We start from the raw sequence: 288358 nt of genomic DNA on the forward strand, positions 1-288358 counted from the left end.
AGGCTTAAGTTTAATCAATAAATTGACTTCCAGCTATATGCTTTTTCTTATTAAGGCAACTGGCAATACCTGTCCCAATATTTCAGTGAAAAAAGAACGTTGATGAAGAGCTACCTTAAACTTAATCCAGGCCAATAAAAGTACTCAGTAGAAATGGGTAAGTGATTCATTAAAACTGGCAGAGACCATTATATTCTTTCTTTTATCAAGGTCATTTGTGCTCTGACTTTCAAAGTGGTGAATATGGTCTCCCAAGTCCTGGTTCCTGCCTCCTAGGAAGTTTCCAGCAGTTTCCAGGCTGGGATTGATTAAATAAATTAGATAATTTGTCTTTATGTCAAAATAAGAGTGTATATTTTACATACCACGTTTTCCATTTTAAAACTGGCTAAGGGGCAAAGGCATACAAAAAGGAAAAACAATGTGAAAATGTAATACAAACTCAAAGTGAAAGATGGAAAGGTGCCATTTTTAGCTTATTTGAAATGAGGTTTAGAGCACTTATTTTTTAAATATATGTAAGAAACATCTGATGTAAATTTAAATTAATTTTAAAATAATGTATTTAGAAACCATTCCACATACTTATTACATCTTCTGCATTTTCTTATGCTAAAAGAATTTAAATGAAAGGGAAATTTACTCACTGGTAAAGGAATTTGTCAATCTTTCCTCTTCCATACTGCCAGAATTCAGAACAACCGTCTCATGGCACCATATACTAGGAAACAAAGAGGCATACAAAGTGTTGTGAAAGCCTGGGAGACTCCACTTCAGGTAATCCATAAGCCAGAAATCCAAGAGGGAAGAGGAAAAAAGGAATAGGTAAGGCAAGGAGGATGGAGAAAGAGGAAAGACTCAATAAACTACTTTTCTGTTAAATACATTTCCTTTGTCAAAGAGTATCCTCTTCTCCTAACCTGCTAGAGCATAGAACTCTGTCAGCAAAAGGGAGAGTTTACCTGAGAAGCAGCCTGCTGGAGTATCTAACACTGTAAGTTAGCCTCATCAAAAGAATCTAGAACTACTTGATGGAAGTGGGATAAGAGAAGGAAGGGACGTTCAGAAACAGGAATTTTGATTTAAATTCCATCTGCTCCCTACCTATTTTCCCTAAAATCATAATCCATCATTTGTGACATCAAACTCCTTTCCACAACCAGCAGTGATTCAGCAGGGAATAGTGGAGTAAGGAAACTCCAAATATCCTGCTTTCTTGGAAGAGCCCCAGGAAAGAAGAAAAAGGCAATAGGAATTTAAAATGTGTATTCTGTCATGTACAAGCAACATTGATTTTCCATAGAAATATTTTTAATTTCTTCATGATCTGTCAGCAGCTCCTTAAAGCTTTTAAAGACAGAATAGAGATTGGAATGATATTTCCCTCTTCATCCTCCTAATTTCATGCATTTTAGATGGGCTTTGACACTCTTGGCTGCAAACCAAGAAACTTTGAATATTGTTCTGCCACATCTGAGATCAGGAAGTCAAGAACCACTTTATTTTGTTCTTTTCCAAATATCACTTCTTTCTTTTCCTTCTTTTCAGTTGATTCTCCCTTATTTGGAATTTGATTTCCAGGAGTGTTAAGCATCTAAAATTCCCACTTAAGTCAAAGGGAGCTGAAGTTAGTCAGTACCTCTGAAAACCAGGCCATTAGACTAAAACCACTTACAACTTTGTAACTCATTTTATAAGTGCATTTTTGCTTCTGTCTTGGTTCTTCTACTGTGTTCCTACTTTGATGAGTTGGCACCTCCTCCCAGAGACTAAGAGTTATAACTTCTTAAGAGTTTTCTATAAGAACAGAAGGGTCAAATGATGGGCTGCCTTCACAAAATGAAGCAAAAGTAAATTAGAGAGGATATGGCAGAGTTTCTCAAACAGGGGTTGCCGCTTGTGTAGGGAAAGCCCCTCGTTGGCCAGGCTGGTTTTTTTACCTGCCCTGTCCACAGGTCTGGCTGATCGCGGCTCCCACCGGCCCACCAGCGGCTTTCCCTACACAAGCAGTAACTCCTGTTTGAGAAACCCTGTACTAGCAGGCATATTCTGGGACAGTATATCCTTATGCTTGCCATTCAATTTATGATCTTGAAACCATGCTGTTTAAAAGAACTTGTTTATTTAGTGGCCTAATTTAATGTGATTAAATACATTATGTAATTTGTAAAAAAGGTACTATTAAATCCTTGTTTGCAGTCTTTTTAATAGATTTCACTTTTACACATAGTCGCACCATTCAAAGGAACTGATTTACCTTGTCCCTAATCACAGAAGTAAACCTTTCCTCCATTGCCAGCTCATTTCCCTCCTCCCTCCTCACTTGCCAGAAAACCCCAAGGCCCCAGACTGAAGCTTCCCAACTAACATCACTGGGTACCATCACTATTTTGATTGCAATACTCTCAAACAATACTATCTATTGACCATGATTCAACTTCTCATGTCTCCCCACAAATAAATGAGAATCTTTAGGGCGATTCATAGAGGATTGCTTATTCAAGTGGAACTTCAATAATCTCCAAAGACAGCTTGCTGGTGGCCCACTTCCCACATCAGGCAGAAGTCATCTCAAGGAATAACTGAGGGTTCACTCTCCAATGTGGGTAAGTTGTCTGCAATAAAAATCAAGAGAGAAGTACACATATTTATTAAAGCCAGCATGAGGCTGAGAGGTAAGAATTTTAGTTCTGGGTTTCTACTGATTCACTGCATGAGCTGGATGAGTAAGGTTCCAGTCCTGCAATGGGGCTATGGAATAAGTGACTTTTCTGTTTCTTTTTGATCTGGCATCCCCCTCAGAAAAGCCTTAGTTCTTTCCCCAGATTGGAAACAAGAGAGGAGAGGAAAGGAGAAAGGAAGTGTTTAAGTACAAGATAAAAAAAAATGAAATTTTAATCACAACGGTCTAAAGCACAGACTGCCCCTGTGAAAGAGACTATTTCAACCCAGAAGTCTTGCCAAGAGAGCATGAGTACAAGAGGAAGGATTTAATGGTTTAAGAGGGTTCAGCAGAACAGCACCACCCCAGGAGTATCAAATTTCTCTCACACTTTTTTCCTTCCATTTTCCAAGGCAAACAATAGTTCAAAGGAGAAAAGAGAATTACTAAGAACAGGTCCTGAAAATGCAGTGAAGGAGTTAGTCTAATGGTAGACACCGAAAGTGAAGGCTTCTCCCAAAGCAAGGCTCTTCCAAGGTTTGTTTTAAGCCTGCACAGCTAGGTGAAAAAAAAATCTGTGTAATCAGGCAAATCTTTTTGGTCAATGTTTTTGTTTTGTTGTCTATTTTTTTAGTGCTGACAATGTACTCTGACCTTATAATACATACAAGGAAAGACTGTTCTTGCACTGAAAGTCACTGCATCTGAAAGAGACAAGACTGGCTCCTGCAAGCAATTTTTCCAGACACAGAACCTAAGATATTCACAGAGCATATTCACTGGTAATATCCAATTTAGAGGGCCAGGTATGTACAGTTGAGTAGTCTTGTGTTGAATAAGGCCAACAAAGACCAATATTCTCATCTCACAAATAATGCCACACAAAAGACCACTTATCTGCAAAAAGTGCTTCTGCCATATCCTATCTAAGAGGTAATTTATTCCTCTAGGAGAATGTGTTTTGTTAATGCAGCCTGTACATTAGTTGGCATATTTTTTGGAGTTCAGTTATTTAGTATACTCTTTAGCCAATACAAGGTTAAAAATTGCATACAGTTATAATAATAATAATAAAAATCAACACTTTTATTCATGGCATTGTACAAACATTTATTAAAGCAAGCATGAGGCTGGGAGCCAAGAATTTGTGTTCTGGGTTTTCTATTGATTCAGTGTATGACTTTGGGTGAGTAAGAATCCAGTCCTTCCATGAGGTTACTCACATATATAAAGTTAAGCATGTGCATAATATGTGTTTGCTAAATCAAAGCCTTAATATTGCTCAGTTTCACAACCTGTAAAATGAATATAAATACTATCACCCTAGGTACTACATAAACATCTGTGAAGATGATTCTTGCATAGCCTGTTGCAAAATATACACAAAGGTATTACAGTTATTATATTTTTTAAAAGTAGCTAGATTCTTAGTTCATTCTGGGTAAGTCCTTAGTCTTAACGTATGCACGTGACTAGTGTATCAAAAGACTATTTGATAGCATGTTGAATCAATTAAACTATATATCCTTAACTAGAGAGATAATAATAAATTCTCAGCAAGTCAATAGAGCTCTGTTCAAGAAATACTTAACAGGTACCTAAAATTCCAGTCCTTTTATTAGGGGAACGCTTATTACCATTGAAGTCTATAGGACAACTTACAGTCATGAGCTCTTCCCTAATTGTACTGCAAATATTTTGTAATTGGACTCCAAGATAAGATTAAGATAAAAAACTAATCTTTATGAATTAAAAGATAGAGATAGGGGACCATAGTAGAAAATTTCATTCTACATCACCAAGTTGCTTGCTTCCCTTCTTCTGTCCAAAAAAAGTGATGTTTAGAATTTTCAGTAACACAATACAAGGAAAAGAGAGGTTTTGTAGATTACAATAAACACCCACATTTTCATGGATGCTGATGTGGAAGACTTGATATAAAATGACTCTGATATGATTTTGCATATTCATTATCTATATCCTGCCAGGAAAGAAGATTCTCAAACTTCTTTTCAAAATTGATACTTGATTTTATGGTCTTATACTTGCATGTTTTCATCTAGAAAAATGAACACTATGGAGCTAGGGTGAATCCTTAGACAACTATTCTGTTATCCAATGTATCATTTTTTTAAAGGAAAAGTTATTTGCTAGGGCCTCTGAAGTATGAATTAGGGATCATGAACAGTGGGAGTGAAATGGGTTGCTGCGCTCAGGAGCAATATTCCTGAGGTGACTACAGAAGATAATGGAAAGCACACACAGAAGATAGCACCCAATTCCAGTTGAGAAGAGATGAATTATACAGATCAGTTGTTTTTGCATAGAGGAGTACAAGGACTAGAATTTTCATAGCCTCTGTGTTACAGTACAAATGGGGAAAGACTCCTTGTAGACCTCTCCCCTACATTTCATAGGACTAGACATAGTCTGTCCCTAAAAGTCCTGAAATGTAGCAGGATATTTATTGTTACAGTTGTGGATTATTTATATATTTAAAGGACAAATGTGTAGTCAGATAGCTTAGGGCTAGTCTACATTAGAAGTGCTACATCAGCGCAACTGCACTGATGCAGCTGCACCGTCTCCCCCTAACATAAAATCATAGACTTGAAGGTGAGAAGGCACCATTATGATCATCTAGTCTGACCTCCTGCACAATGCAGGCCACAGAATCTCACACATCCGCTCCTGTAATAAACCCCTAACCCATGTCTGAGCTCTTGAAGTCCTCAAATCATGGTTTAAAGACTTCAAGGTACAGAGAATCCTCCAGCAAGTGACCTATGCCCCACGCTGCAGAGGAAGGTAAAAAACCTACCAATCTGCCCTGGAGGAAAATTTCCTCTTGACCCCAAATATGGCGATCAGCTAAACCCTGAGCATATGGGCAAGACTCACCAGCCAGATGCCCAGGAAAAATCCCACCTCATCTAACATCCCATCACAGGCCATTGAGCGCATTTACCACTAATAATCAAAGAGAGCCTAATTTTGGTAATTAATTTATCCCATCACACCCATATCCCATCCCCTCCATAAACTTATCAAGCTTAGTCTTGAAGCCAGATATGTCTTTGAGTCTCCTTTCATAAGACAGGTTTTCCATTCCTCGGATCATTCTACTAACCCTTCTCTGTACCTGTTCCAGTTTGAATGCATCCTTGCCAATACCTCCCAGCTTTGTGTCATCCTCAAACTTTATTAGCACATTCCCACTTTTTGTGCAAAGGTCAGTAACAAAAAGATTAAATAAGATTGGACCCCAAACTGATCTCTGAGAAACTCCACTAGTTATCTCCCTCCAGCCTGACAGTTTACCTTTCAGTACGACCCATTGTAGTCTTCCCTTTAACCAGTTCCTTATCCACCTTTCAATTTTCATATTGATCCCCATCTTTTCCAATTTAACTAATAATTCCCCATGTGGAACCGTATCAAATGCCTTACTGAAATCAAGGTAAAATAGAGATCCACTGCATTTTCTTTGTCTAAAAAATCTGTTACCTTCTCAAAGAAGGAGATCAGGTTGGTTTGGCAGGATATACCTTTGTAAAACCATGTTGTATTTTGTCCCAATTACCATTGACCTCAATGTCCTTAACTACTTTTACCTTCAAAATTTTTTCTAAGACCTTGCATACTACAGATGTCAAACTAACAGATGTCAAACTGTAGTTACCCAGATCACTTTTTTTTCCCTTTCTTAAAAATAGGAACTATGTTAGCAATTCTCCCATCATATAGTACAACCCCTGAGTAAACAGATTCATTAAAAATTCTTCCTAACGAGCTTGCAATTTCATGTGCTAATTCCTTTAATATTCTTGGATGAAGATTACCTGGGCCCCTCGATATAGTCCCATTAAGATGGTCAAGTTTGGCTTTTGTCTCAGATATGGTAATATCTACCTCCGTATCCTCATTCCCATTTGCCATCCTGCCATTATCCCTAAGCTCCTCATTAAAGACTGAGGCAAAGTATTTGTTTAGATATTGGGCCATGCCTAGATTATCCTTAACCTCCACTCCATCCTCAGTGTTTAGTGGTCTCACTTCTTCTTTCTTTGTTTTCTTCTTATTTATATGGCTATAGAACCTTTTACTATTGGTTTTAATTCCCTTTGCAAAGTCCAACTGTACATGGCTTTTGTCCTTTCTCACTTTATCCCTATATGTTCTGACCTCAATAAGGTAGTTTTCCTTGCTAATCCCTCCCATCTTCCACTCCTTGTAGGCTTTCTGCTTTTTCTTAATCATATCTCTGAGCTGTTTGCTCATCCAGCTTGGTCTACAACAACTCCTGCCTATGAATTTTTCCCCCTTTCTTGGGATGAAGGCTTCTGATAGTTTCTGCAACTTTGACTTGAAGTAATTCCAGGCCTCTTCTGCCTTTAGATCCACAAGTTCTTTAGTCCAATCCACTTCCCTAACTAATTTCCTTAATTTTTTTAAAGTTAGCCCTTTTGAAATAAAAAACCCTAGTCACAGATATATTTTTGTTTATCCTTCCATTTAGTTTGAACTGAATTAGCTCATGATCACTTGATCCAAGGTTGTCCCTTACAGCATAGTGCTATCCACATTGGTGCTTAGGTCAGTGTAACTTATGTCTCTCAGGGGGTGGCTTACTCACACCCCTGGGTGACGTCAGTTATACTGAAGTAAATGGTAGTGTAAGGTTAGGGTAATTCCATAACCATCAGTAATTCTCAAATTGTGGTCTGTGGTCCAGCTGCCTGGTCACCTAGTGCTGGCTCTTCTCCTTTTTTCTATCTGTTACATTGCATTAAAAAGGTATTAAATCATTTTCCTAATATTCCTTTTCCACATAAGCAATTGCTGTTGTTGCGATAGGGATGTTATTTGATTGCCAGATGAATCAAGAGTTGGGCCATACAGTGGTGAATAGAAGGGAAGAGAGTTTACAAGATATTATTAATATTTGATCCACACTGTGAAGAAGTTTGGAAACAACTGAGAGAACTTAGTGGCCATTTGTTTATTACTTATATTCTGCTGGATATAAAAGAAGTTGTAATTTGTTTCTAAATATTCTATTACTTTCATGAGATTGTGTTCCATAAAGTCAATACTATTACTTTACTATAGCAGTTTTGTCTGGATAATGTGACACACACATATTTGCTCCTGTTTTATGTTTTAAGGAATGTGAACAATTCTTCACAGCATATCTCTCTGGCAAAGCTTTAACTTTGCAGGGTAACATGGTATGAATACTCCTAGAGGTTGCTGTAATAAAACCCACTAGTGAACACCAAGGAATCTCATAAAGAAGGGATATCAGGAGACAGAAGACATTAAAAAATTGTGTATTGAAAATGGAAAAGTCTGAAGACTGGTGCAGTATTTAATTTACAAAATTCAAGGGAAGAAAGGACAACATGCTTTGAAGATGCATCCGACGAAGTTGGTATTCACCCATGAAAGCTCATGCTCCAAAACGTCTATTAGTCTATAAGGTGCCACAGGACTCTTTGCTGCTTTTACAGATCTAGACTAACACGGCTACCCCTCTGGTGCTCAGAAGAGGAAGAGATCCTTTTAATTTTTTCTTTGCTAAAAAAAAAAAAAGAGGAAGACTTGTCTAGTACATGTCAAATCCCAAGTATGTAAATGGAAGTTACCTGCATGTCTCTGAAGGGAGAATTAGACTTCAGAATATCAGTTTACTCACTTCCAAACTTGTATTTGTGGGTTAACAAATCAGTAGAATCATTTAAACATGTGCTTTGGACATTTAAATTCAATAAATAGCCTACCTAATTTCTTTCTAGAAAAAAGTTTCATGGATTAGTGAACTTTTTTATTATTTAATATGCTACACCTTACTTGGGCTTATTCAGAGTTCTAAAACTAAATAAAAACTACCACAGGAGTACTTTGTCTGCCAAATATTATTTTACCCTGGTCATATTTATGGCATTGTCAGTGTTGTGCACAAGAATTTTTGTTGTTCTTTTCAAATCTTTGTTATGACCTTGGGCCTCAATAAGCTCATTAAAAATTAAATTGCTTATTATGCCCTGGCATCACTTTCCACTTCGATCAGAAAGCACAATAGGTTCCCTAAGTGGATGTACCTATAAAATATTCTAGTAAGGAGGATAGAAAAAGCAAGTTTAACAATCTTAATGCTGAAACAAAAATTACATAAATACCATCAAGGGGGCAATAAAACATTTTATATAAAGAAAAAGTGTTCTGTTTCATGACTTCTTCACTGAAGATGCTTTGAAAATCACTGTCATTCCAACTTCATCTCTCTCAGTACTAGTAGAAAATAAATGCAACTTTCTCAAAATCGTGAAACTGCTACAATCTTTCACTATTATCATAAACATTTATACTAAAACAAAGTGATCACTTTTTAGGGTGTTAGTAAGCTTGTCAAATACTGTAAAATACTTTTGAATTTCAAACTGTTGTTCCGTTTGACCATTTCCAGGCCCCCTTGTTATTTGCTATCCAAGAACATCCATGTGAACAGGCTTTCATATTGGTTGTTCCCAGCTCAAATACTCATATTGGTCTGCACACAGGATATTTATCCATTAACTGGAATGTTAGTTATTCTCTCTCTCATTCTCCTCTGTCAAAGATTTCTTTCAGTCATCCGGAAAGAATACCATACAATTTAAGTGACAAGACACCATGAAAAATGTCTAGTCAAACTGAGTAGTGTGTGAACAACCTAAACTGAAAATTTGTCTAAAATCTCCAGTGGATAAATATATTTGCACAAAACAAAATCAGTTAGCAAACAATTCACAAAACAAGAAAAGTGGTGAAGTTTATTCTTAATTATATTTGTAACAAATAATTCAACCAGTTCTGATGGATAGTATAAGGACTGCAGGATCAGGTCCTTAAAAATTATGTTTACTTGGACAAAGACTCCCATGCAAATCAATGGGAGTTTAATCTGTGGACTGCAGGAGCAAGGCGTACAGTACTTTAGTTGCAGAAAACTTTATCCTACTTACTTAAAAACCCTACTGTTATTTATTAGTTTTGAGCACATAGTAAATAAAGTTGATGTAACATTGCTCTAAGAACTTCACTGTCATTTGCTGTTTATCATATTTTATGGGGTGGACAACTGCTATATTGGATTAGGACCGGAAGGTTTAGTGGTCTATTTTGGAGGAAAAGACTAAACCTGATTCAACAGCTCCTGCTAGCACCCAGGAGATTTAATTGTATTGCAGACTGCCAGGTGAACTGCTGGGGAGCACTGTCTGGCATTTGGAGCTGGCAGGAAATCAGGCATGTTTCTTTCAAAAGATTTCACAAATCACCATATTCTCATAGGTATGGGAACTAGGGGTGCAGGGAGTGCTGCGGCATCCTAGGTTTTACGTGGAGCTCTGCTGCTGGCTCTGAGCCTAGGTCCCGGCTGCTGCCCCTTCCCTGCAGGGTCCTGGCTGCTGACCTGCACTCAGGGCTCCGCTCCTGGTCCTGCGCCTGCCCCCAGCTGTGGCTCCAGCCTTGGCCCCCTTAACCCTGTCTGGGTACCCCCCCACTCCAGAGACATGGCCTTGCTCCCGGACACAGACTGGGAGGGAAGGAGCCGACAGAGGTAAGGGGGCAGGATTTCAGCAGCCCTACTATTAAAAGTGTTCCAGTGTCACATTTTGATTCCATTGTATCAGAATTTGTCAACAGAAAACTATTCTTTCAGAAAATTTCCAGCTAGCTATATTGCTCACCTCAATTAGTGGAATTTACTAGCTTGTTAATGTGTCATCTCAGAACATAATATTTCCATTACTAGTTCCTAAATTCCATTCAAGCCATCCCACCCCCCAGTAAGTCAGAAAGAAGAAATACAATGTATTGCATCTATATTTTTAATATATTAACTGTTTTATCAAGCACTTCTTGTGTTCTATGCCCACCAACAGGAGAAAGATTCAGATGTGATATTCCCCTGGCCCCCAGCCAGTGCTATTCTTCAAACACATTATGCTATATAGAACATAAGCAAAGGTTAAGAGTAACTGTCTAATTTAATAATATACATCTTAGTTACAAAACCACTGTAGTTAGTATAAAACTATTAAAAAGCCAGAGAATTCAGACTTAAGGTTAAAAGTAGAACAAACCCAAACATTTTGCAGGCATAGAAATTCACTTTCAAGGTATCTAAACTGCCTTAGGTGTGGCTCCCTAGAGACACCAGCCTCCCATCTTCCCTTCTTTGCATGGATGTACCTCCTGCCTATGAGCCCCTCATGGCCAGAGATGCCCTGCTAACAATTTCTCTGCTCTTCAGGGCTTTCTCATTACATTCCCACCAACCAAATAGTGTCCAGTTCCCTTTTCACTTTCCCAATACAAAAACATAACCGGTTACCCTGCTGGGGTGCTGATTTCTGTCCTTGGGGGTATTCCTTCTCCAGCTTACTGCCAGACCTCCTGTCTCTGGAAGTCTCAGCAACACTGTCAATGCCCTTCACTTTGTTAGTTGCTTTCTTTCTTTTTCTCTCTGCAGCTTCCTCTCCTTCTAGCTTCCTGCTGCATTTATAGTGGAACCTGATCCAACCCAGATATGGCTCCTTCATAAGCAAGGTTGGCTAACCCTAGATCCTCCAGCCCTAGAAGGCAAGCTGCTCTGTTACAATATGGAATATCATAAGCATGTCCTACAGAAAACTGGTTTAATAGTTTGTTTTATACACACAATTATCTAGTAATTAGTATGCTACTTTCTCACCACACTAACCTTTACTATTCTCATGTAAACACTCTCATTTAAAGACTGGGTCTGGAATGTTTTTATATGACATTGTATCATAGAGCATGATGTTGCATAAAGTGCTCAACACTTCACAAAGTCCCCAATTCAGCAAAGCACCTAAGTACCTGCTTTGAGATATCACTTAGGTATCTGTCCCTCAAGGTTGGGCCCACTAATGTTGTATTTGTCAAAGACTGGCTAGTAGACATTTGGTTTTCCTTTGAGAGCAATAATCCAGAAAGTGACAGGACAGGGCACCTAGGATGAATTTGGTCCACCACATCAAATCATCTCCTTATTACATTTCTTCTTGTAGAATACACCTTATTATACTGGAATATATTCCTTCAATGTCATTCTGATTAGGAAGACACTGAAGAACTACAAGGCAGCTAACTGCAAGACTGACTCCTTTTTCCGCTGTTACTCTGCCCCCCATCTAGCATCCTAATCACCTACCTACAGCATCAACAAGCTATCTGTGGAAGTGCCTTTACTACAGGCACAACAATTGTTGCTTTCAACTATTCTAAAACCTGATACAGAGTTCACAGTTCTCCGACATTCCCCTTCCCATGATTATTATCTGGAGTCTTGATGGTTATCTGGAGTCTTGTGGCTTGCAAAATAATTTCTGCTATTCTTCTCTCCCTTTCAAACGCACTTATTATCTTGAATCTACAGTGTTCTTATGTGACTTTTGCCATTTCCTGATGCTTTATGAAGCAACAAACTTAGCAAAGGATTTTAGCTTTCCCCCTTATCCTAAAAGTAATACAAAAGACTTTCACCACTTCTTCCTTGTGTTATTTTTTTAAGCTTATTTATAATCAGCAACAACAACGAATGGCAAACTATCTCCAGAAAGATGTTAAATGTTTAAAAAGTTGCTGTCATCATTCAACAGAATCAACATGCACTTTGGCAGAAAATAGATTATACAGTATCTGTATGTGATATTGTACAGGATTGATTAAAATTTGCATAAAAGCTTTAATAAGATTACACAAATAAACATCAATAGCCAAATGCTGGAGAGCACAATCATAATTTTTAAATATGAAAAAAGTATTGGCTTTGCTACCTTTTCAAGTGACCTGTAGAAAAAAAAATAATTAGGAGAGGTGTCAGACTCAGCAGAAAAAAAATTCTCTCAGGCCTTGGGAAAAATATTTCGTCTGGAGTCAGAAGCACAACAAACTTTCTCCTACTCTACAATAACTTAATCAGTGCCACTGAAGATTAGGCTGAAATATTGGATAACAATATGAAGAGTATTCTTTCCTGTGAAAATAAAGCCACCTTCATGTAACATTAACCAAATAAAGTATGTCAAGCGGAATACGCATCTGTTATTATGCAGATTCTACAGTACATGTATAAATGATACAACTAGATCTCAAATATAATCAGGCATATACAGTATATTATAGTCAGAGTCACTGCTGTTGTTAACACTGCCCATCAGCTTCCATTCTAGCCCTGTGTTTTTAGTGACTTATGACTTTCACCTTTGGGACTGAGATTCTACAAGTCTCACTTTCGCGTACATACGTACCTAAGGAATTATGCTCTACATGCAGGAGGTCAACTTAGCTGCACAGTAAAAAGTATTGAAGGTGAACCTGGGCTGAGGCAACTGTTCTCCCAAAATCCTAAGTTTTATCCTTTTTGATTTTTTAAGTAAAATGGTTTAGGAAGAGTGCCTGTGCAATTTTCTGAAAGACTCAGAGGATCTCTGCAAAGCTCCTAAAATGAGCTAGAGAAAGACTTCCTCCAGCAGGCCTCTCAAAGAAGATGGAAAAGGGTGTGCCAGTGGTGTTTAGTCCCTGATTTGACAGTCTGGGTCCAGATGATCAAATCTACCTGCAAAATTTCCAATATTTTACAATTCAGAGTTGCAACATTCTGGAATGTACAACTTTCTTTATTTTTTAAAAAAATCATTCTAAAGAAAAGAGGAATTCTTTTGCATTTTGAATTGTCAGGAGAGCCACAAAATATTGAAGAATATAGGCACAATCAATCTTTCTGGAATCAAGCCTTTCTGGAATACAATTGTACAAAATATAGAAAACAGATGAATCTCCCATTCATCTTATGGTGTACATGTGCATTGATAATTTTTTACACCTTTTGATGTACTTGCCCCAGATTTTCCACATGATTTACAGACAAATTTTTATTTATAAATACAGACAAATTTATTTAATAAATAAATATTGAACAATACATTTAGGACTGTGTTAGAAACACTTCATATAAATCAAGAAAAAGGAGGGGTAATCCTTCTTTACATAAAGCATATAACAAACCATATAATGAACTGATATATGCACTATTTTTGTTTTATGCAAATTATTATTATTATTATCTTCAACTTACACAGTGCAATTATGAACAAGCAGAATAGGGTGCCAAATGTAAAATGGAAATTGCATCAGTTTTCGATATGTTCTGGATAATCTTGCAATACAAATACACTGGGCAAAATTTTTATTTGTTTACTGTGTTGCCTGATGTGTTGCCCTTTTTAAACTTGTGTTTTAGGTACTTTGCTTGGGATTCTGACACCTATCCTGTTGTACTATATCCTATTCTATTCTGCATAGGTTCTTGTTCCACACTTATCATTTAAGTAAAATTCATAAGTCAGAATATTTGTTTATACTACTAATAATGGATCAATGGCCAGCTGAGGCTGTTTCTACATTACTGCATTGGACAAAAAGGTTGAGCTCGTGTTTACCCATGGAACAAACTTCCTTTTATCTTTAAAGGTCCATTGAAGAAAAATATACTTTCATATTGGACTGTTTAGATTTGCATGGATGAGCATATGCTTTTTCAATACCAAGTGTAGATGTTATACATATGCAAGTATGGTGTACTAGTAGCTATGTGCTTTACACTATTAGTGATAATAAAAATAGGAAATTACATTTAAAAACCATATTGTTGTGAAGATTGCATGTTTGAGGATTCAAAAGTAAGGATATACAAAGTTATGATTATGAACAAAACCTTAATTTAGCTTCACCCCCACTCTGCACACAGACTTCAATTACATAATCAAATATGCTTTCACAAATAATGTATTGTATCTTTTTCACCCCTAAATTCTGTAGTGGTAAATATTATGGCATGTATGCCAGCAGACATGGTCCATGAAAATCATTAATTTATATTAATGTGCATTACAAAATATTATTTATGTAACTTCATAGATGTGAAAGTGCTTCATGGAACAAAATATAGAAAAAAAAAAAAGGTCAGAATTTCTCTACCAAAAGTCTTTGCAAACTAAGATATGAATCATGTAACAAACAATGTATAAAGTCCATGGGGTACTGCACCAGGGCAGCGGTCCACTTATTCCAGTCTATTATGTATGGGTTTCTGTGCCATGCTCATCCTGAGTGACTTCCCATAGTTCATTAAGTGATATGGTTAACATCTGTCAGTGTGGTTTGTTGTCTCATGCTCTCCACAGAGGGAGAATTGAGTAGTCAGTGGAGTGTTTTTCTTTTGGTAGGAGTTTCTAGAGTGCTTTCCCCCTATTCTTATGTATATGTTGCTAAGTGTTTATATTAGAGAAAGCAAGGTCAAAGAAGTGCATCTTGCATTTGGAGTGAAAGGTTCTTAGTTCCTGTGAGAGGTCATTTCACAGTTTGAGGGTATGACTACACTTACAGTTGTACAGCACTGGGAGTTACAGTTGTCTTCGTACGGCTGTGTAGGGAAAGTGCTGCAGCGTAGCCACACTGACAGCTACCAGCACTGCAGTGTGGCCACATTTGCAGCATTTGCAGCGTTGTTGGGAGTGGTGCATTATGGGCAGCTATCCCAGCGTTAAAGTGGCTGCAACGTGCTTTTCAAAAGAGGGGGTTGAAGGGGAATGTGGGGGAGAGAGAGAGAGAGTGGATTTTTGGATCTGTCAGTTCCCTGCCTTGCAAGTTCTCAGGACTGGAACATACCCATCACCAACCTGCAATCAATTTAAAAGTTAGAGCCCTTCCCCCACCCCTCTCTTATTCACTAAATGCAAATTATGCACTCCTAAATAGCCTTCAGACCACATAAGCAGCTGCTCAACACGGACTCCCCCCTCCCTCTCTGCCGTGTGACTTCTATCTTCAAGCAAACAGCTGTGAACCTTCCAAAGCAATTCCCCTGCCTGCCTCCGCTCGCTCACTCCAGCAAACAGGAGCTGTGTTTGTTTTTTAGATAAGCAGCTCAGGGGAGCTCAGAGTTCAGCCATTCTTCCGGTTTGTTGTGAGTAGGCATTCTGGGATACCTCCTAATACCCTGGAGGCCAATAACAGCGCTTTTGGTGGCCACACTTGATGAGCAGCGCTGCATCACCAGTGCTGCAATCGTTACACCCCAAGCAGACCAAGTGTACAGCCAGCGCTGCAGCCAGGGAGTTGCAGCACTGGATGTGCCTTGCAGGTGTGGACAGTTACTAAGTTGCAGCGCTGTAAACCCACCACCAGCGCTACAACTCTCCAGTGTAGCCAAGCCCTGAGTCTGGTCCTGGAGAAAGCTTTGTGTCCCTGTCAATGGGTATGCCTGTCCTGTCGTGCCCCCTTCTGGCCAAGCATGTCTCTGCAGCATCCTGCCTCTATTTCTCCTTCATTGACTCCCAGGAATAATCTACAGAGGCTTCTGTCCAGTAGGTAACAATCCTCATTTTGGGGGACTGGTTAATTAACATAAAATAAATCCAAAATGAAGTCTCTTCTGTCTCTTCCACCCTAGTCTTCCACTAAGTACAGCACCTCCTCCTTGAGTTCTGCCTAGCTTTTAGCTACTCCACTATGCATAATTTTCAGCCCTTGCATTCTCTGTTCAGTCTCTCCCCTTAGCTCACACTGAGTACATCTATTTCTGGGACTGCAGTCACCCCTCTTTGGAGTCAGAATGTTGCACAGGTCTCCTTTTTGGGCCTGTGTTTTTAGACTCACTCAGCCACCTCTCAAGCTGCTTCCTTCAGGAATCCTTTAAGCAGCTCTGCGGCAGCTTTCTTCTCCACCCTTTATAAGGACCAGTAGCCTTTCCGTAGGCCCAAATGGCAGCAGGCAATCAGACATAAGTACATTGGACCCCCTCCTCTCAACACTTTATCTGAAGGGGACCAAACACCCTATCGCAGAATTGCACCAGTGAACTTTACTCTTTCTGTAGGAAGTTCCATTGTGCTAGAGGAGAGGGGTTGTTGACCATGGTCTTCATCCCAGCTTTTTTTCCAATCTTTTAGATACATTGGGCCCAAGTCATTGAATGCCTGAAGACAAAAAACAAGACCTTGAATTTGACAACACTCTCATGTTGCTCCTTTGGCCTTGATTCACTCATCTTTGTGTAAAGTAGTTCCTTACTTTTCAAATAGTCCTATTAATTCCAACAGGATTACTGCTGAGAAGTAACTTACTCCCCAACATGAGTAAGGGCAGCAGAATAGCTCCGTAAATAAGTTCAAAACAACAAGAGGCAGTAATACACAATTAGAGGACAAGGACAAATGCAAGAACAATAAGATTACGTGGTTCTGTACAAGCTCAACATGTACATTATGATGGTTATATTTTAAAAACAGAGATAGTAACTATTTTGATGGCTTTAAGTACTAGTGAACATTTGCTGACTTATAATGGCCACCTAAATTCACTGCTAAATTAGCTTCATAACTGCTGATCCTTTAATTATACATAACAGTCCAAATCATCTCCTTTGCCAAGTTTCCCTGTTTCTCTGCCTGGTCCCAGAACAGACTGGAGCAGCCTGAAGGCTTCTCTAACTTGTGTCAGCTGGCAGTGAACCTCAGAGCCTGTCCACCATCAGGATAGTCAGCGCACAGTATACTCTGCCTCCTGCATGACCATCACACATTCCCTTTGTCAGGAGATAGAGGGAAATTTGTCACAGGAGCTGGAAATGCTCGCTTTATACCAACTGGGAATTTCCTTATGCCAAGAAAATTGGCAGCTAGGGACATAGGGCCAAATTCTATTTCTTTTGTACTACCAGAGTGGTAATTAAGGTGACAGAACAGGAAAGAGAACTGTTCCAATCTGTGTACAGCAGAAATATGCACAGCTGAGTTAGCTCTGTGTTTGTCCACCTCATTACATAAAAATTAATCTAAAGAACTCTGGATCATGGGTGCTGACAACATTACTAAAATACATAACCTAGAGAAAAGGGAACTTATAGAAACATTTAAGTCAATAAAAATAGACAAACATTATGGCAATGAAATTACTATAAACAGAAAAGAATAAAAAAATATTACAGGATGCCAAGATGTGTACCTAAAACAGTGCAATTTTGTTATACTGTATTATTTGACAAATAGCATGTGATGTAATTAATAAAAGCTGTAGTACAGATTGTGTGCTAGTGTAGATGGGTGCAGCTATGCCAATTTGCACCATTTAAGAATCTGGGCTCTAAATATATGCAGATACTCCAGGTGGCAAAGTTAAGATTATGCATGCAACTTTAATATTCTCTTATAGGATTTAGAATTGTAAAGAATTCCAGGAAATTCCTTCATAGTAAGTGATCTTAAATACCCTTATTATGTACAAACTGTCACAAATCCACAGGATCAATATAATGCCTCATCTTTTAAACAATCCCTTGGAGGAATTCCTTTGGCATGCCAGAACCCCAAAGGGGCCCACACTTCCTTAAGGGTAGGCCAAGTGTCTTTAACACCTCTGAGACTGAACTTCTAGGCTCCAGCCCTCCTGCTTCACATCGTGAACTCTGCCCATTGAGTTCAACTGACATAGACTTCTGGTCAGAAACTTTTACACTCTGCAAGGACCAAGGCCATTAGGACTGATTTTCAGAAGTGCTGAGTACTCAGGCCTCCATTAGCTTCAATTGGAATTTTAAGTATACAACACTTTTGAAAAATTAAACCGAGTATGTTCTTTGTTTAAAAAAATATTGCTAGAATTACAGCTGACAGAGAAATGAAGAGAAAATTTTGTATATGTAATTTTGGAACTAACTGAAAAATGAGCTTTTTTTGCAAAAAAAATCATCAAATCTTTCATGACGCAATTGTGTCGAAAGTAAGACCAGAAATATGTAAATTTCTCATTTATTTTTCATTTTACCCTAGCCAACTGACAAACACCTTCATATCAGCAAACTGCAACTCTGCCCTGTATCTCAAGAACCAAAAGATTAAAAACTTTAAAAGAGAGAAATTAGAAATCTGTAAACTAAAAACTAACACTAAAAGTAGTAGTTTTAAATAACATAGAGCATCTCCACTGTTCAAGAAATAATGAACAGTTTTTAAAAGATAATTCCTCAGCAAAGAAATAGCTCCTCTAATTTGTAAGATTTTTCACCTGGAATATTAAAACTATTCCTCTTCAGGCTCCAAAAAAAAAAATAAATAAAAGTTTCCTTAATCACTTGAGTGTATAGTTCTTTGGGTATATTTTATTTTATTTGTCTTTTTTTCTTCAGAGTCTCATCAAAACCCATATTCTGCTGCAGCCCATGTAAATGGATGAACTTTCCACTGTTCCCTGAAGGTCAACATGCCAGTATGCTATTCTGGACTTGGTGGAGTGGAACTTGTTCCATGGTAGAGACCCGCCTCTCAGAAAACACCCTACCGCCAGCTGACTATCTTCTGAAACCATCTTGAGTGCCTCAGCGGACTGCATCTTAAATACCAGGCAAATAGGAAGGTTGCAGGACATTTAAGGCCTTATAGGTTAAAACCAATATCTAATCTGGAAACCACTATGTAATCAGTACAGCTCAGGGATGACAGGGGTGGAACACAGTTGAATGTATTGTATGCTGTAAAATCAGACAATTAATTTGAGTAGAAAAGTCCAAGTCTCATGGAACACCATATGTCTGCATCCCTATCACTGAGTTGAGATCTGTACAGTTTTCATAAGCTAAGCAGGACAAGTGTAGACAATATTTGAACTGGAGATTCCCAGAGAATGTGTATATATATGGAGATATACCTATCTCATAAAACTGGAAGGGATCCAAGAAAGTTATCAGGTCCAGCTCCCTGCCTTCACTGGAAGGATCATGTACTGATTTTTTCCCCCAGATCTCTGTGTGGCTTCTTCAAGGATTGAACTCACAACCCTAGCTTTAGCAGGCCAATGCTCAAACCATTGAGCTATCCTCGGATATTGTTGCTACAAAATGCAGTTTTGGTGATTTTTTTTTCTGAGTTACCAATGCATCAAGATGGTGATTGGGAACTACTGGAAGGGCTATCTTTCAGAGGAGACACAAGACCATGATCTTGACTGCCACTGGTCACTTTAAGTTTGCATGATCATTTTTATTAAGTCTAAGAGTTTTAAACTCGTTGCCCTAAGCAAATTCCTGTATGGCTAATACAACCTATCACCCTGTCAAGGTTTCTTTCCCCACTTTGAATTTTAGAGTACAAAAGTGGGGACCTGCATGAACACTTCTAAGCTTAATTACTAGCTTAGATCTGATAACACTGCCACCAGCCAGAAATTCAGTGTCTGGCGCACTGCCTGTCTCCCCCCTGCCAGACTTTCCCGTCCCTGGGCTGCCTTGAGGGACTTCACCAATTCCTTGGAGAACACAGATCCAAACCCCTTGAATCTTAAACAAGGAAAAATCAACCAGGTTCTAAAAAAAGAAAGCTTTTAATTAAAGAAAGAAGAGGTAAAAATCATCTCTGTAAAATCAGGATGGAAAATACTTTACAGGGTACTCAGTTTCATATAGCCCAGAGGAAACCCCCTCTAGCCTTAGATTCAAAGTTACAGCGAACAGAGGTAAAAATCCGTCCAGCAAAAAGAAACATTCACAAGTTGAGAAAACAAACAAAAGACTAATCCGCCTTGCCTGGCTATTACTTACAATTTTGACACATGAAAGACTGATTTAGAAAGATTTGGAGATCCTGGATGTACGTCTGGTCCCTATTAGTCCCAAGAGTGAACAATGAAAACACAAAAAGCACAAACAGAGACTTCCCTCCACCAATATTTGAAAGTATCTTGTCCCCCTATTGGTCCTCTGGTCAGGTGTCAGCCAGGTTTACTGAGCTTCTTAACGCTTTACGGGTAAAAGAGACATTAACCCTTAACTATCTGTTTATGACACACCCCTATTGTTTCAATGAGATACATTACTGTTCATTTCATTGTGCTAAATAAACATACAGACAGAAAAACAAAAACCCAACATTATATACAATGTTGCTAACACAGAAAATGGCTGCTGCATTGCAGCCAGAAGTGACTGCATTTCAATTCTAAACAAGTATTTCTGCATCTGTATATATAGAGAACTATATGGTGAATTTCTGCCCCCAATGAAGTCAACAGCAAAATTCTCATTTAATTCTATAAAGTCAGGAGTTCAACAACAGTCTAATAAGTGTATAAGGAACCTTCTGTATACTGGGTACCTTTAAGTGTCGTTGTATCTTGTAGGCAAACTTTTTCAAAGCTGCTGAATATATTTAAAAACAGTAATACAGTATAATTAATAGTTACATTACATAATATATATTCACTATCACTAGTGTGAGGCATATCTCATAAATGAATATAAGCAATAACAATAAAAGCATCAACAAGTAAGAGTTTCTGAATTGCAATCTTCCAGCTTTGGTTATAACATGAGTTCAAGCCACTTAAGCATCTTTCTAAACATATGGGAAGTTTTAAGAATTTCTCCCTAAGGACACATTATCGTTCCATAGGATTTATTACCATTTGTCAAGTAATTTCCTAAACCATCCAGATCACTAGAATCTATCCCCATGTTAAGACTTTATAGGAAAACCTTTTTAATAGAAATTGCAGAAGCCCCCATGCATGCCCCCCAAATAGAGAGCCAAACCCTCTGGTAGAACTATTTTATACACCATGCATGCAATTTTTTAAAGGAGGAAGTTGTCCTTCAACCAGTGCTGAAATTTTTGCTGACAATAGTAACATCTCACCCTATAAATTGAGATATTTCATATTTCAGTTTCAAAGCTAATTTCTTATGCATGTCAGAGGAAACCATTTCCATAAATGTGGGTAGAGTCAGAATGCTGCAAATACTAACCAAAAGAACACAAAATTCAGAATATTTGAATGGGATATGAAACCAACATATTCCTCTGTGAAAATGGCTCATATGGGGCCAAAATAGTCATCTACAGTTGATAAGTGATTACACTTATTTAGAAGCCTAGCTATCTAACTAAATTGGGTCCAATAAATATTGAATGGATACAACTGCAAGTGCAAACAATTGTACCAGAATTTAGCTGTAGGGCCTAAATGGCTTTTGCAATATTGGACACTGATTGATACCTAGCTATAAATCAGGGCTACAATGTTAAACAGTGGTTTCAGTATCTATAATGCTGGAAAGGCATTATAGATGTTGGGAGAATGGTGTTGGTGTAAAGTCTTCATAATTATGATAATGATTGCATTTATCTCTTGTATCTTTAAATGATGCATCAAAGCTACAACAATAATTCAAATCAAATCACTTTTGTTTTTGAAAAATCAATACAATCCCAGTTCTGCCCACCTCCTGTTTTCCTCACCTGTATTGACAACTGATATTTCCATTCAGCGTACATATTTGCCACTCCAAATTACACATAATATGGTTAATATAATAGCTCTTGTTAATTTCCAGATTTAGCAATTCTTTTCATTATTGCACTGTGCTTTCACATTTGGAAAGGAAGATGAGGCAAGGTGACCAATGAAATTGGAAAGTACTAGTTTTAACATTTGTTCAATTGTCAGAAGATGATCTTTTATTTTTTTACTTGAGTAAACTACAGAGGCTAATTTCACTGAATGACAGACTAAACTAAGTTAGAATAAACTAAGGGGTCTGTCATGTAATCCTTACACAAGTAAAACTTTCATTCTGAAGATAAAGGTAAATTTAAACAATTTATTATTTAACATTTGCATATAACATTACAGCTGTTCATGCTGTCCATGAGAATAAGGATATAGAACCTGACCCTGTAAACATTTCACATATGCTTAACTTAATGCATGAGTAGATCCATTGAGTTCAGTGGAAGATCTACATAAAAAAATTGCAGGAGCAGGAATATGCCCTTTGAGCAGATCCTTACACCTACCATGGACTCACTGAAGTCAAAGTGCAAACAAAGCTAGTGTGGCTTTCTGCAGGCAGGAGCTCCTGGAGTCAGCCACCATTAAAAAATAAACCAAATTGCTAGCCTTCATGGCTGCTGAGAAAAGCCTGAAAATGTGAATCCAGACAGTTCTGTGTGTCCCAGCCTATTAAAGCAAGAGTACAATGAAATGATACTATTTGCAAAGGGAATATACTAACTGTTGTAGTTATACATATTTTGTATTGTGCATCTGTTCACATTTTTAAATTATATGAAAAATATATACTCTTCTATTTTATGAGAAAATGAAGAGAGGGAGAAAATAAGGAACAGAAAATGATATAGCTGTAGTAGTTCTGGGCCAAAGTCATCAGTGGAAAAACTCTGTTGAAGTCAGTGGAATTAAACCAACAATCAATTTGGTCCTTTGGTGTTTATTTTAGTCAAAGTCCTGAATATAAAATCATTCTCTTTATCATTATTCTTCTGCATTAAATAAGCTCAGGCTTGATTATCTGCTTGATAAATTTAAGGTTGCTGTAAGGAACTGTGGGTAAAAATGGTTTAAAGCAGGGCAAAATCAATAATCAGACATGACAGTTTAGGAAAAGCAAAAAATGTTTTAACATAATGAACACTACTACAAGGGATCGGTTAATTAGGGTAATATATGCACAAATTTGTTGAAACCAAACTGAAAAACAAAAAAACACAGACAACATCTAGAATTTCCCCACTTCCTGGAGAAATATAATATTAGGATCAAGTTCTTTTTTCATTTCTATCTTCCTTGCAAAGATATCTTGTAGTCAGCTTTAGTTATTTGCGACTAAGCAGTGATTTTGTGTATAGGAAGTTAGAACTATTGGTGGACCTGAAAACTAATTTGCATTGGCAGTGGTATAGTCTATACCCAGATAATCATTGTTCATATAATTGTCAGTCATATTACTGACTAATAATTAATTAATAACTAATAATAATTGTCAGTCATATTACTGGGTCAATTGGGATTGTATGTCTGGGAACTGTTTGAGCCTTTGTTCCCTGGATCATCCTGGACCCTCTTTGATCAGCTTCAATCAGCCTTGTGATCACCCTACTCCTGTGTGATTAACAAGTGATTAAGGCTGACCTAGGACAGAAGGCAGAGGCTAAGCCAGAGGCTAAGCAAGCAAGGGGAGCTAGTGAACAGGGGACCCCAAACGGGGAAGTTTAAGAAGGGGGGTTATAAGAAGGAGTCCTAATATAATTGATATAGTTAGGAAGGACCATTGCCAGTGCCAATGCTGCTCTTTCACCTGAGCTTGTATCCAGGCAGAATTCCTTGAGAGTATTCATATGGAGACATCCAAGGCTGAGGAAGCTATCCAGCTAGAGAGGACTGCTGTCACCACCACCGGGGGAGGAGGACATGGGTCTGAAATAAGGAGGACACTGGCTGCTGGTTACTTCTGGCAGCAGGCAGTGTTCCACCCCTATTCCTAATCTACCCACCTTGGTGATGGAAAAATGATATGCTGCCCTGGCAGTGAGTGATGAGGAATCACATCCAAAGGTGGAGGAGGAAAGTCATGTACCCCCAAGGCTGGGAGGATCACAGCCAACACTCCCAGATGGAAACGTAGGGTAGAGGTGGTTGGTCACTCTCTTATGAGGGGGACGGAGGCACCCATCTGTTGTCCTGACAAGGCATCCTGGGAGGTTTGCTACTTGCCAGATGCCTGTATCTGAGGCATTGCGAAGAGATTGTCGAGGATCATCCGGCTCTCTGACTACTATCCTATGCTACTGATCCATGTAGGCACTAACAATATTGAGAGATATGACCCTCAGCAGATCAGAAGTGACTACAAAGCCATGAGAGTAAGGATAAAGGAGCTGGGAGTGCAGGTGGTGTTTCCTTCTTTTCTTCTGGTCAAGGGTAGAGGCCCAGGCAGAGACAGATGCATCCTGGATGTGAATGTCTATCTGAGAAAATGGCTTCAGCTTTCTTGACCATGGGATGCTGTTCCAGGAAGAAGGACTGATAAGCAGAGATGGTGTCCACCTATTGAGGAAGGGAAAGAGCATATTTGGATGCAGATTGGCTAACCTTGTGAGGAGGGCTTTAAATTAGCTTCAAAGGGGGCAGGTGACCTAAGTTCACAGGTAAGTCAACAACATGGAGACCTAGGGAGAAGGGTTGGAATTTGAGGGGATCATGAGCTATAATAGCAGGATAAAGGAGAGACAACACAGAACTGGAGGGGGAAATCAAATCAGTATCTTAGAAATCTGTATACTAATGCGAGAAGTATGGGGAATAAGCAGGAAGAACTTGAATTGCTAGTAAATAAACACCGCTATGACATAGTTGACATCACAGAAACATGGTGGGATAATACACATGACTGGAATATTGGTTTAGAGGGGAACAGCTTGCTCAGGAAGGTTCAGCAGGGAAAAAAGATAGCAGATGTTGCCTTATATGTAAAATGTATACACTTGGACTGGGGTTGAGATGGAAATAGCAAACAGACTTGTTGAAAGTCTCTGGGTAAGAATAAAAGGGGTAAAATCAAGGGTAATGTCATGGTAGGGGTCTATTACAGACCACCTAACCAGGAAGAAGAGGCGGATGAGGCTTTTTTTAAACAATAAACAAAATAATCCAAAAAACAGGAGTTGGTGGTGCTGGGGGACTTCAACTATTCAGACGTCTGTTGGGAAAATAACACAGCAAGGCACAGACTATCTAACAAGTTCTTGGAATGTATTGGAGATATATTTTATTTCAGAAGGTGGAGAAAGCTACTTGGGGGGAGGCTGTTCTAGATTTAATTTGACAAATATGGAGGAACTGGTTGAGAATTTGAAAGTGGAAGGCAGCTTGATTGAAAGTGATCATCAAATGATAGACTTCATGACTCTGAGGAATGTTAGGAGGGAGAACAGCAAAATAAAGACAATGGAGTTCAAGAAGACAGACGTTAGCAAACTCAGGGAGATGGTAGGTAAGATCCCCCATGGGAAGCAAGTCTAAGGGGAAAAACAATTGAAGACAGTGGCAGCTTTTCAAAGAGACATTATTAAGGGCACAAGAGCAAACTATCCCACTGCATAGGAAAGATAGGCTTAACCAGGAGATCTTCAATGATCTAAAAATTAAAAAAGAAGTGTCCAACAAAAAAGAGGAAACTAGGTCAAATTACAAAGGATGAATATAAACAAATAACACAAGTATGTAAGGAGAAAAGTAGAAAGGCCAAGCCACAAAACGAGATCAAACTAGCTAGAGACATAAAGGGTAACAAGAAAACATTCTACAAATACATTAAAAACAAGAGGAAGATCAAGGACACGGTAGGCCCATTAGTCAATGAGAGGGGAAGGTGGTGGATAATAACAGAAAATGTGGACATGGCAGAGGTGATTAATAACTTCTTTGTTTTGGTTTTCACCAAAAAGGTTAGTAGCTATTGGACGTCAAACATAGTGAATGTTAGTGAAAATGAGGTAGGATCAGAGGCTAAAATAGGAGAAGAACAAGATAAAAACTACTTAGACAAATTAGATGTCTTCAAGTCACCAGGGCCTAATTAAATGAATCCTATAATACTCAAGGAGCTTAGTGAGGAGACATCTGAGCCATTAGCAATTATTTTTGAAAAGTTATGGAAGATGGGAGAGATTCCAGATGACTGGAAAAGGGCAAATATAGTGCCAATTTATAAAAAGGGAAATAAGAACAACCCAGGAAATTACAGCTCAGTTAGCTTAACTTCTGTACGTGGAAAGATAATGGAGAAAATAATTAAGCAATCAATTTTTGCAAACATCTATAAGATAAAAAGGTGATAAGTGAGAGTCAGCATGTATTTGTCAAGAACAAATCATGTCAAATGAACCTGATCGGTTTTTTTTGCCAGGGTAGCAAGCCTTGTGGATGGGGGGAAGCAGTAGATCTGGTATATCTTGAGTTTAGTAAAGCTTTTGATACTGTCTCACGGGACCTTCTCATAAACAAACTAGGGAAATGCAACCTAGATGGAGCTAGTAGAGGGTGAGTACAAAACTGGTTGGAAAACAGTTCCCAGAGAGTATTTATCAGTGATCCATAGTCACGCTGGAAGGGCATAATGAGTGGGGTCCCAGAGGGATCAGTTCTGGATCTGATTGTGTTCAATATCTTCATCAGTGATTTAGATAATGGTATATAGAGTGCATTTATAAAGTTTTCAGACAATACCAAGCTGGGATAGGTTGTAAGTGCTTTGGAGAATAGGATTAAAATTCAAAATGGTATGGAGAAATGGTCTGAATGAATAAGGATGGAATTCAATAAGGAGAAATGCAAAGTACTCCATTTAGAAAGGAACAATCTGTTGCACACATACAAATGTGAAATGACTGCCTAGGAAGGAGTACTGTGGAAAGGGATCTGGGGGTTTTAGTGGACCATAAGCTAAATATGAGTCAATAGTGTAACATAGTTGCAAAAAAAGTGAACATCATTCTGGGATGTATTAGCAGAATGTTATAAGTAAGACATGAAAAGTAATTCTTCCGCTCTGTTCCGTGCTGATTAGGCCTCAGCTGGAGTATTGTGTCCATTTTTGGGCGCCACATATCAGGAAAGATGTGGACAAATAAAGAAAGTCCAGAGAAGAGCAACAAAAATGATTAAAAGTCTAGAAAACATGACCTATAAGGGAAGACAAAAAACATGGGTTTATTTAGCCTGGAAAAGAAAAGACTGAGAGGCGACATGATAAGAGTTTTCAAGTACATAAAAAGGTTGTTACAAGGAGGAGGGAGAAAAAACTCTTTTTCTTAACCTCCGAGGATAGGACAAGAATGAACATTCTTTAACTGAAGCAAGGGAAGTTTAGTTTGGATATTAGGAAAAACTTCCTAACCATCAGGGTGGTTAAGCACTAGAATAAATTGTCTAGGGCATTGTGGAATCTCTGTCATTGGAGATTTTTATGAGCAGGTTAGACAAACACCTGTCAGGAATGGGTCTAGATAATACTTAGTCCTACCATGAGTGCAGGGGACTGGAGTAGATAACCTCTCGAGGTCCCTTCCAGTCCTATGAGTCTATGATTTCTATGATATTTTCTCTAGATTTTTTTCCCTGCCATCAACTCATCCAAAATGCAGGCACTGAATGAGGGAATAATTTTAATTTTTTCACTGTCACCAGTTGCTGAACATGTTTTTTTCAGTATGGAACATTCGGTGTGGCAGAATTTGGGGACTTGATTCAATACCCATTGAAATCAATGAGAATCTTTCCTTTTGTGAAGAAGCTGGAGATTTACCTCCAGAATGGAGTGGGTTGGATCTTGCTTGTAAATAAGGACCCCTTATTGTGCTCATTTGATTAATATATTTCATTTTCTTATCATTGTTATGCTCCTCCAATTAATGTCACTGTATTTAATTGGAAAAGCACATTTGGCTTATTTTGACTGAGATACTAACAAGCCCCAAATGGTTAAGTATAATCTAATTTAGGTATCATATTATCTGAGTATCAGAACAACTCACATTATTCATGAATTTTCCCCTCACACAGTCCCTGTTAGGTATGGAGATATTATTATCCACATTTCAAAGATAGGGGACTGATGTATAGAGAAATTCACTTGCCCAAGATCACACAGAAAGTTTCTCACAGAATCAAATCAATATTTCCCAACTTCCAGATCTAACACAGACCATCTGTTCATCATAGATATATTTCTATAATATTTGTCATCACTTAAGCATCATTCATTACTTTATAGAAGATATCATCTCTAGTGAAATATATCAGCTGTGAGTATATCATTTCACAGCATGGTAAACGATTATTATTATGGTAAATGATTAGTTTTTCAAGAAACAAAGCTTATTTATATCTGCTAATCATTTGATGCCTCATTTAACAGTTATGTTCAATGGTTTTTTATTTAGCTATGTGACCATTCCCTAAACCAAGGAAATAGTTGTTTATTTTTTAACTCAACCAGAAAATATTGCAAGGGCAATTTTGTGCACTATATGCAGTGAACCATCATTATATGCCTTTTTTCTACAGTACCATATCTGCTGCTAGGTAGTCAGTGCCACCAAGTGTTACTATAAAGACTGCTTTTACTAAATCCTTTATCTTACTAACTACAGTATCTGACTTCAAAGAATTATTGTGTAGATATGTAGATTATGTATTTTATGTCCAAATATTTTTATCAAGGCAATACCATTCATTTTTGGACTTCATTTAGACACAATGCAGACATAACAATACTATCAATGTCCTGTTTTTATTCTGCTAGATTCGTTTGTAAATGCAAGTGGAGTGGAATACACAAGAACATAAGAATGGCCATGCTGGGTCAGACTAGTGGTCCATTTAGCCCAGTATCCTGCCTCTAACAGTGGCCAGTGCCAGAGGCTTCAGAGGGAATGAACAGAACATGTCAGTTATCAAGTGATACATTCCCTGTCATCTAGTCCCAGTTTCTGGCAGTCAAAGGTTCAGGGGCAACCGAGGATGGAGTTGTGTCCCTGACTATCTTGGCTAATAGCCATCGATGAACCTATCCTTCATGAACATATCTAAATGTTTTTTTTAACCTAGTTTTATTTTTGGCCTTCACAGTATCCCCTGGCAGCAAATTGCACAGGTTGAGTGTGTTGTGTGAAGAAATACTTTCGTTTGTTTTGAACTTGCTGCTTATTGATTTCATTGGGTGACCCTTGCTTCTTGTGGTATGTGGAGCATTAAATAACACTTCCTTATTCCCGTTATCCACACCATTCATGATTTTATAGATCATAATCCCCTTAATCATATCATTTCTAAGGTGAACGGTCCCATGTGGAGCATTAAATAACACTTCCTTATTCCCGTTATCCACACCATTCATGATTTTATAGATCATAATCCCCTTAATCATATCGTTTCTAAGGTGAACGGTCCCAGTCTTTTCAATTTCTTTTCCTATAGAAGCTGTTCCATACCACTAGTCATATTTGTTACTCTTCTCTGTACCTGTTCCAATTCTAATTCAACATCTTTTTTTTTGAGATGGGGCAACCTACACGTCATGCAGTATTCAAGGTGGAGATGTACTATAGATTTATGATTCATTATGATTCATTATGATATCTTCTGATTTATTATATGTCCCTTTCCTGATGGTTCCTAATATTCAGTTAGCTTTTTTGACTGCCATTGCACATTGAGCAGGTGTTTTCAGAAAGCTAACTATAACGAGCTCTTTTTTGAGTGGTAACAGCTAATGTAGACCCATCATTTTGTATGTATAGGTGAGACTAATTTTTCCAATGTGCATAGCTTTGTACTTATCAACATTGAATTTCATCTGCCTTTTGTTGCCCAATCACTCAGTTTTTACCCTTTGTTACTCTTCAAGATTAGCTTTGAACTTAACAATCTTGAATATTTTTGTATCACCTGCAAACTTTGTCACCTCACCATTTACTCACTTTTCTAGCTAATTTATGAATAGGTTGAACAGCACAAGTACCAGTACAGACCCTATCATTTGTTTTCTGTCCTTTAATCAGTTACTGATCCATGAGAGGACCTTCCTTCTTGTCCCATGACAGCGTAACTCTGCTTAAGAGCCTCTGGTGTGACCTTGTGAAAGGCTTTCTGAGAGTGCAAGTACACTATATCAACTGGATCATATATTGATAGATATATATTCTATGGATTTAAAAATTTCTAGCTGTATAAAATAACCTGTGTAAAATGCATGACTTCTCTGGGCATCATCCAGGAAACCAATTCATATCTATGGGGGAAAATAAAGGTTATATTTCTAAGGAGTGTACCTGAAGGACTAGAGGTATTAACTAGATCAGATAATTTAAAATACTTTTTACAAAAAGACTTTAAATATGGATTTTAAAATACTCATAATTTCCAAAATATTTAGACTTTGTATTGGTTCATCCCATTTACTCTGAGTGTTCTGATAGAGTATGCTGTACAGACAGCCTGTTCAGTTATGGAAATAATGGATGATGAAGCCCTACAATTCCACTTGGCTAGGCCATGTCAATGCAGGATTGTATCCTCTATTTCTATCTGAGTGCTTTGTCCAGTCTAATTTTTGATAAATCAAGCAGTGGGGCTTCCAAGACATTGTTTCTTATTTTAATAGTATTGACTTTTCGGATACTATTACTGATATGTAGTACCAAAATCTCTCTGCTAAATTTCCATCCTCTTGCTTCCAGTTTCTTGTCACTGCCCCTTGTTCCTCTACTCACTTTTTGTTCTTCAATGAAAATGATTACTAAATCCCACCTCTTCTAGTATTCGTTTCTCTAAACTATACATGGTAAACCCATATGGTGAGTGCAGGCTGGGCCCTACAACTGAGTATTGAGTGCATGGCTTTTCTGGCATTTACTGAGTGACAGGCAAAGAAAGCAGTGCTAAACTGAGGCGAGCAGAGGTAAAGAGGGAGAACATGAGGAAAAGTTGTATTATATGGAAGTGATGGTGCCCCGACTTTAAGATTGCCCAATTTTATACTTTCAGTTATAACTGTCTTTATGACTGATTTTTGAAGAGCTGGGTTTTAGCCCACGAAAGCTTATGCTCAAATAAATTTGTTAATCTCTAAGGTGCCACAAGTACTCCTGTTTTTTTTTGCAGATACAGACTAACATGGCTGCTACTCTGAAACCTGTCAAAGGTTTTTAGATCCCTAACTCTTCTGGAAAGTTTGAAGCTGGGAGTGAGGGCTCTAAATACTGTTGAGAATCTTGGCCTTAGTTAGGGTGAACAGATAGCAAGTGTGAAAAATCGGGACAGAGGGTGGGGGGACATAGGAGCCCATATAAAAAAAAGTCCCAAATATCAGGACTATCTCTATAAAATTGGGACATCTGGTCACCCTAGCCCTAGTGCCCCCAAGTTTTGCAACAGAAATTTGACAGGAAAAAATGCTGGGGTCAAATGACTTGTTTAATTAAAATTAGTTCATATTAACTATTTTCAAAAATCTCACCCTCATCAGATCCTTTTAGAGGGTTCCTGTTAAAATAGTAGGACATTCCAACTGCACTGATTATACCACTCAGCATCTCCCCAAACAAAACCTTCAGACAAGACAGAGTTAAAATAGATTATCATCTTTCTGCTTTTTTTCTCCCTTCAAATATATAGACAAAAGTGCACTGAGTTAGGAGACAGGAGTTTGAGTTCTAGAGTCACCTCTTCTACTAGATCCCTCTAAAAGGTTATACAAGGACATTTCTGGTAGAGCTGAGAAGTGAGCCCAAATCTCTAAAATAGCAGACCTAAATCTCTTCCTCTACTTACTCAGCTTGACTCTCAGAAAGAATCTGCCAAATATATGTACCAAGCTGTACTGTCTAAAATGTGGGCAATCCATGCATATATAATTTACTGTTTTATTATTAAGTAACCTCCTCTTTTGGCTGATCTACAGAGCATAACAACTTACTTCCGAATACAGTTATCATTATAGTTAGTATTTTAGGTCTATGCTGCAGATTTAAAGATCTAAGTTAAAACCTTGCTGCTGATACACTAAAGTGAGGATCTACAGTTGCATATAACAGAATTTGTTGTTTCCTTTTTTTTTTTTAAATTTAAAATCACCACCATATTTGGTGACCAAAAGTGTTCAGGACTAGAACTCTGCAGATGTTGGTTCATGTCTGTTTCATGACCAAAAATGGTGGGCTCCATTCACAGGTTTTTGTTGTCTTGTTTGGAATTTTGTGTTCTCATAAACCCATTGGAATTTCATGTTTGTTTGGAATTTTGTGTTCTCATAAACTCACTATACAGTTCCACAATCTGGTAATATTTTCACAGTTCTTTCACAATTATTATGAGTTTTCTGAAAGTTGAAGCCACTGGTGGGATTAACACAAAACAATAGAAAATGAATAGAAAAAAGGCAGCTTTAGAAGGAAGATTTTGAGACCAAATTTATGCTAACTTTTTGTGGAACATACTCAGAGTTTCTCTTCCAGAATCTCTTTTCTAATTGGTACAGTATAATGTTACTTAGCTTTATTCTGTGATTCTTCTAGCCACTTCATTAGCTTCCACAGCTTTGTAGTCACTTGGGAGTTCCATCCATATATGAATTTTCCACATCTGTTGGCTAAATTAGAGACCCAAATGCAAACTCTGGTGCTCAAAAGATTCTGTGGATTTGTGAGTGACAATCCCTGGAGGGCTTTAGGTCCATAAACTAATGAGACATAAATATAGTGGAGCAGAGAATGGTATTTTTATCTGTGATACACAGACTTGCTCCAAACTTGTTCATGTTGTTAATGGAAAACTGTATACATAACATCAGCTCTACAAATTTTCAAAAAATGATTAGCACTTCTATGAATGAATAAATGCAGAACTTTATTAAAGAATAAATTTGGCATCATCTTTTAGAACTATATAGTTCTAAAATGAGGAGAACTGAGGATATTCTGTTTATTATACAAAGACTTACACTGGATAGGGAATTGTAAATTCAAATATGAGCTAAGGCATTAGCATTTGATGACATATGGCATCCTTGTCAATGAAGTGAGAGACATGTCACACACTCAATAATATTTTTAGGCTGTGTCATGTGACAAGATAGCAGTGTTGTGGTACAATCTATGTAATTTGCCACAGCTAAATCTCTAAACATGGGTTCAGTTCTGCTCCCACTAATGTCAATATAAGGTTTGCCATTGACTGAGAGGGAGCAGAAATGTGCCCAATATGTGTGATACATTTTCATTTCAGTAACATGTATGCCAGATGCCACAAAATATCACAGTCCTTACTACACAATATTGCAGTGTGCAAGAGTCAAACATAATTCATATTTTAGAAGCAGCCTGTCTCTCATATGCTGAATGACAGGGTCGAGATGGCTGAATAGACACATTCTGTGACAGATTCTTACAACCTTGGGTAGACAACATTGTGCTGCCTCTAAAGTTGCCAGAAGAGAACTCATTATTATTGCTATATACTGTTGGCCTCTATTTGTGATAAGTTTAGTAAATATTATTCAGGGTAATACATGCAGGAGCAGAACAACTGTTAATATTGGCAATTGGAATACTTTCATTTATTATAGTTATAGTGCTAAGGACTGCTAAACAGAAAAAAAATTCTAAAATGTTTCCATTACGAGCCACTGCTTTCAATTGCTCATAATTTTCTAAAGTTTCATTAATCAAATTGCAATTTGCATGGGAATAACAACAGAATCATTATGTAGAGAGGCCACATACATTAATAACTAGCAATTTTTATATTGAACAGTTATTTTAATTTAAACCAGATTTTAAATGAAAAGATTAAGTAAAAGCAAATATACTGTCTCGTAAACTAAAAGAAGCTTTAAATTAGGTATACTGGACCAAATTATTTCTATGGACTTTGAAAGACTTGGCAAAATAGAAGTTGACAGCTATTGGAAGCTGGCAGATTGATCAATTTACCACCAGCTCACAAAGGATCATATTATTTCACTTTGGTCACTTTACACTAGCACAATGGAAGAATATCTGAAAATGAAATTGACTATGACAAAAAGTTGGATGGCCTAGTCTATTTTCACTGTCCAAACTAAGGAGAATGAAAAAGTAAACAATGATAAACTGTATTTTAAAAGTTTTCTCATTTTTAATAGTGGAGAATGTTATTTAGGTATGGAAGGTTTTTTTAAATGTGATTTTTATTAGCTAATGTCCCTTCTGTGATCCAAGATATATTTTCACATTCTGGTGATGACAACGTCAGGCCAATAATTTTTTTACAAGGCAGAATGTTACTAATAGTACTTTATCTTCTAAGCTGTGGATTCTGTTTATAAGTTATTTGATTTTAACAGAAAGTTAGTTCTTCTTTTAAGAAGGGGCATGTTTGCTAGGACTCTGTCAGTTGGTAAGCACTGCTTCCTCACTAGGCACTCATATGTTGTAAGTTCCTTATCTCATGCATCTAATGAAGGGACTGGGTTTACATGAGTATGGGGCCAAAGACTGCACCCAGATCAGTCCTCCTTGGCTCCCATGGTGGTGGTATGGTTTGTAAGAGCTGGCCACCTGAGGAAGAGCAGTATTGTGGCTCCCAAGCAGCAATCAGAAAGTCATTTTGGGTCTTTCTTGCTTCCAATCAGTTGTCATGGGGTAGGCAGGATAGATTGATGCAGAAAAGGAGTGAATGAGGAGGTGGTAACATTTTTGATCTCTCTTAAGGAGGCATATTACAAGACACCATCAGATGGCATGTAAGGAACACATATTGTGAGTAATGTGAAAGTCTTGTTACAGGAATTTATTGGTGTGACTCTAAAAATCCCTCAACGACAATGAAGCCCCTGACACGTTTGACAAACTCTGTATATCTGTCACATTGCAGTCATAGTATTTCTCTATAAAGAATGTTGTGTGAGATCATAAATGAAAGCGAGTCTCATGATGGTCATTAAAATCATTGTGAAATGTACATACAGATGATATTAAAAAAATTCTGTCTATATACTGAAAATATATCCTTGCAGTTAGTATTAAGATGGTACTGCAAAGTAGAGGGTAAAAACTGGTTTTGCCAGACACAGGATGTATATTCATCCGTCTGCCAAGGTTGACACAGTATGGGGGAGGAGGTGAGCAGCTCTCAGTGGTGAAAGAATAGGTTAAGGACTATTTATAAAAGCTGGACATGCACAAATCCATGGGTCCAGATCTAATGCATCCAAGGGTACAGAGGGAATTGGCTGATGTGATTGCAGAGCCACTGGCCATTATCTTTGAAAACTCGTGGCTATCCAGGGAGGTTCCGGATGATTGGAAAAAGGCAAATATAGTGCCCATCTTTAAAAAAGGGAAGAAGAAGAATGCAGAGAACTACAGACCAGTCAGCCTTACTGCAGTCCCTGGAAAAATCATGGAGCAGGTCCTCAAGGGAACCATTTGGAAGCACTTGGAGAAGAGGAAGGTGATCAGGAACAGTCAACATGGATTCACCAGTCATGCTTGACCAACCTGATTGCCTTCTATGATGAGATAACTGGCTCTGTGGATGTGGGGAAAGCAGTGGATGTGATAGATCTTGATTTTAGCAAAGCTTTTGATACAGTCTCCCAGAGTATTCTTGCCAGCAAGTTAAAAAAGTATGGATTGGATGAATGGACTATAAGATGGATAGAAAGATGGCTAGATTGTGGGGCTCAACAGGTAATGATCGATGGCTCAATGTCTAGTTGGCAGCCGAATCAAGGGGAGTGCCCCAGGGGTCGGTCCTGGGGACAGTTCTGTTCAATATCTTTATTAATGATCTGGATGATGGGATAGATTGCACCATCAGCAATTTCATGGATGACACTAAACTGTAGGATGGGGATAGGGTGCAGAATGACCTAGACAAATTAGAGGATTGGGCCAAAAGAAATCTAATGAGATTCAACAAGGACAAGTGCAGAGTCCAGCACTTAGGATGGAAGAATCTCATGCACTGCTACAGGCCAGGGACCGACTGGCTAAGTAGCAGTTCTGCAGAAAAGAACCTGGAGATTACAGTGGATGAGAAGCTGGATATGAGTCAGCAGTGTGCCCTTGTTGCCAAGAAGGCTAACAGCATATTGGACTGCATTAGTAGGAGTATTGCCAGCAGATTGAGGGAAGTGATTTTCCCCCTCTATTCAGAACTGATGAGGCCACACCTGGAGTATTGCATACAGTTATGGTCCCTCCGCTACAGAAGGGATGTGGACAAATTGGATACAGTCCAGCAGAGGGCAACGAAAATGGTTAGCAGGCTGGGGCACATGACTTATGAGGAGAGGCTGAGGGAACTGGGCTTGTTTAGTCTGCAGAAGAGAAGAGTGAGAGGGGTTTTGATAGCAGCCTTCAACTATCTGAAGGGGGGTCCCCAAGAGGATGGAGCTTGGCTGTTCTCAGTCATGGCAGATGACAGAACAAGAAGCAATGATCTCAAGTTGCAGTGGTGGAGGTCTAGGTTGAATATTAGGAAACACTGTTTCACTAGGAGGATGGTGAAGCACTGGAATGGATTACCAAGGGGAGTGATGGGATGTCCATCCATAGAAGTTTTTAAGGCCCGATGTAACAAAGCCCTGGCTTGGATGATTTAGTTGATGTTGGTCCTGCTTTGAGCAGGGGGTTGGACTAGATGACTGCCTGATGTCTCTTCCAACTCTAATCTTCTATGATTCTATGATATGTGGACTAGGCATTAGAAGACAAAACAACAGAATCCCATTTAGAAAAAGTCAACAAGGGATGGGAAGTCAAGAGAAAGAGAAGAACAGCAGAGACAAAAAGCTTTGTCTAGAAGTGCACTTCAAAGGTTTTTTGGGATAGGGACCCAGTTATCCATCACTGAGGGAGAAATAAGGACAAACACCTTTTTCACCCATGAACAGTGGATCTCAGTCGTGCATTGGTGACACAGGTAAACTGCTTTAGGTGAAAAACTACTTTAGGCAAGGATTTAACCTGTTAAAGTTTAGACTCTAAGAAGTGTTTATACTTTTTGTTTTATATGTAACTATTTCTGTTTTCATTATTCTTACTCAGTATCTCTTAATCTTAATCTTTGATAATAAATTTATGACTGTTTTATTGTAAATATATCCCCATCTTGTAGTGTTATACAGACACTCCTTGGGTTACCCAAGACCCAACTTGCGCAAATTTGCACTTATGGAAAATTTCCATAAGCCAGAAATAGAATTTTTGAGTTGCGGAAATGTTTGCATAACATACAGTTATTCATTTCTGACTTATGCAAAATTTGAGTTACGTAAATTGGGGGGCATCTATAGAGGACCAGATCCTGAGTTGTACCAAACAAGCTGTATGTATCCTGTCCCTTTGGGAACAGTGAACCCTGGTAATTACTGTTCAGTGAACAGGGCTGGATACTGCTTGAGGATGCTTTCAGAGGGGTTTGGGGATTGGCATGCACCTATTCTTAGCTGGCAGATCAAACTCACTTTGCTGGCAGAGATCTGAGGCGGTTGTCTGGGAAGTGTCAGGTAGCTAACATATAGTTAAGCACAAGGAAGTCTCTCACTTTCACTGAGGCCAGGGGATAATAAGATGACTCACAATTTTTGGCACCCCAAAGAACTGTCACAAGTAGCAATCTGGCTGTTATGTTGTAGGAGTCATCATGTAATTGCAGATGGACTGGAGGGATTTCCCACAGCCATATCCATAAGATGGGTTGGGAATGGATAACTTAAGGGCCAAAGTCAGATGTGGATAATCAAGGGCCCTAAGGTCAGAAGACAGGCCTCAGTACTGTGCAGAGGTCTAGAGCTTTCCTTTCTGGGGCAAGAATAGGGACAAAAGAGGAGAGGATACGGGGGAATGACTCCCATTGTGATGAGGGCATTGAAAGTATCTTGAATAGAAAAATGTGTGTGAAACTTTTGGAAGACTATGAGTGACTGAAAACAAAGTGGTGCACTGGGAAAGCGTTGACAACATTACCACAGCTACCACTGGTGTTCCAGCAAATCAGTATATAGGGAATAAAGTACATGATGTTGTAATGTAGTCTGAAACTTTTATTGGCAAAAGTTTAGGGTGACTGCATTACTTGTAAGTGGAAAAGGTAGGATGGATTTGTGGGGCAGATAATGGGAGCACCAATCAAGAGTGTACGACCCTGCCAACTATCTGCCTCAACAAACTGAATTTATCTGGAGAATTTAAGCTAAAATACAGCAGTTGTTTCTCAGAACAAGATTACAGAAAATATATTTCCCTCTTCATTAAAATTCTTACAGCTGTTTTGTTGAAAAGCTTTATTGCCTCTATTGCCTCTTTGGAGCAGGGACTTTAAATTTGGCAGTGAAGATCACCCTGGTGTCACAGGTGTATCTTTTGCCATTCCTTTGAAAATCTGCCCACATTTGGATGAGTTATAAGCCTCTGAAAAATCTCCATTCACATATGTTCAGTAGAGAGTTATAATTTTGCAACCAAATTCTCTTAAGATTCCATCTGCACTGATCGTGCCCCATCCCCACAAAGCACCCCAAGGGGCAGCGACTGATCAAGAGGCTACCTGCAATTGCTCTGCCTGCCTACCAGGATGCCACAGTGACACCAGATACTGGAAATGAGATCTGATGGATGGTCCCTTCTGTGCTCTCAATTCCCCTCTTGCTGGTGTCCAGGCAGCCTGGAAGGTGAGGAGAAAGCAACCTGGCACCAGGAAGATGAACAAGAGACTGGCGGAGAAGAGGTAAGAAATGCATGAATGTGTGGGAGAAGGATTGGAACCTGAAAAGGGTGGGGAAGTTAAGAGTAGGATTGGGGGTCAGGGCAGGAGTGGAGGGGCAGAAGACATGGGCAGAGATAGGATCAATTTGGGTGGGTAAATATGGACATGAGCTGGGGACACTGGACAACGACAGGTGTTACGGTGGATAGAACTGTGGGAAACATAGGCAGCAGTTGGGAGAAGATGATGTACAGAAATTGGGAAGGTAACAAAATCTGCAGTGAAATTGTTCTTAAAAGGAACAACATGTGCTGAGTCATCATCCAACACTACTATAACATGAAATATATGACAGAATGTAGGTAAAACAGAGTCGGAGATGTACAATTCTCCTCTCCAAGGAGTTCAGTCACAAATTTAATTAACACATTATTTTTTAACAAGTGTCATCAGCATGGAAGCATGTCTTCTGTAATGGTGGTTGAAGCATGAAGGGCCATACAAATGTTTAGCATATCTAGCACATAAATACCTTGCAATGCTAGTTATAAAAATCCCATATGAATGCCTGTTCTCACTTTATGGTGACATGGTAAATAAGAAGTAGGCAGCAGTATCTCCGGTAAATGTAAACAAACTTGTTTTTCTTAGTGACTGGCTGAACAAGAAGTACGACTGAGCGGACTGATAGGCTCTATTTTTTTTATTTGAGTACAGTTATGTAACAAAAAAAAATCTGCATTTGTATGTTGCACTTTCACAATAAAGAGATTGCACTACAGTGCTTGTATGCAGTGCCGGTTCCAGGGTTTTTGCCGACCCCAGCAGCAAAAAGGGAAGAAGAAAGAAAGAAAAAAAAAAGGCGGCAATCATGATCTGCAGCTCTGTGGCCACTGCTTCAGTCTTCGGCAGCAATTCCATGGCTGGTCCTTTGCTCCGAGAGGGAGTGAGGGACCCACCACCGAATTGCTGCAGAAAAGCCGGATGTGCTGTCACTCACCGTTGGCTACCTCAAGCAGCAGCTTGCTGGGCTGGTGCCTGGAGCTGGCCCTGCTTGTATGAGGTGAATTGAAAAATACTATTTCTTTTGTTTATATTTTTTATTACAAATATTTGCACTGTAAAAATGATAAAGTGAGCATTGTACACTTTGTATTCTGTGTAATTGAAATCAATATATTTGAAAATGTAGAAAAACATTCAAAAATATTTAATACATTTCAATTGGTATTCTATTGTTTAACAGTGTGATTAAAATTGCCATTAATGACAATTTTTTGAGTTAAGCGCATGAGTTAACTGAGATTAATGAACAGCCCTACAAGAAAGCCAAGAACATTATCAACTACAATCTGCATTTTAAGTTTTAAAATCCTCACCCTGCTCTCTTTCCCTCAGATAGTAGTTGTCTTAGTTGTTTTACACTTTAGCTGACTGAGGTAAGAGGTGTAAAATCAAATAGATCTTTTTCTCTTTAGAAAAAAAATCTCATAAAATTTAAGTAAATAAGAGTTCCATATTTTAATAAATTTTTGGACAAAGTTAAATATTATTTATTTTTCTGGACTTGGAGTAGTCACTCAGTTTACCTTTTCCCATTGTATGATGAAAGAAGGCATTTATCTGGGATCCCACACCTATTATTTTCACTTACTTGTATAACTTCATTTTTAATAAATCTAGAATAAATCACTCCTAAGGCTCAAACTGAACCAGTACTGGTAACTCAGATATTGACTCACTCACAAGCTGCCTCCTCAGAAAGAATGAATGAAAAAAAATCGTTCTCTACATATTTCAACTATTTTTGCTTTTTTACATATTGATATAATTATAATTAAAATGTTAATTTCAGAGTCTTATAAAGCCACATGAGGTCAGATTTAATAAGTTAAAATAAACTTCTGCTCTAAAAGGTGACTGTAAAAATGGTATCACAGAATTTTAACTTTATTGTTTCTCTAAAACTCCATGTAAAATGTGTCCTGCTAGGAAATAAAATAGATGCTTTTTCTAACTACTAGATGGATTGACTTGCAAACTTATCCTAGGATACAAGTGCCAACTTGGGCTATCTCTGACTTATGTGTCACTAATAATGATAGTTCTACGTGCCCACTTCTGCCTTCACTTACTTGCATGCAACTCCATTTTCCTCAATTGGCTTCATAGTATGATCAAGGGCATAATATAGAGACACTGATGGACATTAAATTCTCTTGGTGCATTTTACAAGAATAAACATGATAGGTTTGGTGATATGACCACAGTGAGCGGCTGATTCCCAAAATAATTGGTGAGGCTGCAAGTCGCAGGCTGTTCTTCCCACCTTTCCACTCCAGACCTCCTGCCTTCCTTGAACATATTTTAAAAGTGAAAATCTGGGACCCTCTGCGTGGGGGAGGAGGAGTGTCATGGGGAAATAGGTTATAGGTGGCAGGGGGAGTAGGAAGAAAAAACGACTGCCTTTTCACAATGAAATACTGGGCACTTTGCAATAAAAGGCAGAGTAGGAGAAAAAAATATTTGTCCCTTTGTGACCCTGAACTTTTTTCTCCCATTCCCAATATATCCTCTTCCAAGCTAACCCTTACTTTACTACCACCCCAGCACATATTACCAATTCATCCCCATTCATCAGTTGATTCCATTCCCTCTTGCACTTAACACTGTCAATACAGTCCATTCCCTTCCCAGCTCACAGACCACCCATCATGTGCCCCAAACTCCGAGCTACTCTTCTCCATGCCTAAACTCTCCACTACTTGGACCACACCTTCCCCTCTGAAAACTATCCATCCAAAAACCTTGGGCTCAGAACAACTCCTTCTGATGAACATATAACCCTCCATGCTCAGAATGCTTCTCCTTCCATTTCCTACTCAAAAGCAACCATTAGGGAACACAGAAACCCATGTTACATGTTGCTGGAGCAGGAAAAATGAGAGTAGATTTGCCGCTGCAAGGCTGAAGCTGATCTTAATTACCACTACATAGCAGGGATGCCATGTTCCATGCCTCTTCCAAATCCTGGAGGAAGCCCTGTATTTTTCCTCTGTAGTGAACACCTGAATTAATTGCACAGAAGCCTCTGTTGCTTCCTGTGAATAGAACCCCCTCTGACTTGTTGCTTGCAGTCTATGTGCTTCAGGACCAGAACTCCCCTGGCAGCAGCAGCACCATAATGTGACTAATTATTGATGGGTACCAGCCATTCCTGTCTGAAGATTCCAACTTTCATAATTACAGTCCAACTACCTAAAATGTCACTCTGTAATTTCAGTCAATAGAAGTTACTCTTCCTGTCAGTCACCTACCTAAGACATATAGCACTGCATTTCACCTCAGAGGTGACTGCATTTCAGAGTAGGTGACTAATCTCTATGCATACAGTATTAGTGTTGCTAACTCTTGAGACTTTATCATAAATTTCATGTTATTAGGTGTTTTCCTTAAATCCCCAGCTCCTGAAGACAAGACCTTATGTGAGAATCTCAGTTTTCATGTAAATAAAATAAGTTTCTTGCCCTCATGCTTACAGAGACAAGCTTGAAAACATAACTCAAGTATAACCTAAGTATAACCTATAGGCTCAAAAACCCATAAGGAAAAAAAATGTCCATATTTATTATTTCTTAAAAATATCATTTTTAAGCCAATCCCATGCATTTCGGGGATCTGATTCATGATCTTTGAACGCTTTGGTTCAGAAATACTGCAACTTGTAATTTACTTTGGGATATTAATTAACAAAAGGTAAGGAGTTATTACAAGTAAAAAGCGTGGAGGTTAAAAAACAGGGAAGATAGGAGCATTCATTTAGCACAGAATCAGCACATTGAGAACAAAGTAAGTCAAGGAACCAAAAGACGTGAAGAGCAGAATTCTTTCATTTGCCTATGCACCAATGCTAGGAGCCTGGGTAACAAGAAGAATTGGAATGGCTCCTGTATGAGCATAAATTTGATCTAGCTGGAATTACTGAAACCTGGTGTGATAATTTTCACATTTGGAACGTTAAAAACAAAGGTTATAACCTGTTTTGCCCACTAGCAAAATGGAAGTAGGGTGACACTCTCAAAAATGGCATTATCTGTTTCTGAGTCAGTGATAACTCAGAAGAAAATGATCTTGCATGCTTATGGATCAGTGCCCTACCAGATAATCTACAAGGTGGGTTATTACTGCTACAGACTACCAAATCACATAAGGGCACAGGATGACCAGCTCCTAATTTGCATTTTACATGTAGTAAGAAAAGCAGTAGTGATTATGGGGAGCCTCAATTTCTGTGACATATTCTGGATGTCCCATGCTGCCACTACTAAAACATCCTTAGAATTCGTAAATATCATACATGACAATTTCCTAACTCAAAGGCTATGTCTACACACCACTGGAGGTGACATTTGGTGTCAATGTAGCTACATCGCATCCACCCTGCATATATAGCTACACATAGATTTCATAGTTTTCATAGACTCCAAGATCAGAAGGGACCACTATGATCATCCAGTCTGACCTCCTGCACAACGCAGGCCACAGAATCTCACCCACTCACTCCTGTAACAAACCCCTATCCTATGTCTGAGCCATGTCAGTGAACAACTCTGGCAGAGGGGAGGCAATGGGGAAGGGCTCCAGCAGCTCCCTCTGTCAGAGCCTTTCTCTGTGGGCTCCACCAACAGGGCCTTCCCCAACTGCTGGAGATCTTGACTGCTGCTGGAACCCTGAAGTAGTGTAGATGGGGTGGCACAGCTTGGGTGAGTAGAGCGCCATGTAGTACTAGCGTACATACCCACATCCTTCCAGCATGTCTTTACTTGCCCAAGACATGGCTCATCATCTATGCTGCTATTTATAGGAGGCACTACATAGATATATACAGTACCCATTGCTGAAAGAAACATGTAGTGTAGATGCAACCAAAAACTGTTGCAATCAACATGGAGAAATTTTATATTAGACCTTGTCATGTCAGATAAAGAGGAACTGATCACAGAACTAAAAAATAATGGTAGATTAGGGACATGACTTCATCCCATTATAATGCACAAACAGAATAAAGTCCAAACCAGTTACACACACACACACATATATATATATACACATACACACACTTGGTGCTTTAAAAGGGCCAGTTTTCACAAAACTGAAAACAAGTATAAGATAAATCAGCAAGAGGGAACAATTTAATAAGAAAAAATGTGAATGATAATTGGAAATTATTTAAAAACACTTTACTAGCTGATCAAAAAGCCACAATGCCAAAATAGAGGACGATTTTTTTTTAAATGACCTGGGTTTGAGGGGAAGTGAAGGCAGTTATAAAAATACTCCAGAACAAATCAAAGAAAGGGGAAGTTGATAGTAACGAATATAAATCAGAAGCTAGGCACTGTAGAAAATTAATAAGGGAAGTAAAAACACACAAGAAGAAATCTATGACCAGCAGAGATAAGGATAAGAAGAAGGAGGTTTTTAAGTATATTAGGAATAAAAAGAATTCTGAAAATGGTAATGGCCATTTCCTAGAGGGAAATGGTAGAATTATTAATAATAATGCAGAAAAGGCAGAAGTATGTAATAAATATTTCTGTTCTGTATTTGGGAAAAAAGCAGGTATCTCAGATGATGATTTTCTTTCCATCAGTATCTCAGGAGGATGTTAAACAGCACCTCCTAAAGTTTGACATTCTTACATCAGCAGGTCTGGATAACTTCTAGCCAAATGTTTAAAAAAAATAGTTGAGGAGCTTCCTGGACTCTTAATATTGATTTTCAATGAGTCTTGGAACACCCTGGAAGTTCTAGAAGACTGGTAGAAAGCTAATGTGCCAACATTTAAATAGAATAAATGGATGTTCCAGTCTGGGCAAACAATCTGAACATGAATCCCGGGCAAAATAATAGAGTGGCTGATATGGCCTTGATTAATAAACTGGGTTCATGGAAAATTGATCCTCACAAAGTAACCTGATATCTTTTTTGATGAAATTACAAATTTAGTTGAAAAAGGTAATAGTATTTATACAATATGCTTAGACTTCTGTAAGTCACTATCACACATTGATGTTCAACTCAGACCAATAAGGGGTTGTGTTACTGCCTGCCCTGAAAAGTCTGTGTGCCTTTATTGCTATGCTGCAGTGGCACACAGCCATGACATCAACAAGCAGCATGCAAGCATGCAGGTCAGACCCTGGCTACCACTGCCTAGTTACATTTTGTAATATGACCCCAACACCTCCCCGGTCCAGAATTTCCCCAAAACTGTCTCCCTGAAGTGTTCTGCCCTGTTACAGAATCATAGATTCTAAGGTCAGAAGGGACCATAATGATCATCTAGTCTGACCTCCTGCACAACGCAGGCCACAGAAGCTGACACACCCACTCTGGTATCAAACCTATATCTGAGCCATTGAAGTCCTCAAATCATGGTTTAAAGACTTCAAGATGCAGAGAATCTTCCAGCAAGTGACCTGTGCCCCATGCTGCAGAGGAAGATGAAAAACCCCCAGGGCTTCTGCCAATCTGTCCTGGAGAAAAATTCCTTCCTACCCTAAATATGACGATCAGCTAAACCCTGAGCATGTGGGCAAGACTCACCAACCAGATACCCAGGAAAGAATTTGCTGTAGTAACTCAGATCCCACCCCATCTAACATTCCATCACAGGCCATTAGGCATATTTACTGCTAATAGTCAAACACCAATTCATTGTCAAAATTAGGCTATCCCATTATACCATCCTCTCCATAAACTTATCAAGCTTAGTCTTGAAGCCAGATGTCTTTTGCCCCCACTGCTCCCTTTGGAAGGCTGTTCCAGAACTTCACTCCTCTGATGGTTAGAAACCTTGGTCTAATTTCAAGTCTAAACTTCCTGATGGCCAGTTTATATCCATTTGTTCTTCTGTCCACATTGGTACTGAACTTAAATAATTCTTCTCCCTCCCTGGTATTTATCTCTCTGATATATTTATAGAGAGCAATCATATTTCCCCTTAGCCTTCTTTTGGTTAGGCTAAACAAGCCAAGCTCTTTCAGTCTCCTTTCATAAGACTCGGATCATCCTAGTAGCCCTTCTCTGTACCTGTTTCAGTTTGAATTCATCCTTCTGAAACATGGGAGACAAGAACTGCACACAGTATTCCAGATGAAGTCTCACAGTGCCTTGTATAACGGTACTAATACCTCCTTATCTTTACTGGAAATACCTCACCTGATGGATCCCAAGACCACATTAGCTTTTTTTCACTGCCATATCACATTGGCGGCTCATAGTCATCCTGTGATCAACCAATACTTTAAGGTCCTTCTCCTCCTCTGTTACTTCCAACTGATGCGTCCCCAGCTTATAACAATAACTCTTGTTATTAATCCCTAAATGCATGACCTTGCACCTTTCACAATTAAATTTCATCCTATTACTATTACTCCCGTTTACAAGGTCATCCAGATCTTCCTGTATGATATCCTGGTCCTTCTCTGTATTGGCAATACTTCCCAGCTTTGTGTCATCCGCAAGATTTATTAGCACATTCTCACTTTTTGTGCAAAGGTCAGTAATAAAAAGATTAAATAAGATTGGTCTGAAAACTGATCCCTGAGGAACTCCACTAGTCACCTCCCTCTAGCCTGACAGTTCACCTTTCAGTACAACCCATTGTAGTCTCCCCTTACCAGTTCCTTATCCACCTTTCAATTTTCATATTGATCCCCATCTTTTCCAGTTTAACTAATAATTCCCCATGTGGAACTATATTAAATGCCTTACTGAAATCGAGGTAAATTAGATCCACTGCATTTCCTTTGTCTAAAAAAAAAAAAATTTGTTACCTTCTCAAAGAAGGAGATCAGGTTGGTTTGGCATGATCTATCTTTTGTAAAACCATGTTGTATTTTGTCCCAATTACCATTGACCATAAAGTCCTTAACTACTTTCTCCTTCAATTTTTTTCCCAAGATCTTGCATACTACAGATGTTAAACTAACAGGACTGCAGTTGCCCGGATCGCTTTTTTCCCTTTCTTAAAGATAGGAACTATGTTATCAATTCTCCAGTCATACGGTACAATCTCAGAGTTTACAGATTCATTAAAAATTCTTGCTAATGGCCTTGCAATTTCATATGCCAATTCCTTTAATATTCTTGGATGAAGATTATCTGGGCCCCCCATTTAGTCCCATTAAGCTGGTTGAGTTTGGCTTCTACCTCAGATGTGGTAATATCTACCTCCATATTCTCATTCCCATTGATCATCCTACCATTATCCCTAAGCTCCTCATTAGACTCATTAAAGACTGAGGCAAAGTATTTGTTTAGATATTGGGGCATGCCTAGTTTATCCTTAACCTCCACTCCATCCTCAGTGTTTAGCAGTCCCACTTCTTTCTTTGTTTTCTTCTTATTTACATGGCTATATAACCTTTTACTATTGGTTTTAATTCCCTTTGCAAGGTCCAACTCTACTTGGCTTTTGGCCTTTCTTACTTTATCCCTACATGTTCTGACCTTAATAAGGTAGCTTTCCTTGATGATCACTCCCATCTTCCACTCCTTGTAGGCTTTCTGCTTTTTCTTAATCACCTCTCTGAGATTCTTGCTCATCCAGCTTGGTCTACAACTTCTGTCTATGAATTTTTTCCCCTTTCTTGTGATGCAGGCTTCTGATAGTTTCTGCAACTTTGGCTTGAAGTAATTCCAGGCCTCCTCTGCCTTTAGATCCACAAGTTCTTCAGTTAAATCCACTTCCCTAACTAATTTCCTTAATTTTTTTAAAGTTATCTCTTTTAAAATAAAAAGCCCTAGTCAGAGATCTATTTTTGTTTATCCTTCCATTTAGTTTAAACTGAATTAGCTCCTGATTGCTCGTATCAAGGTGTCCCTACAATCATTTCTTCTATGAAGTCCTCACTACTCACCAAAACGAAATCTAAAATGGCATCCCCGCTTCTTGGTTCAGCAACTACTTGGTGAAGGAATCCATCAGCTATCACATCTAGGAAAATCTGAGACCTATGATTATTACTAGCACTTGTCCTCCAGTCTATATCTAGGAAGTTAGTCTCCCATGATCACACAATTCTCATTAGTATTTACTTCATTAAAAACATTAAAGAGGTCTCTATCCATATCCCAATCAGATCCCGGTGGTCTATAGCACATCCCAAGCATTGTCTCGGGGAGGCTCTAGTAGATTTCTTCCCCAATGTGATTTTTGCCAAGATCGACTCTGTCTTATCCATTCCATCCCTTCTTATTTCTTTACAGTCTACCTCACCATTGATATACAATGCTACTCCACCACCTCTGCCTTTATTTCTGTCTTTCCTAAACAGCACATAGCCTTCAATACCCTGTACTCCAGTCATGACTACTGTTCTGTCATGTTTCTGTCATCCATATAATATCCGGTTTCACTTCCTGCACTAGCAACTCTAGTTCCTCCATTTTATTACCTAGTCTCCTCGCATTAGTGTACAAACATCTTAATTTTTGCTGTTTGGCTTCACTCACATTCTTTACCTGATTAGGCCCAGATATTCTGCCCCCAGTGTCACCTATTAGAATGGTATCTACACTACCCTTCACATTATGCCCATTCTCCTACCCACGGCTGTATCCTTTCTTACTTTGTTTTCTTCTCTCTCAGTGTTAAAATCTGGCATGGAGATTACCTGGATATCTCCCAACCATGTCTCCCCAATTCCTATTTTAAAGCTCTCTTAATCAGTTGTACCAGCCTCCGTCTTAGAAGTCTATTTCCCTCCCTACTTAGGTGAAGTCCAACCCGGAAGAACAGTCCTCTGTCCATGAATGCCTCCCAGTGGCTATACATCCCAAAGCCCTCCTTATAGCACTACTGCCTGATCTGTTGATCATCATAATCTTGTCACACCTTTGTTGCCCTTCTCTAGGAACAAGCAGAATCCCACTGAAGATCACCTGAGCCTCAATTTCCTTAAGCATCTTCCCCAGCCTGGCACAATCTCCCTTGATACGTTCTAGCTAGAATCTAGCCATATCATTCATTTTCACATGAAGGACAATCAGTGGATTCTTTCCCTGCTTCCATTAGGATACTCTTCAGCCTCAAGTCCACATCCAATATCTTAGCACCCGCCAGACAGCACACCCTTCTGTTCTCTGGATCAGCTCTGGTTACAGGTCTGGCTATTCTTCTCAGTAAGGAGTCCCCAGTCATGTAGACCTGCCTTTTTCCTGGTGATGGTGCTATTCTCTGGTCTATGCCCTGTAACCTCTGGCTGCAAGTCCTGTCGATTCCTATTCACCTTTGCAATCCTCTGCAATTCATCCTGTATCCTCCTGGGGTTCATATTTTGTGTTATTTCCATTGACTGTACTCTTCTCCCTATAGACTATATGCTCTTCTCTTCCTCCTTGCCCTCTCACCTTCAATGATCACCTGTTGTGCCCCTTCTTCATTTTCCAACTCTGCACACCTGTTCCTGAGCTCTATTTCTCCTTCACAGGCCATCTTTTCCTCTGCCTGGTTCTCTTAGTCACATGCTTCCATTGTCCACTTTCCTCACCTAGCAATCTCCCCTCAGAATTCTTTGGTCCTGCTTCCATCTGCAAGTCTGAGCTTTTCCCTTCAGCCTCCTCATGTCTTTTGCTCCCTCATCTGCTCGGATCCCCTTCTAAACTCTACCAGAGTTTCCACCCGCATCTCCAATCCTCGGATCTTTTCCTCCATCAGCTTTATCAGGTGGAACTCCATGCAGATGAAACTCTTTTCAGATACTCCGTCCAGGACCATGTACATGCCGCAGCTTCCACATCTAGTCATCTTCATTGTGTCTTCCACTGCTTCCGTCACTACCACTGCTGCCTCTGTATTTGTCATAGGCTTCCCACCTAAATCCTGTAAATCTGGGAAACAAACCAAACCACAACACCACCACCCACAGCAAAACAAACCCCCAATGAGCACCAAAGCACTGCTAGAACACCATACACTCCCTTCACTAGCCTGTCTGTTCCTCTGCCTGCCTCTTGGTCTTCCCCCAAAACTCCCCTTACAAACTCCCACTCAAACTCTCTTGTTTACAGCTCTGTTTGCTTGATCCTGTGCTACTGTAGCTGTCTGTGCCGCTGCCTGACTGGCTGGCTACCTACCTTTATAGGACCCCTAATCAGGGCCCATCCCCTAATCAGGGCTCAGCTTCTCTCCCAGCATACTTCTCCTACCAGACTCTACACATACAACTACAACTACAAATAGTTACAAATACCTTCTTCTCTAACAGAAGTCCCACTCAAACTCCCCTGTTTACAGCTCTGTTTGCTGGCTCCTGTGCTGCTGTAATTATCACTAAACACTTACAGACTTATTAAGTTTGTTGCTCCTTTAAAGAGACAATACACTGGAGCTCATTAATTTAACTGGAGTTTGACAAACACACATTTCAATCAAACACAGTATTGGTTTATAATAAAATTAAAACAAGTTTATTTAACAAAAGGACATAGAATGGTATGATTCTCCATCACTGACGATTTTAAAATTAAGATTAGATTTTTTTTTAAAATATGTGTTCTAGTAAGGACCAAAGATAGAAAATGTTACAAGCAAACAAGACTAAAAATTAATGTTAGCAAGTTACAATCTTTGCCAAAGAAGGTTTCTCAATTCCCAGAGACTTAAATCCCTTGGTTGAAGGGTACAAAGTTCTGTGATTTCAAGAGCTCTGCCCCCTTTTAATTCCCTAAGTGATGAATACTAAAATGGCTTTCTATTTCTGCTTATATCTCCCAAAGTTCACTGACCCTTTTACATGAGGGAGGAAGGTTTCCTCCTGCGGGTGCAGTCCCCAGCCCCCATTGAGATTTTTAAGTATTCCTCTTTCTCCACTTGCTTTTCTGATAGCTCTGTGTACCTTACATGTAAATGTGCTTTTCTCAGTCTTCGGTCACACCTTGCCTAATTTACATTGGAGACACATTCAAGCAGCAACAGGTGTGGCTTAGGAACTAGTTGTCAAATACATTTCATGAAAACGTTTGCAGCATGTTATGTATAACGTTTTATGTGAGTTTACCATCCATATATCACAAAATGAGTCTTCCCAGTTTGTATGTGATATCTTACATGAGACTTTTTAGATACAGATTATGACAACAGTGTGTTAGGTGTATAGAGTATGTCAGGCCTTACAAGAGCTGCTGACACAGAGGATAACTTGATTGAAATCCATAAGAAGCTATAGGGGGAATAAATATTTAATAATGGGTCCCTTCAGTCTAGCAGAGAAAGGAATGATGTGGTCCAATGGCTGAAAGTTGAAACTAGAAAAATTGAGACTGGAAATAAGGCATATATTTTTGACAATGAGAGTAATTAACCTTTGGACAAATTTACCAAGGGTCATGATGGATTCTCCATCACTGACCATTTTTAAATTAAGATTAGATATTTTTCTAAAATATATGTTCTAGTAATTTTGGGGGGGAAGTTCTATGGCCTGTATTATACAGGAGGTCTGACTAGATGATCCCAATGGTTCTTTCTGGCCTTGGAATCTATTACTTATAGTTATAGCATTAAAGTGTACAGAAAGAATAGAGATATCTTTTTGGACACATGATTTGAGTCCTCACCTTTCACAGGTTTCATCTGCCTGAGGTGGTATTTTATTCACCTTCGTGGCTCTTGGGTATACACAGGGTGCCTGATTTTGATCTTATTTGTGGAGGAATTCAATATTGAATTAAACTGAATTACACTAATATAAAACCAGTGATGTAAGATCAGAATCAAGCCCAGGAAGCGACACTCAAGGGCTTTGTCTCTGTTCTGGAAGACAAGCAACAGGTATATGAAAAAGAATTGCCCACATACTCCAATTATCCTGGTGCTTTGTGTGTCAAAACAACATCTTTGCCTTCAACACAGGGAAGGCAAGGCCTGTATTGTAAATTTACAGTGTATTAGTCTTATCATTTGGATTCCATATAGCTTTAATAAAGCTGAAGATAGTGGAGTTCACATATACCTTCATTTAAGTCTGTGTTTTGACAGGTGAAATCTATGGTTACTACAGGTAACATGAAATCTACAATTCTCTCAATGACCAATATCAGATGCTTGAGCAGATGGTTCAAGAATCCCTGTAATGTACATTTATGAAATTATCTGCCCATACGGGAAGTTTCTGCTTAAATCATGACAATTGGAGCTTGGCTCATCCCAGGAAACATGAGGCTTATATTTGATCAAAAAAAAATTAAAAGGTTTAACCTTCTGTAATGTAACCATGGTTGTTCTTGTTATCCAAATAAATATCTAATCCTTGTGTAAATCCTAAACTCTTGGCCTCAAGGTATTTAAATAAGTATATGAAGAGTACCAGCAACAGAAGACAGCACACAGGTTAGAAAGACTAACCAAAAGAAGAGGGGTTTGAGGAAGAATTGAAGATGAAGAGTGTGTGACTACATAACGTAGTGGATCAGGGAGGATACACAATTTCTTCTTTACACTGTATAAAAAGGTACATCCCTGCAGATAAATCCTTATCCTTAATTATCTTTTCAGATCCCTCCTTTCTGGCTTCCCCATTTCCATCTTTGCTCTCTGCATTCTACCCACAATATAGTCAACAAAAGCACCTTGCTTGCCTGTGTCTTAGACCATAATACCCCAGCCAAATTAATTGAGTTTATGTTTCTTGCCCTCCCCTTCAAGAAGCAGACCCAATAAATTGGCAGGAGTAAAGCTGTGCAGGGCCCTGAAGGCGAGGATAAAAAGTTTGAGTACCTTACTGAAGACCAAAGACAATATAGGTGTCAAGTGAAGACAATATGCTAGATCCCCATGTCCACAAAACACATTTCCTCTCCTCCAGTCCTGAAGTAAGCTCAGGGCTGCTCTAAATTATGCCAGCTACAGTTTCCCTTAAAGCAGTGATGCCCAACTATACTACATAGGAGACTCACATAAACGTAAGTACCAGCTTATGTGAGCCAAACAGCTTCTATATATTTTAATAAGATTTAAAGTCACTTGCACTGAATTATATTTTAAAATCAACTTGTTTCGTATGTATGTAGATAAGATGTTTCTATGTACAATATTATCTGTTTTCACACTTGTGTAAATTATAATGATGTAAACATGACAACAAAATGCTAATGAATCAGCTGTTAATATATTGCATTGAAGCAGGTCACAGGCATTATGAAATTCTCTGGTCGGCCACACACAGCCTGTGGGCTGGAGGTTGGGCAACCCTGCCCTAAAGGATCTGGCCCAAAGATTATAGCAGTAGCATGCTCTGAGTAGTTTCATGTTATAAGCCTCAGTAGCACTATAGCTTAAGCACAGCTGGCAGTAAGTCACATATTAGTGGCCCGTGCTTCTTGGAGCAGAAGGACTTGATGTCTTACCCCAACTTTGATACATTCAGACGTATAGAGAAGGGAAAACATAAAAATAAAATCAGAGACTGTACACCACAGTGGCATCCTGAGGTTTTCATTACAATTAAGGAGAAGACTCTGCAGCTAGAGAAAATGGTGATTGATTAGCATTGCGATGGACGTCCCTAGAAACATATTCAAAAGTGCCTATTCAAGAGCGTTACTTTTGAAATGTCATGGTACAGCAACCTGTGAGCAGGTGGATATTTTGGGCATGCTGGTCTACAACCACATCATATTATTAAAAACCAATCACTTTTTATTGTGGATATTTCCTAGCTTTGCTCCTTGCATACAATATTTTTTATTTTTTCCAGCTGGACAAATAAGAGTTAACACTGAGAGTTTAAATTTGGCCCTACAAGATAATTGGTCTAATCTGTTAAATACAAAGATTGTACTGGCAGGTCTTTGATTTTATTAATGCCCATGGTATCAAAACAACAAGTTTGTCATTACGATTACAAAATGCACAGATGGACAAATGTGCATTTTTCATTTTGGATTTTATTTGTTTAATTTTAGAGAATTCTCTGAGGCTGTCCTACTGGTAGAATATTTTCCTAGTGTTATGTGAAGCTTTCTAACAAGATACATGCTTTTCTTTACTAAAGCACTGCATTTAACTTTTCATATACTTTTTTTTTTTAGCAAGACATATGGAAAAGGATTTTCTTGGCTAGAAGTTTAGTTTTCTAGTGCATTTTGTAGGTATGATCAAATACTTATGAGCTGCAGGTTTGCTCAGTGGAGAACACTATATGGGAATTTTAGAGGTTCATCTGTAAGGTCATGATCCAGGATCATGAATTCAGTAAAGTCAAGTATGGTAACTTTGAAATTCCCCTGAACAAATGGATGTGCCCTGAATCCATATATTATTTTTATTCCATATTTATTGTTGATTGGCAGTCCTGTAACATTCTGATATAGAGGTTAGCTGCTTGTTGGTAATTTGGAAAATTCATTATTATTAGCAAACAGAACTGAGAATTAATTGAAACAACATTGGAGCTCAGTGGAAAAGATAGGCTCTGTACAGGAGGAAGTTCACAGAAAGATTCTGAATGCTTCATTATTGAGAGTCAGGGAAGACTTGTCTGAAAATCACTTGGGGAGTATACACACTTTAAAGAGAGGCAATGTACACTGCTGACATCTGCTTCAGTCCACTGGCAATGTAGAAGAGCACCAGTCCTCTTTGGAAAGAGTAGTACTACTGTTGACACTGTGTTTTGGCCTCCTCCTTCAGGTCAAAACAAACAAGAATTGTGACTCAGTATGCCAACTCCATTCAAATATCATGAGATTTTTTAAAAAAATGTAATTTTGGGGTTCTTTGTATTTGCCTTCAGTGTTATGTGTCTTTACAGTTCAAAGCAACAGAGAGTCCTGTGGCACCTTTAAGACTAACAGATGTATTGGAGCATAAGCTTTCGTGGGTATTCACCACAGGACTCTCTGTTGCTTCTACAGATCCAGAATAACACGGCTACTCCTCTGATTCTTTACAGTTCAAGTGTTGAAGTTATTCTTCAAAACTGTAAGGACTAAAAATTTACTTTTTTATGCTAAATAAAAACAGATTTTCACCTGGGTTCCCAGAACTGGGATTTTATTAAAACACCAAATATCGTGAGACTTGCAATAACATTGCAAAAGCTGTACTTGAATGTATCTTAAGCCTGTGTATAAGTGGTGGTGAGTTGGGGGGAACCTTTCATACTTGCTGTCCTGTTGGACTTCTCAGCATGGTCAACTACAATCTGACACTTAAATTAGCGTTACAGAGATTATGGGAGGAGGGATCTGGCACTCAGATTGCTGAGTTCAGTTGGATCAATAAGGGTTTTGCAATGCATTAATGCATTTCATTTGAAGAACATGTGAATAACATAAAATTTGTTATCCATAGTCGCTCCTGAGCTGAAGGAAGCTTATGAGCTTGTGCAAGTCCCTTGTTAACAACAGAACTGGCCTTTGGGCCTCGTGAAGGAACATATGAACTGTCCTTGGAAAAAATATTTCTAGCCTTGAGAACAAACAATTGTAAATCTAACACTAGGGTTGACACATTCTACTTCTTCTGAAAGAGGCTGGGGGAATCTAATGATCCTCGCCAGTACTCCTGCTGTTCTTGTAATATAAAATGTGTTGATTAGGTTTGAGTTATATCATAATGAATCCCCAAAATCATTAGATTCCTCTGTATAAGAACATAGGAATTACCCTATCCGATCAAGAAAGCATTCCATCGAGTGTTGTATCCTACCTCTGATAATAACCGGTACCAGATATTTCAGACAAAGTGGACGAAATCCCAGAGCAAACAATTATTGATTAACTAGTTATAGGAAAAACTTCTTCCTAAAGACATCAGTTAGAAGTTGGCTCATGAGCTGAATAATATAGATTTATACTCCTTCTCAATTTTGTGTTCATCTCTATCATTATCCATATAAATGTCTAAACATCTTGAAGGATTTCTTGGAATCCTTAAAAAAACTCTTCTTATCAATATTGTCTTATGGCAGAGAATGTCATGGAGTAATTATGCATACCCAGTCCGAGTCCATCATTTGAGGGGCTAAGATATCCTATGTTCCTACTTACCCAAGGATACTATCCCAGAGAAATCAGCTCTATTTCACCCATCACTAGACAAAAAATTAATTTGCTGAACAGCCAGAGGAGATCTGGAGTGGCCATACTATGGAATAGATTAATTAATGTGTATACATGTGGGAAAGAGTAATAAATTAACAAATGGAGGAAAATATGGAATTTATGTGAGGGAAGAGAATGGAATTGACTGAATTTGTGAGGAGAGTATGACAATGGGGAGCGGGACATTTGGGATCTTGGGGAAATAATTTGGAATTGGCAGGTCATTGGAGGGGAGAGAGGGAGTATTTTATCTGAGAAATATATTGCTAGCTGAAGTGGAAAAAATTTGAGAGAACCCTTTGTTCAAACTTTGGCAGCACATTGTGAAATATAGTGAAATTGTCAGCCTAGTGCAATACATGATGCTTTTAAATTCCCTAATCTGAATGATTAGGCAGATAAATTGATTACCATTCAAGTAGTCTGTAACTTCCAATCTTTTAGTTGTTGAATGTTTGGTTTATCTGCTGATTTTTAAAAGGAGCTCAGATATATGTGCTACGAGAAGGGTGCTCATACTGAGGTAAATGAGCAATTGCGCTGATGTAATTGATGTAATGAGCTCTTTTTCAGCACTATGGTTGTGACATTTTATAGTTCCCTTTCAAGCATGACACTTCATGCATTTTGGATCTTGTGTCAGTCCAGTGCTTGGTAAACCAAAAGCCAACATTTCCATAAAATATAATGGAAAACAGAAGTAACAACTTCTTTTTTATTATAGAAATAATTGAGAGGGAATTGTGTTACTACCATATCTGAGGCATTCTATTCTGCATGTAAGAATACAGGGTAGATAGCAAAGGACCTAGAAGCAATATGTAATTTCAGCAGAAGTACCTATGGCAAGGTGACAGCTGCCACCTATGAAGTGATGGAGGTACCTAGGGTATCTTTGTCAAGCTACTGCCTAAGGCCACATGTTGGAGAAACAAGAAAGTGTTGAAAGTGCTGACAGGCATTTTAGGCAAGAAAGGATTGGGAGTGGGAAAAAGGATCAATAGGGAATTACATTTATAATTTATTAGGTTCATAATACAAAACAGAGCAGAAAGAGCAAAAACATTCTTGTTCGTGATAGAAAAGTAAACAAGAGAATTATGATTTATTTCAAGGAATTAAGGTTGCTCATTGTTCATGGCAAAAAACAAAACTGCAGAGAATGTATTAACAAAATATTTTCTAGATGACATCCTAGAGATGAAATTGCCTCAGGGCTAAAAGGCCCCTTAAACGTTAACATCTTTTAAGAAAATCTATGTTTGTTTTATGTCTAAAATGTGTAGGATGTGAATCAACTGTGAAAACATGGGATGAAGCTGGAATTCAGTAGAACTTCACTAATTTTCACTTCACTAATCCACAGACCTAATAACGTCTAATAAAAATGGTCCTTCATAGTCTAGATTTAATAGCAGGGTACTGCAATGAGACCTCATAATATTAAAGCATTGGTAAAATTTTCAAATGTGCCCAAGGTTTGGGAGCTTAGGTTCCCTTTTCAAAAATGAGTTAGGTCCAGACCCTCAAAGGAGGATTTAGACACCTAGCCTCCATTGAAATTAAAGATTGAGGTCTTAATCACTTAGTAACCTAAGCCTCATTGAAAATCCTTCAGAATAATTGAAAGTCAATATGTCACTTAGATATTTTTGAAAATTTTACCCTTTTTCTACAATGTTTTGATTTGTATTATTATTTTGTTTTGGGGTTGCTGTGTTTGCATTTTACTCCAGTGTGGTTATACTGATGTAGGTGTACTAGTGCAAACCCCTAGTGCACATGTGCTGCATCTATTTAAAAAGTGGCTTGCATCTGTACAGCTTAGCCCAGTTTGAAACAAATAGCTACATGAATGCATTTTGCACAGGGACATAGTCAGGGCCATCTGAAAATGAAGAACATTTTGAGTTGAGTTCAGAAGGACCAACTAGCTTTTGGGGTCATTGACCTCTAAAATTTTCTTTAAACACTGGCAAGTTGATTCTAGTCTTGGATTTGGAAATGACCTGTATTGTTATCATTCTCACCTCTGTCAAAAATAGGCATTAGAAATTTAGAAAATGAGTGCCTAGGAGGGACTATGGGATAGCTAGTTAGCTTTAGCAACATAGTTTCTTTCAGTTGAGTATTAGAAAGCTGAGCTTCTCAAAGCTCAGTTGTTTTCTAGATGCCTGCTAGCTTAGATACAATTTTGATAAATGTTTTTCCTACCAGTCTTGTACACTGTGATAACTAACAGGATTTCTGATATCAGAATAAAGAGATATTCTGTTCATAAATAAGGTCAGAGTTGTTGTGGATAAAATGTATTCTTTTTTTACACAGTTAAATTACCATATACCTTGTTCAGATTCAGGAAAATTTTTTATGCCAACTTTATTTTTACTAACAAACTGATATCACGTTATTTTGAATATACAACCCTTACATATATTCCCTGGGGAGTAACAACCAATCTGGTATCAGAAGGAAAAAGTAATGAGAAGTGTAATTACTTAATAGAGATGAGCTCAGTATTGTCTGTTTTCTATTTTGAAAATACCACCTGTTTTCATTAGCATTTTTCTACCTCACATTTAAATTGCACCATATACCCATTACAGTGAACTTGCAGTGTAAGTGCAAATTCAAATTGTGCTAGATTCTGAATTAAAAAATAAAATAATGATACAACAAAAGATACCTGAAAAAAGTTCATCTCAGCTTGTGCTTGGATATTTTACAGTTGCCACAACGCAAATCCTTTATCAGTGAATACTTGTTTAAAATGTTATTTACAATAAATTATACAAAAGGGAAGATAAAAAGTGATATTGGTTGTTTGGTTAATCAGTACTATTGACAGTTTGACAAATCTCTCTTGTTAAATGAGACTAGAAGAACACATTCTTCAAGCTCTTTACATTTCCTGGCATTTTAATTCCCTCCCCTCCTTACCCCAAATCTGCAATAACAATGTAGTTTGCCTCTTGAATTGTAATGCATAATTGACAGATCAGATGAACACAGATGCAACTTCTTTGACATCAAAAACAGTGTTTCTCCCTAAACAAAAAATTCAATTCTGAAGCTGCAAACAGCACTGGCACTATTTCCCCTGATAAAATATGTAGCACTAGAGTGAAATCTTTACTATCATGGCAGCTGGTGAACATGTAACATTTTGTTCCAAGTTTTTCATATGAAATACACATTTGCATTAAAGTATAAAGCCAAAAAATAGGACTAACCTGAGAGTCTGGCTCACCCAAGATAATTAAGATTCATGCCATTCAGCATATGCATTTGAAATGCAGAGCATTTTCTCATGGTTATGCTTTGATAATCTTCTAACGTTAAAATTCAACAAAGTAAATTGAGAACAATAACAATAGAAACATTTCACAGTTCAGTTAGGTGTCTATTTATCTGTTTAATTTGTCTAGCTATCTGCTGAAATATTTTAGCCGATACCATGACCTACAGGGTTTAGTGTTAAAAATAATCAGAATCTAAATTTAGAAAGTAAATTCCCACCAAAGTGAGTAACTAGTCTGGATCCTCAACTCTAGTCTACTCCCAATACCATCCACCTTTGGGATGGCTTTCTATCAGGGCCATTTCAGGAGTCTCTTTAACCCTTGATATCCTCTCTCATCAGGGCTAGGGTATAAACTCTCTCTTGAAGTTCCTTTGCTAATCAGAGACAGACTATTGAGAGCTTCTCCTCTATCCCTGCTGGCCAGTTCTATTCAGTGCTTCCTGCTTCTTATCCCCCAGCTGGGACTCATCCTTCATTAGGTCTGGCCTACTCTCCAGGTAAATTAATTGGCTCTCAGGCCTATATTAATCATCTCAACATCTATGTGAGTAAACACTCCATCACAAGGATATTTATCCTGAGTTCTGTCTCAGGACTCTTGTGGGTCCCTAAATCTGCAGTGTTTCATAGGGTGTCTCGTGGCATCTCTCTTGCTCATGGTCTATACTGGAAATTATTTTGAGTAGCCTTGCAGGATCCCTTACTGAATGTGCCTATGTTTTTCATGTATGAGAAAATATAATGATTTGGAAGGGTGAGGAAGGGGAGAACTGATTATATAGCGAGAGGAAGAGGGAAATGGAGAAGTATTTCCCATTTAGTGCATTCATAGTGATAAAAACAGCCATATGACAGGAAGTTCTTTTGATCTTATTTAGACTCCCAGATAAAAAATATGTTGAACAGGAGTTAAGGTTAAATAAATATAGAACCTAGAAATGTAGGGCTGGAAGAGACTTCAAGAGGTTGTCTAGCCCAGGGCTGAGTTAGGATTAAATATACTTGGGCAACCCCTGACAGGTGTTTGTCTCTTTGTCTCAGAACCTCCAATAAATGGGGGATTTCACAACCTCCCTTGGTAACCTATTCCAGTAATTAATTAGCTTTACAAGTGGAAAGTTTTTCCTGACATCTAACCTAAATCTCCCTGGCTGAAAAGAAGCTGATTCCTTTTTTCCTTCCCCTGGATGGACATGGAGAACAACTGATCACCATCGTCTTTATAAAAACCTTTTAAATATTTGTAGTGTCTTATACCTTCCTTAAGCTTCTCTTCTCTAAATCAATCATACCCTGTTCTTTCAACATTTCAGTATTCAGCATAGATGGTGCTTTCTATGTCTCTTATTTTGTTGATCTCCTCTGGATTCTCTCCAATTTACATAAGAACATAAGAATGGCCATATGGGATCAGACCAAAAGTCCATCTAGCCCAGTATCCTGTTTACTGACAGTGGCCAATGCCAAGTGCCCCAGAGGGAGTGAACCCAACAGACAATGATCAAGTGATCTCTCTCCTGCCATCCATTTCCACCCTCTGACAAACAGAGGCTAGGGACACCATTCCTTACCCATTCTGGCTAATATCCATTAATGGACTTAACGTCCATGAATTTATCCAGTTCTTTTTTAAACACTGTTATAGTCCTAGCCTTCACAATCTCCTCAGGTAAGGAATTCCACAAGTTGACTGTGCGCTGCATGAAGAAGAACTTCCTTTTATTTGTTTTAAACCTGCTGCCCATTCATTTATTTGTTGGTCCCTAGTTCTTGTATCATGGGAACAAGTAAATAACTTTTCCTTATTTACTTTCTCTACATCACTCATGATTTTATATACCTCTATCATATCCTCCCTAATCTCCTCTTTTCCAAGCTGAAAAGTCCTATCCTCTTTAATCTTTACTCATATGGGACCTTCTCCAAACCCCTAATCATTTTAGTTGCCCTTCTCTGAACCTTTTGTAATGCCAGTATATCTTTTTTGAGATGAGGAGACCACATCTGTACGCAGTATTCAAGATGTGGGTGTACCATGGATTTATATAAGGGCAATAAGATACTCTCTATCTTATTTTCTATCCCCCTTTTAATGATTACTAACATCCTGTTTGTGTTTTTGACTGCTGCTGCACACTGCATGGACGTCTTCAGAGAACTATCCACGATGACTCCAAGATCTTTTCCCTTATTTGTTGTAGCTAAATTAGCCCCCATCATATTGTATGTATAGTTGGGGTTATTTCTTCCAATGTGCATTACTTTACATTTATCTACATTAAATTTCATTTGGCATTTTGTTGCCCAATCATTGAATTTTGTGAGATCTTTTTGAAGTTCTTCACAGTCTGCTTTGGTCTTAACCAGTGATGAGCTCCCAAAATTCTAATAACAGGTTCTCTACTGGGTCCTCTATGGGACTTCAGCTCCGGGGGGGTCTTCACTCGCTCCAGGTTTTCGGCAGCATTTTGGTGGTGGGTCCTTCACCCGGAGCGAGGGAAGACTGCCCCCCCCACTACCAAAGACCCTGTAGGGAACCATGCAGTGAGTAGAAGCCCCAAGTGCCTGTCTCCCCCTCCCATCTGACCTCAACCCAACCCACGTCCTGCCCCGACTACCCCCTCAGAACTCGCAATCCATCAAAACCCCCCCACCATCGCCTCCCGAGACCAGAGGTGAAAGTAAGTCCAGTGACTTACCGGTATGCTGGGGCCAGCTCTGGCCCCCGAAAGGGGCAGGGCCTAGAGTGGAAGGGGCATGGCTGAGGGAGTCAGAGCCAGCCCCAGCCCACCCCGTCAGGTAAGGGACCCCCCACCGGGGTAGCAGCAGCAGCCCGGGTCTCTGGGGACTATTTAAAGGGCTCAGGGCTCAGCACCCTGGCCCTGTAAATAGCTGCAGGAGCCCTGGGGAAGAAGCAGGGCTCCCACGGCTATTTAAAGGACCAGTGTGGCAGAGGCAGCTGGAGCCCCGGGCCCTTTAAATAGCCCCTGGAACCTCCCGCTACTCCTGCGCTCCAGGGGCTATATAATGGACCCGGGGCTCCCCTGCTTCTACTATGCCAGCCCTTTAAAAAGCCATGGGAGCCTACCCGATACCCAGCTTGCCCTGATCCCTGTCCCCTGACTGTCCTGACCCCATCAACCACCCCCGGAACTCCCATGCCTACCCAACCCCCACATACCCCATCCCCTGACCACCCCCCCAAACCTTCACCCTCTCCAACAGCTCCCTGCCCCTTATCCATCCCATCCTCTCAGTCCCAGCCTGTCCCCCTTACCATACTGCTTAAAGCAGCAGCAGCTGCAGAGCTTCCCAGAGTGCTGGTGCTGGCAGTGCAGCATTCTGGGGCTCTGCAAGGGTGGGGGAAGCAGGGGAGGAGCCAGGGGAGCCTCCCCAGCTGGGAGCTCAGGTGGGCCAGACAGGACGGTCCCATGGACCGGATGTGGCCCATGGACTGGAGTTTGCTCACCCGCCGGCCCCTTTAATAACAGGTTTTACATGGGCTTCTAAATTTAATAATCGGTTCTTGTGAACCAGTGTGAACTGGCTCCAGCTCACCACTGGTGTTAATTATCTTCAGCAGTTTAGTATCATCTGCAAACTTTGCCACCTCACTTTTTACCCCTTTCTCCAGATCATTTATGAATAAGTTGAATAGGTTTGGTCCGAGGACTGATCCTTGGGGGACATCACTTGCTACCCCTCTCCATTCTGAGAATTTACCATTTATCCCTTCCCTTTGTTCCCTGTCTTTTAACCAGTTCTCAGTCCATGGAAAGACCATCTCTCTTATCTCATGACAACTTAATTTATGTAAGAACTTTTGGTGAGGGACCTTGTCAAGGGCTTTTTGGAAATCTAAGTACACTATGTCCACTGGATACCCCTTGTCACATGTTTGTTGACCCCTTCAAAGAACTCTAATAGATTAATAAGACATGATTTCCCTTTACAGAAACCATGTTGACTTTTGCCCAAGAATTTATGTTCCTCTATTTTATTCTTTATTATTGTTTCAACTAATTTGCCCGGTACTGACGTTAGACTTACCGGTCTGTAATTGCTGGGATCACCTCTAGATCCCTCTTTAAATATTGGCATTACATTCGCTATATTCCAGTCATTGGGTACAGAAGCCGATTTAAAGGACATGTTACAAACCATAGTTAATAGTTCTGCAACTTCACATTTGAGTTCTTTCAGAACTCTTGGGTGAATGCCATCTGGTTCCGCTGACTTGTTACTGTTAAGTTTATCAATTAATCCCAAAATCTCCTCTAGCGACACCTCAATCTGTGACAATTTTTCCGATTTGTCACCTACAAAAGCAGGCTTAGGTTTGGGAATCTCCCTAACATCCTCAGCCATGAAGACTGAAGCAAAGAATCCATTTAGTTTCTCTGCAATAACTTTATCATCTTTAAGCGCTCCTCTTGAATCTCAATCATCCAGGGCCCCCAATCATTGTTTGGCAGGCTTCCTGCTTCTGATGTACTTAAAAAACATTTTGTTATTGTCTTTTGAGTTTTTGGCTAGCAGTCCTTCAAACTTCTCTTTGGCTTTTCTTATTACATTTTTACACTTAATTTGGCACTGTTTATGCTCCTTTCTAGTTACCTCACTAGGATTTGACTTCCACTTTTTAAAAGATGCCTTTTTATCTCTCACTGCTTCTTTTACATGGTTGTTAAGCCACGGCGGCTCTTTTTTAGTTCTTTTACTGTGTTTTTTTTTAATTTGGGGTATACATTTAAGTTGGGCATCTATTATGTTGTCTTTGATAAGTGTCCATGCAGCTTGCAGGGATTTCACTTTATTCACTGTACCCTTTAATTTCTGTTTAACTAACCCCCTCATTTTAGCATAGTTCCCCTTTCTGAAATTAAATGCCACAGTGTTGGGCTGTTGAGGTGTTCTTCCCAACACAGGGATGTAAAATGTTATTATATAATAATCACTATTTCCAAATGGTCCTGTTATAGTTACCTCTTGGACCAGCTCCTGAGCTCCATTCAGGACTAAATCGAGAATTGCCTCTCCCCTTGTGGGTTCCTGTACCAGTTGCTTCAAGAAGCAGTCATTTAAAGTATCGAGAAATTTTGTCTCTGCATTTCATCCTGAGGTGACATGTTCCCAGTCAATATGGGGATAATTGAAATCCCCTAATATTACCGAGTTCTTAATTTTGATAGCCTCTCTAATTTCCCTTAAGATTTCATCATCACTATCACTGTCTTGGTTAGGTGGTCGATAATAGATCCCTAATGTTATATTCTTATTAGAGCTTTGAATTACTATCCATAGAGATTCTATGGAACATGTGGTTTCACTTAAGATTTTTGCTTCATTTGATTCTACATTTTCTTTCACATATATTGCCACTCCCCCACCTCGCACGACCTGTTCTGTCCTTCCAATATATTTTGTACTCTGGAATGTTTGTCCCATTGATTGTCCTCAGTCCACCATTTTTCTGTGATGCCTATTATATCAATATCCTCCTTTATCACGAGGCACTCTAGTTCACCCATCTTATTATTTAGACTTCTAGCATTTATATACAAGCACTTTAAAAATTTGTCACTGTTTATTTGTCTGTCCTTTTCTGATGTGTCTGATTCTTTTTTTGTGAATATTTCTCATCTGATCTGGCCCCTAGATTATCCTCTTCCATCCTCTCCTCCTGACTAAAACCTGGAGAATCTCTATCAATATACTGTCCTCTAAGAGAAGTCTCTGCCCGATCCATGTGCTCCTCTGCAGCAGTCAGTTTTCCCTTATCTCTTAGTTTAAAAACTGCTCTGCAACCTTTTTAATGTTAAGTGCCAGCAGACTGGTTCTACGTTGGTTTAGGTGGAGCACGTCTCCTGTATAGGCTCCCTCATCCCAAAAGTTTCCCCAGTTCCTAATGAATCTAAAATCCTCCTCTCTACACTATCATCTCATCCATTCATTTATCTATGTTTCTTAAAATGTGGTGCCCCAAATTGGATACAGTACTCTAGCTGAGGCCTCACCAGTGCTGAGAAGACAGGAACAATTACCTCCTATGTTTTACATACAACACTGCTGTTAATATATCCCAGAATGACATTTGCCTTTTTCACAACAGCATCACACTGTTATCTGGTGTTCAATTTGTGATCCACTATAATCCCCAGATACTTTTCAGCCCAGTATTACTGCCCAGCCAGTTATTCCCCATTTAGTATTTGTGTATTTGTTTTCCTTCCTAAATGCAATACTCCCTCTCACATGGTGTCATCCACAAATTTTGTAAGTGTTCTCGCTTCTCAGCCAACAGATTTTATGTCAGTCAGTCCCAAACCATTCATACAATTTAACATTAGGCGTGGATAGCAAAAGTCCCCTAATTGCACATTAAAAGATGAACTATCTGAGATCACTCTTCAGCATACAAAAATGTTCACTGTCAGCCCCATTTGCATTAACAGAGACTATTAAAGTCAAGAATCAACTAAAACGTTACCTACACTTTAAAGATTTTTGAGGCTTGAAAACATTTGACAATGAAGTAAAATACTGTAATTTCAAAGTTTTTGTGAATCTAATGAAACAAAGTAGAGCTAGAAATCTTATGCTCTTCTGGGGTTTCCAAGAGTGAATTCTCAGTCCCTCATTCAGATAATCATTGAAACAGTAAGATGTTTTATCCAAACAAAACCTCTGAAGTTTTTGAGGTGCATCCATCACTACTCAAGCAATCACTTGTTTACCTGGCTATTTGTATGCTTTCCCATTCTTTCTTTCATAAATCTTTTCCACAGGTCTCAAAGGTCACAGCTATAGGGCAAAGATTTGCCTGTCCAACTGGACAAAAAAACCTCTTTTATGGGCCTCCCACAGAACATTACAGAGGCAGCCCTGGCATGGTAGAGGATAGTTAAGTAGAGTGGTAGAGAATGTATCTGAAAAGTACATTTATTCAGGGTACATGAGTTCATGTTATCCACAGTGTATCAAAAAACTAAAGAAAACATTCAGCAAATCATTAAGGCCCCACTTTTGCCTGGGAATAAGGTGAGGGCAAGTGAAATGATTCCCTCCCCAAAATTGCATCCGAATCCCATTACATGATTCTGACAGTGCTGCAGTGCTTGCTCCTGTCTAGTAATGTTAGTCACCTCAAAAGCAGTGGCAGAGTGGTGGGAAAGAGTGCACCTTTTCCAAAAACATACACTATATCCTTTTCAGGGATGTAGTAGTGGGTACACTCCCCTGCACTGTTGCATCTGGTTGCTCCTAGAGTCAATGTGCCTACCTGAACCACAATGCTTCCCATAGCTCCTGCTGGGGTTGGCAAATCCACAATGTGGACAATGATATAAAGATGCAACTGAGTAAGGGTTGTCAGGCATTGGGTTTTTGATTGGAATGCCCAGTCAAAAAGGGACCCTGGCGACTCTGGTCAGCACCACTGACTGGGCCATTACAAGTCTGATCAGTGGTGCAGTGGGGCTAAAGCAGGCTCCCTGCCTGCCCTGGTTCTGCACAGCTCCCGGAAGTGGCTGGCATTTCCCTGTAGACCCTAGGCACAGGGGTGGCCCAGGAGGCTCTGCACACTGCCCCTGCTCTGAGTGCCGGCTCTGCAGCTCCTATTGTCTAGGAACTGTGAGCAATGGAAGCTGCGGAGGTGGTGCCTGTGGACAAGAGCAGCGCGCAGAGCCCCCAGCTCACCTCTGTGCCTAGGGGCTGCAGGGACATACTGTCCACTTCCAGGAGACACTAGAGGTAAATATCACCAGGAGTCAACACCTGGAACCCCCTTCAGCATCCCAACCCCCCACCCCAGCCCAGTGAAAATGAGCAAGTGAGTGAGGGTGGGGGAGAGCAAGCAATAGAGGGAGGGGGGATGGAGTGAGCAGGGGTGTGTGGAGAAGGGGTGGGGCAGGGCCACAGGGAATGGTATGGCAGGGGTCGGGCAAGGATGTTCTGTTTTCTGCAATCAGAAAGTTGGCAACCCTAAAATGAGTCCTAACTGTGGAGTCACCATGCCAGCCTCTCTAAGCAGGGAGACTTAACTAGCTGGTATATTAGCAGTCCATTCACAAGATAGCTGAGTACAGGGCTAATCAGGTCAACTGGAGCTCAAGAAGCTAGAGTTTTAATTGTAGAATCTTCTGTCTGAATGTTCCCAGTGTGGGAAACCCGTGGGAGAACAGTTCACCAAAGTGTTGAGGTTTATATCTTAATGGAACAAGGCTCTGCCCATTCATTTTCATTCTTAAAGGCAATACCCTTATGGGGGGAGGGATAGCTCAGTGGTTTGAGCATTGGCCTGCTAAACCCAGGGTTGTAAGCTCAATCTTTGAGGTGGCCATTCAGGGATCTGGGGCAAAAATCTTTTTGGGGATTGGTCCTGCTTTGAGCAGGGGGCTGGACTAGATGGCCTCCTGAGGCCCCTTCCAATCCTGGCATTCTATGAGCTACCCAGGTACTTCAGCACTTGAAATACCTTCCGTATCTAGGGACTTGGATTTAAGTAAGGACTCAGAAGTAAGTGGTAATCTGAATCTCAAATCTTTGAAATTAGTCAAGCTTTCTTATGAAGGTTCCCGTGCTTCATGACTGGGATTACTCAAGAAATACTTTGGGAACAGCCACTGCCATTTTATTTTGATACGTCTGGATCTAGCCACTAAATTTTACTTTTACCTCCTCCCTGCATCCAACTCTATTAATTTGTTTCAGTTACATGGTGTTTCTCGTTATAATCTCTTTTTTATTTCTTTGTACACTGCCCTGCTACTATGACACCCTGATCCTTAACTGGGGTCACTAGGTCCTTTTATAGCACAAATAATAAGATAAACCCAGTACCAGAAAGTACAGATGAGCATAGTATCGAAAAAAATTGAAAATAAAAAGTTAATTTGTTTTCAATATTTTTTCAATACTATTTTTTCATTCCAAGGAAGAGTTAGAGATGAAGAAAACTGTGCAAATTAATTTACAGAACTGTAGACAGAAACAGCTTAATAGGTGACAAGGAAAAAATGCATTTTAAAATTTGACAAGATACAGCTTGCATTTTCCCCCTGAATCCATTGAGCTTTAATGGAATAGCTAGAACTTAATGAAATTGCTAGTTACACTGAGCAAATAATTTGTAACAATCAGGGCCTCCAGGTACATGGAGAACGTAGGAAGAATTTACAGTTTGAAAAGGTAACATTAGTGTCATGGGGAGATAAGATAGTTAACTGGTTTTAACAGCAAAGTGCTACCTTTATAAAGTTCTTGGTTTCATTAATCTGCTCTGCAACAGAGAAGAGTTCAGGCAGCAAGGGAGCAGTGTGAAGAATATGCAGCCTATTACTGTCTCTACCAGTGCTGCTGATGCACTCTTGGGTTATCACTTCCTGTCTCTTTAATCTTCTTATGCTCTTTACATGCCCTATAGCAATTGCTACATTTAATCATATTTAACAGCTTGAATGTTAAAAAGTTAAGTAGTTTTAACTATTCATTTTTACCTTCAGCAATATGCAACTTTATTATTCCTATCCCAAACCCACTAGCAGGACTGACAGCTTTAGACAATGTATCTATATACTGTACCATGATCCTCATCATTCCCACAATCATGTAAAATGTGCATCTCTAAAGCTATAGTAGGCAATATCATTAAAATAATCATCTTCCACTGTCCCTCTTTTGACATACTGCCTATTTGGTGCTACAGTTACACAGATCTCATCTACTGCAGATTTTTTTTTCCACTATTCAGGAGACCTAAGAGAGAATGCTACTGTAATAGCCCACCAAAATAAGAACTATTGCCTCAGCCTGGCTTGTAGAAGTTAATATTTTTTTGTTTTTATTGAGTTCCATACCTCACTCTAGAATTTCTTAGTCAAACATTCTAGTTTCAATTTGGATGCTTTCAGAAAATTATTTGCTTTCCCTTGAAATATGGCCCATCCAAATTAATAGAAAATGCCTCTATTTTCATTTTAGTAGTAAATCTGAATAAAATTTACTTTTTCCTACTCTAACTCAAATAACTTTCCTGACTGTCTCTCAGGAAATGTACTTCCAAATTGTTCATGCTGGTGTAATGGACTCTGATAGTGTCTTTGTGACCTTTTAAACACTGTCAAGATGTTTCCAAGTCAACTTGCACAATGTTCTGCTTCAGCAGTACAAGTAACATAAGATTTGCTGTACTGCTTAGATCATTGGTCAATCAAGTATGGTATTCAGCAGGTAGAACTGGCCAACACCTGATGCTTCAGCTTCACCTCATTCTAAAGTGCACTCAGCTAATTGTGTAACTGCAGATGTGGGATGGGTTGGGAGGCAATCAGCTTACACCTTGAAACATATGAGTTTTGATTACTTTTCCCTTCACACGCATAGCTATAAGTACTATTGATAATAAAAAGTCTTATAAATTCAGCCACAGCTACTGCAAAGAGTGAGGGACAGTAAATTAATACATCATCAACGCCACTACCAATTTGTTTATAGATTCATAGATTCTAGGGCTGGAAGGGACCTTGAGAGGTCATCGAGTCCAGTCCTCTGCCCTCATGGCAGGACCAAATACTGTCTAGACCATCCCTGATAGACATTTATCTAACCTACTCTTAAATATCTCCAGAGATGGAGATTCCACAACCTCCCTAGGCAATTTATTCCAGTGTTTAACCACCCTGACAGGAACTTTTTCCTAATGTCCAACCTAAACCTCCCTTGCCGCAGTTTAAGCCCATTGTGTCTTGTTCTATCCTTAGAGGCTAAGAAGAACAAGTTTTCTCCCTCCTCCTTACAACACCTTTTTAGATACCTGAAAACTGCTATCATGTCCCCTCTCAGTCTTCTCTTTTCCAAACGAAACAAACCCAGTTCTTTCAGCCTTCCTTCATAGGTCATGCTTTCTAGACCTTTAATCATTCGCGTTGTTCTTCTCCGGACCCTGTCCAATTTCTCCACATCTTTCTTGAAATGCAGTGCCCAGAACTGGACACAATATTCCAGTTGAAGTCTAACCAGCATAGAGCGGAGTGGAAGAATGACTTCTCATGTCTTGCTCACAACACACCTGTTAATGCATCCCAGAATCATGTTTGCTTTTTTGCAACAGCATCACACTGTTGACTCATATTTAGCTTGTGGTCCACTATAACCCCTAGATCCCTTTCTGCTGTACTCCTTCCTTGACAGTCTCTTCCCATTCTGTATGTGTGAAAATGATTGTTCCTTCCTAAGTGGAGCACTTTGCATTTGTCTTTATTAAACTTCATGCTGTTTACCTCAGACCATTTCTCCAATTTGTCCAGATCATTTTGAATTATGATTCTGTCCTCCAAAGCAGTTGCAATCCCTCCCAGTTTGGTATCATCTGCAAACTTAATAAGTGTAAAAGCAGCAAAGAATCCTGTGGCACCTTATAGACTAACAGAGGTTTTGGAGCATGAGCTTTCGTGGGTGAATACCCACTTCTTCAGATGCACGAAAGCTCATGCTCCAAAACCTCTGTTAGTCTATAAGGTGCCACAGGATTCTTTGCTGCTTTTACAGATCCAGACTAACACGGCTACCCTCTGATACTTAATAAGTGTACTTTCTATGCCAATATCTAAGTCATTGATGAAGATATTGAACAGAGCCAGTCCCAAAACAGACCCCTGCTGAACCCCACTTGTTATACCTTTCCAGCAGGATTGGGAACCATTAATAACTACTCTCTGAGTATGGTTGATCCAGCCAGTTATACACCCACATTATAATAGTCCCATCTAAGTTGTGTTTGCCTAGTTTATTGATAAGAATATCATGCAAGACCATATCAAATGCCTTACTAAAGTCTAGGTATACCACATCTACTGCTTCTCCCTTATCTACAAGACTCGTTATCCTATAAAGAAAGCTATCGGATGGGTATGACATTATTTGTTCTTTACAAATCCATGCTGGCAATTCCCTATGACCTTACCACCTTCCAAGAGTTTGCAGATGATTTCCTTAATTACTTGCTCCATTATCTTCCCTGGCACAGAAGTTAAACTAACTGATCTGTAATTTCCTGGGTTGTTTTTATTTCCCTTTTTATAGATGGGCACTATATATGCCCTTTTCCAGTCATCTGGAATCTCTCCTGTCTCCCATGATTTTCCAAAGATAATAGCTAGAAGCTCAGATACCTCCTCTATTAGCTCCTTGAGCATTCAAGGATGCATTTCATCAGGCCCCGGTGACTTGCAGGCATCTAACTTTTCTAAGTGATTTTTAACTTGTTCTTTTTTATTTTATCTTCCAAACCTACCTGTGGAGTAAAGGCTTCTTACTTTTTCTGTCTATGCTAGTTTCACAAATGTCATCACTGGCTAAATTCTAGTCTTAATTACTTGAGTATAAATGCAGAGGAAATCCACTGAATTCAGGATTTGGTGACATTTTGTCTTCCTATGTAACCTTATGGATGTTAGTGTTGACCTTTACACTGCCTTTGCCTACCTGTAGTACACTCTGTGTGTGGCAACTTTCCTCTTCAGTTTTACATTATTAATAAACAGGGCAGTGATTGTAGACATAATTATGTTAATTATTCTATAGTTGTTTTATAAATACAAGAAAACAAGGATCCCATCTTGAAGATTTGACAATCTAGGTGAAGGTCATCACCCATTTTCACTGAAGTAATTCACGTTAGTCTAAATTCTTCCATCTGATTTTAACTACCTTAAGCATTTTTCCAAGACAATGTAACTTCCTAGAGTTAACCCACACAATGTAATGAGATGTAACCAGGTTTCTAATCTGTTGCTCCTATTGAGTTTCATTATAAGATTAAAAAAGAAACACAATTCTCAACAGAAACAAATAATTATAGTGTCAGTGAGAAGATGGTAATTACTAGACATCATCTGAACTAGAAGCAGGAAATTGATGTTTGTGCTGTCAGTCCATCTCTAATGTAAATGGCTAGAAGGTTCCCTATAACCACAGAATTCCTCTTTTCCTTAACTGAATTAAAAAAAAAATCACTTGTCGGAACTTTATGGGCATCACACAGCGTGTGAACTGCATGATGCCCTTAGGCACTTTAATGTGATAAGTAGGCATATTATTTGCATTTGCTGAACTAGTTCTGTTCATATCATATTAAATGTGACCAATTTATCAGCGTAAAATTTCACATCTCTTATGTGCTTTGTCTTGATTCTCAAATTACTCTTCATCTATATGCTTCCTTTGGGAGATGTCATTCTTTGACATATCTTCCTGAAGCACATGAGTAGACACCTCAGTAAGCAGAGCAATGCATACATGCCACCTACAAATTGATGAATCTCTCTCATAGCTATCTATTCAATTTAAAATTAGGGGTTTGATTCAAACATTGTGGTCAGACACTAAAAATAGTTTTGATTTTCATTCCATACATGCATCTGAGGAAGTGGGTATTCACCCACAAAAGCTCATGCTCCAAAACGTCTGTTAGTCTATAAGGTGCCACAGGATTCTTTGCTGCTTTTACAGATCCAGACTAACACGGCTACCCTCTGACTTGAGTTTTGATTTTGTTTGTTTCTGTGTCTAATGACTGTTCCTAGACTATGGATTGTATTTCTACTATAGCAATTAAAAAAAAAACCTGACAGCTAGGGGAAGAAAGGACATTTTTCTGTTTTCACATTGTTCTGTCTCAGTGGCATATTTTTTCAAATAAAGAAAGGAGTCTTAAGAGCTTTCATTAACACAACTCTTTCTATAGAAAGAATAACCAATTCATGTTAGAAAGCTAAGAATGTATTTGCATTAAGGGAAAAGACTTTACACCCGGTGCCCATCTGCTTAAGCTTCATGAATTTTGAATTACAATGGAACTTCTTTAGAAGTAATTATGGTTACTCTGTGATTACCTATTGATTTTATTATGACTACCATAAGAAAAGTACATACCTAATTAATTTGTCTGACTATATACAATAAATTATTACCAATGTTAGCACACAGTAGCATCAGAGATGAACAATGAAAATAATCTGTGAATGGAATAGTGCTGGCACAGAAGATAACTTTATTGCTCCTTTCTCTTTTTAATATAAATTGAGGGGGAAGTCCCAATATATCTAGTGACAATTATCCCTATTCAATTTCATCATTCAGACATCATGCCACTTGAAGCATGTTCCATTCTCTGCGGCATATGAGCTAGTGTTGATTAATCCCAGTATTATATTGATCTTGAACAGCTGAGAATGACAGGATTGCACTATATACTAAACTTTCAATTGATTTTGAATAGAATCATTTACAAAGTAATTCAATACTTGTTTATTCATGAATTTAAATAAGCCATAGGTCTTTTTTTTTTTTTTGCTCTGAAATATAGGATCAAAAGCAGTGTAGAAAAAGACTTGGACACAAATGTGCAGAGTGTTTTAATGGGGATGTTGGGAATTGGGATTATTTGATGAGTGATGCACTTTAAAATGTTGAGGACTGGAGTCAAAGGAACAATAGATAATGAATGTGCCACAAAAAAAACTGCATAGAATAGATATTCAAGAGAAAAAGCACACACATCATGCCAAACTGATGTGTTTATGTGATGGAACAATGCTCCATTAAATATTTAGGACCAGATTCTCTAAAATTCTTAACTGACTTGTGCCTATACCAGAAATGCAAGCCTACGTGTGTACCCATATTTATGTATGCAACAACTACTTTTACAGTAGCACATTGGGTAAATGCTTGTGCTCAAAGTCAGAAGATGGACATAATTGCATTAAACTTCATGATAAGCAGTGTGAAGCTTCACATAAAAGGAGCAAGTCCTTTGAAAAGCACTGAAGCAATGCAGGATGCCCACTCTATTTTACTTATACGTCAGTTTTGTATATCCTACACAGCTTTTACTTATTGACATTAGTGAGAATTTTGGCTGAACAAAAGACTTAATGATTTGGCTTTGTAAATAGAATTTGACTATAAATGAATAATCAGGTTCCATAGTATTAAAGCTTAATATAAAGCCTATTGAACCAATGGAAGTCTTTTCATTTACATCACCAAAGGCATGATCCAATACTTAATGTAGAAAAATTCTACCTCAGAAAGCTGTTTCAACTCTCTTTGCTTCGTAATGTGGCTGGCGGAAAGTTTTAATTCAAAATTCTAAAAGGTATTATTTTTTTCAAAACGTCTGCTTTCCATGGAAAATGAGTGTTCATTGTAAAGTAGTTTAGCTAATAAAACAAACACCTTCTGTTTTTGGCCAAAATTAATAGTTTTGAGAAAGTCAACATTTTCCAAGGGGAGGGTATGTATGAGTATGTGTGCACGTGCATTTGTGTATATGTGGGTGTGTGTATTTTTATATATAATATATAAAATATATTTTATATATAAATTTGGAGATAGATAGGTAGATAGAAAGAAAATTGGACATTATATATATATGTAGAATTTTCTAACCGGTTCTACTTTGTAGCCTCTCCCCACCCCAAATGTAACAAAGAACATTCTACATTGATGACTAGGGACTACTTGCCAAATTTGAAGTTTTATATCCATACTGGTTTTGATGATCCAAGTGCACAAAATCCCACAAACATTTCTTAAAGCATGATTAGCATGTTTCCCATGCTTGAGAACCCAAAAATGACTGAATACTTTCTCCCAAAAAACTTCACAAGATAAATTCTCCAAGTATAAGATGTTTCAGCCAGGAAGCAAATGGCTTAGGAGAAAAATGTCTTCTTAACTATTACTGTAGTGCCATGGTAGTGACACAAAACTACATTGTGCATTATGAATGTCAATACTATTTTTGCCATTATATAAACATTTTGTTATAATGTGAGATCCAAGTATGTAAGGGAAACAACAACCATGTAAGGGAAACAACACACTGTAATCCCTCAAAATCTCTTACTCCAGGACACTTTAATATTGGACATTCATATGATTCCATACTCGTATAAGAATGGCTGATTTAGAAAATTCCAAATCCAGTACTCTGTGCAGTTACCACCTTATCCACAGACTTTTATACTAATTTAAGCACTATTAGACATACTTAGCCTTCAGTGAAAGAACATACATAGCCTTTTGGAAAGAATGTGCTTATTATTATTTGCTGCTCAGTTGTTCATTCACAGATGCAGCAAATAATAAGAAGCACATTCTTTCAAAAACTGAACTGAGTCATTTGTGCATCCATATTTAAGATTATGGAAGGTGTGACAGGGTCCTCTTACCCCACGCTAGCCCAGACAGGATTAAACCCCAGGTACTGATAGCGGAAGTTCCACCCCCTGGCAAGACTAGGCATGCTCCAAGTGTTCTAGAAGTATAAAGGGAGGGAGAACAGCTCATTCTGGGAGAGAGGCTGCAGGGGAAGGACCTGCCTGGGAAGCTCCTGCAGAGGGCCAGCCACAGCTTCTGACTGTGCCAGGAACTGAAGCCATCCACGACCCACCTGCACCCTGGTGACTGGAGGAAACCCTGGAGATGACCGGCCCCTCCAAACACAGAGAACCCAATGTCTCATGGGAAATCCTAACACAGACTTTGGTAGGAAGTGACCCAGGGAGGGTGATGGAGTGGTACCTCCCACCAGGGGAAACTCAGCATGTTTTTGTAAGACTCCCCTGCTGAGTTAGTGGCAAGCCACTACACCACTGTTAGGGCCCTGGGTCGGGGTCAGGTGGATTTGGATGGCCTGGGCCCCCCTACTGGGGCTGCCACACCCCATAAGGGGTGCTCCAATGCTATAGACTCCAACCAAAGGGCTGCTTTATGGACTCCGGCTGTTAGGCCCCACGACCCTGCACCAAAGGGTGGCACCATAGACTCTGGCCACTGTGCCACACTGCCTTGCACTGAAGAGTGGTACTATAGACTCTGGCTGCTAGACCATGCTGCCCTGCACTGAAAGGCTTTATGGACCATGACCGATAGCCCATGCTGCCCTGACCTTAGTGGTGTGGACCATCACAGAAGGTAAGGATCATATCTGTATAAGATTTCGTGGACATGTTTGGAATAAAACATCAAAAAAAAACTATTATAGAAACCTAAATCCTGGGCAGTGATAACACTGATCTTTTTATCATGACACATGCAGCACAAAATAATCAGGCCTGTGAATAGTAGTATCTATGTGCTGAGTTCAGGAGTGGTGCTCTGAAATCCTACCTATTAAACAGGAGCAATAACAGCATGGAGTTTCTCCTATAAGCTTCCACTGAAGGAGAGTCGAGATCTACCTCCACATGCCTCAGTGAGGACTCATTTTTAGGCCTGGATAAAAGCTTGTTGTGGACATGGTCCTCTGAGAAACTACCATTTGTGTCTTCTGTTCACATGGAGTTCCTAGCTAGAGAGAGGTAGTTCACGGCAGAGTAGAAGAGCTCTGAAAATAACAAAGCAAGCACATTAATTTCATTTTTAATACCACTTCATGCAGTAAATGTGGCATATAAAGAGTTTTCTTTAGTATGATTTATTTCCTTTCCTTCACTTAATTAAATAATAATGATGGATAAGTTAGGTTCTTGTGGCTTTGACCTCTGTAACATCTTGCCAGTCCTCAGGGGGCAATGATGTTCATCCAAATACACTAGTGGTTTATCATATATTAGCCTCTATCTCTTCCTGGAAAGAAAATTATGTTTGAAGACAATCTGTTTAATATAGGTGTTGGTAATAGAAGATCTTGAAATTATATATGGGCAGTATAACAACATGGCACCAGATTTATGTAGACATCTAAAACACGCTTATAAACTTGCCATATGTCCTTTCGATTACTGTTCTGATGACTCTTTGAGCTTCATTAGAATTTACCTCCCAGTGAGTTCAAGAACATGAAACAGGAGTCACAAGCAAAATTTGCTAAGGATAACAACTGTCTCATGAAATACATAGATTTTAGAGACACAGTAGCTTCTTTGGGGCAATAAACTACAAGTGTTATGAAAATACTTATATGGTAAGTATGTAACCATTAATGAACTATTTTATTTGCCCAATAGCTCAGTGACTTAGATATAAGAGTTTAAAATGCATTTTCTAGCATATGCTGGCTGAGAAGTTGAGTCCTGACTTGGTCCAGTATGCTTTTGTACTATATTTGTGATATTGTAATTTGTACCTTCAATCTTTATCAAATACTTTTTAATTATAGCAGTTATGGATGGGAATATATGCAAAAACTTTCAAAACTGCAAGTCTCACAGAATGGCCAGTAACAGTTTACAGGTATAAGAGAAAAAATATCCAATAGATGTTTAGGCATGAGAGGATACCCCAGGCTTAGTCCTATGTTTTGCCTTTTGTATTTTTGCTTGGAGTATCTTAACATTATATTTCGAAAATTTTCCAGAAGATAAGAGCAGCTCTGCTTTAAAGGGGGGAAAAAACAGCACTACATCCATCAGTTCCAAAGCCACAAAAAGGGGCTAAAATCTTTGTTTTAAGTACCACCGCAGACTATTTGATTTGAGTCTGTAATGTCATCTAAGGCCTCTGTTGCTGATCTTGAGATATGTTGACCATAATTACAGTTAGTTCTGAACTATTTTGCTTTTATGTGCCATGTATACAAGTGCTAAATATGTGATCCTTGCAATGTGTTCTAGCCTCTTATATGGGATTAAAATGCTGAATTATTATTGGGTTGTGGGTTTTTTTTTGTTTGTTTGTTTTTGCTAATGGAATGAAAACAAATGGGATAACATTCTCTAGCCACCACAGATTAAAAAAAAGGTTTTGCCACATTTGTACTCCTCAGGCTATCTGCCAGCAAATGAGTACAGTGAACAGATGTCCCGATTTTATAGGGACTGTCCCGATTTTTGGGTCTTTTTTCTTATATAGGTTCCTATTACTCCCCCACCCCCATCCTGATTTTTCACACTTGCTGTCTGGTCACCCTACAAATGAAAGAAGAAAAAATCATAGTCGTATAGAGAAGTTATGCATACAAATCTCATTATTTCTGTTTAGCAGCTACTAAACATATTCTTGCACTGTGTGAAATGATTATGCCCATGGCCATGAACTCTTTTAGTTCTAAACTCTAATTTGAGACGTTTCAATAGCCTCTGAAAACTGAAAACAATCTGCATATTGATCTTTCAGAGGGAATATCATGATTTAGATTTGTTATACTATGTAACTGCCAACAGATTGATAAAAAAATCTTTCAGTATTTTTCTAAGCCCACACTGGATCTCAGATGTGAGCTGCAAGCAATTTTTGATGGTAATATTTTGCTGAAGGTCTTTAGAGGTGCAGCTGCTGTGTATTTGGCAATGCCATCATGAAGGCTCAGGTTGAGATTTGGAGGTCCTGGTAATACAAACTGTATATAAAACTTCATTTTTCAAGGGAATCACTGACAGCAGCTCATTGTTAGCTTTAAATATTTAATCTAATAAAATCATGAGCCAAAGCAAGTGGTATGTACACTTGTTACTTTTGGGAAATTGTTGCATGGTTTATTGTGTATGGATGTAGAAATAGGCATTTTGTAAAGTCTTGAAACTTGAAATGAAACCAAAGGTCTTAACAGATTTCTAGATTGAAATTTTCATAATCTGGTTAACATTTTCATTATAAAACATTTAGCTCAATCTGATGCCAAGTGTGGAGAAAGTTATGTGTATTAATTTGTATAAATATCACACACCAAGTTACTTGTGTGATATCCTGCTTGACTGCATAGAATAAATCCAAGGAGGATTTAGATGGAAACAAACAGGAAACAAATCAATGACAGAGATAAAGTCCTTAAGGGAAACAATGGGGGGGGGCAATTAATTGGGGAATGCCCCTGGCTCTAACCAGGCTAGTAAGGTTTTTTCTTTCAAGAGCTAAGCCTAGGATAAAAGGGATATTACACTATTTAAGGATACCAGGAAGGGGGTCATGTGTGGGTGAGCAATAGCTGTTAGAAAGTGGGAGAGACATTGACACGGACACATAGGAGTCAGAGATTACAGGAGAGCCATCTGCTTCTCTCAACCCAGATATGCTGGTGACTGGGCTATATGATATTTTTAAGTCAGCTGGTCCCAATAACGTATATCCAAGATATTTAAAATAGTTGATTGAGGAAATCACTGGAACATTAATATTGATTTTTCAATAAATCTTGGAACCCGGGGGAAGTTCCAGAAGACTGGAAAAAACTTAATGTTGTTCAAATATTTAGAAAGGGTTATTATAATCTAGACAATCTGACATCAATCCTAGGCAAGATAGTGGAGCAGCTCATATAGGGCTAGACAAATAAAGGGGTGGGAGAATATAATTAATTCCAATCAACATGTATTTATGGAAAATCCATTCTGTCATACTAACGCTATCTATTTTTGATGAGATTACAAGTTTGGTTGATAAAGGTAATGTTGATATAATACTTCAATTTCTGTAAGAGGTTTGATTTGGTACTGCACAACATTTTAGTCAAAAAACTAGAGAGAGATAAAATTAACATGACACACATTAAATGGATTAAATGTTGGCTGACTGATCAGTCTCAAAATGTAATTATAACTGGTATGTATCTAGTGGGGTAATGCAGGGATCTGTTCTTGGCACCGTGCTATTTAATATTTTTATCAATGATCTGGAAGAAACTATAAAATGATAAGTGATACAGTTTGCAAATGACACAAAAATTGGGGAAGTTGTAAATAATGAAGAAGACAGGTCACTGATACAGAACTATCTGGACTGCTTGGTAAACTGACTCAGATTCTATGGCCAGAAAGGCTAGTTAGAAGCATCTAGTCTCATCTCCTACATATTTCAGGCCACAGAACCTCACTCACCTACTTCTGTAATAGACTCATAATCTCAGTTTCACCTATCTTACCATTAGGGCCAAAACCAATAACACTATCTTTCCTCTTGAGGTCCATTCTCCTACCCTCTGTTGTTCCTTTCTCCATTGCCTTATTCTTTCTTCCTTGATTTTCTCTTGTTCATTAATAGAATCAGGCATGGAGATTACATGAACATCTCCTAACAATCTCTTCTGAATTCTTAATTTGAAGCTCCTTTAATCAGTTGTGCCAACTTCTTCCCTGTTCAGGGTGGAGGCCATCCCATGAGAACAGTCCCCTCTCTGGGAATGCTTCCCAGTGGTCAAACATCCCAAAGTCCTGCTTATAGCACAATTGCCTGATCCATCTGTTGATCATCATAATTTAGCAGTATCATTTGTTCCCACATGAAGGACAATCAGTGGATTCTTTCCTGCTCCCGTTAGGATCTTCTACAGCCTCAGGTTCATCTCCCATATCTGAGCTCCCACTAGAAAGCACACCTTTCTGTTCTTCAGATCAGTTCTGGTGACATGTCTATCTGTTCTTTTTAGTAGGGAGTTCCCAGTCACATAGACCTACCTCTTCCTTGTGTTGGTGCAATTCTTTGGCATCTCTGCTTCTATAATTTCTGGCTGTAAGTCCTCCTGTCTTTTGTTCAGACTGGCTATCTTCTGAGTGCAAGCAAACAAACATTTAAACATCTAAATGTAAATTTATAAATCTAGGAACAAAGAATGTAAGCCATACTTACAGGAAGGGGCTCTCTTTCCTGAGAAGCAGTGACTCTGAAAAATATTTGGGGGTCATGGTGGATAATCATCTGAATATGAACTCCCAGTGTGTCACTGTGGACAAAATGGTTAATGTGATTCTTGGATTCATAAATACGGGAATCTCAAGTAGGAGTTGAGAGGTTATTTTACTTAAGTGTTTGGAACTTGTGTTGAATTCTGTGTCAAATATTCAAGAACAATGTTGAAAAATTGGAGAAGGTTCAAAGAAGAACCATGATGATATTAAAGGAGCAGAAAACATGCCTTATAGTGACAGGCTCAGAGCTCAATCTATTTAGCTAAGAGAAGAGTGATTTGATTACAGTCTACATGTAGCTACAAGGGGAACAAATATTTAATAATAGGATCATTGGTCTAGCAGAGAAAGGTATAACAGGATCCAACAGCTGGTAGTTAAAGCTAGACGAATTCAAATATTGGAAATAAGGAATACATTTTTAATAGCGAGGGTAATTAGCCACTGGAACAATTTACCAGGGATCATGGTGGATTCTCCATCACTGACAATTTTTAAATTAAGATAGCAAAACATCCAAAAAGATATGTACTAGGAATTATTTTGTGGAAGTTTATGTCCTGTGTTATACAGGAGGTTTACCGAATGATCACAATGGTCCCTTCTGGCCTTCAAATATATGAATCTATGAATGCAATTTACCAAAGCTTGCAAGAAAAGATTAAAGGTTAGGTAAGTCGAAATATGCATATAGGCCTTTATTGTTTTAATCCTTGTCTTTGATTGCTATGCATTTTTGTGTGAATGAATGAATAAATAATGCCTTATTTTGAAGAAGCGGGTTTTGAATCACATAAATCAGCTGCTGTCACAGACTCCCAGAGGAAAATGGCTTACAAGTGGCAAACACATTTGGGCTTCTTGGGTTAACACCGTTGAATAAGGGTTGTCTACCTACCGACGGCTATGCCTACCTTCATGCCTCCAGCTTCCATCCCGGGCACGTCACATGATCCATTGTCTACAGCCAAGCACTGAGGTACAATCGCATCTGCTCTAATCCCTCAGACAGAGACCAACACCTACAAAATCTCCACCAAGCATTCTCAAAACTACAATACCTGCACAAGGAAATAAGGAAACAGATCAGCAGAGCCAGACATGTACCCAGAAGCCTCCTACTGCAAGACAAACCCAAGAAAGAAACCAACAGGACTCCACTGGCCATCACATACAGTTCCCAGCTAAAACCCCTCCAACGCATAATCAGGGATCTACAACCCATCCTGGACAATGATCCCACACTTTCACAGGCCTTGGGTGGCAGGCCAGTCCTTGCCCACAGACAACCTGCCAACCTGAAACATATTCTCACCAGTAACTGCACACCGCACCATAGTAACTCTAGCTCAGGAACCAATTCGTGCAACAAACCTCGATGCTAACTCAACCCACGTATCTACACCAGCGACACCATCACAGGACCTAACCAGATTAGCCACACCATCACCGGTTCATTCACCTGCACATCCACCAATGTAATATATGCCATCATATGCCAGCAATGCCCTTCTGCTATGTACATCGACCAAACTGGACAGTCTCTACGGAAAAGGATAAATGGACACAAATCAGATATTAGGAATGGCAATGTACAGAAACCTGTAGGAGAACACTTCAACCTCCCTGGCCACACTATAGCAAACCGTAAGGTGGCCATCCTACAGCAAAAAAACTTCAGGATCAGATTTCAAAGAGAAACTGCTGAGCTTCAGTTCATCTGCAAATTTGACACCATCAGTTCAGGATTAAACAAAGACTGTGAATGGCTTGCCAACTACAAAACCAGTTTCTCCTCCCTTGGTTTTCACACCACAACTGCTAGAACAGGGTCTCATCCTCCCTGATTGAACTAACCACATTATCTCTAGCTTGCTTGCATATATATACTGCCCCTGGAAATTTCCACTACATGCATCTGACGAAGTAGGTATTCACCTACGAAAGCTCATGCTCCAAAACGTCTGTTAGTCTATAAGGTGCCACAGGATTCTTTGCTGTTTTCCTCAGGTGCACCTTTGAAATGGCTGTCAACACTAAGAGTATCTTCATTGTTTCTGTGAAATATAGGTAAGAATTTTTCTTGTTTCCCCTTGACTCCTGAAGTGACTTCATGAATTAGCACTTATTTTATTGTGATTTACAAATATATAGACAATGGGAAGGTGTTGTGGGAGGTACTTTTAATTAATTCTTCTTTATATTAGGGTCTGCATGCTGTGCAGAGGGCAAAACTTTTGATTCGAAATAGTGTTGATATCATTAACAGTATCTGATTTATTTTAAGTTTTACTCTGCCTGCATTCTATCCTAAATATGATTCCTCAAAGTCAGTATGCAGATCAGAAGCAGTCAAATGATCATGATTTATTATGCCATATCAAAGGCTGCTAAAATTGATAATTCATTGTAATGGTATCACAGCTGAGCCTGGTAAAAAATCATTGTGCCGATACTTTTATAATTCAGATGTAATTTATTCATTCTAAAATATAACAAATTGTAAAATTATTCACAGGGCACTGCACTATATCAACAATGCTCTGAAAATATACATCAGAATTATATACCGTATCTTTGGTATCCTAGGCAATCTTACTTGCAATAAACTTTTAATGTGTTAAATTTTAGTAAGAAATGTCACTGAAAATCTGCCTAGGTCAGCGATATAATTTAGATCACTACACCCTCACCAGCTCCCTTACAAGGCTTTGCCTGCCTAGTATGAAATTAATCTGTCATCTCTTAAGCCACATGTGACGCATCTTTGATCTTTTGTACAGTGTATAAAATGTAAAGGTTTGGAAGCATAATTCAGAAAAGATTATTTTAGACTCAGTTCCAAAGAGGAGGAACACTCTCTGTACATGCTGTTCATACACCTCTTTGGAAGTGGGGCTGGTTTATTTTTGTTTGATCATGTGTGATACAGGCAAAAATAGCACACTGGAAAAGGGAATTAAAATTTACCACCTGAGATTATAACATTTCAGAATTCTATTTTATTCTTCTGGATCAGAAATTAAAATAAATAAATAAAAATCTAAAGTGATGCTTTCAGAGCTTAGCATTAAGAAAGGAAGCCATTTCCTGATATAACACAAGAACATCATAAGAGAAGGTAGCTTTTTAAAGAGGAAAATAGCACACATTGGCCCTCCTCCTCCTGAGTCAATAGACCTGTATGGTGGTTAAGGCAAGAGGGGCTTTTATACATGGCATCTCCCTGAAGAGAGATAAAGCTGAGATCCTGATTACTCAGTCATAAAATTCCTTGAAATTTTCAAAAGGATTGAGGTTCTAGCCCAAATGCCATGGCCTGTTTCCAGCTTGAAAAGTTACATTCTGCCAGCCAATGTTCAATCTCTGTAAACTGCATTTTTCAATTAGGCTCATTATCATGTTATCTGAAACCTTCAGGAAGTGTGTTTCCCCAGGCTGTTTCATTTGGCTACATTAGCCTTTTTCTACTTCTCATCCTATTAAGATCTAATGCAAAATATGTTCATCTATACCAAAATCCTGATTTCCCAGCAGCAAGGAGTTAATTCCAAACAGAACTGCTTGTAAAAATTTGCTGCACTGACATAATTATTTAAATCAATATATACTGCACTTTGGTTATACAAGTGCTAAATCAAGACACTTCCCTAAGATGAGCAACTGAAGCATGGATGGAAGCCAAGTGTGCATACTGTGGAAATTTTGTTTTCTTAACCAACCTATTTAAACATATTACCTTATATGAGGGTTCATGGATCCAGTTGTGCGTAGTTCAATATAGCTGCAATTTGAAAATTTGAATTGATCCAAACCTTTGCCTAGTGGTAACTATGGGGAATCAGCTCTGCCCTTTTACTCCTCTATTATGTCACTCTTTATCCCACTGTTTCCCCAATGTGCCTCCTTGTCTTTGTCATTCCAGTCTCTCCTGGAATCACCCAAGTTTCCACAATATCCCAATATTTAGAAAAGGATTTACTTTAGTTTATAATATTTTACACCACAATTGTGGTATAAAGGTTTTTCATTATTTAGAGGAGAAAAAAGATTGTATACCTCTACCCCGATATAATGCCACCCGATACAACACGAATTCCGCTGTAATGCAGTAAAGCAGTGCTCCTGGGGACAGGGCGGGGGGGGGGGAGGAGGGGTGCTACGCACTCCAGTGGATCAAAGCAAGTTCGATATAACGTGGTTTCACCTATAACACAGTAAGATTTTTTGGCTCCCGAGGACAGCGTTATATTGAGGTAGAGATGTATCCTGATAAAATGAAAGCAATCTCATACTTGAGTGTGGATTAATAAACAGTTAACACTATGGCACTTATTAAATGAAAACTGAGGAGGAGGAAGATACAAGGAAGAAGATAGGAAAAGACAGAAAGGAAAAACAGTGACACAGGAGGAAAAAAATGGAGTAGGGAGAATAGTTTAGCCTGTATGATACGAACTTCCCAAAAAATATGATAGTAGAGGGACTTTCATGGAACAAACATATTGCAGCATCTTCCAGAACTTAGAGAAAAAGAGTAGCTTGCAACTTCTGAAGAGAAGCAATTATTTCCTCCTTACATGAAAGTGGATGCTAAATTTGATTTTCACTAAGATAGGGGAGAATGCAAATCTTTTAAAAATCTCCACAAAATCCTATTGTATAAGGTAAGAGCTGTGAGTCAAGACACATTTTTCAGACAGGACTGTATGAGGTGAAACTGGAAAAAGCTAAGTTTAAAGGGTAGTGATATAGTTTAGTGCTTCTAAGGCCTGGTCTACACTATAAACTTAGGTCAATGTAAGCCATTGTAAGTCAATATAATACTGTATGTGTCTATGTAACCCACACACCTCCTGTGTATGGTGCTCTTTCCCAACTAGTAGCACTGAGAACACTTAGAGAGAGAGAGAAAGCAATTAATGAGTGTGCTTTACACCCTTAACTAACAACCAGTTGGCTTTTAGCTCATGTGGCAGAGGCTCATTCACTAAGCGCCAGAGGTCCCTGGTTCAATCCTGCCTGCCGACGACCAGTGGTCTGTCGGCATTACATCTACACTTCTTAGTCCCTTCCACCAACCTAAGTGGCCTGTAAAGTCGTCTTCTGTAGTCCGCCACTGCAAGAGGTGTAACACTTGATTCCACATCCACGGGTTGACATGGGGATAATGTAGGCACTGCGTTGTGTAATTCAAATGAATTAGCCTCCAGGAGGTGTCCCACAGTGCTCTGCTGTGACAGCTCTGGCGAGCACTTTCAACTCCACTGCAGGTCAGCCAGGCACACAGGAAATAGCTGCTCTCTTGTTAAATCCCTTGGAACTTTTGAATTTTAATTTCCTGTTTGATTAGCGTGGAGAGCTCATCAGAACAGCTGATCATGGAGAGTCAAGGCCACAAACGTGCTCCAGCATGGATACAGAGGAAGTGGTGGATGTTATTGCTGTGTAGGGAGAAGAGTCTGTGCAGGCAGAGCTCTGATCCAGCAAAAGAGATGCTGACATCTATGCCAACATTGTGTGGAGCATGGGGGAGAAGAGCTAAACCAGGGACATGCAGGAGTTCCGCATGAAAATAAAGGAGCTTCAGCAAGCATACCAGAAGACCAGGGAGGCAAACAGTTGTTCTGATTCTGCCCCACAGACATGCTGCTTTTATGAGGAGCTGCATGAGATTCTTGGCGGTGACCTCACCACTATCCCAAAATGCTCTGTGGCTATCTCTGAGGAGCCCTGGGCAAATTCGAGCAACAATGAGGAGTACACTATTGAGGAGGAGAATGTGAGGCTGACAAGGGAAGGATCCATTCTCCCTGACAGCCAAGAACTGTTTTTAACCCTGGAGCCTATACCTTCACAGGACCAGCTGGCAGTGGAGCGTGATTCTGGGATAGGCACCTCTGAAGAATACACATTTCCAATCAAACTGTCAGGGTTACATGCTATTATTTTTAAGGTTTAATCTGAACAAAAAGGTAGGTGTAGTGGATATCAGTGACCACTCCAGCTACACAGAGGGTGCTTTCCAAGAAAGACTCTTTGTGTGCATGGGGATGGCCTGGAAATCCTACAAGGGAGCAGATGCTGCAAGTGTTGGGGTACAGATCTGGTCCTTATACTGCAATGCTGTGTGTTGTAATGTCAGCAGAGTTAAACTGGAGTGGTGTGGGAAAGTGTCCTACTGTGATGGACAAAATAAGGCAGATCTTCCGAGAAACCTGAAAAGATTGCAGAGTACTTCCAGGAAAGCTTCCTAGAGATAATCCCAATCTTGGCAAAACCATCCACTATGTCCTGCACGTTACCCAGAGTCACTACCCTTCTTAGCAGAAGTCTGTCAATGGCCCTGCTGTGACATTTCCCTGGTGTTATCTGGACTGGTGATCTGCTAGGTCACTCCAATCCTCAACTCTGAGATCCAGCCTTACCCTGTTCCGCTGTGAGAACCCCCACACCCTGGCTGTTTATGAACAGCTTCTAGCATGAAAGCTGCTCCCAGCTATTGCTTCTTGGATTGTACAACTGAATGACACTAGCCAATATCTCCAGTCCCAGACACAACCTTAGGAACCTCCATCTTGCAGTGTCCAGTTATGCCTGCTGGATGCTGCAAGCTTATATGAGTTCATCAGTTTAGCAAAGAAATTGATATGTACCAGACTTGTTAGCCCAAGGGGAGTCTCTGACACACTTCAAATCAAGTGCACTGCTTCAGGTAAGCTAAACAAACAAATTCATTTACTACAAAAGATAGATTTTTAGTGATTATAAGTCAAAGCACAACAAGTCAGATTTGATCAAATGAAATAAAAGCAAAACACATTCTAAGCTGATCTTAACACTTTCAGTACCCTTACAAACTTAGATGCTTCTCACCACAGACTGGCTGGTTGCCCTTCAGCCAGGCTCTCCCCTTTGATCAGCACTTCAGTTGCTTGGTGGTGGTGTCTGTAGCAAACTTCTCTCCCTTTTATCATGTTCTTTCTTCCCTCTTGGCTCGCCCCCTACCTTGAGGGTCAGGTGAGCATTACCTCATTGTAGACCCACACTGACCAAGGGATGGGGAGTGACTCATTCGAGAGTCCAACAGATCCTTTGTTGCTGCCTAGGACAGTGTTCTTTGTTCTTGTGAGGCTGAGTTGGGCTTGTCCTATACATGTCCTGATGAGGTGTGAACTGCCCCTCTGCTCCTGGAGAGTTTTGTCTGGGCTTGTTTTAAGCTATGAGAACACATTTTCAGCCTCATAGCTATATACATTAAATTAGAACCTATAACATAACATTACTATAACAATGTTCAGTGCATTATGAGCCTTCCAAAGACACCCAACATGAATAACTTTACATTGGATACCACCCATTGGATGAATATAGTGGTGCAGGGGTTTTTCCCACGATAGAGAGTGTCACACCTGCAAACTTGGATCACAATAGATCCCATGTACATTTACCCACTCCAAATTGCAATGCAGTCTGCTAGATGCAGATGCCATTGCCACTCACTTCTCCACTGTCAGAGCAGCTTTCATTATAGTATTGCTGCACTTCAGGGCTGGAGAAAGCTCTTCACACAGTTCCTGGGAAGGGGCTTTATGCATCTGAAAGTTGTGCAGCCACTGCTCATCATCCCATAGCTGCATAAGGATACAGTCCCACCAGTCCTTGTTTCCCAGGCTCAGAAACGGCACTCAGCGGTGTGAAGTTGATGCGTGACTGTTGCCAGCTACTATGAATTGCTCCGCTTTGTCTTCCAGCAGGGCTGCTTGTGTGGTATCACATTGTTCTGCATGGCAGTTCTTGTTTCGGCTGTGTAAATACTGCTGGATAAGATGTGAGGTGTTTGTAAAGCTCACAACAACAGTGTATAGCTGAGCGGGGTCCATGCTTATCATACTATGGTGTTTGCATGGGTAACTTAGGCTTATGAAAAAAGGCACAAATAAGGCTTGGTTTGTTTGCCATTGATTTCAGGAAGGGAGGGAGGTAAGTGCATCATGGGAGGCTAATACCATGTTCCCATAACCACCCTTGCCTTGGTCCCATAAAGCACTGCAAGTCCAGCCCAAAATTCCGCTTGGCTACCTGCACTGCAGGATAGCTACCCAAAGTGCAGTGTTCTATGCATCGATGAAAGTCCTGCTACTGAGGATGTACTCTGCCAGCACAATGAATGTAGTGTGGATGTGCAAGATTGACTGGCTTAAATTGGATGCTCGATGTTGACTTACATAAAGTCAGTTTAGACCATGTCTACACTACAAAGTTAAGTTATAGGTACAGATGTCCATCTATGTTGAGGCTGTCATAGGGCAGGCTGGTTTCAGCATATCTGGGGCCTGCTGAAGTTAACCCATACCCACAATTAAAATTGTGAGAGATTGTGCAAAGTCATGGAAAGATAGTAGTAAGCCTTGAAGGGAATGGAGTTGATGAGGAAGAAATGCAGATGAACTAACAGGAAATATGAAGTATGCAAGTAGCAGTCTTTAGAAAGAAGCCAAGGGAACACGAACGTTTTCAGTCAGCAGTAGCATTCAGGCTTCAGGAGCTGGGTCCCTGAAGCAAAAGAAGATGCCAAGAGGTATGTCAGCTGCTGAGAGGGAACCCTGGCTCCTCAGCCCAAACAGAAATATTCCCATTTCCCTGCTTTCATGCCTCGGGGAATGTAAGTCAGCAGGCAGCTCCAAAATGAGCTGGACATGGGCAGAAATGGTTCATCAAAATCATGTTTGACTAAAACAGGCTTTTTCTTTGTCAGGTCTATTATGGAAGTAACAACGTTATTGAATCTCTTTACAAACCTATGGTAATATTTGGTTAGACCAATAGTGGATTGATCTGCTCTTGCAGCATAATCCCTGCATGTTTTATGTGATCTTGCCAGGAGCTAATGAAAATAACAAATATAGCCACTAGCAAATGTTTGGAACCTATTCAATATCATCTCAATGTAGATATTAATGTTCTCCATAATGTAGGTGTCTTGGCATTTAGCTCTGAAAGCACTGTGGTGGTGTGCCTCAGTTTTCCTTTTCATACAGTAAATCAGGGTTGTAATGGCTGTGAAAAGTTCTAAGATTGTTTACAGGCACAAGCTTAGAAATATCAATACCATAAGGCTTTCTAACAAAGTATGTTTTCATGTAATGAAACAGCATAACCATAAAGGTTTCTAGTACAAAGTGTGTTCTCATGTACCACTCCTAACATGTTCAAGGGGTTTTTCCAAAAGATCATAAGTATTGTACATTTTTACAGTTCTTGATATTAGCAACAAATTTACAACAAGGGTTAACATGAGCATTAATATCAACATCAAATCTGTCACAAATGGGCATTTACGAGTGTCCTTGTCACACCATACCTTCTGTTCAGATAGACTCTGAGATCAGATTGCTCAATATCCTTTCAGGAGTTTTATACATATTTAGCTTCTAGCTTTTCCTGTAACTCAGGATTTCCTTTTATGTTAGGCTTTTAGTTTAATCACAGCTTGAGGTTTTGGTGTTTTATGGTTAACCTGGGTCATTTGCTGGGTTGGGTCCTTTTTCTTTTTCCCTTTCCTGATCTAGCTTGTATAACAGAATTTATTAGCTGGCCAAATATGTCCTTTATGCTAAAAGCATTGGGCAAATCTCTCCCCTGCCTCCTCCATCAGATTCTAGATTACTTGCTTGTTTTCAGATTTTCAACTATTGCCAATTCCAAGGCTTGATTCTGCAGGGCCACCCAGGGGATTCAGGGGACCTGGGGCAAAGCAATTTCGGGGGCCCCTTCCATAAAAAATGTTGCAATACTATAGAATACTATATTCTCGTGGGGGCCACTGTGGGGCCTGGGGCAAATTGCCCCACTAGCGCTCTACCTCCACCCCCACCGCCGGGTAGCCCTCTGGTTCTGCCTTAAAAAGATACCATCAATTTTCACTAGCATGTCTGAACCACTGTTATGATGTCCTTAATCTCTGCTTCCACATGGAATCAAATGTACTCAATGTACTCAAATCTACTAAGAGACTATAGGACATATCCAAAGCCCTCTATTCTTGAGAGATCAACTACACAACTGTTCTGCTCTGCAGATTCATCTACCCAGCCTCCCCTCTGAACTTGAGACACAAACTGTTCATTTAAAGACTTAACAGAGACATTCCTGTTCCAACAATATAGTCTTCCCAAAATGCTGGCCAAGCAAAGCCACTTGATTATAGGGCTGTTCAAACTCCCTAACAGTTGTTTCTCCAGCTGAAGCCTCCTCTATGCTATCTACACTGGAGCTTTCCAAAGCAAGGTCAGTGGATCCATACACATCTGCAAGACTTTGCCAAATCTGTAAGACTCCTGCCAACAAAGCTAATGCCGCTCACGGGGCTGAAAGTATTTTGTCGTTAAAAGTGCTGACAAAGTACCAACAGGGAGAATTTATACACACTGATTTTTAGCAACAAGACTGTGTTGACGCAGCCTTGTCGCTAAAATCTGTGTGGTGTAGACAAACCTGAGGTAACTCAATAAAATCATTTCCACGCCCCTCAGGTGCAGCAAACTGCTTGCAAAACTTATCATGAGGCTGCTTTTTCCCTTCAGGGCTTCTCTAAGCAACAATTCATCTTTCACAGAAATTCTGCCCTTACCCTCTTCATATGGGGCTTGCTCTAATGAAATATTTTCCTGAACAGCAACAGACTCTTTCTGGGTTTCTCTTAAGTCCAGAGCCAACTCTGGGACAACTGACAAATCCTCAACCAGCATAAGCTGAGAGGTATCTTCTGTTTGCTTTCATTTTTCCTGTTTGTGTTTCTCAACAGACAAAAGACTGGATATGCATTCTCCCTCAGCAGGCATTAAACAATTGGAGAAATCCTCTCTCTGGTCCCAGCACGCATGGCTGTTTAGAGCCAACTGTTTGGAGAGTGAGATAACTTCCTCAGTGGGCAAGTCATTACCCTTAATAGACATAAGCTTAGGAACATTTCCTTCCTTGTACTATTCTGCACACTGGTAGCAGATAAGCATAGGGAATACATTCACACTTCTCCTGAGACTAGGTTATAATACTAACTTGACTGAACATAGCTTTAATTTAATATAATTCCTAATCAAAATATCTGAAGAATCAAATTTCTGATATTCACTACCATAACATCAAATTTCTTCCACTTACTGTGGATTTTAGCCAAAGGCACTCATAAAATACTCAGAGGGCTACAATATTCACATTCTCCTCTGGCAAATAATCTTCCTCCGGACAAGGCTTGCTTTACCTAAAGTAATATCAGCTGTGGTGTCCCTCCATGCCAAGCACCCTTTTCCAGTTTATGGATTTTCATATTAGACAGAAAAAAGAAGTCCAGCAACACAAGAAATAAGACATTTTATAAAGAAATGTAACATAACTTTTTTCATGCCTTTAATAAAAAGCTTTAGGTCATTTGATTTTTTCAGGGATGATCTTTTTTTTAAATTTAAACTGAACAAATTTGTAAAACTTTTCCTTAAAGCCACTGCCTTTTATAGTTTTCTTTTTATAAAGTTCTTTAGTTTATAACATATTTTAGCTTTCAAAGAAAATATAAATTTGTAATATTTCTGTGTAGGTTTGATGGGGAAAGTATGATGAAAAAAATGAGCCTTTTACATGAAGAGAATATATCCAAAGCTAAATCCTGTAGCCTTGTCTGATTCTGATTCTGCAAAGGGATTAGTAAGCATGGATCCTTACATCCAAGACCTCAGTTCTTGCCCAAGGAAGTCTCCCATTGACTTCAGTAGAAGTGTCATCTGAGCAAGGACGGGGTGAGATTTCACTAACATAGGTCTTGTCTACATGAACAGTTAGTTCTTGGCAAGCTAGGGTATGAATCTACCCCACATCAGCCTGGCATACACCTACTGTACATGTGGACCCTTCTGACACGCATCAACAGTTTGTTAGTGTACTTTGATCTAATCTCATTTCAAAGAGGACTTAGACCAAAAATGTCTTAAGAGGATAGAGGTGAAGAGAAAGTCCAACACAACACTTTCAAGATATGGCTTGTAATAGTATAGCTAAGCTTGAGATACAGATTTGATGTGATTAAATTCAGTGAGTACAGACATTAAAATACAGAGTACTAAGGTCTTGTTTACACTTAAAACACTGTAGTGCTTCAGATAAGATGCTACCCAGGACGATGGGAGGGTTTCTTCCATTGGTAGGTACTCCACCTCCCTAAGAGGTGTTAGGTAGGTGGTAGCTAGGTCAATGGGAGAATTCTCCAGTCAATCTAATGCTGTCTACATGAGAGGATTAGGTTGATATAACACATTCCTCAGTGGAATGGATTTTTCACACCCCTGAGCGATTTAGTTACACCAACCTAATTTCCTCGTGTAGATCAGGCATCACAGAATGAATTTTTAAAAAAAAAGTTTGATGTTGTGATGTTCACTGCAATTACATGATTTTTTTCAAATACATGTTTCTTTTAATTGTAATTAAACTTCAGTACTATTTATAGCTTCAGGAGAACTGATAATAACTATAGTGCCTTAATTTATCTTCCAGATAAAACTAAATATACCTAAATGTTAGCTTCCTTAACTTGAAAACTATTTTGAAAAATCAAAGGGACTGTATTAACAAGCAAAACTAGCCTAGTTTATGAATAACACATTAAAAAGATTGAACTCTTCAAATTGCTTTGAATTTTAAAAACTGTGAAGATTGCGTTCGGCTAGCTATATTTAAAAGTTTTGCATACTTTACATGTAGATACTATATTAAACTGAACAGAAAATACTTCAGATCCCAGTCACTTTCAAAAACTAACATCACAACCAATACAAATTAGCATGCTTTTTTCCATCTAAGGACTCCAAGTTTGAATTTGAATCTTATCTTGAGTAAAAATATGTCTTACATGATTTAAATGGAGAGTTAATAAGAAAAATAGCTCTTCCTATAATGCATACACAATACTAGACAAGAAGTAATAACAACAATATGTTTGATGGGAATTTTTCGTTCTCCTACACTAAACAAAAGAAAACAGTTCAGTATTGTCATTTTTCTTATTTAGTTTTAACTTGCTACAATGAATATCATAAAGAGTATTTATGAGTGTTGGTGGGTGTTTAAGAAGCAATTTACAATGGCATACATGCAGCTTTCTAGCTGAGCATGGATGAATTTCAAAGCCTGCAGGCTTGAACAAACAGACTCTATAGAAATCTAAATGACTGCTTGAACACTGGGTCTCTGGATCTGTAAATTCAGATGCTTACTTCTAGAATTTATCTTGTTCTGCATTCAGTGATGCACAAAGGCTGGGAACAGCACAAGAAGAGACTCTGTTATGCAGTTTCTTTGTTAGGTACCTTCCAATGCCTTCATAAGTGACATTTTGCCATTTAGGATGAATTAAATATAGAACTTCATAGTAAGGTTCAAGTTAGATATGGCTGCTATTGGCACTTGGAGATAAGATAGAACACCCAAACAAAGTTTCTTATTTAATTTTATTTTAATTGTCTTCTACTGAAAGTGACAGGGCTATTGTAGCATTTTGTAGAGTTCATTTACTCATTCAGCCTTATAAATATATTTCTAACAGTTTCTGGTTGCTTTTTGTCCTGACTTGGAATGGAACGTCACATTACTTATTCAGGATATTTTATATATATATATTTCTCATCCATTTTTTATATTTTATGTATTAAGTCATGCATTTTAGACAGTGATTAAACAGATTTCTTTATGCATTTGTAAGTAGCACATTTAAAAGGGGAATGGAGATTTCTATAAAAGTGCTATAATTATGAGAGAACACAGAATTTGTTTAAAGATTGCATGAGAAACCTCAAAAAAAGCTCACTTGAGGCGAGGGGGATAAAAAATACACTCAGCATGGAACAGGAATCATCCCACTTTTGCAAACAAAGTCTATAGTCTGAACCAATTTCAGGGCCAGAATCCTGCACTGGTAAGTTGCAAAATGGGTGCCTCACAACCCTAGATCTGTACCATACTACTATTCATAATCGTACATGCAAGATATAACTCAACTTATTTGTTAAGGCTAAAATGTATTTTAAAACCCAGTTCTAAATCATTATACAAAATTAGCACAACATTAAAATTCATCTGACTCTGTACAATTTTTATTCAACAGACTTATTATTTTCATTATTTCTACTGTGGTATCACCCAAAAGCTGCAGCTAGGATTAAAGCCTGTTGGGCTAAGTGCTGCACACACAGGAAGACATAGTCCCTGACCCCAAAGACTTTAGCAATTCACCTGAAACAACACACAAGAGAAGGAAGAGTAGATAAGGAGGGTAAGAGTAACCAAAACATTCAAACAGACTAGTTAGGGGCACACCTAGATGAAGCCAAATTGTATAACAGTTTGTTTTCTTTTCTAAATAAACAAATAGTATTGGCGACATCTGAATACCACATTACTCCTCAGTTGGCCAGTTTCTTGAAGCCATGAAAACAGAAAAGAATACTGAATAGAACATATGTGAAGCAATGTGCAAGATGCGTAGGAAAGAAAGCGTGAAGAAGCAGATTCAAGAGTATTCAAGCATGCCATCATTCGTAGAACAGAGCGCGTAAGGAAAGCCATTTCAAAAGTTTTCCATTGAGACCAGCAGCCAGGAGTCTCCACTTTTCCTGAGCCACCCAATAGAAGGGTAAGAAAGCCTTAGGGCTAGACTATTTTTCACCAAAAGAATGATACAAAGCAGTCCCACACAATCAAGGTAATAGCCTCTTGTTCAATCTACACATAATTTTCCTCAACTGTTTTATTTATTTATTTTATATTATTTTATTTTAGTAATGTACAGAAAACATTGTAGTTACTTACTACATTCAAGTAAAACACAATTCAATTAATGTTAATAGATACATACAAAGAAAGACACAGAAAGAATGGGAATATACAGCTTTTTGAACCTTACACTTCCTCTTATGTCCATATTTTTCAAAACCCATCTATTATACATTTAAATGTACTCTTTATATGTTGCAGAAAAATCAACAGATAAAAATTAATTCCCCAGCACTTCAAAACACCATTTATTTTTGAATAATTTGAAAGAATGCATGTAAATTCCAGAATCCATCTCCCTTGCTTCATCCATTGAACTAATGACAAGCTCACAGGACTCTGGTTTCAACCCTACTGCTTCTTAGAATATCTGCAGCCCTTTTCCTTCTCCCTGCTCACTTGACCTCCATTTCAAAACTAATTGAATATTAAATATTAGGTGTGTACTTATCTTAGCTGGGCATGAATCCCCAAAACAGCCAGTACAGGTATACCTTTAGTGAGTATGCTGAAGAGTGCAGACAGAAGTCCTCTCCTATAAGAAGAGCTGAGGCCCTTTCCTCAGTTTTTGTGCACTGTATGACATCCCCAGGAGTACTTGCCTCATCTCTGGTTATATAAAATTAGCCAGTTAATTGTGAAGCTAAATTACCTATACATGCTTAGAGGGATGGGTAGGCACATGGGTCCATCCACATGAGTCCCAAACCAGCAAATAATTTAAACAGATGCTTAAAGGTAAATATGTCCTCAAGTGCTTTGTTGGATGGGACCTTCATGAGTTTAGCAATGCATGTGCAACATTTGATCTTCAAATGTCTATAAATCAAAGATATCAATGCCACTCTCTTCCAGACTAATGCATTCTCTTTGCACACAAAACTATTTCATCTTAAAAAAAAAATCACATTCAGGAAAAGATCACACTTTGAGCATGAATTGAGGTACATTTTTTAAGGTCACATGTAACTAAAACCCAGTAATTTTAATTATGATGTCATAATGACAGAAGGTGCTATTACACCTACTATAATCAGTTTCTCTCTAGAAACAGTGTTTGTGCCAAAACCCTTCTAGGAAATAAATCTAGGAATGAGGAAGGGGTACCTGCTCCCCCAAGTATTAGGGTGAGAATAATTAGAGCTGGCCAAATAGTGAAATTTTTTCCTTTTGGGGAGGAGGCAGGGGAGGCAAAGTTTCAATGACATTGTTCAAAGAAGGTGAACAATTTTAATTGGCTCTATATAAAAGGGACAAAAATTAGTTAACTTTTTGTTACTTTTTTCAGTGAGTGCAGCTGATGAGTGTTGCATAATAATTAATCTAGAATAAGCGGGTTGGTCATAGACATACAGCAAACGAGTGCCAAACTCAGGAATTTAACACAGATCTCTTGGCTAAGGGCTAACCCCCTACATCAGGTTGATTCCTGATTCAATCTTTCTGTGTTTCCATTTTCTTCCTGTAAAATGGATCAAATAATTATTCTTGACCCTTAAATAGTTCTTTAATCATTGTGCAAAGGAGGGTGAATACAAGTCATCTCTTTTTACCGACAGCATAACTAGGCTCCTAGATGTGAAGCATTTCCCAGGGACCCAGTGACTTAGTGAATAACAAGTTTAATCACATCAAAAAATTCAGCAGTACTTTCTCAGCTCCTCATAAACTTCTTTGTTATTTTGGACAAGCCATTATGCCTCATTTACTCGTATCCGTAAAGTGGGAATGCTACCTTACTTCATAGGTGTGGGTGCTGTGAGGCTTCAATGAATCAGAGTTGTGTGGTCAATAAAATGATTTGGTTAGATTCTCTAGTGACTTTATGTTGGAGTCATGGGGCTGTGATTTGCCCATAAATGTCCAGCAGAGGATTCCTGTGGTGTAGGAGGAACTCTGCACTGGGAATGAAAGTGTCAGAAACAGATATATGCTTTTGCCTCCGCTGCTCTATTCTTGCATAAATGAGAAAGATATGCAATGAATCTTCCTCACCTATCCCAGTTGTATGGATACCAAGGATATGTCTGCACGGCACACTGAGCCCTGGCTCTGACTCAGGTTTAAGCCCAAGTTCCCCTTCTGTCCACACAGAAATCAATCAGACTCAGACCTGAGGACCCTGTTATAAGAGAGGGTGAGAGCCTGAGTCTTTCTGTGACACAGGTCAAAGCCCAACATTTTGCAGCGTGGATGCAGCTCAGGTCTGGATCATCACAGTCAGGTCTGCAGAGTCTGCCAGCACTATCCCACAATTCCCTTGGTCTGTGTTTCCCAGCTCTTCTTTCCCACAACTTACCACTCACTTCCTCGGAAGTACCAGAAGCAACCTCTTGTTCAGTGTTTAACTCTTCATTTCCACATGGATTTCTGGTTTATGTGCCTCTTAAATAATTATTTGATTTTGATTACATTAATTGATTTTAGTGTGTTTCCATTCAGGGTGGAACACACTCCATTTCCTTAATGCCACCTGCTCCCTTTCCCTCCAACTTAGGACAGAAAATGGACACTTTAAAGAGGAAAAAAGTTAAACAAACAGTTATAATGTAAATTTTACTAGTTAATCATTGTTATAAGTATGGTCTGGGACCCCACAATTAACAGCCTAATATACCCATCCCATCTTGTACAGCACACCTTATATAATTGTCCATGCCCACACTGTTCTGGATCATGGTTAAACTGAATCTCCAAAATTCCTGGCTGTTATGAGTCCAAACAAAGCTGGAGCTTGTATTTGATCCATTTATGGCTTAAATATATTAGTGTAAATTACAGAGGATCGTGATTGTTTGTCTGTGTTTGGAGTCCTAATGGCTGTCAGTCATTTAGATCTGTACATGGATTCGAGGTGTTTGAACTCTGTCTCCATGTTACATCAGTATCTTGTTGATTTTAGCATGAACTTTCACCCACTGCTGGATAGTGATGAAAGCCAACATCTCACAGACAGGAACATAATGGTTCCTTATGTTCCAGAGCAGATAATGCTTATTAGAAATGCCTCTATAACTCACGAGTCCTTTCCGTTCTGAGGATGTGCTGATCAGTCACTAGATGCGTAAGTATCTCCTTAGCATAACAGATTGCTGTGTTCAACTGGCCTGGAACAGAACTTCATGCTTCTACTCGGAGACTTCCAGAATATCAGTGTTCTCCAGAGCTTCTCCTGCCTGGAAGAATTGCAAAACCACAGCCACTCATTAGACCTGTTGAGAAGACTTTGGATCACCCTGGAAAAAAATAAATGTGATGTACAAATAATTTCAATTGAATTTTGTTGCTACATGTTTTGCCATGGTCTGCAGTGATTTCAGTTCTTCCCCAAAGGAGTCTGAAGTAGCCAGTGGTTTTGGGGTGAATAAAATACAGCCCATTAATAAAAAGTATCATGAATGGGGAAATAATTTTTATCATGGTCAAACAATAAGGTGTTTTTTCATTTTCCTTTCAAGGCCCTTTTATCTCTGCAGGGGAAAACCATATCACCAGGAGCCTGGGGGAGCAAGGCGAAAGAAAGTCCAAGATGAGTTGAAGGGAAATATTCTAGACAAAATGAATCAGCAGATAGACTTCCAGACCAGACTGAGTATCAGAAACATAAGGATGAAAGAAAGATGGAGAGGGAGAGAGAGGCTGCCCAGTAGAAGATGATACTGGCAGAAAGATTCACTGAGCATGACTAAGGCTAAGATTATGTCATGGAAGTCACTGAATCCATGACTTTCAGAGATCTCTGAGACATTTTCCACTTCAGCCCAGGTCTGTGGGACTGGAGTTGTCAGCCAGCAGGCATCCCTGCAGCTCCCAGCCCCCCTGCAGCTCCCAGCCACTACTGGTGGCAGGGGGACCCCAGTGCACTCAGCCACTTTTGGGGGCCCCCTAGTGCTCCCAGCTACCATAGGGGGCCCCCAGAACTCTCAGATGCCATGGATGCTGGAGTGGGGGACCTCTGAGCCACCACACAGAGCAGGGGGGACAAGATCATGGAGCTGCAGCAGCAGTGGGTGCTGAACCTCCCTCCCTCACCATTTTCTCAGTTATTTTTAGTAAAAGTCAGGGACAGATCACAGGCTTCACAATTATTGTTTATTGCCCATGACTTTTACTAAAAATAACCATGACAAAATCTTAGTTTTAAACATGACCTCTTGAGCAATTACCTCAACTCATGGCTATTAGACTGCAAGGTCCACTATCACCTTCGGTGCTTGCTCTAGCTTGTGCCCTGAGTCCCTTCCATGGTATCTGTCCTGCAGGTTATGCAGTCTTTTCAGGAGTTAGCTGGACTATGTCACAGGCAAAGAATACTAGCACATGGAATGGATAAATGTATCCAGTGTTCATCCACTCCAGCCTGCACACATAAAACGCACCTGAAAAGGCCCAGGAAAAGTGAAGGACAGGAGACACCCAGAAATAGTTGTCCATGTTATTTGGCAACATGCACTTTCCACTGTTTTGGCACTGACTTTAGTTATTGTGTTGTATGTTTTGATTGCAGCTGGTTTGCTTTTCTGGTTCTTACATGGGTATATAAATAAATTATTGAATTTTCACACAAGCCTACAATAGCAAGTTTTATTATATGTAGTGGTAAGTGGAACAAACATGAAGTGTGAGTTCAGGTTAATAGCCAGCATTTATAAAATGTATTACACATCTCCGTACATTTCAGGACAGTGTTTACATAATACCAACACATTAAAAAAAATCCCACTTCTGCCCCATGGCCATAAACTCATAGACTCATAGACTCTAGGACTGGAAGGGACCTCGAGAGGTCATCGAGTCCAGTCCCCTGCCCTCATGGCAGGACCAAATACTGCCTAGACCATCCCTGATAGACATTTATCTAACCTACTCTTAAATATCTCCAGCGATGGAGATTCCACAACTTCCCTAGGCAATCTATTCCAGTGTTTAACTACCCTGACAGTTAGGAACTTTTTCCTAACGTCCAACCTAAATCTCCCTTGCTGCAGTTTAAGCCCATTGCTTCTTGTTCTATCATTGGAGGCTAAGGTGAACAAGTTTTCTCCCTCCTCCTGATGACACCCTTTTAGATACCTGAAAACTGCTATCATGTCCCCTCCCAGTCTTCTCTTTTCCAAACTAAACAAACCCAATTCCTTCAGCCTTCCTTCATAGGTCATGTTCTCAAGACCTTTAATCATTCTTGTTGCTCTTCTCTGGACCCTCTCCAATTTCTCCACATCTTTCTTGAAATGCGGTGCCCAGAACTGGACACAATACTCCAGTTGAGGCCTAACCAGTGCAGAGTAAAGCGGAAGAATGACTTCTTGTGTCTTGTTTACAACACACCTGTTAATGCATCCCAGAATCATGTTTGCTTTTTTTTCAACAGTATCACACTGTTGACTCATATTAAGCTTGTGGTCCACTATGACTCCTAGATCTCTTTCTGCCATACTCCTTTCTAGACAGTCTCTTCCCATTCTGTATGTGTGAAACTGATTGTTCCTTCCTAAGTGGAGAACTTTGCATTTATCTTTATTGAACTTCATCCTGTTTACCTCAGACCATTTCTCCAATTTGTCCAGATCATTTTGAATTTTGACCCTGTCCTCCAAAGCAGTTGCAATCCCTCCCAGTTTGGTATCGTCCGCAAACTTAATAAGCGTACTTTCTATGCCAACATCTAAATCGTTGATGAAGATATTGAACAGAACCGGTCCCAAAACAGACCCCTGCGGAACCCCACTTGTTGTACCTTTCCAGCAGGATTGGGAGCCATTAACAACTACTCTCTGAGTACGGTTATCCAGCCAGTTATGCACCCACCTTAGAGTAGCCCCATCTAAATTGTACTTTCCTAGCTTATCTATAAGAATATCATGCGAGACTGTATCAAATGCCTTACTAAAGTCTAGGTATATCACATCCACCGCTTCTCCCTTATTCACAAGGCTCGTTATCCTATCAAAGAACGCTATCAGATTAGTTTGACACGATTTGTTCTTTACAAATCCATGCTGGCTATTCCCTATCACCTTACCACCTTCCAAGTGTTTGCAGATGATTTCTTTGATTACCTGCTCCATTATCTTCCCTGGCACAGAAGTTAAACTAACTCGTCTGTAGTTTACTGGGTTGTTTTTATTTCCCTTTTTATAGATGGGCACTATATTTGCCCCCTTCCAGTCTTCTGGAATCTCCCCCATCTCCCATGATTTCCCAAAGATAATAGCTAGAGGCTCAGATACCTCTTCCATTAACTCCTTGAGTATTCTAGGATGCATTTCATCAGGCCCTGGTTACTTGCAGGCATCTAACTTTTCTAAGTGATTTTTTACTTGCTCTTTCCTTATTTTCTCTTCTAAACCTACCCTCTTCCCGTAAGCATTCACTATACTAGACATTCCTTCAGACTTCTCAGTGAAGACCGAAACAAAGAAGTCATTAAGCATCTCTGCCATTTCCAAGTCTCCCGTTACTGTTACCCCCTCCTCATTGAGCAGTGGGCCTACCCTGTCCTTAGTCTTCCTCTTGCTTCTAATGTATTGATAAAAAGTCTTCTTGTTTCCCTTTATTCCCATAGCTAGTTTGAGTTCATTTTGTGCCTTTGCTTTTCTAATCTTGCCTCTGCATTCCTGTGTTATTTTCCTATATTCATCCTTCGTGATCTGACCTAGTTTCCATTTTTTATATGACGCCTTTTTATTTTGTAGGTCACGCAAGATCTCAAGGGTAAGCCAAGGTGGTCTTTTGCCACATTTTCTATCTTTCCTAACCATCGGAATAACTTGCTTTTGGGCCCTTAATAGCGTCCCTTTGAAAAACTGCCAACTTTCCTCAGTTGTTTTTCCCCTCAGTCTTAATTCCCAGGGGACCTTGCCTATCAGCTCTCTGAGCTTACCAAAATCCGCCTTCCTGAAATCCATTGTCTCTATTCTGTTGTACTCCCTTCTACCTTTCCTTAGAATTGCAAATTCTATGATTTCATGATCACTTTCACCCAAGCGTCCTTCTACTTTCAAATTCTCAACAAGTTCCTCCCTATTGGTTAAAATCAAGTCTAGAACAGCTTCCCCCTAGTAGCTTTTTCAACTTTCTGAAATAAAAAGTTGTCTGCAATGCAGTCCAGGAACTTATTGGATAGTCTGTGCCCCGCGGTGTTATTTTCCCAACATATATCTGGATAGTTGAAGACCCCCATCACCACCAAATCAGCACAACTTCAAATACCATTTCATTTTCCTTCATGCATGGGACTGTGCAAACCCATTATATGGGCACACAAAGCATCTCTGATTACCCTGTATATATGAATTCAGCACCAGTCATGGCAGGTGCACCATCTGTTTGAGTATACTCGTTCAGAAATCCAGCAGCAGCTTGAATCCATTCCTGATGAGGTTTCCCCTTCTTGCAGATTTTATGCAGAACACAGAAGTCCACAATAAGGACTCCATTGGCAAAAATGGCATCCAAACTGTTTTGAAGGCAACACCAACAGGATTGCAATCTGTCAAATCTGCATTCCACTATCATCCTACAGCTACTGAGTGTATAGTTGAACATTCTTTTGACTGATCCTCTGAAATCAGGTATAGTTTCCTAAGCCATGGCAACAGGGGATAAGCTGGGTTCCCTGGAATAACAACTGGGACAGTGACTCCATTTCTAACAATATTATTTGGTGGGAATTAATGCCCCAGCTTGCATGTGAAGATAAAGTTCTGATCTCTGGAACACCTGGTACCATGCCCTCTGCCAGTGCATCTCATGTTAGGGTCCATGAATCTGCCCCTGTGGTTGACCAGGGCCTGCATAATGATGAAGTAGAATCCTTTGAGTTTAGGTACCCATGTGTCCTTGCAGAGGGCAAATTATAAGCATGTGAGTCTTACCAGTGGCCCATTCTCTCAAAACCTGCAATTATTTCAGGAACATACGTAATGAATGTGACCAAAAGCACCCTTGTATTCTCACCCTACACACTATTGTAATAATCTTTGTAAAAAATATGCCTTTTGAGATATCGTTTGAAACTTGCTAATAACTTCCTGGTCAATAATATCATGGTGAAATGTATGTAGAAACTTTAAATGCAAAGTTATGAAATCCCCCAGTATGCTGTTTTTAGCACATGTTCAAAACCACACAGCACTTCCCAGGCAGTAGTAGTTCAACAGGTCTATCCTAAATGAAGAAATGTGAGTTTACGTCAATTTACATGCAAGTCCTGAGACACCAGTGAGAGGAAATAGCAGGAGACAAAGCAAAATTTGCATTTCAGCAAACACAGGTGAGAAGAAAGACCATGAAGCCTTCTTCACCACCGAACTTCATATAACCTTCTTTAATTTTAGAATAAACTTTGCTTTGAGGGTCACCTTCAGAAGAATCCACTTCACCGGACTGTAAAAGAAAGAAAGAGGCAGAGAATCCCAAGTTCTCTCTCTTTTAGAAATGTGTTTTCACTTTTATTTGCCTGTAATCATTTCTAACTTTATCTCCTATAATTTAATACACTTAAAATTCTCTCTTCTTTTGTTAATAAACATGTTTTTGTTTTTTTAAATCCAAACCAATGCAGTGCTGTATTTAAATTGAACGATTTGATAACACCAGTTAAATTAGCAAATTTTTGAATATTAATCCTTTACCAAGGCAATAAACCTTTAATAGATGAACTGTCCAGAAAAGGTCTGAACAGTGCAGGAGACAAGTTTTGGGGAAAATTCAGGACTGGGAGTGGGTGGGAGGTCACCCTGCTAGTAACTCAGGCTGGTGGAAGCCAGAGTGTGACTGGAGGGTTGCTGGAAGGCTGCTGAGGTCAGAACTGCTGGACCAGGGCTGCAGCTGTACTCACAGATACTCAGGGTGTGACCTGCATGCTGTTAGGCTGTTTGTGAACAGTCCAGATTGGGAGCTACAACAGAAAAAGATTGTGAGGCACCCAAGGTTGCAGGCCAAGTGGTGATGACCCCTCACTGCTCTGGTTTGCACACTAGAATGTGACAATGCCTATCACCTTTGAGTAAATCACAGTCCTGATCACTTCACAAACAGCTGTCACAACAACCCCCACAACAGATTTATCAACTTCAAACTGGTTAGCCATGGACTTGTAGCACTCTGGGATAGCCAGCTTCCTGGTGGCCACAGTGACCTGCTTCTGGACTGTCATGGCCTCCCTCATATGGGTGTCATGGGGCTGTTGGGCTGGGATAAGCTGATCACAAATCTCCAGGAACATCAGCTTCTTCACTTGAAAGTTTTGGACCTCGATACTGATCATCCCACTTCCACATCACAATGGAATCCCAGTCTGTTCTTGTGGCCCTGCTCCAGAAGTACTAGTGTCCTGCCTACATAGGGAGAATCTGCAGCACAGGCAAAAGGCATGAGCAGCAGCAGCTGGAGCACAACTAGTATGTCAGTACCTCCCTATCTGAGGTGCCTTTAACATCAAAAACTGCACCAAAATGTTCACCAGCATATTACAGATGTTTTGCCTGATTCTCAGAATAGGACTGACAAAGTGAGCTGGAGATGGGATACACAGTGATGGCTCTGGCTGCTTGGAGCATACAGGCACAAAATGGCTTGGCTAGATCTGTTGGTGAGCTAAAACCACTCAAAACACTTCGTCAACTCCTATGGGATGGACAGTCAAATGATCCCACAACCCTCTTGTGACCCATCATGAGCACCTCCTGTTGGTTGAGTGCTAACCTGTACTCACTCTCTCTCTTGCGTTCACTCTCTCTGTGTTGTTAACCTTGTTAGGTGAGTCTTCAGTGGCCCGGCCCTCAAGCCAAATCAAACACAGTGAGTCAATATGCACAAACAAACCACTTCTGGGGTTAAAGGTCTAGAAGGACTTGTCACTGTGCCATTGTTCTAGTCTTTACCCTGTCTGTGGGCTCAGCCTTCAGCCACTTATGGGCTAGCTGTAAGTCTTGTGCCTTTTAATCCAGTCCTGTGTTTGGGCTTCTAAACAAAACTTGTCCCCTTCTCAGAGCTTTGGCCACTTTGCTAGTGCGGGGATCCAGGGTTACCCACTACTGCCAGTCCAAATTACAATTTAGCAGCATGTGCTGCTTTAATAGTTGCTGCTGCTCAGGGCTGGCTCTAGGCACCAGCAAACCAAGCAGGTGCTTGGGGCGGCACATTTTCAGGGGTGGCATTAAAGCCATCTTTTTTTTTTTTTTGCTTTGGGCAGCAAAAGCCTAGAGCTGGCCCTGGCAGCAGCAGCACGTTGTGTGTGTGGGGCGCCCTGGGGCTGCTGTGGTTCACACCACAGGGCAGCAGTGCCTGCACCTTGTGGCTAGGCTGGGCAGGCTCTGAGTGGGGGACACTCGAGCTGAGAGCCACTCCGTGGGGCACACGGAGCCACCTGCAGGTGCTGCAGGGCGGCCGCACCCTGGGGCTAGGCAAAGCAGCCCAAGCCCCCAAGGACTATGGCAGGGCAGCCAGAAGCAGCAGCAGCAGCAGCAGGGCTGTAGAGGACAGGGTACTGCCATGCGGGGCCTGTTTCCTGCTCTCCGGGGCTCCACTTCTGGGGTTACCCTGCTCCAGCTCCTCAGCCCCCTGCCAGGGCGGTCCCCTAGCTCTGCCCTCCCAGGTCCCAACTGGTCCTGAAGTCGGGAGTCCTGGCTGGAGGGACCCTGGGCTGAGGCATGGCCCGGGAGCCCCGCTGATTATTCCGACCCTGCCAGTGCCGGATCAGCTGGAGGTGAAGGGGGAGTGGGCGGAGTCAGCACTGGTGCAGGGAGCCCAGGGCTGGGGCAGCAGGGGGTGCAGATGAAGTGGGAAGAGACAGTGCAGGGCTGGGGCAGCAGGGGGTGCAGGTGGGGGAGGGTACTGGTGGTGGGGTGAGAGCTCTGGCTGGGGTGGGGGGCAGCCAAATTTTTCTTTTGCTTGGAGCAGCAAAAAACCTAGAGATGGCCGTGCTGCTGCTGCATTCCCTGGGCTGCTTCCTACTCTGTCTCATCACCTTTGCCTATTACCTTAGGGTTACTGTCTCTGGGTTCTCTGTCTCTTCCCTACATGAGCAGGGTCTCTCCCAGGCCTCCTCACCTGCAGAGTTTCACAATCTTTCAGTCCTTCCTCACCCTTCTGGTCCCAGCCAGCAACTGACCAGCTCAGGCCCTGCAGCTCCTTGTTTTCTGAGCCTGCTGTGCTCTCATGAGTTGCTTTCCTGCAGCCTTTCTAGGAAGACCTGAAGGACCCACCTTCTCCGCTCCTTTTCTAGAATGAGGTGTGGTGGGACCAGGAGGATTCCATCATAAAGCCTGAAAAGGCCTGGTACACCCTGTCACAGCACTATGAACCAAACCCAAGAGAGGCTACTGCTGGAGAGGGTCATAGGAACCTAGGGACATGATAATATATGACCACAGAAGCTAAACTTCTGATTGAGGTCTGTGTATTGCAGCATGATTATGCCAGCAGGGTTGTGAGACGTGGGTTTCCAGTGCAATATGGACACTGAAGCATGGGCTTGGAAACATTGAGTCTGCAGACACAGGTCACACGGACCCAGTCTTACTATGCTGGGTAAACAAAACCCAAGATAAGAGTATACTTGTAAAATTCCAGCATATAGTCAAAATTCCTGTAAGTGTCCTCAGTCCAGTCTATGTGTATCTGCACTATGGTGTCCTTTATGCCACTACCTCTGTTCCTACATATGCATACCTTTTCCTGTGTATGCAAGTTCCACTGATCGTATTGGATTTAGTTCTTCACACACAGGGATAGTTACACATACTTAGATTAATAAGGTGAGAGTTGCAGTTGCGTTTAAATAAACAAACAGACACATGGTGCCCTTAGCAGTTAACTATCCTAGCTTGGTTTCAAACATTAATGGGGACCATTTCCCCAACTTAGCCACTACCATATGCAAGCAGCTATTTGAAGCTGCAAGCATGAGTTGAGAAATTCCTTGAGGACTATTGTTGCACAACCACTCAAATTGACTGATCCAAAGACCACAAAAAGAATCCTACTAACTTGTGTATGATCTGGATCAGGCAAGTAATGTATGTTACTATTTACATTTCTAAAGATATCACTTTATAATAAATGCCCTGAAGTTTAGACACTTCAAGAACATAAACAGCAGATATAAAAAACTTTTAAAATAGTTATGAGAAAAAAAGACATATTTCAGTAAAGATAATAAGGTCAGAGTACAATGTATTTTTTAAATAAAGTAATTGATCCTTAAACACAAATATTTTCCTTGATTTTAGGGCTTTGTCCATATTAGCTACAAAAATATGACAGCTTCCCATCATATTCTAATAAAATATTATATATGTATTGAAAGATGAACTGTCTATTAATTCTCTTATAACCATTATCTGATTATATTCAGTATTTTCTGCTTTTCTTTTAATGTTTGTATTTTATTTGTTTGCAGTTAATTACTAATGAGATTTTCATGAAAACTGGATATTTGTTACTTCAAAGTGTTCCTGCTACTTATTCTTCACTAGAAGTCATATGGCCAAATTCAGTCTTAGCTGAATGGGAGGTGCACTACTTATGGTGGGGTTTAATTTGGCACATGAGTCTCTATTTTGACAGCATCTCCATCACAACTCATATTGTCACAAACAGAGGACTAAGACTTCAGAAAAGGAGTAAACAGAAAAAACTTGTATTCATTAAATACTTACAGGGTGGAAAAAATGTGTAGTGGTGCAGAAAATATTATATACGTACATTATTTCATATATGTAGAATTTTATTTTCAAGATGTCCCATGAGCCACACTGTATAGTGTGGAATGAACTGACAAAGCTTTGTCATCAACTATTTTTCTGCAGGTCCATGAAATATGAGCTGGTTTATATATTCAGACATTCAATATTTTATTTTTTTCAAAGATACAGAATGAGGGATGATCAATCTTAATCAATAGACTAATAAAGAATCAGTGCAATGGTCACATTTGTAAGAGCCATATTTTATATGGTCTGGATCCAGATTACATAGATTATTTTACTAATTCACAGATTTCTTAGGTGTCATGTTAAAGAATGAGAAAAATGAGAAGACAAGTTTCATAGAGACTGCTAACCTAAGTCTGCGAATGTAAGAAAAATGTAATGTTAGTGTTCCTGTGATAAAACAGGAAGTTCCAATTGTTCTTAATTCTAATCCCAAAATGAGATAAGCTGATAAACTTTGGTTAAAGGCAAAAAAAGAAAACCTGGATGCATTTCTTGTATCAAAGATGTTACTAATGGCATTAAACTAAAAGACGGGCAATTAGCTTGCACTGAAATTAGGTTTCTGTACAGTAATCAGTTTATCTTGTTTCAAAACATCTTTGTACAAATTAGTGAGATTTTTTACAGCCTTGAAAATAACCAGCAAGTCAAAGAAAACAGCATTACCTTACACTGTGTCCTCTGGTTCATATCCAGAGCTTTCACAGTATACTACTGAGCATGACAAATTGGATTCATCACACAAGTGCATACAGATGCAAAAGTATCAATAATTTGAGCCAATGTATGGCTGTAAATTTCAACCTAATGTGATGGAGAGAAAAGGTTTAGGACAATGTTGGTAATTGGTATCAACATAATCAGCAAATGTAGAATGTCCAAGATGCCTCCTGTTATCAGCTAGGAATGTACAATACCAGAAATAGGTTCTATAAGTGGAATGGACATTAAATACCAAACAGAAAAAAACAAAATAGATATTACACAGTTAGTGATCAACAGGAGTAATACGGGTTTGAAAAGCTACTTGCATTTAGGTAAAAGCAGGTTTTGTGATATGCTGAGCACCAAACAAGTAAAGGCCCATAGTGTCCATCAAATGGAAAAAAAATTAAACAGATTTTGCCTATGAAAATTGTAGTAAACAAACAAACAAACCAACCAAAATGCCAGATATTTCACATTTAATCATCATGCCAATGCAAACATCTTCACCGGTTTCAACAGAAATTCTCATTCCCTCACCTCGCCCCACCATTATGTAGGCAACAAGTAGAAACTGAAAGTAATTTAATGAAAATGCACCTACTGATGTTGATGAGATAATGCTACAGTTTCAGTGAAATGGTAACAATTTAAAAGTACAAAAAGCAGTAATTTTAATACAATCTATATTTGCAGAGAAATGAGATTCAAGAGAGAGTGTTACTGTAATTTATTTTTAAGAGAAGAGATGTAATTACCCTTGTGCAAGTTTTTGTACCCAATACATTTTTATAAAACTACCTTGAAATGAATATAGCTAAAGGCAGTTAAAATAAATATGACTAACAAGAAGAAAGAATGTCTATTATGAGGATACCAAAAGAAGAATGAAAATTGGCATTTTCCACTGTGGAAAGGAGAAATATTAAGTAGAACAACAATGGCTCCCTAAATGGCTCCCTGAGGCAAAGAATGCAAGTGGAAAAATATATCAGAGCTCAGTATTTTTATTAACTCTTTTTATGCATAAAAAAAGATATTTGAATTTACCTACATAGTAAGATTTTTCGGAGTTATTCAGATACACTAAACACAGTCCTGTTAAAGATAGAGAGGAGCATTATGAAAAATGAACTTACTTGTACGGATGAATCACCTGACTTATTTATTTAATATAGGTTTTCCTTTATAAATGTTCTTGATTGGAAACAGGGTGTGTTAGAAGAGAGAGAGAGGATGTGCATGGAGGGAGAGCTGAGAACAATGCATGTAAGATGTAAGGCAGAGATTTTTATTTATCCATATGTAAAGGTTGCTAAAAATAAAATAAAAATAAAATGACTGAGCCAGTACCACAAGCTGCTAAGGAATGGGGAGCATGCAGGCTTGGATACAGTCTGGGAATAGAGCTGGTCACTTTAGAATTGACTGATAGGGTCTGTGTGTGTATGGAACTGCCTGTATACAGCATGGACTACTGCTACTGTCATTGCAGGACCATGCAGCTGGAGAATGAGCCCATCAAAGAACTGCCTGCTGCTATATGATTTGTTTTATTTTAGCACATAGAAATGAGAGGATTTCCATGAAACAAGAAATATAGTAGTTGACTATGACCGACAGTGCAAAACACTGAAACAGTAGTCCAGGGAGATCATTTGTGTGAAGAAAGAAACCAGAGATATTCAACCCCTGGGGCTTCCCTTGTGAGAGGCTATTATTATTTGTATTGATTTTAGTATGCAAGTTTTCTCTTTCCCTCTCTCTGCTTGCCCACAGTATAACCCATAAATAATATATTGAGTAACTCTTTGACTGCAAGCATCACAACCACTGCAGCACATTTATTTGTGCATTGTACTACCCACAGTTACAAAACTAGGAACATATTCTTAGGAAGAAAGAGGAAGGGAATGGAGCTCAAGCTTACCCAAAATAGGAAGGCAATCTAGTATTTCTTGCTGATTAAGTCAAGATCTCCTTAGCAGCAACTAAAAGATAGATGCATACATTTTTTCATGCTAATGCAGCTGATGTCAGTAGGTTTGTCAGGCTATTCCCTTCAAACTTCTCACAACATGGATATTATTAGGCTCAGACACCATATTGCTATATCACACTACTGCCAGGGATACCATAGATCTTGTAAAGTGATATAATTACTTGTACTTCTCATCTTTCCAATGCTGTTCAGGTTGCCTGTCAGCAGAGACCAGATATAATTATGGTGCATTTTTGGAAAAACGATTTGGGAATGCCTAAAGGGGTTGAACTAATGCTCAGAGCAAGAAGGGACTTGGGGCTGATCCTTGAACTTTTTCCAGGAGTTAACATTGTTTGGTCAGAGATGCTTCAGAACAGGGTCTGGCAGGGAGCCATGAGTCCCCCCAGGGTCACAAGACAAGGAGGTGTGTGAACAGAGAAGTGGCCAAATTCCTTGGGACCATAGGTGATGCAGTAATTTCACATCCTGGCATAGTATATGGGGCAGCAGAGTTGTTTCGGGAGCATGGGGTTCACCTATCTGACTTAGGGGCTGTCATGTTTTTATCTGATGTAAAAGACGACATTAGGAGATGTCTGGGAACCTGACAGGATGTGGGAGGAGGCAGACAAGATATTTGCTGATGCCTCCTTGTGACAGATGTCCAGTGCAGGTATTCCATTGGAAAGGTATACAGTGACCAGATAAATGGCTTTGAAAAGGACTTAAAAAGAGGTGTTCATTAAAGGAATGAATGAGGGTGCGATGAGGTGGGGTTGGGGACTACTATGATTGGTATAGCAGGGAGTCAACCCTCCTTTTTTATAGCCCACCTTAACCCTTCTTCATGGAGGGTGGTGAATGGGAAGGTCCCAGCAATGGATGTACTGGAGGGTCCTGGAGGGAATAAGAGGGGTAGCTGGTAAAAGCCCTCACAGTAATTATGGAGTAAACATGGGATTACCTGCGCTGTACACTTTTATCTGCCAGGTAGTCCCAGACATCTAATAATAAAGTTGGGTCCTGATTAAACCCATGTCACATGTCTCTTTTGGCATAGCCAGATGATGAATGCCCTGCACCTGTAAGTGTGGGGTGGGGGGGATGTTTGGCTGGCTGGCCAAATGAAGGGAACAGTGTGTGATGGGAGTGCAGCTTGGGACTCTAGTACTGATGTGCACCCTTAACACTCTCCAGCCTGGGCTGGCTCTCATAATGCCTCACAATGATCAGCAGCAAATCCCTCCAGGTGCTGTTATTGCTCAACTGCATGTGCAGCCCCACTCCCAGCTAGATTCCATGAATGCTCCTAGAGCCACTCATGAATCACACAGAGGCCTGGTCCACACTACAGCATTAAATCGATTTAAACAGCATTAAATTGATTTAACGCTGTACCCGTCCACACTACAAGGCTCTTAAAATCGATTTTAAGGGGTCTTAAAATCGATTTCTGTACTCCTGCTCAACGAGGAGTAACCCTAAAATTGAAATTACTAAATCAATTTAGGGTTAATGTGGATGGAAATCGAAGTTAATGGCCTCCGGGAGGTATCCCACAGTGCACCAGTGGCCGCTCTGGACAGGTAAATGAACTCCATTGCACTGGCCAGGTATACAGGAAAAGCCCCGGGAACTTTTGAATTGCATTTCCTGTTTGGCCAGCGTGGAGCTCGCAGCAGCACAGGTAACAATGCAGTCTCCTGAGAATAGGAAACGAGCTCCAGCGTGGAACACACAGGAGTTATTGGATCTGATAGCTGTATGGGGAGAAGAGTCTGTGCTATCAGAACTGCGTTCCAGTAGATGAAATGAAAAAACTTTTGAAAAAATTTCTAATGCCATGAGGCAGAGAGGCCATACCAGGGACTCAGTGCAGTGCAGAATTGAAGTGAAGGAGCTCAGACAAGCGTACCAGAAAACCAAAGCAGCAAATGGCAGATCCAGATCTGGGCCAAAAACATGCCGCTTCTATGCGGAGCTGCATGCAATTTTAGGGAGCTGTGCCACGACAAGCCCCCCCTTGTCTGTGGATTCCGAGGTGGGGGTAATAATCTCACCCATGGCTGAGGATTCAGCGGAGGGGGAAGATTACGAGGAGGAAGAGGAAGAAAACCTTACTGAAAGCACACATTATTCCATTCTCCCCAACAGCCAGGAGCTTTTCGTGACCCAGACAGAATTAAACTCCCAGCCCTCCCAAGCCACTAGCCCAGACAATGAAGCCATGGAAGCGACCTCTGGTGAGTGTACCTTTGTAAATATAAAACACAGTTTAAAAGCAAGTGTTTTTTAATGATTGATTTGCCATGAGGGCTTGCATGCATTAGCTGGCATTAAAGTTACTGGAAAAGTCTGTTAACATGTCTGGGGATGGAGCGGAAATCCTCCAGGGACATCTCTATGAAGCACTCCTGGAGTTACCCCAAAAGCCTTTTCAGAAGGTTTCTGGGCAGGGCAGCCTTATTCCATCCACCATGGTAAGAAACTTTACCATGTCATGCCTGGAGCACGTAATCGGGTATCATTGCATGACAAAACCCAGCTGCGTATGGTCCCGGGGATTGCTGGCATTCAAGAAGCATAATTTCTTTTTCTCTGTCTGTAATCCTCAGGAGAGTGATATCGTTCATGGTCACCTGGTAAAAATTAATGTATGTTATTAAGGGGACAGAGATGACCATTCCTACGGTGATGCTTTCCTGCGGCTTAAAAGAAATCCTTCCCTTGCAGTTAGCCATGTGGGGGGAAGGGAAAAAGCTGCCCATTCCTACGGGGAGGTGTTTTTAATGGCGCTGAGCTTTTTAGCATTTGGGCAGCAGGAATTTTCCCTGCTAAAAGCCAAGGGGGGGGGAAAGGGGGGTGCGGTTTCAGTGACCTGCCATTACAGCAGACATGCAGAGTGGGGGGGAACACAATGCACAATTTCCTCTAGTGCTTAACCTTTCTGAAGGCATAAGAAAAATAGGAAAAGATGTGCTTTTTAGCAGTTTGGTTGCCCAGCATGAATTTTACCTGCTAATAGCCGGGGGGGGGGGGGGTGGAGGGGGAGGTTGTAGGGTGATCTGCCATTAGATGTAGGCCTTACCATGACCGCCTGCAAGATGAACTGTAATCCCCGGACCTGCGTCTGTGTTGATCTGTTACACCACAGCCGCAGGCACTAAATACTAAAAGAATCCAAAGGCGACCTTGTAGTGAAGTGACATGTGCTACGTATGGTGAATAGTGTAGTTCACTGTGAAAGATTATAACCATTGTTCTGTGAAATGTATCTCTTATGATCCTTCTATCACTCTTTTCCCCCACTCATGCAGCTGCAAATTTTTCAAGCCTCCCTACTCCAGTCCGAAGGCTAGCTCAGATAAGGAGGAGGAAGAAGAGGACACGGGATGAGATGTTCACAGAAATCATGGCACTAACCCGCAATGAAAGAGCTCATCTGGGGGAGTGGAAAGACGTGGTAGCAAAGCACAGGAAAGATGCCAGTGAACGTGAGGACAGGAGGGACCAACGTGAGGACAGGAGGGACGCTCGAGACGAAATGTGGCGGCAGGAAGATCAGAGGTGTAGGCAGGAAGATCAGCGGTGGCGGGATGCAACGCTGGAGCTGCTGCACGATCAAACTGACATCCTCCGAAGTCTGGTGGAAGAGCTGCGGGGTCACAGAGTGCCACTCCAGCCCATGTTTAACCTCCGTCAGTACTCACCATGTTCCATATCTTCCACACCCAGACGTGTAAGAATGCGTGGGGGAAGGCTTTCTGCACCTGCCCACTCCACCCCTGTGGACAGTCCAACCAAAAGGCTGTCATTACAATGAAATGTCCTTAATGGCCTTTTTCTTCCCTCTTATTCTCTTACCAAACCACTCCCGGGGTACCTTTTTATTTCTCTTACTCTTCTTATAATTACATGCTATTCAAAGCAAGTGGGAGGGTGGGTTGGTTACAGGGAATGACTTTATTTCCATAAGCAAGCTGTTATGGAAGGGTGGAGGGTAGGCTGCTTGCAGCAGGAGTCAATATGGGGGGGAGGTTCATGAAGGGGAAAGAAACACAGCAGTCACACCGTACCCTGGCCCATGATGAAACTCTTTTTCAAGGCTTCCTTAATGGCCTTTTTCTTCCCTCCCATCCTCCTCCAAAACCACTACCGGGGTACCTTGTTATTTCTCTTTAATCTATTTTTAATTACATGCTTTTTAAAGCAAGAGGGAGGGTGGGTTGCTTACAGGGACTGACTTTTAATAAAGAATACAAGGTTTTTAAACTATAGTAACTTTATTTCCATAACCAAACTATTATGCAAGGGTGGAAGGTAGGTTGCTTGCAGCAGGAGTCAATACAGGGGGGAGGTTCATGAAGGGGAAAGAAACACAGCAGTCACACCATACCCTGGCCCATGATGAAACTCGTTTTCAAGGCTTCTCTGATGCACACCGCTTCCTGGTGTGATCTTCTAATCGCCCTGGTGTCTGGCTGCGTGTAATCAGCGGCCAGGTGATTTGCCTCAGCCTCTTACCCCGCCATAAAGGTCTCCCCCTTACTCTCACAGAGATTGTGGAGCACACAGCAAGCAGCAATAACAAAGGGGACATTGGTTTGGCTGAGGTCTGAGCGACTAAGTTCTCCAGCGACCTTTTAGACGGCCAAATGCACATTCTACCACCATTCTGCACTTGCTCAGCCTGTAGTTAAACAGCTCCTGACCGCTGTCCAGGCTGCCTGTGTATGGCTTCATGAGCCATGGCATCAAGGGGTAGGCTGGGTCCCCCAGGATAACTACAGGCATTTCAACATCCCCAATTGTTATTTTCTGGTCTGGGAAGTAAGTCCCTTGCTGCAGCCATTTAAACAGAGTAGTGCTTCTGAAGACATGAGCGTCACGAACCCTTCCTGGCCATCCCACATGGATGTTGGTGAAACGTCCCTTGTGATCCACCAGTGCTTGCAGCACCATTGAAAAGTACCCCTTGCGGTTTATGTACTGGGTGCCCTGGTGCTCCGTTGCCAAGATAGGGATATGGGTTCCATCTATGGCCCCCCCACAGTTAGGGAATCCCATTGCAGCAAAGCCATCCACTATGACCTGCACGTTTTCCAGAGTCACAACCTTTTGTAGCAGCAGCTTAATGATTGCTTTGGCTACTTGCAACACAGCAGCCCCCACAGTAGATTTTCCCACTCCAAATTGATTCCCGACTGACCGGTAGCTGTCTGGCATTGCAAGCTTCCAGAGGGCTATTGCCACTCGCTTCTCCACTGTGAGGGCTGCTCTCATCCTGGTATTATGGCGTTTCAGGACAGGGGAAAGCAAGTCACAAAGTTCAAAGAAAGTGCTCTTACGCATGCGAAAGTTCCGCAGCCACTGCGAATCGTCCCACATCTGCAAAACTATGCGGTCCCACCAGTCTGTGCTTGTTTCCCGGGCCCAAAATCGGCGAGCAATGGGTAGAACCTCTCCCATTACCATCAGGAGCTCCAAAGCGCAGGGGCCCGCGGTTTCGGAGAAATCAGTCTCCAGGTCCCCATCACTCTCGTCGCCGTGCTGCCGTAGCTGCCTCCTTCTCTCCTGCGTTTGCAGTTCATGGTTCAGCATAGACAGCACGAGAATGCATGAGCTGTTTACAACGTCCACGATCGCAGTACTGATCAGAGCAGGGTCCATGCTTGCTGTGCTATGGCGTTTGCTGACTTCACCCAGTAAAAAATGTGCGAAATGGCTGTCTGCTGCTTTCAGGAAGGGAGGAGGTGAGGCTGTACTCAGAACCACCCATGACAGTGATTTTCTATGGTGTTTGCTCACTTCACCCAGTAAAAAACGTGTGAAATGGCTGTCTGCTGCTTTCAGGAAGGGAGGGGGTGAGGCTGTACCCAGAACCACCCACGACAGTGATTTTTGCCCCATCAGGCACTGGGGTAGTAACCCATAATTCCAAGGGTCAGGGAACACTGCAGGAACTATGGGATAGGTACCCACAGTGCAACGCTCCGGAAATCGATGGACGCCTGGGACCATGGACGCACACCACCGAAGTAATGTGCCCTAGTGTGGATGCGTAAAATCGATTTTATAAAACCTGTTTTATAAAATCGATTTTATTAATTTCGATTTTACTCTGTAGTGTGAACGTGGCAAGAGAAAGGCAGTGCAAATTTTTTAATTGATTCACCACTTAATCAATGGAAAATGGATATACACCAGCCTTTGCAAACCTGAGCAGCTTTTCTCACCCCAGTGGATATTACAGTCCTTAATATACAGGTTTGTCCATGAAACCTGGGCCACCCTTCTCTGTTGGAGTCTTCAGTCTTCTTCCAAGTGGCTTGGTTGCTTGCAGCATAAGTGAGGGCAGGAGAAAGGTGAAGCATGGGCCTGCTGTGTTCTATTTTATAGCATCAGTCTCATGTACTTGGACAACAGGAAAGTCTGGTTGGCATTGCTGAGTCCCCAGGCAACATTGAGCAATTTCAAGAAAGAGCTATTCCCTACTGTATATTTTCTAGTTCTTTGTTCTGTCTAGTTTTAAATGTCTGAAATGATATGTCCTCTACCTAGAGTTCCGGAGCCTTGAATATGCTTTAACAGTGTCCACAGCTCAGGTTTTTTCTGATTTAAAATAAAGATCTATGGTGTTTCATACACAAACACAGAGCTCTGTTAGAGCTCCTCCACCGGCTGGACTTTCTCCAGGCTATTGAGGTTGGGCTCCATGTGGTCTTTAAGCCTCCAGACTCTGAGCAGAATCAAAACACTGCCCATGGCTAGAGTCCTCTAGGCACACACAAGTCATAGGAGCTAACTGTCTAGCTCCTATGATTAGTGCTGGCCACTCAGCCTTTCTGGTAACTTAAACACCCCTCACCTCATAGAACTTCATCAGCCACGTGAGCACTCTGGGCTTACAATTTCTCTCCAGGGGCATGTGATAGTGAAAACAAACAGGTGGACTTTGCACAGGATTCTAAACAATATTACACTTTTTTAAAGTAGCTCAAGAAATATATGGATCTATACAGCAATTTGTTTGCAATTTGAAAACAGCAAGACATCTGGAAAATTCTATATCTATAGCAATGCTGTCTTTCTCAGGTCAGGATTTGGGGTTTTTCTAAGCCAGGGGATTGGTTTTGAAAAAAACACAGCAGCAAACTTTGGCAAACAAATGTGCTTCATATTTTAGTGTTCAGCATGTACAGAGGAGGAACTAGATACTCATCTGCAGCTGTGCTGAATACCACATCTTTCTGAGGGTACACTAATTGGTGGGCATGCAATGTATTTTTGTGCTTGCCACAGGCAAACAGAGGCCAAGACTGACAGACCAGACATAGACTGAGACCAGCAGATGTATTGTAAGGAAGAAGGTCAAACAAGAAATGATGTTGCGTATCTGAAATGTATCTTTTCAAGAAGTTTAAGCTTGGCTGAAGGTATCATACAAAACTATTTAATTTTACAATGTATCCTTCACACAAGCAACCTACCAAGTCACATCATTGACTGAATTTCAATTTCTGCAAGTAGAGAAATAAAGAGTTAAATAGAGAGATACTGCTGCCAGGGCCCACCCAGTTGAGCTACCATCACTGTTCCTAACAGCCTTAGAATTTGTTCCTCCTCCCAGAGCCAGCACCCCATGCCCCCTCCTGCCCCTAATACTCTGCCCCAGTACCCTAACTTCCTTCCAGAACTTGCATCCCTCATCCTCTCTTGCACTCCAACCCCCTGCCCCAGGCTCATACCAGAGTCCCCTCACACACTGCAGACCCCTCAGCCCCAGCCCAGAACCTGCATCCCCTCCTGAACCCCAACCTTTGCCCCAGCCTGGTGAAAGTGAGTGAGGGTGGGGGAGAGCAAGCAAAGGGTGTGTGTGTGAAGTGAGTGGACGGGGCTTCAGAGAAGGGGTGGAATAGATACTGGGTTCTCCTTACATTCAAAAAGTGATCTTGGGCGTAAAAAGTTTGGAGATCACTGACCTAGACCATCTGTGAGAGATGTTTGTCTAACCTGTTCTTAAAAACTGCCAGTGACAGACATTCCACAGCCTCCCTAGGTAACCTGTGTGATGCTGACAGACCAGTGCCACAGACCAATTCACTTGTATGTGAATATCTAAGGGTATGTCTTCACTACCCACCAGATCAGCAGGCAGCGAATGTAAACAATGTATCTCTTGCAAATGTAAACAAACTTGTTTATCTGAGCGATTGGCTAAACAAGAAGTAGGACTGAGTGGACTTGTGGGATCTAAAGTTTTACGCTGTTTTATTTTGAGTGTAGGTTTTTTTTGTACATAATTCTACATTTCTAAGTTCCACTTTCATGATAAAGAGATTGCACTAAAGTACATGTACTGGGTGAATTGAAAAATACTAATTATTTTGTTATTTTACAGTGCAATTATTTGTAATAGAAATATTAATAATATAAAGTGAACACTGTACATTGTATTCTGTGTTGTAATTGAAATCAGTATATTTGAAAATGTAGGAAATATCCAAAATATTTAAATATATTGTTTTCTATTATTAACAGTGCGATTAATCACATAATTAATCATGATTAATTTTTAATCACATGATTAATCATGATTAATGTTTTAATTGCTTGGCAGCCCCAGTAATAAGCCAGATAATGATTGGGCTTGGCAGCAGTATCGCTCTATTTAACTCTTTAATTCTCTACTTGCAGAAATTGAAATTCAGTCAGTGATGTAATTTGGTAGGTTGCTTGTGTGAAAACACTTCAAAAGTAAAAGTTCTTGCATTACTGGAATAGATGTATTTGCATGGCCTTTAAAGGAAGTGAATCCCACCACAGTACAGACACATTTGCTTTTTTAATACAATGGACTTCTGAAGTATTCAATAAGATTTGTCCAGGATATTACAGGATATTGTAATGCCTTTCACCGTGTTTGGTCTGTCTGTCTGCTTGTTTGCTGTGAAGGTTGTGGCAGCGCTGTGGGCCTCTGAACAAAACAGGTGAGACAGGTCTGTTTGTGTCTCGGTGAGGCCTATATGGCCAGTCATCAATCTGTGCCTCACGTATTCATCTGTAAAATGGAACATCCTTTCCTCACAACGGTGTTGTGAAGATAAAAATAAATGTGATTGTTAGACACTCAGCTACTATGTTAATGGGGGTATATAAATACTTAAGATACATAAAATTAGTGTCCAAACTCACCACTTCATTGGTAACAAAATAAATAATGCCACAACATAACCAATTCCACAAGGGGGCTTATTTCTAACTTTAGGTGCTTAAACACTTGTACAAATCTGGGTTTAAGTGATCTGCCCAAGGTCACACAGGAAGTCTGTGGTAGAGTGTCTTCTTTAGGATCCAAAGAAGTGGGCTGTAGCCCACAAAAGCTTATGCTGAAATAAATTTGTTAGTCTCTAAGGTGCCACAAGTACTCCTGTTCTTTTTGCGGATACAGACTAACACGGCTACTACTCTGAAACCATTTTTTAGGGTCTGTAATCTCTATTAAGTGCAAGATAGGGATTCAGCCCATTCAGTTCCAACAATTACTCTACATTCCAGGCAGATAAAGATAGTTTGCTCAAGAGGGAATGTATAAGAGAGAGTTCACCCATTTTGTGGTTGTGTTATGTATCAGTGCAGTCTCAAACACCATAATTTGGCCCATCAGTTCTGTTTTTAAGAGAAAGTTTGAGGAAGCACTGACAATTCGTGCTAACTCTTAACGGAAAAATGTGACTGTTCCTGTTTTGACATGAAGAATACAGGTGTCACTGATCCCATTTACTTCAGAATGTATATTTGACACTTCACTGATTATGGACAAGTTTTTAAACAGCTGATATGTCATTGCTGGAATTGTATTCCACTTATGGGTCTAGACATGTCTCACATGTTGTGTAGTCCTACTATTTTCATTTCTGTAACCCCTATGATGGATGGCAATATATGAACTGCAATAGAGCACCTTCAAAAGAGCCATAAACAAGCACTTAGGAACTTAGTGAAAGATCATATCATTTCCTAGTGGACAGAGTGCTTAACTCCATTAGCGCCATAGGATGATTAAATCACCCCACATCACATTTCAAAAGCGTTTCAGCCAATTAAGTCAGCCCCACAGTGTTCAATTCATCTCTTCTTTTCTAGGGCCATAAAGATGTTGGAAACAAATTTATGAGCTAGCCTATAAGTGAAATGACTTATTGTACTACAGTTATGTTTAATACAGATTTATGAAAATAAAAAAAGATGGGAAATATCTCTAATCAGGTGATTCTGGTGTAGAAAATCACTGCATCAGAAAGTCTTAATTGCACTCTTCACGGGTTTTTCCCAAGTACAGCAGGAAAGCAAAGAACTAAGCAAACCAACCACCTGGAACACAGAGAGAAATAAGCTGCATTCATTTTCAGTCAGGTTCCCATTATAGTAATATCTCCTTGTAACATTAACAGTTCCCCTGAATACCACCAAGATGCACACAGAAAAGGATGAATTTGATCCCTGATATAACATCCATCTAGCTAGCACATTTCAAAAGCATTTTTGACTATTAGGTTGTTCAATTTATTCCCACATTTCTAGCACCATACAGATGCAACAGTACTATCAGTGAAAGTACTGAATGATTCTACATGATTCAGCACATGTACCTATATACCACAATGAGTGTGCTATGTCCTTGACTGAAATAAAAAATAGGATCACTTGCACTGAGTCCATGGCAGACAAAAAGCCACCAGATTTGATATTAAGAAATGTAAGATGTCTGTTAGAAACAATTTCTACATTCAATACATGAATTTTTATTTTACTCAGAGTTTTCATTCTGTCCACATCTGAGATTGTCATTTTGCATGAGTGGAGGCACTGATTTGCATATTCACGAATCTGGTATTCATTTTGATTCATATTTGGAAACAGTACATACCAAGATTTTGAAATGATCAAGATTTGGACAAATTGGAGAGAGTCCAGAGGACAGCAACAAAAATGATAAGAGGTTTAGAGAACACGACCTATGAAAAAAGCCTGGAAGGACAGAAGACTGAAGGGGAAAAATCTTCAGCTATGTTAAAGGCTTTTATAAAGAGGATGGTGATCAGTCATTCTCCATGTCCACTGAAGGACATGTCCACATGTCTACTCAGTCAAATTACAAAGGATGAATATAAAAATCCTTTATAAGGTATTTTATAAGATATTTTATAATATAAAATAACACAAGTATGTAGAAAAGTAAAATTAGAAAAGCCAAGGCACAAAACAAGATCAAACTAGCTAGGGACATAAAAGGAAACAAGAAAACATTCTACAGATATATTAGAAGCGAGAGGACGAGCAAGGACAGTGTAGGCCCATTACTTAATGAGGGGGGAAAGACAACAGAAAATGTGGAAATGGCAGAGGTGCTTAATTACTTCTTTTTTTTGGTTTTCACCAAGAAGGTTGGTGGCGATTGGAATCTAACATAGTGAATGCCAATGAAAATGAGGTAGGATCAGAGTCCAAAATAGGGAAAGAACAAGTAAAAAATTACTTAGACAAGTTAGATGTCTTCAAATCACCAAGGTCTGATGAAATGCATCCTAGAATACTCAAGAAGCTGACTGAGGAGATATCTGAGCAATTAGCAGATATCTTTGAAAAGTCATGGAAGACAGGAGACATTCCAGAAGACTGGAAAGGTGTGAATATAGTGCCCATCTATAAAAAGGGAAATAGGAAAACCCAGGAAATAAAAGACCAGTCAGCTTAACTTCTATACCTGGAGCAAATAATTATGAAATCAGTTTCCAAACACCTAGATGATAATAAGGTGATAAATAACAGTCAGCATCGATTTGTCAAGAAATCACATCAAACCAACCTAATATTCAAAATTCAAAATGATCTGGACAAATTGGAGAAATGGTCTGAGGTAAACAGCATGAAGTTCAATAAAGACAAATGCAAAGTGCTCCACTTAGGAAGGAACAATCAGTTTCACACATACAATACCTTTTGATACTCCTTTGATTTCTATTAGCATATAAGTAAATTAGTTTGACTGCACAGTAATACACTTTACACTTCTTTGCCCTAGTCTACATTGGGAAAGGGGGGAATTGATCTAAGTTATGCAACTTCAGTTACGTGAATAAGACACACTCGCTTCTTGTTCAGAGTGTAACCTGAAAGTAAGAATAGGCCTTTGCATGGCACTGTTGTAGCTAGATGCACTAAAGATTCATATGTCCCATCAGGCTTCAACCACCAATCCAGAGGACATGTGGCCATGCCAATGTTCTGCTCAATAACGATCCAAAGCAGGGAGGACAAATGCACATTAATTTTTATTATCTGAGTCAGGTGCCACAAGCAGAAGATTGATTTTCTTTTTTGGTGGTTCGAGTTCTGTAGTTTCCACATCAGAGTATTGCTCTTTTAACTCTTCTGAAAGCATGTTCCACACTTCCTCCCTCTCAGATTTTGGAAGGCACTTCAGATTCTTAAATCCTGAGTTGAATGCTGTAGCTATCTTTAAAAATCTCACATTGGTACCTCTTGTGTGTTCTGTCAAAACTGCAGTGGAAGTGTTCTTAAAATGAATGACATGTGCTGGGTCATCATCATAACAATATGTGCTCGGTTATGTTCTAACATGAAATATATGGCAGAATGCAGAATAAAACAGCAGGAGACATGTAATTCTCCCCCCAAAAGTGCCAGGTGACATTGAAAATAATAAGTGGACAGCATTATCTCCTGCAAATGTAAACAAACTTGTTTGTCTGAGTAATTGGCTGAACAAGAAGTAGGACTGAGAGGACCTGCGGTGCGGTGTGAGGCGTGGATTGCCAGGCACAGAGTTGGAACGGAACGATGGAGGCGGAGGTAGCAGGTGCAGACACACTGAGGATGACCGGATGCGGTAGCTGTGGCATGTACATGGTCCTAGAGGGGGCACCTGAAAGGAGTTTCATCTGCATGAAGTGCCGCCTGATAGTGCTGCTGGAGGAAAAGGTAAGGGGACTGGAGATGCAAGTGGAAACTCTGGCTGAGTTTAGAAGGGGATTTGAACAGATGATGGAACACAGACATGATGAGGCACAGGGGACAAGCTCAGACGAGCAGATAGAAGCAGGACCAAAGGACTCTGAGGAGGGGCTGCTGGGTGAGGAAAGTGGACGGTGGAAGCATGTGACTAGGAGAACCAGGCAGAGGAAAAGACGGGCCAGCGATGGAGAAATAGAACTCAGGAACAGGTTTGCTGAGTTGGAAAATGAAGATGGAGCACAGCAGGCTGCTGAAGGAGAAAAGGTGAGGAAGAAGAGGCGAGCAGCTAGTCCTGCAGAAGGAGGGGAGGAGTCAATGGAGGCGACACCAAGTACGAGCCCTAGGAGGATTGTAAGGGTGAATACAAATCGAGAGGAATTGCGGCCAGCTGCTGTGGGGGATAGACCGCAGAATCGCACTGTTGCCAGGAAAAGGCAAGTCTACGTGATTGGAGACTCTTTACTGAGAAGAGTAGACAGGCCTGTAACTAGACCTGATCGGGAGAACAGAAGGGTGTGCTGTCTGCCAGGGGCTAAGATACAGGATGTGGACCTGAGGCTGAATATGATCTTAGCGGGAGCGGGAAAGAATCCGTTGATTATCCTTCATGTGGGAATGAAAGATACGGCTAGTTACTCGTTGGACTGTATCAAGGAGGACTATGCCAGACTGGGGAAGACGCTCAAAGAAATCGAGGCTCAGGTGATCTTCAGTGGGATTCTGCCAGTTCCTAGAGCGGGGCGACGAATGAGTGACGAGATTATGGCGATCAACAGATGGCTCAGGGAGTGGTGTTATAAGGAGGGCTTTGGGATGTACAGTCACTGGGAAGCGTTTACAGATAGACGACTGTTCGCTCAGGATGGACTTCATCTAAGCAAGGAGGGAAATAGAATTCTAGGATGGAGGCTCGCTGACCTCATCAAGAGAGCTTTAAACTAGGAAGTTGGGGGAGATGGTTGGGAGATGTTCAGGAGATCTCCATGCCGGAATATAACCTGGAGAGGGAAGTAAACAAAGTGAGAGGGGATACCCTTGCGGTCCCAAGAATTGATCCAAGGAGGAATAGTGGAGTAGAAACCAGAGTAACGGGTGATGCTGGTGGTAGAAGGTCTCTGCATGACGGGGGAAAGAATGTCACTGATGCCAAACGCCGAAAATTAAAAGGTCTGTACACTAATGCGAGGAGCCTAGGTAACAAGATGGAGGAACTGGAGTTACTGGTGCAGGAAGTGAAACCGGATATTATAGGGATAACCTGGTGGAATAGTACTCATGACTGGAGCACGGGTATTGAAGGCTATGTGCTGTTTAGAAAAGACAGGAAGAAAGGCAAAGGTGGTGGAGTAGCCTTGTACATCAATGATGAAATTAACTGTAGCGATATAAGAAGCGATGGAATGGATAAGACAGAGTCTGTCTGGGCAAAAATCACACTGGGTAAAAAAGCAACTAGAGCTTCCCCTGAGATAGTGCTTGGGGTGTGCTATAGACCGCCGGGATATGATTGGGATATGGATAGAGACCTCTTTAATGTCTTTAATGAAGTAAACACAAAGGGGAAATGTGTGATTATGGGGGACTTCAACTTCCCGGATATAGACTGGAGGACAAGTGCTTGCAAGAATAATAGGGGTCAGATTTTCCTGGATGTGATAGCGGATGGATTTCTTCATCAAGTAGTTGTTCCCTTAGCGAACAGGAGCTGCTAACAGGGAGTTTTGCAAGGGAGTTCTCCAGGTGAAGGAGGAGCACAGACAGCATCTGTGGGGTAAGTGACTGTCTGCAGTGTTTGGGTTTGTGTGTGTGTTTGGGGGTTACTTGCTGTGTGCTGAGCTTGTGTTTGTCAGTCTGTTTGGTTTGTTTGTTTGAAGGACCGTGTGCTGTAGCTGGCAGTTGGAGGTGGAGCTACTAGGAAGGTTTGAAAGCTAGAAGCCTCTGGTGATTGGCTGAACCTTAACCAGTGGGCGGGGCATTCACTCAGGCCAGGGCTTTATAAAGCTGCGCACAAGCGACCAGGGAGCTTAGCGACCAGGAGCTGCTAACAGGGAGTTTTGCAAGGGAGTTTTGGAAGGGGAGTAGGAAGGGGGGGGTCCCTTGTCGGTCTCATCTGTGACCCATTGGTCCCCTGAACCCATAACCTGAACCACATCAAAAATCTTTCTGTTTACAGCAGAGAGGAGCGGACAGGGAACTGTAGACGGGAATTTGCGAGAGTTTGACAGAGGGAAGCTTACAATGGTGAGGAGGACCCGCAACACCTGTGCCAGCACTGCTTCTGTCTCCTCCACCTGCGCCTGTAGCCAGACAGAGCACCAAAGCATGGATGCTTTTACCCAGATTCTGGTGTGGGCTTGCAAAGACTGTAATTTGCAATTTCCACTTACTGATATCCAGGCTGGGGGTGGCATCCAATGTGAAAGGTGCCTGCTGGTGGAATCTCTCAGGCAGCAGGTGGGAGAGCTACAGGAGGAGGTGGCCAGGCTGAGGAACATCTATGTCCATGAGCAATTCCTGCACAGTATTCATGTGGAGACAGCTGATGGTGCTGTCCCAGTTGACAGGACTACCGACACACCAGTGGAGGAGGAGATGCCTCAGGGTGTATCTGACACACCAGTGGAGGAGGAGGCTCAGGGTGGACACAGCCAGCTGGTTACTTCTAGCAGCAGGCAGTGCTCCACCGCTGCTGCGAACCCTCCTGTTGTGGTAAAAGATAACTGTTATGCTCTTCTTGATACAGGAGAGAAGAAATCACCCCCAACAGTGAAGGGGGTGAAGCCTCGTACCCCTAAGGCTGGGAGGTCTGCTGCCACCACTGATAAGAAACGTAGGGTAGTGGTGGTTGGAGACTCTCTGCTGAGGGGGACGGAGACACCCATCTGTCGCCCTGACCGTTCATCCCGGGAGGTATGCTGCCTGCCAGGGGCCCGTATCCGAGATGTTACAGAGGCTTTGTCGAGGATTATCCGGCCTTCTGACTACTATCCCATGCTACTCATCCATGTGGGCACAAATGATACTGCGAGGTGTGACGCTGAGCAGATCAAGAGTGACTACAGGGCTCTGGGAGTACAGGTTAAGGAGTTTGGAGCGCAGGTGGTATTCTCTTCGATTCTTCCTGTTGAAGGTAGGGGTCCGGGCAGAAACAGATGCATCGTGGAGGTGAATGCCTGGCTGCGAAGATGGTGTCGCCAGGAGGGCTTTGGCTTCCTTGACCACGGGATGCTATTTGAGGAAGGACTGCTAGGAACAGATGGCGTTCACCTTTCGAAGCGGGGAAAGGCCTTATTTGCGCACAGACTGGCTAACCTAGTAAGGAGGGCTTTAAACTAGGTTCGACGGGGACAGGTGAGCAAAGCCCACAGGTAAGTGGGGAACAAGACCTGGGAGATGGGTTGGAAACAGGAGGGAGCACGGGCTATAATGGCAGAGAGGAAGGAGGGTCAGGGCGAAGCTGGGAGGCAAGATCAAACCAGTATCTTAGATGCCTTTATACAAATGCAAGAAGTATGGGTAATAAGCAGGAAGAACTGGAAGTGCTAATAAATAAATACAACTATGACATTATTGGCATTACTGAAACTTGGTGGGATAATACACACGACTGGAATGTTGGTGTGGATGGGTATAGTTTGCTCAGGAAGGATAGACAGGGGAAAAAGGGAGGAGGTGTTGCCTTATATATTAAAAATGTACACACTTGGACTGAGGTGGAGATGGACATAGGAGACGGAAGGGTGGAGAGTCTCTGGGTTAGGCTAAAAGGGGTAAAAAACACAGGTGATGTCGTGCTGGGAGTCTACTACAGGCCACCTAATCAGGCGGAAGAGGTGGATGAGGCTTTTTTCAAACAACTAACAAAATCATCCAAAGCCCAAGATTTGGTGGTGATGGGGGACTTCAACTATCCAGATATATGTTGGGAAAATAACACCGCGAGGCACAGACTATCCAATAAGTTCCTGGACTGCATTGCAGACAACTTTTTATTTCAGAAAATTGATAAAGCTACTAGGGGGGAAGCTGTTCTAGACTTGATTTTAACCAACAGGGAGGAACTTGTTGATAATTTAAAAGTAGAAGGAAGCTTGGGTGAAAGTGATCATCAAATCATAGAATTTGCAATTCTAAGGAAGGGTAGAAAGGAGTACAGCAGAATAGAGACAATGGATTTCAGGAAGGCGGATTTTGGTAATCTCAGAGAGCTGATAGGCAAGGTCCCATGGGAATTAAAACTGAGGGGAAAAACAACTGAGGAAAGTTGGCAGTTTTTCAAAGGGACGCTATTAAGGGCCCAGAAGCAAGTTATTCTGATGGTTAGGAAAGATAGAAAATGTGGCAAAAGACCACCTTGGCTTACCCTTGAGATCTTGTGTGACCTACAAAATAAAAAGGCAGCATATAAAAAATGGAAACTAGGTCAGATCACGAAGGATGAATATAGGCAAATAACACAGGAATGCAGAGGCAAGATTAGAAAAGCAAAGGCACAAAATGAACTCAAACTAGCTATGGGAATAAAGGGAAACAAGAAGACTTTTTATCAATACATTAGAAGCAAGAGGAAGACTAAGGACAGGGTAGGCCCACTGCTCAGTGAGGAGGGGGTAACAGTAACAGGAGACTTGGAAATGGCAGAGATGCTTAATGACTTCTTTGTTTCGGTCTTCACTGAGAAGTCTGAAGGAATGTCTAGTATAGTGAATGCTTACGGGAAGAGGGTAGGTTTAGAAGAGAAAATAAGGAAAGAGCAAGTAAAAAAGCACTTAGAAAAGTTAGATGCCTGCAAGTCACCAGGGCCTGATGAAATGCATCCTAGAATACTCAAGGAGTTAATAGAGGAGGTATCTGAGCCTCTAGCTATTATCTTTGGGAAATCATGGGAGACGGGGGAGATTCCAGAAGACTGGAAGGGGGCAAATATAGTGCCCATCTATAAAAAGGGAAATAAAAACAACCCAGGAAACTACAGACCAGTTAGTTTAACTTCTGTGCCAGGGAAGATAATGGAGCAGGTAATCAAAGAAATCATCTGCAAACACTTGGAAGGTGGTAAGGTGATAGGGAATAGCCAGCATGGATTTGTAAAGAACAAATCGTGTCAAACTAATCTGATAACGTTCTTTGATAGGATAACGAGCCTTGTGGATAAGGGAGAAGCGGTGGATGTGATATACCTAGACTTTAGTAAGGCATTTGATACAGTTTCGCATGATATTCTTATAGATAAGCTAGGAAAGTACAATTTAGATGGGGCTACTATAAGGTGGGTGCATAACTGGCTGGATAACCGTACTCAGAGAGTAGTTGTTAATGGCTCCCAATCCTGCTGGAAAGGTATAACAAGTGGGGTTCCGCAGGGGTCTGTTTTGGGACCGGTTCTGTTCAATATCTTCATCAACGATTTAGATGTTGGCATAGAAAGTACGCTTATTAAGTTTGCGGACGATACCAAACTGGGAGGGATTGCAAATGCTCTGGAGGACAGGGTCAAAATTCAAAATGATCTGGACAAATTGGAGAAATGGTCTAAGGTAAACAGGATGAAGTTCAATAAAGATAAATGCAAAGTGCTCCACTTAGGAAGGAACAATCAGTTTCAAACATACAGAATGGGAAGAGACTGTCTAGGAAGGAGTATGGCAGAAAGAGATCTAGGGGTCATAGTGGACCACAAGCTTAATATGAGTGAACAGTGTGATACTGTTGCAAAAAAAGCAAACATGATTCTGGGATGCATTAACAGGTGTGTTGTAAACAAGACACGAGAAGTCATTCTTCCGCTTTACTCTGCGCTGGTTAGGCCTCAACTGGAGTATTGTGTCCAGTTCTGGGCACCGCATTTCAAGAAAGATGTGGAGAAATTGGAGAGGGTCCAGAGAAGAGCATCAAGAATGATTAAAGGTCTTGAGAACATGACCTATGAAGGAAGGCTGAAGGAATTGGATTTATTTAGTTTGGAAAAGAGAAGACTGGGAGGGGACCTGATATCAGTTTTCAGGTATCTAAAAGGGTGTCATCAGGAGGAGGGAGAAAACTTGTTCACCTTAGCCTCCAATGATAGAACAAGAAGCAATGGGCTTAAACTGCAGCAAGGGAGATTTAGGTTGGACATTAGGAAAAAGTTCCTAACTGTCAGGGTAGTTAAACACTGGAATAGATTGCCTAGGGAAGTTGTGGAATCTCCATCGCTGGAGATATTTAAGAGTAGGTTATATAAATGTCTATTAGGGATGGTTTAGACAGTATTTGGTCCTGCCATGAGGGCAGGGGACTGGACTCGATGACCTCTCGAGGTCCCTTCCAGTCCTAGAGTCTATGAGTCTATGAGTCTATAAGTACCTACGAGAGGGGATGCCATTTTAGATTTGGTGTTGGTGAGCAGTGAGGACCTCGTAGAAGAAATGGTGGTAGGGGACAACCTTGGTTCAAGTGATCATGAGCTGATTCAGTTCAAACTAGATGGAAGGATAAACAAATGTAGATCTGGGATTAGGGTTTTCGACTTCTTGTGGGCTAATTTTAAAGAGTTAAGGAAATTAGTTAGGGAAGTGGATTGGACGGAGGAATTAGTGGATTTAAATGTGGAGGAGGCCTGGAATTACTTTAAGTCGCAGCTGCGGAGACTGTCAGAAGCCTGCATCCCAAGAAAGGGGAAAAAAACCATGGGCAGGAGTTGTAGGCCAAACTGGATGAGCAAGCAACTCAGAGAGGGGATTAGACAAAAACAGAAAGCTTACAGGGAGTGGAAGAAAGGCAGGATCAGTAAGGAAAGCTACCTTGGTGAGGTCAGAACATGTAGGGATAAAGTGAGGAAGGCTAAAAGCCGCATTGAACTGGACCTTGCAAAGGGAATCAAAACCAATAGTAAAAGGTTCTACAGCCACATAAATAAGAAGAAAACAAAGAAAGAAGAAGTGGGGCCGCTATACACTGAGGATGGAATGGAGGTTAAGGATAACCTAGGAATGGCCCAACATCTAAACAAGTACTTTGCCTCAGTTTTTAATAAGACTAGTGAGGAATCTACCGATGATGGAGGGATGATAAACGGGAATGTGGATATGGAAGTGGATATTACCGCAACTGAGGTAGAGGCTGTACTTGAACAGCTCAATGGGACGAAGTCGGAGGGCCCGGATAATCTCCATCGAGGATATTAAAGGAACTGGCGCGTGAAATTGCGAGCCCATTAGCGAGAATTTTTAAGCAATCGATAAACTCGGGGGTTGTGCCGTATGACTGGAGGATTGCTAATGTAGTTCCTATTTTTAAGAAAGGGAATAAAAGTGATCCGGGTAATTATAGGCCTGTTAGCTTGACATCTGTAGTATGTAAGGTCTTGGAAAAAATTTTAAGGGGGAAAGTAGTTAAGGACATAGAGGTCAATGGTAATTGGGACGAATTGCAACACGGATTTACTAAAGGTAGATCGTGTCAAACCAATCTGATCTCCTTCTTTGAGAAGGTGACGGATTACTTAGATAAAGGAAATGCAGTAGATATAATTTACCTAGATTTCAGTAAGGCGTTCGACACGGTTCCACATGGGGAACTGTTAGTTAAATTGGAAAAGATGGGGATGAATATGAAAGTTGTAAGGTGGATAAGGAACTGGTTAAAGGGGAGACTCCAGCGGGTCGTATTGAAAGGTGAACTGTCAGGCTGGAAGGAGGTCACTAGTGGAGTCCCTCAAGGATCGGTTTTGGGACCGATCTTATTTAACCTTTTTATTACTGACCTTGGCACAAAGAGCGGGAATGTGCTACTAAAGTTTGCGGATGACACAAAGGTGGGGGGTATTGCTAACACGGAGAAGGACAGGGATACTATTCAGGAAGATCTGAACCACCTTGTAAACTGGAGTAATAGAAATAAGATGAAATACAATAGTGAAAAGCGCAAGGTCATGCACTTAGGAATTAATAATAAGAATTTTGGATATACGTTGGGGGCGCATCAGTTGGAAGCGACGGAGGAGGAGAAGGACCTTGGGGTACTGGTGATAGCAGGATGACTATGAGTTGCCAATGTGATACGGCTGTTAAAAAAGCAAATGCGATTTTGGGATGCATCAGGCGGGGTATTTCCTGCAAGGATAAGGAGGTGTTAGTACCATTATATAAGGCGTTGGTGAGACCCCATCTGGAATACTGTGTGCAGTTCTGGTGTCCCATGTTCAAGAAGGATGAATTCAAACTGGAACAGGTTCAGAGACGGGCTACAAGGATGATCTGAGGAATGGAAAAACTGCCTTATGAAAGGAGACTCAAAGAGCTTGGCTTGTTTAGCCTGGCCAAAAGAAGGCTGCGGGGGGATATGCTTGCTCTTTATAAATATATCAGGGGGGTTAATGTTAGGGAGGGAGAGGAATTATTTAAGTTTAGTACTAATGTAGGCACAAGGACGAATGGGTATAAATTGGATATTAGGAAGTTTAGACTTGAAATTAGACGAAGGTTTCTAACCATTAGGGGAGTGAAGTTCTGGAACAGCCTTCCGAGGGAAGTAGTAGGGGCAAAAGACTTTTCTGGCTTTAAGACAAAACTTGATAAGTATATGGAGGGGATGTTATGATAGGATCGTTAATTTGGGCAATTGATCTTGGATTACCACCAAATAGGTCTGCTCAATGGTCTGCGGGGAGATGTTGGATGGGATGGGAACTGAGTTACTGCAGAGAATTCCTTCTTGGGTGCTGGCTGGTGAGTCTTGCCCACATGCTCAGGGTTTAGCTGACCGCCATATTTGGGGTCGGGAAGGAATTTTCCTCCAGGGCGGATTGGCAGGGGCCCTGGAGGTTTTTCGCCTTCCCCTGCAGCGTGGGGCATGGGTCGCTTGCTGGTGGATTCTCTGCAGCTTGAGGTCTTCAAACCAATTTTGAGGATTTCAATAACTCGGTCCTGGATTAGGGGTTGTTATAAAATTGGATGGGTGGGGTTCGGTGGCCTGCCTTGTGCAGGAGGTCAGACTAGATGATCATATTGGTCCCTTCTGACCTATGAGTCAATGAGTCTATGAGTCTATGAGACTTGTAGGCTCTAAAGTTTTACATTTTTTTGTTTTTGAGTGCAGTTATGTAATAAAAAAAAATCTACATTTGTAAGTTTCACTTTCATGGTAAAGAGATTGCACTACAGTACTTATATGAAGTGAGTTGAAAAATACTATTTCTTTTATTTATTATTTTGTAATGCAAATATTTGTAATAAAATAATCATATAAAGTGGGCACTGTATATTTTATAGTCTGTGTTGTAACTGAAATCAAAATATATGTGAAAATGTAAAAAAAATTCAATATATTTAATAAAATTCAATTAGTATTCTATTGTTTAACAGTGCAATTAAAAGTGCGATTAATTTTTTTAATCACAATTAATTTTTTTAGTTAATTGCATGAGTTAACTGTGATTAATTGACAGCCCTACTTATTACCTATTCATAGTCTCTTCAAAAACCCAAACTGGATAAAGGAGGCACTCACTGTTTCATGAGGGTACTTGTTCCGAGCTGAAGCTGTGATAAACAGTGACCACAGGAGAAACCCCTGTATTGGAAGAACTAATCACTAACAAGAGTCCTTGTTTGAGTGAGGGGATGATCGCGGGTAAGCTCATTAGTATGCATGTACGTTTTTCTTTTTGTTGTTTTTAATATGTTTTCTCTGTATTGTTTTTACCTTAAGAATGAATGAGCTTGGTTAGAAAGATCTGTGTGGTAATTAAACTGCTGAAATTACACAGTTTACTGTCTCTGAAGAGGAAAGCAAAGCAGGCTTAGGCAATCTGACTTTGCTGGGGAATTCACAGTACAGGCAGGAAGCTGTGCAATTTGAAAATATCTCAGTCAGGAGAGAGAGAGATGCTGGACTCTGACCAAGAGTGATGGCTGGGAAGCTTAGAGAGGGTCCCCTTACAGGACCATAGACAGCGAAATACTGGTGCATTTGCCCTGATCTGTGACATATACCATTCGTTAAGCCCTTCTACCTCCAAGCACAGCATCTGCAGCTACTCTTCAAAACTACCATTTTCTGCTTTTGTTCACCTGTTATCTGTCTGCAGATTTCTGTGGAATTTAAAGAAATTGTCAAATATATTCCTCACTTGAAATTATTTGTGAATTTCTTCATTGAATAATTCTTGGTCTGCGGATTATTTAAATTGCGTCCTTTACAATCAGATATAAAATTACAATTTGCTTTAAGTGAATATTTAGCCATTCAAATCAAATATCAGCTATACACAAATATGCATGCTATTAAAGCAAAGGCACTCAAATACCTGTGGTCAGCTAACTCAATGGAGCCAGGAACATGTTCAAATCAAAATTTAGAATTTGAATGATTATTTGGGATGACTTCCCTTCTGCTCCCACTGTAGTCATTCCCTTTTAAAACAGTCTCAGGCCCTGATCCTGCACTTGGCCATGCATGGGCACAAGTATTAAAGCACCTATGACAAGGTGGAGGAGAGTCCCATGAGTTATAAAAGAGCTAATCTCATTTACTCACAGAAGAGATGCCAACTAAGCAACACATCTTGGATATCAAATTTGGAGCAGTTGCAGAATAAAAATAATTTGCTAAATAGTTTATCAATTTAAAAAAAAATACATTAAAAAAAAGTAATCACAGGTGTTCTACAAAGTAAACAAGAGATGAAATTCATTCTATAGATTATTTGTTATACATTATTCACTCTTCTCCGGTCCGATGCTGATGTCAGGAATAAGGAAGATGAAACAACTTTTAAATACGCACTATACCCTGGTGGTCTCTCCAGATATACAAATAGCAACTCCCTGTTAGCCATTCTCAAAGTATCTATATGATAGGCCCCCTTCTTGTTTAACTGAGCTCTGTTACCAGATAGAACATGTCACTCAGTGCATCTCATTTTGTTATTTCAGATGACAATAGCTGATTTAATTGTTAGTACCACCAGGATTTATGGTATAGTCGGTTTCTTAGAACTGTAATGTGGTTGCTGTAAAACTTAATTGTAATGTTCAATAAGTCATTTTTCACTTCTAAATTCTAATTAATCTCAAGTGTGGAAAGGAAATAGAAGTCTAATTTAAAAAAAAAATAACAAAAACAAACATTGCCTCCTTTTGTTCCTGTATACATTTTAATGTGAATATAACCTAATGAACCAATGTTAGTTCAATATTTTGCCCATCTATTCTTCTCATATGGTTAAAGTAACAACCAATTTTATTTTTATAACCATTATACGTGTACTGTAGCATGATTAAGACTATTGATTTGGTCAGCAACTGCTTAGTCATGTCTAAAACAACCATAATTAAATGGACATAAAATAAGCTGTAATGCGGTAGTTATCTGATTATCCATAAGAGCAACTAAAAATGTGAAATGAAGCTGCTGTCTTCCTAGAAGAAAATATCATATTGCACAATTGACTCCACCTGAAGCATCTGGGATTGGCTAATACTAGGAACAAATACAGGAGTAGAGACACAATTGGCCTGTTCTAGTAGTTCATTTATGTTCTTATATAGTTCTATAAACAAACACAATCACTTCCTATCAAATTACTATAACAACTACACATTTCCACAAAAGTCTTACAAACCACAGGGCAATATCCTCCCCCTTCATTTGCATGAGTGGAGCCAAAACAAGTGGTGTTTACAGAAGCAGGGCTAGTATTGCCTCCCTAGACTGCTCCAGAGAGTTCCCTGGTACAGTACCTTATGTCCTCACTGAGCATACTTGTATAAGACACACTCTAACTGAGCAATAGCCAGCCACTGTTAGCAGATAGACTGGAGTGTATGATTTCTTCTTCTTCTTCTTCTTCTTAAGCAAAAAGGTCCTGACTCTCATGCTGGAAAGAGCTACATGTCAATCCATGCCAGATCCTCTGTTAGAGCTCTGTGAGGTCAAGGCTACATGAGAATTCAGGGATGAGGTCAATGAGGTTTGGAGCTGTCAATCAGCTGCTTACTGCAGCAGAATTCTCTCAGTGCTCAGCAGATTTCCAATAAACAAATCCAATGATATGTTCATGCTGTTTGGTGTTACAGTAGAGCTGCAGTCTACTGATGGCACTATCACTCTTCAGGACTTATGCTGCAAAGGGATTAAAGGCCTGAAAGGGAACTTTTGCAATCTCAGTGCTTTTGTGTATCTTGGATAGATGCACAGTGACTGAAGACTTAACTTCTGCCTGTTATAGTAAGGGCAACCCTCACTGGAAGTATGAGCAGGAAATTCCAGCTCCCATGTGTGAATCACCTCATCTGGAGAGCCTATCACCACTGACAGCAGCACCTAGTTCCTGCTTGCTGCAATGGACAAGAGCTGACTATTGAGGGTTCAGGGACACGGAGCAGAAGAACAAAACCAACCCACACAACCAGCTCATTGTCTGTATTAACTTCAGGAAGGAAGGAATAGGATATCGAGCAATGTGTTGAAGTGAGGAGGAAGATTAAGGCAACTAGTGAAAAATGACTATAGCTCTGTCTTCTTCATGGGGAAAGAGAAAAAAAATCATCATTGGTTCCTAGTCCCACCTCTTCACAAAGGTTAGAGAGATGAAAGATCCCTTTACTTCCAAACTGGGTCTTCGTACCCTATAGGAGAGAGACAAAAAATATGTTCTCATTCCACCTTGGTGGGGAGAAGGTTGTAGAGAAAGAAGTGGCATGTCTCCCCAACACAGACTCCAGTTCTCTTTATAATATGGCAGACCTGGAATGGTGCTGGAGGGAGAGAGAGCAGGACCAAAGTAAGAAATGAGTGCCATGCTGAGGAACATCTTTGGAGAGAGCACTTTAGACAGCACCAAGGGTTTTGGGTCTTAGGAACAGAAAGAGGGTTATTGTGGGGGAGGAATTCACTCAAACGCACTGCACATTCTATATATTATCCTTTATGGGAAAGTTCTGTAGAATTTAATAATGTTGTAACAAACACTGTTCTATTAAAAAGTGACTCTAAACCTATACAATTCAATAGACAATGAAATCTATTTTTCTATAGCTTTTTTTTTTTACTCTAGAATTCTCTGGTAGGCATACAATTCTCTATTAAATTGTAGCATTTAATATGCATGAAATATTATGAAAAAGATTATGGGGAAAAAATAGAAAGGGTCTAGAACACTTCTAAGCAAACTCAGTTTAGAATTTATCTTTTAATGAACAGAAGGTGCTTCTTGTAATTGGCCTCCCATAGGCTATTCCTCTGGACATGCTTAAAAGTGATTGTTCCTGGAATTCCTTAGGGAAGGCTTAGAGTTCTACAGACCTCTCTAGCTCAGGCTTGCCTTCACTCCTTTTCTCAGTTTCAAATGGAAGTATATGCAGAGACACTACTCCTCTAGTGAAAGGGACAGGTCACTATCCATGAGAGGAAACTTATAAATTCAAAGAGAGACACCTAATGCACCCTCAAAATATTCCTTTTAGTCTCTAGTGAGAAAAGGAACATCATGTGTGTGCTATAATTTTGCATCCATACTGATGATGGAAATTGAGCTATTGGAATGACTGATGTGGATACTAGCTGTGTTGCTCCCAGGATATTAGGGAGACTAAGCGGTTGAGATAATGTATTTTATTGAACCAACTGCTGTTGGTGAAAAATACAAGTTTAAGAGCTACACAGAGCTCTTCTTCGGGTCTGAGAAAGTTACTCAGTGGCATAGCTAAATACAAGGTGAAACAGATTGTTTAGCCTAAGTAGTTAACACATATTGTATGTAAGAGACCATTCAAAGGTTAAGTGACCAGTCAAGACCTCTGCAGTATTAGGAGAAAACAGAGGCAATAGTGGATTATAGATTGTTGTAATAAGCCATAAATCCAATGTCATAATTAAGACCATGATTTTCAGTATCTAGCAAAATTATGAATTTAAGCTCCCAGTCTCAACTTGAAGGTGTTGTGAAGGTTTCCTTTGAGGACCAGGACTGAGAGGTCAGATATAGAGTTATGTTTAAAAAAAAAAATGTTCACCCATGAATGATGTGGTGTTTGTCTTTTTTCTATGTGAGTTTATTTGAGAGAGTAGTGATTGTCTGGTTCCACTCACATAGTTATTAGGGCATTTAATGCACTGAATGGGGCATACCATATGTTGTGATAAGCATGTGTAGGACCCATGGAACTTGAAAGGTGTGTTGTGTGGGGAATTGATCATCACAGCAGGGGAGATATGCATGCATGTTTTGCATCTCTTGTTCTGGCAGGGTGGTGATATACCTTATCCAGTGCTTTAGATACCCCAGTAACAACTATGTGGCAGATCCTGACAATTCCCTCCTCCCCTAACAGCCTACAGAATTCAATAGCAGGAATAGTGATCTCTATTAAATGCTAGAATTTAAGGCTGGTAAAATGTTCTGACCAAATATTTATGGAAAATTCTTGAATACTACTTAAACAAACTTGATTTAGAATTAACCAACTTGTGCACTAAAAATTTTGGCAGTGATCCCTTCACTCATAAATAGCAAAACTTAAGTAGCTAACTAAACTTTCCCCAATATTCAATTAGTTTAAGGCCTGATCCAGAGCCTACTGAAGTCACTGGGAATCTTCTATTCACTTCAGTAGGCATTGGATCAAGTGCATAAAGAGTTAGTAGGGATTCTCAGCATCTGAATGGCAACAAATGCTAGCTGAGCAATATTAATACCCGAAGCCTATTACATTAGAACCGGGAATAAAATATTGAGTTTGCTCACAACCTTCTGAACATGAGGAGAGTTGTAACTACATTACTATATTTGGACTTATTTGGTTCATTTCCACACCGAATAGGGAATCATATATTCTATGATGATACCTGCAGTACACTTGAATGGGAAACATAGGAAATGCTTTTTGCTTCTTTTGTAAACAGAATTTTCAAATGGTACTAAAAACTAAAACAAAATAATACACCCTCACACTCTAATAATGTCTTTCTTTGTAATTGCTGTGATGGCAGCTGTCATAAACAGATGGTTAAGGGTTAATGCCTCTTTTACCTGTAAAGGGTTAAAAAGTTCACCTAGCCTAGCTAACACCTGACCAGAGGCACCAATTGGGGAACAAGATGTTTCAAAAGGAAGGAGGGAAGTTTTTCCTCTGTTTTAGAGTTTCAGTTTCAGCCAGAGTGAAAAAGATCAAGGAACCAGCCTCTTATCAGAGTAGTAAGTTTTAGAAAGGAATAAATAGGTTTATGTTTATTTCTTTGTAACCTGTCTTATGCAATTAGAGGTAGAATCACATTGGGTATTTGGGTATTTTTTTTGTGTAACTAAATTTGTGCCCAGGGGAACATCCTCTGTGTTTTGAATCTGTTGTCTGTGAGAGTAGCTGGTATGCTAATCTCTCCCAGAGGGTTTTCTTTTACCTTTCTTTTCTTTAATTAAAATCCTTTTTCTTAATACCTGATTGATTTTTCCTTGTTTTTAGATCCAAGGGGATTGGGTCTGGACTCACCAGGGATTGGTGGGGGAAAGGAGGGGGGATGGTTAATTTATCCTTGTTTTAAGATCCAAGGGGTTTGGATCTGTGTTCACCAGGGAATTGGTGAAGTCTCTCAAAACTACCCAGGGAAAAAGTAGTGCTGGGGGGATGGTGGCATCGATACCAGATCTAAGCTGGTAACTAAGCTAAGTCCATGCAAGTCCCCACATCTGTACCCTAAAGTTCAGAGTGGGGAAGGAACCTTGACAGCAGCTGTCACCCAAGTGACTACATATTATTCATTAGAATTGTCCCTCTTCCTCCAAAAGGTATTGTGTTCCTCTGCATCTACAGGGAGTTTCTGGGGTACTTTGGTACTTGGTTAAGCAGTAATTATTATTTCATTTGCTGTTGTTGATACTGTATGTCATGTCCCTCGACCCTCCTTTTAAATTATACTCTTCTGGCAACGGCATGAATCTCACAAACACCAAAGCACTAACCTCATATGCATGTTTTCTGTTGCCAAGCAACACTTACTTAGCTCAGATTTTGACATTTTGTCTTGTATGGCACACATCAGTCATTTATTTTTAGATGCAATCTTGGGCTAACTTCATTGTTATAATTTGAATAAAATTGATATGTCAATGGCATTGATTGGTATGCACTGGATTTAGGATGCTGGAAGCCATATTTGGTGCAACAAGAAATATAGTGCGTGAAGTTGCATTTAATGCCACAACAAATCCCCCTGTCAACTTTTCCATTTTTGGGAACCTTAAGTATAGATGTGCCAACTGCTTAAATATGTTTAAGTTTACTTCAACAAATGTGAACGCGAACAAGAATCCTAGGTGCATACTTTATGCATGATGCACAAATGTACTTTTAAAGGAAACACCTATGGACAATGAGAAATGTTTCATACAATTAAAATAGAGAGCTTGCATATGCCTTATAAAGTATATGCTAGTGGATAAATTGTGAGTCTAACAATCAGCAAGTGAAAAATAAAGTAAACTTACATATGATTTAGTATAGTACAATATTCACTTTGACAACAGTGGTCCAATTTTGAAATGTGGGTGCCTGCAATAGAGCAATGTGTTCTGTTTTTGAATATTCAATGTATGACATTTGGGGTACAATCCAGACCACTGAGGGATTGGGTAACCACTTGCTTTGCAACTTGGGTTGCCTCATAATGCTGAATGCTATAGCTCCCAACCTGGACTCCTCACAAACAGCCAAACAGCATGCAGGTCACACCCTGAGTATCTGGGTATAGCTGCTTCCCTATCAGACCCCAGCAGCCTATCAGAAAACACTAGCCACACTCTGGCTTCCAGTAGCCTTGGTTACTACTTATAAGGTAACCCCAACACATCCCAAGACCTGGATTTTCCCCAAAAAACCAATTGTTTAGTGCTTCCAGCCCTTTTCTGGCAGTCCAGATATTTTAGGTCTGTTGCCCCCTTAAGGGAACCATGATATAACAGTTTGCTACCTTAAATGGAGTTATCCAAACAATTTCCAACACTGGTTTAGTTTTAATTAAATAATAAGAACAAGTTTATTTACTTACAGAAAGAGATTCTACATGAGTACGAGGCATTAAAGTCAGAAATGGTTACAAGAAAAATAAAGATAAAATGTTTTCTAAACTTAAACTAGACTTTGTTCAAAGTGAAGTTCTTACTGCATGTTTCCAGTAACACTGGTGACCAAACTCTCAGACCAGGATCTACTCCCAAAGTCCAACAGCTATTCTTTTTTCTGTCATCAGGTGAAAAGAGAGAACTAGGTAGGGAAAGATAACTTGGGTGGTTTTGCTCCTTATAGTTCAGTCACCTTTTGAAATGCATTTTCCTGTGAGTGACCCCTAGATAAAGTTCTTTCCAGCTGAGATCAAGAACACTTGGAGTCTGGTAATGGAGATGTTGTATTTTGTTGTTTGCCACTGTGCAGATCAATTTGTTCCTGTCCCTCTTCCCTGCCAAAAATGGCCTCTTGATGATAGGTGATGGCCTATCATGGTACTTGGCTGGGGTGTCAATTTGTCCTTGAGAAACAGGTTTTCCTACTTCTCAGACTTGTCTGATAAACACACTTCAATAATGATTTCAGCTTATGTTCATAACTTTACATATAATGTTGCTACATACATTTCACGATGATATTATTGACCAGGAAGTTATTAGTTTTCAAATGATACTTTACATGGTATATTTTGTACAAAGATTATTACAATAGTGTGTAGGGTGTGAATACAAGGTGTGCATTCTGTCAGAATACATAAGGCATATATTTTAGGCACTAATGTGGGTATCGATTTAGGTACACATGTGTAGAATTGGATGCTCAGTTTTGAATGTTGGTTTCTTGGAACTGTGTCAGACACCATACCAGTGTCTTGTGTCCTGTTAATGGAGCCACTCCTTACTCACATTGTTGGACTTTGAGAGAATATGTGATGATACCCGAACTAAACTTCTCATAATGAGTAGTTGTATAAGGTGAGCCAAAATAATGTATGCATCTAGGAGCTATGTCAATCTTATCTGAGGCCCCTAGCAGTAGTAGTCATGGTGGCCAGTGGGGAAGAATGGCTAATAGGTCTGCATTGTAGCAGATCCCCTAGACCTGCTCTTTTCATCCCAAATCCCTCTGCAGCATTAGCAGTAGAAGGAGTCTTCAAGGTACACAGTTCTGCAGCTTGCCAGTAGTCCTGACCTAATAAGTGAGTTCCTGGCATCCTTTCCCCAAACAGTAAAAGTGCACTAGTTACACTGCTTTCAGCATCCTTCACGTCCCACATTAATTCTTTGGTTGCTTCTAGGTATTTTGAAAATACCAAGAAGTAATTATTTCTACTTTGGTCTGTTTCTACTTTTCACCTTCTCTCTGTATAAGGAAGTTTTGCCAAGCAACGAATTTCAAGGTGTGATAATGAAGCTGCCAAATAGAGACACTGGATCAGAGTCTGAGCTTGGGTATGTCAGTATGAAGCTGGAGTAACTCTATCATCATCACTGAAGTTACTTCACCTTTATGCCAATCTGACTGAGATCAAAATAGTTCATTTCATTATTTTATCAGAGCCTGGCAATGGATAATATAACATTTTACTCTGAAGCTTAACAAAATATGCAGGAAGGAATTTGAAAGAAAAACAACTTCCTTTTATAGAAAGGAGGTGTTGTTTGGACCATTTTCTTATAAAGGGAGTTACTATAAGACTTAAGAGTGTGAAATAAAAAGACTGAATTTTAGTTTTACTGATTTATGTTTAAAAGCAATTCTATTGTGGCCATCAGTGAAATCCAAATATATCTACTTTGACTAAAAAAACCAACAAAATAAAAACACATATCTCTCATTCAAATCTAAAAGATGTAATGAGCCCAGTTAGAAGGGAATGTCGGATTGAATTCAAATAGCATTTGGTGTTTGGATAGGTATTTATTCTTTCTAATTTGCAAGAAGGGTTAATTGAGTTCATGACAAGCAAGGATGAAAATAGCTTTGCCCAGTGGACATTAAGTTGCCAGATGATCTTTTTCTGTGGCTTTCATCAGGGAAGAATCTGTTATATACAAAGAGAAAACTAATAAGATGGACAATGGGCTAAAATTAGGATGTGTACGATGACGATGGTAAGGTGAAATATTCATCTGTTACCGTTAGATTGGCTGAGGTATTGAACAAACTGACACATTTGTGTAGCAACAGTGACAACAAAATAAAACACATGAAAGCTAACAGAAAGGAAGCTTCATTTGCATTCAGCTTTGAAAATATGGAAATCTTCATCAATCTTCAGAAAAGATTTTTTTGGTATAAATGTCAGGTTTTGATTTGTTATGGAAGAGAAGGGCAGTAGATGCTTAAATGGCATGGGGTTGGAGGGAAAGAAGGGAGAGGACAACTTTGAACTTGTACAACTGTGTCAAGAGAATACTGAATTGTCTGCTTACAGTGAGCAATTTATCATTCTTTAAAACACAAAGATGTAAAAGGTAAGTATCAAAGTGCTGTAGAAAAGATGAGTGAAGCTGAAGAGCTTGGTGAAACAGAAGAAGGCTTAAAATTATCCTGGGATAGATTCCCTAAGGAAAGAATAAAAAGTTAAAGGAGACTAAAAGCAATTTTCCAGACAAAAATGGAGGCTGGGGGAAAATTACTCAAAAGAGATTTACCTAAAAAATAGCAACACTAATTAAATAATACGTTTCTAGACATCTCATTGTCCACAGAGTAACAAGAGGATTTAGAGCTTAATGTCAATGACATTTTCTGGAAGCAGGTTTAATTTTTTTTCAGAAGTCATGAGAAAAATTATATATTCCAATTACCTTTTAGGTTACATTCAATAGTTAAAGTACATTGAAACGCTACACCAGTTATGTAGGGGAGCATTGTGTGGGGAGAACTGCTCCCATGAGACAGAAGAAAGACCTTTCCCTCTCGTTTTTTGGAAGAGGAGGATGTGCAACCCAGTGCACCTTCTTTCTTTTATCCCTGATTACATCATTGTTTTCACTTTAGGGCTGCAATCCTGCAAGCTCTTATGCATGTAGTCTCACTGGTTTTCAATGGCACTACAGGGTGTGTGGTTGCAGGATTCTATAGTTGTTGAATAATCAAACAGCTATTTCCTGTTCAGAGATCAGCTTTTTAAAAGTGGTTTCTTTATTTTTCCAGTTACAAAGTAAAGAGTGAAATAAATCTGATATCAGCTTTATAAAGTCAATTGGCACTATATTGAAAATAAAAATAAATACAATTCCCAGAATGGATGAAGGATTTTATTTTGTACCCAAATCCTGCAGTTAGAGAAATTATCCTGGAAAGACATGATAAATAAGCCTTACAAAAACCTCCTCCTGTGTGTGACATGGAATTTTTTAGAAAAGGTACAGAACATGTGTAGTCTCTAGAGGCCCATTTATAAAAGCCAAAGGCTGAGGGAAACTATTTCTACAGAAAAAACTCCAATCATTTCGAGGCTACATGTCAGATGCAGGATAAACCTTAGTGAACGGTAGAAGTTAAATTGTAAATGTTTCATCACCTGATTCAACGTCCATTAAAGTTACTGAGAATCTTTCTACTGACTATTATGGGCTTTGAATCAGGCCCTAAATATTTAGTCAATGACTCATGGCAAGGTGATATTAAGATATGTTGTTTAAATAATATTTAAACCTATGTAAGTAGTTTTGTAATATTATAGGAGTGCTTGGAATTTTTGAATAACCTATTTTGGTAGAGCTAACTATGGTACTTTTAGTACAGTAAGCAGCTATTTAACTTCTCTACCCAGAATCCTTAACTGTTTGGAAAGTGAAAAAAAACAAAAACCATGTTGAACTGGTAGACTGTTTAGGTACATAAGTAATGCATAGGTACAAAAAACTAGACAGTTGAATGTGTTAATGCTGATGTTTTATCGAGGTCAGGAAGTGAAAACTAGGGAGTTTAACAAAAAGGAATACTTTCGTTTGCACATTAATTTACAGACTTCATTTGTTCTGTAAAGATATCGCTTAAGGGACTAGAAAGACCCAATTGCATTCAAAGTGGTGGATGACACAATGAACGGCTGGCCAAATTTTGTGACTAAGACGACTTTTTAGTTCTAATTTTATTTATTTGTACTGGGATAGTGCCCAAAGATACCAATCAGCATCAAGATCCCACTGTGCTAAATGTTCTACAAACACACAGGAAGTCTCAGGCACTTGTACAAACAGTTTACCATCTAATTTGAAACAACATTCAATAACTGAGTGCAATAAACACTAGGAGAGAAGGGAGGAAGAGAAGTTGAGGATAGTGATAATAAAGTGTCACGGTCACACAAGTTGGTTATGTGCCTAGCTTAATGGTTCTGAGTTGTTTGCACGTTTTTTTCTTTTTCCTGTTATAGATAGTATCAGTTATCTATGAGTGCTGGTCAGTTTAGTCATCATTACTCAGCTGTGTCTTATAGAGTGAGAAAAGATTGGCTTTCAATTGAACGGTGTAACTTACTTTGATGACACAGAGTGATAATACTTCCATGCTATTGAGCCAGATTATTAAAGGAGCGATACAAAATGCATCATAGGATGGTTCATATGAAAGCCTTGAAGAGAAGCTATTTTCCGTCTATCTTAATTAAGTTTACAGAGTGAAAAATCACCATAGAACCTATAATACATGAAAATAGTAGTACATTCATATTGATTCCACTAAAAAAGATAAATAGTATTTTCTCTTAATTGTCAACAGTAACTCAAAGTGATAAAAGTAATCCCATTGTCCACAAGCGCAGCAAAAATGATAGCAGCACTATAGAGTGTATTTTCAAGGTATGGATCACCTGAAAAAGTAATATCCGAACATGCATAACTTTGTGTTTAAAACAATAGTCAATACTTTATACTTCATGTAATACAAATGCACATTCTTAATCATTAGGCAAAATAATCCTCTGAAAATGTACACAGCTAAATGAGTGACCTTATTTTCAGAGATGTGGAGTAACTGTTACTCTCAATGACTGAGTGAGCATTTCTGAAAATCATGCCTTTCTTTAGGTGTCTAAATATGGACTAAAGTGCCTAACTTTAAATTCTCAAAATTGACCAGGTAACCTTCATATTATGCTGTATAGTATTTAGTAAACAGTTTTTATTTCAGGGAGAGGAGTGTAATGTAAGAATGTGCACAAGGAAGCATTTATTTCCACTGAAGTCACTGAGATTGACTTCAAAATTTGGCTTATACAATTTCAGGTCCACTCTAGTAGTAATTCTAATTATGATACTAAGTAAAAAAGTATCCAGAAACTTTATCAGGAAGTTCAATGTGTCTGTATGTAGACAGTGAAAAAAGATAAAGGATGATGTCCTGTAAGCAATATATTCCAAAGCCTTTTTCCTTATCTAAATAGCTAAAATAAAATCCCACATGTACTGTACAAATAACTCAAAGAGGAACAGTATATACAAATATTTCCCAGGAGTGGGGACAAAAGGGACTGCCACCAGCAAGAGTTTAGGACCAGCAGCTCTAGCAACTGGATATGGTTAGTCAGGAAACCTGACCCACACCCCTAACTTGGGCTCTCTGAGAATACCCTTCTTTAAGCCCCAGGCCTCAACAGCCCACTCTTACCCCAGCAACATGGGTTAGAGAAGGAAAAGCAGAATCACCTTTCTGGGCTTGGCTCCATTCCTCAGAAGCAGGTTCTCCAACAACAGTGGGGCATTGAAAACTCCAGCTGGGGCCCACTGTGCCTCTTAAATAACCTCCAGATGTGATATCAGCAGGCCAATGTTTACAATCTGATCTCTGAGCATTCTTCTCTATACGCTCACTAGCTTTTTATCTCAACTTCCTTCCATGCCTCTCTCCACCACTCTTTCCAATGCTAGCTTCATTTCCCCTGCCTCCCTTTACCCATTCTGTTTCTTGCTATCTGCCATTCATTCCCTTTCCATCATTTGTCCTATTCCTTTGCTTGTTTTTACTTACCTCTCCTGCTGTTTCCTCTATCTCCATCTCACCCCATAATAGACTAAAGAAACAGATAAGAATACATTCATTTTAAAAAGAAGAAATAGAACAGAAAAGTTGCATGCTCATTAGTACCCTGATCATTTTGTTCATCATACCCCTGGTCCTTCTCCCCTTTGTCTGTTCTTTTCTTTTTAGGTGTTCATGCTGCACAGTACAGGAATACTGTCTTTGGGACAATGGGGTCCCAATATTGGTTGTGCCATTTGGGTACAACTCCAGGATAAATAATTAATCAACAATAAATGAAAACTGTATTTCCCCATAGCAAATTATCAATGTTTTTTTTTAAGGCAAAACAAATAGAAATATGTCAGCCATGGTCAAAGCTGGTTAAAATTTTTGATCCATGAGTATGTCCTATTTCCCTTCCTTCTCCCTCCCCCCATTCTTTTTAGTGCTGGATACAATAAATTATAGCTAAGTCACATTAAAATAGTTCATCAGCATATGCATGTTTCCAGTTCTAGCTGAGTAGGTTAATCTTGTAACAGATAATGCTTAAACAGCATCAGTAGCAGTTGCTGCAGAGCTACAATAAATTACAGTTAAATGGGCTACAAAAATACAGTTGATAGTTTGTGATACGAAAGTATAATATGAAGTCCGATTTTGACTAGAGGTTTGGACTTTAGTAGAATATAAGGATTATTTATTCATGGAGTTCCATGCATTACCCCTCCACACACTAAATTTAATTGCAGAACCTTTAATTTAAAAAGAAATCAACTGCTTATTACTAAAAGATTAAATCTTTGTTTGAACCCTTATCAGTGATAGCAGGAACATGGCTGAGGGAGCTTTTAAGACACTTAAACATTTCAGTTTAAATATTTCTTTATAGTATCACACTTGTGGAGGTTCAAGTTATATGTTTAATTCTATCCTCCATCATCATTATGCAGTGCACATCTCTGCATACCTAGCCAAGTCAGCTTTTTGTGCTTACATATTTGTGCCATATAGTAGCTGATTTTGCAAGATGTATTGTGATGTTACTACACATCAGAGGGCAGGATTGAGAACTACATCATGATAATAAAGATAACTAGTGAGACAGAGTTAGAGTGATATTTTATTTCCTTTCTTGGTAAGCAAATTAACATGCACCAGTTAGGACAATTACAGGAGTTTCCAGGCGAAAGGATGAGAGCTTGCAAGAAACAAAGAAAATTAGAGTAGAAAGTGTGGAAGTCAAAAACAGGGATAAGCAAGACAGGTAGAAAGGAAAGAGAGTGAAGACAAAGAGAAAAGAACAGAGAAAAGAGGCAGAAAGTTTGTGTGGGGGAAGAAAGCACATTCAGACATGTGCTAGAAGGGACTTTTAGAAGTCCCTTGAAATTCTTCAGCCAAATTGAAGGAAGGGTACGGGGTCATGTCTATGCTTCCAAATGGTGCGGCTTCCCCCTGCACAATGTTTCTGACTAAGTTTAGTTCAAGTGGGAAAATAAATAGATCTCCAGTTCCCTTGCTCATCTTCTCTGCAAGCACAGGTGCACCTGCAATTTGGAGTTTATCTAGGTTGAAGTAACAGGCATTTTCATGGAAGCCTCTCATTAAGATAGTGGCAGCACATAAATCAGTTGGGGCACAGAGAAAGATGAGGCTTGATCCTGGACAATACAGGTGCAGAGTGTTGGGTGGATAAGGCAAATAGTGATGAGCAGTACAGGCACTACAAAGAGCCCAATCTTGTAATATCGAGTACACTGGTGTGCATTCCTAAAACTAGAAGGCAGACTAAAGAGCAGAATACCTTAGCTGTGTGCTCAGTTGCATGCTAAATCATATCTCACCACAGAAGCAGCAATATCTTGCCCCTTTTACCTTTACATTTAAGTCTAAGATAGCAGCCCTGCAATAGGCATGAGTCTCTGTGCAGACAGCTAGGCCTAGTATTCAATGTATTTGTGGCTATGCATAGCCTACACTCACACTTTTACTGGAAGACCAAAGAAGCATGCTACTTGCTTCTCATTTCATAAGAACTTACAGGAGCAAGGGTAGAGTGGGCACTATGATCACAGTGCATCATAATGCATTCAGCCCCAAGAGACTCATCTAGCAAAAGGAGGCTATTCCCACAAGAGTTGTTAACTTTTCATTAGTTCTGTTCTCATTCCATAAGATGGGAGACAAGTTAGTTAGAGAGAAGCAAAGAATCCTGTGGCACTTTATAGACTAACAGACGTTTTGGAGCATGAGCTTTCATGGGTGAATATCTACTTCGTCAGATGTATCTATCTGACGAAGTGGGTATTCACCCACGGAAGCTCATGCTCCAAAACATCTGTTAGTCTATAAGGTGCCACAGGATTCTTTGCTGCTTTTACAGATCCAGACTAACACGGCTACCCCTCTGATAGTTAGAGAGCAAATGCTGCATTGCCTTATGAAAAAGTCTCTCAACAGTCCCAATAAACTGTTTCACAAAACATCTAGCATATTAGAAAAAAGTTCTAGTGATTTTTGCAGTGTCTCCCCTTCCCTTATATCTGCTCTGATGTATATGTCAAAGGCATTAATATTATTATAAAAATAATCTCAATATAGTCCTACATTGTGACGTTAACATGGAAATATTTGTTATAATAAACTGAATCCCCTAAATCCTGAAAGACCACTCATAGTTTCTCATGGTTTACTATTAAATACAGTTTGACCTAATCTGCTATGGTGATAGACACAATATAAACAAACATGTGAGGACGGGAAGATGTGTGGTTAAACCAAAAGCCTGGAAGTCAAGACGTCTGGACCAAGACTTTTAAAAAATGAGGACTAAAGTTAGGCTGTTATATCTGTATTTAGGAATCTAACTAAGTGGTCTTATTTTAAATGGTGCTGAACATGCACCAGATTCTATTAAAGTTAAGAGGAACTGATCAGTGCTTCCTGCTTTTAAAAAACAGGTCACTTTTCTAGGCGCCTAAATATAGATTTAGGATCCCAGCTTTAAGTCGCTATTTTTAAAATCTCGGCACAGGTTTATTTTTAATTTTTTTTAAGCTCTGCAATAGACTTCCTGTGTGGTGCTGACAGCCTTGCCAATTCTCATGATTTTGTAACAAGTCTCCCATTACTTGGTATTTTACTTAAAGCATGAACTTCAAGAAACAAGTGATTAAGTGAGAAGCTCAGGTTTAATTAAAAAAAAAAAAAGGTTTGAATGTTTGTGGTTGGCAATACTGCACTGGGCAGAACACTTAACCTATGAATGCCTGAATTTCCTCATTCCTAAATAGGAAATAATACAATAATAGTAATCTACCTCATGGGGTGTTGAGAGACTTAATTTACTAATGTCTATAAAGCACTTTATTAGCACAGATGGAAGGCCATACAGAAGTGGACACTATTTTTGTTAATACAGGGGAAGAATAAAATATACTATATGTGGCCTTTACTTATTTTATGATATTCACAAGTGTGGATTTTCCTTTTTGTTTTTTGTAGGACAAATTTTAAACAGATTAGATAGTAGACACAGAATACATTTTTAATGGATTGTAATTTATTACTTGATTGCAACTTGCACATTTTAAAAAAGTGTTGTTTCATTTTTGTTTGAGTTGGTGAATAATTAATATGCCAAGCTTCTTGTATTTCTTTATCGATAACCTTTTGACCAGTCTGTTAGCTAAGCAGTATGTAAGATTGCTCATAAAGCTTGAAGGAATAATGATAGCAATCATGACTGCAGTTACTCTATGTATCAGATGGGTTTCTGGGGTGTGAAGGCTTTCAAGTAGGGCCTGTTGATTACCGGGTACTTTAATTAAAAAATAAGTCACTTGCTTGTGTTGCTATTATTCACTGGCTAAACTGAGGAATAGTATTTGACTGGATACTCAGATGCTGAAATACTGCCAAACATATTGGAATACGCTGTTGTATGAAAAATGGCAAAATTAACTAAATAATTTATTCCCCAAATAATACGCAACCAAATCTATTTGAAAGTCACACATTGTCATCAATAACCAGGAAATTACTACAGGAGTATGCAATGACTAGACTCCAACGCTTGAAAGCACAAGACACAATGTCCACGCTGCTATTTTTAACATCCAACCTCAAGCCCCACTAGCACAAGTCTATCTACTCAAGCTGGGAGGTTTGCTTCCAGCTGCATTGTACCCATAGAAAGTGGGGAATGTTCTAGTGCAGAGGGGGTTTTTTTGCTGCACCACCCCTTTGGATAGCTCATGTGCGCTCTCCTTGGCCCTTTTTGAGTCTCCCCTTTCTCCTGTTCCCAATTCAGAGCCCATGATGCAGGGGCAGGGGAATCCCCACATAACCAGGAGAAGGCTCATGTGCCCTGTTTGAATCCCCACTGCCTAGAGCAGCAACTTGTGCGTATGCATGGTGACTTTGCCCCTTCCAAGTGCACTTGTGCTGGAGGCAAGGCCTTTTCTGTGGGGCCAGGACACCTGCATGCATCTGCTGCTACCATGCTGATTCCCAGCACAGCCACGGGAATGAGAGAGAATGGTGAGTATTCTCCAGCTGAGGGAATCTGCCAGCTTTGTGGCTCCTGTATGCCCACAGAGCTGATATTCAGTGGCAGTGCAAGAGCCCATTAACTGGAGCCTTAAAGTCCTGTGTAAATATACGCATCAGAAAACCAAAGCTTTTCAGCCACAAAAAGTTGATAATAAGCAAAGGAACACTATCACCACAGAAATTTAAAATGGAAAGGAAGGTGGAGAATACAGTGTTTTTAAAAATAATATTTAAAATAAATTAGACAAAGCCACACTGTTGCTTGTTCAAGATTAATTTGCATTTACTTAAAAATAAAGAAACTGGAGTGATAGCCACCAGTGCATATGCAGAGTCATGTGGATATTGCAGAATCATGTGGATATTGTTTTAAAAAGCTGGGACGACTGGTAAAGAGTGTCAAGACCATCTCTCTGGTGTATGCAGTCATTTGGAATATAGAAGGTGCTATCAGTGAATTGAAGGATTATTGATGTGTTAAGGGCTCTAGCCTATTTTGTTTTTCTAAAAATCCATTTAGATGATGAGTACAGATCAGGATGTTTGAAATTTAGATGCTACTTTCCCTTTCCGTATGCCTACCAGCAACAAGCAAACTACCAATTCCCTTCTCCTCTATGTTGAGATCCTTCCTGAAAACTCATTTTCCAAGCAGTATCCACAGTAAAGTCATAGAACATACAGAGCTGTTTAAATAACTGATTTTTGGCTTGTTGGCAATTCTGAACAAAAGCATTGTTTTGAGGTGATCCAAAATGATTTTATTCAAAATTTTTGCCAAGTAAAAAAAAAAAAAATCATTGTGGGGTTGAACATCTAATTCAACCCAAAACTCAGCATTGCCTTTCAGTTTTGAGCTTTTAACATTTTCACATTCTTTTAATAAAACAAAAGACACATCAAAACAAAAAATAGTGTTGATTTAGAAAATCAAAATCTGGTATTTCAAACTAATATTGAAATGAAATGTTTGGCTTTTTTGGAATTTTGCGTATTTTGGTCTCCCCTTCAATCCTCCTCACCACCATCCCCTCCCCCACCAGCATGCCCAATCCAGAGAAACCAACACAAATTTGTCTAATGTTTCAGAGTCACCAAACTAACTGACAAGTCATTTCAGCCAGAAAATTTTGCCCAGTTCTAGTAATAAGCTTTTTATATCATTATTTTTATATTTAACAACAGAAAAGACATAAAAAGTGACAAATACATGCATATCCCTAAACTGAAAAATGCACAATTGTGTTGCTTAACCTGCCCCCCATCCCTCTCTTTTGTTTGTCAACACCACTCCATATAGCCCATCTAAAAAGCACATTGTTTTTGTGTGTATTATGTGAATCACCTAGCACACACTGGGATGCTAGTATATAATTAATGAAAATTAGCATACCTAAACCAAAGTGTCCTAGATCTATCAGATGCATGAAAAAATATTGCATCATAGAAGTAGCTTCTAAGTATTAACACATTTTGAACGCACCAGAGGAATACCTTTAAAAGAAGTCCTGCTTACAAAAAGCGCATTTCTTAAATGACTCCTGTTGAATGGATTTGACTCCTACAGTATAGTACATGAAGACCTTTTGTACCCTAGTGCCAGGGCTGCTCCACCAGTGAGAGAGCCATGGTGGGTACATAGGAATATATACAACTATGTCATTTGACCCTGCACAGGGTGAATCTTCAAGACTCAGGGTAAATCTACACAAAAATCAAAGGTCTGATACTGCAGGGAGGCATAGTCATGCTAATTTTAATCTAGGTACCACAGGTAACAGCAGTAGTCAGGACCAGTGCAACCATTTAGGCAAACTAGGTGGCCGCCTAGAGCACCTAGTGGTTGGGGGCGCCTAAAAGTCCCCTCAGGCGAGGAGATGGAGTGGAGATGAGCTGGGTGGGGGGCATGCGGGGAAGGCTGCCCGCAGTAATGGGGGAGGGGGTGCACAGGGAACAGCTCCCTGTCCCAACTCACCTCCACTCTGCTTCCTCCACTGAGCACACAGCCCAGCTCTAAGTCTCCTCCAATGAGCGCCGCAAGCCTGGGTGGGGAGGAGAATTAAAGCAGCGGCAGTGTGATCAGCGGAGGAGGCGGAGCCGAAGTGAGCTGGGGCAGGCTACCCAGGCAGGGTTAGCTTCCGCGGGGGGGAGGTCTCTCCAGGTAGTGTTAGCTGCCTTGGGGAGACAAAGGGAGTCTCCCTGGGTGGGGTTAATTGCCGTGCGGGGACAGAGGGGAGAGAGGTTAGCTGTCGCGGTGGTGGGAGGTAGCTGCTGGGGGGGGTCCCCGGGTGGGGGGCTGAGTTAGCTGCTGTGGGAGGGGTGGGGTTAGCTGGGTGGGGGGTGCAATGTGGAAGTTTCACCTAGGGCACAAAACTTCCTTGCACCGGCCCTGACAGTAGCAAATGTGGTGGCAGACACTTCAGTGTGAGGAAAACCTCAAGTACATAGCCAGGTTCCCCAGCAGGCTTGTACCAAGGTGCTATCCTGCACTGATGCCTGTGCCTCTACGTCTTCACTATTACTCTTACCTGCTCTAGCTAAATTAAAGCTAGCATGGGTATGCCTATCAGTGCTATAGCCAGACCTTCATTTGCTGACTAGACATACTCACAGTGGTTAAAATAGCCGTGACCAATGTTTACACTAGCATTTCAACCATAGCTTCTACCAGCGGAGCTGCAACAGTTACAGATTTCCTAAAATTTTTTGATATAGACACATTTTAACAGTCCATTCTAGATTTCAACATTAGAGTATTAAAGTAAACAATCTTATTGTTAATCCGCAATCCCTACCATGGGAATTATTAGATTTTAATTGATAATTCCACCTCCACCTTCTGTATAATGAATAATGTAGTTCATCTACATTCTCTTGGCTTCTTAGAACACTTGTCTTGGCTGGCATTCTTATTAGGGATAACTAAATATCATCGCTATGTCATGCCCATTTATGGTACTAATCAGGCAGCATGCATAGTGCAGTTGTAAATAAGGAAAAGTTAGTAGCTGTAAAGCTGCAGTACAACCAGGGCCGGCTCTAGCCATTTCGCCGCCCCAAGCACAGCGGCACGCCATGGGGGACGCTCTGCCGCTAGCCGCTCCCCCGGCTCCGGTGGATCTCCCGCAGATGTGGCTGTGGAGGGTCCGCTGGTCCTGCGGCTCCAGTGGACCTCCCGCAGGCGTGTCTGCGGATGCTCCATTGGAGCTGTGGGACCAGTGGACCCTCCGCAGGCATGCCTGCGGGAGGTCCACTGGAGCCGCTTGCCGCCCTCCTGTCAACCGGCAGAGCACCCCCCGCGGCATGCCGCCCCAAGCACGGGCTTGGCACTCTGCGGCCTGGAGCCAGCCCTGAGTACAACTCCTCCAGAACAACATTGCCTTTGGCAAACAGGCCTAATATTTAAGAAATTTGGAAAGCTGTAGTTTGAAGCAAAAGAGTTGTGTTTCCAGTGCCAGTGTTATTTTTAAATAGTGTTTCCTTTATAGCACCTCATTGTTTTAATTTTACATGTCTTTGTATTCTTATAGAGGCTTCTCAGCCTTTTGGCTAAGATCAAATGTTTTATCTTAATGCTTTATGGAACTGGGTAGGAAATGATGTGCTAGTCCTGCAAAGATTAAAGCACATGGCTAGTTTAACACAAGTGAATAATCCCATGAAATCAATTAGAATATTCACATGCATAAAGTTACTCACATGCTTAAATCTTTGTAGTATTTGGGTCTTCCCATGTAAATAGGAAATAACAGATAGTCACAGAGAGATTTGGATCACTTCACAGGAGAGTTTTTAATGGATAGCTATCAACTTTACATGCGCAGTAGTAATTCCTGTACTGTGTATAAGGAATTATGGGAAAAAAAGCCTGGATGCAACAAATAATTGCGTAAATATTAAATTAAAAAGATATTAAAAACCTCATGCATTGGAAGCACTGTTAAAACATTGATGGATAAAACATAGTACTTCTGCAATGCACATTTTATTAGGAAGCATGTTTAATATTATTTTCCAAACGGTCACAGTAATCTATATTTGCCATATACAAGAGCCTACCAAATTTTATCTTGAGGGGGGGGAAAGCACAACAGAAAATATTTTAAAAATACATAAAAAGATGTATATTGTTCCTCACTTCCCCTCTATATTGAGAATTTAATATCAAGTTTTATACTGGTGGGAATTAGTTGTTTTTTTTTTAAATTAATGTTTAAAAATGAAAGAAACTGAAAGACACAACTGCACAGTTGTCAAAGTGAGACAATAATACAATATAATACTTATATCTGGTTATGATAACCTGTACTATTCCCAGAAGGAAGTCTGTGTATATATACTACAGTGTAATCAAGATAAAATTTTTATGCATGCAAGTAACTGCTAATCTTATTTTTTTAAAGTATTAATACCTTAATTTTAATAACCTGTTTTATGCTTTACAATAACTACCAAGGCTTTATGTGCAGATTTACTTATGCTTACAGTAATATTAAAAAAATAAAATACCAGCATATTTATTAGTCAATATTAGGATAGCATATTAGCACATATGTGGAGTGGCCAGTAAGACACAGGTAAAGAGGATGCTTTTACAATTGGTGACTGGATGTCACAGAGGTTCTTGTTGCCTTCTCTTTCCTCCTGTTCTGATTGGTCTGGCATGCAAGGATTCTTTGGATGAAGGCTCGACTCTGTTATGGACCTGTCAGCCTGGAGCGTAAGTTTCAAGAATGCACAGGCCTTTAAAATTCCCTGCAGATATAGTGGCTTTTACTCAACTTCTCCAGCTGTGTGTTGCACTCCAAAGAAAAGCTAGTCCACATAGCTTTGTCTCTATGACAAGGGGAAAGCATTGTGCCTATAGAAAAAACTGAGGGCAAAAAGAAAACTGGGCACACCTGAGTGTGAAAGGGATGTTAGTAAATCCGGCTTACTGATGTAAATAGTTGGAATACAGTAAAAATACAATAAGAATTAGGCTGACTTACTCTCTGTTCTCCTATATTGCATCTGATATATATTTAATAAGATACTTTGGTTGAAAAGAAATAGAATCAGGCACTAATCATTTTAAACAGGGATGTGATGACAGGATGGTGTTTTGGATTTCATTAAAACTTTCCCTGTTAATTTAAAGCATTGTTTCCCAAGAAATGTAGTTAACAACATGCATTCCTAATTAAACGGAAGCTAAGGTTATCCAAACAATTCTTGTTTAAAAGTACACCTCTACCCCTATATAACGCAATCCAGTATAACACTATTTCGGTTATAAGGCAATAAAGCAACGCTCCGGGAGGGCGGGAGGGGCACTATGCACTCCGGCGGATCAAAGCAAGTTCGATATAACGCGGTTTCACCCATAACGTGGTAACATTTTTTGGCTCCCGAGGACAGTATTATATCAGAGTAGAGGTGCAGTTTCTACTCTTCTATGATAATCAGTTGAATAAAATAAACATGCAAGAGTTCTGAACCTGCATTCTGCCAGACTCAACTCAAACCAGACCCACAGGGGCACTGAGTTCTAATATGATCTATGCTATGCACTGAAGAAGGGAATGGTCCTGGGGAACAAATACATGTGATCTCAAAATTGTATCTAGGGTTCTTACACTGCTGACATTACCATAGTATCTAAATGTCTTCCATAGCATAGGACACATCGTGATTTATATCTTTTATACGTACTTCAGTCTCTCTCTCATCCAATTCCCATGGGGAAAATTTTGTGAGCAGTATAGTGTTTTGCTTTGGTGGTTTTTTGGCTGATTTTCTTTAATATGTACATTCCATTACATGTTTATAGAAGAGAAGGCAAGGTTGAAGAATTGCATCATATACATAGAAAGAAAGGAAGGTGCTGAGGAAGAGTAATTTCTAAGGCCTTGTCTATACTACCGCCGTAAGTCACACTAAGTTACACTACTGCAATTACGTGAATAATGTAACTGAAGTTGATGTAGCTTAGGTTGACTTACCATGGTGTCTACACGTTATTGTTGGGTGATGCTCTCCCACTGACTTACCTTATTCTTCTCGAGGAACTAAATTAACACTGCTACATCAATAGCATCAGTGCCAATATACTGATTAGTGTAGACATGGTGTAAATGTGGAAAAATATTCATGTAGCAGAAAAAACCTTAGCTAGGGAGGAGGGATAGACTGTAGCTGGAGGAGGGCACACACCTCTAGAAGCAGACTTTACCTACTGGATATTTAAACCGGTTCTTTTATTAAATACAACCTTGGATACACTGCTTGTTTTACATTTTGGTCAGTTTATGTTTGCTTTAGTTACTTGTCTAGTGCAAGGGTACTTTCATATCACTGAGAAACCCAGAATGTCACATATCTGCATCGCAAATATTTTGTTTTAGTGCTGTTGATCTTATGCCCAATTTACATGCAATTACTAACACTGTTCATCTGTGGCCAGCCAACTAATAAATACTAATTCGGATAAAAATAACTTATTTTAGAGAGACTCAAAGTCACATTATATCTCGGAGCCCAAACAAGTGTAAAGCAGATGCTAAAGCTGCTTATCTCAATCCCAAAGATTTAATATATTTTCTTATATTTACTGGGAAAAATATAGACCGCAAAGAGAGCATTTAACCAGCTAGTTTTAACACTTTCACAGGAGCAAGTATTTCAAACAGACTATAATTAATACCTGGATGGAATTAAAAGTGGATTTGAGGGAAAATATATTAAAGACAAAGAACATTAATCTCTCAACATAATTAAAAATAGGCTTTTTGTTTGCTAATGCTGTAAGTTCTGGGTTCAGAGACCATTGTTTCCTTGAATTAAGGAAAGCGAGAAACCAGTTATATAGCACAAAGAGAAATGCTGGGTAAACAGTTGTGGATTCTGTAGCTTTTCAAATATCCAGTAGCATTTCGTAGCTTAGTTTGTCTGTAAGCTTAGCTTGTCTGCAAATTGCAGGCCACCTGGAACCTCTGTTCCCCAACCTACCAGCCTGGCCCCAAGACATGCCTGTCCACTGGCCTGAAGCAAATGCAGTTCTGCTGCCAAGCCCTCATTCTGCTGATAAGCACCAATGCTTCAGCAAGGATGCTGTGACTGGTGAAAGTGGCCAGAAGTGTCAGTTGCTAGGGGAAATCATGAAGCAGATTTGACATGGCTCTTCCATCTCACATGTGAGAAGCACAAGATGCAAAGTTTAATGGAAGTAGGTGGGACTCCACCCTCATAGGGTTGGTGAGAGGGCTGGCTCAGGATACAGTGCCCAAGAGGACCCCATTCTCCTCTATAAACAAAGCAAAAATTGTCCAATCCCTGATTATAGGGCATGACTGGTCCAAGTTGCCTCTATGCTGAACTGCAGTGGTACTGCCCATAGCCCAAGGGTGGATTGACGGCTGCCATCTTGTACTTCAAAGTTTCAGTTTTTCTAGGAAAAAGACAATGAGATGTCTCTCCTTGCAACTGTGAAAGGGATTGGCTGAGTATGGACTTTTAAGTTTTACCCTTCGGAAAAATCAAGAACTTCCAGAGGCCTAAAGTGGCTTCTAGACTTCTGCTAATGTTGCCCTGCACCCAGCTAAAATCTAAAATGGCATCCCATTCTTAACAAGTGCAGATTCCTTGGTTTCAGCAATTGCAGTCTGTCAAAAATAGGTGATCATCTACCTCACCCCCGATGAAATGTAGACAAAATTCTGATTCTAATATCATGAGCTCATGTTAATGCCCAATATAGAGAATTAGAACACCATTCTAATCTTGAAACATAGTTTTGTAACAATGCAGGTCAATTGACAACACCAAAACAAAACTTTGTGGCACTATCCTTGAGTCCTTATGCCTTTCCAAAGGTGTATGTATTGAATAAAAACAACTGACATGTTGTTCTCGCTGTTCTAATTGTCCCATCTGTTAATCATAAGACTGCATCAGCTAACTATGTTATCTTGTGTGCAAAACAATCTGTGCACTGTAACTGCAGAGTCAGCAACAAAGCAGTTTCCCCCATGTAACATTCACTGATGAAGATGGATTACCAAAATTCTAGTGGTCATGTTTCATCTCAGTTACAGAGTTCTACAGGTTGAGCAAAGTTTGGGGAAAACAGTGAGAAGCCCCCCTCCAACTTGTTCTCACCATCTCCAGAGTCAATCATCTGAGTAGTGCTGTGCTGAAAGCACAGCCTGCCTTCCCTCTGACAATAGTTCCACTTTCTGAAGCAAACAGAACCTCCTCCCCTTCGCCTGTCACCAAAACTCCACCCTTCCTTCCCATCAGCCCCAGTCCTGAATTTCTTCTTCAACTGCCCACATTTTTTTCCCTCTCTCTCTCTCCATATGCCCAGCCACCACCAAGGGAAACATGCCTATTTCCAAATTGCTGCTCCTTCCATCCACCCTCATTCTCCTTAAAGTTCCCCTCTCACTTAATGCTCTTTGAGGAGAATAGGGGAGAAGATAATTGATTAAATAAGGGTGCTGATAACTGCTGAGCTAGAGCATCCTGAAAAATAAATAAAGGCAGAGTACAGGTGGCCAGGCTATTGAACTGAATAATTTCAAATGTTATCCAAGAACAGATGATATGGGGGCGTGGGGAGAAGGAAAGGTGAGAGCCAACAAGTGAATAGCTTGAAGTGGGGAGGGGGCCTCTTCATTAATAAAGGAGGATTCAGAATTAATACATTTGGGGGGCAGAACTAGTTAATTGAGGGAAGGAAGGGCTCATTCTTGGTCAATTGATTGAGGGGAAAAGAGGCAGAACTTGACAACTAATGGGAGATGAAATGGGTGAGAAAGATAGAAAATGAAATAAAGTAACAAGGCAATGGGGTTTTTGTGTGTGTGGGAGCCAAAGAATGCTTTGTGTGTGTCCCTGCCTGCAGGTATATGGGATAGAATGTATTAAGTGGTTAGTGGCCTTATACACAATGTAACACAATGGTATCAATGCAAATACAAAGTATATCAGAAAAGTGGAAGCAACCAATGGGGTGTTATAATTACAAGTAAAATGTGAATCACAATGCAATAATACAATATGGGTGATAAGTGAAATTATGCAATGTAACGGTATAAAAGAAAAGTAATGACTTAATTTGTGAGACTAGGATAGCAGATAATTTGTCAAGGAACAGGAGGGGGAGGGGAGTGAATGATTAGTGGCAACTGATGAGAGGAGAGTGCGGCTGGAAGCAGCGAGAGACTCTGAAGCCCTGCAGGTGAGAGGAGAGTGCGGATGGAAGCAGCGAGAGACTCTGAAGCCCTGCAGGGTAAGGACAATGGAGCAGCGTGATGGTGATCTTCGGTAGGGGAGGGGCAGCGGAGAAGTGTAAAGAAGGGCTAGAGAGAGGTTTAAGCAACAAGCGTACACCAAAAACAAAGGGAAAAAAGCGGCAAAGGGTTTGGGAAGTTTTACAGGGGGAGAAGCAGCAAGGGGGTTGGGAAGTTCAGAGAGTGAGGCAGACGCGGGGGGGGGAGCAGCAAGAAGTCGGGAAGTTAGGAGAGAGTGCAGATGCGGGGGAAAAAGCAGCAAGGGGTTACAACAGGGAGACACGGAGAAGCACACAGAGGGGGAGATTGGAGCGGGGGAAAAACAGACACGGGAAAGTTCAGGGAGAGAACGAGACAGCGGGAAGACAAATTTAAGCAGCAAAAACCTTATCTATCTTAACCAATGACTAGGCAAAACAACAAATATCACAATTCTAAGCAAAACTATAACAAGCAACTATACGGAGCAACAAAACAGTGAACTATAACAAGGCAGGTGAACTTACAAGCTCCAGAATCTTAACAAACTATGACTTATTAAATTAAAAAAACCAAAACTTATGGTGCACCTTATGCTATGGGGAAGTCACAGAGGGCAAAGTGGTATGTGCCCAGGATACAGCTCCTAAGGAAGCCAAGGGATGGTGGCTACAGCGGTGGATACAGCTGAAAGCAGACAGCCCCAAGGCAAAGCCCACAGGAGCAGAGCTTAGCAGCGGCACAAACTTATTTTTAGCAGCAAAGCGCTGCGGAGTTTAAGAGAGGTTTTAAGACACAAACCAAGGTTTAGCTTAAGTCTGTGTGCTGGGAAAACAGAGCCAGCAGCTAAAGTAATAAAATAAAAGTAGGGAAAGTTTCACAGAGGGATTCTTACCAGTCCCCAAGGCAGCAGCAAAGCCGGAGCAGCAAGAACATCAGAAGGCTCTGTACGGTCTCGATAATCAGGAGATCTCTCAGGCAGCAATTAGTTCTTCGGGGCGGGGGGGAGGGTTCAAAAAAAAGCGAGTACGCTCAAAAATAAAATGAGAGAGGACCCCCCAGAACACCTGGCTGATCAGACCAGGCAGCAACGCAGGAACCTTTCTGATGTTTGTTTCAAAAATGTCTGTTTTTAAAGGTAAACTCAGGCAGTTTCCTGCCAGTAATCCTGATAGGCTCCCTCCCTCACCCAGGAGGAGGCACAGGGAAAAGACTGCAGGTGAGCACAGAAACATGTCTGGGCAGAGTCCTGTGCAATAGGTGACTCAGAAGCACATGAGGCCTATGACTCATGCCCAAGTTCTTAAAAACACAATAAGTCTTGCAGCTCTGGACATTGCCTGCCCTACACCAAGCCCAGGTTCAACGAGGTGATAACAGGACTAACCCTTTGAACAGGGCAGTGGTCCCATTTAGCACGCAGCACAAGAGGCCATCCCTTTGAGAAGGGCAATGGCTCTTGTTAAACAACTTAAGGGGCCCTCCCTTTGAGAAGGGCAGTGGCCCTGGTAAACAACTTAACAGCCAGGGAAGGGCGGCCACAGGAGGAGAACAAAAACAAAATGGAATATGGGGACAGCTGTAAGAAACAAAATGGAATAGGGGGATAGCTGTAACAGACAATGTGAAGCAAAAACTGAGGAAGAAAGTATACTTGGGTTTTTTTATGTGTAAAATGTTTGTTCTGAAATGTTTTTAAATATTCTTAAATGTGGGAAACAATACTTGACATTTCAAAGTCAAGGGGGAAGATGTCAAACAACACATCTCAGGTTTGTCTCATTTCTTCACAGTTCCCCAACTTCTGTTTATCCAGCTCCAGGCCTTATGCTGAGTAACCTCAGTTAAGTCAATGGATTAATTTTGCATACAGTGTCCAATTGTACATACCCTTATTCACACTGAAATAAATGAGACTATTTATGTGAATAAAAGGTACTGGTACAAGAGAGTTTGTAGAATTGGGTCTTTACATCTGTGTAAAGGAGACAAAAATCCAGACCATTAGTTATAACAACAAATGGCACAATTTTATAAATTGAGTAGGATGTTATGAAATGTCTGGGGCAAATTCTGCCTTTCTTTATAGCCTCAAAATTCCTTTTCCATTTGATAATGATTTATATTGTTAAATAAGTAAAAGCCCTATATGCAAAGTTACGATTCCAACAGATATTAAAAAAAAAGTTGAAAAAATGTGTAGCAAGCTCTTTGAGACAGCAGGCATTAATTTTATTAGAAACTCTCCAATGTGTGTAAATAAGGAAGAAGATAACCAAACTTCGTGTTTTAATTAAGTCACAGTTGGCAGAATGAATTAGAAAAGCAGCAATTAGCACTTAAGTATATAGGTTAATTAAGTATACAGGTTAACTAAGGAAAAAAGAAGCCTAAAGTTGTACTGCACAGTATAACAATAATAGAAGCCTATAGAGCAAGTAAACATTTCTCTGACCAGTTAAGGGTAACAATGAAAAAAAACAACAACCCTCCTTAAGTTCTCAGTATTTTACACTGGTAAAAAAATTTCAGATATAGGAGCCTTAGGGTAGGCTCCTAAGTCCATATTTTGGCACCTACATGTAGGTCCTAAGCCCCTACAGGTTCAAATGCCATTAACTTCATTGATTTCAATGGGACTTGTGCTTCTATGTCATGCAGGCACTTTTTGAAAATCCTATCCTTCTGTATCCAAGTATGGTTTCAGGAATCTAACTTTAGGTTTTTATTTATGAAAATTTTGGCCATTGTTCTTTAGGGTGCCAACCCTGCATGGTGCTGCAGAGTATCTCCTGTGAAGTGTTAAGTCTCTTCAACTACCCTTTGTATCAGCGGGAAGTGAGAGCATTCAGTAGAAGGCTCTCAGCACATAGCAGGATCAGCTCCAAGAAAGAGAGAAGCTGGATGATGGCTACTGATTAAAAAGATTAGAGATAAGGACAATTTAAGATCTTCAACATCTTAGTGCAGGGGTCGGCAACCTTTCAGAAGTGGTGTGATGAGTCTTCATTTATTCACTCTACTGTAAGTTTTCGTGTGCCAGTAATAAATTTTAACATTTTTATAAGATCTCTTTCTTTAAATCTATAATATATAACTAAACTATTGTGGTTGTAATGTAAATAAGGATTTTAAAATGTTTAAGAAACTTTATTTAAAATTAAATTAAAATGCAGAGCCCCCGAGACCAGTGGCCAGGACCCGGGTAGTGTGAGTGCCACTTAAAATCAGTTTGTGTGCTGCCTTTGGCACGCGTGCCATCGGTTGCCTACCCCTGTCTTAGTGTTTAGATAAAGAAAGCCTATTTCACTTCTCAGCCTCACAGACTATTTTATATGAGATCCCATAAATGTCTGAGTAGAATTTGTACATTTCTATGTAATAATAGAACTGGATAGCAACATGAACTGGAATATAGTGGTATTAAGGTAATAGCAAACATAGTTCTCACCAAACAAAAATATTCTTTAACACTGTCTATGGGCCTGATGCTATGGTGTACCAAGTATCAGCTGTGAAGTACTGAATGGCCTTGAGTCTCATTGGCTTCAGTGCCACAGTTTAAGTGGCTTTCCCTAATTAGTGGCCATAGTTATCCACTATATCTTCTATTTCATGGCTTTTTGGTTGGTGGGCATTCCCTGCAATGATTTTTTGAGATTACATATGATCTTCTGGGACAACACATTCTGGTAATTTTGATCTCAGTATAGCGAAGGTGTAGGACATCACAGGATAGAAGGATGCTGCTTGTGTTCTCAATATCCACTTCTAGTCTATAAGTCAACTCCAGGATGTGTATAGCTCCAGAGACTCCTTTTGAGAAACCAAGGAAAGTGTAAATAGGGGGATTAGTCCATTGAATCAGATGCCTAGTCAACTGGAACATTAAAACCTTCCAGGACAAAAAGTCTTGAGAACTTAAAAACCATGTCAGATTTGCATGAACAAATGTGAGACTTGCATGGAAATAAGTGTGATGTTGTATCTCAGTGCAAAACTTTAGAGGACTGTTTGAAACTTTAGACTTGTCAGTGTTTGAAAATCTGGCCATAGATACCAAAGGGTACTTTTTGTTCACAGTCCTTTGCATTTGCCATAACTCAAGATTTCTAAAACTGAGAAACATATCACTGATAAGGTATGTGAGTGTTCAGAGAATGGAACACTGATACACCTGTAACTAGTATCAGAAGGGTAGCCATGTCAGTCTGGATCTGTAAAAGCAGCAAAGAATCCTGTGGCACCTTATAGACTAACAGACGTTAGTCTATAAGGTGCCACAGGATTCTTTGCTGCTTTTACCTGTAACTAAAGTGCCTAGAATATACCACCTTATCATAAACACTAGAAGTGGGAGGGTCCCAGAGCTCAGGCTGCAGCCTGAGCCTGAATGTCTACAATGCAATTAAACAATCCCTTAGCCCAGTCAGTTGGCATGGGCCAACCTCAGGTTTTTAATTGCAGTGTAGACATACCCTAAGAGATTAGGGTTAAGGGACATCTGGGTAATAATTAGGAGCTTTTCTCCCCATCCAAACAAAGATGTACTGCTCCAGCCCAAGATGGTTGCTGTGGGAAATACACCAATTAAACATCCACTTCACCAGTTATCAGTTGCAAAGAGGACAGAGGCACAACAGATCATTGAGGAAATATATCAACAATGCATAACTGAGCCTTCAAAACTGTTCATTGGCCTCATCCATAGTTCTGGTTAAGAAGAGGATGGCAGAACACGATTGATTTTGTGTGGACTGTAGAAAATGTAAAGCCATAAAGCATTCTTATTCATTTCCATATATAGGTGATACCCTGGATGCTCTGTCTGGTTTTCCACACTGGAAAAAGAGGGTTTTGGCAAGTGGAATGGATCCAAAAGACAGGACACTAGAGCTTTCACAGCAGGACAAGGCCTGTGGCTATTTAAAGCGATGGCTTTTTGCCATGTGCAGTGTATCAAGCACATTTGAGAGACTAATGGAAAGGGAATTGCAAGGGATGCCTCTCTTAGCCCATCTGTTACAACAATATGATATCTTGGAACATACTAAAATATCCAAGCGAGCACTAAAACATTAGCAAATGGTCTCTGATAAGCTGGATGCTGCCAATTTGAAACGGGACCCAAAGAAATGTGAGTTGTTTTTAAAAGAGGTATTTTACTTTTGGCTACACAATTAATGCAGAAGGAATTTCTACTGGAGACTGCAGGACTCGCCAACTCTGCAGATGCTCTCAGATGTGTGGAGTGTTATAGGGCTTTGCTTCTACAAGGTCTATTAGTCAGTTTGCCAACAATGGAAAACAACTGCATAGGTTAGGTGAGACAGGGAAACCATGTCAGTAGTCAGCAGAGTGTGATGTAGCATTTTCAGAGAGAATAAGGATTGTGACTGCTCCTGTCTTGGTCTAGCCATGTTTCAAAACCCCTTTCACACTAGACACAGATGCTTATGGTTTGGGAGCAGTTTTGACAGAAAAACCCTAAGGACTTGAGAGAGGGGTACCTTATTACTGCATATGGTTACATTCTCCTGAGAAAATTATTGCACCACCTAAAAGTAACTCCATGCAGCGGTGAAATCTATAGATAGAACATTCTTATTACTATTTATATGGGAGGAATTTGTGGTCAGGACAGATCATGGCTGCAATGACTCTTTAGATTCAGGAATCCTTAGGGGAAACTTGCTAAGTAGTTGGAAAAACTGCAATGATATGATTTACACATAGGCCTGGCCATAAGCATGGTAATCCTGACTACCTTTCTGGGGCTAGTTGCAAACACTGCCTTAAGTAGGAGAGCAAGGAATTAATTGCTTGAGGGAATGGGTGTGCCTCTCTTCCTTTAATTCCAGCAATGTCCATGTTCCTAATTCAACCTCTGGAACAACTGGGGTAAATTTGCAGGAATGGATTCCAGATCAATTAAAAATAGAGTGTTTCCAAAGAGAGAATCCTGATATCAGACCAGGATGGAACTGGAAAAAAATCAGCTGGCAAATCCAGACACCTTGGAGTGCCTTGTCCCCTCACAGTTCCACAGTGAAAGCTTTCTGTTCACAGTGGGAAAGTTTGGAGTTTAAAGATGAAATAATATATAAAAAATGGGAGAAAGTAGCTGGTTGCACCCATTGCATTAGAAATGATTCTGAGGGTTTGTTGTGGACTTAAAACAACTAGATGATTTAGGGCTGCAAAACACTTAGTCAAGCTAAGAGAGAATTTCTGTGGAGGAAAATGTAGGCAGGATGTGAAATACTGGTACAGGAAATGTAGTGTTTTGGTTTTGTTTTGTTTTGGTTTTGTTTTTTGTTTGGCAAAGAAAGGTCTCCCTAAAACAGGAAGAACCCCTTTGCAATAGTATCTTGCAGGAGCACCAATAGAGTACATTCCTGTTTATGTTTTTGGGCTCTTGCCTGAGACAGAGTAATCAATATTTCCTGATAGATATGGATTATTTTGCAAAAAATTCATGAGGTTTATCCTATAAGAAATCAAGAGGCTGTAACAGTGGGAGGGATCTTAGTGAATGAATTCTTCACCAGAATTGGGGTCCTGGGTAAATTACACGCTAAACAAGGGAGAAACTTTGAATCCAAGTTTTTCAACCGCTTTGTGAGACTCTAGGAATTCACAAAATTCACACCACCCCATCACACCCACAATCTTATTGGATGATGTGAAAGTTCAATAGTACTTTGGAAGTTCAGCTGGCTATCTTTGTAGAATAATCCATAATCCCAGAGGGATTGGGACCAGGATGCCCCATTCCTTTTTGTTGGCTTCTAGGTACCCCAACACTTCAAATGTTTGGGCATGAGCTAAGGACCCCAGAAAACCTATTATAATGAGTTTCTGAAGTGGAACAGAAGGATCTGAACCAGTGATGGAGCCAAGTTTTGCAATCAGAGTGAGCGATGAGTCATAGATGGTGGGACACAGAGCGAGTCTGCCTCTGAGTAATGCACCAGGGGTGGCTCTTATTCCCTGGCTGCCCATTCCAGGTGTTGTACCCTGACTCATGGGGTCTCAGAGCCATTCAGGTTTGGTTCAGTGTTCCCTCCATCATGACAGAGGGACTGCTGGGCCAAATTTAAGTGAGTGGCATTGTGACCCAGTGCTTGGAATCACAGCACCACATTACCCCACTCTTCATGTTTCAATGCCTCGCGCAAGGAGTCCATCCACACAGGACAGTTGCCACTGCTGCCACATGACTGCAGGGTGGACTTGCTTGCCAGTCTAGTGTGAAAAATTTGTGTTGTACACCTCTTATTCCAAATTTCATAGTAGGGTTGAAAAGGTACCACACATACAAATAAAGGCCTATGGGTAAGGTATTCCCCTCTGTTCCCCAATTAGTTCTACCACTGATTTGAATCACATGGACTACAGTCCCAAACTGAAGAAATTCTCAACTTTGCTAAGCAAAATTTGAGGATGGTCTCTGACAAAATGAAAACAGCATACCAAAAGGTGATATGGGGAAACTTTTAAAAGAGGAGATCTGGTCTGGTTCCAAAATTCTGGAAGAAAGAAAGTAGGAGCCTTAAATTAGATAAATTTTGGGAGGAACCCTATACAGCTCTGACAAAATGATTGTAGTAACTTGGTGATGAGTAGACCAGAGTCAAGACAAAGCCTTTATTATGAACAGGAACTGTGTACCAAAATAGGGTAACAAGACATTGTGCTGCTCTGCGTAGCTGCAGCCTGCACCTGCCCTGTCCTGGGCTTCTTGTTTCTTCCTCAGCAGGAAATGTCTTACAAGAAACCAAGGATAGTATCTAGATTTTACGGGAAGTGTGACATCTCTATCCTGACTGAAGGAGTTACTCTGCAGTACATCTTCCTTTTTTAGAACCCTTTTTAAAAATTTACTGACTTAACTAAGACACTGTTAAACTATCAAACTGTCAGTGTTTAAGCAAACTAAACACAACCCTAACATGTCTCTGAGGCTGTTTCAGCAATCTTCTTGATCTGCTGTATTGCAAACACTCTTTAGTCAAATCCTTGTCTATGTAACCCTTCTGCCCCTCTGAGTTGGTAGCAACAAGGGCCGGGTTCAGTATCCAGGGGTTCCGTTTCAGTAACACAATGCATAACCGGCTCGAGCCCCCACCCAGTGATCTAGGACACTCACCTACCACACCCCCCTGGGCGCCTCTAGGAGGCAATACTTCCCCTCTTGCAAGCACGGAGTCTGAGTGTAGCAACATCTTTTTAATAAAGGAAGGAATCAATGCGGCATCCCATTGGAGAAACACCACAAACAGGGTTATAACACAAACCATAAACAAAAACCCACCTCCAAGTACGTTTGGCACTGTCCTTTTTCCCCAAAGTCCAACAACCCAAAAGTCTCTGGTCAATGCCACCCCAGAGTTCGAGAGTTTATCTGTAGAGGTGACCAGGGAGCTTAGCGACCAGGAGCTGCTAACAGGGAGTTTTGCAAGGGAGTTTGGAAGGGAGGTAGAAAGGGAGGAGGGGTCCCTTGTCGGTCTCATCTGTGACCCATTGGTCCCCTGAACCTATAAACTGAGCCACATCCAAAACCTTTCTGTTTACAGCAGAGCAGAGCCGACAGGGAGCTGTAGACGGGAATTTGAGAGGGTTTGACAGAGGGAGGCTTACAATGGTGAGGAGGACCCGCAACACCTGTGTCAGCACTGCTTCTGTCTCCTCCACCTGCGCCTGTAGCCAGACAGAGCACCAAAGCATGGATGCTTTTACCCAGATTCTGGTGTGGGCTTGCAAAGACTGTAATTTGCAATTTCCACTTACTGATATCCAGGCTGGGGGTGGCATCCAATGTGAAAGGTGTCTACTGGTGGAATCTCTCAGGCAGCAGGTGGGAGAGCTACAGGAGGAGGTGGCTAGGCTGAGGAACATCTATGTCCATGAGCAATTCCTGGACAGTATCCATGTGGAGACAGCTGACGTAGCTGTCCCAGTTGACAGGACGACCGACACACCAGTGGAGGAGGAGATGCCTCAGGGTGTGTCTGACACACCAGTGGAGAGGAGGCTCAGGGTGGACACAGCCAGCTGGTTACTTCTAGCATCAGGCAGTGCTCCACCGCTGCTGTGAACCCTTCTGCTGTGGTAAAAGATAACCGTTATGCTCTTCTTGATACAGGAGATAAGGAATCACCCCCAACAGTTAAGGAGGTGAAGCCTCGTACCCCTAAGGCTGGGAGGTCTGCTGCCACCACTCATAAGAAATATAGGGTAGTGGTGGTTGGAGACTCTCTGCTGACGGGGACGGAGACACCCATCTGTCGCCCTGACCCTTCATCCCGGGAGGTATGCTGCCTGCCAGGGGCCCGTATCCGAGATGTTACAGAGGTATTGTCGAGGATTATCCGGCCTTCTGACTACTACTCCATGCTACTCATCCATGTGGGCACAAATGATACTGCGAGGTGTGACACTGAGCAGATCAAGAGTGACTACAGGGCTCTGGGAGTACGGGTTAAGGAGTTTGGAGCGCAGGTGGTATTCTCTTCGATTCTTCCTGTTGAAGGTAGGGATCCGGGCAGAGACAGATGCATCGTGGAGGTGAATGCCTGGCTGCGAAGATGGTGTCGCCAGGAGGGCTTTGGCTTCCTCGACACGGGATGCTATTCGAGGAAGGACTGCTAGGAACAGATGGCGTTCACCTTTCGAAGAGGGGAAATGCCTTATTTGTGCACAGACTGGCTAACCTAGTAAGGAGGGCTTTAAACTAGGTTCGACGGGGAGAGGTGAGCAAAGCCCACAGGTAAGTGGGGAACAAGACCTGGGAGATGGGTTGGAAACAGGAGGGAGCATGGGCTATAATGGCAGAGAGGAAGGAGGGTCAGGGCAAAGCTGGGAGGCAAGATCAAACCAGTATCTTAGATGCCTATATACAAATGCAAGAAGTATGGGTAATAAGCAGGAGGAACTGGAAGTGCTAATAAATAAATACAACTATGACATTATTGGCATTACTGAAACTTGGGGGGATAATACACATGACTGGAATGTTGGTGTGGATGGGTATAGTTTGCTCAGGAAGGATAGACAGGGGAAAAAGGGAGGAGGTGTTGCCTTATATATTAAAAATGTACACACTTGGACTGAGGTGGAGATGGACATAGGAGACGGAAGTGTGGAGAGTCTCTGGGTTAGGCTAAAAGGGGTAAAAAACACAGGTGATGTCGTGCTGGGAGTCTACTACTGGCCACCTAATCAGGTGGAAGAGGTGGGTGAGGCTTTTTTCAAACAACTAACAAAATCATCCAAAGCCCAAGATTTGGTGGTGATGGGGGACTTCAACTATCCAGATATATGTTGGGAAAATAACACCGCGAGGCACAGACTATCCAATAAGTTCCTGGACTGCATAGCAGACAACTTTTTATTTCAGAAAGTTGAAAAAGCTACTAGGGGGAAGCTGTTCTAGACTTGATTTTAACAAATAGGGAGGAACTTGTTGAGAATTTGAAAGTAGAAGGAAGCTTGGGTGAAAGTGATCATGAAATCATAGAATTTGCAATTCTAAGGAAGGGTAGAAGGGAGTACAGCAGAATAGAGACAATGGATTTCAGGAAGGCAGATTTTGGTAAGCTCAGAGAGCTGATAGGTAAGGTCCCATGGGAATTAAGACTGAGGGGAAAAACAACTGAGGAAAGTTGGCAGTTTTTCAAAGGGACGCTATTAAGGGCCCAAAAGCAAGTTATTCCGATGGTTAGGAAAGATAGAAAATGTGGCAAAAGACCACCTTGGCTTACCCTTGAGATCTTGCGTGACCTACAAAATAAAAAGGCGTCATATAAAAAATGGAAACTAGGTCAGATCACGAAGGATGAATATAGGAAAATAACACAGGAATGCAGAGGCAAGATTAGAAAAGCAAAGGCACAAAATGAACTCAAACTAGCTATGGGAATAAAGGGAAACAAGAAGACTTTTTATCAATACATTAGAAGCAAGAGGAAGACTAAGGACAGGGTAGGCCCACTGCTCAATGAGGAGGGGGTAACAGTAACGGGAGACTTGGAAATGGCAGAGATGCTTAATGACTTCTTTGTTTCGGTCTTCACTGAGAAGTCTGAAGGAATGTCTAGTATAGTGAATGCTTACGGGAAGAGGGTAGGTTTAGAAGAGAAAATAAGGAAAGAGCAAGTAAAAAATCACTTAGAAAAGTTAGATGCCTGCAAGTAACCAGGGCCTGATGAAATGCATCCTAGAATACTCAAGGAGTTAATGGAAGAGGTATCTGAGCCTCTAGCTATTATCTTTGGGAAATCATGGGAGATGGGGGAGATTCCAGAAGACTGGAAGGGGGCAAATATAGTGCCCATCTATAAAAAGGGAAATAAAAACAACCCAGTAAACTACAGACGAGTTAGTTTAACTTCTGTGCCAGGGAAGATAATGGAGCAGGTAATCAAAGAAATCATCTGCAAACACTTGGAAGGTGGTAAGGTGATAGGGAATAGCCAGCATGGATTTGTAAAGAACAAATCGTGTCAAACTAATCTGATAGCGTTCTTTGATAGGATAACGAGCCTTGTGAATAAGGGAGAAGCGGTGGATGTGATATACCTAGACTTTAGTAAGGCATTTGATACAGGTCTCGCATGATATTCTTATAGATAAGCTAGGAAAGTACAATTTAGATGGGGCTACTCTAAGGTGGGTGCATAACTGGCTGGATAACCGTACTCAGAGAGTAGTTGTTAATGGCTCCCAATCCTGCTGGAAAGGTACAACAAGTGGGGTTCCGCAGGGGTCTGTTTTGGGACCGGTTCTCTTCAATATCTTCATCAACGATTTAGATGTTGGCATAGAAAGTACGCTTATTAAGTTTGCGGACGATACCAAACTGGGAGGGATTGCAACTGCTTTGGAGGACAGGGTCAAAATTCAAAATGATCTGGACAAATTGGAGAAATGGTCTGAGGTAAACAGGATGAAGTTCAATAAAGATAAATGCAAAGTGCTCCACCTAAGAAGGAACAATCAGTTTCACACATACAGAATGGGAAGAGACTGTCTAGGAAGGAGTATGGCAGAAAGAGATCTAGGGGTCATAGTAGACCACAAGCTTAATATGAGTCAACAGTGTGATACTGTTGTAAAAAAAGCAAACATGATTCTGGGATGCATTAACAGGTGTGTTGTAAACAAGACACGAGAAGTCATTCTTCCGCTTTACTCAGTGCTGGTTAGGCCTCAACTGGAGTATTGTGTCCAGTTCTGGGCACCGCATTTCAAGAAAGATGTGGAGAAACTGGAGAGGGTCCAGAGAAGAGCAACAAGAATGATTAAAGGTCTTGAGAACATGACCTATGAAGGAAGGCTGAAGGAATTGGGTTTGTTTAGTTTGGAAAAGAGAAGACTGAGAGGAGACATGATAGCAGTTTTCAGGTAGCTAAAAGGGTGTCATCAGGAGGAGGGAGAAAACTTGTTCACCTTAGCCTCCAATGATAGAACAAGAATCTAATGCGGATAAGTTACAGGTCCTCTCCATCCCTAAAGTCCCAAAGTCATCATGCAGGCCTATGGCCAGGGATCTGTAATTTTTGGCAGCACTAGGTTCCATTGATGTTGTAGAGGGTGTCTGTGGTTGTGCGGTGTAGCACTCCCTGAATCAGTTTTAGTTGGTCCATCTCTCAATAGTCGTTGCCCTCTGGAGTGGGGACAAACCTCAGCTGGGCCCGCGCCCCTCTTTTGGCAAGTAGTTATCACGATGTCACTTCTGCAGTGGGCCTCCTGCCCAGTAATGTATGAGCATGGGCAGGGAGATTGGTCCAAGCAATATGTTTACTGAGGCAGAAGGAATGGATTCAGGGGGAGGCCCAAAGTTTCAGCAAAACAGCCTGAAGGCTACATGGGCCTCGGCTCCGGCGACTCACCACTGCAAATAGCTATCACTCCATCGTGGGTATCAGAAGTGTGGACGCCTGGAGAATGCATCGATTACATTGCTTCTCCCTGACGGTATTGAATCGGAGTCATAGCTAGCCAAGAGGCCATCCATCTTTGTGTAGCATCCAGTTTAGCACTGTTAACAAATAAGGCAGTGGGGTGTTTCGTTCCACAACTGGAACTGAGCCCATACAAGTAGTCGCGAAATTTTCGGATGGCCATTTACAAGGCAAGAAATCCAGCTGTGGGGGAGATAGGGTGAACTATCAGACAGTCCTTGGTGGCAAAGGTACAGGTTACTGCCTTCCACCTCCTGGTACAGTACGGCCCCAGCCTCCAAAATGGCATAGTAGGCAGGAGAAAGGCTGGCTTGGGTCAGCAAATACTAGATGGGGCATGAGTTAGCAAGTAATGATTCGGAAAAGCCGTTCAATCTTCATCCCACTGGGCACAAGGGTTCGAGGGGCCAGTGTCGAACGAAGCCCCTTATTCTGGTCTTAGATTTGTCTTGCGGGACTGATATCCCTGGTAAGATCATTGAGGGTGTTACAACTGTAGCTAGTTTCACAAATTGCGGAATAACACTAAAACCAAGGAAGGTCATGGGTCTCTGTAGTTGCTTGGATGTGGCCATGTAGTGAGGCTCTATTTTATCAGGATAGTACCACAACCTCTGGGGACCCGATGTGCCCCAAATACTTCACCGAGGTCCGGCAGACTGGCATTTGTCAATTGAAAGCTAAAACAATAATCCTCAAGCCTATCAAGTACTGTAAGAAGTCTTTCTTCTGCTCCTCCAAAGTTTTCCAAACACACCAGGTGACCCAAATAACTAACACTTGCCCTAAATCAGTCTCCACAACTTTCTAAGACGTTGAAATTGGCAGGTGCCAAAATCCCTTGGGGAATGCGTTAACGAGAAAACTACTGGGAAGATGAAGGCTGTCTTCTCCTTTCTTATTCACCCGGATCTGGTAGATCATCCGAAGATCCACACCGAGAACCTGGCTCCCAGCAAAAAGTCATGGCTCTTGAAATAGAGGCATTGGTATGGTCAAACCGTACGGAGGGGTAGGGTGAAGTAGTCAATACACTGGGATTTCCCCTTTTACGGACCACCACAATGGGTGAGGAGATGAGCTGCGGGACTATGTAATGCGCCATTTGCGGCCAGCTCTGAAGATGTTGTCAACCTCTAGGAGGAGCAGCTCCTAGATCGCTCTCTGAAGGTCGAGAGTCATGTCTTGATGCTGTGCTCTACTCTTTTTGCACATCCCACATCCCACTCATGCAATGAGAACACCTTGGATCTTTCACAAAGTTTCCTTCTTAGGCGATCTTTCCACTCCTTGGACAATGGTGAATCTCCAAAGTCAAACTTTGCTGGGTCTATTGTTGTCACTTGAGTCTCACACTGGGGTTTTACAATTGATTCAGGCTCAAAGAGGTCTGCTATCTTTTGTCCTTGCCTCACAACAACATCTCTACTTGTTTCACTAGTAATCAGTATAGTCACCTTTTCCTGGGCTTCAGCAGGTAGGGTTATGACTCCACTGGGGACCAGCACTCCTTCCGGGAGCTATCCTTCAGCCGGCTGCTCTATCATTGCTAATGCCCCTTTACTGCCTTTCAGCCTGGTACTCATGACTAGTACTTCTTGCTCCGTCCTTGCAGGCACTACTAAGGGGGTTGTACCCATGTACTTCAGTGCCCCAATCGGTAGCTCAGATATCTCCTTTTTAGCGCTCTCAATTTTCCTATAGGCTTCAGCACAAAGCGTATGGATCATCAGGGTACTCGGGTACTGGTCCCCAGCCCGTTGTCTCTAGTAATCCGCGAGCACCTTGAAGAGGCTGGAGTTGGTCCCTATCAGCACAGACACATCAGAGGTCCCTTTCGGGTCAGGGCATATTAAGGCAGCGGTGTTTACCTCTTGCTTTACCCCAGCAACCTCCTCTGGGAATTCCAGGTGCACTATGACATACCCTTGATAGGGGTATTCATCCATGCTGAGGCTACACAGACCAATGCCAGTCAGTGGCTGTATGGGCAGGTGCCTAAGCATCTGCTGGTAGAATGACTGAAATATAATAGTCACTTGAGATCCAGTGTCAAGCACGGCTTTACACTCCGCCCCTTCAATCCTCACCATGACCTCTGCTGGAGGCCCTATCAGTCCTGCAGGGATCCCAGCTGGATGGTCTCTTCTGGAGGAATCTTCAAATCCTCTAGGCCTAGGTGGTCTCTGTCCCCGGACCTTCTGGCAGCTACTGGATCTCTTCCAACTAATCCTCAGCTTTTCATACACTAAGGAGGCGTTCTCTTCCTTATGGCAATTAGCAGCACTGTGCCCATCCTGACCACACCGGTAGCAAAAGAATTGTCCTTTCCCCATTCGGCGAGGTGGGACGGTGACTCTAGATACTGACTTCTCTATCGTCACAGTCTGAGGCTCCTTATTCCTGGAAATCTTAGCTCGGTCAATGATGCTTTGCAGCTCAGCTATCCGTTCTGTCAGGACCTGCATTTGTTGGGCAAGTTCCTCTGTGGTGCTCACCATCAGTACACTGGCCATTGGTGGTGGCATCGTGCTGGCTGGTTCCAATGTTTGGGCTTCCCAACACTTGCTGGCTGCCTGCCTTTCTTCTTCTTCCCTGACCTCCTTTATCAGCTGGGAGTAACTTGGGGGATGTTCCTGCCGTTCTCTTAGTCGGAGATGAAGTAGGATCGGGTTCTGATACTGAGTCCCTCTTACAACTTGAGCCAGTCTGGTCTGATCCATCTGCTCAGCAGTCACTGCTCCCCTCATAACAGCTCTCTGAAGTAGTCTCTCCAGCCTCTGTATATAGGCTGAAATTTTCTCACCCCTTTGCTGTCTGGAATTAATGAATTTACAGTAGCTGTCCTCAGGGCCCTCTACGCTCCCAAAAGTATTATCAAGGGCCTCTAGGCAGTCCTTCACACTGACCTCAGGGTCAGTGAGCTTCAGGGTGCGAATTACATCTAATGCTGGGCCACTAAGGCTCTCTATTAGACATTGCAGCTTTTCTACATCGGGTATGGCCCACTCCCGCAGCATTTCAGTAGTATGCTCCGACCAGAGTTCAAACTCCTCTTCCCCATCAAATAACCTTAACTTACGACAAGAGTTCAACGTAGCATAGGCCAACACAATCTTTTCCAATATATGCCCCAGTGCTTTTGCCCAATCATAGGCTGAGTCTGCCGCCCCTGAGCTAGAGGCTGCAGGACTGGGGCCCAACAAACCCGACATATTAGCCATTATACAAACAGTAGTTTCCTCAAAATATAAACACAATTATTTCCCAATACAGTGGAACACTCAACAGGTGCTTGCGAGGGGTACTGACCCAGGGATGCCGGACGAGCCCTCAAAAATGTAACCCTTCTGCCCCTCTGAGTTGGCAGCAACAAGGGCCGGGTTCAGTATCCAGGGGTTCCGTTTCAGTAACACAATGCATAACCGGCTCAAGCCCCCACCCAGTGATCTGGGACACTCACCTACCACATCCCCCTGGGCGCCTCTAGGAGGCAATACTTCCCCTCTCGCAAGCACGGAGTCTGAGTGTAGCAACATCTTTTTAATAAAGGAAGGAATCAATACGGCACCCCATTGGAGAAACACTACAAACAGGGTTATAACACAAACCATAAACAAAAACCCACCTCCAAGTACGTTTGGTACTGTCCTTTTTCCCCTTAGGGTTTTAAGTCCAATCACCCCAAAGTCCAACAACCCAAAAGTCTCTGGTCAATGCCACCCCAGAGTTTGAGAGTTTATCTGTAGAGGTCCCTCCCCCCAGCCTGGGCAGAAAGGGGCACCTTACGTGGTCCGGGGCCAACTGCCCTGCCTCTCCGTGGGTTCTGCTTCCGCCTTCTCCACGAACTGCTCCGCTTTACCAGCCGCTTCACACTGCTCCTCCAGCCGTCCTCAGAAACTGCTCCACTCCACCAGCTGCTCTGCTCCATGAGCTGCTCCAGTTCTCTCTGCAAACTGCTCGGCTCCGCTCGCTCTGTGGGCCGCTCCACCCGTCCCACAGCTACGCCGCTCTGCCAGTCGCTCCGCTGCCACCAGCTGTCCCATGATCCGCTCCAGCCATCCCCACAACTGCTCCACTCCGCCAGCTGCTCTCTTCCACAGTATATCTTCAGGCTCCCCCACTAGTTAGCACAGTACTCAGTGCTCTCAGCTCAGTAATTTCAGCTCTTTAGTGATTTCAACTCTTAGTGATCTCAGCTCTTAGTAGGGGAGCCCCAGTGCTAGTGCACCATTAGCCCAAAGTGAGTTCAGCTCAGTACCCTGTATTTAGATTCTTGAGGGAATAAAAAAAATCAACCCTGACATTCCACAGTGGAGAGCAGAGGGGATGGAACTGGTGCTTCTGGCTCCACAAGGAGACTGCACCACCAGACACATATACCTGTCCCCAGCCTCTCTCAATTCACTGGGTTTTGGAACCCATGTCCCTTGTCTAGCAAGTACCACCCAACTGAGGGTGAGTCATTTGTCACCAAGCAGTCCCACAGCTCGGCAGTCTGGGATAGGGTAGGCGTGCCTATGCAAATACACTCTCTGAAATTCTTTCCACCAGATGTCAGGGTAGAGCTTATCCTGACTCTGCTTACATCTATAACAGATAGTTCAGTCTCATGGTCAATAATAAGGTCAATCTGTGAGTCGTTTTAAACTTGTGTGTCTGCTCTCACTGCACTTGTCTTGGCCAAGTTGTCAGATTTCTTGAGCACATGATTACAGTTGCTAAGATTTTGCTCTCATCTGTGATTGCTGAATATGAGAAAGGTGAGTTATTTAATCACTTTAGCTTGTTTTTTGAACTGTGCAGGAGGACTTGCTTCTTCATTATAATATTTTATCTGATTGTACTTTCCTACTCTTTTCTCACTATCACAGGCTTCTTAGTCATGCTTTGTTTTTGTCCCATAGCTGATAGTTGTGTATGTATACATCTGTTGTAGTGGAGTTCAGCAGGGTCCAGGTTATAGCATTGCAGCCCTGTTATTGAGTAGTGCTAAATATTAACCTTCTATTGCATCCTTGCTTTTCATAGATTTCAAGGCTAGACGGGACTATTGTGGATGTCAAATCTGACCTGTATAACACAGGCCAGAGAAAATACTCTATGGATTTTTTTTAGGATATCTTTTAGAAAGATATTCAATCTGGATTTTAAAATTGCCTTGACAGACAAATCACCTCGACCCATAGTAAATTGTTCCAATGGTTAATCACTTTCACCATTAAAAATGTATGCCTTATTTCCAGTCTGAATTTGTCTGGCTTCAGCTTCCAGCCATTGGCTAGTTATACAATTATTCGTTCCCCATGTAAGTACAGTAGAATCTCAAACATACAAACATCAGAGTTATGAACTTACTGGGCAAATGGACACCCTGTGAAATTGGAAGGCTTCAATCAGGCAGCAGCGGAGACTGACTGACTAAATAAATAAATTAAATAAATAAATTAAAGGAAACTAAACCAAACCCAGGAAATATTCTACTGCCTCAGGCTTTAGCCTTGGGGCTCATGGTTTAAGCTAGGGGTGGGGAGGTTGGGGCTGCAGCTGCAGGGTGGGGGAGTCCGAGCTCTGGGGGATGGGAGGGGGCTGGATTCTTCTGACCCTCCAGAGCACTGGGGCTCTGGCTTTTAGACTGTGGGGAGTGCTGGGGCTTGGGGCTTCAGCCCCATGGCTCCATTCCTGGTACTCCCAAGTATGGCATTTCCTTTGTTTGAAATTGACATTTGGTCTTATTCATTTTTAAGTTATTAGTCTTCCAATCTCCAATACTCTTCTCTGTCATTCCTGATGTGCAATGGAAATGCTGCCCCAAATTATGTTATCAATGCACAACTTCATACCTGCTAGACCTGCTAGCATCTGGCTAATTGTAGGATGAAATACTGCTGTGGCTTCCCAAAGACAGCACCTGCCAAACCATGTGTTGAAAGTGTAGATATAGGCACTTTCACTGTTCAAGGGGATCAGCAAAAATTCAGCCAATTCATCTAATTTGTTGAAGAATTTTCTCTTGACATCTTAGATAAGTTCACTTCTTGTGGGCAAATGGAAGTGTCCTATTTTCACATTTGTATTCAGTTTCTTAGGGTCCATACACAGCCATATCCCCCTTTTTTTTTTTTTTTTTTTTTTTAGTTATAAAGAGTGAACTCAATCTGTTGGTTCTTCCATTCACCGAATGATACCATTTGCTATCATTTTTGCAGCTCTTCTTCTAGAATCTTTCTTAAGATATGTGGAACTTTTTGTGTGGCAAGTACCACAGGTTCTGCATCTTCTCTATATCATGTATGTTATTGGGAGACACCCATTTCCTGTGAATACATCGTCATATGATACTAATAATACTTTTATATCTGGGTCTATATTGTCTCTCTGTGGTATATATCTTTGTAATAAGACCAAGAACCTCATATGTTTTTAGGTCCAAGGCTGGCTGCTTGCCTCTATGTATCACCATAAACTCTTGTTTTATCATTTTCACTTTGTATTTGTGTCAATGTGCACTCTCCCAACACTGGAGTTGTTTCTCCTTTATAGTCCTTCACAGACACTTTTGACTATTCCACTTATATGTGCTCCTTACCCCTCTCTAGTTCAGTTTCTATTATTGTATCTATCTGTTCCCAAGTGACTATCTTTATGGCAAATAAGTGTCATTTGTGCACATTTTAATCAATCAAACTTTTTCATTTCAAACTACTCCATTACTATGCTTAAGCACTCTCCTGCTTTTTCCTGCACATTTTATCAAAATGGTTGCATTTATTTATCACAGTTTCTACATATTTTGCTGAATGCTGGGCATTTTCTATACTCATGTTGGTTGCCATACGATTGGCATTGTTTCCTGCCTTCCTTGTTTCCGTCATTGACCAATTTAATTTCTTTTCCCTCTAGGCTTTTTACTTGTGTTTCTGTTTATTCTGATGCTTGGCATTTACATATTGACTTTTCTCAAATCAGATTTGTCTGCCTTAGTAACCATTCGTTGACTTCATTTTTTATTGTTACACTTCAGCACAATTGACTATCCTGCACCTTTAAGCAGGGGGTTGGGAAGAGTGTGGAGGGAGGGTATTTGGCTGTCCAGACGAATGAAGGGAATAGTGCTCAATGGCTGCGTGAGGGGAGGGGGGAAGAGAGATGAAACCTGCTGAAGAAGCATCAGCATGGTCACTGACTCATTCCCTAGGATGCAGGTTTTAAAAGAGGGCAGCTCTGTGCCTGAAGCTTCCCTTTTACATGGAGCAGGCTGATGTCTGGGTTTGGGTGCGGGGAGGAGGGGAGGCAGCCAAGATAATTGCTGGCGCCTCCTTGTGGCAGATGTCCAGTGCAAGTACTCCATAGGAAAGGTATACAGTGACCAGATAAATGGCCTGGAAAAGGTCTTAAAAAGAGGCGTCCATTACAGGAACGAACAAGGGGATTGTTGGGGACTGTATGAGGCAACTTCTCATTCTTATAGCTCACCTTAATCCTCCTCTGAGTAGGGGGTGAATGGTAAGGTCCTGGCAATGGATTTGCTGGAGGGACCTGTATGGAAAAAGAGAGGGAGCTGGTAAAAGCCATCAGGTAATTATGAAATAAACACAGGATTACCTGCACTGTACACTTTTATCTGCCTGCTAGTCCCAGGTATCTAATAATAAAGTTTCAGCCTGATTAAACTATATCAAATGTCTCCTGTCTTTTTTTCAGTGTAGCCAGACAACTGGTCTTTAATGAGCATGTCTTTTAATATTCCAATATTCGTAGGACTGACTTTTTGGTTTTAAAAGTCTGTAACAAGCTCCTCTATTGTTTCCCATTCATTCTATATTTTCACCCTGAATCTCTCTCTAATAAATAACTTATTTCTAGAAAAACAATTATCCTTAAACATTTTCACTATTTCTGCAGATCTTTCCTCTCCCTTCCTACCACCAACCATCTGCATGAAGAGCACTGCAAATATCTAGGGTTTCCTTGAACAGCAGGGCTTGGAGCCTTGAAGCTTTGGCACTTGCTCTTTCTCCAAGCACTCCTGCCAGTTTCATTCCCTCTATCACTGCTGCCACCAGTCTGCACCCCAGATAGCTGCCTAATCTGTCTATAGTTAGAGTGGCCTCTGCATGCACTCTTAATACCCAGTGAAGCTCTCCACCCAACATAGTTCAAATTCTTGAGTGACCTTGGATGTACCTTTGCTTTGGACAGCGACTACTTGATATGGAAGTTTAACTGTGCCTATTATTTTAAATGAAGGGCACCATTTACACCCACCAACTTCAACAAGGATTACCTGTAACAATATACATCATATCTGAGAATTCTAAAATAGATGAACTGCTTTTAAAAGAAGGTATAGGTATTAATTATTGGCCATGCTTTAAAATTGATTAATTATGAAGTGGGATTTTAGTTAGCTGAAAAATATTTTAACAACAGTGAATGAAAATGGCCTTCAGAGTGAGACATCTGTTCTGTTTATTGCTTATGCTCTGCTACTGCTTTCCAATACTACAGCTTTTCTCTTTTTTTTTTTTAGATGCACCCAGAAAGGAGTTTGATTTGAATATGAGAATACTACTTCCACTTGGATCTGATCATTTAAGGTTGCTGAGTCCCCTCCAATTCTCATTGACTATGAGCACTCAGCCTCTTTCAGGAACAGACCTTTGGTTATTGAGGATTAACCATTTTTCCCCTTCCTATATTTTATTTTCAATAAAACTGGCTATTTAGACAGATGCTCAGAATCAGATATATAGTCTCACATCAAAGCCTAAAGCAAGGAGTATTGATCATGAAAACACTGCTCCATCAAAAAAATAAAAGTTAACATTCTCCATTTTAATCAGATCAATATGTCTGGCACCTCCTTCCCCATGTCACCTTAGAGTCCAAACAAAAACTCACGTATAGGATCATTCATCATTCATCACAGTATAATTTAAAAACAAGTTCACTATTAAATACATAAGGACATTTTGAAAATCAGGCACATCCTCAAATAGATTCAAAGGAGATATAAATTATTAATGTATAGCAAGATATACATATAATATGTAATGTTACCAAGCATATTAAATCCTCTTTTACCTGCAACAAATAATTGAACTTGGACAACTATTGAATGAACAAACAACGGGAGTAGGGCAAACTACTGATTAATGAAGAGCATAACATTATGCCCCCTGAGCTTTGATGCAGTGCTATAAATCTGCTTTAAAACACTTTACACACTTAACAGGACTTTGACCCCTTATTTTTATTATTCCTCCTCAATTAAGCTTTTGGGCTTCTGACTTAATTTGCACCAGCTGTGGACAGCTTTTTATCCTGTGATGGCCAGAGCTGCTGATCAAAATGTGGGAGAGAATAAATTTATAGTAATTGGGCAAACTATTCATAGCAAACTATTTATTTGCCAGATTTAACACTTTTGTCCTATTCATGGAGTTGATCATAAACAGACTTTGATTTTTTTTAATTAATATATGTGGTTTGTGTGGTTGATCCTCACAGGGAGAGGACCGGAAAAGTGTGTAGAATTAGGAGGAGGTGGTTTATCAGAATATGGAGTTCTTAGGCCACATTTAACCTTTCCCTTTCTAAACCATTTTGATAAGACTCTGCTTGAGATATTACTGTTAATAAAACTAGCCTATTTTAAATACCATAGAGTGTAACCAGATTTATAATGAAATTGCTGTCATCAGAGTTACATAGGATGTGTCTGCTCCAGGCAGGGGCGGCTCCAGGACCCAGAACGCCAAGCGCGTGCTTGGGGTGGCAAGCCACGGGGGGCACTTGCTGGCGCCGTGAGGGCGGCAGGCAGGCTGCCTTCGGCAGCTTGCCTGCGGAGGGTCCGCTGGTCCTGCAGCTTCGGCGGACCTCCTGCAGGCACGGGACCAGCTGACCCTCCGCAGGCATGCCGCCGAAGGCAGCCAGCCCGCCGTGTTTGGGGCTGCAAAATGCCTAGAGCCGCCCCTGGCTCCAGGAGATGGAGGTGAAAACACTTGGCTGCATGGGCTCCTTGCATACCTCCCTTGAATGTATTATAGAAGATAAGATCTGTTACAATGTATTGCACATCATTACCAGATATTTCTATAGATTTGGTGTATTTTCTTCTTAGAGGTTTGTGTGGCACTTCCTTCCTATGATAGCCCAAGAACCAAACTAGCATGTCTGAACTCATACACACCTACAAATAACACAAATTATATATTATTTGTCTGCTAAATTGATTGGCCTTAATATAAATTTTATGCAGACTGAAAACATATATACACAATTTCAGGAATGCAACATTATAAAAAAAAATCCCACCAAATCATTGCATTTTTAGAAATGTGACTGTTTCATTTTAAACCCATCCAAAAAAGATTGGTCTCTGAAGGACAGAGAAAAAGAGGATCAAAAATACTCCTCTATTTTAATTTGAATAATAAGCCTTACAGCAATGTTATAAGGGGATATCCTGGAAATGATAAACTATGTATTTTGGCAAAGAGTCTATATGTACCATGAACGATGTTCTGATCTTAAATGCCTGTGTGGATTCCCCCCACACATAGTTTTAGAGAGCTACATTTCTGAAGCAATGTCTTCATTTAAGGTCAAGCAAAATCTTGAACGTGTTAATCAAAGTGAATACTTATTGTCATATCTCAGTTCTGACATTTAAGAGAAACTCTTCATGCAAATTAGATATGTGACTGCATTACTAGAAGAGAATATAAAATACAGAACACAGGAATACAATGAAACCCTCTATATTGACTGAAGCCCTTCATGTGCTTCCTCTCAAGTGCAAATTAGACTTAGATTTGTCTCCTTTGAAGTTTAAGAATCTTTGGATGTATGTTGTTTGGTGCATACTGATGTCTATACTAAATAAAAATTAAAAGTATCATATTAAAATACATTTCCTGCTTGTGCGTTTCCTGTACTTATGAGTGTATGCTCAGCACTGAAGTGCTGTGTTAAGCAAAGTAGACTTATAACCCATAGGAGCCTTTCAAATTCAAAAATTTAATTTAATTTTTAGGCTATGATGATTTTTTAATATTTGACTTTCTTATTTTTCTCTGATCTTGTTATATAAAATCTAACATTTTCTGGGCAAATGGGTAATTCACAGGCCTCTTTGTTTGTATTATCCAAATAGGTAATTAAACAAATCTTGAAGCTAGATTGTACACCTGAAAAATAAATATTTATTGTCAATTTAAAGATACATTCATAAAGACCAAGTAAAGGTTATTTTATCTGAGAGGCGTAACATGGTATGCATTGACTTTAAATTATTACACGGATTTCTAAATTTAAAAATAGCCCAGAAAACTAAAAAAGGCAGTTTCTAAAATGTACAGAACTTAATTTTGATCCTGCAGCAGTTTTATATCTGTATAGCTCTTTGGGATTGATTTGATTAAGGCAGAAATGAATTATAAATAAAACATACTTTCATGAGACCTCTCCTGTAAGTAAATGACACAGGCATTCCTTATATAAGATACTTGATTTTCACCAACTGAATTGTTGGTAAGCAGATGTTACTTTATCTAAAAGTTTTTATGCTTATTCTGCACCTTCCATGCACATGGTCCAAAACTCCTGGGAGGGGTAACATAACCCTCTTGGTCTTTATTGGGGTTTGTGATTAATTTATCCCTACAGTTATGTTAATTGAAGGGTGTATTAAAACATCATTGAGATCGATGGGTGTGAACTTGGCCCATAACCAGCTTTGACCCCGCTTATAACAAAATGCCCCCGGCTCAGCTTTGCTTTTTGTCCTGATGAGGCCTCTAATGGTGACACCCAATAACTTATCCCAAACAGATAGAAAAGGAATACTTTAACAAATTATAAATGATATGAGCTTAACTATTTACCTATACCCAATGTATTTCTGTCCAGGCCGTTTCACATCAGCAACACAAAATAATTTTATTCCCACTCAAGTCTTTCAGGTGCTTTTCTCTCCCTGAATTTGCTTTCAGTGTGCTCCTGAGGTTGTTGAGAGATGGTGGCTGTAACTGTTTTTACCCATTCTGTTCTAATGGGGGACTTGTTACTGTCATAACTTTTCCAGCCTCAGCTTTCACAGCTGCATTCTCAGTTTCAGGGGGCAGCCACACTGAAATCTTATCGTCCTGATACCTTCTTCAATGGTTTTTGTAAATAACTTTGGGTTTTGTTGTGGGGCCCAACTGTATCCAGTATGCCATTGTGCTATAGAGTAAGTCCTCCAGTGATGCTGTGCTTCCTGTACACTCTTAGAATCACAGATATGTAGGACTGGAAGAGATACCTCAATAGATTAATATAATCCAGCCCCCTGGAATTGAGGCATGACTAAGTATTATTTTAATCAACCCTGGCAGGTGTTTATATGACCTGTTCTTAAAAGCCTTCAATGATGGAGATTTCACAAACTCCACAGGTAATTTGTTTCAGTGCTTAACTACCTGTACAGTTAGGAAGTTCTTCCTAATGTCTAACCTAAATCTACCTTGCTGCAATTTAAGCCCATTACTTCTTGTTCTGTTCTCTGTAGTTGAGAAGAATTTATCACCCTCATCTTTATGGCAGCCTTTTGTGTACTTGATGACTTATGTCCTCTCTAAGTCTTCTCTTCTCCAAGTTTAAACAAACCCAATTTTTGCAATTTTTCCTCATAGGTTGTTTTCTAGACCTTTAATCATTTTTGTTGCTCTCCTCTGACTTTCTCCAGTTTGTCCACATCTTTCCTGAAATGTGGTGCCCATAACTGGACAAATGTCTCCAGTTGCAGCCTTACCAGTGCTGAGTAAAATTGAAGAATTATTCATGTCTTGCTTATAATACTGCTACTAATTCATCAAAGAAGGATATTAGTTTGATTTGACATTATTTGTTCTTGACAAATCCATGTTGACTGCTGCTTATCACCTTATTATCGTCTATATACTTACAAATTGATTGATTTGCTCCATTACCTTTTCAGGTACCAAAATTAAGCTGAATATAATTCCCTCTCCCCCACCCTCACTACTTTCACTGGGCTGGGGCAGGAGGTTGGAGTGCGGGAGGGGGGTGACAGCTCCATCTGGATGTGTGGGCTGTGGGGTGGGGCCAGGGATGAAGGATTTGGGGTGCAAAGAGGGCTCTGGGCAGGGAGTTGGGGTGCTGGGAGTGTAGGCCTTGGGTGGGGCAATACATGAGGGGTTCAGGGTGTGGGAGAGGGCTCTGGGCTGGGGCAGAGGGATGAGGACTCCAGCTGAGGGTGCAGGCTCTGGAGTGGGGCTGGGGATGAGAGGTTTGGAGTACAGGAGGGGGCACTGGGCTGGGGCCCAGAGGTTCAGAGTACAGGAGGGGATGTGGGCTTCAGCTAGGGCTGTGGGCTCGGGGTGGGGCTGGGGATATGGGGTTTCGGATGAAGGAAGGTTCTCTAGACTGGGACTGGGATGCAGGAGGGAGTTCGGGGTGTGGGGTCCCAGCGGTGCTTACAGTGGCTCCCAGGAAGCATCTGCCAGATCTCTGCAGCCCCTAGACACATGGGTGGCCCAGGCCCATGAACTGTCCTCATGCCTGCAGGCACTGGCCCCGCAGCTTCCATTACTCGCAGTTCCTGGCCAATGGGAGCTGCGGAGCCGGTACTTGAGGCAGGGGCAGTGTGCGGAGCCTCCCTGGCTGTCCATGCATTTAGGGGATGCAGGGACCTGGTGGCTGCTTCCGCGAGCCATGTGATGCTAGGACAGGCAGGTAGCCTGCCTTAGCCTTGAGCCCCCACTACACTGCCAACCAGACTTTTAACGGCCCAGTTGTCAGTGTTGATTAGAGTTGCCAGGGTCCCTTAACCAGATTCCTGTCAAGCCTCTGCTGAGGTAACAATATCATCAGACCCATAGGCACTGGCTTCCTTCAGACCTGGGAGGTGCTTAACCCACAGCTCAACCCCAGGCCCCCACCCCACCCTATCCCTTCCCCATCTCTTCCTGGCCCGCTGTGCCCCATCCCACCCCTCTGTCTGCCCCCTCTCCCTAGCGTGCTCCATCCCAATAGCGTGCCCCATCCCCACATCAAAAAACAACTGGTCTCAGCGGGCAGTAGGCACTGGAAGGGAGGGGGAAGATGCTGGTCAGCAGGCAGGTGGAAGGTGCTGGAAGGTGAGGGGAGAGCTGGCTACCAGTGGGTGCCAAGCACCCACTATTTTTTCCGTGAGTGCTTCAGCCCTGGAGCTCCGATGAAGTGAGCACCTATAGACCAAAATTAACTTTTTTAGCCAGCCTTCTTTCTCATCATCACTCCCTTCAATTTTGATCGGCTTTTCATTTAACATCTGCGTTTAGATAAACATTTTTAGAGCATCATACATGCCAAAGATTTCAAACAAAGACCTACATTCTTTGGCAAAATCATGTAGATTAAAGTTGCTCCTACTTCGAATTTGAGTTTTGAATTTGACATGTGCATTAGTCATGCTGATAAGATCTGGTGTACTATTTTCTTAACAGGCTACTATTCAATAAATCTACTAGGTCAATCTGTCCCAGGTGTAACTACTGATATTCAGGGGACTTACAGCAGGGATAAATAATACCTATTATATAGCTGTTCGCATGGTAGATTTCAAAGCACTTTTAAAAGGAGGTCAGTACAATTATTTCCATTTTACAAATGAGGACACTGAGGCACAGGGAGGGAAGGGGGCTTGCTCAATCAATGGCAGAACTGAGAATAGAACACTGGTCTCCTCAGCCCAGTGCACTAGCCAGATCTTTCAAACTCTACAGCAAGGGTCATCTCCGGAAATTGTTGATTGAATAACTCCACAGAACACCATATATCTATAACTATTCAGCATCAATACAAAGTTGGCTTGGTTTTGAGTTGTTTTAAAATATTATATTTTAGATTAGCCATAAAACTGTTAAACAATTGTCCATTCAAGCTCTGGAATGTGACTTCCTTGCCTTATCTGTTAACCTCAGCCTCAAAATATTGAGACCCAAATTACTTGTTTATTTAGCCAAGTTGTAATTTACTCCAAATGATAAAAGATGCTCCATTATAGTAAATTAGTTAATTCTGTTAATGCAAATGATCGTATTTACCTGTTTATCCAATACTGTTGAGTTGAATGGATCTAAGAGGAAGAGAAGAGAGTCAAAGTAATTTGCATAGTTGATTTTGGTTGGGATTAGAAAAGTACCAAATATGTTAAATTAAAATATTATTATGCTTAGCCCTAATGACCTCCTACCTAGCAGGGGGTATATTTGGCATGTTATGAGGTCCAGAAAGATATAACAACTAACAATTTTACTTAGCACCTTTTAACGTTGTGATTCATGAGACATAAAAATTGGGAAGGTATGTTTACATGCACAGCTGTAGTACACCATATGTAAACTATATCTGCACATACCTCTAACCATGTGCAGCTAGGAACATCTCTTAAAAAAGCAAACAAAAACCCCTCAGAATCTGCCACCTAAAAAGTATATCTAAAAGGTCTTGATTCACTATTAAAATACCTAATCTGTAGCTTGGGGCAAGGAATATGTATGAGCTTCTGTCACTCCACTGTTGTAGGCTCAACAAATTCTAATTTTTGCACTAGGGCCTATACATTGTCCAGAATAACAAATATTCTTTCTCCTTTATCCCTCCATTAGATTGGCCCATATGACTGAAAGCCAGTTTTAATGATAGAACTGAAAATAGCTCAGCACAAGTAAATTGACTAATGTCACATCACTCTTTGGAAATTTTCTGAGAAAAGTTCTCAAATTTATTCATTATTCAGAATGATCCACAAATTTCTTCAGCAACTAACTCTTGACATGTAGATCATTTGAATTTGAATTATGAATTAGTCAAATTGTGCTTTAACTTCTATATTGTAACTAATTTAGTTAACTATCTTAACCAACACTGTGAATTTAAAATGGCACGTTTGATTGTAATGTGATGTATTTCTTAGTAATATATGCCAAGCAATCAAAAAACAAGAGTGCCATATGATTTGTAGCAATTAACCAACAGCATGAGTTGCCAGTTACAGACTTGACAATCAAATGAACAGTGTAAAATTTACTTTCAGTAAATATTCAAGCAATCAAGCCAATAGTGAAACTTGAGCAAACTTTAATGTTTGCAGAAAGTGACCATAAAACGATTGTGAACACAATTGTTTGAATTTCATTTTTGATACAGAATGAATATTAGAGGGTTTCCCCCTCTGTTAGTTACAGAGCTCCACCTACTTATTTTTGCCTTTGCCCTGACAAAAATAAGAATGTTTATCAAGAGCAAAAAAAGTACAGTTATTTTTACTCTCTCATCTTACCAAAGTGTATCACAGTTACCACTACTCATCAATTAAGGTGAAACTCAGCAAATGTAGAGATCACATGTGAACCCTGCCCAACATTAAAGCCACAGGTTAAGGGATTGACTAGAATTCAGAAGTAGGATGAATTTCACTTTTATATTTAGCACCTCACTGTGCTTTGGAGTAATCAAAGACTTTGAGCTAAATTCTCTCTCTTCACTCTTTGTTTATGGCAGAAGGATGCAGAAGTGCACCTCTCCAGTTGGATTCCCTGGAACCTCTGTGAATGATGGAGTGTGGGGGCCAGAACAGAATGCAGGGTAAAATCCTATTTCCATACACTTTTGTGATAATTGGGCATACAAATTTACCGTAATTGTAAGCTCAACTGCCAGAAGTATGTGCAAGTTCATCAGGGCCGACTCTAGCCATTTCGCTGCCCCAAGCACGGTGGCACGCCGCGGGGGACACTCTGCCGCTTGCCGGTCCTGTGGCTCCGGTGGACCTCCCGCACACCTGCAGGAGGTCCACCGGAGCCGCCTGCCACCCTCCTGGCAACCGGCAGAGCGCCCCCTGTGGCATGCCACCCCAAGCACGTGCTTGGCACGCTGCGGCCTGGAGCCGGCCCTGAAGTTCACAAGAAGTCGCAATAACTTATAACAAATGGTGATGGGAAAAGATATGAAAGGGAAGCAAAGACTGTATGGGTCCAAACAAAAAGGTCTACTGATATAATTCAAGGACAGTTTTAAGATCTTGCCTAATAAACAGCAGGAGACCAAAAATCAATGATCCAAAATTGGTATGTTGGATATTAGGCCTTTTTGGTAGGCAAAATAATGAGGGAATGGGTTATTCTACCCATCAGTCCCTTTTGGGGTCCTTAAAGAAAGGCTTTGTGAGAAAAAAAAAGGCTACTGGAGTGAGTTTCATCATCAGTGCAGCCACACTGTCTCTTGGAACTCCAAGCCTTCTTCATCCTGACCTTGAAAGACATCCTGACCAGACCAGGTCATAGAGAGGGACCCAGATGACCTGGCTACCTCTACTTGCTGCATCTCAGACACCACTGGGGATGTTAGACTTTGTTGCCCCCCCAGTCCTCCTTGTATCCCATTTTCCTTCCCCACATTATTTCTTTTTCCTAGCTCTCTCTTTTTCCTTTTCTCAGATAGGAGTCTGTCTTAGTTGGCCAGGACTGTATATATTGCTGTAAGTCAGTGACCATAGAGGCAGCTAAAAGCAATGCTCCAAACAACCCAATTCTGGTACAAATTTGCCAGGTCTCAGAGTGGCTGATCAGACCATGTGCTGCGCCTCAGTTTCCTAGCAGTGATATTGCAAGTGAGAGTGAACATCAGAGACAGAAGCTGCATTTGCTGTTCTTTTCTCTCTTCTTTTTGTGTGTTTGTCTTCTTAAGAAACAGGATCAGACTTCAACAACAACAGCAAGAACTGAGAGAGAGAGACACACACACACATGCAGACTGTCAAACAATGGTGGTGGGGTTCCCTTTTAAAAATCTCTCTCCAGTTAAAGCCTTACTTAATACTTTATATTTCAAATGCTTTAACTGTTTCCCTTTCTTTCCAGTTTGAGGAGAAACTCGGCTGTGCTTATGGACTTCTGCATAAAGTTAAAATGTGGAATAATGTATGACAGAAATTACGGTGCTTACCATTTTCAGTCAGGGAAGCTGTTTCAGAGGAACTTAGAAAGGACATTATTGAAGAGATTAACTCCTCTGAATGGGTTTCACCTATAGTAGTGATGCAGAAGAAGGGTGGAGGCATTCACCTTTGTGTAGACTTACAGGAGTTGAGGGGGCAGAGTAAGAGTTACAGAGGGTGCAGCAGCAGCTTAGTAAAGAGGTTTCCACTTTATTTTTAAAATCCTGTTGAAGTTTGTTAGTACCTTGCCCGGCTGATACACTAACCATACATGAAATGGCTGGGAGGTGGGTGGGGGCTCCTTTATAACCTTTAGGCCAGTAGTTAGGATACCCATCTTTTGTTCTAAAAGGGCCACAGATATTGGACCGTAACAACATGACTTTTTATATTTAAAAAAAAAGAAATATTTTGGTTACTGTTTGAGCGTCTCACCTCTGTCTCTGATCGTTGTGCAGTTGGATTCATAACTAAGGCATTATCAGGCAGAGATACAAAAATATAGAGCCAGTTTGTCTTTTGAGGTAAATCTCTTGGCTTCAGTGGAGTTATGCCAGTAGTAAGTTCATGGTATTACTACTCACACACAGCCTCTAAGTTATCCATAAAATTAAATTTCCTATAACATATGGGACGTCCCAGAACACGCGGTAGAACTCCACGGTCAGCCCGTCCAAGCCCGGAGATTTATTGGTGGGCATGCGACAGAGGGCCTCCGAGAACTCGGCCAGAGTGAGAGGCAGCTCTAGCCGGTCCTGGTCGCTCATGCTGACCGTCGGGAGCCCGTCCCAGAGCACTCTGCAAGCGTTAGGATCGGTCGGATCCGGGGAGAAAAGAGTGGCGTAGAAGGCCCTGGCCCTCTGGCACATCTCCGCCGGATCTGTGAGGGGGGTGCCGTCCTCCGCCAGGAGGCAGGTGACGTGCTTCTTGGCCCCCCTCCTTTTCTCCAGGGCGTAGAAGAAGCGGGAGCCACGATCCATCTCCCGAAGGAGGTGGATGCGGGATCGAACAAAAGCACCCCGGGCCCGATGGTCTTCGAGGGCCCGGAGCTCCTCCCGCTTCTCCCGGCACGCTCCGCAGAGGGACGGATCCTTGGGGTTGGCGGCCAGACGCCTCTCCAGCTCCAAGACCTCCCGCTCCAACTGCCCTATCGCCACATCCCTCCATCGGCTGGCACCCTGAGTGTAGTCACGGCAGAAGAGCCGGGCGCGCACCTTCCCCAGATCCCACCACTGCCGCGCCGAGGAAAAGGCGCTCCTCTGCCCCCGCCAGGCCAGCCAGAACTCCCGGAAGGATGCCACAAAGCCCACATCCTCCAGCAAACTATTATTAAAGTGCCAATAGGCCGGCCCCGGCCTCTCCGTGCAGAGAGAGGCCGTCACGGTGGCAAGGTGGTGATCCGAAAAGGGGGCCGGCCGAACGCTGGAGGAGTGGGCCCGTGAAAGGTGGAAACGTGACAGGTAAATACGGTCCAGCCGGGAGTGGTGCGACTGATGGGCCCCCACCCGGACGAAGGTGAACGTCGAGACGTCGTCAGGGTGGTGGTCGCGCCAGACGTCCACCAGGGAGTAGCGGTCGACAATCTCCCGGAGGACATCCGCAGCTGCTGGGCACTGCTCGGTCCCCGAGCGGTCCCGTTCCTCGAGGGTGGTGTTAAAATCCCTTCCCAGGACCAGGCACTCATGAGGATCCAGGGAGCTGAGGAAGGCGGACGCCTGCTGATAAAAACGTACCCTCTCCGGGCCCAATGTCAGGGCATAAACATTGACGAGATTAACCACAAGCCCCTCCATGCGGACCCGGAGGTGCAGCAGGCGACCCGGCACAGCCTCGGCGATCCCCAGCACCACGGGCCGTAGGTCGGGGGAGAACAGGGTCGCCACTGCAGCCGCGCAGACCGAGAAGTGGCTAAAGTAGGCCCCGTCCCCCCACTCCAGCCGCCAGCTAGCTTCAGTGGCCAGATCCGTATGGGTCTCCTGCAGGAAAACCACAGAGTACCCCCCCTCCCAGAGGAAGGAGAGCACCTGGTTCCTGCGGAGACCCATCCTACAGCCCCGGGTGTTTAAGGTGGCAAGGATGATCGGCGCCATGAGGAGGGCTGGGGGGGATCCTCGCCGGGAGACACGCCCACGGCCTCCGGCAGGCCGCGCAGCAATCTGTGACCAACCCCGAAGGTGAGTAAAGAGTCTCAGAAGACACAGACCTGCCGGTAGGCCGCGGCGGCCTGCCTCCTGGTCCTCTTACCCTCCCCCATGAGGGCCCTCGCGGCCCGGAGGACCTGATGGAAATCCCCCCACCGCTGGAGCGCAAGATGGACTTTGTTCATGGAGCCACGGACGTCCTCGAGCAACTCCCGCAGCTCCTCCCTCAGCGCATGGGGGGGTGGGTTCACTGATTGATGACTGGCCCCCAGTGGGGCCCCCGTCACAGCCCCGTGGCCCACCGAGGCATGTAGGCAGGGGGCAGACCCCCAACGTGGCAGCAGATGGGCCGACGCCACACGACCCGCCCCGCTCCCAGATTCAAGAAGGGGCGGTGGAAGGAGAACAGCAGCCCCTGGGGGGTTGGGACAGGAAAGAACTAGTGAATCTGCTCCCTGGGAGGTATTCCCAGGGGCGGCACTGGCATCACAGGAGGTGGGGGGGACAAGGACAGAGCCAACTGGAGTAGGGCGGGGATCAGGGAGAGAATCCGGGAAGGAGGGAGAGACAGGATCCGGAGCCTCCATAGTTGAGACGCCGGAAGGTGGCTCCTCCTGGCCAGGCTCAAGGATCTGGGAAGTGGGCAGGGGACCCCTAACGATGCCGGGCTCAGCCACTGTGGCACGTGCGGCAGCCTCGGCATCCAGAGAGAGATGGTGGTCAATGGGGTCCCCGCTGAGGAAGGAGGGTGGGTCCTCCACACCCAAGAGGGACACCCCCTGGGAAGCGGGGCTCGGCAGCGGGGCACTGGTCATCACCCCAAGAGGCTCGGCGGCCATCAACAGAGTGCCACCCTCAGCCAGGTCGATAGAACATTCCAGGGGACCCTCAGAGGTGGGAGCAGAAACAGCGGGAAGGGGAAGGGAACCCGGGGACAGGGGGATGTAGTGAGGTCGCCCAGATCGAGGCCCGCCGGTAGAGGGTCGTCCTCCCCCTGCGTGACTGGGGTCAAACCAGGGCCTCGATCTCCGCGTAGATGGGAGGGAGATCACCGTCCACCACCCCAGGGCCCTCCTCGCCAGCACCAGAGGTGATACCCACTGCGGCGCCTGCAGAGGCGTCGAGTGGGAAGGGGGCGAGAGAAGCTCCCTCGGGGGCTTCCACGGGAAGAGACCCCGGAGGAGGGGCGGTGTCACCTTCCGGTGCTGCCATGGCATCCCCAGCTGGCATCACAAAACGGGAGTCATCAGGGGGCAAGGCGGAAGACTCGTCATCGGTGCCCCGCTTCCTGCTCTTCCGGGGGGCCTCCGAATCTGAAGGATGTAAGGAGACTCGAGCCTTCCGCTTGCCCCGCTTCCCCTGTACTAAGGACCAGCCCTCCATGGCATCATCCGGGGGCTGGCTAACAGGGGTCGGCTTGGGGGGCAAGGGCAATGGCTCAGGGACTCAGGGAGGCAGTGGTGGGATAGCAGAAACCGGGGAGGACTCCCCCTGGGACGAGCCCTCTCCCACGTCTGGCGGTAGCCCCGCCACACCCTCCTCCACAGAGGTGGACCGAGAAGGAGGAGGAGGGGCAGCTTCGGGTGCTGGGCAGCCAGGGGCACCGGCGATGACAGGGCCGGCGCCTTGCCGAGGCTCGGGGTTCCCGGACGCTCCTCCGTGCAGGGCCAAGGGACAGTCCCTCCGGACGTGCCCCATCGCCCGGCAGAGGTAGCATCGGGCCTCCCCCGTTGAGTAATGCACCCGGTAGTGGGCTCCCTGGTAAGGGACCAGAAAGGACCCCTCGAGCGCCTCTCCGCCACGCGTCGCCGGCGGCAGTTGAAGCTGCACTTGCCGGCGGAATGAGAGAACATGACGGAGGGCAGGGTCCTTGCAGCCCAAGGGGAGAGGGCTGATGACGGAGATAGGGCGTCCCAGGGCAGAAAGGGCGGGCAGCAGGGCGGCATTGGGCAGGAAGGGAGGGACGGAGGTCAAGATTAAGCAGACCCCCAGGTCTTCCAACGGCTCCAGGGGGACGAACACGCCCCCCACCGCCAGGCCCATCTCTACCGCCTCCTGGGCGGCAGCCTCTGATGCCAGGAAGACGACCACCTTTCCGTACATTTTGGAGGCCGCCACGATGGCCGTGGGCCCCACCACCCTCGCCAATGCCCACACGTAGGTCTCCACGTGGGGCGAGGCGGGCACCAGGAGGCAACGGACGCCGTGCTTCCCGGTCAAAGTGGGAAAGGGGCCCCGGCCGCTGTAGATGTTGGTGGAAGCGGCGGTTGGAGGAGCAGCAGCAGGCGGGGGGGCCACCGCCACCTGGGCGTACGCCCTGGGGGCTGGGGGAGGGGCACCTGCAGCGCTGGTGGAGGAAACAGCGGGGAGGGATGCCGCAGCCGGTAGTGGGGCTGCGGCAGCGGGGGCAGTCTCCACCATGGAGGGTCTGGTCTTTTTAGCGGGGCCCTTACCCTTCTTCCCACCCCGACCCTTCCCACCAGCCGGGGGGCTCCCCCCGAATCAGAAGGGACGAGAGACATGGCAGCAACGGAGGTCTCCCCAGTACTCGCCGCCGCCAGTGCCCCAGCAGAGGCAGGTGGTAGGTGGATCGGCAGCGGCGGTCGAGGTAGAGGCTTGGGCAGTGGACACGGGGGCAGGTGGAGGAGGGGCAGTGGGAGCATCGCGAGGGGTCTCTCCCGCCGCGTCCCCCACCATAACGAGAGCGGGGAGGGGGACAAACAGCGAGGGGAGGGGAAGGAGAGGAGGCGGCCACCCCTCCCCGCTAGGCTGCAGGCAGGGGAGGAGGGAGCCAGAAGGGGAAGGCTAAAGGGGCGTGGGGAGCAACCAAGGACCGAAGGGTGGGATTGTTTCAGGGCACCAATGCAGAGGGGGGTTCCGGCTCCTCCAGTTGCACTAGGGGAGCGGGGGGGCAACGGTAGAGGGGGAGTGCAGTGAACAAGGGGAAACCAAATGGGGAAAGGCACAAGCGCCTGGGAGGGGGTGTGGGCGCACGGGGGGGGGGACCGATCCGGGCTGGGGGAGCACAGGGTGGGGGGAAAGGGCGAGCTGGGATTGGGGTAGAGGGACCACAGCGACAGCTGCAGGGCTGGGGCAGAACTATCAGGCGGCAGAGGGAAATAGGTGGGGTGGACAAATGTGGCAAAGGGTAGGGGATCAGTCCAGGAGGAGGGGGGAGGTGGTGCACCCACAGGCACTTGTGCCAAAAAGTCAATGGTTGGCTGCTGCTGCTGCAGGCCCAAATGGTGGAAGTGGGCGTGGTGAGCCAAGCGAGCAGCTCAGACCCAGAGGCAGGAGTCCAAAGCAGAAGGAAAACAGCCAGCAGGGGTAGTGGAGGGGGCAACGATGGTGGTGGGGGCGAAGGGGGACACGGATGGACGGGGGCAGGCTCCGCGCCACACCCCCGGTGCCCCAGCAAACACAGTCCAAAACCCCACCACAAGAGCACAGTTCAAAAAAGACTCAGTCCAGAAAAGCCCCCTCCACAGTGATCTTCACACAGTCTCCAGCAGCAGGCAGTCCTCTTCTCCTTCCTCTCCTCCTCCAGGCACCAACAGCTCCCCAGCAACAGCCTCAGCAGCCCCAGCAGCTCCAGGTGGTGGTGGTCTGGTGTCCAGGCAGGAGGGACCCTGCTCAGAGGGTGGTGTCCTCAGCAACAAGAGCCGGGGTCCCTCACTCCCCTCCTCTCTGGGAAGCAGGCCAGCAGCTCCCCCCAAGGGGCTGTAGGTGGAATAACAGCAGTAACTGAGGTGGGGGGGGGAAACCACTAACCAGCCAGCAAACAGACAGCAGAGAGAGGGGCTGGTGGTGGTGTCTAGCCCAGCCAGAGGAGCAGTAGGAGCAGGAACAGCAGCAGCAGCAGCAGCAGCAGCAAGGGCCCAGTGCCCAGCAGGAAACAGCAGCAGCAGCAGCAGCAGTAGTAGTAGAAGCAGCCCTGTCCCTCCGTCCTCTACAGCAGAGCAGTCCTATTGGCCTTCCCCCCAGCCTAAGGGGAGGACCCACAGGTCTGGGACACCAAATAAGTACGGGGGACAACTAATGAAAAAAACAGGATCGGGAGTGAGGTCATAGGGCTAAACGAAGGGAACCCGATGGGGACACCGAGCAGAGAACCCCGGACAATGCCCACTGCTCCTCGAAGACGTCAAGGGAGCCAGTGGACGCCGCCCAGAGGAACTCTGCCCGGATGCGTGAGCAGACGGAGGAACGGAAATAGGCCCTACAGTCGCAGGAAATCCCGTCGGCCAACCTACTCTCCCTGGTGTTGTAGATGGTCAGTTTGGCCAGGGCCAAGAGGAGGTTGAGAAGGAGATCCCGCGACTTCGTGGGGCCACGGATGGGGAGCGTGTAGATAAAAAGGTGAGGGAAAAAGTGCAACCAAAAACGCAGGAAAATATTCAGGAGGAGCCGGAACAGGGGCTGCAACCTGGCACACTCCAAATAAACGTGCGCCAAGGTCTCCTTCTCACCACAGAAAGGGCAGGTGCTAGGGACAGATGTGAACCACGCCAAGTACACGCCCGTGCTCACGGCTCCGTGAAGGAGCCTCCAACTGATATCCCCGGCAGGCCTCGGGACCAGGGCAGAGTACAAGCTGGCCCACCGGGGTTCCTCACCCTCGAGAGGCGGCAGGAGGTACAGCAGAGCAGTTGAAGGGAGAGCCAGTACTGGCCCCAGGAAAAGCAAGCTTCTGCTCCCTGAGGGACCAGAGCAGGGGCTGCTCTAGGATAATGAAAACACCTGACTTAAATTAACCTGCTAAGAGTCAGGTGAGCCTGTTAAGCATCTGACTCTAATTAAGGCCCTTCTCATGCTATAAAAGGGTTCACTCCAGTCAGGCCAGAGGAGAGTAAGTGTGTGCAAGGAACTGAGAGTAATAGGTGTGCAAGAAGCTGAGAATGACTAGGCATATTGCTGGAGGACTAAGAAGTACATGCGTTATCAGACATCAGGAGGAAGGTCCGGTGGTGAGGACAAAGAAGGTGTTGGGAGGAGGCCATGGGGAAGTAGCCCAAGGAGTTGTAGCTGTTGCTCAACTGTACCAGGAGGCACCCTAGAGAGCTGCAGTCCACAGGGTCCTGGGCTGGAACCTGGAGTAGAGGGGAGACCCAGGTTCCCCCCAAACCTCCTAACTCCTGATCAGACACAGGAGGAATTGACCTGGACTGTGGCTTCTACCAGATGGAAAGGTCTCTGGGCTGTTTCCCAACCCATGGGGTGAATCTGTGAGGCAACCGAATCTGCCAATAAGCACAGGACCCACCAAGGTAGAGGAGGAGCTTTGTCACAGTAACCTATTATTTAAAATCTCCAATGATAGGGATGCCATATCTTCCTAGGTAACGTATTCCAGTGCTTAACTATCCTGATAGTTAGAAAGTGTTTCTTACAAACTAAGACAATTAATTCTTCTCCAAAGAAGGTAGGACATGGAGAACAATTAATTGCCATCCCATTTTATACATTTGAAGATTTATCACAATCTCTTTCAGCCTTCTCTTCTCTAGACTAAACATGACCCATGTCTTCCACCTTTCCTCCTGGAAAGATTTAAGATTTGGGAATATTCCTATGAAGTCGTTGGGACTAATCATGTGTTTGAATTTAAGTACATTTAGTCTTCATGGGATCAGAAGCTATATTAATAATAATTTAGAGCTAGTTTATTAACCTCTTATTCATGCTAGTGTGTTATGTGAATATTTCTATGGGATTATTAATATGAATGACTCTACACCAATCCAATCCTTTTAATTTACATAATTATATTTATTTGTTAAAAACCAATAGTCTAGCTGGCCCTGCATAGGACACAGAAAGAGGACTTGGCTCCTGCACTAAGTAGTTGATCACCTAAATGTCCATAAGCTAAATTTCCAATATCCAACTTGTGCCATCCATACCCATCTGACATAGAGGAGGAATGTGCTATAATCTGAACCATCCTGAATCAAAGTTAATTTACAAATATGCACTTGAGGTTGGGTTATTTCATTTGTTTTGTTTTTTTCTTCATCCCCTACTTATTCTGCAACTCTAATTTCAATCTGACTTGTGTGCATCAGGTATTGAACAATTATTCATTATTCCACTCTAAAAATGTAATAAGATTTTTGATTAATATTTCAGCTATCTTCAGTTTCTTAGGAGTGTGCTGCTAGGCATGTCATTGGTCTTGATAGCCTTTGGTCAATAGCCTATGAGGCAATGATTCCTCCCACAAGTAAACTCAGAATCAATAAAATGAATACCTTGGAAGTTGTGCTCAAGTAAAACCAGCTTTTGATGTATTCATTTTTATGCCACTCTGACTACGCTACATCCCTTTCTTCTTATATACATTTCATCAAGTGTTCTTAGACATAAAAATAACTACTTGAATTTTAAGTGCTACCTTAGAGCATAGAAAGAAACATAAAGAAGCAAACCATTCATTTTTGGAGACTTTGAAAAAATCATCTGTGTGTCTGAAAGGCTCAATTTTCAGTATTATCTGCATGATACTGTAAGTTTTGTGGCAAGGAACTTAATTTTGTATATCATTATGAATGTGTTTGTATTCTACTGATCTGATTAGCTCTGTGAGCTCATTTGTTACCATATAGAAAAGCGAATAGAGCCCAGGCCTGATTCCACTGATGTCAGTGGCAAAGTGAATCAATAGGGGCAGGTGCCTCATGTTTATATTTTAAATTATCTGTATATTGATTGAAATTTGTAAATCAATAAAATGCATAAATCATGATATACTGTAGGCGTTGCAGATAGTGATTCTGTAGTTAAAGTTACATGACATTTTCCCATTATAAGACCCTGTTTTCAGTATCTTATAATTTTGCAACACTTTAGCAACTAGGGCAGAAATTCTTCATGCTAGGTGTCTGCCTCAGGCTGAATTTTTAAAGTTCCCACAAAAACAGTTCAGCCATTTCTCTGAACAAGTTCAGGGGAAAATAATGTTGTTAAATTCTTGCAACCATTTTGTTGAGAAGTTCTAGTGTTACCAAACTTTGTTGCAGGCAATTGAAATTTGGCATGTGGGCTTGCCCTGGTATTAAGGATGTGACTTTTGCTGGTCCTTTGAAAATATGCCCAAATTTGGCCAAATTTTCAGTCTTTGAAAGTCTCAGTTAGCACATAATCAGTAGAGACTATTTATTTTGACAGCTAAATTCAGTAAAGATTTCATCTGCACTGGGTATGCTCTTTCCAAGGATGCAGGGGCTAAGCAGAACTTTCCTAGCAATTGCTCCTCCATGGAACAGAACTGGGCTTGAAATTTTAAGAAGGGAGACTGGCTCACCTGTGCTATCCAGGCCATTCCTGATTGGCTCAACCAGTGAGAAGAAAACACCCTCATTGGAATACAGATGGAAGACACAGATGGCTGAGGAGCATGGGTGCAAAGGGGAAAATGGCACTGGATTGGCAAGGCCTGGGGCAAGGAACAAGGAGCAAGGGAGTTCGGAAGAGAGAAGTGGACCAAGATTGAATGAGTATCCTGGGAGCCAGTAGGACCAGGGAATATGGGCAGGAGGTGGAGGAGACCAGTAAAGGTCATCTCCAGGGGACAAATAGCTTGGGATGGAAAATTGAAAATGGCTAGGCAAGGATGGGGTGGGATGGGGCATGGGGAGAATGGGACTAGCATGGGAGCCAGAGCTGGGTAAGAGGCAAGATGGAGATGGGTTGGAGGGGATGGGGCAGAAGAGGCTGTGCCCACTAGAGCACATTGGCAAACTGTGGGTCTCACCTCTCTTTTGCTGGTCCACATAAACAACCTACTACTGCTATCAACTTCTCCATTAGTTCAAATGGCAAAGGTCTGTGCGGTAGATGTTAGTGTTCCAGCCATGCCACAGAGCTATGTGGATGTCAATTTGATAACACATGATGAAATGTGGATTTTCAGTTTTTTCCATTAAAAAAAAATACCCTTAGAAAATCTCTCTCTCTCTCACACACACACACACACACACACACACACACACACACACGTTTAAAGCACTGGTTGAGTCAAGCCTGTGCAATTTTAATTCAATCCCCTTGTGCACATACATTATGCTAGTTTTTATTTACATCATTGCATAATTTTTTTTCCACAGGACCCACGTCTCATTCAATGCACAGGATAGACCTGGTCTGGGGATATAGAGTTATATAGAGATGGAGACTGTCACCTGTAGGACCCCTGCCTCATTTTTCCTGCAATCCCCTGCCTCATACATTCTACACCTTCTAATTTCTGGGAAAGAAAGGATGGTCTTATGGTTATGGCAGTTGGGGAATTAGAGTCTCTACTACGGAGACCTTATGTCATGCTGGGCAAGTCAACTAAATCAAACTTTCCAGAGGGAGGCACATGCACTTGTCTTTTCTTGTTCATTCCTCATTTTCTGGGTGCCCACTTGAGGCCCCAAGGACTGAAATAGATGAATGCTGAGCACTTACAACTTCAAATGATGCCAATGGGAGTCTGTGCTTTGAACATATAAAATGTCAAGTATTCTGGAGATGGGGGAGTCAGGGCCTAGGCATCTTTAATTGGGAACTTGGCCTTAATATCTCTTTGCCTCAGCCCCTCATCTGTAAAACTACAATATAACAACTTCCCCCATCTCATAGAGATGTTGTGAAAATAAATTGTTTACAAAACACTTGTATATTATAGCGATGAGTGCCATAGAAAAGCCCAGGAGGAAATCAATAATTCTGTATTCAGAGCAGAGTCTGAATAGTGTGAAGTAAATAAGGCCCGGAGCCACACATTCAACAATGAGGAGAACTGAGCGCAATCTATCCTGTGCTCTGAATGGGACAGCGGTCCTGGGGAAAATAGCATTGATCGTTTAAACACTGCTCTACAGCCAAAATGCTTCTGAAATAAATATAGTCCAACTTTACTAATTCTGGGTCACTGAGAACGAAAATGATGCTTAAAATTGTTGATTGGCTCTAGTTTTCAAGATATGCTATTGGGTCAGTATATAGGACTCTTGACTTGGGAATGGCGGAGATTAAGTGAGTTATAAAGGGAAAGGATCTCAATTTAAACCAGAAATGACTAAAATACATCTTTAACTGGATCTATGAATAAATCTATGACTGAGTTTGGACAGACCTCACTTTTGAGGCAAAACAATGAATGATGCAATCTGAAGCTGGTATTGTGTCATACATGATATGAATGGCATCATGTTATTCCTCGAAGTCATGGATGATGCAATCATAAGGAAGCTTACATCACTCTGCTGAACAAATTGCCCTATATCAGCTCTAGAAATCCTACAGTGTTGTGCTCTCTTATTTGTCAGTGTTCAATTTTGCAAAGGGACACATTTCTGTTTAGCCAAAGTGAGCAGAGATGCCTCGTACTTGTGTGAACAGTGCAGATAACTTCTGCTATGTTTTTGGTGAAGTGACTTTTGCATCACAAAAGCGCAGTGTAACCAATATGGTTAAGAAAGCCTATCACCTTTCTTTTTGCTGCAAAATTGGAGATCAGGACAAGAGGTGGGCCCCACACATATGCTGCAACACTTGTGCAACAAATCATGGCCAGTGGTTGAACAGGAAAAGGAAATCTATGCTTTTTGCAGTGCCAATGATTTGGAGAGAGCCAACAGATCATACCAGCAATTGTTACTTCTGCATGGTGCCTCCAGTTAGGAAAGGTGTGTCAAAGAAGAAAAAGTGGACTGTGCATTATCCAAACATTCCATCAGCTATACGCCAGTAACCCACGGAGAAGGACTGCCGGTTCCTGATGCACCAGAATCATTCTCACTTGAGTCAGACGAGGAAGAGGATGAAACTTCTGGTCCTGAACCATCAATGTCACAAGACCCACATTTTCTCCCATCCTCCTCCTCTGAACCACACCTCATAGCACAAGGTGAACTGAATGACCTTGTCAGGGATTTGGAACTACCCAAGAGTAAGGCAGCGCTGTTGGGCTCCAGACTACAGCAGTGGAATCTCCTGGCAGGCTATCAGGGCAAATGGAGCCCATCAATGCTTGCGGACTATTGCTGGACAGTGACAAGAGATGCTCATTTAATGAATACAAGAGACAAGCCAAGAAGCGCCGAGTAGACACTGAATAGGACTAAACTATGTACATAATAGTTTTTTGCCTTTTGTTTCATAATAAATTTTATTTATAGAACCCTTTTGCTGATTTTTAAAGTGTTACATAAACAGGACAGGTGAAATATTATCATGTAAAGCAACCATAAACACATGAAAAGACCCAGGTTTACAATTTATGATTAAAACTCTACTATCTACATAATATACATAGACATAAAATGTAAAAGCTTAAATATCTTAGAAACAGTAGCCAATCAGTTGTTTTAATTGTCATATTTGAATTCAGCACATCAAAATACATAATAAATATCACATTTTATCTCTGAAGCAGATGACTTCTCAAAAATTGTAGACCAGTGTAATTAAGACTGTATTATACACTTACACAAGGGGGTAAATTAAAGTGGCAAAGGTAACTTTAATTGTGGTATTTTCTAATTACTGAGTCCTTGAATCTGCAACCTTAAAATGTTCTCTTAGTTCTTTTTTGTTTTATTTTTAGTAAATATATTCAAAGTGCTACAGGAGCAACTGATAACCTCTGAAAATCTTTTAACCACTTAAGTGCTGTCCTATGAACCTGACAGATTGGCAAAAGCCTTGCCCTTACTGCTGAACAATATGTCAGGTTGAACCTAGCCACAATATATTTTATACTGTATTATATGCATTCAGAGCACCAGAGAGAGAGCTCAATTCTGATCTCACCCTGGAATAAATATGGACCAACTCTGTGGAAGTTTCTGACTCAGAATCTTCAGCAGAAGTGACTAGTGAAGTAGTTAAGACATTAATTTTATGATATGTAGTGTAAAATAAAAAGGTGACTAAATGTTGTTTCATATTGATATTTCATTTCATAAATAGTTTTAAATTATATGTTTTCTTGCAAGACAATGTTTACACTTTTATAATAGAAAAAGATCATTACAAAAAAACAAATGAAATACTAAACCTTGTGGTAAGGTAGTAACTTAATGCCCCTCCCAATGTCTGCAAGTAATATTAATCCTGTCACAGTTTTTCAGTAGTCAGTTATACACTTTAAATGTGTGCAGACCATGTGACCTTTAATTGCCTGTCCACTTCTTGCTTCTTAGAACTTTCCTTGGGGATAGTTAGACTGAAGAGAGCACTTCATGTACAGTCCCAGGTTACTGAATGGTTTTGATACACTCTTAAGGTGCCTCTGTCCAAATCTTTCTGGGTAGAAGAGGGGTAATTTTGACATGCTTCAGGAAGATATGGTTAAAAGCAAGGGAAATTGTGGTAAAAGGAGGTCTATCTTTGGTTTCTGCATGTCAGTCTAGCAATTTTGACTACAGAAACATTTCTTGTTAGTACCTCTAACAAAAAAAATCCAAAATATAAGTAATTACAGGATAGTACCCCATTTGATGAAAAAGAGTGTTATTCTCTGACGTTCATATCGACACAAAGCCATGCTATAGCAGTCCATGGCTTAGGACTTTTTCAATACAGAAACTACACATCTGACTCTTAGTTTTCAAAAGCCTTCTATGGATGGAATAAATAATAATAAATAATGGTATAGACTAGTTAAGTATTTTTGTACATGAGAGGATGACCTTCATAACTTACTCAAAATTTTACTTCTCATTACTTATGGGTCATTCAATCAGTGGTAGAAATAAATTATATTGTTCCACTGCCCTTTGGTATGTATTCCCTTTGTAAATGGATATTTTTCATTGACCTGACATATTTGTAACAGTAATGTGTTTTCAAGCTATAAATATTGATAGAGCAACAATATGAATGTTTGCGCTTTGAATATTTGATCGGCTCCTCAAACACCTATGGAATGAATATTAGCAGCTCAAGAAAAGCTAGTTATTCTATTTATCTCCCAAAAGGACAATTCATGCTTCAGGGGGTTTTAAAATCTCTAATTAAATGACTTGTTTCTTCTAAACCAATTATTTAATTTTGAATGATTTTAGCAGAGGTTGAATTTCTATTCCAAATCTTTGAATACAATACATCTCTGGCACAGATTACAAACATGGGGAAAGGAGTCAGACCAATAAGTAGTATATTGTACAGTAATGTCAGCTACTCAATGTCAGTGTGTCCCATTGGAATCCATAAATAGGCCTCAAATATCAAGGTGTCTGTTATCTAATCTTTAGTGCAAAACACACAGGCAATAACTGCCTAGAGCAATTTTTAATCCTGACTAAGCCATGGACTGTATAAAGTTTGAAAAGACACTTGACCTCCTTGTTCCTCAGCTAATCCAGCTGTGAAATTGATAAAAGCAGTTGTATAAAAACAAGACCTTTCTAGAAAACCAATGCTGCCTCCCTTCTGATAACAAATATGAGTGAATAAATGACCAGCCTAAAAGATGTAAAACTGACTTTAACAGCATTAAGATAATAGATATTTCACTTTAAAATTTGGGTTATCACCTACACTTGTGTAACAGAGGGTAACAGAGTTAAGTCCTCTGAAGTGTAGCTCTACTTCCTTCACAAAAAGGACAGGGCCATTTCCATTTGCATTAACAGTTGGGAAAATTTGGAGCCCCACTAAGTCAGCTGAGACTTCGCAGTTCAATGTGATCCCAGTGAGACAGACCTTATCAATTTACAGTCATTAGGACCCTACCAGATTCATGGTTCATTTTGGTCAATTTCACGGTCATAGCATTTCAGCTATTTACATCTCAAATTTCACAGTGTTGTAATTGTAGGAGTCCTGACCTCAAAAAGAGTTGTGGGAGGGCCAAAAGGTCATTGTAGAGGGGTTTCAGTACTGCTACCCTTACCTTTCTGCTGCTGCTGCTGCTAGCAGCAGCACCAGGGCAGCCCAGAGGATTCCGGGGGCCTGGGGTCTTCGGCGGCGGGGGGCCCCAGCTTTGGCGGTAATTTGGTGGTGGGGGGCCCTTCTGCTCTGGGACCTGCCGCCGAAATGCCCTGGAGACCCGCCGCAGGCCCCCCCCCCGTCGCCGAATTGCTGCCGAAGAGGGGCCAGCTGCCGACGTGCAGCCTGGTCTTCAGCGGTAATTCTGTGGCAGAGGGCTCCCGCCGCGGGTCTCCGGAGCACTTCGGCGACTGGTCCCAGAGTGGAAGGGTCCCCCGCCCCCGAATTACCGCCGAAGACCGGGCTGCATGTCGGCAGCAGGTCCCGCTTCGGCGGTAATTCACCGGCAGAGGGTCCTTAAGGACCCCCCGCCAGCGAGGACCGGGAGCAGAAGAAGCTACAGGGGTCCGGGCCCCGCGAGAGTTTTCCGGGGCTCCCAGAGCGAGTGAAGGACCCCGCTCCAGGGGCCTCGAAAAACTCTCGTGGGGGCCCCTGTGGGGCCTGGGGCAAATTGCCCCTCTTGCCCCCCTCTCTGGGCGGCCCTGAGCAGCACTGCCTTCAGAGCTGGGCAGCTAGAGAGCAGTGGCTGCAGGCCAGGAGCCCAGCTCTGAAGGCAGAGCCACCACCACCAGCAGTGCAGATGTAAGGATGGCAAGGTATGGTACTGCCATCTTTACATCTGTGCTGCTGCTGGTGAAGCGGTGCCTTTAAAGCTGGGCACCTGGCTAACAGCTGCCATTCTCCAGCCGCCCAGCTCTGAATTCAGTGCAGAAGTAATGGTGGTAATACCACAATCCCCTTAAAATAACCTCATGACCCCCCTGCAACTCTCTTTTGGGTCAGGACCCCCAGTTTGAGAAATGCTGGTCTCCCCTGTGAAATCTGTATAGTCTAGGGTAAAAGCACATAAAAGAACAGATTTCACAGTGAGGAGGCCAGATTTCATGGTCTGTGACGCATTTTTCATGGCTATGAATTTGGGAAGGCCCCAGCAATCATATATACTCCTTACCTGTCCCCTCCTGTGCAAACTCCCCCCCTCGAAACCCCCCCCAAAAACAGTTTTACTTATGTTTTAAACAACACCTTAGATTATTGAAATTGAAAGGTTTTGGTTTTTTTAAAGCAATACACCTTTTAATCTATTTGCTGCTTGTTTAGTTTTTGCTTTTCTTTCGCTTTGCACAGTAAAATAAACTAATTGAAATATTTCATTTTCATTTATCATTAGAAGTCTAGATTTTGCTATCATACCATGGTAAATATGGAGTCTCTTATGGAAACTGATTTATTTGGGATTTATATTGCCATACTTGACAGTAGCGATTGTCCCATTTTCACATCTTTATCTCCCTTTTAGAAGATACAGTTGCAATGTGCTTACATAACCTTCTCAATACCTGATCAAGCTATATGGCTCAATTTTTCATTTCAAAGAAGTTAGAATAATTTATGAATTATATAAATTTGCTGAGAGATTCATGTTAACAAATTTCAGCCTGTGCTATGTTCATACATTTGAAATCAATTCACTATTCTTACTGTGTGTTTTGTTACTTACGCCACATGGTAGGTGACTGGATGATTGCAACTTTTTATACAGCGACGAACAAGCTAACAAATATCTGTTTAGTAAGAATTTTTTAATGAAACCAATCTTGATAAAGTTCATGGAAAACTTTTACACAAGTAAAGTAGTGGTCAATTGAATTATCTGACACAAAAGATTAATATGAATTGTTGAACAGGAGCAGGTGAACTTCACATTTTTTAATTTGTAAATCACTGGTTTTATTATTGGTCATCTCTCAAAAAAAAAGAGCTCACAAAAAAACTAATCTTCATTCAGGCCGTCTTACATTCAGCATCTTCAACTGACACTACAGATTGTGCATTATACGGTAATGCATCACTCAAACATTTGGTACTCAAAAGCAAAAGGTTCCTGTTCCCTTGCAGACATTTCCAGCTAATTAACCTAATCTTCATAGCAATGTGGGTTGCTATTTCAACAGAAACTCTTTGGTGAAAGGAAACTTTTTAAATGCCAGCACAATATGTCATGTATTTACCACAGTCTGATAATGTCACCATCTCATAATTATAACCTTTTATAAGATCCCAAATACAGACAAATGTATCTTGGTTTCAACCACAAAGAAATCTTCAATAATGAAGTTTGAGATGCAGTATAGATTCAGAAATTCTGAAGTAACAAGAATTATTATGGTGTCTGGCCACATTAATACAATATACAGTTATTAAAAGGTTTGTCAACTCATCCACCGTAAAAAAAAGTTATCCAAATTTAAGAATAGTTTCATTAGTATATTTAAATTATCCCAGTTTTCAAAACTGGATGAGCACTGCCTCTACAAGAATTATTTTAGTAGATCTAACAGGGGTTGCAAAATGTAGTACTAGAGAAAATAGGCCTTCAGCATTTTTTTCTATAACATGTTTCCCATATAATGGCTTAGTATAAAATGTTACTATATGGCTATTTATTTTAATCCAGGAGAGGCCTTATAACCTTTCAATTTCAGCTTTGCAACTAAAACAAACAAAGGAATAGTTGGGTGCATTTTATTCAGAAACTAGTCATTAGCTTTTTCAATTTTTTCTTTTCATTTAAAAATACACAAAATAGCTGCAAATGTACACTTTAACAAAAAGGATTAAAAAAAAAAACAAACTATCCAGCCTTTTAATCCTGGCCCAGTATCAAATACATTTTAGAAACCTAACAGTATGAGGGTAGATATGTTACACTTAAAATAATTAGCTTTTCATCTTCCATATATTGGACAAAGGGCAGGAAATGGCAGTGGAACCATACAGTCTTAAGTAAATAAAAATACCTCATTATTAACATTGGAAAAAATCAGATGCCTTTTAAAATTCATGATCCCTGTCAGCATTTCATATGTTACATTAATATATGTAAAAAGAAGCTCTACATCTCAAACAGTAGTTAAAACTATAGCAGTTTTTTAGGCTTTTTTAAAAGCCAGAATTTTTTTTTTTAAACTTTAACAAAGTCATGCTGGTAAAATCTGAAGTTCACAAATGCACTCACAAGTCTTTGTACACGCATCTCTTGTAAACAGGATCTGCAAATATCTAAACTGATATAAGTTGGAAGTATTGCAATTTTTCTTAACAGCTGTCCATTTTGGTCAGCATACCAGAAAAACAGGATTTTCTGTTCGTTTTTTAGCAGCTTTTGATTGTCTGTGGCTGCAAGAGTTCTGTACATGATGGAGGAACAAAAATTGGCATGATACCGTGTGTTCCTCATTGTCTTTTGGTTCAGATCAATCTATATACGAAACCCAAGGCTCAAATATCGCAGCACATTCGAGAAATTCTGGGCCAGATCTGAATCTGAATTTTGTGGCTCAGGCCCATCTTTCCTGCTGTATCTACCTGAAGACAGAGTCCAAGCAAGCAGTGAATTTTTCAGATAGCAGATCTTTTCCTCCGACTTTCACAGACATAAGATATCAAAATAACTTCAGTGTCTCCTACTGGCATGCATGTTTGTCAAGTTTTTTCCAAATATATAATATGACAGTCTGGAAAAAAAGAATGGGTATCACTTCTGCTTGGATGCAGCAAATGCCCTTCAGATAAAACGAATACTAAAATTATAAATAAATCCAACAGTACTCCAGTGCAAGAGTACTAAATTCCCATTTGTTTCATGAAGGGTGCGTATGAGTTTAGGTAGTGCAAGCCCTTACTCTGCTGCGTTGCCTTGTCAAATCATTTCTATATAACTAGACTTCAGAATTTCTGTATCTTGTAACGTCTTCTTGCAAGTTTTTCCATTTGTTGTAACCTAGTTAAAAGAACTAGTAGATCCACTGCTTTTCAAAATGTACATTGCCTCCAAATTTGATAAATGGATGTATTATATAACTACTTCATCTCCTCTATGATGACTTCACCGATTATTACACCATGTTCATCCCACAGACTTCTAATCATCTTGAATAATTTAGCTTCTATCTCCTCCATTAAAAAAAGAGAGTGTGCCATGGGATTTAGTCAATTCCTACAGCAGAAAAACTAGACATGGCGATTTTTAATCTCAGAAAGGAACTTTAAGGGTTCAAATAGTGCTCTTATATATAGATTTACATACTTAGTGATGAACTAGCATACTGCATTCATTACCCTGTGCTTGAATCCTTACTTCCCAGCTTCAGTCTTTACTTGCACTTGTATACAACTGGCATAGTCACCAGATAGACGCCTAGTACCTTGGCTTACTGCTTGAATTTAATGGAGAAAAACCTTGGCTAAATTTCTTGGCATTTTGCTTGCCTGAAATTTTCTTTTAAGAATCTGTCTATAATTAACTAAAAGACCATATTTATGAATCTCTCATTCGAACCTCCACTAACATTAATGTGCCTGACTATTTGTAGAAGTCTAACCAAAATGTGACTACTACTGCAATACTTCCCAAAACAGAATAGAATGCAATACCTCTTGGCAAAAGAGTGAGAGTAAAGAACATAGAATGATAAAAAAATCACTTTTATCAGTTCATTTGAGACACATCCATGTATATGATGGCATTTATGCAACCTTATAATGGAAGCTTTGTGTGTGCATCAATTGGAGAAAAGTGTCCTTTATTTCAGTACAAGTTGAACCTCTCTAATCCGGCACTCCCTGATCTGGCAATGTCCATGGTACGGCATAGGCGACAACTCTGTGGGTGCTCTGGGGCTGGAGCACCCACAGGGAAAATCCATCAGTGCCAAGCTCCCCTCTCTATCCCCCTCCCCCTGCACCACTTGCGTTACAATGGTCCTGCGCTTACCAACTCCTCCTTCTCCCACCCAGCACTTCCGGAGCGCCGTGAACAGCTGCAGCACCCGCTAGATCCCTACATCCTGCACCTATGGAGACCCACTGGCACATTGCATTGAGTCCCTTGGTTCGGCAAATTCTCTGGTTTGGCACTGTTCAGGTCCCAAAGGTGCCAGACTAGAGAGGTTCAACCTGTATTGGTTTGTGAATATATTTCTATTGCTACAACTTTATGTTCACATTTCAACACATGTACAGAGGCCTCTTATCTATTTTAAAAAAGTGAAAAAAAACCACATGGAGAGATCTTACAAACACTGATGTTTAGAGAAACAGTATAAATCTATATACGAGCTGGAATTAGTTTGTTGTGGCAGGATATTTTGGTAGTATCTAGTATAACAATGTGTGTTTGAATGGACTCAGGATAACTGAACTTAACCAAACAGAGGTTGACTATCTAGGTTACACCAAGAGAATGTGCTGGCCTCATTGTTCATTTGCCATGATTTTTGTCCTGGACTTTGGATCAGTAGTCTAGTATTATATTGCTATTTCTTGAAATTACAAATTGAAACTAGTAAAGTTACAAGTACAATACATACTAATCTGATATTGTGCCTGCCCATTGTGCAACCAAGAACACACACTTAAAACTGCTGTTTATTTCATATTTCTGAATATAATGCTACTATTCATTTTAGGATATAGTTAGGTTCTTTACATTTAGTTTCAGAACAGTAATAGTATAAATGTTAACACCAAAACGATTAGCTGTATTATGTTGTCTTCTATTTTATTTAAATACACCTTTAAGTATTATAAAGCTGTGGACTAGAGTTAGACAAATACTACAAAAAGAGTCTGCCAATATTTGTGATAAGAAAAACAACAGTATTTATAGGCCTCTGTAATTCAATATTTGGAAGGTTATGTTTTATTCACACAAATATGCAGATGACGTTTCCACACATGAAGAAATATGCTTCTCTGTGTGGGAGCATGGGTATTCTGAATGAATATTTGTGCAGGAAAGTATATTTAGGCCTAAAATGGCCAGTCAGAGAGCAGAAATCATATTAATATGGTGAACAATCAAGCAGGCTGAATAATGAATAGCAAATAACCACAGACTACTTGCAATTAAACAGTTCATCAACAATCCCTAGGCTGAAATTTGCTCTCATAAAATATTAGTCAATGACAAATAATGAACATGTTTTTAAAAAACATTTGGTTCTTTTTTGCAAGTTGTCTGGGAACAAAATGCTAAATTTGTCATTGCGAATAACTGTAGGTCATGCATGAACAAAGAAAATAAAGCAGAAGTAAGGAAATAACGGTTAATAATGGACAAAGCATAAACTCACAAGTGACCTTGTCAATAACATGTACTAGTTGATAAAGAAATAGCAAGAAGAGTAATTTGTGATAAGCTTGCAGCGTCAGCTTTGCTCACTTGCATACTTTGAAGCTCCAGAACAGTTCATGAGCTGTGCAGGGATTGGTTATAAAAATTAGTAGAACAATCATAAAGTGTGTGATACTATGTATTAACCAGTAATATAAAGTGTGTATATAAGCTGATTCATGATTGTGTACATTGGATGTGTGATATACCCTATACTCATTCCCAACCCTTGAGTCTGATCAACTCAAGCATAGTTTGATTGTATGCCAAAGACACCAGTGACAAGTCCAGCATTAAGCTGGATAAAGTATTTTCCCATAACTGGATGAGATGCTCCAGATAAAACTTCTCAGACTAGGCTAAATTCTCCTCATTTACATCAGTGTAAATCTGGAGTTTTACACCAGCACAATCAAGAGCTGTATCTGTCTCAATAACCTCAAAGATGACAGTGTTGCATTGCCCTTATTATATCACCTCACAGCCATTACTTAATATATGTGAGCAAATACTGTATTGATTTATACCTCCTGCAGTTTCAATGAGAGCTTTTTTAGGTATAGATTCTCTGCTATCTACTAACTTCATGCTCTCTGAAACTGTTGTTTAATAATAATTTTTAAAAAACTATAGTAATTTTGTCAAGTTCTGTATATAAATATACCTCAGGAGGAATTTATTAGGAACCCACAACTGTCATCAACTCTATTTTTATGTCTTTTGAGGCATCTAAGCAGGTATGTTATAAGTGTTTCTTTTCTGCTTTCTGCAATTACCACTTCTAGCTATTACTCAGTTAGGGTTTTTCCTTTTGATTACAAGTATCACTTAATTTCTTCATTTCTAGTCTCTGTTCTCACCTCTTCTTTCATCTTTTCTCACTATTTCATTCCCCAATGTCTTTTGTTATCTATTGTAGTTATGCTTTGGTTTTTGGATTTTATTATTTTTTGGTTAAATCCTGCAGACAACCCTGGGGCGTAAATATTCTCTTCCTTATTTTTATGCATATTTTGTATTATACAAAGAGTTTCTCATCTTATCTCAAATGAATAGAAGTCTAACAGTTTTGATAAATACAAAATGTATCTCTTTGCTAGTCAAGTACCTTGAAAATAATAATTATTGCATAATGCTACATGCAGAACTGTTATTAATGTCAACAGGAATTACATGAGCAGTAAGAGAAAATATACCTTTAACCATCTTTCTTGTTTGAATGTCTCCTATGTTGTAATAAAATCTGCTGCATATATATTAAAAAGATTACCTCTACATTTTGTTCAAATAGAAGGGCTATGCTGTGGCTGTTTTCCATTTAATATATGCAGATATAATGTGAACCAAAAAGTTATTTTTTTAACCTAAGTACAATCACCAATATTTATGAGAATGAAGGCAATCCTATTTTATTAGGAAGATGCATGTTAGCAAGTGTTGTCAGGAAAGATAGCTAAACAAACTCTTATTGTTCTTAGCCAATTGTATTACTGCCAGCTTTTCCCCCTCTCCCAGTCATTGATTGAAAGCCCTTGGACTTCTGCCTAGTTAAAAAGAAAAGCTTATGTATATCACTGATTCTTAGATGGACAGATTCTGAACATGTTCTCTACATTAAAGTACAGTATCTCAGAGAAAATATTGTCCAAGAGGAAAAAGCAATGGATAAAGCCTCTTACCAACAGCATTACGTACCCAAAGAAAACAAGGTCTTCAGGACAGATTCTTGATACCTTTGCCAAGAAGCCATATGTTGCTGCTGGAAGAATACTTACATACCTTGGCATCTGGATCCTAATGCTGTCATACAACAGAGAGTGGGAAGACCATCTAAGACAGTGGGATATTAATATTATCTATCACCTTTATACAGCCCATGGTAGCAACAATATTTTTTTCCTTAAATGGACTTTTTAATGTAAAAATCCATGTCTATTGTTATTTACTGAGTATCATGAGCATTCTCATTACTGTGCTAGTTTAAGAAGAGTTTTGTTGGTGGAATAGAGGCCAGATCCTCTGCTAATGTAAATAAACACAGCTGGCCCGAGATATACTGAAGATCTGTAGAAATTAGGGTGATTTAAATCAGCTGAAGACCTGGTCCAAACTGCTTTGTGAAAGCAACCTTCTCCACTTTTAGGAATAAAAGTGCCCCTTTGGAGCTTTTTCTAAAAAACCATTCGTATCAGGTTGAAGATATACCCAGATATGCTTATTTTATTCAGTATGTAAATCCTATTCTACTTACAGGCATGGTCAGAGCTGAATGAGACCTCATTTTCCCAGGTCACTGTGATAGTACATTAGATCATAATACAATTTCACCGGAAAAAGTTCCAATTTCAAAAGACACTTGACCACAGCTACTATTATAGATCTTTCTTTTCTGGGGAGTGCAGTTCAATATGTGATTTTCAGGCACTGCTGAACTCTGGCTCACCCTGCATGCTAAGAAGAAAAGAAACTGTCCATGTTGCATATAGAGACAGAGAGAAGCACCTGTGCACATCTAATTCCAGCTATCCTCATGCTCTATCTAACTGCAGGAAAGGTAAAAAAAATAATCTGATTATTGCTCAGAATCAAGGAGGTAAAGTAAATGTAAAGGCTTGTTTGAAGAATCAAGTGGAAGGGATGTGAAGGAGGAGAAAGATTCCTCCACATCATTTCTGGATGTGGGGGCGGGACATAGGGGAAATACGCATTATGGATTTAAGAAATAACAGCACTGACCCCAAGTTGCTTCTAAAGCAGAAGAAATTTCCAATTATCTTATAAACCCAGAGGTGAGTAAAGGTTTTCTAAAAAAGGCTCAAAGTGTATTAGATTGCTGAAATAAAACCTGAACTCAAGGCTTTATTTTAGATAGTTTTTTTCCCTCTCCCACCCCATCTCTATGTGCACAACACAGAGCACTGCTACAGTATGTACACTGGAGACAGAGGGCAGGATTCACCTCTCTGTAATTTGAACACCTCTGTGCCCATAAGGCATAGACATTGAGTGCCAGGGATAAGCAGATGGTTTTCCTGATGCTGCCCTCTGCCAAAGCAGGGGACCTGTAAATTCCGGTGGGGGCTCTCTGGGAACCCTCCTGGTGGAGGTTACATGAGAGGTGTTCTTGAATCAGCACCTCTCCTGGATGCCCTGGCCTGGCTTGCCCTCTTCCTGGCTGGTGCCACTGTGCCCTTGCTGTGGACGGACAAGGGCTGAAGCATTGTTTTCACCAGCTTTTCATGCTGGAAAAAGGCTAATATAGTGTCCGTCTTTTTAAAAGGGAAGAAGGAGAATATAGGGAACCAAAGACCGGTCAGTCTCACCTCAGTCCCTGGAAATATCATGGAGCCAGTCCTCAAGGAATCCATTTTGAAGCACTTGGAGGAGAGGAAGGTGATCAGTAATGTGCCAACATGGATTCACCAAGGGCAAGTCATGCCTGACCAACCTGATTGCCTTCTATGATGAGATAACTGGCTCTGTGGTTATGAGTGAAGCTTGACTTTAGCAAAGCTTTTGATACGGTCTCCCACGGTATTCTTGCCAGCAAGTTAAAAAAGTATGGACTGGATGAATGGACTGTAAGGTGGATAGAAAGCTGGCTAGATTTTTGGGATCAACAGGTAGTGATCAATGGCTCAATATCTAGTTGGCAGCCAGTATCAAACCGAGTGCCCCAGGGGTTGGTCCTGGGGCCAATTTTGTTCAACATCTTCATTAATGATCTGGATGATGGGATGGATTGCACCCTCAGCAAGTTTGCAGATGAAACTAAACTGAGGGGAGAGGTAGATAGAGTAGAGATAGGGTCCAGAGTGACCTAGACAAATCGGAGGGTAGTGCCAAAAGAAATCTGATGAGGTTCAAGAAGGACAAGTGCAGAGTCCTGCACTTAGGACGGAAGATTCCCATGCACCACTACAGGCTGGGGACTGACTGGCTAAGTGGTAGTTCTGCAGAAATGGGGTTACAGTGGATGAGAAGCTGGATATGAGTCTACAGTGTGCCCTTGTTGCCAAAAAGGCTAACGGCATATTGGGCTGCATAAGTAGGAGCATTTCCAGCAGATCAAAGAAAGTGATTGTTCCCCTCTATTGAGCACTGGTGAGGCCACATCTGGAATATTGCATCCAGTTTTAGGCCCCCAATACAGAAAGGATGTGGACAAATTGGAAACAGTTGAACGGAGGGCAATGAAAATGATTAGGGTTGTGGGGCACGTGACTTACGAGGAGAGGCTGAGGGAACTGGGCTCATTTAGTCTGCAAAAGAGAAGAGTGAGGGGTGATTTGATAGCAGCCTTCAACTACCTGAAGGGGGGTTCCAAAGAGGATGGAACTAGGCTGTTCTCAGTGTTGGCAGATGACAGAACAAGAAGCAATGCTCTCAAGTTTCAGTGGTGGAGGTCTAGGTTAGATATTAGGAAAAAACTATTTCACTAGGTGAGGAAGGTGGCAAAGCACTGGAATGGGTTCCCTAGGAGGTGGTGGAATCTCCATCCTTAGAGGTTTTTAAGGCCCAGCTTGACAAAGCCCTGGCTGTTATGATTTAATTGGGTTTAGTCCTGCTTTGGGCAGGGGATTGGATTAGATGACCTCCTGAGGTCTCTTGTCTATGATGCATAAGAAAGAATAGAGATTCAAATAAAAACTAATGAGAAAGATGAGAGTAAATAGTTACACATAAAACATCCTAACGTGCTTTGTAGAGACTAAATGAACAAGGAAATGGAATACAGACTTGTTGAATGTCTCTGGGTAGGATAAAAGGGATAAAAAACCCTAAAAAACCAAAGGTAATGTCATGGCAGGAGTCTACTATATGTAGTATTTGACACTATTTAAATGGGTCTCAACAGTAAACCTTATACTACTTGTAGTCAGAGAGGTAAGAAATGTTTATCTCCTGTTTGGTGGCACATTCTAGGGCATGTCACCTAACATGCTTTAAGAATACAATTTATGTGTAGATATTTAAGGACTTATGTATTACTCATACATAGGTCTCTTAATTATTAAGAAGACCAGGGTTGTTATGCTTTCCCCAGAAAACCTACATCACACTCTTTGGTTAACTAGAATGTCAATACCAGAGACTGTGAATTCCTAAAAGCCTCATATACCCCCCTCATGCCCTCTGCCAGTTGATTTCTAGAAGTCCCTGGGTCATACTAACCAACCTTGTGAGTGAATGACTGTTATTTTAAATCACAATAGCCCCAAAGTGCTCCAAATCAGGGTCCTGTCTCCATTGTTCTATCTACTAGACACATATAATAGAGTCCCTACCTTAAGAAGATTACAGTCTAAGCATATCATGAGAGAGAACAGATGGGAGCGAGGGGGAAACTAATTGGGGGAGGATGAGGCAAGAATGAATCAATCACCTTTGACAATAAGTGGCAGTCTTAGTAAAGCCCTTGCCTAGCCATGGCTGAGTAGGCAGTAGGCATAATATTATGAGGTGTAAATTCTAAGGAGAACATCCAGTTCATCAGATGAATACGGGCAGTGGTTCCATTATGCAACTCTCTAATCAAGTCCAGCAGAGTGGTAGGGACTCTTTTATAAAATCTACTGCCTATTAATTTAATTGGGTGACCCTTGAGTCTTATGCTACTTTTTCACTTTCTTCATACCATTCATAATTTTGTAGAACCACTTAGTCATCTTTTCTAAACTGAATAGTACCAGTCGCTAATCTCTCCTCATATAGAAACTAATACCCCTAATCATTTGTTCCCTTTCTCTCTGCTCTTTAAATTCTAATATATCTTTTTGAGATGTATCAACCTGAATTGCACATATTATTCAAGGTGTGAGTATACCATGGATTTCTATAGTGGCATTATGATATTTTCTGTTTTATCTATTCCTTTCCTAATGGTTCCTGCCATTGTTTGCTTTTTTGACTGCTGTTGCAAATTGAGGGGGATGTTTTCAGAGAACTATCCACAATGACTCCAAGATCTCTTTCTTGAGTGGTAACAGCTAATTTAGACCCTGTCATTTTGCATATACAGTTGGGATTAAATTTTCCAATGTGCATTACTTTGCATTTATCAACATAGAATTTAATCTTCCATTTTGTTGCCCAGACACTCAGTTTTGTGAGATCCTTTGTCACCATTCAGTCAATTTTGGACTTACAAAATTATTCAATATTTATCATCTGCAAGCTTTGCGACCTCATTGTTTGCCCCCCTTTCCAGATCATTTATGAATGTGTTCAACAGCACAGGTCCCAGGTCAAATTCTTGTCAGACCCCTCTGCCTCTCTTCATAGTGAAAAATGACCATTGATTCTGACTCTCTTTCTTATCTTTTGGCTAGCTATTGATCCATGAGAGGACCTTCCCTTTTACCCCATAACCACTTGCTTTAGAAGCTTTGGTGTGAGATCTTGATGAAGGCTTTCTGAAAGTCTATGTACCCTATATCAACTGGATCACCTTGTCCACATGCTTGATGTCATCCTCAAAGAATTATAATAGATTGGTGAAGCATGATTTCCTTTTACAAAATCTGTATTGATTCTGCCACAACATATCATGTTTATCTATGTGCCTAATAATTTTGTTCTTTATTATGGTTTCAACCAACTTCCCAAGTAAAGAAGTTATGCTTACCAGCCTGTAAATTGCCAGAATCACCTCTAGTGCCTTGTTTTAAATCAATCAATCAATCAATGATCATTACATTACCTATCCTCCAATCATCTGGTATAAGAGGCTGATTTAAACAATACGATACATGCCACATATAGTGGGTTTGCAACTTCCTATTTGAGTTCCTTTGGAACTTTTGGGTAAATACCATAAGTCCTGGGGATTTATTACTATTTAATTTACCAATTTATTCTAAAACCTCCCCTATTGACTCCTCAGTCTGGGACAGTTCCTCAGTATGGCTTGGGAGTAGGAATCTCTCCCATATCTTCTGCAGTGAAGACTTAAGCAACAGTTCATTTATCTTCTCCACAACTTTGTAGTCTGTCTCAAGTGCTCCTTTAGCATCCAATTGTCCAGGGGCACACTGATTGTTGGGCAGGTTTCCTTATGTACTTAAAAATTGTTGCTGTTTTACATCCTTAGCTAGTTGCTCTTAAAATTCTTTCTTGACCAAATGTTCACATTTGACTTGCTCGATTCTATTTATGCTCAGTTCTATTTTCCCTTAGTAGGTTTTGACTCTGAATTTTTAAAAGATGTATCAGTACCTCTAACTACCTTTTTTACTCTGTTGCTTAGCCATAGTGTCTTTTTTCAGTTCTCTGTTGGGGGTAGGGGTTATATATAATTTGAGCCTATATTATGGCCTTTTAAAGTAGGATCCATGCAGTTTGTGGGCATTTTCCTTTGAGACTGTTCCTTTTAGTTTCCATTTAACTAGCTTCCTCAATTGTGTAGTTCCCCTTTTTCAAGTTAAGTGTGGTGAGGTATTGTTTTGGGCATTTTTGCTCCTATAAGATGTTTAAATTGAATTATATTAGGTTGCTATTACCAAGCAGTTTAGTTATATTCAACTGTTCCCATAATTTATATATGTTAAAAAGGAATTGGGGATTTGTCCTGCTTTGTGGAGGGGATTGGACTAGATGACCTCCTGAGGTCCCTTCCAACCCTGATATTCTATGATTCTGTGAATTCAAGCAAACAAAAGCTGGCTTAAATTGAATAGATCAAGTAGAACTGAGAACCATACCTCATGTAATATTTGTCTTTAAAGCTATTTTTATTGAGATAAGTATAATAGAGCTATACTGTTTGAGATGTTAGTTGTGTCTCATGGACACTAAGTAGGACCATCAAGGAAGTACTTAGTACAATTCTTACTAATAAGATAAGTACATAGAGTTATATGCAATTAATTATTTTGCTGTAGCAAAGTCATATAATACACTACTAGGACATCTACCAGTACATGTCTGTGTCAAGATTGTGTAAGAATCCTGTAACCCCTTTTTAAAAAAATAAGCATTGAATGCATATCCTTGTTCTGATCATGGATATATAGCTTCAAAAGACATACTAGACACTGATAAGTAAAAATATGAATTTTTAGATGTATAACAGTTAACGTATTTTTTCCTGAGGCAAAGCCAAAGGCTAAAAGTATGCTGTATAGTTAGCTAGCAGGACTGTAGACTAAACCTGCCAATGTTGTTCAGCTGTTCAAGAGTGAACAAAGGAATTATAATTTACTTTTCTATACAATTCATATGATTTTTTTTTTACTTGTGCATGAAAGTGATTTTGGAAGTTTAAAGTAATATAATTCAGTTTAAATACAGTTATAAACTGCTTGCTTAAATAAAAATAAAAGATAATACATGTATTAATACTAATTCTTTATTGTGCTGGTAATATACAACATGTAGAAATTTCATATAGAATTAAGTTTCAGTCATAACCAGCACCATTAAGATAGCAAACTATGTGAATCAGTTGCTGGACTGTAAACTTACAGCTATACCGCCTCAAGTGAAAACATGTATTCAACAGAAGGCTCACAAATATTCCAGCATAATTTGTTTGTAGGTTGATTTACTGAAATGCCAGTGCATTTTACCTAACAGGACTATTACAGAAAATGAGTATTGTGTTTCATACACAAGCTCCACAGTAAAGACTGCAGAGGTTGGCTTCAGTGAGATGAAGCTGCCATTGACTCATAACTCTCTAAAGGGTAATGATATCAACAAAACCCACCTGAGGATTCTTGTCTTTAATGAGGTCTTGATTCAAAAAAAGTTAATAACATTTTATTGATCATAACAAAATCCTCATCTGAATTCTGGCTCTGTGAAATCCCAACAACATTGTAGAGTCACGTTTCCTGATGTAGAATATAGCCAAGAGTTTGCCATTTATTTTTTCCTTCTCCCCCTGCCCTTTACTTCTGAGATGCACAGACATATCCTCTAGAAAATGAAGTTGGTTTGAGTGATCATTAACCTTGGCTTTTGTCAAATATCCACATTCTCCCCAGGGGTGTGTTATAGACTTGGGTTTAATAGTCACTTAATCAAGTTAGAATGTAAAGGAGAAAATAATACTTTGTTACTGATCAGAACTGAGAAGTAGTTTAAAGAACTGCAGGATGTTAATGATGCCATTTTCCTCCAGCAACGGTATTACAAATATCTTATCCACACAAATGCCAGTCATCACTTTTTATACATTTATGATTATCAGGTAGAGTAATTCCAGAAATACGTTCCTGAAATCTAGTTGTCCTGGTCCTTGTACTCTCAAGTTTCACTGGTCCCTTGGGCTGTCCATGCTGCCTGCTGGTTGCTCTGTACTGCTCCAATGGGAAGAGTACATCTTCCTTGGCCTCCTGAGGCTGAGCCAAATCCAGGACAAGTTACTCATTTAAGAATTTCTACTGGCTTTAGCAAATGTGTGTGCTCACGCTTATACCAGGTTTAGGTCTATGTAGGCCACCATATCTATCCCTGCCCCTACAAGAGATGGATGTTCTTTTTATGGGCCCAGATAAATTTCTCCTCCTTTCTCACAGGGTTAATACTGGAGAAGTGAGCTGAGACTGAGTGGGCTGTGGGCAGAGCCAAGGGCATGCAAATTGTCTTGCTATCCCCACCCCTGCTTTTCTTTTCAGCCTTGTTGAAATTTATCTGGAAGAATTAATACAATCATGGGCTACATTACCTTTTTCCCTCCCTACTGCCCTTCCTCAGTCTCTGTAGGGAAAGCCAAAGCTGGGTGAAGGGGAGACTTTTATGGCATGGCTCCATTTCTATTTGTATTTAATCAATCTTTTACTGTCTAAATTGCTTTTACTGTTTGTTTTCATAATCAAGATATATTGGGAGAAGAAAGCAGAACAGACTCTTTACATTTGTTCAATAAAGTCAATAGTCATAGAATCATAGCATCATAGGATTGGATGGAACCTCAAAAGTCACCTAATCCAGTCCCCTGCAGGACTAAGTATTATCCAGACCATCCCCGGCAGGTGTTTGTCTAATGTGCTTTTAAAAATTTCCAATGATGGAGCTTCCACAACCTCCGTAGGCAATTTATTCCAGTGCTTAACCACCCTGACAGTTATTAAGTTTTTCCTAATGTTCAACCTAAAGTGCCCTTGCTACAGTTTAAGCCAATTTCTTCTTGTCTCATCCTCAGAAGTTAAGGAGAATGTTTTTCCCTCCTCTTTGTATCAACCTTTTATGTACTTGAAAATTGTTATGTCCCTCCCCAGTCTTCTCTTCTCTAGACTAAACAAACCCATTTTTTCCAATCTTCTTTCATAGATCATGTTTTCTAGACCTTTAATCATGTTTGATGCTTTTCTATGGACTTGCTTCAATTTGTGTGCATCTTTCCTGAAATGTAGCACCCAGAACTGGACATAATACTACAGATGGGGCCTAATCAGCACAGCATAGAGTGCAAGAATTACTTGCTTTTTTTTTTTTTTTTTTTGCAAGTGTTACATGGTTGACTCATATTTAGCTTGTGATCCACAATGATGGCCAGATCCCTTTCTGCAGTACTCCTTTCTCGGCAGTCATTTCCCATTTTGTATGTGTACAATTGATTGTTCCTTCCTAAGTGGAGTACTTTGCATTTGTCCTTACTGAATTTCATCCTATTTATTTCTGACCAATTCTCCAGTTTGTCCAGATCATTTTAATTTTTAATCCTATCCTCCAAAGGATTTGCAACCCCTCCCAGATGATATCAATCAAACTTTATAAGTGTACTCTCTATGCCATTATCTAAATCACTGATGAATATATTAAACAGAACTGGACTCAGAACTGATCATTTCAGGATCACACTCAATATGCCCTTCCAGCTTAAGTGTGAACCACTGATAACTACTCTCTGGGAATGGTTTTCCAATCAGTTATGCACCCCCCCCCCCCCCCTTACAGTAACCCCATCTAGGTTATATTTCCGTAGTTTGTTTATGAGAAGGTCATGTGACACTGTATTAAAAGCCTTTAAAAAGTCAAGATATACCACATCTACCGCTCCCCCACCCTATCCATGAGACTTGTTGTCATGTTAAAGAAAGCTATTATGTTCTTGACAAATCCTTGCTGATTGTTACTTATCACCTTTTCTTCTAGGTATCTGCAAATTGATTGCTTAATTATTTGCTCCATTATCTCTCCAGGTACAGAAGTTAAACCGACTGCTCTGTAATTTCCTGCGTTGTCCTTATTCTCCCTTTTACAGGTGGGCAAATATAATGCCATTTTCCAGTCCTTTGGAATCTTTCCCATCTTCTATGACTTTTCAAAGAAAATTGGTAATGGCTCAGATATCTCCTCAGTCAGCTACTTCAGTATTCTAGGATGTATTTTATTTTGCCCTGGTGACTTGAAACATCTAACTTGTCTATGTAGTTTTTAAATTTGTTCTTTCATTATTTTAGCCTCTGATCCTACCTCATTTTCCCTGGAATTCACACTGTTAGACATCCAGTTGCTGCTAACCTTTTTGGTGAAAACTGAAACCAAAATCATTTAGCACTTATTCCATTTCCACATTTTCTGCTCTAATTGAATAATGGGCCTACCCTGTCCTTGGTTTTCCTCTTGCTTTTCATGTATTTGTTGAATGTTTTCCTGTTATCCTTTATGCCTCTAACTAGTTTAATCTTGTTTTGTGCCTTAGCATTTCTAATTTTGTTTGTATTCATCCTTTGTAATTTTCACTTTTGATAGGACTCTTTGAGTTTCAGATCATTGAAGGTTTCTTGGTTAAGCCAGGGTGGTCTCTTGACATACTTCCTATCTTTCCTACACAGTGGGATAGTTTGCTCTTGTGCCCTTAATAATGGCTCTTTAAAAAAACTGCCAGCTCTCTTAAACCATTTTTCCCCTTAGACTTGCTTCCCATTGGATCTTACCTACCAATTCCCTGAGTTTGCTGAAGTCTGCCTTCTTGAAATCATTATCTTTATTGAGCTGTTTTCCCCCTACTACCATTCCATAGAATCAAAAATTCTACCATTTCATAATCACTTTCACCTAAGCTGCCTTCCACTTTCAAATTCTCAAACAGTTCCTTTCTATTTGTCAAAATCAAGTCCAGAACGGCCTCTTCGGTAGTAGCTTTCTCCACCTTCTGAAATAGAAAATACTTTTCAGTACATTCCAAGAATTTGTTGGATAATCTCTGCACTGCTGTATTTTCACAACAGATGACATCACCACCAGGTCCTGTGCTTTGGTTCATATTCTTAGCTGTATGAAAGACTCATCTACCTCTTCTTAATATGTAGATTCTGTACAATATATATAAATTACATGACTAAACTAAGATTTTAAAAACATATGGCTTGCTTCTATAAAGAATAAGTAATTCAATATTTTGTGTATTTGTTGGAAAATTAGTGCTTTGCAAAAAAATTTGCAACTCTGTAAAAGCAGAAATAACTATCACATTGTTATACAGTTCCTAAATTTTTGGGGGGCTCTCTCATTACTTTAGGTATTGCTTAAATATTCATGCCATTCAGCAGCCAGATAATGATTCTGAAACATTTAAACAAAATTGCTGTTTAAATTCATGTAGTTTTGAATTTACCTTAAAAAACTCTGTATGAGAATTACAAATGATAGGGCTAATAAACAGAAGTCTGACTACTTGGGATTAATTAAAAAAAAATTGAAGCAAGCATTTTTCCATTATATTAAATATAATATTTCCTAGGAAGTGTTTAGTGACATAAGACTTGCCCTATTAGCTCAGACTAATGCTCTATCCAGTCCAGTAGCTTAGGCAGTGATCTGGAGTAGATGATCTCAAGGAAGATGCAATAACTCCCAGAGTAGACAGAGACTGGCTTATGCTCTGGAGCATACACAAACTCAATTAATGTCTCCTATTTAAGGAACTGTAGATGTTCTCATGACCCATACAAGATAGGTTATCTGAAGGCATTTCCTTTTAAAGACAGGCAAGTGCTGAAGGGAAAACTGAAAGTCTTACTCATTACATTGGAGTCCTACTTCATCATCACTTGACTTTCAATTTGTTTGTGAGAATCACAGTGGAGTTGGTTTGAAAAATATTGAATAGATGGGAGACAAGAGGCATGAGTCCCCTATGGAGTTCTAGGCTGAGGGATATCAAAAGCTCTTGTTCAGAATAGCCTTCATTGTGCAAAGGATTTACAGAGAGGCTTTTTTACTGGCTTTCTTAGCTCTGTGCAGTGGTGTGTGTCAATTGTCTTTTTTCCCCTCTAAAAAGGGAAACATACTCTGTGAGGCTGGTGCATGCGCAGTGCAGTTACATGAAAGGAATGGTGAAAGGCACATCTCTGAGAAAAAGGCCCCAAATTTCAAGTCTCTGTTCCAAAGCACAGGAATGCTAGTGCATTTAAAAGAAAAAAGGCCAAGAATTTAACATGAACAAAACATTTTGACCTAATGCACTCAGAAATGACTAAACAATTTTGGCTGAAACATTTTTTCAAAAAGAAAAACAAAATCCTGCAGCAGGTACTCAGGATGGAAAACTTCTTCCCACATGGCAAAAATTTGGCAAAGTTAAGTAACTGAAAACGTTGTCTTAAAGTTACCTGCCACTTTCCATTTTAACAGCAGGCAATGCTATTTGTCCCATGTATAAACAAATTATTTTAAAAGATTTGAAATAAATATGCTTACCCACACTAGGATTTAATATTAACAAACGTGTCCCAATTATGACAAGAAGTTCTACTTTTGATCCTGCGATAAACAGGTATCTAATCTCAATAAGCTCTATTTACAGTTAAATAGACATTTCCCTAAGAAGTCCACCAAGAACATTTGCAGTCAGAACTGATTTATCTTTATGGCACTTAATGCAAGGAACTCTAGTGGAGTGATTGATTAGTTTTAATGCACTTCCGTTCCCAAGACTATCAACCTGCCTTCTTAAAAAAGAAACAAACAAACAACAACAAAAAAAACCCACCTCCAGCTTTCTTACCTAATCATTCAGTTTTTGTTCCTGTCCCTAGTATCTCACCAACCTTAGCTTTTCAAAATCCCATTTTCCCATTGGTCTACTACTACTAAATTTCCCACTACTGTTACTTCTGTTGTGAATGGAATACTCTCCTTGTGGTGCTTCCTGATATTCCAAAGATACATTCTTGGTTGGTATGTCAGGAAAGCACAAAGGGAAAATGAGATTCTAGTGCAAAGCCTCAGTGCAGAAATAGCAGCAAATAGTGGACTGGAGCAGCTGCCAGGAAACAGCATAGTATTATCTTCAAAGATGGAGTTCAAGGAAGAAAGGAATGGGAAGGGAGGGCTGCCTGGTGAAGAGGAATGACAAGATTAAGGATAGTTTTTACCTGCCTTTTTGGAGGGGGACATGGGAGCAGTTTGAGGGGACACGGATTCTTTGGAATGTGACCATAAATATGGCTAAATAGTTAGAAGAAATGGGGCCTGGAGTGCTGGTAGGAACAGGGGGAAAAGGGACAAATGTAGGAGACAGAGCCTGAAGTCCTCACTCAGTCCACATTTGACTAAACTCCCATTAACTTCCATATGAGAAAAGAGATGCAAGTATCAAGTAGCATCAATTTAACCCCATATTCAGAATGAAACATGCCTTGTAACACAAAAAGACTGCTTTCTTCAGGTCACTGAAAAGGGAACAAAGAGATATGGTTGCATACACTGAATCCAGTACAAAACTACCTATAACTTGTCTGAACATATTGTAAACTACAAGCTCTTCTTGACAATAAATAAAATACATTCATGCTTGTTGAAATTCAGGTCAGAAATAGGTTTAACCCCCCCCCAAAACTGTGAAATTAACTGTATTTGATGCCATTTCTGTTGCTGAAAGCATACTGACTGATAGCATCCCGATTGTGATTTTTACAATTTAATTCTCTCAAAATGGGCTTATAGGCTTAAGTGAAATTGCTTTTTTTTTTTTCCTGGTGGCAGAGATCCAACGTATTTTACATCTGATTCATGATAAAAACTCAGTACACAACTCACCCACATACCACATCTCACACAGTATTAACCTCATTAGTGCCAGTGGAGAAAGCCCAAGAGCCAAGGCATTTTCAACATGCCCTTTTTCAATATATTTTACACAAACAGATTTGACATGTAGAATTAATGCATGTTGATAGCTAAAATATCTCATTAATGCATTTTTTAACTGCTTCTTCCTTGTTATCCAGATGAGTTCTAGGTTGCTGACTTTCCCTTCAGTCACATGAACAATTCCAAACTTACTGATTTATGTGGCTCAGTAGCATGCCCAGCTGATTCTGCCAATAGAAGGAAGATTAATCATATATCAAAAGCTGTTGTTGATAGAATCAAACCCACTCTGTCTAAAGGGTATTAGTAAAATATCAAGTGCTTTTATTTTTTGGTTAAGCTACTTTAAGTCACTGATCTCCTGTTCCTATCTCGAATGATCAGGTGTTCAGTCCTGCTATGGGATAAGTATACTCAGGCTGAATTAACACTGAGATGTTTCTGCATAAGGTCATGCAATACCTTAACTGATAATTCTGCAATGCTCACACTGCCTGACAAAGATACATTTAAGACATACTTTTACAGCTAATCATGCTTCTCTAGATCAGTGGTGTCCCAAATTGAGGACCACAGGGCAACTATGTTAGAAAGAGCATGCATTTTGTTTTGAATTGAAAATGTGTATTCTGACTGTGCTCTGTGCATTTTAAAAAAATTATTATTATTCTAAAGTGTTTTAAATCAGCACTGTCACGGGTGGGGGGGGCACTACTGTCCCTTCCGTTTTCCAGCTTCTTAAAACTGCCCTACCTACTTACTGAATACCAAGGGAAAAGAGGATGAGAGCTATCGTTGGTTTCTCCATTGCCTGTTTTCCTATTTGACCATGGGAGCCCCAAAAAGAAGGAGAAGAGAATAGGTGATCTGTTCGTCCTGCCTCAACTTGAAGTCTAGGAAGCGAAGGGATGCTTCCTCATCCCCACACAGCCACCCAGAGCATCCTAGTAAAGAAGGAACTGGAATATCTTAACTAACCACCAGTTATAGCTGCCCCAGCCCAGTCTTTTATGTGTGTGTGTGTGTGTGTGTGTGCGCGCGCGCTTGGGCAACCTTAATTCAGCCCCCTTGTGTGTGTATACTTTATGGTACAGTCTTTAAATACATGAGCACATATTAGTTTTTCCCACATATTAGTTTCTGCACAGGCCAGACCTACTCTTGAGATGAATCAGGGTCTGTAGAAATGGTAACTGTTTTTAGAACCCCTGCTTCATTTGTTGCAGAATCTGGGAGATATATAGCTAATGAGGCAGGGTATTGCAGGAAGAGAAAGCAAAATCTCATGGTTAAGGCAGTGGAATGCTAACCTGTAGAAATTGATTTTGTCCCAGACATGGAGTTCCTACATGATGTTGGGCAAATGACTGAAACCAGACTATTTAGAGGTGGCCTCACTGTCTCATTTTCTGGGTGTTGGACTTGAGACCCTGGGATCCGATTTGCAGAAGTGCTGATTGCTGAGCACTCAGTTATAAATGTATTCAATGCATGCTGTGCTTTTGTAAGTAATCTAAGTCCTAGATGTTTCCTCCTGGGCACTCAAAATCAGTGGATACTTTTCACCTTACTGTGAGTCTCCTTTCCCCTTCTGTAAAATAGGGATATAACCATTCTCTAATGTCACCTGGGTGTCATAAAGATTAGTATTTATGAAGCACTCTAGTACTACAATGATGAGCACCATAGAAAGTCCATGAGGAAGTTAATAATTCTGTCTTCAGAGCAAGGATTGAATAGTGTTCAGTACATAAGACACTTCGAACAAGGAAGGCAAAACAAAATATTGAATAGCTTCTCATTAAGTGAGCTCTGATCATCCTGTGCACTGAACAAGGTCAGCTATTGTGGAAAACACAACATGATCATGTAACTAAAGACTGTTTCATAATCCACACACATCCCAGGGGTGAGGAGAGGGCAGGGCTTGACTTTGCAACCTTCATAATGTTCTTTTACTATAGTTTGTGTGTGTTATATAAACACACACAATTTTTTTTTTGTAATACTATTCTGAGTTCATGTAGTATTTACTCCATTACTTTCAGGATCATTATGCTCTAGATCACCAGTACAAATTCAGATAGTGAGGTATAGTTCAAATGAGATTATACAAAGATAAGGAATATTGTAATTCTCTATTAAGGACCATTCCCAGTTGGTTAGATAAAATATGAACTGGTTTAGGGATTTTTTTTAACTGCTCATAAGTCTTTAGTATTTTTCAGTCTGGTTCATTAATCAAAACTATTTTAATACACTAGACACACAAAACAGAACAGCACTTGAGCCAGTGTCCTGTTGTATTGTAGTTGGGAATGCCTTGCTGCAAGTCTATGAAGTTCTGACACCAATAAAGGGAGCTCTATCTGTATTTTGCTCTCTCTGATGAAGGTGGTCCCTGGAAATTTTTCCAGGCATCTCCAAAGAGATGCACATCATTTTTACTAATGACTGATGAGAGGCATCATCTATGAAGCAATAGCACACATTTTGCAGGTCTGGAGGACAGTGTCTTTAACTTAAGACAGCCTCAGGGTTTCAGAACAATAGATGCTTTTCTACACAGTTCTGTAGGCAGACAACTGTCACAAACCCACAAATATCAGTGTATCTAGGTACTTATGTAGTTCCTATCACCATGGTATCCAAATACTATGCCTGGGAGCAGTTTTAGCTCTTGCATATTCAGCTATACATGAGTTTTGACTGATAGACATTCTTTATGTTGAGTCTTCTGATGATCTCCATTCTCCATCCCACCCCCCACCACACCTTCTCTTAGACAAGGAGGGCATTGTGCAATGGAATGGCAAGATTTGTTAAGTCTTCGTAAGTATTGCACACATTCTATGCAGCTTAACTATGTGGACAAAAGCTGGTGACAGGCAAGAGTGGAGTGAATTGTGTGAGGAAAGGTTTGGTTGCTGCTTGGATTCTTCTGTCCTTTCCCCTACAGACTAAGGGGAGAGATTACGGCTGCCAGGGTCACTCCATGATGGAGACTCTGAAGGGGAGCCACTTCCTTTCTCCTCTTTCTTGTAGTTAAAGCAATTACTATCCCACTTCCACAGCAGAGGTCCCTAATGCAAAGTCAGGTTAGCTTACTGGGGAGAAGGTTTTCCTTCAAAATTCAAAGCAAAGAAACATACCATAGAAATGAATAAAAATCTTACCAACCATAGAAAGAGAGAATTTTTCCTGTGGATCAGCACAAAATTATTCAGCAGAAGTGTTTCTGTAATTATGATACACTGTGAAAATTCAGTATTCAATGGCCCTCATACTCACACTTCTACTTGAGTCACATGTCAGCTTAACTCCACCCTAATGCCAGAATTCTGTTAAGGAACTGAAACATCAGAGAACAGTTTGGCAGCTGTGTTAATCATTACACTTAGCCAAGTTCGTTACACAAGAACATCAACCCAACTATTTTTTCAGTTCTTCAGGAAATAGGAGCTACTTGTATCATTCATTAACATGTCACCAAAATGCCTTCTGTAGGAAGGTTAATCTTGAAAATACAATGAATTCTCCTCTCTAAAACCTACATCTTTAGTTTTAGAAAAGACCCCTTAATAGTATCTGCATGTACTAAGATAGCTGCTACTAGCATTGGTAAAAACTAGGTGGATCAGCTTTAGCTTTTAGCAAGATAAGCCCCCCCTCCAAATAAATAAATAAATAAAGTTATTCAGCATGCAACCAGACATAGCTCTCACAGAGGAGAACTATGTTACGTTTATAGCAATAGTCTGAGCAGTAGTTTCATTTGTATTGATGAAACACTAAGCTGACTTCTAGTCCCAATATATAGCTAGTTAACCATACTGCAGTTTTTCTATGCTGAATTTCTTGATTGGCCGTTAACATCTAGATTTCCACTCCACAGCCTTTATGTTCCCCTCCCATCCCATTTTCCATTTGCTGTTCTTTACCTTTTTCTCCTATTATCTTTTGCTAGTCACATACTGTAAGTTGTTAAAGACTGTGAAGCATAGCTAGTTATCAATAAAAAAAATCAGTATTTACCTAATTGCCATAACTTGGAATCTAAGATACTTCTATATTTTTCTACATTTACAAAAGGAAATAATCAGATAATTGCTAGTAAATATTGGCTTTCTAAAATAGAAACCGTATAGATTACATTCACATCAGCAGTTTCTCATGCTAATGAAAATACCCTGGCAACACCCCATGTATTTGCTCCCTCCTTTGGCCAAGAGAAGCAGCATCACTATTGAAAAATGTAACTATAAATGGGTTCACTCACTTCAGGATCTTGTTCCTCTGGTCAGGCATAGGATAGCAGCTGTCTCCCAACACGATGTTTCCTTCCTCTTTACTGAGATGGTCTCTATCCCCATAACTCAGCCCTTTGGCCAGGTCACATTTTAGTCCACTCATTCCAAGGTAACAGAGTTCTATGACAGTAAAGCAGGTTTACCATCTGTCTCTGGTCTCCATGAACCTTATGCCTTTTCGTCAAGGGTTACAGCCCACCTTCCTGTAGCTGACAACCAAGGTGTACTCCCTCAGGTTCCTTGTTGTCTCGCTAGACCATTTCCTACCTCTTCTGTACCTGATAGAGTGATTGCAAACTCTCTTCCCTGTGCCTCTTTCTGCTGCAAACTTCCTGGCTTTATAATCACCACCCAGCCATTCTACAGCTGGGCTTCATCATTAAGTAATCCTCACTTTCTCTGTCTGGCAGGTGCTGCCAGGTATGTTAATTGTCCTTTCAGAACCATGTTAATCCCTTTAGGGCCTGCATAGGGTTTTGCCATGGTATAATTCCCCACTCTAAACCTTAGCGTCCAAAAGATGGGGTACCAGCATGAATTCCTCTAAGCTCAATTACCAGCTTAGTACTTGTAGTGCTGCCACCAACCAGGAATTCCAGTGCCTGGTACACTCCGCAAAATCTTGCCCGGGGACCCCCAAGACCCAGACGCTCTGGATCTTAACACAAGGAAAGTAAACCCTTTACCTCACTGTTGCCTCTCCCAGACTTCCCCTCCCTGGGTTACCCTGGAAGATCACTGTGATTCAAACTCCTTGAATCTTGAAACAGAGAGGAAAATCCACCTTCCCCCCTCCTTCTCTCTCCCCCTCCCAGACTGTCCCTGAGAGAGAAAGTAATCCTAACACAAAGAAAATTAATCTCTCTCCCCCCCTTCCCTCCTTTCTCCCCACCAATTCCCTGGTGAATCCAGACCCCGTCCCCTGGGATCTCACCAGAATAAAAAAAAATCAGGTTCTTAAACAAGAAAAGCTTTTAATTAAAGAAAGGAAAAAACACTAAAAATTATCTTTGTAAATTTAAAATGGAATAGGTATAGGGTCTTTCAGCTATAGACACTGGAAATATCCTCCCAGCCTAAGTATTCAAGTACAAATTAAAATCTTTTCAGCAAAATATAAATTTGAACTCCTTCCAGCCAAATACGCATTTGCAAATAAAGAAAACAAACATTAGCCTAATTCGCTTTATCTACCTAGTACTCACTATTTTGAATCTATAAGAACCTGTACCAGGGAGATTGGAGAGAAACTTGGTTGCACATCTGGTCCTCTGAGCCCCCAGAGTGAACAACAACCAAAAACTAACAGCATACACACAACTTCCCTCCCTCAAGATTTGAAAGTATCCTGTCCCCTGATTGGTCCTCTGGTCAGGTGACAGCCAGGCTCACTGAACTTAAACCCTTTACAGGCAAAAGAGATATGAAGTACTTCTGTTCTATTAACTCTTACTTATCTGTTTATGACAGGTATACACCCAATAACAAGGACTTAGGCACTTAAGAACTTTTAAAAAAGTTACTTTCTGCCCCTTGTGTATCTTCACAGTGGGGAGAGAGGAACACAAGTGAGCACAAGAAGCCTTTCCCACTTGTGTGATCTATGCAGAGCTTTGGCAGAGTTGCAGTTCCTGCTTCCAGGGAGCATAGGGACTCAGACTCATAGACTCTAGGACTGGAAGGGACCTCGAGAGGTCATCGAGTCCAGTCCCCTGCCCTCATGGCAGGACCAAATACTGTCTAGACCATCCCTAAGAGACATTTATCTAACCCACTCTTAAATATCTCCAGAGATGGAGATTCCACAACTTCCCTAGGCAATCTATTCCAGTGTTTAACTACCCTGACAGTTAGGAACTTTTTCCTAGTGTCCAACCTAAATCTCCCTTGCTGCAGTTTAAGCCCATTGCTTCTTGTTCTATCATTGGAGGCTAAGGTGAACAAGTTTTCTCCCTCCTCCTGATGACACCCTTTTAGCTACCTGAAAACTGCTATCATGTCCCCTCTCAGTCTTCTCTTTTCCAAACTAAACAAACCCAATTCCTTCAGCCTTCCTTCATAGGTCATGTTCTCAAGACCTTTAATCATTCTTGTTGCTCTTCTCTGGACCCTCTCCAATTTCTCCACATCTTTCTTGAAATGCGGTGCCCAGAACTGGACACAATACTCCAGTTGAGGCCTAACCAGCGCAGAGTAAAGCGGAAGAATGACTTCTCGTGTCTTGTTTACAACACACCTGTTAATGCATCCCAGAATCATGTTTGCTTTTTTTGCAACAGTATCACACTGTTGACTCATATTAAGCTTGTGGTCTACTATGACCCCTAGATCTCTTTCTGCCATACTCCTTCCTAGACAGTCTCTTCCCATTCTGTATGTGTGAAACTGATTGTTCCTTCCTAGGTGGAGCACTTTGCATTTATCTTTATTGAACTTCATCCTGTTTACCTCAGACCATTTCTCCAATTTGTCCAGATCATTTTGAATTTTGACCCTGTCCTCCAAAGCAGTTGCAATCCCTCCCAGTTTGGTATCGTCCGCAAACTTAATAAGCGTACTTTCTATGCCAACATCTAAATCGTTGATGAAGATATTGAACAGAACCGGTCCCAAAACAGAGCCCTGCGGAACCCCACTTGTTATACCTTTCCAGCAGGATTGGGAGCCATTAACAACTACTCTCTGAGTACGGCTATCCAGCCAGTTATGCACCCACCTTATAGTAGCCCCATCTAAATTGTACTTTCCTAGTTTATCTATAAGAATATCATGCGAGACCGTATCAAATGGCTTACTAAAGTCTAGGTGTATCACATCCACCGCTTCTCCCTTATCCACAAGGCTCGTTATCCTATCAAAGAACGCTATCAGATTAGTTTGACACGATTTGTTCTTTACAAATCCATGCTGGCTATTCCCTATCACTTTACCACCTTCCAAGTGTTTGCAGATGATTTCTTTGATTACCTGCTCCATTATCTTCCCTGGCACAGAAGTTAAACTAACTGGTCTGTAGTTTCCTGGGTTGTTTTTATTTCCCTTTTTATAGATGGGCACTATATTTGCCCCCTTCCAGTCTTCTGGAATCTCCCCCGTCTCCCATGATTTCCCAAAGATAATAGCTAGAGGCTCAGATACCTCTTCTATTAACTCCTTGAGTATTCTAGGATGCATTTCATCAGGCCCTGGTGACTTGCAGGCATCTAACTTTTCTAAGTGATTTTTTACTTACTCTTTTTTTATTTTCTCTTCTAAACCTACCCTCTTCCCGTAAGCATTCACTATACTAGACATTCTTTCAGACTTCTCAGTGAAGACCGAAACAAAGAAGTCATTAAGCATCTCTGCCATTTCCAAGTCTCCCGTTACTGTTTCCCCCTCCTCATTGAGCAGTGGGCCTACCTTGTCCTTAGTCTTCCTCTTGCTTCTAATGTATTGATTAAAAGTCTTCTTGTTTCCCTTTATTCCCATAGCTAGTTTGAGTTCATTCTGTGCCTTTGCTTTTCTAATCTTGCCTCTGCATTCCTGTGTTGTTTGCCTATATTCATCCTTCGTGATCTGACCTAGTTTCCATTTTTTATATGACGCCTTTTTATTTTGTATGTCACGCAAGATCTCAAGGGTAAGCCAAGGTGGTCTTTTGCCACATTTTCTATCTTTCCTAACCATCGGAATAACTTGCTTTTGGGCCCTTAATAGAGTCCCTTTGAAAAACTGCCAACTTTCCTCAGTTGTTTTTCCCCTCAGTCTTAATTCCCATGGGACCTTACCTATCAGCTCTCTGAGCTTACCAAAATCCGCCTTCCTGAAATCCATTGTCTCTATTCTGCTGTACTCCCTTCTACCCTTCCTTAGAATTGCAAATTCTATGATTTCATGATCACTTTCACCCAAGCTTCCTTCTACTTTCAAATTCTCAACAAGTTCCTCCCTATTTGTTAAAATCAAGTCTAGAACAGCTTCCCCCCTAGTAGCTTTTTCAACTTTCTGAAATAAAAAGTTGTCTGCTATGCAGTCCAGGAACTTATTGGATAGTCTGTGCCCCGTGATGTTATTTTCCCAACATATATCTGGATAGTTGAAGTCCCCCATCACCACCAAATCTTGGGCTTTGGATGATTTTGTTAGTTGTTTGAAAAAAGCCTCATCCACCTCTTCCACCTGATTAGGTGGCCTGTAGTAGACTCCCAGCACGACATCACCCGTGTTTTTTACCCCTTTTAGCCTAACCCAGAGACTCTCCACACTTCCGTCTCCTATGTCCATCTCCACCTCAGTCCAAGTGTGTACATTTTTAATATATAAGGCAACACCTCCTCCCTTTTTCCCCTGTCTATCCTTCCTGAGCAAACTATCCCCATCCACACCAACATTCCAGTCATGTGTATTATCCCACCAAGTTTCAGTAATGCCAATAATGTCATAGTTGTATTTATTTATTAGCACTTCCAGTTCCTCCTGCTTATTACCCATACTTCTTGCATTTGTATATAGGCATCTAAAATACTGGTTTGATCTTGCCTCCCAGCTTTGCCCTGACCCTCCTTCCTCTCTGCCATTATAGCCCATGCTCCCTCCTGTTTCCAGCCCATCTCCCAGGTCTTGTTCCCCACTTACCTGTGGGCTTTGCTCACCTCTCCCCGTCGAACCTAGTTTAAAGCCCTCCTTACTAGGTTAGCCAGTCTGTGCGCAAATAAGGCCTTTCCCCTCTTCGAAAGGTGAACGCCATCTGTTCCTAGCAGTACTTCCTCGAATAGCATCCCGTGGTCGAGGAAGCCAAAGCCCTCCTGGTGACACCATCTTCGCAGCCAGGCATTCACCTCCACGATGCATCTGTCTCTGCCCGGACCCCTACCTTCAACAGGAAGAATCGAAGAGAATACCACCTGCGCTCCAAACTCCTTAACCCGTACTCCCAGAGCCCTGTAGTCACTCTTGATCTGCTCAGTGTCACACCTTGCAGTATCATTTGTGCCCACATGGATGAGTAGCATGGGGTAGTAGTCAGAAGGCCGGATAATCCTCGACAATGCCTCTGTAACATCTCGGATACGGGCCCCTGGCAGGCAGCATACCTCCCGGGATGAACGGTCAGGGCGACAGACGGGTGTCTCCGTCCCCCTCAGCAGAGAGTCTCCAACCACCACTACCCTACGTTTCTTATGAGTGGTGGCAGCAGACCTCCCAGCCTTAGGGGTACGAGGCTTCACCTCCTTAACTGTTGGGGGTGATTCCTTATCTCCTGTATCAAGAAGAGCATAACGGTTATCTTTTACCACAGCAGGAGGGTTCGCAGCAGCGGTGGAGCACTGCCTGCTGCTAGAAGTAACCAGCTGGCTGTGTCCACCCTGAGCCTGCTCCTCCACTGGTGTGTCAGACACACCCTGAGGCATCTCCTCCTCCACTGGTGTGTCGGTCGTCCTGTCAACTAGGACAGCTACGTCAGCTGTCTCCACATGGATACTGTCCAGGAATTGCTCATGGATATGGATGTTCCTCAGCCTAGCCACCTCCTCCTGTAGCTCTCCCACCTGCTGCCTGAGAGATTCCACCAGTAGGCACCTTTCACATTGGATGCCACCCCCAGCCTGGATATCAGTAAGTGGAAATTGCAAATTACAGTCTTTGCAAGCCCACACCAGAATCTGGGTAAAAGCATCCATGCTTTGGTGCTCTGTCTGGCTACAGGCGCAGGTGGAGGAGACAGAAGCAGTGCTGGCACAGGTGTTGCGGGTTCTCCTCACCATTGTAAGCCTCCCTCTGTCAAACCCTCTCAAATTCCCGTCTACAGCTCCCTGTCGGCTCTGCTCTGCTGTAAACAGAAAGGTTTTGGATGTGGCTCGGTTTATAGGTTCAGGGGACCAATGGGTCACAGATGAGACCGACAAGGGACGCCCCCTCCCTTCCTACCCCCCTTCCAAAACTCCCTTGCAAAACTCCCTGTTAGCAGCTCCTGGTCGCTAAGCTCCCTGGTCGCTTGTGCGCAGCTTTATAAAGCCCTGGCCTGAGTGAATGCCCCGCCCACTGGTTAAGGCTCAGCCAATTACCAGAGGCTTCTAGCTTTCAAACCTTCCTAGTAGCTCCACCTCCAACTGCCAGCTACAGCACATGGTCCTTCAGACAAACCAACCAAACAGACTGACAAACACAAGCTCAGCACACAGCAAATAACCCCCAAACACAAACACAAACACTGCAGACAGTCACTTACCCCACAGATGCTGTATGTGCTCCTCCTTCACCTGGAGAACTCCCTTGCAAAACTCCCTGTTAGCAGCTCCTGTTCACTAAGCTCTTTCATCCCCATGCCCCAGGATTGGATGGTACCAAAAAAAGAGGATGGGAAATAGGCGCAGGACCAGAACTTCACTTTTCTCCATTTATATACTGAGCAGGTTCAGCCAGAAGGATCAAGTTTGGTGCACTTTATGAAGTGGTATAATAATAGACATATTTCTCCTTGGCACATGGGCAAGTGACAGCAGTTTTGAAACAATCCAATATAAATAAAATTGTTGGGCAACAGCTTACAAGGGGACTAATGTATTCTTTAGAGACAAGGGACTAAGAATAATTTAAGGGAACCTATGACCATGTCAAAGGAAATTCACTAAATCTAATGGGTATGCCTGTACAATGGAAGTGTGTCCTCAAGAAGAAATTGTCCAACAGCTCTGCATGTTTGGAGGCTAGAGACTAGCAGAAGCCATATCAAATGACAATGATTTGGGATTTTGGAATTTGCTCTGGCTCACTCAGACTGCCCCCTAGAATTCCAGACATCTCTTTATTGTCTTTGGATAGAAAGATTTAGGTAATACATAAAGAGCTTCAAGTAATTTAACCAATATAAATTTGTAGCTAACCTTAGAGTTTTGCTACTGTATGGGTAGCAATATTTTTAGAGTGTTTTAACTTAGTTGTGTTTACATTCTGCATGAGGTTCTTTGGTGTGTGTGTGCTTCTCCCCATCCCCCCAAATAAAACTGTGGTTTTATTTAAGACAACCTGAATTGGGAATGAAGTGTGTTAACCTGGGTTCACTCACTGCTGGGACATCATGGAAAGCAGGAAGCTAGTTTCTGCCTGTAAGGCACATCCAGAAAGGCAGGAACAAAATTCAGCACTAAGTTAAAGGTGGTGGAAGTGTAATTGCCATTGTACTCTTGAAACTGTGCTGCAGGAACTGGACAGAGATCAGTGATGGCATGGTGAGAAAGGACAACACAAGAGATGACAGCCTTTGTTACATGGATGTTACACAGTGAGATTGACACTTCTATGTATGACCATTCAAAATGAAGTGCATTTGTTTAATGGAACATGCACCAGTTCTAAGTCTCATATTCCTGGGTGTCCTTTTAGAAGCTAAGGAAAACATACTGCATGTTCTTAGTATTCCATAAGATTGAAATTAGCACGTTTTCTCAACTAGATTTCTCTAAGCAAGTACTGTTACCAATCAGATCAATACTAATGTTTTAAAATAAAATCCTTCTTCTTTATCTATTTGGTGACAAAAAAAAATACACTGCAATCAGATGTGGTTGCAGGTTCAGGGCCAAAGTTTGCACAAGAGAGTGCAGGATTCTAAAAAGAAACCTCAGGGCTTTTGGGTTTTTTTGCTTCAATTAACAAGGAAATAAAGTATTTCATTTATTGACAATGAATGCTCCATTCCAATACTATACACAGCATTAAAATTTGAATGCTAAGAAATTAAAATCTTAAATGAATACTTATGACCATGAAGAGTCATTAAAATTAATCACAAAAATGCAAATACTGTATTACAAATATATAGCATGTAAAAAAACAAAACACAGCCACCCAGAATTGTTATCATCACACCAAGGCATCATGACATATCTTTGACTCTATAAACACAGACAACCAATTTCATGGCAAGGATTCCGGCCACAGCCATTTCCTGCAAAAATTAGTGCTATAATTAGATCTACCACTAGAGGGAATTGAAATTACTGTGTGGGCACATAATACCTCATATTTATCCTCCTTAGTTTAGGTAATTGTTAACTATATATGATGAGTTAACAATAGCTTTAAAACTAGACAGGCTAAATTGCTCTAAATTTTTAAAAATATTAAGGAAATTATTATTGTCTACAGTGGCAATGGCTTTTGCTTAAGCTAACAATATATAAATCCATTTTACTGCACAGTTTATGAATTCACATTGCTAGCATCTTTCAATCTTTGAAGATTCATTTCATGTTCCATAGTTTGATGTATCCCAAGTACTATTCTGAATTAATTGGAAAATTAGAAGTATCAACACCGTGGACCTTATCCAACTCGCACTGAAGTCAGCAGGGTTGCATGGAGCCCTAGGTGCTGGCAACCTACATTATCTAAGTCATAGACTGGCTAAACACCTCCATTGATATTGGGAGACCTAAGAGCAATTTCAAGACATTTTTCTCTTACCCACATTTCCTCGAACTGTATTTCTTGTATTCAGAGTTGCTGTAGCTGTTCTGGTCCCAGGATATTAGAGAGACAAGATGGGTGAAGTAATCTCTTTTATAGGACCAACTTGGGTCAATAAAAGCTATTACCTCACCCATCTTATCTCTCTAATACTAGTCAAAGTTATATGAGGATTTTAAAATTTCATGATTGCTTAACTGAAATTGTCAAATTTAATCTGAATTGGTATCTGAAATTTGGTTCAGCCCTAACTGGTACCAGCAAAATGTCATAATTGGTTCTCCTTAAAAAACAAGGCATTATTGATGAACTAGGTTGCAATCACCTATGAAAATTTCAAATTTAAATATCTCTAAGTCTGGAGTCACTCATTTACAAAGGTATTTGCAATATTCTAAGTGACACTGCATTTCCAGAGAATACTATAGACAAAGTACCTACAACCCACTGCTCTGGTGATGAGACTTTCATAGAACAATAGTGGAGGTCCTCAGACAGTTAAGAATAGTTTGGCAGTGACAAAGCTCACATACTGTACTGTACCAGAATATTGCACTCCACACAAGAGCCTAATTCTGCTGACCTACTCTGGGCTAGAATTGGATGCTTCTAACTCACAGATTAGCACCTTATTCAGGGATTTCAGTGGGACCACTCTTGAAGTAACATATTGTTCAGTGTGAGTAATGGTATGGACCATACTGTAATACCTTACTCTGCAAGTAATTCCATTGACTTCATTGGGACCTCTCACAGAATATGGTACCACCAGTGCAGGAAAGGGTGTCAGAATCAGGCTGAAGTTATGAAAGCAGATTACTTTTGACCTTAAAATTTGAATTTATTTGAGGATTTGGGTTTATTTGAGAATAACAACATCTTCCCTCTAAATATAATGGAAATATTCATATTTATTGCTTACTTTACGTCCAGACAAAAAGTGTCCTCAGAGTACCCAGGTCAGAAACTAAAGCAAGAAGAATTTCTTTCTTTGAATTCATGTTCTTTTTAGACTTGGTCGCTGATCCCAAAAGTCCCAGTTCGATTACACCAATTTAATCCCTGGTCTAGCAACTTTGACTTCAAAAGGGTTACAGCAGGAATAAATTGGACCTCAGCTATTTGTTTTACCTCCCTTCCAGCCCTAATCTAATACATCTTCCTTCAAAGTATATAAAATGTTATAAATGAAACATTATTATTATAATACTGATGTTCTCACTTCAGGGACTTGTCTACTTCATTCTATACAACAATGAGAATTTGAGACTAATAATGTGATCACAAAATTTTCACTGTTAGACTATTTATGGCTTTGATAAGCTTCTTTAAAAAAAAACAACAAAACTTAATTATTCCCATTATTATATCTTGTTAAAAATCAGTTAGGCACAGAATGTAAACTCTTTATAATACAAGAATAGCATAATCTTCTCTCATTTGAGGGTCTGACTCAATGGGACAGGTGATAACCTTTGAAATAAAATAGAATTACCTTATGGTAAAAAACAAACGTAACTTGTATCTAATCATCAGACTGCACAGCTTTCTCCCATTCTTTTATACAGTTTTCTGTTTTGGAGATCAATGGAGTAAAGACCCAAGCTTAGCACCTAAATGGTCTGCAAAGTTATCTTTAAGAATTCAGAAAAGTGATTCTATCTCTGAAAAGTCTTTGCATTAACTGGGATTGAACTAAATCATCTGGATTGTTCTTCTTACATAACCTGTTTTGCCATTCAGGGTGTGAAGCTGCACATTCTATTCTTTACCATAGAACTTGATGTACTTCTAAATTAATACAGTGACATTTGGATAGTGTCACAGGGTGCCTCTGTCACTGCCTGGTCAGTTCCTGTAGTCTCATGGCCACAAACCCATACCTTTTCACCATGTGTGTATTTATTCCTTCCTTGAAAAGTCTAACAGCAAGAGGATGCTTCCACTCAGCCTTCACTACTCAGCCCAGAATCACACTTTGAGCTCCACTGGCTTCCTGTTCCTTCCACTTATAGCCTACCAATGATATGATTAGCTCAGTAATTACTACCCAGGTATTCAATCACCCAGCAGAAACTGGTTAGCTGCTCATAATGGAGCCTGCAAGCTTCCTCATGCTGCAGCAACACTAGTGACCAGGGTGCTACAGATGGATTCCTTAGACTAGTGGTTCCCAAATTTGTTCCTTCACTTATGCAGGGAAAGCCTCTGGTGGGCTGGGCCGGGTTGTTTACCTGCCGCGTCTGCAGGTTCAGCCAATAATGGCTCCCAGTGGCCGCGGTTGGCTGCTCCAGGCCAATGGGAGCTGCTGGAAGTGGCGTGGGATGAAGGACATACTGGCCACTGCTTCCAGCAGCTCCCATTGGCCTGGAGCAGTGAACTGCGGCCACTGGGAGCCACGATCAGCTGAACCTGCGGACACGGCAGGTAAACAAACTTGCCCAGCCCACCAGGGGCTTTCCCTGCACAAGCAGCAGAACAAGTTTGGGAACCACTGCTCTAGGGATAGCCAGCTGGCTACCTAACCTTTCCAGGAGGAATAACTATAATTTGTTTTTCCCATATGATAGGCCTTGTTTTCTCCCTAGTACTCTACAGTCCACTTCTGTGAGGTGCCTTGTCCCTCCGCTGCACAGCAGTATCAAGACTGGGAAGTGCCAATACAGTCAGACACATACCAGAAAGATACTACTTTATTGTCAATCTCAAAATGAGCAAAAATTATGAGTCACCCCCTAAAATATCATTAAAACTTAAGAAATAATAAATTTGGGGTTCTTTTTACTATTTTGTTTCTAAGCTTTTTATGGTTCATAATGTCAAGCTTTTCTCTACAACTATGAAAGCCAGAAACTATATTTAAAAGCAAAAGTGAGCTGAGATACTCTTGCTATCACACTAACTCCAGGAGCTGTGGGGTTTTTTGTAAACCTCACAAACTATCACAAGACTCATGATAAAAATCACAAGAATTGGCAATGCTGTTCCTAAGTGACCCAGAAGGCAACTTTATGATCCAAAAATATAAATTCTATCTATAAGGAACCCAGAATGAATATACTTAAAAATAGAGAAGAACGAACTTCAAATCTGAGAATAAAAGAAAAGCTTGGAACAGCAATCTCTTATTATATTCTCAGCCTTCATCCCTAAGAGCAAAATATCTGTCCTCACAGGAAGTCACAAAATCTCAAGTAGTAGAAACTGTGTTTTAGGCTGGCTAGAAAGTCAGATATTGAGTCTAAATTTTCGTCTTATCTTCTCCATTTTTACATTACCAGAACTCTCAATATCAGGCTAGTATGATTTGCATATCACATTTAGAGATTATTTTATTAAAAAGAAAAACCCATAAATGTAGGCACCAATCCTGTGATTACCAGGGTCTATCTGTACAGAGCTCACTGAAGAACTTGGGCCTTAAACTATTGTGAGAGGATAAACAGAATCTATTATCTTAATTCACCTCTGACTTTTACCAGTGTAAATGAGGAGTAGCTCAATGGAGTTTACACACTATAAATCTGGAGTAAATGAGAGAAGGCTTAAGGGCATTTTTTCTCTCTTTCAGTTTCTTAAATGAAAGATCTTTCGGTTTTGCAGGAGGGGGGTTGGCATGGGAGCTTTATTTTATTTTATTTTTAATTACACCTATTAGGTACTTACATCCCTTTTCATTATATTCCTGCACTAAACATAGGGGCCCCAATTCTGCAAACACTTATGCGTACATAATTTTAAGAATGTGATACTGCAGTAACTATTAACATAGTTACAGTTAAATACAAGTTTATGTGTCTTCTGGGTGGGGATTGTGAGCCTTCAAGCTTTGTAACTGTCAGTTTTCCCACCAGAATTACAAAATAATGCCAAAAAATCTGATGCTTTCCTTACCCGTCTTGGAAGTCATTTAGATAAAAATATATTTCAAACTTATCTAGATACATTTCTAATTGTTCTTCTTTTTCATTAAGTTGTGAGACTTTGCTGTTTCCATAAATAGCTATCTTACCTTTTCTTGTTTTTCTTTTTAACCAGAAGATCTCCTCATCACTCCTTCTTTTTCTTAGGCCTCTTTGTGTTTTACAGTCCCATCACCAAAATGCTGATTTTTTTCCTTCCTTCCTTACACAAAGAACAAACAGCTGTTTTCATTCAGAATAATCTTCTTCTTTTTGATTGAGAGGGCATCAAAAGATAGACTAAAGGAAAGTCTCCACAAGATAGCACACATGTGCCTTCCAATATAGTTTTGACTAAACTCTGATAATTTGGGCTTGATTATGTAGAATATTGTACCTTCTGTAGGCATTTACACCTGTAGTCACAGAATGTAAAGCAGGATCATTTTAATTGGTAGCATTTTATACCTGCTTTGCCCAGGTGCAAAAGCAGTGAAGAGCTAGGCCCCAAATGGTCTCAGAATTTTGAAAACAGTATAAGTGTCTAGAACTTAAAGCTGCAGTCCATGGAAACAAAAGATACCTTGGTTCATAGCTAAATATGCCATAAAGACCAAAAAGGAACTAAAAGATTTATTTAGCATGGTAAAGTGGAGGTTAACTGGGGTTAAATGACAAAGGTTACTTTTTAGATGAGTTATTAGATAAAGCTTCCTGATTCTAAAAATCTACTGGGATTATCTTTGAATAATCTCCTGAGATAAATCACTTTGTGACATTCAAAATTAGACTGGACAAAATACTAGTAAGTACACAACAGGCAACAATCCTGTATTTTTAGGGAGATGCATTAGCTTACTTCATAGGACTTTGCCATATCTATAGTCTATAATTCTATGAATTCTGTTATAATGCCCCTTTACTATATTTTGGGGCCTGATGTGTTCCAAAATGCACTTCTGGTGAATAGGAGTAGTCGTGGAGTACCCCTGCTGATCTGGGCAGGGGAAAGCCATTTCTCTGTAAAGAAACCAGAAAGAGGAGGAGGTGCAAGCTACTGGACAAGGTGTGTGTGTGTGTGTGGGGGGGTGCTATTGTGCAGGGGGAGCAAGGGTATTATGGTTGCAGGAGTTTTATTGAAGGAGATTCTTGGAGTCTATTGGCAGGCAGGGGATGGTCTCATTTCGCAGAATGTCAGGAAGGGTAGGTGACTTACTTCTCTGAAGATGTGAGCAGTGGACTGGTTCAGATTGATATAGAAGCATATTCTTAGGGCAGTGAAAAGAAGCTTTCCTTGCTACTGTGTTGGATGTATTGTGAGAATAAAAAAAGTATTTCATTCTCCAGGACTATCAATCTGGTGCTTTTTATGGACACTAATTTAATGTAAAAGAGATACAAATGAATATATATTTTCTTTATTTTATTATTATTATTATTATTATTATTATTATTATAAATATTTGAACTGTAAAAAGTTACAAGAAAAAGCATTTTTCAGTTTGCCCCATACAAGTCCACTCAGTCCTACTTCTTTTTCAGTTAATCACTAAGATATACACATTTGTTTACATTTACAGGAGATAATGCTGCCCACTTCTTATTTACAATATCACCTGAAAGTGAGAACAGGTATTTGCATGGCATTGTTGTAGTCGGCGTTGCAAGATATTTATGTGCCATATAGGCTAAATATTCATATACCCCTTCATGCTTCGACTTGTAGGCTCTAAAGTTTTACATTGTTTTGTTTCTGAGTGCAGTTATATTAAAAAAAATTCTATATTTGTAAGTTACACTTTCAAGATAAAGAGTTTGCTCTACAGTACTTGTATGAGGTGAATTGAAAAATACTATTTCTTTTGTTTTTCCTTTTTTTACAGTGCAAATAATTGTAATAAAAATAATAATATACAGTGAGCATGGTACACTTCATATTCTGTGTTGTAACTGAAATATAAATATGTGAAAATGTAGAAAAACATCCAAAAATATTTATAATGATTAATGACAACTATTTTCTTAATCTCAGGATTAATTATGATTATTTTTTAAGTTGTTTGACAGCCCTAATATGTATGTCACATTGTTTCTTTAATCCTGGTTCTTTGATTTTCCTTAAACATCCAACTCAAACTAATTTAAAGCTTTTATGGACAATTTATCCAGAATCCTATTAGACCTTATTAATTAACAATAACCTTTTACAGTGATACACAAAATATTATTTATTAGGACATCCTATAGTAACAAGCTATCTGTTTACATCTGTTTAGTGTAAATATTATTATAATAATATTTTTTTCAGATTTAAATTTTCATTGACTTTTCATGTAAAGTAGAATAGTTCAAGTTGGATCCTGTAGAAGCTAGCTGTTTATTATTATAAAATGTTATAAAAGATATCATGCCCTCCTTCTCCATGGCCTTATGCAGCTAGGTCCTCTCTTGATTCTTCTCTCACCTCTGTGCAGGGCCGGCGCTTCCATTTAGGCAGCCTAGGCAATGGCCTAGGGTGCCAGGATTATTGGGTGGTGGCATTTTGCCGGGGGTGGGGGGGTGTCATAACATTTTTTCCCAGATCTGGACCTTAGCGTCCAAAATATGGGTGTTAGCATGAAAACCTCCAAGCTTAGTTACCAGCTTGGACCTAGTAAAGCTGCCACCAGCCAGGAATTATACAGTGCCTAGCTCACTGTGGTCTCCCCAAAACCTTCCCTGGGGACCCCCAGACTCAGATTCCTTGAGTCTCACAACAAAGGGAAATAACCCCTTCCCCTTGTTTCCTTGTTACTTCCTCCCAGGCTCCCCTCCTTGGACGACCCTAGGAGATTCCCTGCTTCCAGTCCTGGAAACACAAGTATCGAGAGAGCTAATCTCTCTCCCCCCCTCACCCAGAGGGTATGCAAAGTCAGGCTTAGTAAATCTAACACAAAGAGATTTTCCCCCTGACTTCTTCCTCCCACCAATTCCCTGGTGAGCTGCAGACTCAATTCCCTGGAGTCCCCACTAAAGAAAAACTCCAACAGGTCTTAAAAAGAAAGCTTTATAAAAAAAAAAGAAAGAAAAAGACATTAAAAATAGTCTCTGTAATAAGATGACACTATACAGGGTCAATTGCTTAAAGGAAAAAAATGAATATACAGCCTTATCCAAAAAGAATACAATTCAAAACATTTCAGCAACTACACACATGTAAATACAAAAAAACAATATAAACCTATTGTCTTACTATCTTTGTACTTACAACTTGGAAACAGAAGATTAGAAAGCCTGGAGGTAGGAAAATCACTCTCAGAGCCGAGAGGGCACAGACACAAGACAAAGAACAAAGAATTCACATCCAAACTTCCCTCCACCCAGATTTGAAAAAGTCTTGTTTCCTGATTGGTCCTCTGGTCAGATGTTTGATTCCCTGTGTTAACCCTTTACAGGTAAAAGAACATTAATCCTTAGCTATCTGTTTATGACACCCCCCCCAAATTGCAGACAGTGGGGAACCTCACTGACGGCGATTTGCTCCTAGAACTTTAAAATAAACAGATTAATACAACACATGCACCTTTACATATACCACTAAGTATATAACTAACAGACTTTTACATTTTAAGAACACTTTTTAACTACTGGATTGTGGGAAACTGTCACGGGAGAGAGCATGAGCTACTTTGTTAGAAGCTCCTGAAATGTGCTGAATTTCAAAATGAAAATATTGGAGAGCTAAACTTTAACGAAGAAGTTTGTTGTTGTTATCCTTGGCAGTATGAAGCCACTTTAGTGCAGCATGGTCAGTTTGTAGCTGGAACCGCCGTTCCCAAACATATGGGTGTAGCTTTTCCAAGGCTTAGCATTTCTTTTCACTGACTGACCAGTGATTTTTCCTCTCAGACAGTTTCTTGGTGAGAAACACGACAGGATGGAAGTTGTGATCCATTGCTTTTTGCATGAGAACTGCTTGTATACGACGCTGAGGTGCATCTGTGGTTACTAGGAATGGCTTGTCAAAGTGCGGGGCCCTGAGCACTGGGTCAGACATGAGCATTGCCTTAAGTTGGGTAAAGGCCTTTTGACACTCATCAGTCCACTTAACTGCATTTGGCTGGGTCTTTTTGGTCAGGTCGGTCAGTGGGGCAGCGATTTGGCTGTAGTGTGATACAAATCGCCTGTAATACCCGGCCAAGCCTAAGAAGGATTGGACCTGTTTCTTTGACTTTGGGACAGGCCCCTTTTGGATAGCATCCACCTTGGCCTGTAAGGGGCTGCCACCATGTCATAACATTTTTTCCCAGATCTGGGCCTTAGCGTCCAAAATATGGGTGTTAGCATGAAAACCTCCAAGCTTAGTTACCAGCTTGGACCTGGTAATGCTGCCACCAGCCAGGAATTACATAGTGCCTAGCTCACTGTGGTCTCCCCAAAACCTTCCCTGGGGACCCCCAGACTCAGATTCCTTGAGTCTTACAACAAAAGGAAATAACCACCTCCCCTTGTTTCCTTGTTACTTCCTCCCAGGCTCCCCTCCCTGGACGACCCTAAGAGATTCCCTGCTTCCAGTCCTGGAAACACAAGTATCGAGAGAACTAATCTCTCTCCCCCCCTCACCCAGAGGGTATGCAAAGTCAGGCTTAGTAAATCTAACACAAAGAGATTTTCCCCTTGACTTCTTCCTCCCACCAATTCCCTGGTGAGCTGCAGACTCAATTCCCTGGAGTCCCCACTAAAGAAAAACTCCAACAGGTCTTAAAAAGAAAGCTTTATATAAAAAAAAGAAAGAAAAAGACATTAAAAATAGTCTCTGTAATAAGATGACACTATACAGGGTCAATTGCTTAAAGGAAAAAAATGAATAAACAGCCTTATCCAAAAGGAATACAATTCAAAACACTTCAGCAACTACACACATGTAAATACAAAAAAAAATATAAACCTATTGTCTTACTATCTTTGTACTTACAACTTGGAAACAGAAGATTAGAAAGCCTGGAGGTAGGAAAATCACTCTCAGAGCCGAGAGGGCACAGACACAAGACAAAGAACAAAGAACTCACACCCAAACTTCCCTCCACCCAGATTTGAAAAAGTCTTGTTTCCTGATTGGTCCTCTGGTCAGGTGTTTGGTTCCCTGTGTTAACCCTTTACAGGTAAAAGAACATTAACCCTTAGCTATCTGTTTATGACATGGGGGGAGTGGCAGGCGGCTCTGGTGGACCTGCCGCAGGCGTGCCTGTGGAGAGTCCCCTGGTTTGTGGCTCCAGTGGACCTGCCGCAGGCATTCCTGCGTACAGTCCACTGCTCCCGTGGCTCCGGTGGACATCCTGCAGGCACGCCGGCGGTAGCTCCACAAGAGCTGCGGACCAGTGGACTCTCTGCAGGAATGCCTGCGGCAGGTCCACCGGAGCCACGGGACCAGCGCGCGGGGCGGCGAAATGGCCATGCGCCTAGGGGGCTAAAAACCCTAGAGCCGGTCCTGCCTCTGTGGCCTTTCCTTCAGTGTCTCTTTTGGTAGAGTATCCTCTTCACCTCTTACTTCCCCTAAGGGGGCCCCACAGGGCTCCATTCTTGATACATTCCTCACTTTAAACCTTTATCTTGGCTTATCTTCTCTACTCACCATCACTTCAGCTACTGCATAATCTTTATCTCAATGACTTGCAATTCTACCTCTTCACACCTGACCTGTCTCCTTCATTCGAATCCCATATTTCATTTTATCTTTCACTCCTCCTGGATACCTTGGTGTCAGCTTACATTTACCTGGGTCAAAACTGAACCCCCAAACCCTTCCCATATTCTCCATTATCTCTCTCTGTTAACAACACAACCATCCTCTGTGTCATTCAGGCCCATAACCTCAGAGTCTTTTTTTGCATTTTCTCTATCCCTTGGTTGTCTATGCCCACACTTTTTGCCACTTTTTCCTCATGATGTTCCTATAAATCAGATCTTTTCATTCTCTCCACACATTTAGAACTTTTGGCCAAATTCTCAGTATTGCCAGTCTTGTTAACCGCAGCTTCCCCTTCTCTGGCCTCCTTATTGCCCCTTCTAGTGCATTCAAAAGACAGCTACAAAAAACATATTTCTTACCAAATGTTCTGACTGTGTCCCTCTAAGGCCTTTTGACACTCTCATCTGGCTCCCTTTTTTCATAACCTCATATTCAAGTTGCTTTCCCTCACCTTCAGCTATTTTCCTCCTTACTTATCCGTTTTTTGTGACTTGTGAGGTTAGTCTATCATCTCTTCTCCAGAAATTATGCCAGCCGTGATTTCCCACTTGCCTGCTTCTTCCACAATATCTTTGCACCTTTTTTAACATTTTTACATAGTCATAAATTACCTGCCTTGAATGTAAGGCATTTCTCTTTCATAATACATGCCCCATCCTTCTTCATCTCTATCCTCAAAATCACTTCAACCATGATGCCTACAAGAAATTTGCCAATTTGTCATGGCTAGTTTGAGGGGAATTTGGATGTGGCTGATGTGTGTTTGCTAAATAGCATTTTTAAAAAAACAAGAATAAACAAGTATCCCTTATAATGTATAGTAATATTTAATATACTTTGCTTGTAACCATTTGTACTTCTTTGATATGAATGTTATTTGTTATCTGTAACCAGAGTCCTTTGAGATGGGCATCTCCCTATTCAATCATGGATCAAGGTGCCTGCACATGAGCTTCTGGAATCTGGAAAGCACTCTTCACTGGACTGCTTGCCCCTTCCTCTCTCTTCCATCCCGGAAAGGCCTGAGGGTATAAAAGGGGCCTCAACCACCTCTCACTTTCTTGATGACCCAGTGAGCTCAGATTGCACTTGGTGTCCTTGACACTATTCTCAGGTGTTCTTTGTTCCTTCCTTTCTTCTGCCCTTTAGAGACAGATTTTGTTTATAGTTAGTTCATTGGTTAGTCAGTTTTTTCTTTTAAAATATGTGAAGAGATGCCCAACCAGCTTGATCATTGCTTGGACCCCCAAGAATGGGAGAACTGCCTTTGCACACCCCTACTAATGAGGGAGTCCCATTGAATTAATCCAACATTAAGTAAGTTCTTTGGATCAGAGACTGGGTCTTCCTATGTAAATGGACAATGCTTAACACATTGTGAATGTTGCCAGAATACAGATGAATTCACTGACAAAATATGTCATTAATGCAGAGTTACAGTTTGTCCAGTGGTATCTTGAACCCCTTCCAGAGCATCAAGTTCAGCAAAAGTCACACCTCTGCAAACCAGGAAATAAAGAGTTAAAATACAGAGTTAGGGGACACCCCTGCCTCATGAGGCTGGCTCACACAGTGCAGTGCAGGGATCTCCCAGTTCCTGGCTCACACTATTCCTTGCAAAGTGGAACTGCTTCAGTATGAGCAAGCAGTCCATGCTAGACACCCCTATCCTCTAGCAGTAAGGGCACTCTTCTGGGAGGTGGGGTATCTGGATTCCAGCACTTTCTCCACATTAGGCAAAGATGGCCTCCGACCAGCCAGGTGAGTGTGCTAAACACTGAACTATTGGCACCACCACTTCCTCTTACAGTTTTGATTTGTGCAGGGCCTGATTCAGTAGGCATACTCTCAGGTGGCCTGAAAATACCGTTTCTGTGAATCCTGAAGGGGCTTAGCATGAGCTTGACACTGGGCATCAAGATTCAGGCAGCTGTGCCCAGGCCCAGTAGTAGACTTGTAAGCACCTGGAGGACTTTACTGGCTGAAACTTAGAGATCAACAGGCTGAATGGCAGCTGAGTGGGGGTGTTGAGTATCTAAATTTTGGATTTAGGTGCCTAAAATGGTAGTGCGGCATTTAAATCGCTTTGTCAATCTAGCCCTTAGTGATAGCTCAGTGTGTGAATACTATAATACATATAAAAGGAAGAAGGAGAAAGATGGGGAGAGGAAGGAATAAAAAGTGAATAAAAAATAGCAAAGCATGATATGAATGGTGGAGAATACAGAAATAGAACAAACCGCAAACACATGAAATGAACAATTAGCTTTATTTGTTCTAAACCAATTCCTAAAAAACTCCACACACACACACATACATAAAGAAAAGAAAAGAAAAAGAGAAAAACAAACAAACTCTGAAACAGAAACCTCTGGATGCCAAAACAGTAAGGATACCTATTGAGCTAAAGGAGGTCAGCAGGTGTCCTATTTCAGGCCTGTAAGCAAGCCTGGTGTACAAAAGATAAGCATGTGCCATAGACTGTGTTTTTTTCCCTCTGCAGTCTTTACCATCTGTACTGTCTTATGGAGAAATGAATCCAGGCACGCACATAGAAACAAGTCCAACTCTATTTTACTGTCAGAGTTCCAGCAGTTTGCTTCCCACTCTACAGTAACTCTTGCACTACCTACCTAATCCTGCCAGCGTTACTGGGATTTCCAAGACAATGAGGGACAGTTGATTTAGAGAGGTATGTTATTACATCTTGTGAATTCTGATCAATCTCAGGCCTGCTTTTCTTTTAAAACCAGAAGAGAGCAGCGCTACAGCTGTCCATCTGTCCAGTATAAGTGGCACCCAACTATTGGCTCTTCAGTGTCAATGTACTATAACTCTATCTAATCAGGATAGCATAGCACATCATCACTGTGGTATGCCAATTCAGGAAATCTCAAAATGTAGATATTTATGCATAAAAGTTCTTATATATCTGTTATATATTGTCTGAGTTTGTTAAGCCACAGACTTAAAAATGTTATAAACTGATGTATGGGGCAGAAGTTGAAAAGTTAATAAGATGGATTTGTTATAGTAAAATATTGCTGAACAATGCTTAACAGGATTGGGTGATCTGTGCTCTATAGGAAATATAAAACTGTGACAGGGTGCAGAAATACCAAAATGGGCAACAAGGGATTATCTTGGGCCCAACCAACCCTGCCACACCTGCAGCAAATGCTCAATCTGGTGAAGGAATTAAAAGATAGGAAAACAGGTCATTTGGGTGGCAGATCTGGAAGAGAGCAGACCTGCAGTCCACCACTCCACCAGTGCAACACAGAGCAGAGAGAAGGCTGAAGTCTCTGATACAACTGCCACAAAGGTGCTGTCCCTGAGGGAAAGGAAGACCACTGCAGAAATGATCAGAGAGGGAAGTATTCCCCTCTCCCCTGCATCTGGACATTGGTAATCCCCTCTCATTTTCTTGATTAGGACTCCCCCAGCAGGAGAAAGCTTTGGACTAGGCTGATGCAGGGGTAGGGGAAAATAGGAAGTGATCCAGGGAGGGCAGCCTTAAGCAACCTTGATTGCCAGACCAGTGGTAGCCCAAAGATCCCTGGGTTGGATCCAAGTGGAGTGGGAGGGCCTGGGGTCCCCTACCAATAACCCCCCTTCTGGTCATGGGTTATGGCCCGACCACTAGGCCAGGCTTCCCAACCAACCCTTCAGTGAGAACTATTATAACAACTTTGTTGCAAGATATTTAGCTTTCTAGCTCTCACTTCACTGTTTGCCATAATTGTAAGTAGAATCACTTTTATCAATCAGAATTATTTTGATACTGCAGTTCATCCTAGGTGTAGATATTTGTGTGTGCACCTTGTTATTTACTTCAGGGCTATGGACCTTATTCGGCTAACCCTTACTCATGGTAGTAATTCCATTCACCTCCATAGGGCTACTTGAATGAGCAAGGTAATCAGGATCTGGTTCAAAATCAGTCAAAAGAGTAACATGTGGGAATTCTTAGGGCCCAATTTAACTATAATTATAACTTTGTAAATTTCAATCCAAATGACTTCAAAGAAGCCAAAGCATAAGTTCTGCTCTCAGGATTATATAAATGGTAGCCTTAATATTCAAAAAGCCAGGAATTTTACCCCAGTGCAACTAAAGCAGATCAAATTCTTTTAATAAATCCTTCCTTTCTTTAGGTAACTTAAAAATGAATGAAAACATTCTAATTGAATATAGCAAGAACAGGATTAGGCCTCAGTGCTGCTTAAGTTTAACTTTAAATGTTAAGCATGTGCTAAAAGTCTCATCAAAATCTAAGGGATTTAGGCAAGTGATTAAAGTTAAATTCATTTTTAAAAGTGCTTTACTGAATAGTGATTTCTTGAATCAGAGACTAATAGACTAAGATGTCACTTTTTATGTAAGCTAATTAATTTTCTCCTGTTATCTTTTCATTGTCTCTTCTCAAGTGTATATTTCGTCATTCTCACCTATTTTAGATTAAATGGTCGTATCATTTTTTTAAATCAATATTGCTTTTTTGGACTTATCTGTGCTTTCATAATACCTTGCTGTGCAAAATATATCACAATGGTCACAGTAGAGCTCTCTTTAATCTTTACATTTGGTTATGTCTTTGATAGTTTTCTAACTGAGACTATAATATATTAACTTTCAGCTAAGTCAAGATAAAAGGTTTCTTTGAGAGAAAATTTCCTTCTTTGCTAGTCAGCATTCTTAGCTATTAATAACAAGCAATATATGAACTGTCTTTCCTTATAAACAATATAGATCACAGAGAACTAACACACATTTCTCAGCATGGGGTTCATATATGTGTTATATTGACAGAACTTCACATTATGTCCCTTAACGGAAGGTGGTCCTTAAAAAAGATCAGAATGGAGGGAGGGGGAACAAAACCAGATATAAGCTTTTAAGATTTAGATTAATATCAAAGACCAGAACTGGGCACAGTTCTCTAAAGTCTTACTCATGTGAGTATGTATAGATCATATAAGTAACCCCTTTGAATTCAATGGCATATACTGGCATCAAAGTCACTGGGAGGCAGGAACACTGGAATTGCCATGCTGGATCAGATCGGCAGTCAATCTAATCTAGTGTCCTATCTCCAGCAGTAGCCAGATCAGATGCTTTGGAGGATGGCAAAAGAACCCTGAAGTAGGAATACGTGGAATAATCTGTCCCCACCCACAAATCTCAATCTGATCTCTGATAGTTCAAGAATGGTTTAAGACCTGAAGAACAAGAGCAAATATCTCTTTCAAAATGTTTGTCAGTATGATATCTCTGAATACTCTCATCCATATAATGTCTATTCATTTTCTGACTCTTGTTCAACTTCTTGACCTCAACAACTTTTTATGTCAATGACTTCCACAGGTCAATTACACATTTTACTTAAAAAAAAATCTTTATTAGTTTTGAATTTCTCACTTTTAATTTCATTGAATATTTCCGGGGGGGGGGGATAGCTCAGGGGTTTGAGCATTGGCCTACTAAACCCAGGGTTGTGAGTTCAATCCCTGAGGGGGCCATTAAGGGAACTGGGGTAAAAATCTGGGGATGGTCCTGCTTGGAGCAGGGGGTTGGACTAGATGACCTCCTGAGGTCCCTTCTAACCCTAATAGTCTATGATTCTATGAGATTGGGAGAACTCACATTAGGAAAGAGTACAAGTGTGAGTAAAACTTTGCAGGATTAGGCCTTTATTTGTTAATATTTAGCAGCCAGTTCAGACACTACAACTATATTATTTATGTAAAGAAACAAGGATTCATGATTTTATGCTTATTTTAACTATGAATAAATTTCACAAGTGCTTTTACCCTGAAAAAAGTTATGAAGTTCATCTCCTGGTCTCCCTTGTTTTTTTTTAAAAATATGGTTGCCCCCTTCCATATTAAACCTTCTGATTGAAGCACTGGATTTGATTAAATTGCTTTGGAAAGGAGAGTCCAGCTGTTCAGAAAGTGGCCTGTGGAAGCTGGGAAAGGTCACCTTCTTCCAGCTTCTGGATACAGTTGTTAAAAATGGGCACCTCAAGTATTCAGAGCTTGATTTTTTTTTCCCCAAAGATTCCAAGTGCCTTCAGCTATCATTGACTTAAATTGGAGCTGCAAGTAAATTGGATAATTATTAACAGCACTTCTGAAAATTTGGCCTTGATGTGGTGGTGTTCGTGTGTTCCTGATGTGCAGTAATTTTCTTTTTAAAACAAATCAGTGAATGAATTTTATAACACATTTGGATTTTAATCTGAAATACAGAGTTGTTCTTATAGCTCTTTGGCAGTGTGAATGCTGCGTTTGTTCCTTTTGGGGGGGTCTTTCTCTTGCAGTAATAAATATTCGGTAGTGTATCCATTTTCTCCAACTTTCTTGTAAATTACTCTCCAAACTAAGTGTTTTTATAATAAACATGCATTATTGTTGATATGAATACATCTGAACTATATGTTTGCACAGCAATATTATTTACACACACATGCCATGGACTATATTGGTCCCTGCTTCAACTTCTTTGCACAACTCCAATTGTGGCAAAGTGACCATAAAGCTAATTTAGCCAGTCACCTGACAATTCTCTTGGCACTACACTTCCCTCTCCTCTACCCCCAACAAATGTCAGAATGCAATATGTCAGAGGATATGGGATAGGGTCAGAGCTGTCCCTTCAGAAGGGGGAACTGAGGCCACTGCTCCGGGCCTTGCATTTTGTGGGGGCCCCACGAGTCAGTGCAATTGGCTGGTGCAGTGAGTCCCAGAAGAGACTAATCCATCACTTCTGCTCCCAGCCCCGCATCCCCCTAGGTATGGCCCTGGGTCTGGCTAGGGCTATGGCTTTGCTGTGCTCTGGCAATCCCCCACTGGTGTAACTTTGGGGCTTGTTACCACCTGGCACAAGATAGTAGGAGCCCTAAAACACTCCTAATTTGTTCAGGGGCACCTCTGCCTTCCTCTATGGGTTATATCTTGTGTAGTTGTACTGGAGCACAGGATTGAACCCATCTTTAGTCAGATTACCAACCTCATCCCTTACACTTTCTGAGTGCCTGGTTTTTCCATCACAACAAATTACTAGAGCAACATCTTCCGTGTCTGCTGAGATAAGATTCTAACATCTACATGTTACATGCATTGTAACTCATTTAATGTATACTTAAACATCATGTTGAACAGTAACATTATTTTTTAAAGACATGAAAAATCAGCCACATCCTTATCAGCAACAACTCTCACTCAGCACAATAATGGATGTATATCTATGCCTCTTGAAACGGGACCATATGCACCAGGAAATTATATTATACCATATGTATAATCTGTCTGGTGGTGTTAGCCTCTACAGGTCAACAGTCATTCCCTTCTGTACCAGTATGGTTTTCCTGACTCGAGTGTTCAGAGCTGAAAGTGTTGTTCAAGCTCCTTACACCACTCAGTGAAGGTCTGGTTCCTCTTTCTGAAGTTCTGAAGCCACTGCTGGTCATCCCAGATTTCCAGAGCACTGTGATTCCATCAAACTATTCTTGTTCTCCTAAACAGAAGTGACAGTCCACCTATAGGTATACCGTGACAATATCAGCATTCAAAAGACCTGTTTCACTGAACCTGAATGTATTATTTGCCCTTACAGTCAGCCATCTTCTGAATGTCAGAAAGTTCTTCCTATAATCCATCCTGTTTTTCACCGATTGCCTACTCCTCTGCATAAACATTTGTCCCTCAGTAAGGAGAAGGAGAAGAATCACTTTGTAATTCACTTACTCCATAGTTTCCATCTGGTTTGGCAGGAGAAAGAGGTGAGCAGAAAATGTCTTTGGCAAATATGTGAAGGTGGGTACCAATAACACACAGCAAGGCAGTTCTTAGAGTCTCTTCTCTGCAGCACAGAACCCTGGGAAACCGTCCCTGAAATGGAAGCACTAATGTCACATAATAAGAGGCCATGTGTACTTATGTGTTTGCATGTAACACAGCAGTATACTCATCTCCAGAACAGCATATAGGGATATTCAACATGGGCATGTGGAACATGTGTGAGCATGTACACAGTCAACTAACCAAGTATGTGACAAGTAAAGATATAGACTAACATACTACTAATCACTTCACTAGGATAATAGTTATGAGTGTTGGCTGAAATGCATATGTTCTGAAACTGTTAATGAAACTTTATGAAATATATATAGTCAGTGATCTTTTTTTTTCTTTCCTCACTGTGATTTTCTTTTATAATCTGCCAATCTGGTTAAATTAATTTGGAAAAGTTACCTTGGCTGATGTTTTTTTCCAATTATATAATAATATTTTTAGCTCTAAAATAACAGCACATTTATTAGTTTCTTCACAGTTACTTTAACAGCTGCTTCATCTAGCCATATATTTCAATCTTCTTTAATGAATAGTCTAGTTATCCTCTCCTCAAAATTAAAAGTATTTGATGGTATTCACTGTATTTGAGAGACTCAGTTTCAATAAATTTTATTAAAATTCTGCTGACTCCTCCATAGTATCTTTGTTTTCCTCTGAATACTGTGCATGCTTTAGAGAACCTCGTGGTTGCCTGAGCAGAGCACCTAGACAGCTGTGGAATCGACATTTCTGAAAACAAACAAGATTTGTTTCACACATTTAATCTGTTTTCTCCTGATATTCCAGAACTGTAAAGAAATTTAATTTCACACACCAACAGAATGGTTTCTGAAATGTATTTTTATACAATGAGTTTATAAGGAAGTTATTGATTCAAAAAAGCTAAGGAAAGGAAGTCAGTTGTGAATTGTCAGGATTGCCATTGCCCATTATCTGGGCAGAGTTTTTATGGTATCAAAGAATGTAAAGAACACAATAATCTTCAATAAACTAGCAGAGAACATCCCTCATTCCACAGCAACAACATATTTGACAGTTACTGGAACTGTAAGATCTATGGAACCATTCTCAGGACATCTTGGGAATATTACAAAAAAAAGTAAAGATAAGACGTTCTGGAAAAAAACAAATTATGAAATGAAAATATTTAAAAAAAATCAAATTATCTTGTGTTTTAAATAATCTTCTGTATTTTTATACATAAAGTCTTCAATGACCAAACAAAGAAAAACAAAAGAAGAAAACCCAATGACAACAACTCCCTCCCCTTGCCTCCCCCCACACAAAAACAAAATTTGGTGAGATATTTTTTACCTAATATAAAAATGCCAGGGTCTTTGGTCTTAAAAATTGGTAAAGAAATTAAAACTCAGAAGGCAAGATATTCTGATGATGTAATTTGGTATATCTCTGTTGACAATGCTGATTAACACCAGCTGAGAAACAGAGTCATAATATTTTGGAGAAATACCATGTGAAAATAAAACAATTATTAACGAGTAAATTTTTTTTCTTGATCTTAAAAATAGAATGATAGTAATTACCTATCTAAGCCTGCTTATGTGGCCCATGTGAACACCCCACATTATTTAAGGCATTTATCCTCCCACCGCATCACCTCTGTATGAAAGTATTTTTCCCATTTTTACAGATGGTACAAAGAGTCTAACTTACTTTTATCTAAGACTGCACAGGAAGTCTGAAGCAGGAAACTAAACCCTGAGTTTTCCTAAGTTCCAAGTTAGCACCTTAGCCACTGGAATACCTTTTCTTTCCTATGCAATTAGCTATATAGGCTTACATTTTCTGAAGTCGCCAATGATTTGGTGTTCTTCTATTGAGAGTGAAATCTGAGACACCTTTGTCCTGATTATTAGAGGTACTGAGTGTGACGCTGTATGGAATCTGGGGACACTTTAGGATATGATGAATACCAATTGTGTAAAATTGCAATGAGTTATGCCAGGTATGCCATGCAAGATATCTGCAAAAATGTTACAATTTGCCAGATGTGATAATCAAATTTATGTGTTTGTATCACCTTTGTATTTTGGGTTATAGATATGCACAGAACTCTAAGGCTTCCAAGCCATTAGGCAGCTTGTGTTTGGGACAAAGGAAACACAGGCCTCATGGCAAAAGACTATAAAATGCAACAACATCTTCTCCATTTTGTCATCAGTCCTGCTTCTTGTCTTCATTCCTGCTTCTTACCTCTGGAGTAACCTTTCTACAAACAAAGCTCTGAACAAAGGGCTAAATGACACAACCAACTTGTGGATGTATTCCAGAGGGACTTTCAAGCAAGCAAACTCACCAGTACTGCTAGGCACCTCATGAACTTTGAATCTTTGTATGCATGTAACTGCTTTACCATTTAACATCTCTCTTCTTCTTTTTTCTTTATAATAAACCTTTAGTTTTAGACACTAAAGGAATGGCTGTCAGCATGGTATTTTGGGGAAGATCCAAACCTATATCAGGGTTTCTCAAACATGGGTTGCCACTTGTGTAGGGAAAACCCCTGGCAGGCCAGGTCGGTCTGTTTACCTGCCCTGTCCGCAGGTCCGGCAAATCCGCGGATTGCTGCTCCAGGCCAATGGATGCTGCTGGAAGTGGTGCGGGCCAAGGGACTTGCACCTTAGGCTGGTCCTGTGAATGCTATCAAGAGCCTTCTGAAAGTCTATGAAATTTGTGGAGTTGCCGTTGCCATTCCAGTCATTGTTCTATTATGTTTTGTAGAGTGAAGATCTGGTCTGTGCATTCACACCCTTTCCGAAAAGCAGCTTGCTCTTTTCTGAGAATTCTATCAACTGCCTCTGATATATGCTGGACTAAGATTTTACACAATACTTTGCATAGCACAGATAAAAGTGTGGTACCATGCCAGTTATTACAATCACTGCGAGTTCCTTTCTTTGGTATCTTCACTATAACCCCGTTGGTCCACTCATCTGGCACTTTTTCCCTTTCCCAGAATGATGTAAATAGAGGGGCCAGGATAGATGCTGCTAATTTATGATTTACTTTGAACAATTCTTCATTCAAGTTATCCTTACTAGGAGCATTCTGATGTTTTAAGGATTTGATCGTCTGAATGATCTCTTCCTGAGTTGGAGTGTCTGTGCTGATATCAAGATATCTTCTGCCTCCTGGATGTTTGCTTCCTCTTTAGGTGGCTCTCTATTCAGCAATTCTTTGAAATGCTGTGTCCAGCACATTTCTTGTTCTTTTTCGGTTGTTAGTAGGTGTCCTTGTTTGTTCCTGATGAGAGTATTTGTTGGTGTCTGCCACTTATCACTGATAAGCTCTGTCATTTTGTAGATGGTTCCTCACTCCCCATGAGCAGCTTCATCCTCTGCTTGTGTTGCCAGATTATCAATATAATGTCGCCAGATTATCAATATAATGTCATTTCTTCACTCACAAAGGTGTTTGAACTCCTGGTGTGCCTTGCTATACTGCTCATGGTATTTGTCCTTTAGCTTCTGGGATTTTGTATCTAAAACTTTTTTCTTCAGGGCTCGTCTGGTTTCTATGGCATTCCATGTGCTCGATGTAATCAATTCCTTCTGTCTCTTCTGCCTGTAGCCTAGACAGGCTCTGTTTATAAATTGCTGTTACTTTGTTAAATTTCTTGTTGATCTCCTCATCTGCATTCCCCTCCTCTTCATCAAGGTCTGTAAGTGCTTGAAATCTCAAAACTACAATACCCACACAAAGAAATAAGGAAACAGATCAACAGAGCCAGACATGTACCCAGAAGTCTCCTACTGCAAACCCAAGAAAGAAACCAACAGGACTCCACTGGCAATCACATACAGTCCCCAGCTAAAACCCCTCCAATGCATCATCAGGGATCCACAACTCATCCTCGACAATGATCCCACACTTTCACAGGCCTTGGGTGGCAGGCCAGTCCTCGTCCACAGACAACCGGCCAACCTGGAGCATATTCTCACCAGTAACTGCACACCGCACCATAGTAACTCTAGCTCAGGAACCAATCCATGCAACAAACCTCGATGTCAACTCTGCCCACATATCTACTCCAGCGACACCATCACAGGACCTAACCAGATCAGCCACACCATCACAGGTTCATTCACCTGCACATCCACCAATGTAATATATGCCATCATATGCCAGCAATGCCCCTCTGTACATCGGCCAAACTGGACAGTCGCTACGGAAAAGGATAAATGAACACAAATCAGATATTAGGAATGGCAACATACAAAAACCTGTAGGAGAACACTTCAGCCTCCCTGGCCACACTATAGCAGATCTTAAGGTGGCCATCCTGCAGCAAAAAAACGTCAGGATCAGACTTCAAAGAGAAACTGCTGAGCTTCAGTTCATCTGCAAATTTGACACCATCAGTTCAGGATTAAACAAAGACTGTGAATGGCTTGCCAACTACAAAACCAGTTTCTCCTCCCTTGGTTTTCACACCTTATCTGCTAGAACAGGGCCTCATCCTCCCTGATTGAACTAACCTCATTATCTCTAGCTTGCTTCTTGCTTGCATATATATACCTGCCCCTGGAAATTTCACTACATGCATCCGACAAAGTGGGTATTCACTCACGAAAGCTCATGCTCCAAAACGTCTGTTAGTCTATAAGGTGCCACAGGATTCTTTGCTGCTTTTGCTTGAAATCTGTTATTTAACTGCAGAATGAAGGTTTTCTGTATTTCAAGGGACTTTAGCTTATCAATACCATAACGTCTATGTCTTTTGTTTGGTGGACCCACACTTCTCAGTTTTAGCTTAATGGAGGCTGTCACAAGGTGGTGGTTGCTGCCAATATCTGCACTCCTTCTCACTTTCACCTCTATGAGTGAGTGTCATCATTTGCCATTGAAAACAATATGGTCAATCTGGTTCTTATCTCTGCCACTTAGAGAACACCATGTAAGCTTATAAATTTTACAATGTTCAAATAGCGTTCCGCCAGTGAATAGGTCATTCATATTACAGAAATCAACAAGCCTTTCTCCATTTTCATTCATGGTGCCACACCCATTTCTTTCCATTGTTTGTGTTGTCTTTACTGTAAGTAAAGAGACCATTTAGGTCTCCCATGACGATGGGTATGTCGTGATGTGGTACTCCGTCTAACTCCGCCTGTAGTGTAAGGTACAATTTGTCCTTTACTACTTCCTAACTGTCATTTGTTGGAGCATAGCACTGAATCGCGGTGATATTATTATATTTCCCTTTCAGTCTGGCACTCATAAGTCTGCTGCTGATGTATTTCCATTCAAGCAGGACGTGCTCCACTCCCTTCTTCAAAAGGATGGCCACAGTGTCATGGTGTTGTCCATCATCCCATCCAGAAAACAGCAAAGCTTCTCCTGAGGCTGTTGTTAATCTTTCTGATCCCATCCATCTGCTCTCGCTGATACCCAGGTTGTGTAAGCTGTAGCGTCTCATCTCTGCTGTGACCTGAGCTAGCTTCCCTGTTTTGTACATTGTCTGTAGGTTCCAAAAATCAAGTTTGTTTTTTGTCTTGATGTTGAGCACTTCAGTCTTCATGACAGTGGCTTCCTTTTGGCTTTAACCACTGGCAGTCATATAGGTCATTGACTCCTGAAGGCGATCACACAAAGTAATGGTCGGTTTCTCTGTTGCTGTTTCTGTAACATACTTTGTTTTTTACGGGACAAGGTTGTTAGCCCTGTGCCTAACCCCCAACCTGGAGGACCAGGGTGTCTGTTTTGTCTGGCCCCTCCCCCACAGACAATCTGGCATGGTTGAACCTACCAGGAGCAAAAAGCCCCCGTCAACACAGACTCTGGGGATTGTTAGAGCACGTAAGCTGTCCTGCCATGACAAGACACGGACACGAGAAGACAGATTACTGAAGTACTGGGCTTTTAAGTTTGTGTCAAGAGACGTTGGATTATAAAAACCGTGGAACCTCATTATCTGAAAACCTCTGTTATCCAAAATTGGATAATATAACCTTACATGCATCATTTATGCCCCTTCTTATCTAAATTCTCATTGATTCCGTATCCATATTCTTCATATGTAAAGAGACTATATTATATTTTTTAGTTTTGTCTTTTCATCATCAATATTGTCTAAACATTTTCATTTCCATTGTACGGCCCCATTTTAAAGATAAAAATGTTGGTGTAAAATGTTCAGAGAATTAATTAGCCTCACACTTCCAATTACTGTTAATAAGAGTTACTCATCTAAATCATAGCTCAGCATGCTAAAATTCCACCTTATTATTACTATTATTTATTATTACTATTTTACATTTTTCCTCTTTCATCTTTATTGATACAGCTTCTCATTATACAGCTGTGTTCTCTATACTGCGTAAGACCATCCTAACATTTTTCTTTTTGTGTTGCTGTAGTTCCTGTGTGTTAAAAATAAAACATTAAAAACCTGGGTCTAAATTCACTAAACTGAAATTTCCAGTCCCTGGAGTTGAGAAAAACCGGTGTGGTTATTATGAAAGGGAAAACATGTTTTGTTTTGTTTTTTGTTTTTTCCTCCTCTGGGTTTTTCATTATTTGAATTTCTGTGTCACTCATGCAATATTATTGATCCCAGAGACAGGCTCTAATTTCAGTTTTGCTACTGAAAATTTAAGTGTTCTAAAAAAATGAAAAGGGAACTGATGAGAACATTAAGATTCTTGATACATCTAAAAAGAAGCAACACAAAGATTATAGAACTGTCAGAAATCTAGAAGGGAAAGACTGCTGCTTGAGAGTGAGGGTCATGTGCAGTGACCATACATACCCATTTGGCTGGAACAGTTTCTTTTTTAAGCTCTGTCCTGGACATCATGCCTTTTTTGGAAAACTTTACATTTGTCCCATTTACTCTTGCCAACTGGTGATTTCTATGCTAGTCAGAATAGACTATTCTACTTGAAATGAAACCATTTTTATTATTTAGAGCATCCATGATACAATTAAAAAAAGTATTTGGATCAATTAAGTGGTGACTTACCGCAACACCATAAGCCAGAGGTTATAAAACTTTGGGGCACACCCCTCCCCCAGGGGCAGAGGAATGTTCACGGGGCTGGGGGCAAGCAGCAATGCCAGGTGGTTCAGGCCTGGCCCAATGCCAGGCAGCTCAGGCCAGCTCCAGATAGTAAGGCTTGGGCCAGTGGTGATGTGAGGCAGCTTGAGCCAGTGGCAATGCCAGGCTGCTTGGGCGATCCGCGCATGGGTTCACACCCTGACGGACAGCAGAAAGAGAAGGAACAATGCTTGTAGCTACTGAATTATAAGTAAAAATATATCAAACTATAAAATATATGAGCATATATGAAACTACCTTATCTTTTTTGTGTTCTGTAAGTAAACTCCACTGAACACTGGCCACCTGTTACCCAGTGTCCCGTTTTCAAGTTTACAGATTTATGGTCATCCTACTCATGTGTGAAATCAATTAATGGCACCTGAAGAGAGAGAATGGATTGAGTTGTGAACATGTAGTGAGGGCTTCATTTGGTAGACTCTGGAAACCTCTGAAAAGTGATCTGGTCATATGATTTTTCTAGTTAATTTCATATAGAATAAGTTTAGTCTAAAGTGTTGAATTCACTAGATGGTTGTTGTTCATTCTATTGTTCATTCTAACTGTAGTATTTATAAAAGTTACTGTTTCTGTTTAAATACTGTTAATAGGTGATTATGGATTAGCAAATACCAATCATCAGTGTAAAAACTGAGTCAGTTAATCCTGAGAAACTTCTTTCTCATCTAGCTTTTTTTTTTTTTACATTGAGAAGCTACATATTGTACTCCCAATATATTCAAAGGAGTTTATGCCAAAGTTTACTTTCATCCTAGTGGTGGAAAATGGTGGCAGTAACTTGCTAAAAACTCAGCAACTTGTCTGTTACAGCTATCCCCCTATTTCCCCATACTCCATTTTGTTTTTGTTCTCCTCCTGTGGCTGCCCTGTCCTGGCTGTTAAGTTGCTTACCAGGGCCACTGCCCTTCTCAAAGGGAGGGCCCCTTGACTTGATAACAAGAGCCATTGTCCTTCTCAAAGGGACGGCCACTTGTGCTGCATGCTAAATGGGACCACTGCCCTGTTCAAAGGGTTAGTCTTGTTATCACCTCATTGAACCTGGGCTCGGTGTAGGGCAGGCAATGTCCAGAGCTGCAAGACCTATTGTGTTTTTAAGATCCTGGGCATGAGTCATAGGCCTCATGTGCTTTTGAGTCACCTATTGCACAGGACTCTGCCCAGACATGTTTCTGTGCTCACCTGCCTGGTTTATCCCTGTGCCTCCTCCCTTAGGCTCCCTCTGTCACATCAGGATTACTGGCGGGAAACTGCCTGAGTTTACCTTTAAAAACAGACATTTTTGGAACAAACATTGGAAAGGTTTCTGCATTGCTGCCTGGTCTGATCAGCCAGGGGTTCTGGGGGGTCCTTTTTCTGCTCTCGTTTTATTTTTGAGCGTAACCCAGTTTTTTGAACCCCTCCCCCCCCACGAAGAATGAATTGCTACCTGAGAGATCTCCTGATTATTGAGACTGTGCCGAGCCTTCTGATGTTCTTGCTACTGCTTCTGCCTTTGCTGCTGCCTTGGGGACTGGTAAGAATCCCTCTGTGAAACTTTCCCTACTATTATTTTATTACTTTAGCTGCTGGATCTGTTTCCCTAGCACACAGACTCAAGCTAAGCCTTGGTCTGTGTCTTTAAAAATCTCTCTTAAACTCCGGGGCACTTTGCTGCTAAGCTCTGCTCCTGTGGGCCTTGCGGGGCTCCCTGCTTTCAGCTGTATCCCTTGGCTTCAGCCACCATCTCTTGGCTTCCTTGGGAGCTGTATCCTGGGCACATACCACTCTGCCCTCTGTGACTTCCCCATAGCATAAGGTGCACCATAGGTTTTGGGTTTTTTTAGTTTTCACAAGTCATAGTTTGTTAAGATTGTAGAGCTTGTAAATTTCACCTGCCTTGTTATCCTTTACTGTTTTGTTGCTCCCTATAGTTGCTTGTTATAGTTTTGCTTAGAATTGTGATATTTGTTGTTTTGCCTAGTCGTTGGTTAAGATAGATAAAGTTTTTGCTGCTTGAATTCATCTCCCCGCTGTCCCGTTCTCTCCCTGAACTTTCCCGTGTCTGTTTTTCCCCGGTTCCAATCCCCCACTCTGTGTGCTTCTCCGTGTCTCCGTGTTAAAACTCCTTGCTGCTTCTCCCCCTGTATAAACTTCCCAATCCCTTTGCTGCTTTTTTCCCCTGCATCTGCACTCTCTCCGAACCTCCCAACTCCTTGCTGCTTCCTCCCCCGTGAAACTTCCCAAACCCTTTGCTGTTTTTTTTCCTTTGTTTTTGGTGTCCGCTTGTTGCTTAAACCTCTCTCAAGCCTTTCTTTACACTTCTCTGCTGCCCCTCCCCTACCGAAGATCACCATCATGCTGCTCCATTGTCCTTACCTTGCAGGGCTTCAGAGTCTCTCGCTGCTTCCACCCTCACTCTCCTCTCATCAGTTGCCACTAATCATTCACTCCCCTCCCCTCTCCTGTTCCTTGACAGATTAACTGCTATCCTAGTCTCACAAATTAAGTCATTACTTTTCTTTTATACAGTTACATTGCATAAGTTCACTTATATTCACATTTTACTTGTAATTATAACACCCCATTGGTTGCTTCCACTTTTCTAATATACTTTGTATTTGCATTGATACCATTGTGTTACATTGTGTATAAGGCCACCATTTAATACATTCTATCTAAGATTGTTGACCATTTTATATAGAAGCTACCATTTTATTTTGCATTTCTTTTGATACGCTTATTGACTGTACTGTATCCTATTGTGCTGAACCCCACTTATTGTACCCCACTGTTAGAACTCCCTACACTGTTCAATAAGAACCCCCTCATCATTGTCTATTGTAAACACCCTATACACCCCATCCCATTGTATTTCATTGTTAAATTCCCACTACTTCCTTTTTCCTTTAATAAAGAAATTAATTGGTACCCCACCTGTGTGGTAATTGCTCCCCAAGATCCCATATACCTGCTGGCAGGGACACAACTAAAATAGGAATTTTGTCCAGCTTTGAAAGACCTGCCTGTACTTCTGTCTAGCCCGCTCAGCATCAGTTAGGTTTTTATAACATTTCAATTACAGTAATGAATTTAAGTACTGAAAGAGCAAATAAATTGGTAAAAGTCTATTTGTATTGAAGAGCAGATAAGTTTAACTAGGTAAAGATAGGCTAGGGGTTCTATTTTTCTTGTGCTTTAGTTGAAGAATAGTAAACTTTTGATTTTGGACAATGTATTAGCCTTTTTATATTTAGGGAATAAATGTTTATGAACTGTGTCATAGTATGTGCTTTGTGTTTCATTTAATACATTGTTCATTTTTTTAATGGAAAAAATTTTTGGGGGGGGGGGGCTAGAGGGGAGTTATAACTTGTACATTCCTTTTCTATTAACTGCACTGGCTGTCTGCCTGAAACTGACTGAGAGTTTTCATAGCATTTTAGTGATCAGATTTATTATTATTTTAGTATTTCATATAAGAAAACTTTGATTTACTGATCATAGAAAACAGAAATGTGAAAACAGGCATATTTTAAACTGGCAGTTTTTTTCATTGAAGTGACATTTTAGCTTTGAACAAATGCAACAAATGGAGAAAGGTAAATGTGCTGCCTAAGAAATAATGTGTCATCTTTCAGCCTGGTAAGTGTGTAAAATGTTTTTCCTGAAAAGTACTTCTGTTGATTTATAAAATAAGCTGAAAGAGCCTAAATCCATTTTAAATAACTGCTTTGGCAGTGTTAAATAATAGTAAGTCAACTATGTATAATAAAAGTAAATTTTATTTACTGGTTTGGAGAAGAACTTTTCTTTTGTAGTTCAAACTGTCATTAGAAGTCCCCAATGGATATGCATGCTTACTGTATAGAGCTGAGTGCTCCATAATTTGTTCTTGATTTACTTTTAAAAAACTGATATTAATATAAAGTGAATAAATGTAGCAACATATGGAGAAGCAGAATAATCTAGTGGATTAAACGTGGATAAGAAGCTAGTAGCAACTTTCTAATCCTGATCATGTCATTAACTCACTACAGATAAAATTCATCCAGAGTGGTGCAGAAGTTACTATGCACTGTTTATGCCCCATGTTAAGCACTGAAATAGAATTTTGATGATTTATAGATCCTTATGTAGGAGTGATGCCAACAGACTGGCCCTTTGAGATACAATCAAGTAAGTTAAGTAGAAATAACTTTTTGCCTAACACTTGAGATCTTACTGATGAAGCTCCTGTTAGTGCGAGTGATCCCAAACAATGTGCTACTGAAAGTAATGCAAAAATCTGAGTGAATTTGTTAGGAAGCATTTATCATTTATATTTTTTGCTGAAATATTTCTTAAGACCACTTCAGTGTCAGAGAGATTTGTTGGACCACCCAGAGGAGCCCCCATCAGACATTAAAGTGAAAGCAGTATGCTGAATGAGATTCCATTCCAGTGAATATTGAATCCACTTCTGTTCAGAAAGCTGAATATCCACTCTAGGACTGACTATCAAATCTGATCCATTGTGATGAGAGAGAAGGCAGAGGGCAATTTGTTTGCAAACAGAATGAAGTTTGGATGCAAGCCTAGAAATCTTTCCACTTGGACTCTATGATAATTTAAATGTTAAATTGTTCAACACCTTTTTTAAGCAAGGTTTTAGCTCATAACCCAACCTGAAACTGCTGGCTTGATGACTGACAATAACAAATTTCACTTATACAGCAGCTGGCTGAAGGAGATGTTACAGAATTTGTATAAAGACCAAGAAAGAGACAGGAGGCTCAAGAGGGAAGTGAAGAAATGGTGTGAGTGTGTAGAGTTGTCAGTGAGCAAGCTTTTGGACATGAAGATTAAAGAGCAAAATGTTAGGGGGGAAACAGCTTACAGTGAAAGAAGAAAACAGCTCTGTTGTCTTTTAGATTTTGCAGGGAAATGCTAACATAGCAAGCCCCAATATGTCTCAGTGGTTGAGTACTATTGGGTGAAACTCTTGCCAATGAATTACTTAACACTGTGTCAGTGGAGCCACTGATGAGACAGACTGCTCCGTTCCCTCACCCTAGTACAATACTGCTGTGATGCCTACAGTCCCTACTGGCCCAGGACATGATTGACTGTTTATACCTGTGTTGTAACCTACTGGTATTCACTGAAACATGAATGAAACAGATGGTTAAATACACCACTGGTGTGAATGGATGCAGCTTCATTGGCTGATCAACTTGCAGCTGCTTACAGCAGCAGTGGCAAAGTGGCCTAGAGCAGCGCACTTCACATTTATTTTTGTTATTACGTCTGCTGGTAAGCACAGACATTTTATCAATAATAATTTGTGTAATATGTTTGTATTTATGTTTGCTTCATTTTGGCAAGCAATACTCAAGGACTGTATGCTTCATTGGGTTTCTAATCTGCCCTCAGTAGATAACCTCTCGCAAATATTCAATAGGACATTTTCCCCTGTTTTGTTCATCAATGGCTTTTCAACCTTTTACAATGTTTGGCTTATTTCCTCTTCCCCCTGCTAACCCTCTGTCAGCCAGCATTCAGAATAAGTAGTCTGCCGTTGCAGCCACAAAGAACAGCCATATCTCTTCCATTAGAATTAGCTTTATTTTAAATAGAGCTGTGAGGGACACTTTTTTTATTCTGCCCAACTTTTTGCAATAGTAAAATATATTCCTATGCCACATTGGGATGAACCCACGACCTTTAGAAGTTGTTTGTGGAAAAGTAGGTAACAGTTCAGTGCTTAGTGCACTCATGTGGTATGTGGGAAACCCAGGTTCAGCTCCCTGCTCAACCCAATGTAGTGCCCTATAACCCCACTGAGTCACCTAATCATCAGGCTAGAGTCAGTCTCTGGCTCTCACCATCTCTCCCATTACAGCTGTCCCAATATGTCTAAACAATTGAATAATCATTGAAACAAGGACTTGAGCCCAGCTTTTCCCTAACCCAGGTGAGTGCCCTAGCCATTTGGCTATTGCCTAGTTGGGAGGAGTGGCTTTCCTGACAAAAGTTTCATTGAAATTGGTACATTCCCATGGAAAGTTTTGGTTTCAACAAATGGGCATTTTCTGATGGAAAAAACGGTTCCAATTAAAATTCCCAACCAGCTCTAATTCTATATAAAGAGAACAAAGTTAAGTCTCCATGAGCAAGTACATTTATAGCCCTGTCTGCATTGCCATTACTCTTACAATCTCCCCACACTAAAGTTTCACCAGCTCTAGCGACAGTCAAGCATTAACATGGTTGCCATCTTTTTACCATCTGGTGGCCTAGACTTGCTCTAAGCAAAATTAGATGGTACAGTGGCCAAAACACTGGCAGCCAGTCTACACTCATACTCCCACTATTATTCTTGTCAGTGGTGGTGCAAACAATTTTTTTTTTTAAATACCAACATAGACACAACCAATATGTTTGTCTGCTCTGTAGCTGGTTGGATCTGAAGATGAAATTTCAGCTGCCTTTGTGGGAGAAGAGGGGAGAGTCCCTCCATGTAAAAGTGCACGCAGTACACAGTCACAACCTGAAAACACCATATTGCTGAAGAAGAGATGACAAGGCAAATAATTGAATGGTAATGCTCAACATACTTATGATTTCACTTTTTAAAAAAATTCTATCATCACTTGTACCTACCATTTAATAAAATATTGTGTAAAAATTATAGTACAAGCAGCAAAGAATCCTGTGGCACCTTATAGACTAACAGACGTTTTGGAGCATGAGCTGTCGTGGGTGAATACCCACTTCGTCAGATCCAGACTAACATGGTTACCACTCTGATACTTGAATTATAGTACAGTTTTTCATGAACAAATTGTTGTCTGTAACCCTCTGTAGAACATTGTTCTATGTTGGGACAATGTATTCACATAATCTTGTAAAACCTTGCATTTGAGTAGTCCATTTCATCCAAGGTGTACTTTCGTAAGGACGAGGTCCTCCGTTTGTATGTCTTTACATCTTTCTTGCATTAATTCTAGACTGAAGAACCAAATAAAAGGTCAACTATTTGGTACCAATTTTGACATGCTCTGTTGGGCAAGCTGTAGGCACCTGTTTATAAAGTACAGAATTTCTGGAAATCAGATAGTTTGCCAATTATTTTGCATGTGTTTTTGGAATGTATCTAAATCACCTTGTCCTAATCAGCTTGCTTTCAGCAGTGATGTCATTTAAGCACTTTGGAAAACGTAACAATAGTCTTATTTTCTAACAAATTGTTTAAAATCCTTTCAGTACACTTTTCCTGTCTTTAGCTTGATTTTCTGTGTCAGTCAGAGGAATTAATATTGTCTTTAAACTCTCTTAATGAATAACTTGACATATTTAATTTAAATTATTTTATAAAAAACTTACTTCAGGTATATGGTTAGCGCTGTAATTCATGGGCCTGATCCTAAATTTGTGTAAATTGGCATAGTTCTACTGAAAGAGGACATTATTCCTTAGACAGTCAATTTATACCAATTTAAGATCTGACCTATACATTATTCAAAACTGTAACTATTTTCATTTGACTAAGTTCATAAGTTAACTTTGATAAGTGATATCATTTATAATTAATGTCTTAAGTGGTTGGATACATAAGTTAATTAATTTTCATTTTAGGTCAAGCATCGTTTACCTTTTCATCATTACCAAGTACTTTCTATCACAACACATACATTTTACTTCAGCTACCTGACCAAACTATTTTAGTACATTCTGATTTCTTAGGGCCATGCTGCAAGTTGTTCTCAAATTCCAGTTTGAGAATTTCCAAAGCAGAGACCACGGAAACTGATAAATGCAGTCTTCTACCCCTTACCCCTACTATATTTGAATTAATCCTTTATATAAAACTCCAATCAACACCAAAAATTAATTGAAAAGGTAAAATAAAAAAACATTTCTCCCCAAAGCAATGCTTTGAAAACATTTCATGTAAAGAACCTCTGCATCGCTTGGGGATACTTCTATATACCTTACCGTGCACCTTTCCTGCCAAGTAAGTGTCACAACGTCTGTAACTCAACATTCAGTACTCAGATAAAAGCCTTTCTGGGGATTTAGGCAGGCAAAGGGGATTGGTCCTGTTTGGAGAGACGCCATCACCAGGCACCTGATACATACTTCCCATTCCATTGGGATGTGCACAGTGAGGCCAAAAACATTCCAATAACCACCCAGAGTAACAAAGACTGCTGTGTTTTCACTATGTATTGCTGAGCCTATGCACTACTGCAGAGGAAAAATCATGTTCCAATTCTCAATGGTCCCACACACTCCCCATCACAGGGAAGTATTAGGGAGGGCAGTACCCACATCCTCTACACAACAGTAGCCTGAACAAGGCCCAGATCTAACTTAAACATGTGCATAACATCAATTGCTTTAATAGTTCCATTGATTTTTGTGAGATTACTCATGTGTTTAAATTTACACATCTTTAAGTATTTTGCTGTATCTGGGGCCCAGTACCAGCAATCCCCCAAATCTGCTTGGCTTCCATCTTCCCACTCTACGCATTTCCACCCCTTTGCCACCCTTGTACTTATCTAAACTTGTTTGTCCTTTTAGTATCTACTTATTCCCTTAAAGTGCAGGGCGAGGAAACTGTGGTAAGTGGACTGGCAAAGTAAAACTCAGATGTCGAGGTTTTGCTCCAAATTTCTATAGCGTATGTGGGAGTGTGAACATGAAGCTTCATGTAAACCTCAGAAGCCATGACATGAACTTGCCAGTTTGGCTGTTCTGTAACAAACCAGTGAAAAGCCAAACCAGATTGTTTTACACAGCCTTCATATTAATTTGCAAGTTATTGGAATAAAAGCAGTATTATTAGTGTAGTAGTAACATAGACACTGATATAAATTGGTGCTGATTTCCTCTCAATTTCAGTGTCACAGATTCCAGTAAAACTTGTATCCTTTTTGTAGGCCTCATATATAAAAATAAATGCAGTGCTCATTAAATGTGATCCATTGACAGAAATGCAGGCCAAATTCCTCCATCTGTCTACTCAGTCGGTGCAACAAGGGCAACAAAATTATATTATCTCACACTTGACCTTGCAACAGGGTCTCAGCCAAAAACCCCGCACCCCAACCACACACACCAAATGTGGAAGGATAGTTCACCTTTCACGTTTATTAAAGACATAACCTCTTTTTCCATGACTGCCAACAGATGTTCCATTTGTGAAAGCATATTGTGGTTTTTTTGGTGTGTGGGGGGACTCTTGATAAACCACGTCAGAAAGGAGTTTACGCCGTGCCAAACAGCACCATATGCCTCACTCTGCAAACTTTTGTACTCACTGTATTGTCACTGGCTCTTTCTTTACTCCTTTGAAATAAAAAAAAAAAAAGCCGTAATCTCTGCTGAATACTCTAAAACATGTATCATCCCTACAAATGTAGGGTGGCAGAGAAGTGGCTTTTGGGAAAATATAATGCATTCAACTTCATAGACTCAGAAAGCAGGTATGTTTCAAAGTGATGAGATGCCCTTATTAAATTAGCTAGTCTTAATATAAAGTTTTAAAGAAAAATATACATAGTGAGGCTGAATGCAAACTGAAAGAAAACTGAACTTTTTTTCTCATATTTTATTGGAAGGGAGAATACTCCACTCTGTGTTTTAAAGATAGTTAGTTCAAGCTTTCTCACAGAAAAGGTAAAATTGAAAGGCAAAAGTGACCCACATTTTCCTCAGATGTTCCAGTACTAGACACTCCCCAGAAATACATGTATGTTTTGGCCTATTAGTCCAATGGAACCATATAGATGTGCTCCAGAGAGCCAATAATCAATTTAAGGACTGTTGTAGTTCCTTCCAGACCTTGATACCAAGTGATCATTTTCTGTGACTCTCCTTCCTGTCACTATCCCTGTTGAATGTCCGAAGTTTCCTCTTCAATACCCAGCTTTTCATTTCTGGAGTGTCTCTTTTGTTCCCTGGCAATTCACCACATGATAAATTATAGGTGTAACTGCATTTTTTCCACCTGATGAGCTCCTTCTTCCCTGTTCACCTGTTGCAATATAGCTCCCAAGAATAATTTCCTGTCACAAGGGCTCTGCCTCCAAGCTTTAAAATGCTTACTTTGTAATTTGAGGGCTATGTTTTGACACACTTGAAGACTGCAACACTAATCAGGTTTATAATGAAATATTTAGAAGTGATGTTATGGGCACTTTGATTTAAAGAAGTTATGTAGTGGGAGAAATATTCATTACTCATAATCACATAGGAAATTATAGGTTAAAAATAAATGAGAAAGGAAGAAAAACTGGATTAGACATCTACTGCATCAGAAGTATATTTACTGATAAGCGAGACAGAGAAAAATGTAACTTTTATTTGAAATCTTCTCCACCTTGATGGTTCAGATTAATTGTAAATCAAATCCTGCTTTTTCAAAAATCAAAAAAGTGAAGGTTGTCATTATATGCCCATCTCTAAAAACCCGAGCTCAGTCTTCGGGAGCGCTGAGCACACTCGACCCGTTAGCATTGGTGGGTTTTTAGGGTTCTGGGCATCCCAGAACTAAGCCTAAAAAGAGGATTTTGTTTGGGTTATGGAACGTTAATGTTGCTGTCTCAAGAATTACTTTGTTGGTTTCACTGTAGGCAGAGACATGCCTGCAAAAAGGTATTTTGAGCTTCTACTAAACCTGAAACTTAAAGTACAGAAATATATTAGTGAATGGAATGCATACACATTATTATTGTTTTTGTCTACAGGAGTGTTTACAACACTTTTTTCCAGTATGGAAGTAACTGTCATAGCAATTATATGTAGCATAGACTTAAGTTACAGCAAAACTTTGTTTATCGGAGAACTTTCAGATCTTTGGGACATAGAGGAGATACTGATGCCTGTAAAAAAAATTAAATTATATTCTATTATTTGTGGCCACCTGTGTGTAATAGTTTAAGAATTAGTGATTGCAGAATTGTTTGTACTTTTAGGGGACATCTGCATAAATTATATATAGCTGTTGAAGAGGGGGGAAAGGTAATACACAGAGATATAATGTCTGTATTATAACTTTATTATGAATGAAAAGAAATAAAGTGTCCAATAACATCAGTAGCTGTCTTTGGAGGATAAACTGTTCCAATGAACTCTTATAATCCATATGGTGCTCAGTATGAGAGATTGTAATATGGGCACTACTGTTAAATCATGTATAAATAATAATGATGGGAAATTTCCAAATCAGTACTTACCCTAGTATGACAAGCTCAGTGTTGCTAACCAGGTAGTATTCTCTCCTCCTGCGGAGCAGATCAGACTTCTGTGGGCACATTCTTGTTCTCTGAAGTAGGCAGGTCTTTGGTGGTGGCAGCAGCAGCTGTAGTTGGGGAATAGATGTAGTCTCCTCCTCTACTAAACCTTGATTTAGCTGCTCTCTTCCAGATTAGCAGCTTCCTTGGACTTCTCTATTACTTGCACCTGGGGGCATACCCAATATCTCTCAAGTCTCAGTGCACACAGGAATTCAGAATGCATGGTGTACATTAGCACAGACCCAATTACTGGTAAGAACAAAGAGATGGGTAGCAGTGGGGCCACTTTAGAGGCTACTGCATTCTACTACAAAGCTGCTGCTAATGGGAGAAGGTAGGCTGACCTGTTATCTGAATGCATCCTTCACCAGAAGATGGGATTAGGCTGGCTAGCTCTTCTCAAAAACCATCTTGTAGAGGAAGGGTTCTCCTGAGCCCTCTCAAAATCCCAAGAAAGGGAGAACAGTAAAGGTTCTCTCTCCTGCATTTTTTCTAAATGAGTCACTTATTTCTAATCACTTGAGTACTAAAAGCTACTACTATAGAGTTGTCAAGGACTTCTCTCCATTCAAAATTTCACAGTTGAGCCTAAGGGGCAATTGTAAAGCAATTTAATTAAATCAGTGCCAGAGGTGAGTGAATGTTCTTAGTTTGCTTTAAAACAGATTTATTTAATTTTAGCTTAAACTGATTAGGAACAGATTTAAGCAAAACCAAAATAAGAGTGTCTACACAGGGATTTGAACAGATTTAACTAAATAGGTTTAAATAGATCAGTTAAACTAAACTGATATAAATTTGTAAGTAGACAAGGTTTAAGATCAGAAGAGGTACTTTTAGATGTGTAGTTAATCATTAATTGGATAATTAAAGGGAACAAATGCTAGCATAGTGCTCAAGAGATTAGTGCTGTAGCCATAGAATTGCAGAAGCTAGAAATTGAAATAATGATGTATGACATAAAGACAAAAATATAAAGATTAATTCTGACAGACACCAATAGGTCAGAGAAGTGGAACTGGTTAGATTCCACAGGCAAGTTTGCTCTAACAAGAAGTCATGAAGAACTCTCTTTTGGTTACACCAGTAATATCAGTTTAGCTATTGTTAATATGATATACAAAATATAATTAGCAGTAATGAGGTGCTTCTGTCCCTTCAGTTAATCTGACGGGTTCCTGATCAGCAAAAATGCTGAAAAAAATGGTAAGACAGTTCTAAACTTTACAGAAGCAGCAGAAGTGACACATGATTGCCAGCAAGATTCCATGATGTTACAATTTTGCTGAACAAGATGTCCAAAAGATTTTTTGAAACTTTGTGACTAGAAACATCATTTCCTTCCCAGAAAGATACCATGGATCATCTAGACAATTTCTTTTTACATTTATTAAAAAGAATATAGTATTTGAGAACTCCAGTTTTCACAAGTATGGCAGCTGGCGTCACACACTACAGATTGTTTCAATAAAAAAAAAAAGCTCCGTCATAATGCACACAAAAATGTCACTATATCATGGCACTCTTCAAGAGGATGTTGTCAAAGTTCAGCCTATTGCCATTTGTAGGAACAACAGACTCAGATTATCAACATAGACTGATCTTGAGAACAGATACACTATAGCAGGAAAATCTTCTCAGGTGCCATTTGTACAATAAAATTATTCTAGTTGCACCATAGTGAATTCTAGCAAGAACAGAAGTGACTAAGTCAGTGAGTACTATGGTAGTTGAATGGTCTTGCCTGAAGAAGAGATAATACGTTGCTGATGTCCAGCCAGGTCACAAACACTGTGAGGCTGAAATTTATAGAGAACAAAATATGGCAGACTCAACCACCCATAGTCATCTGTAAAACAAAAAAACATGGCAAGCCATTGAAAGGAGACATCAAGTATATTGTTTTGCAGAGCAAAGATGAGACCTCTCATGGTGATGAGGACCAGTAGGGGGAAAATGTCAGATTATTTTTATTTAAGAGGGCACTCTGTTATTATGGTGACAAGCAAGCTATTGTTTGCCAACAGTTACCACACAGTGGAATTAAGATACTGCAGTTATTACCTATTGTAGGTATCGGAAATAACTCCAATATCTCAGGATCATTGTTATTAATATTTGTGTTGTGGTATCATCTGGAGCCCCTAATTTGGGATTGGTGCTCTATTGTACTGGCATTTCACACCAGAGTATTGTCATCAGTCTAAGATGAGTCAGAATTCCCAGTATTCTTCAAGAAATAATTTGTTAGAATAAATCTAGAAGTAAGCCTGGTGAAAAAATGGAATGATATTAATTATAGAAGCTTGAATATGTGGAGATGCTGTGTGCTTTGTGTATGTGATCTTTAGAGTTAAGGAAAGAAGCCATTAATAACCTCAGAAAATTGATCTTTACCTAACTTTGTGTTGAAAATTAAAGAAACTTTGGCAATTTTAGGGGTCTCTGAGACTGTGCTGCCATCACATCAGTAGTGTGCCGCACTGGTCACAGCTGGGTCTAGGTGGTAATGGGGAAAAAAACCCTCTTTACCAACCAGAATATCATTGACTGAGCCATGGTCAGTGGCAGAGGGAAGATACACCAAGTCCATATGTAAATGTTCCCTTTCCTTATGCAAACCTCAGTTCTAATAATCTCTTCTCTGACAGGAAGGAGGTTAGAGAATCTGCCCCATTTCATGCTGCCACCATTGCCCCTAGTGGGGCTAGGAGCAGCACACACTGCTGCTTACTCCCTAGGAAACAATCCGTTCGGCTTGGTTACAACACTCCACTTCCACTCCCACTCCCACACTCATTAGGAGATTAGAGCCTTCTCCACTCTATACTTAGCACTTCTATAGCACCTTCCATCTGGGGATTTAAATGCACTTTATGAACATCAGTTACAACCCCCCTACAATTTACAGGGCATTTATTATATCAGTTTTACCAATCAAATACAAAAGTACAACAAACATAAGCAAAGTCATAGAAGAATTTCGTTGGCTGATCTGGGAATAAAACTCAGATCTTCTGACTCCCAGACCATTGCTTTGGCAAAAAGGACAACTTTTCCTAGAAGATTGAAACCAGACCCTAATTTTTCCAAGTTCAGGGCTGATGCTGACTATCTTTGCCTGTACCTGGATATTTTGGAGAAATAACGAATTACCTCCAATATATCTACAGCCTTTTATTTCCATCTTGGTAAAGTTTGTTACACATGGATGCAAATAGAAGAATCTCATTTGTAATGGTGCATTCCAAGAAGAAAGGGGGAAAGAAAAACAACACTTATCAAAACAATCAAGCTGGTAGGGGTATGGTGGAGTAGATAAAGATCATAAAACAATGTCAACAGTGCTTGAGTTTCTGCAAGGTCAAGGGAAGATAGGAGACCAACTCAGCATGTGACTAATTCTATTACATGGGAATATAAGACATTGAAAGTCAGGAACAGTGACCGTTATATAGCTGAAGTATATACATAAACAAAAATTCACTTGATTGCCATTATTTCTTGTATTTGCTAGCTGCTCTTCCTGTTTCAGACAGCCTACACAACAAGTATTTGCTTTGAAACATGATTTACTTCTAGAATTGATTGTTTAAAGCTATGTAAGTATATTTTCAAGTAACCATAGGATGCACAGATGCACAGAGGCACCAAGAGTAAATTTTTTTTTTTAAAGAATGTGCTAAATAGCACATTCAGGCTTCTGGGTTAAGTCTGCCTCAGATTGGTCCAAGACTGAGATACCCATGCTACCACGCTATACGATTCACATATTTACAACTACTTCTGCATTTTGATGCCACTGTTGATGGTAGAGCATTATTTGGACTTATGCTATCCTTCTAGAGCTGATGGCATCCTATTTTTAGGACAGGGACCATATCCAGGAGACTCCATATCCAGGACTCTCAGAGATCAACCTAGAACAACTTGGCCCATGTGCAGTGTCGGATGAATGACACATCTGGTTTCCACCTTAGGGCTCTGAACCGCCGACAGGCATGCTCAGGTGTTAGCCCCATTCTGATTCTAGCCTTGGTTTGAAAAAATTCATAATCATTCATGTGTTCTTTAGGCATTTCAGCCGCCACCTCTGCTAAGGGTCCACTGAGCTGTGGCCTCAGCTCTATCATGTACTGGTCTTTAGAGATGTTGGACCCATGGCAGGTCCTTTCAAAATTTTCTAAGAAGGCCTCAGTGTCGTCACCTGCCTTGTAGGTGGGAAATTTCCTGGGATGGGGAACAGGACCTGGAGAAGGGTTGTTAGGGTTGGCTGTGTCATTCTGCTTAGCCTTTCCTAATTCCATGGCCTGCTGGTGGGCTTCCCTTTGGAGATCCAAAGCCCTCTGGTAGTCAGCCTCTTTCTCTCTTTCTTTTATCTCCATCTCTTTTTCTTTTATCTCTAGCTGTCTCCTGTGGTCAGCTTCTTTGGCTTGTTCTTCTGCATTCAGTCTTGCCCGTTCCTGTTTAACTGCTTCCTTGGTGCTCATTTTTTTTTCTTGTGCTGGCCACACTACTTCTGCAGCTTACTGACTTCTTGGTTAACAGAGATTTTCTAACTAGCTATGCCCAAGAGCTAGAAAGAAAAAAAAACAATTCACTTGTAAATGCCTTTTGCTGGTTGTGTGCTGGCTCACAGCTTGAGCCTCCTCTTAGCAAAGACCCTTGTTAAAAAACTTAACACCTCTGCCCTCAGGCTGCTTTCTGAACAGCCAGAAAGGAGAGAAAAAAACTCACTGGCTTTGGTTTTTAAATCTCAGTCCTCTCAGGCTGCATCCAATTAGCTAGAAAGGAGAGAAAAAAAAATCCTACTGGCTTTTGCTTTTATACCCAATCCCACTGCTGTACACCATGTCAAGGTATTTTTCCCACTTTGAACTTTAGCATCCAAAAAGTGGGGACCTGCATGGACCCTTCTAAGCTTAATTCCTAGCTTAGATCTGATAGCACTGCCACCAGCCAAAATATAGAGTTTGGCACACTTTCTGTTCCCCAAAAATCTTCCCTGGGGAACCCAAGGCCCAAACCCCTTGAGTCTTAAAACAAGGAGAAATAAACCATCCCCCCTCCTTTCCCACTCCCAGACTTTCCCCTCCCTGGGTACCCTGAGAGGCTACACTGATCCGAACTCCGTGGATCTTAAAACAGAGAGGAATTAACCTCCCCCCAGACCCTTTCCCCCCACCAGTCCCTGGTGAGTTCAGATCCAATCCCCTTGGGTCTTAAACAAGGAAAAAAATCAATCAGGTTCTTAAAAAAGAAAGCTTTTAATTAAAGAAAGAAAAAGTAAAAACTCTCTCTGTAAAATCAGGATGGAAAATGTTTACAGGGTATTCAGCTCATATAGACTAGAGGGACTTCTCCCCCCTAGCCTGAGATTCAAGTTACAGCAAACAGAGGTAAAAATCCTTCCAGCAAAATACACATTCACAAGTTAAGAAAACAAACATAAGACTAGCCTTTTCTAGCTAGTACTTACTATTTTGAACATGAGACACTGTTTCAGAAAGATTGGAGAAACCTGGGGTGCACCTCTGATCCCTCTTAGCCCCAAGAGTGAACAATTAATAAAAAAATCAGCACATGCAAAGACTTCCCTCCACCAAGATTTGAAAGTATCTTGTCCCCCCATTGGTCCTCTGGTCAGGTGTCAGCCAGGTTCACTGAGCTTCTTAACCCTTTACAGGTAAAAGAGACATTAACCTTTAACCATCTGTTTATGACAGACCATATCCAGGAGACTCCATACCCAGGACTCTCAGAGATCAACCTAGAACAACTTGGCCCATGTGCAATGCTATTAGTGATGCTTCATAGAATAAACTTTCAATAACAATAAATAAAATAATCTACAGACCTCAGTGGTGTAATTAGATATATATGTTAGACATTACTTAAATAAACATTACTATTTCAAGGTAAAATATTAATGGGGATCAAAAAGTCAGTGAATGCATCTTATGTGCATTACCTCTCAGCCCCAATGTTCTTCATTACTGAGATCTTATTATTATTATTGTTTGTTTTTTGTGGGAAAATTGAGTTAAAAGTGGAGAAATCAAACAATGAACTTCCAAGGAGATTAAAAGCAGGGCATGTTACAGCCTATAGAGCTAGTGTTAGCATTTTACTTGGCAGTAATACAGGGAACCTACAGGCCTCTATCTTGTAAGGCATTAACTTAAGCAGTTAGCATAGCTTGGAGGCCTATGAACTTTGGCTTCAAGATATGTGGGAGGAGTTTGAACAAAGTGATGCCAGGTAACCACAGGAACATTGAACTGATACTAAGCTTGGGTATTTTAACAAAAAAACATTGGGAGATGCTTAACTATGAATTTGCCTTGGCAACAAATTGACATGCATAGTAATAAGATAAAATCATTAATATACTAACCTAGAGGATAAGGACAGCCCAATTTTATTAGGGTGAAGAAGTTAAATATGGACAAGGAGGATGGGCATTCGTATGAATATTAATTACAGCCGCTAAGCCCCATGATAGGTGTAAAGGGGGAATTTAGAACATTGGCCTTGTTAGGCATGTTAAGGAGAGAGTGGGCCTTTGTCCCTTACCATGAGATCCCCAAGGAAGGGTGTGAGTATATGTGAGGAATGGTACCAGATATTACTTTAACTCTGTATTATTGCTATTTTTTTCCTGTGGTTTGGAGCATTTGTTTATTTACTAATTGTGGCAATAAAAGTGGGGAAAGCTTTGTTCTGCCCTCAGTGTGAGTGGCATCCTTGTGCCCATCAGGGTTCTCAGCCAGATAATGGACTCTACAACCTTGATTCTGTTGTGGCTGGTTTTGGTACTATACCCTATCCCCCCCCAATCTTTAATTGCTAATTAATTGGAAATCAATAATAATAAATAAACACTAAACAATTGGATAAAATGTAGGATGTAAGAAAAGGCTGCTGTTAAAAAAATTATTAGTTCTCTGTTTGAACAGGGATAGCAGGTCGGGTAATGAAAGTTTACTATATTGTACTGGCCTAAGAGGTCATCCACTATGTGGACTTCTTAGTCTACTGTGTAATGCGAATTGCTTTTCCACTGTGGCATGCACCACTTGGTATCTCCTTCAATATAGATGAGCACTATCGTGAGGCTGGTACATATCCCTAGGGCTGAAAGAGTAACCCCCACCTCACACCCCCAAGGGAGTTTCTGTAAGAAGGAACAGGATCCAGGAAAAGGTTAATGAAACCAAGACGGTTTTAGTTAGAATTGCATTATAACACCAGGAACAGGGATGTGTGTGATCTTAATTGCGATTGCTTTGGTACACCTGGGAAAGGGGTGTGTTTGCAACAGCAGGCCTACAAGGAAGGTAGCTCTCAGAGTACCAGGGGAAAGCCCAAACAGGTATGGTGGATAGAGGCTTGGGTGGCAGGAGGCTGGGACTCCTGGCTAAGTAGGAAGTCTAAGAGAGGTAGGCAGGAAGCTTGCAAAGCCTGAGAGAAGACAGGAGGGAGACCTGGGGTTGACTCTGAAAGAAAGCCAGCAGGAAACAGAAATTCCAGATATGGAGAGCCTGAAATAGGGTCCCCTAAGAGACTGGAACAGGATTTCTGCTGGTAGTTAGGTTGGGAAGCTATGGTATATGACTTGGCTGGAGGGTCGCTATCAAAGAGGAAGGGAAACCTTGGATATCCAGTAGTGGGCACTAAAGAGGTAGAAACCAGACTTGGTCATGCCCAGGTGCTAAAGGGGCACCTCTAACCCGTGGGTTGCTCCCTTGACAAGCACTACATTTTTTTAAAGTCTTACAACTTAGTGTTACATAAATATCTTTGTTTTGTACTCTTTGAAGAAGAGAGTACTGTGGGAAATAAACATTTTCCCCTCAAGTATTACAAATTGTCTTTATACTAGAAGCATTTTTCTTTTGCTCTCTGCTTTATCCACTATATAAATTAGACATAGTAGCTTATATTTCATATTTCTATTGTGCACCACCATTTCTTGCTGCTAAGAGAGAACAACAAAACATAGAAGAGCCTCTGGTCACAGAAAAAATCTCCATAATATCTAGTTGTTCATAGGCTCTTTAATCTTTGTTCAGGATGAAACATTCTGTTTCCACATGTTTTCTTATCAAACCTTTTTTGAATTATTCCAGCACAAGCCCCATACAAGTGGGGTTAAATTATTACAAAGGTTAAACTATGAAGTGTCCTGAGCAGGACAAGAAAAATAGTCTTTTAATATAACGTTTTCTTGGGGTTCACTTCATTTGCACAGACTAACCACCTGCAGGGCACCACCTAGTTGCTTCCAGGTGACCCTGAAAGAAGCCCATTCTCAATTTCCCTCTTCTAATATCCCCTCTTCCCAGGGGCCAATTGCATGCTTGAATTCTCCACCATATGTAAGAAGTAATCCCCACTTAGTGAATCATCACGTCGCAGACCTTGGCACAACCAGTGGAAATACCTCAGTTTTCCGTGTCTTGACAGAGTCCCCATTAACTTCACACCGTAGCTTTCCAAGTATAAATAGCCCTTGGTGGAGTTAATTTATTTTAAAAATTCCAGAACCATAATCCAGAATTCCCCAGCACAGCCCAAGCAGTATCACAGAATCATAGAAATGTAGGGCTAGAAGAAAACTCAAGAAGTCATCAAATCCAGCCCCCTATGCTGAGGCAGGACCATCCCTGACAGCTGTTTGTCCACCGTCTTCTTTACAACCTCCAATGAAGTTGATTCCACAATGTCCTATAAAGCCTATTCCAGAGTTTAACTACTCTTATGGTTAGGATGTTTCCCCTAATAGCTAACCTAAACCTCCCTTGCTGTGGATTAACCCTTTACTTCTTGTCCTACCTTCAGTGGACACAGAGAACAATTGATCATTGTCTCGTTTAGAACAGCACTTAACATATTTGAAGACTGTTATCAGGTTCCTCTCAGTTTTCTTTTTTTAAGACTAAACGTGCCCAGTTTTTTTGTTATAATGTTTCCTCATAAATCAGGTTTTCTACACTTCTTATAATTTTTGTTGCTCTTCTTTGCACTCTCCAATTCCTTCAAAGTGTGGCACCCAGAAATGAACAGACTACTCCAGCTGAGGTCTCATCACTCCTGAGTAGGGTGGGATAATTATCTCCTGTGTCTTACATGTGATACTTCTGTCAAAACGCTCTAGAATGATAGTCTTTTTATAACTGCATCACATTGTTGACTCATATTCAATTTGTGATCCCCTATAACTCTCAGATCAGATCCCACCTAGCCCATGCTTTTCCTTCCTAAGTGAAGTACTTTGCACTTACTTTATTGAATTTCGTCTTGTTGATTTCAGACCAATTCTCTAATTTGTCAAGGTCGTTTTGCATTCTAGTCCTGTCCTCCACAGTGCTTGCAATCTTTCCCAGCTTGGTGTCATCTGAAAATTTTATAAGCATACTCTCCAATCCATTATCCAAGTCATTAATGAAAATCTTGAGTAGTACTGGACCTACAGGATTAACTTCTGTAGGACTCCACTAGATACATCTACCCAGTTTAACAGTGAACAGTTGATAACTATTCTCTGAATACAGCTTGTCAACCATTTATGCACCCATCTTATAGTAATTTCATCCAGACCACATTTCCCTAGCTTGCATTTGAGAATGATATGTAGGACTGTTTCAAAACCCTTACTAAAATCAAGTTATTCAAGACATTTTTTTAATTCAAGTCCCAACAGTCCAGCAACACTGTTGTATTAATTTGCAAAGGTGTTAACCAAACTAGAGCCCTGCATGGATACAAAAATGTGGATCTGCATCCGATTTGCATCTGCAAGAATCAATATGTATCTGACCTGCAATCCACGCGCCATCTTTATCTGTATCTGCATCTGCACCCCACCAGCACCACACCGTGCCTCTCAGGAAAAGTGTCTATGTGCATGCATGTGCACTATATAAGAAAGCTATATGACTTTATAAATGTGTGCGCTATTATTATTATTACTGTTATTATTTTAAACATCAATCTTATTATATAACTGGCATCAGAACAAATATCCTTTTACGTTCAAAATAATAAATTAACATCTCAAGTCAATAATGCTCAAAATGACACACTGAACGATAAAAAAATCTGCTGCCTATTTAGCTTGCGATTTATAAAGTCAGCACAATTGGAGCTCAGCCATCCCAGTTTCTTTGCACCAGTCACTGTTCTCCCTGTGGAAGCATGCAAGGGGAGTAGTATTGCAGAGCTAAAATGCTTAATTTTTTCCAGGACTTTCCAAGGCTGAGCCCTGGCACCACTCAGCTTGGCAGGTCATCCTCCTAGGGGGCTGCCAGAAGGAACAAAACTTACACCATGACTCCAGGTCAGTTTCCCCACGGGCGAGGGGGGGAGGGCAAGGGTTAGGAGCATAGTGCAGCAGTTAGGGATGAAGAGGAGAGTACGGGGTGAGGGGCACAGGACAGAGGTGCAAGGGTTAGGGTCGCAGAAGGGTAGTGAAAGTACTCTCTAGCTGCCCATATAGTGCTTAATTTGTGCAGTAGCAGGTCAGTTGGAGAGGGAGGCAGCTGCTTCTGCAAAGTAAGTCAGTACAGCTTCCTCATTCACTTTGGAAAAGAAGCTGCCTCCCTCTCCAACTGACCTGATATAGCAATGAAGTTGGAAGAGGTTTCCTAAATTGCTTGGCTGCTTAAACTGTGGCAAGAGGAGGATGGGGGATTTTGCTGCCTATCTTGATCGATCACCATCCCTTTCTCTGTATACGGTGGAAAGGGAATATTGGATTTGGAAGGTGGGGAAGCAGCCTCATAGGCTATGAGCTGCAGACAGCTGCTTCCCAGCCTTTGAGATCCTATATTTAGAGCCCTACACAGATACAAAATTTGTATCCGCATCCGATCCGCAATCCATAAAAATGTTCCATGGATATCCGCTTTATATCCATGGATTTTCAGGACTCAAAACATAACCCAGTCACTATCCAACATTAAACAGTGTTAAACAAAGTCCAGGGTTTGGTATACTGAGACTTCAGCCTGCTTAGGACCATTGCAAACATGCCATTAAACATCCCTTTAAATATAAAGACAAGAATAGTGAAAACATTTGCAATAGAATATATTACATAAGGCTTTCATTTTAATAACATACCTTGTTCCCTTTCTCTTTAGCTGGAGGGAGCTTTTAGAAAGGTAACCTCATTTGACAGTTTTGTAGATGGTATCAAAACAGTAATAACTGTTCTTTTGGGGAGAAGAGGTTAGTTGAGATGAGCTGAAGCAGCTGTTAAAGTCCAATCCCTTTCATTTCAGCTGCAGTTTTGGATTCAGCTAGAGTTGACAGGGGTGGTGATATCACCTGTATTTCTCTTTCTGGCCCGATTTGGTCAGAACATCTCTTATGTTCAGGGTAATGAAGGTCTGGGGAAAGAAACAGTAGGAGTGGCAGCCAGGATGGTGAAGCTCGCTCTGGTAGCCACTGTCTGTTCTTCCTTTGTTTCCCCCAAAGTTTCTTTTATCAAGGACCCAAAAAAGGGAATGATGGGTGGAATATCCAT

The sequence above is a fragment of the Gopherus evgoodei genome, chromosome 5, assembly GCF_007399415.2.
Source record: "Gopherus evgoodei ecotype Sinaloan lineage chromosome 5, rGopEvg1_v1.p, whole genome shotgun sequence".
Taxonomy (NCBI): Eukaryota; Metazoa; Chordata; order Testudines; family Testudinidae; genus Gopherus; species Gopherus evgoodei.